The 288358-nt window shown below is 45.8% G+C and overlaps 2 protein-coding genes across 5 annotated transcripts in view; one reads left to right on the forward strand and one right to left on the reverse strand.

Annotated features, from left to right (window-relative positions):
* The window catches only part of srek1 (splicing regulatory glutamine/lysine-rich protein 1), a 74684-nt gene extending 68286 nt beyond the window's left edge, over positions 1 to 6398 (forward strand). For all 4 annotated transcript variants that reach the window (XM_070879436.1, XM_070879444.1, XM_070879453.1 and 1 more), the window contains 2 exons: positions 287 to 461; positions 3172 to 6398. In XM_070879436.1, coding sequence (XP_070735537.1) covers positions 287 to 461; positions 3172 to 4110 — 1114 coding nt within the window. In that variant the 3' untranslated portion in view covers positions 4111 to 6398. The remainder of the gene's footprint in view (positions 1 to 286; positions 462 to 3171) is intronic.
* A 41328-nt stretch (positions 6399 to 47726) lies between these two features.
* LOC139259473 (interleukin-6 receptor subunit beta) lies at positions 47727 to 161372 on the reverse strand. The gene is made up of 17 exons (XM_070875329.1): positions 161213 to 161372; positions 151045 to 151156; positions 135643 to 135688; positions 132425 to 132436; positions 129334 to 129472; positions 127519 to 127649; positions 110985 to 111117; positions 105478 to 105563; positions 90231 to 90450; positions 89959 to 90132; positions 85430 to 85549; positions 85149 to 85310; positions 83493 to 83636; positions 81614 to 81710; positions 75386 to 75467; positions 58213 to 58624; positions 47727 to 47779 (listed from the first exon to the last, which is right to left on the reverse strand). The coding sequence occupies exons 1-17, from the start codon at positions 161370 to 161372 to the stop codon at positions 47727 to 47729; spliced, it is 2283 nt and encodes a 760-aa protein (XP_070731430.1).
* Between the last annotated feature and the right edge of the window lie 126986 nt (positions 161373 to 288358).

Raw genomic sequence — 288358 nt, forward strand, 5'->3', positions numbered from 1 at the left:
TCTCTCTCCACAGATGCGGCCTGACCTGCTGAGTATTTCCCGCATTTTCTGTTTTTTTTTCAAAAGTACTGCATTAATAGTAAAGTGCTTTGGCACATCTGAGGTCATAAAAGGCACTATAAATACAAGTTCTTCTTTCTTTCTTAGCCTGCAGAATTCCAGGGACCCTGCTCAGTTGAGAGTTAATACAGAAATTATATTTCTGAATATTTGATTGTCCTCAAGTATTTTTGTACTGCATTTGCAGTAGAGGATATGTACAAAAATGTTTCTTTTTTTTTGTCAGGAATAGGAAAGAGAAAAGAAAAGACAAAGATGGAGGACACAGCAAAGATAGAGTTGAGATCAGGGAAAATTCAAGCCACCAAAGCCAGGATAGGAGCAAACGGGATCATTCTACCTCGAAGAAGAAAGACAAGGACAAAGACTGCAAAATCAAACAGGATAAAATGGATATCAAGGTGGGATTTAATGAAGGAGTTGCTGAAATTAAACCTGTACCATCACTTGCATTTTAGTTCAAATGCAGTTTAACATAAGAAATTTAGGTGGACATTGTGGATGATGTACATAAAAAATATATATATACTCTTCCATTCACTAATGTTATGAAACAGGTTTCCTAACATTAGCAAGCAGAAATAAATGCCCCCCTCCCTTGAATATGTATATCAGTGGTTATAAATCAATATAGTGTAAATAACCAGAACTTAAAGAAGGCTAACTTTGAAGGTATGAGGCGTGAATTGGCTGGGATGCATTGGCGAATGATACTTAAGGGGTTGACTGTGGATGGGCAATGGCAGACATTTAGAGACCGCATGGATGAACTACAACAATTGTACATTCCTGTCTGGCATAAAAATAAAAAAGGGAAGGTGGCTCAACCGTGGCTATCAAGGGAAATCAGGGATAGTATTAAAGCCAAGGAAGTGGCATACAAATTGGCCAGAAATAGCAGCGAACCTGGGGACTTGGAGAAATTTAGAACTTAGCAGAGGAGGACAAAGGGTTTGATTAGGGCAGGGAAAATGGAGTATGAGAAGAAGCTTGCAGGGAACATTAAGACGGATTGCAAAACTTTCTATAGATATGTAAAGAGAAAAAGGTTAGTAAAAACAAACGTAGGTCCCCTGCAGTCAGAATCAGGGGAAGTCATAACGGGGAACAAAGAAATGGCGGACCAATTGAACAAGTACTTTGGTTCGGTATTCACGAAGGAGGACACAAACAACCTTCCGGTTATAAAAGGGGTCGGGGGGCCTAGTAAGGAGGAGGAACTGAGGAAAATCCTTATTAGCCGGGAAATTGTGTTGGGGAAATTGATGGGATTGAAGGCCGATAAATCCCCAGGGCCTGATGGACTGCATCCCAGAGTACTTAAGGAGGTGGCCTTGGAAATAGTGGATGCATTGACAGTCATTTTCCAACATTCCATTGACTCTGGATCAGTTCCTATCGAGTGGAGGGTAGCCAATGTAACCCCACTTTTTAAAAAAGGAGGGAGAGAGAAAACAGGGAATTATAGACCGGTCAGCCTGACATCGGTAGTGGGTAAAATGATGGAATCAATTATTAAGGATGTCATAGCAGTGCATTTGGAAAGAGGTGACATGATAGGTCCAAGTCAGCATGGATTTGTGAAAGGGAAATCATGCTTGACAAATCTTCTGGAATTTTTTGAGGATGTTTCCAGTAGAGTGGACAAGGGAGAACCAGTTGATGTGGTATATTTGGACTTTCAGAAGGCGTTCGACAAGGTCCCACACAAGAGATTGATGTGCAAAGTTAGAGCACATGGGATTGGGGGTAGTGTGCTGACATGGATTGAGAACTGGTTGTCAGACAGGAAGCAAAGAGTAGGAGTAAATGGGTACTTTTCAGAATGGCAGGCAGTGACTAGTGGGGTACCGCAAGGTTCTGTGCTGGGGCCCCAGCTGTTTACACTACATTAATGATTTAGATGAGGGGATTAAATGTAGTATCTCCAAATTTGCGGATGACACTAAGTTGGGTGGCAGTGTGAGCTGCGAGGAGGATGCTGTGAGGCTGCAGAGCGACTTGGATAGGTTAGGTGAGTGGGCAAATGCATGGCAGATGAAGTATAATGTGGATAAATGTGAGGTTATCCACTTTGGTGGTAAAAACAGAGAGACAGACTATTATCTGAATGGTGACAGATTAGGAAAAGGGGAGGTGCAAAGAGACCTGGGTGTCATGGTACATCAGTCATTGAAGGTTGGCATGCAGGTGCAGCAGGCGGTTAAGAAAGCAAATGGCATGTTGGCCTTCATAGCAAGGGGATTTGAGTACAGGGGCAGGGAGGTGTTGCTACAGTTGTACAGGGCATTGGTGAGGCCACACCTGGAGTATTGTGAACAGTTTTGGTCTCCTAACCTGAGGAAGGACATTCTTGCTATTGAGGGAGTGCAGCGAAGGTTCACCAGACTGATTCCCGGGATGGCGGGACTGACCTATCAAGAAAGACTGGATCAACTGGGCTTGTATTCACTGGAGTTCAGAAGAATGAGAGGGGACCTCATAGAAACATTTAAAATTCTGACGGGGTTAGACAGGTTAGATGCAGGAAGAATGTTCCCAATGTTGGGGAAGTCCAGAACCAGAGGTCACAGTCTAAGGATAAGGGGTAAGCCATTTAGGACCGAGATGCGGAGGAGCTTCTTCACCCAGAGAGTGGTGAACCTGTGGAATTCTCTGCCACAGAAAGTTGTTGAGGCCAATTCACTAAATATATTCAAAAAGGAGTTAGATGAGGTCCTTACTACTAGGGGGATCAAGGGGTATGGCGAGAAAGCAGGAATGGGGTACTGAAGTTGAATGTTCAGCCATGAACTCATTGAATGGCGGTGCAGGCTAGAAGGGCCGAATGGCCTACTCCTGCACCTATTTTCTATGTTTCTATGTAAAGAAGTTGTGTTAGAAACATCATCAATTTTTAAAGCATAGAAAGAATCGTGGAATGGGACGAAGTAGATCGTGAAAGAGCTGTCCAATTAGTCCGATCTCTACTCTTTTATACTTAAAAGGTGTGGCCTATATTCAAGTCAATACCATGTTGCAATAATGTAATCAAACATACTGTATTTAAATTAATACTATGAATCCATGATTTTTGAGGTTTCTTTAATGGCTTTTTAATATTTTTTTCAGGTGGAAAGGGACTGCAATAGTAGTGACAAAAACAAAGAAACCAGTAGTGAAGTCTTGGTCAACGTTGAAGAAAATGGTAACCATAACATAATTCACCATAGCACGGAAGAAGCACACAAGACTGAGAATATCCCTTTAGTTAGTGCTGAAGAGGGAAACGGGGAAACAACAGACTCGCTATCTACGGACTTAAAAGATATGCAGAATAAGTCTGTTTCTTTAGCTGAAGAAGGAGACGGGGAGAAAACAGATAAGCTTTCTAAGGACTTAAATGATATGCAGAATAAGTCTGTTCCTTTAGCTGAAGAAGGAGACGGGGAAAAAACAGACACGCTTTCTAAGGACTTAAATGAAATGCAGAATAAGTCTGTTTCTTTAGCTGAAGGAGGAGACGGGGAAAAAAAAGACCTGCTATCTATGGACTTAAATGAAATGCAGAATAAGTCTGTTTCTTTAGCTGAAGAAGACGGAGAAAAAACAGACAAGCTATCTATGGACTTAAAAGATATGCAGCATAAGTCTGTTTCTTTAGCTGAAGGAGGAGACGGGGAAAAAACAGATCTGCTATCTATGGACTTAAATGAAATGCAGAATAAGTCTGTTTCTTTAGCTGAAGGAGGTAACGGGGGGAAAACAGACAAGCTAGCTATGGATTTAAATGATATGCAGAATAAGTCTCTTTCTTTAACTGAGGAAGGAAATGGGCAAACAACAGACACGCTTTCTAAGGACTTAAATGATATGCAGAATAAGTCTGTTTCTTTAGCTGAAGAAGACGGAGAAAAAACAGACAAGCTATCTAAGGACTTAAATGATATGCAGAATAAGTCTGTTTCTTTAGCTGAGGAAGGAAACGGGGAAACAACAGACACGCTTTCTAAGGACTTAAATGATATGCAGAACAAGTCTGCTTCTTTAGCCGAAGAAGACTGTCTTTAGCAACCCAACCTTTCCAAAACAATTGTACATCTGTGTGATTATTTTTGATGGATCCCAGAACTGGTTGGTGCTTCAATCTTTGAAAACTGAGAATGGAAGGAATCTGTAATGTAAAACTTTGCTGTGTTAGTTCATGAACCAGCAAGCATAGAATGAATGGGTGGATGGGTAATGTCAATCAGATTGAAAATGACAAAGTATTGCCTTTGTCATGAAGGATCTGTAAATAAATATATGTATCACTTTTTTTAAACTCACGCAATGCACATATTTGCCTTCACAGAATTTTGTTAAATCTGTAAGATGTGCGTACATTATTTTGCTAGTATTGTTAATGAGCGGAGGGAACAGTGTCATACTCTGGTTATTTTATTAACCATTTCATCATCTGGAATTTTTTCACTCCTTGCAGTTATAGTCTTGGCTCTTTGCAGATGTATTGATATTGAGAGCCGAAATAGTGTGCATAGAAAAATATACAGCTGGACAGAATAAGATTTTATTGCGAAGTACAAGTTTTCCACATGTCAAATAAAATAGACAATTCCAGACCGTGTGCATTTTATAGCTTTGGTGAAAAAATGAAACAAAGCTCTATGTGCATCAGCGGTAGGGAGAGGTTTATGATGTGATAGGTAATGATGTGACAATGGTACTAATACTTTCACTGAAATTATAGTGTCTATTCAATGTGTCCAGTATAATTTTCTAACTTTATTAGAAGATTGGCTTTTTGGCTCTGATTAAGATTAAGGACAGTAGTGCTAATTTATTGTCTGGTTAATGCTATTCCTGAATCAAATACTGAAAGTTGCGACAAATTATTTTTGTTACCAAAGCTGTAAACTAGGGTCATTATTTGTTACTATTCTGTCTAGGTGCTGTCAACACTGGTATATTGATGATTACAGATAAATTCTAATGAGTTTGTGAACAAAGGTACCTCAACTGGACATATGAGGATGTGAGTCATTATTAGCTTCGTCGACAGCTCCTGCAATGAATAGATGCATCACTTAAAGGGATGCTGAGCCATTACCAATCGGGAAGGTTCCACGTTCAATGATCAGCCTATGCTGAATTAGCTGTGAGATGGTAGTTGGGGTGTGACAGGTGGCGTCAATGCTGTGGAATAGGAAGGGGAACTAACAGCCAGGTCTTAACTTGATGCCTATTGAACCATATTACACCTTCAGAAGAAGAGGGAAGAAAATTGAACAGATAAAAGAAGCAGTATGTAAACTATTCTACATTTTAACCCATTATACTTTAGAAACTAGTATAGTGTATAGCAAGAAAACGTTACCTCAGCCTCTGGATTTTTTCAGGCTAAAGTGCTGTAACGTAGTGAAGAATATTTATAAATAGTTCATGGAACACTTTTCTGATAATAGTGCTCTTATTTGTATTTCATGAATTTCTATTATTTTCAGTGGCAATTGATTATTTTGGCCTAATTAATGGGGATGGGGGAGGAGGTGAGATTAAGCTACATTAATTACCCTTGTTTCATGACCCAGTACAGTACAACTAATATCAAACAATCTGTTTTAGAGGCCACAATCTGTCTAGTTCTTAGCAATATTTGTTATTTTAAACTTGCTGGGTTTATTTGACAGCAGGAATTTAACATCTTTTCCGTATGTGACTGCTTTCCTACCAGAGAAAATGCCCTTCTTTGTGAAACTAAGAGCTATAATTGAGTCCAAGTACTGTACCATGGTATACTGTACTTATCAACACCAAAATTAGTCTTGTTATACTTAGCACACTATCATTCATAGTCCAAATAACTATTTCCTCATTTTTACAGAATGACACAAGATATGTTGTTTCTTCGTTCACTGATCTGACACTGAAAAGTGAATAATGTCTGCTTTCTTTTGATAGAGTTTCACATTTGTTAAAGAAGCTCCAGTCCTGTATTGCTTACAATTTGAAAGATGTTTTGTGTTAGGAGGGTGAGGTACATAGAATGTTTACTGACATTTTGTAATATTTAGCACTTGTAAGACTGTGAAAGTCTGCAAAGATGCCATTTGTATGTTGTGTTAAACTGTGAAGTGCAATTTTCTATTAAAAGTTTATAGTACAAAAAGAACCATTCATATTACAAAACTCGCAAATTGGTTAGTTGCTAATTACAGTCTATTTCAGAAAATGTGACTGGAGTCATCTTTGTGGCACTAAAGATTGTTGTGTGATGCCCATTTTACAAATAGTCACAGATTGCTGATGTGATTATTTAGTACAAGGTTTCTTTTTAATTGTTATAAAATTAATAAATATAGTTCAACTATTAATAAAAAGACAACTGTTTCATCAACTTTTATTTTCCCTCTTACAGAATAGCTTAGCATGAATGCTGCGCAATGTAATTACTTTGGAAGCCTGTTCTCTAATGATACCTGTTAAGAAAATACCTTCAAACAAGATGGGAACTGTGACAAAAATCAAGCATTTTTGTCTAAGGGTTTATTTATTGAATTATGTATTTCTGGTCACAACAAACACATGGTTACAATTGATAACTGTTAGCAGTTTCTGCAAACTCCAGAGGATATATATATATATATATCCTTGTTTGTTTTTGACTGGCTCCAGTTATAAATCACTAAACAACCTAATTGAACAGAAAGTAAAGGAAGTAAAGGAGCAGTGAGAGAAAATGGGAAATAAAGAGGGTTGGGAAAATAATGCCTTTAACAAGAAAAACATCCCACGGCAGAAATGTAAGGGGTGATGCCAAGTCAAAGAAGGAGATATTAGGAAAGGTTGGTCAAAGAGATGGGTTTTAAGGATGGCTTTAAAGGAAGAAAAAAGGTAAATGTGGGCATTCCAGAAGCATAGGGCCTAGAAGGTTGAAGGCGTAGCCGCTAATCGTGTGACAAAGACGGGGTGCTCAAAAGACAGGCGTTGGGAGGAATGGAAATTTTGGTGGGGCGTGTTGGAACTGGAGATTACAAAGATGTGGAGCGGAGACAAATATTGGCTCACTCCCACAGGTCCAGTACAAGTATTGGCTCACTCCTACAGGTCCAGTACAAATATTGGCTCACTCCCACTGGTCCAGTACAAGTATTGGCTCACACCGATCCAGTACAAGTATTTGACTCACTCCCGCAGGTCCAGTACAAGGATTCTATTCGAAGTGGAATAGATAGGTGTTTCTGCGGTCGCAATCGAGCCTCCAGGATGGTATGCTGCCTCCCTGATGCAAGGGTCAAGGATATCTCTGAGCGGCTGCAGGGCATTCTGGGGCGGTGGGGTGGAGGGTGAACAGCCAGTTGTCGTGCATATAGATACCAACGATATAGGTAAAAAATGGGATGAGGTCCAACAACCTAAATTTAGGGAGCTAGGAGTTAAATTAAAAAGTAGGACCTCAAAGATAGTAATCTCAGGATTGCTACCAGTGCCACATGCTAGTCAGAGTAGAAATAGCAGGATAGTTAAGATGAATACGTGGCTTGAGGAATGGTGCAAGAGGGAGGGATTCAAATTCCTGGGACATTGGAACCAGTTCTGGGGGAGGTGGGGCCAGTACAAACCAGACGGTTGCACCTGGGCAGGACCAGAACCAATGTCCTAGGGGGAGTGTTTGCAAATGCTGTTGGGGAGGATTTAAACTAATATGGCAGGGGGATGGGAATCTATGCAGGGAGACAGAGGGAAGTAAAATGGGGGCAGAAACAATAAGTAGAAAGGAGATAAGGAAAAGTGGAGGGCAGAGAAATCAAAGACAAAAATCAAAAAGGGGCCACATTACAACATAATTCTAAAGGGACAAAGAGTGTTCAAAAAACAATCCTGAAGGCTCTGTGTCTCAATGCGAGGAGCATTCGTAATAAAGTAGATGAATTAACTGCGCAGATAGCTGTTAACGAATATGATGTAATTGGGTTTTCGGAGACATGGCTCCAGGGTGACTAAGGCTGGGAACTCAACATCCAGGGGTATTCAATATTCAGGAAGGATAGACAGAAAGGAAAAGGAGGTGGGGTAGCGTTACTGGTTAAAGAGGAGCTTAACGCAATAGTAAGGAAGGACATTAGCTTGGATAATGTGAAATCTGTATGGGTAGAGCTGCGGAATACCAAAGGGCAAAGAATGCTCGGAGTTGTGTGCAGACCAACAAACAGTGGTAGTGAGGTTGGGGATGGCATCAAACAGGAAATTAGGGATGCGTGCAATAAAGGTACAGCAGTTATCATGGGTGAAACATAGAAAATAGGTGCAGGAGTAGGCCATTCGGTCCTTCGAGCCTGCACCGCCATTCAATGAATTCATAGCTGAACATGCAACATCAGTACCCCATTCCTGCTTTCTCGCCATACCCCTTGATCCCCCTACTAGTAAGGACTACATCTAACTCCTTTTTAAATATATTTAGTGAATTGGCCTCAACAACTTTCTGTGGTAGAGAATTCCACAGGTTCACCACTCTCTGGGTGAAGAAGTTTCTCCTCATCTCTGTCCTAAATGGCTTGCCCTTTTGACTGTGACCCCTGGTTCTAGACTTCCCCAACATTGGGAACATTCTTCCTGCATCTGTCTAAACCCGTCAGAATTTTAAACGTTTCTATGAGAGCCCCTCTCATTCATCTGAACTCCAGTGAATACAAGCCCAGTTGATCCAGTCTTTCTTGATATGTCAGTCCCGCCATCCCGGGAATCAGTCTGGTGAACCTTCGCTGCACTCCCTCAATAGCAAGAATGTCCTTCCGCAAGTTAGGAGACCAAAACTCCAGGTGTGGCCTCACCAAGGCCCTGTACTCAAATCCCCTCGCTATGAAGGCAAACATGCCATTTGCTTTCTTAACCGCCTGCTGTACCTGCATGCCAACCTTCAATGACTGATGTACCATGACACCCAGGTCTTGTTGCACCTCCCCTTTTCCTAATCTGTCATCATTCAGATAATAGTCTCTCTGTTTTTACCACCAAAGTGGATAACCTCACATTTATCCACATTATACTTCATCTGCCATGCATTTGCCCACTCACCTAACCTATCCAAGTCACTCTGCAGCCTCATAGCATCCTCCTCACAGCTCACACCGCCACCCAACTTAGTGTCATCCGCAAATTTGGAGATACTACATTTAATCCCCTCGTCTAAATCATTAATGTACAATGTAAACAGCTGGGGCCCCAGCACAGAACCTTACGGTACCCCACTAGTGACTGCCTGCCATTTTGAAAAGTACCCATTTACTCCTATTCTTTGCTTCCTGTCTGACAACCAGTTCTCAATCCACGTCAGCACACTATCCCCCAATCCCATGTGCTTTAACTTTGCACATTAATCTCTTGTGTGGGACCTTGTCAAACGCCTTCTGAAAGTCCAAATACACCACAGCAACTGGTTCTCCCTTGTCCACTCTACTGGAAACATCCTCAAAAAATTCCAGAAAATTTGTCAAGCATGATTTCCCTTTCACAAATCCATGCTGACTTGGACCTATCATGTCACCTCTTTCCAAATGCGCTGCTATGACATCCTTAATAATTGATTCCATCATTTTACCCACTACCGATGTCAGGCTGACCGGTCTATAATTCCCTGTTGTCTCTCCCTCCTTTTTTAAAAAGTGGCTACCCTCCACTCGATAGGAACTGATCCAGAGTCAATGGAATGTTGGAAAATGACTGTCAATGCATCCGCCATTTCCAAGGCCACCTCCTTAAGTACTCTGGGATGCAGTCCATCAGGCCCTGGGGATTTATCGGCCTTCAATCCCATCAATTTCCCGACTAATAAGGATTTCCCTCAGTTCCTCCTTCTTACTAGACCCTCTGTCCCCTTTTATATCCGGAAGGTAGTTTGTGTCCTCCTTAGTGAATACCGAACCAAAGTACTTGTTCAATTGGTCTGCCATTTCTTTGTTCCCTGTTATGACTTCCCCTGATTCTGACTACAGGGGACCTACATTTGTCTTTACTAACCTTTTTCTCTTTACATATCTATAGAAGCTTTTGCAGTCCGTCTTAATGTTCTCTGCAAGCTTCTTCTCATATTCTATTTTCCCTGCCCTAATCAAACCCTTTGTCCTCCTCTGCTGAGTTCTAAATTTCTCCCAGTCCCCAGGTTCGCTGCTATTTCTGGCCAATTTGTATGCCACTTCCTTGGCTTTAATACTATCCTTGATTTCCCTTGATAACCACGGTTGAGCCACCATCCCTTTTTTATTTTTACGCCAGACAGGGATGCACAATTGTTGTAGTTCATCCATGTGGTCTCTAAATGTCTGCCATTGCCCATCCACTGTCAACCCCTTAAGTATCATTCACCAATCTATCCTAGCCAATTCATGCCTCATACTTTCAAAGTTACCCTTCTTTAAGTTCTGTACCATGGTCTCTGAATTAACTGTTTCATTCTCCATCCTAATGTAGAATTCCTGCATATTATGGTCACTCTTTCCCAGTTTGACTTTAATCTACATATAGATTGGGCTAACCAAACTGGTAGCAATACGGTGGAGGAGGATTTCCTGGAGTGCATAAGGGATCGTTTTCTAGACCAATATGTCAAGGAACCAACTAGAGGGCTGGCCATCCTAGACTGGGTGTTGTGTAATGAGAGAGGATTAATTAGCAATCTTGTTGTGCGAGGCCCCTTGGGGAAGAGTGGCCATAATGTGGTAGAATTCTTCATTTCGATGGAGAGTGACACAGTTAATTCAGTGACTCGGCTTCTGAACTTAAAGAAAGATAACCTATGGTATGAGACATGAATTAGCTAGGATAGACTGGCGAATGATACAGCGAATGGCTGACTGTGGATAGGCAATGGCAGATATTTGAGGATCACATGGATGAACTTCAACAATTGTGCATCCTTGTCTGGCGTAAAAATAAAACGGGGGAGGTGGCTCAACCGTGGCTAAAAAGGGAAATTAGGGATAGTGTTAAATCCAAGAAAGAGGCATATAAATTGGCCAGAAAAAGTAGCAAACCTGAGGACTGGGAGAAATTTAGAATTCAGCAGAAGAGGACAAAGTGTTTTATTAGTAGGGGGAAAATAGAGTATGAGAGTAAGCTTTCAGGGAACATAAAAACTGACTGCAAAAGCTATTGATATGTGAAGAGAAAAAGATTAGTGAAGACAAACGTAGGTCCTCTGCAGTCAGAATCAGGTGAATTTATAATGGGGAACAAAGAAATGGCAGACTAATTGAACAAATACTTTGGTTCTGTCTTCACTAAGGAAGACACAAATAACCTTCCAGAAATACTAGGGGACTGAGGGTCTAGCAAGAAGGAGGAACTGAAGTTAATCTTATTAGTTAGGAAATTGTGTTGGGGAAATTGATGGGATTGAAGGCCGATAAATCCCATGGGCCTGATAATCTGCATCCCAGAGTACTTAAGGAAGTGGCCCGAGAAATAGTGGATGCATTGGTGGTCATTTTCCAACATTCTATCGACTCTGGATCAGTTCCTATGGATTGGAGGGTAGCTAATGTAACCCCACTTTTTAAAAAGGGAGGGAGAGAGAAAACTGAATTATAGACCGGTTAGCCTGACATCGGTAGTGGGGAAAATGTTGGAATCAGTTATTGAAGACGTAATAGCAGCGCATTTGGAAAGTAGTGCCAGGATCGGTCCAAGTCAGCGTGGATTTATGAAAGGGAAATCCTGCTTGACAAATCTTCGAGAAGTTTTTGAGGATGTAACTAGTAGAGTGGATAAGGAAGAACCAGTGGATGTGGTGTATTTGAACTTTCAAAAGGCTTTTGACAAGGTCCCACACAAGAGATTAGTGTGCAAAATTAAAGCACATGGTATTGGGGATAATGTATTGACGTGGATAGAGAACTGGTTAGCAGACAGGAAGCAAAGAGTAGGAATAAACGGGTACTTTTCAGAATGGCAGACAATGACTAGTGGGGTCCTGCAAGGTTCAGTGCTGGGACCCCAGCTATTTACAAAATACATTAATGATTTAGACGAAGGAATTGAAAGTAATATCTCCAAGTTTGCAGATGACACTAAGCTGGGTAGCAGTGTGAGCTGTGAGAAGGATGCTAAGAGGCTGCAGGGTGACTTGAACAGGTTAGGTGAGTGGGCAAATGAATGGCAGATGCAGTATAATGTAAATAAATGTGAGTTTATCCACTTTGGTGGCAAAAACAGGAAGGCAGAATATTATCTGAATGGTGACAGATTATGAAAAGGGGAGGTGCAATGAGACCTGGGTGTTCATAGTACATCAGTCATTGAAAATTGGCATGCAGGTACAGCAGGCAGTGAAGAAGGCAAATGGCATGTTGGCCTTCATAGCGAGAGGTTTTGAGTATAGCAGCAGGGAGGTCTTATTGCAGTTGTACAGAACTTTGGTGAGGCTACACCTTGAATATCGTATACAGTTTTGGTCTCCTAATCTGAGGAAGGACATTCTTGCTATTGAGGGAGTGCAGCGAAGATTCACCAGCCTGATTCCCGGGATGACATATGAAGAAAGACTGGAACGACTAGGCTTATATACACTAGAATTTAGAAGAATGAGAGAGGATCTCATGAAACATAAAATTCTGATGGGATTGGACGTTAGATGCAGGAAGAATGTTCCCGATGTTGAGGAAGTCCAGAACCAGGGGTCACAGTCTAAGGATAAGGGATAAGCCATTTAGGACCGAGATGAGGAGAAACTTCTTCACTCAGAATTGTGAACCTGTGGAATTCTCTACCACAGAAAGTTGTTGAGGCCAGTTTGTTAGATATATTCAAAAGGGTGTTAGATGTGGCCCTTACATCTAAAGGGATCAAGGGGTCTGGAGATAAAACTGGAATGGGGTACTAAAGTTGCATGATCAGCCATGATCATATTGAATGGTGGTGCAGGCTCGAAGGGCCGAATGGCCAACTCCTGCACTTATTTTCTATGTTTCTATTTGACTCAGTCTCGCAGGTCTAGGACAAGTATTATCTCACTCCCACAGGTCCAGTACAAGTATTGGCTCAATCCCACAGGTCCAGTACAAGTATTGGCTCAATCCCACAGGTCCAGTACAAGTATTTGACTCTCTCCCACAGGTCCAGAACAAGTATTGGCTCACTCCCACAGGTCCAGTACAAGTATTTGACTCTCTCTCGCAGTCCAGTACAAGTATTGGCGCACTCCCACAGGTCCAGTACAAGTATTTGACTCACTCTCGCAGTCCAGTACAAGTATTGGCGCACTCCCACAGGTCCCTAACAGTCTCCCACACCAATAAGAACCCAATCCCACCTGGAAATGCACATTTGTAGGAAATCCTTGTCCTAACATTTGCGATATTTTAATCTATATATGTCAATAAATTCAGAAAAATAATACAGAATACACATTTCTCAAAATGACTGTGCTGTCAGAACAGTTATGTACGACCCCAGATGGGAAGACATGTGGATGATCACATCGGCCCAGACTGAAAACCTACATGTTACATTTAATTAGCTAGTTCAATTTAAACGTTAAAACTTTATGCACCTTATCAAGTGGTAGATTTTATGATTGCACTGCTGAATAAAAGAAGCGAGGAAGTAGTTAGATTGTTCATACTCATTTGTTGAGTCTAGGTTAGATGAAAGATAATTGTTATCTGTTGAATTCTGTGCAGATGTCAGGTTGTACGAATACCAACGGAAGTTTCAGTGCCTACTTCACAGAACTGATAACATTAAATAATTCTTGTTTTCAGTTCATGCTTGACATGGATTAAAACACGCGACACATTTACAGCCATATGTTAAGATTCCATAGCAGCTTCTCTGCCTGGTGTGCCTATAGAGTAAATAAGTTATGTAATTTTTTTCATAGCATTCATGGTAGATGAAAAGATGCTACACAGACAAAGGTTTAATCGTTCAAATTTGCAGTTTTGCAAACCAGTGACAGGGAAAGTCCATATTTAAATAAACTTGATGGTATCTTCCTTCTCAGTATGAAATACTAAGCACTTCCATATCATGACACACTAGTTCCCTTCATCCGTTCGTCTTGCCATTTAATCAGATTCTTGTTTTTTTAGGGAAGCTTCGCTCAGTAATGAGTTTTATACCACATTGTGAAACCAGATTTAAAGATAAACCAATATTTATCTCCTTGTTGAAAAACAAATGGCTTTGTAGGCTGCTTAGCGGACCCCCTCCTTCCTCTAAGTCATGCTTCATGATATTGCTGGGGATTTCTACTGATACTAGTTGGATATGAAGAACATTTTGTTACTAACTAGGATTAGCATAAAGTCAGCACTGGACAAATTAAGCCGGTCTTTTTCTGGGTGGAATGTCACTCCTTCATTTGTCACCAATGTGTGTGTTTTGCCAATAACCTGCTAGAAATCTCAGCGGGTCAGGCAGGATAAGTATCTTGTTCTGGACACACAGCAGTGGAAGAAATGAGTTGCCTCACATAGCACTAGGTACAGGAGCTTCTTAACTAACTAACTCTGATTAGCCCCGTTACTGCTGTCTTCAGAATGACTGGTTCGAACAAAAGGTCATTGACCTGAAACGTTTCTCTCTCCAGATGCTGCCTGATCCAGTGAGATTTCCAGCATTTTCTGTTTTTATTTCAAATTCCAGCATCCGCACTATTTTGATTTTGTCAATAACCTAGTTTATTTTCAGAAGGCAACTTGTCATCACTCTACAGTCCTTACTTCTGATGTGCCTTTCCACCTGTAAATATAAACAGACAAACCCCACCAGGTTGAACCATTGTGTGTTATGCCAGATATTTGAATAATTAGCTACATCTATTATCATGTTACTCTTTGTAGTTGAGTCTGCAACCATCAAATTCTGAGTCTATATGCAATCTAATTGGTAACTTACTATCTCAAGTAACTTGCTAATCATATCAAGGATTCTGTGTCGTACTACAAACCTCTTGCCACTAGCATTGGAATTGATAGGATTTAAAACCCACAACCTTTTGGCAGTGAAACTTGATGCTGCTAAAGCTCAAATCCTGTTTAACAGAAAAAAAGATTGCCTATACCTTGATATACTGACAATTTATATGCAGAATTTTACTGACATTTATAGATAATTAATCAAACATAACCAATACACATCAACAATCGGTACTAATTATCAGCAGGTCAGGCAACATCTGTGGAGAGAGAAACGTTTCAAGTCGATGACCTATCGTCGGAACCAGTCGTTCTAAGGCAACAATAACGGGGCTAATCAGAGTTAGTTAGTTAAGAGTTTCCTGTGCCTAGTGGTACGTGAGGCAACTCATTTCTTCCACTGCTTTGTGTCCAGAACAAGATATTTGACTGTTTGAAGTATCAACTAGCCTTACACCCAGCTGATTGTGGTTTTCCACAGTTGGTGTTTATATTTGCAAGTCTGTAACAGACTTATCTTGTCTCTAGGTTGTCATTGTAATGGAAGGCATTTTTATGTGGACAGGTCGTTAGCCTGACTCACAACCTCCTACCAGGAAGACCATTGGACTAGCCTTTATTCTGGCTCCTATGTTTCAACCTCTCTGGCTTGGGTGGCCTTACCAGGAGTTGTAATTTTGCCAGCAGTTTTCTCAGGGTCATATGAGCACACAAGTCTTCCCACCACATCAAGGTGCAGTGCCTTGGGAAGGAATAATCAAAGGCCTCTGTAGTCATTCAGACTTAACACAACACAAGGACACATGGGGGCCTGACAGGAAATGCAACAGCTAAGTCTGGGGTCTGGCCTATTGGTATCCCAGCAGAGTTTGTGGTTGTACCAGTGGACTTCTGCTGGAATTGCAGTGGGTGTCCGTGAGAACAATTTCAGCCCTGGTATCTTTAAGCACATGTCCATTCCTGGCAATTTTAAGCAGTTTCTTGTGCTGAGAGGTAAAACACGAAGAAAGGAGGTGAAAAGATAGTTACATTAGAATTTGCAGTACAGGAACAGGCCATTCGGCCCAAAATGTTTATGCTCCACACTAGCCTTCCATTTTACTTCATCTCACGCTATCAATATAACCTTCTATTCCTTTCTCTGTCATGTACTTATCTAGCTTCTCCTTAAATGCATTATTCAATTCGCCTCAACTATGATAGAGAGAGAGGAAGCAGGCAGAGAACAATAAGTGCAAAGTGAGATGGAAAGAGACAGAAAGAGACAGTTAGGAAATTCCCCACAGGTGCAAAGGGGGCACCAACATTTTAAATACACACTGCATTTTCCCATGATTTAGTACTGTGGGCAACATATTGAAAACAGAAATTTCTGACGTGCTTAAAAAAGGGGTTGGCATCTTAGACACAGATGCAAAAACAATTTTCCTATAATGCCACGCTGAAATGTTGGTCGAAGTTTGCTCGTGATTTGTGTAGCAGGTTTTGTGGAATTCTGTAATGTCAAAGCGCTATGACAACATGCTCACAATGAATCAACAGCAATGCATTGAAATGGCGCAAATGTAAGTTATAGCTGGATGTTAGCTACTGCAGTAAACTAATTTCCTACTGAGTTTGTGCACAACAAGCTGATTACAATGTTGATTGTATTTTCTGAGCAGAAAACCACCCATGCAGCAAAAATTTACCCCGTGGAATTTTACAGCACATAAATGGGTAATTCGGCCAGACAAGTCTTTCAGTGGTTTCTCCACATGAGTCATCTAGTCGAATAAAGAAAGTCTCCCATTTACATAATGCTGTTTAAGATCCCAGGACGTTCAAAAGTGCTTCCTGCTTGCTCGCTTTAATGTTGAAGCAGCAGTCTGATTCCCTGTTATAATAATTTGTGAACTCTGCTTCAACAACATTGCAACAATCAATCGGGGGCAGAGAATTCCACAACCACCTACATAAAGATTTTTTTTCTAACTTCCTCTTCAATTCTTTTTGTGATTATCTTGGATTAGTGCCTTAAAATAAACAGGGTAATTACACCATTAAAACAGCAACATGAACGTATTTAGCATAGGTCCACTGATACTGTTAACAGTCTTCTCGGTTTTCAGAACACTGAATTACCATGACTGGTATGGTTGAATTTTCTTAAATATTTAACTGAATAATTCAGAGTGGCAATGGATTTATTCTTGATTATTCATCCTCAAAAAGGCCTAAGAAATAGTGACCCCCAACTAATATGTTTTAAAAATGAAGATTGTGTAAGACCATTTTTATGTTTTAAGAAAGGAATCACTTGTTTATTTGTTGAATTAGATATTCAAACTAACGTTTTACATTTTAAACTATTTCTTGACTATTTCAAATATTTCGATCCATTATTGGCAGAACTATCCAAAAAACTTCTTGACAGAATTCAAGTGATGTATTTCCCAAACACATTCTTCATAGAGTGTCTTCATAGAGTATTAATTAACTTTGATGCACCTTTTTAGTGCCGAGTCTTCAAACTGTTACAAGAAAAGGTTTTCCTCAAAGGCAAAATTGCACAAATCTTTTATTCTGTTTCTATTATGACATGCACATGCTGACCTGAACTGCTAGAGCTTTCCACACATGAAAATTTTAAGAAACTACAAAGTATTCTCACAATAACAGGAAGTGACTGCATCCTCCTTAAGTTATTACTATAAATGCATCCATGTCTGGCACATATTTGGCTCACTGATAATATTCTTATCTCTGAATTAAAAGGTTATGGCTTCAAACAGTCCTCTGCTATTCTGACCGAAATTGGTCCTGGCCAAGGCCTTCAAGGGTAGGTTTGTGGAAGTCTTAGGCACTCTTCTGCCCCTGTAACATGGCTGCAATGCTTGGGGCTGCTGATGGGATGCCATTTGCTGGCGGGACTCTTCAGGAAGCCTGCTATTTAATGAGCCCGATTCAGAAAATGGCCAGAATCCGGGCAGGATCAGGGTGGTGGATGTAATTCCACCCCCCAATAGGGAAATGCAGGACGAGGTCTTGAACACATAATCTAGGCTGACATTTCAGTGCAGTGCTGAGGGAGTGCTACAATATCAGGGGAGTTGTCTTTCAGATGAGACAGTAAACCGAGGCCCTCTTTTGCTGTTCGGGTGAATGTAAAAGATCCTATGGCACTATTTGAAGAAGAGCAGGGAATTATTGTCGTATCCATGGCCTAAATTTATCCCTCAATCAACACCATAAAAATAGGTTCCTTGGTCATTTATCAAATTTAGTGTTTGTGGGACAATGCTGTGTGCAAAATTGGCTGCTATTTTTGTCTACAGAACAAGTGACCATGCTTAAAAAGTAATTCATGGATTACACATTGCTGTGGACGCACTAAGGATGTCAAAGATGATAAATAAATGAAAGTTCTTTTTTACTAGCTGCAATATGATATAAAGTGAAAATGACTGCAGTGTTCTGTGATTTCCAAGTCCTAAGCAGCTTTTCATTGTTCATTCGAGGAGTATCCAAAAGAAGTGCCAAGAATTCTTAGGCAATCCATGATCAATTCTTTAGTCCAAATGATACTTATTTGTAATTCCCCCAACCTATGAATCATTATATTTTTAATCTGGGATTGAACTATCTTTAACAATTACCTAAATCCAGAGCTGTTTTCAGGTATTACAACGGCCAGAATCTTTACTTTGGAGTTGGGTTGCGTGCGTGTGGGCCGCGTAGTGGCTCGGGAACCCGAAGATGTGAACAGCGCATTCTGCAGTGCCAGTTTTACTTAATGGCCCCAATTAAATCATTCATGTGCCTTTCCCGGCCCAATTAAATGGAGCGGGTCTGATGACATCATCGATGACTCATTTCCAGTGTGGATATTTAAAGCGGCGTTGCACACATCTCATTTGAAGGATGTAGGAGTGAATAAGTCAGTAAGTTGATAAAAGTGTGGGTCATGGAGACAAGGCAGAGTGCCACACCAAGATTCAACGATGCCTCCTTCGATGTTCTGGTGCAGGCAGTGAGAGGATGCAGGGAAGGCCTCTTCTCTGGCGATAGACTCAAAAGACCACCCAAAGAGCCTGGTTGGAGATCACAGAGGAGGTCAACAGCAGGGATGTGGTCAGGAGGATGTGGATCCAGTGCAGGAAACGATTCAATGACCTCATGAAGTCAGACAAGGTGAGTGCCATGCCACACTCACCTATATCCTGATGTGTCTGTCACCACATCCCCATCACTCTGCCTTCCCAAGCCTACTACTGCTGCACATCATTCTTCACACCAACCTACCTTGCAGGTCCACCCATCCCTCTCTGTCTATGTACCTACTCACATCCCCATCTGACTCACCACCACTGACACTCACCCTCATCCTAATGCAATCATAGCAAGTAACGCCACAGAAGGAGGCCATTCGGCAATGTCACACCACTCCCCCATAGTCACCCTCTACAGACGTAGCCCATCCATTCCTTACACTCATTCCATCAGCCTCACTCAAAGTTCTCTTCTTTCCCTCCTTGCAGGAGAAGGGAGCACAGAACAACGGGGAGAGGCAGAGAACAGGAGATGACCCTCCGGTTTTCACTCAATTGACTCCGGCAGAGGAGGGGTCTCTGGAGATATCTGGAGTGACAGAATTGCTGACAGTGGGAGACAGAGAGAGGGAGATATCCCAGCAACCTTGTGACAGAATTACATCTCATACAGTCACATGGCATAGGACAGTCACTCATATGGTGACTGATGTCAGCAACTGGTGAAATGCCATCATGTGTATAATGGTAATGCTACCCATTCTTATTATAACACTTCTAATTCATCTCTTTACTCTCCCACGGATCCATCAAGTGCCCCACCGCCGCCCCGACCCCAGCCCCCACTGTCCAGCCGGAGGAGGAAGACGACTCCTCAGAGGTAGCTCCAGCCACTGAGGGTGCACCGTCAACAGACCCAAGCGCAGCTATACACACCTTGTGCGAGATAAGAGTAGTGTTGTCACCTGGTGTCTCTCACATCACAGCAGATGGTTTTGACAGGGAGGGCATCAAACAGGAAATTAGGGGTGCATGCAATAAAGGTGTAGCAGTTATAATGGGTGACTTTAATATGCACATAGATTGGGCTAGCCAAACTGGAAGCAATACGGTGGAGGAGGATTTCCTGGAGTGCATAAGGGATGGTTTTCTAGACCAATATGTCGAGGAACCAACTAGGGGGGAGGCCATCTTAGACTGGGTGTTGTGTAATGAGAGAGGATTAATTAACAATCTCATTGTGCGAGGCCCCTTGGGGAAGAGTGACCATAATATGGTGGAATTCTGCATTAGGATGGAGAATGAAACAGTTAATTCAGAGACCATGGTCCAGAACTTAAAGAAGGGTAACTTTGAAGGTATGAGGCGTGAATTGGCTAGGATAGATTGGCGAATGATACTTAGGGGGTTGACTGTGGATGGGCAATGGCAGACATTTAGAGACCGCATGGATGAATTACAACAATTGTACATTCCTGTCTGGCGTAAAAATAAAAAAGGGAAGGTGGCTCAACCGTGGCTATCTAGGGAAATCAGGGATAGTATTAAAGCCAAGGAAGTGGCATACAAATTGGCCAGAAATAGCAGCGAACCCGGGGACTGGGAGAAATTTAGAACTCAGCAGAGGAGGACAAAGGGTTTGATTAGGGCAGGGAAAATGGAGTACGAGAAGAAGCTTGCAGGGAACATTAAGGCGGATTGCAAAAGTTTCTATAGGTATGTAAAGAGAAAAAGGTTAGTAAAGACAAACGTAGGTCCCCTGCAGTCAGAATCAGGGGAAGTCATAACAGGGAACAAAGAAATGGCAGACCAATTGAACAAGTACTTTGGTTCGGTATTCACTAAGGAGTATACAAACAACCTTCCGGATATAAAAGGGGTCAGAGGGTCTAGTAAGGAGGGGGAACTGAGGGAAATCTTTATTAGTCGGGAAATTGTGTTGGGGAAATTGATGGGATTGAAGGCCGATAAATCCCCAGGGCCTAATGGACTGCATCCCAGAGTACTTAAGGAGGTGGCCTTGGAAATAGCGGATGCATTGACAGTCATTTTCCAACATTCCATTGACTCTGGATCAGTTCCTATCGAGTGGAGGGTAGCCAATGTAACCCCACTTTTTAAAAAAGGAGGGAGAGAGAAAACAGGGAATTATAGACCGGTCAGCCTGACCTCAGTAGTGGGTAAAATGATGGAATCAATTATTAAGGATGTCATAGCAGCGCATTTGGAAAATGGTGACATGATAGGTCCAAGTCAGCATGGATTTGTGAAAGGGAAATCATGCTTGACAAATCTTCTGGAATTTTTTGAGGATGTTTCCAGTAAAGTGGACAAAGGAGAACCAGTTGATGTGGTATATTTGGACTTTCAGAAGGCTTTCGACAAGGTCCCACACAAGAGATTAATGTGCAAAGTTAAAGCACATGGGATTGGGGGTAGTGTGCTGATGTGGATTGAGAACTGGTTGTCAGACAGGAAGCAAAGAGTAGGAGTAAACGGGTACTTTTCAGAATGGCAGGCAGTCACTAGTGGGGTACCGCAAGGTTCTGTGCTGGGGCCCCAGCTGTTTACATTGTACATTAATGATTTAGACGAGGGGATTAAATGCAGTATCTCCAAATTTGCGGATGACACTAAGTTGGGTGGCAGTGTGAGCTGCGAGGAGGATGCTATTAGGCTGCAGAGTGACTTGGATAGGTTAGGTGAGTGGGCAAATGCATGGCAGATGAAGTATAATGTGGATAAATGTGAGTTTATCCACTTGTGGTAAAAACAGAGAGACAGACTATTATCTGAATGGTGACAGATTAGGAAAAGGGAAGGTGCAACGAGACCTGGGTGTCATGGTACATCAGTCATTGAAGGTTAGCATGCAGGTACAGCAGGCGGTTAAGAAAGCAAATGGCATGTTGGCCTTCATAGCGAGGGGATTTGAGTACAGGGGCAGGGAGGTGTTGCTACAGTTGTACAGGGCCTTGGTGAGGCCACACCTGGAGTATTGTGTACAGTTTTGGTCTCCTAACTTGAGGAAGGACATTCTTGCTATTGAGGGAGTGCAGCGAAGATTCACCAGACTGATTCCCGGGATGGTGGGACTGACCTATCAAGAAAGACTGGATCAACTGGGCTTGTATTCACTGGAGTTCAGAAGAATGAGAGGGGACCTCATGGAAACGTTTAAAATTCTGACGGGTTTAGATAGGTTAGATGCAGGAAGAATGTTCCCAATGTTGGGGAAGTCCAGAACCAGGGGTCACAGTCTGAGGATAAGGGGTAAGCCATTTAGGACCGAGATGAGGAGAAACTTCTTCACCCAGAGAGTGGTGAACCTGTGGAATTCTCTACCACAGAAAGTAGTTGAGGCCAATTCACTAAATATATTCAAAAGGGAGTTAGATGAAGTCCTTACTACTCGGGGGATCAAGGGTTATGGCGAGAAAGCAGGAATGGGGTACTGAAGTTTCATGTTCAGCCATGAACTCATTGAATGGCAGTGCAGGCTAGAAGGGCTGAATGGCCTGCTCTTGCACCTATTTTCTATGTTTCTATGTTTCTAACAGTGGCGGTTCCTCACCGGGGGGTGCAGGATGCTCCAAGCTCTGCTGAGCTGCATGCAGGTGTTGAGCCTTGGGGGCCATCGAGAAAGAGGGCGATCCTGGAGGGGCAGCAACAATTGCAGGAGGCTCTGGCAGCTTTTGCAGCCGCGATGTCTGCAAATGTGCAAAGAACGGAGGAGTCCATCTCCAACATGAGCACCACCATCATCATCATCATCATAGGCAGTCCCTCGGAATCGTGGAAGACTTGCTTCCACTCTTAGAATGAGTCCTTAGGTGATTGAACAGTCCAATACAAGAACCACAGTCCCTGCCACAGGTGGGACGGACAGTCGTTGAGGGTAAGAGAGGGTGGGACAGGTTTGCCGCACGTTCCTTCTGCAGCTTGCGCTTGTCTTCCACATGCACTCGCCGACGAGTCTCGAGGCGCTTCGCACCCTCCCGGATCCACCTCCTCCACCCAGGGCGGCCATCGGCCAGAGACTCCCAGGAGTCGGTGGGGATGCTGCACTTTACCAGGGAGGCTTTGAGGGCGTCCTTGTAACGTTTCTCTGTCCACCTTTGGCTTGTTTGCCATGAAGGAGCTCCGAGTAGAGCGCTTGTTTCGGGAGTCTCGAGTCTGGCATGCAGACGACGTGGCCCGCCCAGCGGAGCTGATCAAGTGCAGTCAGTGCTTCAATATTGGGGATGTTGGCCTGATCAAGGACGCTAATGTAAGTGCGTCTGTTCTGCCACGGAATTTGTAGGATCGTTGGTGGTATTTCTCCAGCAACTTGAGGTGTCCACTGTACATGGTCCATGTCTCTGAGCCACACAGGAGGGCGGGTATTACTACAGCCCTGTAGACCATGAGCTTGGTGGTAAATTTGAGGGCCTCGTCTTCGAACACTCTTTTCCTCAGCGCTGGCGCACTGGACGCGGTGTTGAATCTTTATTTCATAGGAAGCTCCCGAGGTATGGGAAATGGTCCACATTGTCCAGGGCCGCACTGTGGATCTTGATGGCTGGGGGGCAGTGCCGTGCGGCTGGTGGAGGACCTTTGTCTAATGATGTTTAACATAAGGCCCATGCTTTCGTATACCTCGGTAAATACGTCGACAATGTCCTGGAGTTCAGTCTCTGAGTGTGCGCAGGCGTTGTCTGCGTACTGTAGCTCGACAACAGAGGTTGGGATGGTCTTGGACCTGTCCTGGAGATGGCAAAGGTTGAACAGGTTCCCACTGGTTCTGTAGTTTAGTTCCACTCCAGCGGGGAGCTTGTTGACTGTGAGGTGGAGCATGGCAGCGAGGAAAATTGAGAAGAGGATTGGGGCGATGACACAGCCCTGTTTGACCCCGGTCCGGATGTGGATTGGTTCTGTGACGGATCCATTGGTAAGGATCACAGCCTGCATGTTGTTGTGGAGCAGGCAGAGGATGTTAATGAACTTTTGGGGGCATCCAAAATGGAGGAGGACTCTCCATAGACCCTCACGGTTGACAGTGTCAAAGGCCTTTGTAAGGTCGAAGAAGGCCATGTATAAGGGCTGGCGCTGCTCCCTGCATTTTTCCTGCAGCTGTCGCAATGGAAAGATCATATCCGTTGTGCCCCGTAGGGGACGGAATCCGCACTGTGACTCCGGAGGAGCTCCTCGACCACAGGGAGAAGACGATTGAGGAGAACTCTAGCGACAACTTTCCCAGTGGCTGATAACAGGGAGATGCCTCTGTAGTTGCCGCAGTCGGACTTGTCTTCTTTTTTGAAGATGGTCACAATCACTGCATCTCTGAGATCTCCCGGGATGCTCTCCTCCCTCCAGATGAGAGAGATGAGGTCATGTATCCACGCCAACAGCACCTCTCCTCCATATTTTAGTGCCTCAGCAGGGATTCCATCCGCTCCCGTAGCCTTGTTGTTCTTAAGCTGTCTTATGGCTTTGCCTACCTCGTGCAACGTTGGGGTTTCACTGAGATGGTGGCGGGTCGCATGCTGCGGGATGGAGTCGAGAACACTCGAGTCAAAGGCAGAGTCTCGATTGAGGAGATCTTCAAAGTGCTCCTCCCAGCGGGCCCTAACAGCCTCGCTGTCCTTGATGAGTGTTTCCCCATTCTTGGCCAGTAGTGGGGTGGACCCTTAGGAGTTTGGACCAAAGGTGGCCTTGACTGCGATGAAGAATCCTCGCACATCATGGCTGTCGGCCAGTTGTTGTGTCTTCTGTGCTTTCTCCATCCACCACCTGTTCTTTAGGTCCCGGGTTTTTTGTTGGACCTCAGCCTTGAGCCCCCTGTAATGTTGTTTTGCAGCTCCCGAGTTGCGTTGCTACTTGAGGCTCAGAAATGCTCTGTGCTTGCGATCTATTGGTTCTTGGATCTCCTGATCATTCCCATCAAACCAGTTCTGGTGTTTTCTGGTTGAGTGATCAAGCGTCTCTTCACAGGCACTGGTTATGGAGGCCTGGAGGGCAGACCAAGCGCTGCGGGCATTCTGTGTCTCAGGATCATCAAGGCATGCCAAGTTAGCTGTGAGGCGCTGGCTGTATAGGACTCTCTTAGCTGGGTCTTTAAGTGGCCCGGCATTGACTTTTTTTGCGAAAAATGCTTCTGCTGCCCCCTCCGCTTTGGGTCTATGTTGATGTCGATGATGGTTCGGATTAGGCGGCCTGAAATACGCTGTTCCATGGAAAGAATGGTCATCTGCATGGAGCAGCAAATGTCCCAGTCACACGAGAACATGCTAGCTGTCGACAACAGATGGCAGACGCTCATAAACCTCATCTGGAGGAGGGATATGAATGTAGACTTGGGTGTTCATCGCCCCACTGCTGTGCAGCAAGGGAAGTGCAGGTAGGCCATGAGAAGGATGATGGTGAGAGGGGACATGGAAGCAGCGGCTCTTCTCAAAGCACTCCCATTTCTCCCCTGTTGGCTCCCTCTCACTCAGAGCCCCAGACACTTCCTCAGATTGCGATGGCTAAGACTGCTTCTGCACAGTCGCAGGAGGGGGCAGACTTTGGTGCGGTAATCAGAGGCTCCAAAACCCAGAGGATGTCTGCTAAAAGTGTCTAAGCAGTCAGAGCAGGGAATTGAGCAGTCTGCCTCTACCTCTGCTGAAGCCACAGGGGTTGTACCTGTGGAAAAGAAAATCCTAGGTGCACAAGAGTTTGCACATGGGTGTATGAATACATGTTAGTGTTACATTTCAGTTATTTTTATGACACAGATAATTGTATTTCTTTGCACCACTTGAACGATAAGGGAGTAAAGGGTTATGGGGAGCGGGCAGGGAAGTGGAGCTGAGCCCAAGATCAGATCAGCCATGATCTTATTAAATGGTGGAGCAAACTCGAGGGGCCAAATGGCCCACTCCTGCTCCTATTTCTTATGTTTCCAGTCTTGTTCATTTTTTGTTTGCTACCTGGGAAGTGTCTTTGTCACGGAGTAAATGGTGAGGCATTACTTAACTTCGAACAATGGGAGTTTGGATGAGAGGAATGGCTTGTTCAGTATAAGACTGCTTATGGTGTTGTTGGATGGGGGGAAACTTAATATAGCATGTGGCAGCCACATTATAGAATCATAGAATCATAGAAATTTATAGCACGGAAGGAGGCCATTTCGGCCCATCGTGTCCACATCGGCCGACCAGGAGCTATCCAGCCTAATCCCACTTTCCAGCTCTTGGTCCGTAGCCCTGTAGTTTATGGCACTTTAAGTGCACATCCAAATATCTTTTAAATGTGGTGAGGCTTTCTGTCTCTACCACCCTTTCAGGCAGTGAGTTCCAGACCCCCACCACCCTCTGGGTGAAGAAATTTCCCCTCAAATCCCCTCTAAACCTCCGTCCAATTACTTTAAATCTATTCCCCCTGATTGTTAAGCTCTCTGCCAAGGGAGACAGGTCCTTCCTATCCACTCTATCCAGGTCCCTCATGATTTTATACACCTCAATCAGGTCACCCCTCAGCCTCCTCTGTTCCAAATAAAACAGACCCAGCATCGCCAATCTTTCCTCATAGCCAAAATTATCCAGTCCAAGCAACATTCATAAATCTCCCTCTGCACCCTTTCCAGTGCAATCACATTTTTCCTGTAATGTGGTGACCAGAACTGCACACAGTACTCCAGCTGCAGCCTAACCAGTGTTTTATACAGTTCAAGCATAACCTCCTTGCTCTTGTATTCCATGCCTCGACTAATAAAGGCACGTATTCCATATGCCTTCTTAACCATCTTATCTACCTAGCCTACTACCTTCAGGGATCTGTGGACTTACACTCCAAGGTCCCTTTGTTCCTCTACACTTTTCAGTGTCGTACCATTTAATATGTATTCCCTTGCCTTGATAGACCTCCCCAAAAGCATTACCTCACACTTATCCGGATTGAATTCCATTTTCCACTGTTCTGCCCACCTGACCAGTACATTGATATCTTCCTGCAGTCCACAGCTTTCCTCTTCATTATCAACCACACAGCCTATTTTAGTGTCATCTGCAAACTTCTTAATCATATCCCCAACATTCCAGTCCAGGCCATTGATATATACCACAAAAAGCAAGGGATCCAGCACTGAGCCCTGCAGAACCCCACTGGATACAGCCTTCCAGTCACAAAAACACCTATCAACCATTACCCTTTGCTTCCTGCTTCTGAGCCAATTTTGGATCCACTTTGCCCTGGATCCCATGGGTTATTACTTTCATGACTAGTCTGCTATGTGCGACCTTATCAAAAGCTTTGCTAAAATCCATTTTACACTACATCATCGACACATTGGTTACCTCCTCGAAAAAAATCAATCAATTAGTTGGACACGACCTTGGCTTAACAAATCCATGCTGACTGTCCTTGATTAATCCACGTCTTTCCAACTGAAGATTTATCCTGTCCCTCAGGATTTTTTCCAATATTTTTCCACCACCGAGGTTAGGCTGACTGGCCTGTAATTACTCGGTCTATCCCTTTCTCCCTTTTTAAACAAAGGTACAACATTAGCAGTCCTCTCTTGCACCATACCTGTAGCCAGAGAGGATCGGAAAATGATGGTCAGAGTCTCTACTATTTCCTCTTTTGCTTCTCTTAACAGCCTGGGATATATTTCATTTGGGCCTGGGAATTTATGCACTTTCAAAGCTGCTAAGCCCCTTAATATTCTTATCTCACTATGTTTATCTCTTCTAATATTTCACACTCCTCCCTGATTGTGAAGTCTGCATCGCCCCTCTCTTTCATGAAAAAACAGATGCAAAGTATTAATTAAGAATCATACCCACGTCTTCTGCCTCCACACACATATGGGTGCATTGGAGCATGTTCAGTATATCTGGCCATTATGAGGCCATCCTGGGCCCCCCGGGCAGCAATGTGCGCTGCTCCTGGTGCCATCTCCACCTCAGGATCCTCCTTCCACCTGTTCCTCCTCCTCCTCCAAAGAGGCTGTGCGGTCTGTGCTTTGCTCCTCCTGTAGCTTCAATCCTCGCTGCTGCGCTATGTTGTGCAGCGCGCAGTAAACGACAATGATTCTGGAGACCCTGGCTGGTGCCGACTGAAAGGCTCCTCCAGATCTATCAAGGCATCTGAAGCGCATCTTCAGCATGCCTATTCCTTGCTCTATGACACATCTGGTGGACGTGTGGCTCTCGTTATAATGCTTCTGGGTCTCAGTACTTGGCCTCCTCAAGGGTGCCATATCTTTAGTGGATAGCTCTTGTCTCCAAGGAGCCAGCCGGTAAGTCTGTCTGGAGGTGTGAGGAGTTGAGGGAGGGTGGACTGGCACAAGACAAAAGAGTCATGACAGCTCCCAGGCAATCTGGTGCACACACACGTGATGATCTTTTTAAGCTTGCAAAAGAACTGCACATTGAGGAAGGGGAAGCCCTTGTGATTCACAAACACTCTTGGGTGATGTGGCATGCCTTGATGGCCACATGTGTGCAGTCGATGACGCCCTGCCCGTGTGGGAAGCCAGCTAGAGCGGCAAAGCTGAGCGCCCACTCAGGAACATTGGCTTCATCAGTGGCAAAGTTAACATAATTGATGGACTTGTCAAACATGGCATCGGTCACCTGGGTGATGCAGCTGTGTGTGGCCGACTGCGAGATCCTGCAAATGCCTGCTGCAGATTCCTGGAAGGAGTCTGAGGCGAAGAAGTTGAGGGTGGTGGTGGCTTTGACAGCCACTGGTAAGTTGTGGCCACCAGATCCTCTGGGCAGCAGGCCTTGTTCCAGCAGCAAGCTACAAATGTCTGTGATGACCTGGCGCAACAGCCTGAGCCTCTTTTGGCACTGTTATGTCCAGGAAGCTCATCCTCTGCCTGTATACCCTATGTTTGGGGTATCGCCTCTGGCGAGGTGCATCCCTGTGCTGACTCCCTCTCTCCTGAGGAGCATCAGGTCGTTGAGGAGAATGTTGTGGTTGCTGCTGCTGCTGGAGTGGATGATGTTGTCGGTGCTGAGGCTCTGCTTGGTCCGATTCTGAGGTCCAAGGTGAGAGAACATGAGCAGCACCCATGCTGATGTAATAGATGGCAGGTAAAGAGATCAGAGAGTCAATCCCTCAGTGTTGTGATAGTGACTAGCAACGTGGTGAGAGTGGCTTCCAAGGTGACATGACCTTCAAACTGCTGGCAGCTAAATCTCTGCACAAAATGGAGTCAGCAAGAGCCTTTCCATTAGCTCAGTAATCAGGTGTAATTTGTGAGCATTTACGTGCTTTTCCCAGCTCTTAATTAATGCACTCGCACAATGGTCACCGAGGTTCTGCCTCCCCTTCACAGGCGAGGTTCCCGCGGTGCGTGAATCCCGTGCTTCAGAAGTTAAAGACAAAAGCTGATATTAAAAAGCCTCTTATGGGTCACTTAACAAGCATTTAAGTACTTCAATAAGGTCACCTGCCTCTGCCGAGTGAGTCCGTGGAGCGCTGGGAAACGCGCCCAGATTAAATGCGGAAGTCGGTGGGATGACGGTGGCTTCCCGATTCCTGCTGCTGACGTGCCCCCAAACCCGCCGCTCGGAAATGTGTGGAACACGTTCTGACTGTCCCTGCAGTTCTGTATCTATCTACACATATATAGTGAAGGTAGCATGGAATTTGTTACACTACTCTCCCTTTCCTTTGGCAGTGCCTCTGTCAAGTTGTTTCCCTGAGCCTGTCCATGAATCCCCCTAGCTGAGATAACCCACCTGTATTACCATTTGCTGCATTTTTGCGATGAACAAGACATCGATTGTGCATCTGCAGTGTAATTCTCCACCATAGCAAACAAGCATTACCGTTCAAACCAGTGGCTTATCATCTGAATACATGGTGAAATGTGTACCATAGAGATATAGCTGCAAATCTATGCCAATTTGCACACCAAATTTACATCAATTTAGTTTCAATTGACTGCATTCTGTCAACATGGTCAATTCCTCTCTCAGCTTGAGCACATACTCCGCTATAATCTACTGATCAGTTTGGTGTCATAAAGAGCATGCGGCAAACCTGTCCCACCCATCATCATCATAGGCAGCCCCTCGGAATCGAGGAAGACTTGCTTCCACTCTTAGAATGAGTCTTTAGGTGGTTGAACAGTCCAATACGAGAGCCACAGTCCCTGTCACAGGTGGGACAGACAGTCGTTGAGGGTAAGGGAGGGTGGGACAGGTTTACCTCACGTTCTTTCCGCTGCCTGTGTTTGTTTTCTGCATGCACTCGGCGATGAGACTCAAGGCGCTCAGCGCCCTCCCAGATGCACTTCCTCCACTTAGGGCGGTCTTTGGCCAGGGACTCCCAGCAGTCGGTGGGGATGTTGCACTTTATCAGGGAGGCTATGAGGGTTCCTTGTAATGTTTCCTCTGTCCACCTTTTCCCACCTGTGACAGGAACTATGGTTCTCATATTGGACTGTTCAGCCACCTAAGGACTCATTTTTAGAGTGGAAGCATGTCTTCCTCAATTCCGAGGGACTGCCTATGATGATGACACTCCTCTGACGCAGGGGACAATATTTGGGGTGGGCAGAGTTCTGCCCTAAACAAGACCCTGTGAAAATTAACAGCAGAAGCCAGCACCCTGTGTATCTGACATATAGCAAGGGTGTGTCCGAAAGCCCACAGAATTTTGGGGCCTACATCCTCAGGAACTATTTCCAGGAACTGATCTCTCAATATCAAATCACTCAACTCTTCAAACTATTGTTTTACAAAGAAAAGTTATAAATCAAGGGGCTGCACTTTGTTCAATTTTTCATGCTACAGGAGAAAGGTCATCACTGTTGTTGTCCAAGGCTCCACTGTTTGGGCTCAGGGTCAGGTGCAGATTGCAGAATGGATCCAATATGTCAATTATTGTAACTGGAAGTCTGCATATGTTGCAAGGCAAAATATTAGGGGCTGGAATTTTGGTTCTGGCTATTTTGTGGCGTTATTCGTGGCGGGGCGGTATATTTAGCGACCCCTAAATGTTTGCACCTCCGACCAGTAAATTAGTTTGAAACATGGCAAGAAGGAAAGGGGGCGCTAAATCAAGCCTTGCAGGCCTGCACTCGAGCACTCCAACCAAAAACCTCAGCAATAAAATGCGAATGCTCCGAGACCCGTGGTAGATCTCAGGCCCAGCAGAATCGTAAAGGCGTGGCACTATACATCTGCGCATGCGCAGTTCCAACTGTGCACTTTGAGCAGAGCGGGAAAATGGAGGAGCGGGAAAGTCACCATCGTGCATGTCGTTTCTCAGGCATGGTCACTGAGACGTTGATAGAGGCTGTTGAAAGGAGGCGGCATATGTTGAAGCTTCCTGGAGAAAGGAGGCCCATTCCACAAGTTTTTCGAAGGTTTGGAAGGAGGTGTCACAGGACATCACAGCTAGAGACACGGTGCCGCAAACTGCGACTCAATGTCGCCAGAAGTTTAACGACCTCACAAGGCTCGTCAGGGTGAATACCCTTTACATTAATTTCAAAATCACTATCTCACACAATGTAAAGTCTTTGAGGAAGTTGCCCCCTCTCTATGTGTTCAAGACCATGGTGTTGGTTGGTGAAGCCACCTGAAAAGTGGAGGCTCAGTTCACCAGCCATGCCCTGTGCATGGAAGTGTCGCGCACCCTCTTGTTCACTACTCAGTCTCACCCCTCCTCGCACCAGCCTTTTACTCTTGATATGTGTTTGCAAATTGTCATCCTGAACCGCAATCCTAGCTGGCTCGCATCTATTGCTACCTTCCCACATGCTCTGTTTGCAGCTATGCAGATTATAATGGGCATCTTTACACTTCCACACAGTAGGAGCTACTCTACTATGGAAGGCATATGTGCCACACGATGAGCAGCACACTTACACCTTCTTGTTCTTGTTTCATGCGAAATTGGCGCATAATCATCAGGAGCAGCAGCGCCCTGGAGCTAGCGAGCCTGATCTACAGGACTTCACTCAGATTGAGGAGTGGTAGTGGGTGGCAAGGCAGAGCCCCCGGGGACAAATCTTACTTTGACTGCGTTGCATTGCCGTCTTGTGTATCATTGTGGACTTTAACGGAGATGTGCCATTATGCACGGTCAGTATTAGCTGCATCCCTCAGTGTTTTGCACAAGCGGCAATTTCTCTAGTCATGTGAATAGTAGTTGCCTGCGACGGTTTCTGAGTTAAATACCAAATTACATATTAGATAAATGACAGTATCGTTAATGTTTGTTTAATACAGGAAAAGTGCAAGATTCCCTACTTATACTCTATAATTCTTCGATACAGAAGAAGTACAAGACTCACTACTTATACTCTATTTAACTCTGTTTAACTCTGCAGACAAGGTGTTCCAAAAGGTGTTCCTTGCCGCTCAAAATACTCTGTTCAACTCAACATACTCTCATAGTTACCCAATATGTCCCGGGTGATCCTTCAAGGGTCGCTCCCTGGTCCCTGCTTCTGTCGAGTGTTGTTCCCAGGTTCTCGCTACGGACTGTCCGAGCTTGTCTATCTTTATACCTTTTTTGTCCCTATGGGTTGCTACTAATTGTCTGCTTGTTTCTACAAGATACAGATACATTCTGCTGTTATCTCAACTTGTCTCTCGCCTCCAAAAGTTATTACCAAGTCGGGAGTCTCCCTTCCCATGTGCGACCATTATCTTGATCCATTGAATTCTTTCTTATCAACCCCCTGCTGTGGCCACAGCTGGTCCTGTGATGGTGGGTAACTCCCTCCTGTCCATTTGTCTTCAATCTGTTATTCCGAGCCTGACCTTTTGTTCGGTCATTAGCAATTGCTGGAACTTTGTTAATTGCATTCAGTATTTGGCTTTATTATCCCGTGACTTTCCCTGATGGTTTTACAGCTTTACCTCATCTCTTATCTCATTGACCCTGAGGTTAACGCCTGCTTGTTTTTTTGTGCAAGAGAGTATATTTGTTTTTTTTAGACCCCAGGTTTGAACTAACTTTTTAATCTTTTCTGATATTTCCACACTCAGCTTCCTCCATTCAAGATACCCGATGCATTATGAACCACTGACGTGTGACTCTTGCACCGGCAGAATTGCCACGCTGCCTCCACCGCGGATGGTGCTCCTCCTGGTGTGGCTGGCCATTCGGGGCCTCACCAGGCTCCTGTTCCTCGTTCTCCTCCTCCCGATGTGAGGCTGCAGTATTGCCTGTAGGAGATGGCATATCTCTCTCAGCACTTCCTCTTGGAAGCGCATCCTTCTTACATACTGGTGGAGGTATGAGCGTTACTGTCTGTAAACTCATGGGGGATAAGGCCTCTAGTCTGCGGCCTCTCCTCATTCATGGCCTTACATGGCCAGCAGCCCTTCTATCTTCACGCCGCCTAACCAGAGCATGGTGTAGGCGATGCTGGCGAACTAGTAATGCACCCATTACATTATTTCACTCAAGCTTCAAAGATCCTGTAATGGCAGATCATTCTTCCGATTTAATGTCAGAGGTTGACGCTGCGTGCTGTGTGAAAACGTTGAGCTCAATGTGCCCTCCGATTTATGCTCCTCCTCCATCCCTTTAAGTATCCTGCAGATAGCGCCAATAGAAGCTGGAACTGCCTGGTTTCTCAGGCGTGGATAGGGGCGGGCGCTAAATGACGCGGATGCACCTAATTTTGCGACCGGGGCGCTAGCGAGAAGTTGCACGACGACTGACACCACGATCTGAATGAAATTACAGAACGAGACGGTAGCATTTTGCACTGTTGCAAAACCAGCACCAAATTTCCCGGCGAGGCACTGCAATCTGTGCGCCCAGGCGGTAAGTAATTCGAGATGCATTACCACCTCCCTGGGGTGCTAACAGAAGCACTACACAACTGAATTTCCAGCTTTAATTGTTAAAGCACCATTCTGGCTCTTCATCTCCGTCCCTAAAGTGTTCAATGTCAGTCCTGCTACAAGAGAAGAGAGTTCCATAGTAATTAAGGTTTGCCATACTGTCAGAGGGAGCAAACGTGTTCTCTAACTTACACTGTTTATAGGGCGGTTTTACTCACACCAAGGAAACCGTCTTAATTTCATGGTAATAGATATTGTAAACCTGTCCCACTGGGAAGAGGGAAAAAAATGAAGGAAAATGTGAAAAGGGAATCAAGGCAAATACGCTGGTATTTCTGGCCCCGTGTAGTATAAAGCCTTGTGTGTGGGTGGAGATGGCAGTTCATTTGTTCCCAGCCAGCAGTAATGTTCTCCTGCTCTTAAGCACCAAACTTTATCAGTGATTGTACAGTATCACTGAACTTAGTTTCTTATTTTATTTATTGTTAGAAATTCAGCATATAGTTATTTAAAGAAAAACATAACAATTATTTGCATTTATTTATCGCCTTTAACATAGAAAACTGGGTCATAACAGAGGCATAATCAGCCAAATCGAGATAAAAAAGGAAATATTAGAAGGGGTTACCAAAAACTTGGTCAAGAAGGTGGATTTTAAGGAGGGTCTTAAGAGAGGAATGGGACGTGGAGAGGGAGGGATTTCTGGAATGTAGGGCCGAGATGCCATGGGGGCCAGGAAGGGAAGTTGGATGGTCAGCAGTTTGGGGTCAAGGAAGTAGGAGGTGGGTCTCATGGATAAGGTGAGTTTGGAATGGGCATGAGGGGAGATTGGATAAACTAGACAAAGATGCAGGTTCAGGCCGGAGCAGGAGGAGCTTTGGCATGGTGGAGAAGGGGGAAGCAGCAGAAAATAAAAATAATTAAAAAGGCTAATGAAATGTTAGCCTTTATCTCAAGGGGCAGGAAAACAAAGAGGTGGAAGTTATGCTACATTTGTATAAAGTTCTGGTTAGACTGCATCTGGGGTACTGGGTTCAGTTCTGGGCTCCGCACCTCAGGATGGATATATTGGCCTTGGAGGGGTACAGTGCAGATTCACCAGAATGATACCTGAGCTAAAAGGGTTAATTTACGAGGACAGGTTGCATTGGCTAGGCTTCTTTTCCCTTGAGTATAGAAGATTAACGGTGGTCTAATTTAAAGTGTTTAAGATGATTAAAGGATTTGATAGAGTAGATGGAGAGGAACTACTTCATCTGGTGGGGGAGTCCAGAACAAGGGGGCATAAGCTTAAAATTAGAGCTAGAGTGTTCTTGGGTGATGTTAAGAAGCACTTCTACACATAAAGGGATCGTGGAATTCTCTCCCCAAAAAGCTGTTGAGGCCAGATCAATTGAAAATTTCAAAACACATTGAAAGATTTTTATTAGGCAAGGGTATTAAACATAGAAAACATAGAAACATAGAAAATAGGTGCAGGAGTAGACCATTCGGCCCTTCGAGTCTGCACCACCATTCAATAAGATCATGGCTGATCATTCACCTCAGTACCCCTTTCCTGCTTTCTCTCCATACCCTTGATCCCTTTAGCCGTAAGGGCCATATCCAACTCCCTCTTGAATATATCCAATGAACTGGCATCAACAACTCTCTGCAGTAGAGAATTCCACAGGTTAACAACTCTCTGAGTGAAGAAGTTTCTTCTCATCTCAGTCCTAAATGGCTTACCCCTTATCCTTAGACTGTGTCCCCTGGTTCTGGACTTCCCCAACATCGGGAACGTTCTTCCTGCATCTAACCTGTCCAGTCCCGTCAGAATTTTATATGTTTCTATTAGATCCCCTCTCATCCTTCTAAACTCCAGTGGATACAGGCCCAGTCGATCCAGCCTCTCCTCATCTGTCAGTCCTGCCATCCCAGGAATCAGTCTGGTGAACCATCACTGCACTCCCTCAATAGCAAGAATTTCCTTCCTCAGATTAGGAGACCAAAACTGTACACAGTATTCAAGGTGTGGCCTCACCAAGGCCATCTTTACAGAGCAGTGACAGGATCGGTCCTAGTCAGCATGGATTTATGAAAGGGAAATCATGCTTGACGAATCTTCTGAATTTTTTGAGGATGTAACTAGCAGAGTGGACAAGGGAGAACCAGCGGATGTGGTGTATTTGGACTTTCAAAAGGCTTTTGACAAGGTCCCGCACAAGAGATTGGTGTGCAAAGTCAAAGCACATGGTATTGGGGGTAATGTACTGATGTGGCTAGAGAACTGGTTGGCAGTCAGGAAGCAGAGAGTCGGGATAAACGGGTCCTTTTCAGAATGGCAGGCAGTGACTAGTGGAATGCCGCAGGGCTCAGTGCTGGGACCCCAGCTCTTTACTATATACATTAACGACTTAGATGAAGGAATTGAGTGTAATATCTCCAAGTTTGCAGATGACACTAAACTGGGTGGCGGCGTGAGCTGTGAGGGGGATGCTAAGAGGCTGCAGGGTGACTTCGACAGGTTAGGTGAGTGGGTAAATGCATGGCAGATGCAGTATAATGTGGATAAATGTGAGGTTATCCATTTTGGGGGCAAAAACACTAAGGCAGAATATTATCTGAATTAGGAAAAAGGGAGGTGCAACGAGACCTGGGTGTCATGGTTCATCAATCAGTGAAGGTTGGCATGCAGGTACATCAGGCGGTGAAGAAGGCAAATGGTATGTTGGCCTTCATAGCTAGGGGATTTGAGTATACGAGCAGGGAAATCTTACTGCAGTTGTACAGGGCCTTAGTGAGGCCTCACCTGGAATATTGTGTTCAGTTTTGGTCTCCTAATCTGAGGAAGGGCGTTCTTGCTATTGAGGGAGTGCAGCGAAAGTTCATCAGACTGATTCCAGGGATGGCTGGACTGTCATATAAGGAGAGACTGGATCAACTGGGCCTTTATTCACTAGAGTTTAGAAGGATGAGAGGGGATTTCATAGAAACGTATAAGACTCTGACGGGACTGGACAGGTTAGATGCGGGAAGAATGTTCCCGATGTTGGGGAGGTCCAGAACCAGGGGACATAGTCTTAGGATAAGGGGTAGGCCATTTAGGACTGAGATGAGGAGAAACTTCTTCACTCAGAGAGTTGTTAACCTGTGGAATCCCCTGCCGCAGAGAGTTGTTGATGCCAGTTCATTGGATATATTCGAGAAGGAGTTTGATATAGCCCTTACAGCTAAGGGGATCAAGGGGTATGGAGAGAAAGCAGGAAAGGGGTACTGAGGGAATGATCAGCCATGATCTTATTGAATGGCGGTGCAGGCTGGAAGGGCCGAATGGCCTACTCCTGCATCTATTTTCTATGTTTCTATGAAGCTTTAGCAGTCAGTTTTTATGTTCCCAGCAAGCTTCCTGTCATACTCTATTTTCCCCCTCCTAATTAAACACTTTGTCCTCCTCTGCTAGATTCTAAATTTCTCCCAGTCCTCAGCTTTTTCTGGCCAATTTATATGCCTCTTCCTTGGATTTAACACTATCCTTAATTTCCCTTGTTAGCCACGGTTGAACCACCTTCCCCATTTTATTTTTTACTCCAGACAGGGATGTACAATTGTTGAAGTTCATCCATGTGATCTGTAAATGTTTGCCATTGCCTATTCACCGTTGGGCCTCTACTCATTGGAATTCAGGAGAGGTGATCTTATCGAAACGTGTAAGATTATGAGGGGGCTTGACAAGGTGGATGCAGAGAGGATGTTTCCACTGATAGGGAAGACTCGAACTGGTAGTTTAAAAAAAATTATTACTGGGATTTAGGTATCGCTGGCAAGGTCAGCATTTATTGTCCATCCCTAATTGCCCTTGAGAAGGTGGTGGTGAGCCACCTTCTTGAACCGCTGCAGTCCGTGTGGTGAAGAAACTCCCCTAGTGCTGTTAGGGATGGAGTTCCAGGATTTTGACCCAGCGACAATGAAGGAACTGCGATATATTTCCAAGTCAGGATGGTGTGTAACTTGGAGGGGAACTTGCAGGTGATGGTGTTCCCATGCGCCTGCTGCCCTTGTCCTTGTAGATGGTAGAGGTCGCGGGTTTGAAAGGTGCTGAAGGAGATGACGTGGTGAGTTGCCGAGTAGTGAAGATAAGAAGCCAGGACTTATCTTTGATGTCGATGATCCTGGAGTAGTGAACAGTTTGAGCAAATGAGACTGAGGCACTACAGCATCTAAAGAGTCACAGTAGCCAGATTGATATGTAGTAGGTAAGTCTTACAGTACAGGTCAGCACAAACCCACAATGTGCCAATCAATACACAGCTATTTTTTCTCATCAATCGGCATATCAGTTTCTATCCTAGGAAGATGAATTTCTAAACAATAAATTGGAAAAAGGATAGTGCACCTCTTTGGAATCAAATGAATTAAGAAGTCATTCTACCCACTGTTAGTAAAGAAAGAGGCATTCCTCCATCTAAATCCTAGTCCTTGGGTTGGCCGGATTCTTTCCTAGAGCCTGGGGTCTCTGTCATCCAAATCTACACAGTGGCTTCTTCCTTCTTTGTCCTGAAGACCATTGAATTATTAAAACCACTGAGGGGGTTGACTTATGAGGAAAGGTTGAGAAGGTTGGGCCTCTACTCACTGGAATTCAGAAGGAGAGGTGATCTTATCGAAACATATAAGATTGTGAGGGGGCTTGACAAGGTGGATGCAGAGAGGAAGTTTCCACTAATAGGGAAGACCAGAACTAGAGCATAACCTTAGTTTTAAATGGGCGGCCCCTTATTCTGAGACTATGTCCCCTAGTTTTAGTTTCCCCTATGAGTGGAAATATTCTCTCTGCATTCACCTTGTCAAGTCTCCTAATTATCTTATATGTTTCGACCAATCTTCATAAGTCAACCCCCTCATCTCCAGAATCAACCTAATGAACCTTCTCTGAACTGCCTCCAATGCAAGTATTTCCCTCCTTAAATAAGGAGACCAAAACTGTATGCAGTACTCTAGGTGTGGCCTCACCAATACCCTGTACAGTTGTAGCAGGACTTCTCTGATTTTATACTCCATCCCCCTTGCAATAAAGGCCATTTGCCTTCCTGATCACTTGCTGTACCTGCAAACGAACCTTTTGTATTTCATGCACAAGGACCCCCAAGTTCCTCTGTACTGCAGCACTTTGCAATTTTTCTCCATTTAAATTATAATTTGCTTTTCTATTTTTTCTGCCAAAGTGGATAATCTCACATTTTCCCACATTGTACTCCATCTGCCAAATTTTTGCCCACTCACTTAGCCTGTCTATATCCCTTTGCAGATTTTGTGTGTCCTCCTCACAATTTGCTTTCCCATCCATCTTTGTAATCATCAACAAACTTGGCTACATTACACTTGGTCCCTTCATCCAAGTCATTAATATAGATTGTAAATAGTTGACTAGTTACTGTTTGCCAACCGGAAAATGACCCATTTATCCCGACACTCTGTTTTCTGTTAGTTAGCCAATCCTCTATCCATGCTAATATATTACCCCCAATTCATGTGATTAGGACTAATACTTGCATGGTGAATAAACACAGATTGGTTGGACCAAACGGCCTGTTTCTCTGTAATTCTATTCAAGTTTTGGAAGGTTTAAGACAATATAAAATAATATATATATTTATGCTGGAGGGAGGCAGGCAAAGGGGAAGGACTGAGGAGTCAGAGCAGGCTTGGGACTTTATGACTCTGATTCAGTACTTTCCATCTTGTCTCTTCATCCTTTATTGCAAAGATTTTTTAGGAGTGTAATGACTGAGTAACCCCTCATACAAAATTCCACTCTAACCACAGTGAGGTATGGCTGTTTTGAGAGGATATGTGTGTGGGAGTGTGGGTGCTAGATAGTCTGCAACCCGATAGCCTGTTTGATAGAAAGGCATTCTCAAGCTTGGTACACAACTGACGGTATATTTATAATGCAGTTCTGTCTTTATCTTTACTTCCTTTTTTAATTCAGCTGCTACAGAGTCACCTGAACAGCTCACGATTTCATTCTATCTTTCTATCTTTGTTATTGTGTCATTGTAATATTCTTTTCTCAGTAGATTAAATGCAGAAGACCCCTTTAATCGGCTAGATAGACAAGCAATAGTCTCTAATCCAATAAAATCTTTACTGCAGTAAAATTACATTGACCAAATTATTTTGTGATTACCAACTATTGCAGCTGCATTCAAGTAGAACAAGTGCCGATGTTATTATATGGTGCACGATTCATGCCTTAATTCTCTGGGTGGAAGATACATCTACTCCAGTAACTGCATAGTCTTATGCAGTGACTATTGTAAATCTATCTAAAATAGTATTGGGACTTCTCTCTAGCTTGTGGAATCAAAGGCCTTCTAAGTAATTTGTAAGCTGTTTGGGAGGAAGAAAACTCCACCCAGCATTTTTGGTGTATCATCGAACACACTGACACGTTGAAGTGATTTGTGTTTTCTCTGCAGCTCTGCCTGGGTTAAAACCAATACAGTTTGCTTCAGCTAATACTGAACAGAATCTGAACCACATTTATACTGATGCTGGCAGCTTCTCCAATACAAATTGGTCCACATACCAGACATATGAATGTTACGCTCACAAATAGGAAATGGAGTTACATTACTTACATTATTCAGCTTTTCTTTGCCATTATAAAATGGAAAGAAAGAAATACTTTCATTTATATAGTGCCTTTCACGACCTCAGGACATCCCAAAGTGCTTTTTAGCCAATGAAGTACTTTTTGAAGTGTCGTCATTGTTGTAATGTTAGAAACGCGGCAGCAGCTCCCAAACCCGCGACCTCTACCACCTAGAAGGACAAGGGCAGCAGGCGCATGGGAACACCACCAGCTCCACATTGCCTTCCAAGTCACATACCATCCTGACTTGGAAGTATATCGCCGTTTCTTCATTGTCACTGGGTCAAAATCCTGGAACTCCCTCCCTAACAGTACTGTGGGAGCACCTTCACCACACGGACTGCAGCGGTTCAAGAAGGCGGCTCACCACCATCTTCTCAAGGGCAATTAGGGATGGGCAATAAATGCTGGCTTTGCCAGTGACGCCCACATCCCATGAACAAAAGCCAATTGCACACAGCAAGCTCCCACAGACAGCAGATAATGACCAGATAATTTGTTTTAGTGATGTTGATTGAGGGATAAATATTGGCTGGACACCAGGGATAACTCCCTGCTCTTCTTCAAAAGATCTTTGAGTTCACCTGAGAGAGCAGATAGGGCCTCCGTTTAACATCTCATCCGAAAGACGGCACCTCCGACAGTGCAACGCTCTCTTAGTACTGCACTGGAGCATGGATTTTGTGCTCAAGTCTGTGGAGTGGGGCTATGAACCCATAATCTTCTGACTCACAGGTGAGAGTGCTACCAACTAAGCCATGGCTAACATTCCCTCAAACAAGTAGAGTATGACCACTCTCTGGGAAAATCAGTCTTCGTTGTTGCACCTTTACAGATGGATTTCTTTCTTCTTTCTTTAAAGATAGGGATGTGCGAAAAGTGAAAGGTCAGCCTTAGTCAATAAATATTGTAAAATAAGTGAAATAAAAGATACAAGTAAAACAAAAGCAGTTAAAGAAAGAGTAGGATTGATTAGAGATAGAATAGGAAATCTTTATATGGCGAATGAAGGAATAGTAGAAATTCTAAATGACTACTTTACCTTGGTTAACACATAAAAGTATTGCAGCAGGAATGAAAGTATACAAGGGGAGGAGGTGGATTGATTAGATCAAATTATTATAGATAAGGAAGTAGTATTGAAAAATATTGGTGGAATACAGTGGCTGACAATATTTGGGACAAAAGCCCGGTGGCTCTGCGAGGATTGCGTCCACTGGTCCCCTCTAGCACTGACCCACTGGAGTTTGGTTAATGGAGGAACACCTTATTTGCAGGGGAGTAGCAGACATCCACATAACTACAGGGACATCTTGGGTGTCTACCTGCCCCATGCTGCTGGAAACGCCAGCACCTGCCAGATATCTGGGGGTGGCTATCCAGTTCCCACCCTCTGGAGATCGCATTCATGGCCCCCTTCAGCTCCCTGTGCAAGGGCCCCATACTGAAGAGTTGGATTTTAAAAATTGTGCAATCTTTGGGGTCGAGACCACCTCACTGGCTTGGACCTCCCCGCTGGGGCCCATTTGTGCCTTTTGGAGGACACTACACCTCACCTGATTTGGCCGTACCAGCCTCCAGTCTTATGTCAGGTCCCCTTATGGGTCAGGGAAATGGATACTCCCAGCACAGGACCTCTGCAAAACTGGCCCCATAATGGGCAGATGGACCCCCTCTCCTTTACAAGGCCAAATGTAAGATCCCAATTCAGGTTGGGACCTGGCTTATCTGGCTTTTCTCCTGAGCCATACTATCAAAGTTACGGTGAGAGTCTTCAGAACAGCTAAGGAAATTTGGCCCTACAAAGTAGAAAAGACATCAGGCCATGGTGACATGCATCCTTGAAACCTGAGGAAAGTGACAGAGGAAATAGCAGAGGATCTGACCACAATCTCAGGGCTCAGTACTCGATTCCTTACTTTTTGTAGTATATATTAATGATTTAGACTTAAATGTAGGGGGCATGATAAAGAAATTTGCAGATGATACAAAAATTGGCCGTGTGGATAATTGTGAGGAGGCAAGCTCTAGACTGCAGGAAGATATCGATGAACAGGTCAGTTAGGCAGAAAAGTGGCAAATGGAATTCAATCCGGAAAAATGTGAGGTAATGCATTTGAGGAGGGGCAACAAGACAAGGGAATAGACAATAAATGGGAGGATACTGAAAGGTGTGGAGGAACAGAAGGACCTTGGAGTATATGGCCACACATCCTTAAAGGTAGCAGGACAGGTCGATAAGGCATATGAAATGCTTTCCTTTATTAGCTGAGGCATAGAATACAAGAGCAGGAAAGTTATGCTAGAACTGTATACAACACGAGTTAGACCACAGTTTGAGGACTGCGTGCAGTTCTGGTCACCACATTACAGGAAGGATATGATGGCGCTAGAAAGGGTGCAGAGGAGAGTTACGAGAATGTTGCCAGAACTTGAAAACTTTAGCTATGAAGAAAGATTAGATAGATTAGGGTTGTTTTCCTTAAAACAGAGGATGGTGAGGGGAGATTTAATTGAGGTGTATAAAATTATGAAGGGTCAAAATAGAGTGGATAGGAAGGACTTATTTCCCTTAGCAGGGGGTCACTAACCAAGGGTCATAGATTTAAAGTAGTTGGTAGAAGGATTAGAGGGGAGATGAGGAAAAATACTTCACCCAGAGGGTGGTGGGAGTTTGGCACTCATTGCCTGAAAGGGTAGTAGAGGCAGAAACCCTCATCACATTTAAAATGTACAATGATGCGCACTTAAAGAGCCGTAATCTACAGGGTTATGGACCTTGTGCTGGAAGGTGGGATTAAGCTGGATAGCTCTTTTTTGATCGGCTCAGTCGCAATATGCCAAATGGCCTCCTTCTGTGTCGTAATTTTCTGGGATTCTATGATTCTAATCTTTCAATCATCCTTGGCTAAGGAAGCTGTATCTGAGGGTTGAAGGAGAAATGAATAAAATAGATAGCTATAGACCAGCCAGCCTAATATCAGCGGTGGGTAAGGTTCCAGTGGTCATAATACGGGCTTAAAATTAATACCTTGCAAGACATGGGTTACTTAAGGACAGCTAACATGGACACGTTTAAAGTAAGTCGTCCTGAAAAGTTTTTTTTAGCGTTCTTTGAATAAATAAAGTGCATTGATAAAGGAAATACAATAAATATTGTGTATATAGATTTTCAAAACGTGTTTGATAAGAGGTTTGTTGATAAAATTAAAGCATTTGGTATTAAAGGGATGTGGCAACGTGGATGGTTAAAAGGCAGAAAATATAGAGTATTGGTTAATCGAAGTTTTTCCCAGGAGACAGTGTTGGGACTATTGCTCTTCTCAATATATAAATGATCTAGACTTAAGTATAGCGAGCACATATCAAAATTTGCACACAACCCAAAAATATAGAGTGTGGTTAACTGTGAAGAGAACTGCAAACAACTTCAGGAAGACAAAGACAATTTATGAGGTTGGGCAGGTGGATGTCAGATGAAATCTAATACAGAGAAATCTGAGATAATACATTTAGGAGGAAAAATAAGGAGAGGACATATACACTAAATGGTAAAACTTTAACAGGATTAGAGGAGATGAGAGCCTAAGCGGTTCAGGTAAGAACATAGAATTAGGAGCAGGAGTAGGCCATCCGGCCCTCAAGCCTGCTCCACCATTCAATAAGATCATGGCTGATGTTTGACCTCAACTCCACTTTCCCACCCAATTCCCATATCCCTTGATTCTCCTGGATACACAAATCTTTAACAGTGGTAGGACAAGTTGATAATGATGTAAAAAAAAAACAACAGAAGACATCCTAAGTTTTACAAATAGGTGTACAGAATACAAAAGTGAAGAGATAATGCTAAACCAATACAAAATGGTTAAACCAGAGTTAGAATATTATGTCCAGTTTTGGCCGCTTTACTTTAGGAAGGATATCAAGGCCATAGAGAGGGAGTAGAACAGGTTCACTAAGATGATACCAGGGACAAAAAGCTTTAGTTATGAGGAGAGATGAAAGAACCTTGGATTCTTTTCATCGGGACATAGAATTGCTAAACAACGAAAGACGGAGGTCCATCTGGTTCTCCTTTTACCATCCTGGTATTCGCAAGATACAATGATCATGGCAATCAATCTCCATCAATTAGTACACAACATGTAGTGAGGAAACATGGTGAGGAAATGCCCAGTGGTGGAGAGTTTGTGAACCATATTGGTCTAAAGTCACGTGTTCCACTGAAACATGCTACACTTACCACATGTCAGGTCTCAAATTGCTCATATACTATTCTCTTAAAGTAATCTATCTAAAAAAAATGGAATCTGAAGGTCTTCCATCGGCTTATTAACAGTAAAAGGGTTGTCAGAGGAGCGGTACGGCCAATTAGGGACCAAAATGGAAATCTATTGGTGGAGGCAGAAAGCATGGCTGAGATACTTGGCTCGGTGGTGGACAAATTATTGTAAAAAATCCTGAGGGACAGTATTAATCGTCATTTAGAAAAGCACGGATTAACCAAGCTTGGATTTGTTAAGGATTGGTCATATCTGACTAACCTGATTGAATTTTTTGAGGAGGTAACAAGGAGGGTCGATGAGGGCAGTGCGTTTGATGGATTCTACATGGATTTTAGTAAGGCTTTTGACAAGGTCCCACAGGGTAGGCTGGTCAGAAAAATAAAAGCCCATGGGATTTAAGAGAGAGTGGCAAGTTAGATACAAAATTGGCTCCGTGGCAGGAAGCACAGGGTAATGGTCGATGGGTGTTTTTGTGACTGGAAAGCTGTTTCCAGTGAGGTTCCACAGTACTCAGAGTACTTGCTTTTTGTGGTATGTATCAATGATTTAGACTTCAGTGTATGGGTTCAGTACTAGGATCACTGCTGTTTTAATATACATTCATGACTTAGACTTGGCGGTACAGGGCACAATTTTGAGATTTGCAGATGACACGAAATTTGGAAGTGTAGTAAACAGTGAGGAAGATAGTGATAAACTTCAAGAAGACATAGACAGGTTGGTGGAATGGGTGGACACATGGTAGTTCAACACATGGGAATTCAATGCAGAAAAATGTGAAGTGATATATTTTGGTAGGAAGAATGAGGAATGGTACAATATTAAAGCAGGCGCAAGAAGAGAGAGACCTGGGGGTGTTTGTGAACACATTTTTAAAGGTGGCAGGACAGGTTAACAAAGCAGTTAATAAATCATATTGGATAAATAGAGGCATATAGTACAAAAGCCAGGAAGTTATGCTAAACTTATATAAAACACTAATTCGGCCCCAGCTGGAGTATTGTGTCCAATTCTGGGCACCACACTTTAAGAAGGACCTGAAGGTTTTGGAGAGGGTACATAAGAGATAGAATGGAACCAGGAATGAGGGATTACAGTTACATGGATAGACTGGAAATGCTGGGGTTAGAGCAGAAAAGGTTGAGAGAAGATTTGATAGCAGTGTTTAAAATCCTGAATTATTTAGACAGAGTAAATAAAGAGAAACTGTTTCCATTGGCTGACGGGTCGATAACCAGAGGGCACAGATTTAAAGTGATTGGCAAAATAACCAGAGGAAACGCAAAGAAAAACATTATTGCGTGGTTAGGATTTGGAATGCACTGCCTGGTGGGGTGGTGGATACAGATTCAATAGTAGCCTTCAAAAGGGAAGTGGATAAATACTTAAAGGAGGAAAAATTTCAAGGATATGGGGAAAGAGCGGGGGAATGGGACTAACTGGATTGTTCGTCGCAAGAGCTGACAGATTCAATGGGCCGAATGGCCTCCTTCTGTGCTGTACTATTCAATGATTCTACTATCTAATTTGCATTTGAATGAATCAATACTGTCTGCTTCCACCATCTCACTAGGGAACCTCTTCCCCTCGCTCACTGAAATCATGTTCCTGCAGATTAGTTTTGAATTTACCCCCACCCCCGCCGCCCTCCCCCTTCAACTGCAGGCCGTGTCCCTGGTTCTAATGTTCTGGACAAAGTAAAACAGCTTGTAAGAACATAGTAGGAGCAGGAGCAGGCCATATGGCCCCTCGAGCCTGCACCGCCATTTAATACGATCATGGCTGATCCAATCATGGACTCAGGTCCACTTCCCTGCCCAATCTCCATAACCCCTTATTCCCTTATCGGTTAAGAAACTGTCTATCTCTGTCTTAAATTTATTCAATGTCCCAGCTTCCACAACTCCTTGAGGCAGTGAATTCCACAGATTTACAACCCTCTGAGAGAAGACAGTCCTCCTCTTCTCAGTTTTAAATGGTCATGGTATACATTTTCAAAAGGACCTTTAGAATCCTAAAAACAACACTCATGTCACCTCTCAACCGTCTCTTTTCCGGAGAAAATATCCCCAATTTACATCATCGCTCCTCATAATCCAATCCCTCCATCCCCTCAAATATTCTGGCTGCTCTCTTCTGTATCCTTTCAATAGCTGCAATACCCTTCTGTATTAAGACGACCAGAACTGTACACAGTATTCTAAGTGCGGTCACACCAATGATTTATAAAGTGGCAGGATTACTTCATGATTTCGGCTGAATACACTGACCTTGTAATACATCCCAACAGCTGATTTGGTTTAATTTGATTTGCAATAGCTTCAATTTATTGTCAATCAGGAACCCAGATTCCTTCCATTTTCCATGCACATTTTCTTTTGATTTAAGTAATAGCCCCTTCCTGGATGTTTTGGCCCATGAAAAGCACTTTGCATTATTCTACATTGAATTTCATCTAGCCAATTCCCAAGTATTAACTATTTCCACTGATTCCCACGTTTTAAAAATTCTGTACCAGGCTTTCCAGTGGAACTGTATCAAAGACTTTATGGAAATCCAAATACAACACATCCACTGTATTAACCCTGTCAAGCTCCTTCGTCACACCCTCAAATACAACTGGTAAGTTAGATTGACAAGAGCTCCCTTTCATGAAGTCATATTAACTATCTTTTATGATTTTATTTCTATTCAGATGCTCTATAATCTTACCTTTAATAAGGATTTCTATAACTTTACCCACAATGGCCGTCAACGGTCTCTTGGTCACTTTTGCTACTTTTTTAAAAAGGTTTGGAATAACATCTGCCTTTCTCCAGTCCTCGGGCACCTCTCCAGCATTCAGTGATTTCTGGAAGATTTGTGCCAGAGTTTCTGCAATTTCTTCCCTTATTTCCTTAAGGATCCTGGAATGCATCTTATCCAGCCCCTGAGATACATTTACCGGTACCTTGCGTTTGCTCAGCTGTTCAGCATCCAAGCTGATAGTAATGTGAATAGTGTCACAGCTTACCCCTTTAACATCATTTAACATCCTCTAGTTCCCTTTTCAGATCAATTAAGTTATCTGTCTTCTCTGCAGTAAAGACCGAAGCAAAAAAGTTATTTTGCACTTTTGCAGCCTGTGTAGCATCAGTTGTCAGGCCCGATTCCCGTATTCAGGGACCCGATTCCATCCCTCATTTTTCTTTTCCTTTTAATATAACTAAAAAACTTTTTATCATTATCCTTCATTTCTCTTGCCATATTCAAATCAAAAAATTTCATTGCCATTTCTATGTCCTTTTTACACTTCAAATATGCCTTTTGGTATTGAATCCACCTTAATTTGGTGCCATTTTCCTTCATGGCCGTAAAAAATAATTTTTTGCGTTTCTTGGTAATCCCATTCAACCAGGCAGGAGTGCCATTAAGCTTGGTACCTTGGCTTTGCATGGGTGTACATTGGTCCATTTCATTCAGAATCACCGCCTTGAGGGAACTCCATAGTTCCTCCACTTCCCTGGCCATATTCAAACCTAACAGGCCCAGTCTGACAAAGCTTCTCAAGTGCATAAAGTTAGTAAAATTTGGCAATTTTGTTTTGGTTTTAGTAACCTCTCCAATTCTTTAAATGTCAAATGTGATCTCATTATGATTATTTAAAGCCTCATTATCAAATCCAGATATTTCCTCCCCCTGTTGACTATTTTACAAAGTGAGTCATAAAACAGTCTTCCATTAACTATAGAAATCCCTTCCCTGTTTTACCAGTAGAGACATTATTGTTGTAATCACTCACTGGTATGTTAAAAGCTCCAACTACTAAACTTGATCCCTTAGTAGTCGCCTTCCTTATATCATTCCACAGTTCCAGATCAAGGCTTTCACATGGACTGGCAATCTACAGTATATCTAAGTGGATAGCTCTGTCTGAGAGCCTGCACAGACACGATGGGCTGAATGGCCTCTGTTTATGCTGTAAAAGTCTATTATTCTCTGGCCACCATCAGCCTGAGTGCCCCAAACACATGTCTGTGCTGCACCAGTACAAATTTGTCAGAACATATATATAGAGCCTGCTTTAAAGCTCTGGAAGGTTGTGGGAGCATACAATATTGCTGAAAAATCTGTGCATAATAGATATCTCTATATTCGTTCATAATATACAGAAAAAATATATATTTAAGTCTGCACTCAATGTAAAAAAAATGAACCAAATTTCTTTCAGTCTGTTTTAAGAGATGGGCCATCAATAAATACATCAGTACAAAAACATACATAAACATGAAAAACATACCCTAGAAAAGGGAAGTAGGAGATTTGTAGGCAACACTAAGGCTGTTGTATTCTTTTGCTGTGATAGGAAAATATTTACATTTCTCTCATTCATGGTTAATGAATCATGAATTCCTGGGGTGAGCTTTGAGCACCAAAATCCACACTCAAATAAAATGTTTCTGATCAAGTCGCATTTGCTAGTTTTAATCATTTCTAATTTTGAAGACATGTTAAGTTTATGAATGAACTTGTGTCTTCATATTTTGACAAGAAGCTTGTGTAACCATGAGGCTGTGGTAACAACATCTATTTAATGCCCAGAGCTTAAATCTGCAGTGGATTTGATACAATGGAGAGAAGTTGATCCTTGTACCCGTTTTTGGGTGAAACATTAGCGTTGGGGGGAGCGGGGCAACCGATTTTGTTTCATGATCTATCACACCCGATCTCTTCCAAAAGTGTGCCACCTGCCAAATTGGAAGCCGTTGATTTTCAAATGTCCAGGGTGTCCGCCTGAGACGCCTCGAATATGCAAATCAGGAGCCTAATGTCTGTTTTAGGACCTTGCTCGAAATTCGTCATCAACATGTTTTTCCAGGTCTATAGCAGCCTAGCCAGCCATCCTTAAAGAGGCCCATGGAAATTGCCCTCAAAAAGATAAGTAACTTTTTCATACCTTGGTTTCTGTGGAGCCAGAAGGAGCAGGATACTGTGGGCCGTTGTTTTCCTGGTTGTGACCCTTTTGGTTCATCTCCTCCCTCCAGGACGTACCTATCTGCTGGTTGTCCTGGCGGGCCGGATGAGAAGATTTAGATGGATGATACCAGAAATGCGAAGTTATACATATCAGGAAAGGATGAACAGGCTGGGTCTCCTTTCTCTTGAAAAAAGAATGCTGAGGGGTGACCTAATAGAGATCTTTAAAATTATGAAAGGTTTTGATAGAGTGGATACAGTGAGAATGTTTCCATTTGTGGGGAACAGCATAATGAGAGGCCATCAATATCAGATAGTCATCAAGAAATCCAGTAGGGAATTCAGCAGAAAATTCTTTACCCAAAGTGTGATGAGAATGTGGAACTCGCTACCACAGGAAGTGATTGAAGTGAATAGTACAGATGCATTTAAGGGAAGGCTAGACAAACATATGCGGGAGAAGGGAATAAAGGGTTAAGCGGACAGATTTAGATGAGGCAAGACAGGAGGATGCTCAAGTGGAGCATATACCCCGGAATGGACTGGTTGGGCTGAATGGCCTGCTTCCGTGCCATATATCCTATGTAATCCTATGTAGTTTCCTAAAGCCCTAACCAGTGAGGTGCATCAGGATGGTTGATTGGTGTCAGAAGATCGCCAGTTTCATGCAGGTGAGACCCAAGGCCAAATTTCCAGCGAGCCTTGGGCCTTGTTTTCTAGCACACGTTCAGGTCGCAACCTCTATTTTGTATCACACTCCGGCGCTACACGATTTGCTCTGCCAAAGCAGTGCAGTCAGCTCAATATCGTCTTTGGAATTTGGTTGGAGTAATTTCAACAAACACAACAATGACAACTTCCATTTCTATAACACCTTTAATGTAAGAAACATCCCAAGACACTTCACAGAAGGCAAGTGGGATTTATGCAGCAGAGCTTTGGATAAGTTGGAATTTATTGAGAGAGAAAGAAAGACTTGGATTTATATAATGCCTTTCATGACCACCGGACATCTCAAAGCGCTTTACAGTCAATGAATATTTTTGGAGTGCAGTCACTGTTGTAATGCAGGAAACACGGCAGCCAATTTACGCACAAGCAAGCTCACACAAACAGCAATGTGGTAATGAAGAAATAATCTTTTTTTTTGATTGAGGAATAAATATTGGCCAGAACACTGGGGATAACTCCCCTGCTCTTCTTCGAAATAATGATATGAGATCTTTTATGTCCACTTGAGAGAGCAGACGGGGCCAGGGATTAACGTCTCAGCCGAAAGGGTGAGGGTGAAGGATGGGATCCTTACAACAAAGAGCATTGGAGTAGTCAAGTTTAGAGATGAACAAGATATAAATAAGGGTTTCAGCGACAGAGTCGTGAAAACATGTGCTGGAATATAGCATATAACAGTATTTGTCACTTGTCTTCTCATTTCCTACTTTTTTGTTAGCTTGGGACTATTGGACTCGGCCTGGATAGAATAATTATAGTCGATTCGCAACAGCTATAAATCTTTACTTTTAAAGTTCTGTTTGCACAGGCACTAAACTAGAAACCAAATAACAGAGGCCTGTGATAGTTAGCTTGTAGTTTGTTCCGGGCTTGGTATTGTACAGTTTTATATTGTTCTCACGACTAGAGTTTAAGTATTGGTTCCTGACAGCTTTTCATTCAAAGTCTTAAACACCCTTCCTTTTACTACCATAACAGTACTGCTTTGTATTATAATAGGAGTGGCCAATCTTCCAGAGCTCAAAAGTCTGAAAACATAGAAACATAGAAAATAGGTGCAGGAGTAGGCCATTTGGCCCTTCGAGCCTGCACCACCATTCAATAGGATCATGGCTGATCATTCACCTCAGTACCCTTTTCCTGCTTTCTCTCCATACCCCTTGATCCCCTTAGCCGTAAAAGCCATATCTAACTCCCTCTTGAATATATCCAATGAACTTGCATCAACAACTCTCTGCGGCAGGGAATTCCACAGGTTAACACTCTCTGAGTGAAGAAGTTTCTCCTCATCTCAGTCCTAAGACAGTGTCCCCTGGTTCTGGACTTCCCCAACATCGGGAACATTCTACCCGCATCTAACCTGTCCCGTCCCGTCAGAATTTTATATGTTTCTATGAGATCCCCTCTCATCCTTCTAAACTCCAATGTATAAAGGCCCAGTTGATCCAATCTCTCCTCATATGTCAGTTCTGCCATCCCGGGAATCAGTCTGGTGAACCTTCGCTGCACCCTCTCAATAGCAAGAACATCCTTCCTCAGATTAGGAGACCAAAACTGAACACAATATTCCAGGTGAGGCCTCACCAAGGCCCTGTACAACTGCAGTAAGACCTCCCTGCTCCTATACTCAAATCCCCTAGCTATGAAGGCCAACATACCATTTGCCTTCTTCACCGCCTGCTGTACCTGTATGCCAACTTTCAATGACTGATGAACCATGACACCCAGGTCTCGTTGCACCTTCCCTTTTCCTAATCTGCTGCTATTCAGATAATATTGTGTCTTCGTGTTTTTGCCCCCAAAATGGACAACCTCACATTTATCCACATTATACTGCATCTGTCATGCATTTGCCCACTCATCTAACCTGTCCAAGTCACCCTGCAGCCTCCTAGCGTCCCCCTCACAGCTCACACCGTCACCCAGTTTAGTGTCATCTGCAAACTTGGAGATATTACACTCAATTCCTTCATCCAAATCATTGAAAAAGAAATAATGACCTGCAATTTCTCCGGCAGTGTCCATAAATGGGGTTCCCTTTGCACTCCCACAGGGGAGATGGAGCAAGAACAGCTCCGAGGATATTCCGGGCCAGATAGTGACAAAAAGTCACCACTTTTAAATACAGCATTCAAATATGCTCTTGAAATTCTCACTGTAACTTGAGGTATGCTGTGCATGAATCTTTTGAAATCTAGTCCATCAATGTAACTTGGCATGCTCTGTTTCCAACCATTTTTAAGAAATACAGGTTTCACAGTCTCATTCTCCCTGCTCTCTCTCATTTCACCTTTTCATTCCCTTCTTTCCTGCTTTCTCTTATTGCTCTTCCCCCTCGTGCAATTCCTCTCTCATTACATGCCATTCTTCCTTCCCTTTTTCTCACATTCCCTCCTTCCGTCTATCACATTTGTTCCCATGTCTCATTCATGTTGCCTTTTCCCCTCTCATTGTCTCTCTCTCTTTCCTTTCCTCTCCTTCCCCACTTATTCGCCCTTCTCCTTAAATTTGAAGATTTGCGTTATCAGTGGTACAAAAAGTAGCAAATTCATAAAAAATCAAGGAGGAGGAGTGTGAAATATTACATGAAATAAACATAGTGAGAGAGGAAGTATTAAGGGGTTTAGCAGCTTTGAAAGTGAAATATATCCCAGGCTGTTAAGAGCAGCAAAAGAGGAAATAGCAGAGGCTCTGTCCATCATTTTCCGGTCCTCTCTGGCTGCAGATGTGGGGCCGGAGAACAGCAGGACTGCTAACGTTATACCGTTGTTTAAAAAATGAGAAAGGGATAGACCGAGTAATTACAGGCCGGTCAGCCTAACCTCAGTGATGGGAAAATTATTGGAGAACATTCTGAGGGACAGAATAAATCTTCATTTAGAAAGACATGGACTAATCAAGGATAGTCAGCATGGATTTGTTAAGGGAAGGTCGTGTCTGACTAACTTGAATTTTCTGACGAGGTAATAAGGAGGGTCGATGAGGGTAGTGCGTTGATGTCATGTATATGGATTTTAGCAAGGCTTTTGATAAGGTCCCACATAAAAACATAAGAATTTGGAGTAGGAGTAGGCCATTTGGCCCCTCGAGCCATTTAATAAGATCATGGCTGATCTGATCTTGGGCTCAGCTCCACTTCCCTGCCGGCTCCCCATAACCCTTCACTCCCTTATTGCTCAAAAATCTGTATAAGAACATAAGAATTTGGTATAAGAACATTAGCCAGAACACTGGGGATAACTCACCAACTCTTCTTCGAAATAGTGCCATGGGATCCTGAGAGAGCAGACAGAGCCTTGGCTTATCGTCTCATCTGAACGACAGCAACTCCAACAGTGCAGCACTCCCTCAGAACTGAACTGGAATGTCAATCTAGAATTTTGGGCTCAAGTCTCTGGAGTGGGACTTGAACTCACAACCTTCTGACTCAGAGGCAAGGGTGCTATCCACTGAACCACAACTGACTGGTCACAATAATAAAAGCCCATGGGATCCAAGGCAAAGTGACAAGTTAGATACAAAATTGGCTCAGAGTTAGGAAGCAAAGGGTAATGGTTGACGGGTGTTTTTGTGACTGGAAGCCTGTTTCCAGTGGGGTTCCGCAGGGTTCAGTACTAGGTCCTTTGTTTTTAAGAACATAAGAACATAAATAGGAACAGGAGTAGGCCATATGGCTCCTCGAGCCTGCTCCACCATTCAATAAGATCATGGCTGATCTGATCATGGACTCAGCTCCACTTCCCCACCCGCTCCCTATAACCCCTTATCCCCTTATCGTTTAAGAAACTGTCTATTTCTGTTTTAAATGTATTCAATGTCCCACAGCTCTCTGAGGCAGCGAATTCCACAGATTTACAACCCTCTGAGAGAAGAAATTTCTCCTCAGCTCTGTTTTAAATGGGCGGCCCCTTATTCTGCTCCCTAGTTCTCGTCTCCCCCATCAGTGGAAACATCATCTCTGCATCCACCTTATCAAGCCCCCTTATAATCTTATACATTTTGATAAGATCACCTCTCATTCTTCTGAATTCCAATGAGTAGAGGCCCAACCTACTCAACCTTTCCTCATAAGTTAACCCCCTCATCCCCGGAATCAACCTAGGGAACCTTCTCTTAACTGCCTCCAAAGCAAGTATATCCTTTCGTAAATACGGAAACCAAAACTGCACCCAGTATTCCAGGTGTGGTCTCACCAATACCTTATATAGCTGTAGTAAGACTTCCCTGCTTTTATACTCCATCCCCTTTGCAATAAAAGCCAAAATACCATTGGAATTCCTGATCATTTGCTGTATCTGCATACTATCCTTTTGTGTTTCATGCACAAGTACCCACTGGTCCCGATGTACTGCAGCATTTTGCAATCTTTCTCCATTTAAATAATAACTTGCTCTTTGATTTTTTCTGCCAAAGTCAATGACCTCACACTTTCCAACATTATATTCCATCTGCCAAATTTTTGCCCACTCACTTAGCCTGTCTTTTTGCAGATTTTTTGTGTCCTCCTCACACATTGCTTTTCCTCCCATCTTTGTATCGTCAGCAAACTTGCCTATGTTACACTCAGTCCCTTCTTCCAAGTCGTTAATATAGATTGCAAATAGTTGGGGTCCCAGCACTGATCCCTGCAGCACCCCACTAGTTACTGGTTGTCAATCAGAGAATAAACCATTTATCCTGACTCTCTATTCTCTGTTAGTCAGCCAATCCTCTATCCATGCTAATATCTTACCCCCAACCCCGTGAACTTTTATCTTGTGCAGTAACCTTTTATGTGGCATCTTGTCAAATGTCTTCTGAAAGTCCAAATACACCACATTCACTGGTTCCTCTTTATCCACCCTGTTCGTTACATCCTCAAAGAACTCCAGCAAATTTGTCAAACATGACTTCCACTTCATAAATTCATGCTGACCCTGCCTGACCGAATTTTGCTTTTCCAAATGTCCTGCTTTACTGCTTCTTTAATAATGGACTCCTATATTTTTCCAACCACAGATGTTAGGCTAACTGGTCTATAGTTTCCTGCTTTTTGTCTGCCTCCTTTTTTAAATAGGGGCATTACATTTGCAGTTTTCCAATCCGCTGGGACCTCCCCAGAATCCAGGGAATTTTGGTAAATTACAACCAATGCATCCACAATCCCTGCTGCTACTTCTCTTAAAACCCTAGGATGCAAGCCATCAGGTCCAGGGGATTTATCTGCCTTTAGTCCCATTATCTTACTGAGTACCACCTCCTTAGCGATTGTGATTGTGTTAAGTTCCTCCCCCCTATAGCCCCTTGACTATCCACTGTTGGAATATTGTTAGTGCCCTCTACCATAAAGACTGATATAAAATATTTGTTCAGAATTTCCGCCATCTCCATGTTCCCCATTACTAATTCCCCGGTCTGGTCCTCTAAGGACCAACATTTACTTTAGCCACTCTTTTCCTTTTTATATACCTATAGAAACTCTTGCTATCTGTTTTTATATTTTTGTTGTATATATCATTGATTTAGACTTAAATGTAGAGGGTATGATTAAGAAGTTTGCAGATGATACAAAAATTGGCTGTGTGGTTGATAATGCAGAAGAAAGCTGAAAACTGCAGGAAGATATCAATGAGCTGGTCAGATGGGCAGAACAGTGGCAAATGGAATTCAATCCGGAGAAGTATGAGGTAATGCATTTGGGGAGGGCTAACAAGGCAAGGGAATAAACAATATATGGTAGGATACTGAGAACTGTAGAGGAACAAAGGGGACCTTGGAGTGCAGGTCCACAGATCCCTGAAGGTTAGCAGGCCAGATGGATAAGGTGGTTAAGAAGGTAAATGGAATACCTTTATCAGTCAAGGCATAGAATACAAGAGCAGGGAGGTTATGCTTGAACTGTATAAAACACTAGTTAGGTGACAGCTAGAGTACTGTGTGCAGTTCTGGTCACCACATTACAGGAAAGATGTGATTGCACTAGAGAGGGTACAGAGGAGATTTACGAGGATGTTGCCTGAACCGGAGAATTTTAGCTATGAGGAAAGATTGGATAGGTTGGTTTTGTTTTCTTTGTAACAGAGGAGGCTGAGGGGAGACCTGATTGAGGTTTAAAAAATTATGTGGGGCTTAGATAGAGTGAATAGGAAGGACCTAGTTCCCTTGGCAGAGGGGTCAACAACCAGGTGGGCATAGATTTAAAGTAATTGGGGGGAGGTTTAGAGGAGATATGAGGGGAAATTTTTTCACCCAGAGGGTGGTGGGGGTCTGGAGCTCACTGCCTGAAAGGATGGTAGAGGCTGAAACCCTCACCACTTTTAAGAATACTAGGATGTGCACTTGAAGTGCCGCAACCTAGGGCTACGGACCTAGAGCTGAAAAGTGGGATTAGGCTGGATAGTTCTTTGTCAGCCAGCGCAGACATGATAGGCTGAAATAGCCTCCTTCTGTGCTGTAAATTTCTATAGTACTCTGGTCAGATCACTCCTTGAGTAGTGTGTCCAGTTCTGGTCACTGAGACTAAAGGGAGACATTCTCGCTTTGGAGGTAGTGCGGAGAAGAGCTACAAGAATGATCCCCAGTTAAAGGTCTGAGTTATGTGGAAACCTAAAGAAACTTGAATTCTTCAGCCTTGAAAGGAGACCTTTTGGAAGCACGCACATGGTATGGAAAAGGCAAATCTGCAAGGTTCATTTAAATGAAATTGAGAGAGTAGGTCATAGGGCACAGGCAACATTCCCACTAAGCTGCGCATCCGTGCAGCGGTCTGGAGGTCCTGCACAGGCCACTCACCGGTTTTTAAACGCAAGATGCCGCGCATGCGCAGAAATTTGAGTGAGCCGCGCAGACATTTAAAGGGACCATGCATGAAAAAAAGAGAGGGTACATTGGTCACAGTAAAAGACAAACTTAGGACTGATATCAGGAAATTTCTCTTCACACAAAGCGTGATCAATGAATGGAATGGACTGTCAGATACAGCAGTGCAGGTGAAAGTACTGGAAGCATTTAGGAACTGCAGTGGGGGACTTTGGGGTCATGGATGGATGAGCTAAAATGGGCCGAATGGTGTTCCTTATCAGTAATTATTTAGCTATATTCATACTCTTTCGTTCTTTAATGCTTTTTCACTGGCTCACTGGGATAATTTTTGTACGCTGTCATTTTGTACGTCACCATTTTCACCTCTTTTCAACTTTTCAAACACCTGTTTGACAGCAATTCAACCTATTAAGTCCCTCAATGTGACAAGGGTCAACACTCTTGGCTCTTCACGTTTATCTGTTATTCTCTTCTCTGCCAAATGGTTTTGAATCTGTATTACTAATGAGAGGAGGACATTTTGCATAAAATAAATACAATCTCAGATAAGAACATAAGAATTTTTAGGCACAATAATGACCAAAATTCTGTTCACCTACCTTCTCACAGAATCACAGAAATAAGTTCCACCTGACTTCCCTTCTTACTCTTAACCAATTCCTCTAGTTTGAACCTTCATTTTAGTCAACAAATAACAACATTTTACATTCAAAATTGTACACAGTTCTCTTACGCTGTCGTCAAACCTTCAGAAAGGAGTCAGGGCACAGCTGAATTGACTTTAACTGTCGGTAACAAAATGCCATGTGTCCATGCCACAGCTAATTCCAGAGGATTGCACTGGCTGAATATAGTTCAGTGGACATATTTCTAAGTGCAGCCTTCGAATCAGTTATTTGAGCAGATTCTGTCACATTCATGTCCACAGTAGGATACTTCAATGGTTTGTTTCTAATAGTAATTGAGAATGCAGACCCTGTGGGGCCTTAACATGATCAAGATTTTGAAGCAGCTCTGTACCTTTAGTGGCAACTGCTCCCAGCAGATTTCCTTCTGTTGTCTCTATGCTTGTTCGATGGACATGTTGTTTTATATAGCTCAGAACTAAAGAGTCACTCTGTTGATACTGGTCATTACACTCTGTTTCACTTCTGTGAGGCTGGATGATTGTATTACTGCTTGCGATGGTCGGCATTTTTTGGCGGAAGTTCTCCATGGTTGTGTAATCAGTAACCTGTATAACTGTCGGTTTGTCACTCAGATCCCTTTTAGATCCCTGCTCCGCTATATTGTTTTGTTCATTCTCTTGCAACCCACAATCTGTGGGTGCACTGGTGACCTCTTCAATAGTATGAAGGCTTTCAAGTTCCTCTTCTGTTACTGTTAGAGGTGAGTTCGAATTGAGATGCAACAATTCAACGTCCAGATGTGGCTATTGATTCAAAAGAAAGAACAATCTATGTATTCACAGTAGCAATAGTAAAATCAACGCCATGTTTTCATTTATAGTTGGAGTGTAAGAACAGTGGCAGACAAGGTGATACTAATATTGGAGATAAGAAGATGGCGGAAAGAGTGGGAGAGGCCTAATCAGAGAAGGGGATGTGGTTTCAGAGTTAACGAAGAACAGAGAGAGTATAAGCGCAGATTAAGGAATTACATTCATGCCCATTATTAGCTGTTTTTTTCAATTACCTTACAAAATCATAAACTCGAGGTTACAGCCCAATATCATCACCACTAGTGTAGATCATTTTTTTATTCGGTCATGGAATGTGGGCCAGCATTTATTGCCCATCCTAATTGCCCTTGAGAAGATGGTGATGAGCCACCTTCTTGAACCATTGCAGTCCGTGTGGGGAAGGTACTCCCACAGTGCTGTTAGACCAGCGACGAAGAAGGAATGGCGATTTACTTCCAAGTCAGGATGGTGTGTGACTTGGAGGGGAACGTGGAGGTGGTGGTGTTCCCATGTGCCTGCTGCCATTGTCCTTCTAGGTGGTAAAGGTCGCAGGTTTGGGAGGTGCTGCCGAAGAAGCCTTGGCAAATTGCATATTGTAGATGGTATACACTGCAGCCACGGTAAGCGTGGAGGGAGTGAATGTTTAAGGTGGTGGATGGGGTGCCAATCATGCGGGTTGCTTTGTTCTGATGGTGTCGAGCTTCTTGAGCATTGTTAGAGCTGCTCTCATCCAGGCAAGTGGAGAGTATTCCATCACACTCTTGACTTGCGCCTTGTAGATGGTGAACAGGAGGAAGTCAGGAGGTGAGACATTCATTGCAGAATACCCAGCCTTTGACCGGCTCTTGTTGCCACAGTATTTATGTGGCTGGTCCAGTTAGTTTCTGGACAATGGTGACCCCCCCAGGATGTTGATGGTGGGGGATTCGGCGATGGTAATGCTGTTGAATGACAAGGGGCAGTGGTTAGACTCTCACTTGTTGGAGAAAATCATAGCCTGGCACTTTTGTGGCACGAATGTTACTTGCTACTTATCAGCCCAGGCTTGAATGTCTTGCTGCATGCGGGAATGGACTGCTCCATTACCTGAGAAGTTGCAAATGGCACTGAACACTGTGCTGTCATCAGCGAACATCTGACCTTATGATAGAGGGAAGGTCATTAATCAAGCAGTTGAAGATGGTTGGGCCTAGGACAATGACTTGAGGAACCCCTGCAGCGATGTCCTAGGGCTGTGATGATTGACCTCTAACCACTACAACCATCTTCCTTTGTGCTAGGTATGACTCCAGCCAGTGGAGAGTTTCTCCCCTGATTCCCATTGACTTCAGTTTTACGAGGGCTCATTGATGCTACACTCTGTCATGTTCAGGTGTAAGTGAGAAAGACCTCAAGTCATCATCATAGGCAGTCCGTCGAATCAAGGATGACTTGCTTCCACATCAAAAAGTTCACAGGTGTTTCAATGAAGGACCTAAAATTCCAGGTCCGAGCTAAATCTTGAAGGGTGGAAGATGCCTGTGTTTGGATTTTTTTAACGTGTGGTGACCGTTGCGTAAATCTTAATACACAGAATACCTTACAATCACCAGCTACATATTAATATCAATTCCAAATGTTTATTAATCCCTAAAACAATTTATTCACAGCAATTCTATTATAGTCTATGATATACAGAAACAAGTCTGCACTCACTTTAACCATTTTGAACTAAACTAAAATGAAAAGTCATCAACTCAATATTTTTAGTCTGATTTAAGAGGTGGACCATCAATAAATACATCAGTACAAAAATATACATAATTGAAAAAAATTGCAATACAGGATTACCCTAGAAAAGGGAACTAGGGTGTTTTCAGCCCACACTTGGGCTCTTGTGTTCTTTTGCTGTGATAGGAAAATATTTATATTTCTCTGATTCGTGATTAACACAGCACTGAATTTCTGGCGTGAGCTTTCCATCCACCTCCTGACTTGTGCTTTGTAGATGGTGGAAAAGCTTTGGGGAGACAGGAGGTGAGACACTCGCTGCAGACCTGCTCTTGTTGCCACAGTATTTATGTGGCTGGTGCAGTTAAGTTTCTGGTCAATGGTGAACCCCTCATCATCATCATAGGCAGTCCCTCGGAATCGAGGAAGACTTGCTTCCACTCCTAAAGTGAGTCCTTTGGTGGCTGAACAGTCCAATGCGAGAGCCAAGACCCTGTCACAGGTGGGACAGACATTCGTCGGGGAAACCAGAGGAAGAACACCGCCTTTGTAAAGTCCTGTCCCCTCAGTACAGATTCACACAAGGCATGTAGTGAAGTCAAGGTCACTCTGGACCTGCACCTTTATTTCACAGCTCTGGAATGCTGCACTTGCCTGAGACCTGTCCTTATATACCTGTCTCTTGCAAGTGCACCCCCGGTGGTAAGGTATGCTGGTGGTTACAGGTCATATCTTATTACAGTCATGTATAGCATGTTAGGATACAGTTATATGTAATAATGTAAGATACATGACATCACCCTCCCCCAAGGTCTTATTGTCTTTATAGGTTCAGTCTCTCAGGTGGTCTACGCTCTCGCGTGGAGCGTCTGAATTGTGGTTCAGTTGTTTGCCTTGGTGTCTGTTTTTCTTTGGGTGTGGTTGCTGGTATCTCGCCTGGGCTGCCTGTTTCGATTGGTGCGATTGTTGTTGACTCGCCTGGGCTGTCTGTTGGGATTGCCCTTTCCTCAGGTTGTTCCCTCTATCTGTCCACCAGGTGCGAGTTCCACATTGTAGTCTGCCTCTGGTTCCACAGTGTTGTTGGTAAATCTGCTTTTGACTTGGTCTACATGCCTCCGGCAGGTTTTGCCATTGTCCAGTTGTACTACCAGTAGCCTGTTTCCTTCCTTGCCCATTACTGTCCCTGAAAGCCATTTGGGACCCCTGCCATAGTTTAGTACAAACACTTTGTCCCCTATCTCATTCTATCTCCCCCTCGAATTTCTGTCATGGTACTCAGTCAGCTTACGGCACTTTGCCTCAACGATTTCGTGCATGTCTGGGAGGATTAATGAGAGCCTTGTTTTTAAAGTCCTTTTCATCAACAGTTGTGCGGGGGAGATTCCAGTCAGTGAGTGCGGACAAGATCTGTATGCCAGCAGCAGTCGCGACAGGCGTGGGACCTTGGATTTTAAGCATGCCTTGTTTAATGATTTGCACTGCTCTCTCCGCCTGGCCGTTGGAGGCCGGCTTGAACGGTGCCGTCTTGACGTGATTTATGCCATGGTCAATTATAAAGTCTTGGAATTCTGCGCTGGTGAAGCACGGACCATTGTCACTGACCAATATGTCAGGGATTCCATGCGTTGCAAACATGGTTGCGAGGCTCTCCACAGTGGTGGAGGTTGTGCTCGAGTTTAAAATGGTGCATTCGATCCACTTTGAAAATGCATCTACAACTACGAGGAACATTTTGCCCATGAATGGGCCCGCATAGTCTACGTGCACCCGCGACCACGGTTTGGTAGGCCAGGGCTAGGGGCTCAGTGGAGCCTCCCTGGGGCATTGCTGAGTTGGGCACAAATGGTGCACCTTCGGATGCAGAGCTCCAAGTCCGCGTCAATACCAGGCCACCAGACGTGGGATCTGGCTATGGCCTTCATGAGAACGATCCCCGGGTGCTCGCGGTGGAGCTCCCGGACAAATGCCTCTCTGCCTCGCAGAGGCATGACTACTCGGCTGCCCCACATCAGGCAGTCTGCTTGTAGTGATAGCTCATGCATGTGCCTGTGAAAGGGTTTTAATTCCTCGGGGCAGGCATCGCGAGCCTCTGCCCAGTCACCGGTTAGGACACATCTTTTTACTAAGGATAACGTGGGGTCGCTGGCCGTCCAGGCTCTGATTTGGCGAGCCGTCATGGGCGAACTTGTGGACTCAAAGGCATTGATTGCCATGACTATCTCACAGTCCTGTTCGTCAGACCCTTCCGTGGTCGCCAGGGGTAGCCTGCTGAGCGCGTCGGCACAGATGTCTGTACCTGGTCTATGCCTTATGGTAGGACGCCAGCATGAGTGCCCACCGTTGGCGTTTATTGCCTTGCTCTTGGATAGGAGGGACGTGAGGGGCTTGTGGTCGGTTTCTAATGCGAACTTGGCCCCGAAAAGGTATTGGTGCATCTTTTTGACACCGTACACGCACGCGAGCGCCTCCTTCTCTACCATTCCGTACCCGCGCTCCGTCCGCGAAAGTGACCTGGAGGCATAAGCTATGGGTTGTAATTTGCCCGCACTATTGACATGTTGCAAAACGCACCCGACCCCATACGCTGACGCATCGCATGTGAGAACTAGCTTTTTACCTGGGTCAAAGAAAGTCAAAACACTGTTGGAACACAGAAGGTTGCGTGCCTTATTGAAGGCGCGTTCCTGGGCGTCCCCCCAAAACCAATCACACCCCTTCCTGAGTAGCATGTGGAGAGGCTCCAGCAGCGTGCTTAAGTTCTGCATAAAGTTCCCAAAGTAATTGAGTAGCCCGAGAAAGCCGCGCAGTTCTGAGACATTCCGGGGCCTGGGTGCCAGGCGAATTGCTTCTGTTTTGGACTCTGTTGGGCGGATTCCATCAGCGGCAATCCTTCTGCCCAAAAATTCAACCTCGGGTGTGAGAAACAGACACTTGGATTTCTTGACTCGTAGGCCTACCCGATCCAACCGCTTTAGTACTTCCTCCAAATTACGGAGATAGGAGTCGGTGTCCCTGCCCGTGATAAGTGTGTTGTCTTGAAATGCAACCGTCCCCGGGATGGACTTGAGCAGACTCTCCATGTTGCGCTGGAATATGGCAGCTGACGACCTGATGCCGAATGGCATCGATTGTATATGAAAAGGCCTCGATGTGTGTTGATGGTGGTGAGTAGCTTGGATTCCTCGGTCAATTCTTGCATCATATACGCAGATGTGAGTTCTAATTTTGAGAAAAGTTTACCTCCAACCAATGTGGCAAATAAGTCCTCTGCTCTGGGCAGCGGGTACTGGTCCTGTAGGGAGACTCTGTTTATGGTAGATTTGTAGTCCCCACAGATTCGTATGGATCCATCAGGCTTCATGACTGGGACGATGGGACTTGCCCAGTCGCTAAATTCCACAGGTGATATAATGCCTTCCTGCAGAAGCCTGTCTAGTTCGTGTTCAATCTTTTCCCTCATCACATAAGTTACAGCTCTGGCCTTGTGATGGACCGGTCTATCATCCTGTGTGATGTAGATTTTGACATTGGCCCCTTTGAAAGTGCCCACACCTGGCTGAAAGAGATGTTCAAATCGCTTTATAACTGTTGAGCAGGAGGTCCGTTCCTCTAATGACATGGCATGGACATCATCCCATTTCCAGTTTAGTTTTGCCAGCCAGCTTCTCCCCAGCAGTGCTGGGGGGTCTCCGGGGACAATCCACAGGGGAAGTCGGTTCACTGTCCCTTTGTGTGTGACAGAGAGCATGGCGCTGCCGAGGACTGGTACGATTTCTTTGGTATAGGTCCTTAGTTTGGTGTCAACCCTTGTGAGTTTTGGTCTGTCTCTTTTATGCGGCCACAGTTGTTCAAATTGTTGAGCGCCCATGAGAGATTGACTCGGTCCCGTATCCAGCTCCATGTTGACAGATATCCCGTTGAGTAGGACCCTCATCATTATAGGAGGCGTCCTGTTGTAGGAGTAGCGGCCATTGATCATGTTGACCCGCTGTACGTCGGTGTCCTGGGTACTGTCCCCACCATCTTCTGGTCCGCTTTCCGACCCATCCGATTCGTATACCAGCCAAGCTGCCGTTTTTTTGCACATGCGGGCCAAATGCCCTGTATATTCACAATTTCTGCAAACAGCCTGCTGAAATCGACATTCCCTTGATGAGTGCCCACCCCCACACCTCCAGCACAGACCTGTTCCATTGTTCAAAGTGTTCCCAAAGAATGAGCTGCGTTTGGCTGATCTCTCTTGAGCTTCTCTCAGTTTGTAGTTGATTCCTCGCATTGTGGATTGACGAGGTGTGAACGGCCATTCCTGTGGCCCTTGATGGCTTCTGCCTGCTGTTGAGAGTCTGTTGTCCCGGTTTTGTCTGTGTGTGGGGGTAGCAGCTTGTTTAGTGCTGTGAACTTCTTCTTCCGATATTTCGTTAGTTGTTGTACCTGCATTGTAAATCAAACTCGTTTCTTCTTCCCCTACCAAGAATGTCTGTACAACCAGTGCTGCTGTCTCTAAGGTCAGATTCTTGGTCTCTATGAGCTTTCGGAATATGCCTGCGTGGCCTATTCCTTCAATGAAAAAGTCTCTCAGCATTTCTCTCCTCAGTTCATCGGAGAACTCACATAAACTAGCCAACCTCCGAAGTTCCGCCACAAAGTCGGGTATGCTCTGGCCCACACAGCGTCTGTAGTTGTAGAACCTGTGTCTGGCCATGTGTAGGCTGCTCGCTGGCTTCTGGTGGTCTCTTACCAGTGTGCTCAATTCTTCAAATGACTTGCTTGCTGGTTTCTCGGGTGCCAACAGATCCTTCATTAAAGCGTATGTTTTTGAGCCACAGCTGGTCAAGAGATGGGCTCTTCTCTTGTCTGCCTTATCGTCACCTAACCAGTCTTTGGTTACAAAGCTTTGCTGTAGCCTTTCTATAAAGTACTCCCAATTGTCTCCCGCATTGTACTTTTCATCTGATCTGTTGTTCGCCATTCTGTGGATTCTGTAATCCCGTAACTCGTCGCCACTGTAAAGTCCTGTCCCCTCAGTACAGATTCACACGAGGCATGTAGTGAAGTCAAGGTCACTCTGGACCTGCACCTTTATTTTACAGCTCTGGAATGCCGCACTTGCCTGAGATCTGTCCTTATATACCTGTCTCTTGCAAGTGCACCCCTGGTGGTAAGGTATGCTGGTGGTTACAGGTCATATCTTATTACAGTCATGTATAACATGTGAGGATACAGTTATATATAATAATGTAAGATACATGACAGCCTTCATGGTGACCCCCAGGATATTGATGGTGGGAGATTCGGCGATGGTAATGCTGTTGAATGTCAAGTGGCGGTAGTTGGACTCTCGCTTGTTGGAGATAGAATTACCTGGCACTTGTGTGGTGTGAATGTTACTTGCCACTTATCAGCCCAAGCCTGAATGGCGTCCGGGTCTTGCGGCATTAAGCATAAAATATGAAAGCAAATATTCCAGTAATGGCATTGTGCTGGCAGGATTGCAGCAGAGAGAAACCTCTGCTTACTGTTTAACCCCGCACCCTGACCCTGTTCTAAGTTCCGGCGAGGTGATCCTGACTTGCATATTCAAGGCACCTAATGCTTGTTTCAGGCGGGCACCCTGGACACTTGGAAGGCACTAACTTCCCATTTTACAACTAGCATACTTCCGGGGGAGATCGCGACAAAACAATTGGTTTCCCCCCTCCCCACTACCTAACGCTAATTTTTCACCCAAAAAACAGGCACGGCAGGACCAATTTTTTTCCCCCATCGTATCAAAACGCTGCAGTCTTACTCTCTGGGCATTAAGTAGATTTTCTTACCTCAGTCTCATGCTCACACAAGCTTCTTGTCAAAATATGAAGACACTAGTTCCTTCATAATCTTAACAAGTCTTCAAAATCAGAAATGATCAAAACTAGCAAATGCGACTTGATCAGAAACATTTTATTTGCATGTGGATTTGGGTGCTCAAAGCTCACCCCAGGAATTCACCCATCATGAAACAGAGAAATGTAAATATTTTCCTATCACAGCAAAAGAACACAAGAGTCCAAGTGAGGCATGAACACATCCCAGTTCCCTTTTCTAAGGTCATCCTGTATTGCAAAATGTTTCAATTATTTTGCATTTATTTTTTCATGGTTATGTATATTTTTCTCCTGATGTATTTATTGATGGTCCACCTCTTAAGTGAAACTAAAAAATATTGAGTTATGGAAAATGGTTAAAGAGAGTGCAGACTTGTTTCTGTATATCACAGGCTAATAGAATTGCTGTGAATAATTTGTTTTGGGGACCTTTTGGAATTGATATTCATCATCATCATCATCATCATCATATAGGCAGCCCGTCAGGGTCGGGGATGACTTGCTTCCACACTAAAAATGAGTACTCAATGACTGATTAACGAATTTTAAACGGTGGAAAATGCTTGTGCGTGAATTCTTTTAACGTGGGGTGACTGTTGCACATCAGCCACCACACGGATTTGATGGAGCAAGGTCTCGGTCCAGTGACAAGAGGAATAAAGATGACTGGAGACCAGGCTCTATCGCATGTGCCAATACATACACACAACTCAAACATACTCCTACTGTCCTCCTTCCTTCCTCCTTCCCACAGGACCTCTCTCTACGTGGAATTCATAGTACGCAATGTGAGCCTCACGACCTCACAGCCTCGCTATTGGTCCGTGCTGTGCCTTCCCTTGGTCTTGTCCACGCTGCTCCACCTTTGGGCTTCGACCACGGGGCTCATGGGTTTGGGGGTAATATATTAGTAATATATTAGCATGGATAGAAGATTGCTTAACTGAATGAAAACGGAGAGTCGGAGTAGATGGCTCATTTTCCGATTGGCAAACAGTAGTAACTAGTGGGATGAAACATAGAACATAGAAACATAGAAAATAGGTGCAGGAGTAGGCCATTCGGCCCTTCGAACCTGCACCACCATTCAATAAGATCATGGCTGATCATTCACCTCAGTACCCCTTTCCTGCTTTCTCTCCATACCCCTTTAGCTGTCAGGGCCATATCTAACTCCCTCTTGAATATATCTAACGAACTGGCATCAACAACTCTCTGTGGTAGAGAATTCCAAAGTTTAACAACTATCTGAGTGAAGAAGATTCTCCTCATCTCAGTCCTAAATGGCTTACCCCTTATCCTTAGACTGTGACCCCTGGTTCTGGACTTCCCCAACATGGGGAACCTTCTTCCTGCATCTAACCTGTCCAGTCCCGTCAGAATTTTATATGTTTCTATGACATCCCCTCTCATTCGTCTAAACTCCAGTGAATACAGGCCCAGTCGATCCAGTTTCTCCTCATATGTCAGTCCCGCCATCCTGGGAATCAGTCTGGTGAACCTTCGCTGCACTCCCTCAATAGCAAGAATGTCCTTCCTCAGATTAGGAGACCAAAACTGAACACAATATTCAAGGCCCTGTACAACTGCAGTAAGACCTCCCTGCTCCTATACTCAAATCCCCTAGCTATGAAGGCCAACATGCCATTTGCCTTCTTCACCACCTGCTGTACCTGCGTGCCAACTTTCAATGACTGATGTACCATGACACCCAGGTCTCCTTGCACCTCCCCTTTTCCTAATCTGCCACCATTCAGATAATATTCTGCCTTCATGTTCATAACCTCACATTTATCCACATTATATTGCATCTGCCATGCATTTGCCCACTCACCTAACCTGTCCAAGTCACCCTGCAACCTCTTAGCATCCTCCTCACAGCTCACACCACCACCCAGCTTAGTGTCATCTGCAAACTTGGAGATATTATACTCAATTCCTTCATTTAAATCATTGATGTATATTGTAAACAGCTGGGGTCCCAGCACGGAGCCCTGCAGCACCCCACTAGTCACTGCCTGCCATTCTGAGAAGGACCCGTTTATCCCTACTCTCTGCTTCCTGTCTGCCAACCAGTTCTCTATCCACATCAATACATTACCCCCAATACCATGTGCTTTAATTTTGCACACTAATCACTTGTGTGGGACCTTGTCAAAAGCCTTTTGAAAGTCTAAATACACCACATCCACTGGTTCTCCCTTGTCCACTCTACTCGTTACATCCTCAAAGAATTCTAGAATATTTGACAAACATGATTTCCCTTTCATAAATCCATGCTGACTTGGACCAATCCTGTCACTGCTTTCCAAATGCGCTGCTATTTCATCTTTAATAATTGATTCCAACATTTTCCTCACTACTGATGTTAGACTAACCGGTCTATAGTTCCCAGTTTTCTCTCTCCCTCCTTTTAAAAAAAGTGGTGTTACATTCGCTACCCTCCAGTCCATAGGAACTGATCCCGAGTCGATAGACTGTTGGAAAATGATCACCAGTGCATCCACTATTTCTAGGGCCACTTCCTTAAGTACTCTGGGATGCAGACTATCAGGTCCTGGGGATTTATCGGCTTTCAATCCCATCAAGTTCCCTAACACAATTTCCTGACTAATAAGGATTTCCTTCAGTTCCTTCTTCTCGCTCGACCCTCGGTCTCCTAGTATTACCGGAATGTTATATGTGTCTTCCTTCGTGAAGACAGAACCAAAGTATTTGTTCAATTGGTCTGCCATTTCTTTGTTCCCCGTTATAAATTCACCTGATTCTGACTACAAGGGAATTACGTTTGTCTTCACTAATCTTTTTCTCTTCACATATCTATAGAAGTTTTTGCAGTCAGTTTTTATGTTCACAGGAAGCTTCCTCTCATACTCTATTTTCCCCCTCCTAATTAAACCCTTTGTTCTCCTCTGCTGAATTCTAAATTTCTCCCAGTCCTCAGGATGCCGCCGGGATCGGTGCTGGGACCTCTACTTTTTACAATCTATATTAATGACTTGGATGAAGGGACCAAGTGTAATGTAGCCAAGTTTGCTGATGCTACAAAGATGGATGGGAAAGCAAATTGTGAGGAGAACAGAAAAAAAATCTGCAAAGTGATATAGACAGGCTAAGTGAGTGGGCAAAAATTTGACAGATGGAGTATAATGTGGGGAAAATGTGAGGTTATCCACTTTGGCAGGAATAATAGAAAAGCAAATTATAATTTAAATGGAGAAAATTGCAAAGTGCTGCAGTACAGAGGGACCTGGGGGTCCTTGTGCATGAAATACAAAAAGTTAGTATGCAGGTACAGCAAGTAATCAGGAAGGCAAATGGAATGTTGGCCTTTATTGCAAGGGGGATAGAGTATAAAAGCAGAGAAGTCCTGCTACAGCTGTATAGGGTATAGGTGAGGCCACACCTGGAGTACTGCGTACAGTTTTGGTCTCTGTATTAAAGGAAGGATATTCTTGCATTGGAGGCTGTTCAGAGAAGGTTCACTAGGTTGATTCTGAGATGAGGGGGTTGACTTATGAGGATAGGTTGAGTAGGTTGGGCCTATACACATTGGAGTTCTGAAGAATGAAAGGTGATCTTACTGAAACATATGATAATGAGGGTGGATGCAGAGAGGATATTTCCACTCATAGTGGAAACTAAAACTGAGGGGCATAGTCTCAGAATAAGGGGCCACCCATTTAAAACTGAGATGAGGAGAAATTTCTTCTCTTAGAGGGTTATAAATCTATGGAATTCTCTGCCCCAGAGAGCTATGGAGAATAGGTCATTGAATATATTTAAGGTGGAGATAGACAGATTTTTGAGCGATAAGGGAATAAAGGGTTATGGGGAACGGGCAGGGAAGTGGAGCTGAGTCCATGATTGGATCAGCCATGATCTTATTGAATGGCGGAGCAGGCTCGAGGGGCCAAATGGCCTACTTCTGCTCCTATTTCTTATATGTTCTTATATGACCTCTCCACTCCTCTATGTCTCGTCTGTGGTCTCTTCTCCTCTTCCGATCTCCGGACCTTGCCCATCCTGACTTCCGGACCTCGCCGGTCCTGACTTCTGGGCCTCGCCGGTCCCGACCTCCACTCCTTGCCACTTCCGACCTCCGGACCTCGCTGGTCCCGACCGCCGCTCCTCACTGCTTCCGACCTCCGCGGTGTTGATTCTGCTGCTGCGGTGGCTAGCTTTTTTTGATTTGCCTGCAGTTCCAGACCCGCGCTCCAAACTGCTCCTCTGACTGTTTGGAGCACGAGGCTGGAGCTGTGGGCAAGTCAAAAAAAGCCCGACTTCATGGGAATTAATATTAATATGTCGCTGGTGACCATAGGTGTTCTGTGTGTTAAGGTTTACAGTACTTGAGGTCTTTCTCACTTACACCTGAACATGCTGAGGCCATTAAATACAAACTAGAGACACAGTTGCTGCAAGCAGACATTAGTGAGAGTGTTTGAGACACTCTGGAGGGAATATTACCTGAAAGAACGGGTGGGTTTAGAGCGTGGGGGTAGTGAAATTGTTAAAGATTGGAACCGCCTCCAACCTGCCCACTTCCGTTTTAAACGGAGGCAAGAAGATGGCGGGCGGGGGGGGGGCATGATCGGAGCGGGCAGTCAACCTGCTGCCAGGAGGCAGGATGTCTATTTAAATATTACAATGAGGCTGGAAGTCTCTATAATCTCCATTTTGTTTTTAACTGCATGTGGACGGGTTTTACACACATCGGAAAATCTGGTAGTTCAAGCAAGGTGGGGACTGCTGGATCCAGGACGTAAGTGGCTTTATACCTATCTCCTGGATCGAGGGTCCCTGCCTAGCCCTGCCCTCGCGATCAGAGACACCTCACGAGGCCTCCGAATGCCTTCCTGGCCCCGTCATCCTACTGAACATCCTAGGCCGGCCCCGATCCTCCTCCCCCCTCCCCCACCCTCGATAATGGTTGGCCACGATCATCTGATGATCGGTTGCAATTGTCCTCACCTCCACCCTGCCCGCCCCCCACCTCCCCAACCCGGAGGCTACAGTTGTCCTCACCTCCCCCCACTGCCAGTCCTTTGACAGTCGCAATCGCCCTCACTCCCCCCAACTGGTCCCTCGACGGCTGCAATTGTTCTCACCCCGCCCCTCCCCCGGTCCACCTGAGACTTAAAGTTGCCGGTGCCTGTGGGAGACCTGTTCTCCCGGGTTTCCTGCCTACATCAGAGCCCCCCACGCCCTGACCCCACCCGACCTTCCCCATGAAAATCCAGCCCTCTGTCTTAAGGTGGCCATAGAATTATAGAATTTTACAACATGGACACAGCCTGTTTATGCAGGCCATCTAAAAGAGATAGACACTTCGTTCCATTCCCTTACATTTTTATACACTTTTCTTCAAAAATCTATTACAGATTCAGCTTGCACCCCGGGGGAGATTTTCAACTCATGCCAAAAATGAGCACAAAGTGGATAGGGCATCTGCTATGCCTGTCCGAACCCGATGATGTGAGGCACGAGTCATATTGAGGTGCGTGCCACATTTCCATATTAAAGACGAGCTGCCAGCACAATGTAGAAGAAATTCAATGACTTGACGAGGGTACGAAGGCTGCCCCACTCTACTGTGCTCCAGCACTAACAAGCCTTGCAATCTCTGCTTTCCAGCTCTCGCCTCCAATCACAGCAACACTCATTAATGTACCACCTTCCGCTTCTACTTGCACACTGAAGGGAACAGATCCGATCTGGAGGAGGACTCGAGATCACAAGCCCTTAAATCTCTTGGAGGCAGCTACTTTGTTCATCCTTACATATAAGAGCATGGAAGTAGTTGAGTAAAGCGAAGGCAGGCCTCCGCAAGCTCAGTGCTGGTGGCATAAAGTTGTTGTCTTGTCCTTCTTTGAACTCACTACCATACAGTCAGACGCACAACCAGACAAACATCACATCAAGCACATTGCAGAGCAAGCTCTGTTTGAAGGCTTGCAGTTAATAGTCAAATATTTATTCCTTTTCTGTTATGGTAGGCCGAGAAGAGTCACATGTCAGCACTTTCAATGTGCCAGAACAAGGCAGCACCGCATTGTATCCTGTGTTCCTTTCATCAAAGTTTGCATGGAGCAGCGTACCCTAAAGAGGCAATCAGTCAGCTTCCGGATTTAGCACTAGGTGAGTTACAGTGCACAGGTGGGAAAGGACAGGTGGTGTTGGCCATGGAGAAGTAGGATGCTGAGCCCAGAATGCCTCACGTGGGCCATTAATACAGTAGAAATGCTGGGTTCTGTTGTACCGCTAGCTATGTTCCATGCAGAAGGTAATGAAAGAGTTAGCCCTGGCATGTATAACATCTATTACTTGCTTTATGCTTTTGGCAGACATCTACTGGCAGAGCTGATCCTGCCCAGGAATTTGCCTGAAGGACTGGTGTTAGGAGCCAGCATGTTTCTCCGACTGCCTCCCTGGTGAATCTTAAGTGTTGAAGGCAGATTTCCTCAGACATGTCTAGAGAGGTGCACCTTGTCCTATACACACAGTTTAGGTGAGGAGGAGTGCAACAAGTCCACCTCAGGTGTAAATACACCTTTTTCCCACGTCCCCTCCTCTTTATTCTTTATAACCAGGAAACTTTGCTTGATAACACTCCTGTGAAGCGCCTTGGTGCTATATCAATGCAAGTTGTTGCTGTTGTTGAAATTGAAGGATAGGCGTGGCGAGAAGCCAAACTTCAGAAATTGCAGCAGACAACTACAGATGGAAAACAGGCAGCTGCAAATTAATGTCAAAAGTGCAAAATGTGCATCGCAAGTGAAAGCAACAGCAAATGCTACAAATAAATGATCAGAAAACTCAATCTCCAATGTAGGGAAGAAAAATGTAAAGCTGATATGGAAATTCCCCTTTAAGACTGCACTATTCAAAATTGATTTTAAAGGGGCCTTCAATGACTTCAGCTCGTTCCCATCAAAAAACACCAAGGGGACGAAACTGGTGAAGGGCAAGGGCTGCCCAAAGGACTGCCGATGGCCATCGAGATACCTGACAGTATGGCGGAGTTTTTGTCAAAAAGGTCCTTGAAAGGGCAGCTGGCGGCAAAAGAGGGACTTACGCCATCAATCTGGGCGGCGGCAGGCGGGAGCTCTCATTCTCGGCGGCAAAGGCACTTGCCGCCCAAGTGCCGCCGAGGATGGAGTCGGGCCATGTAGGGTTGAAGAGCTGCAAATAAAAAGCATCAAAAAAAATAAATAAACAAACATCGACAGACCTTCAGGGTACCCCATCCAGGTAAGTCGCTATAAAGAACATTTTAAAAAATTGTTTACTAACCTTTTTCAGCTCTTCACACTTACCGTCGGGGACAGACCAGCCTCCTCGCAACGGTCCATCCCCATTCTGGTGCCAACTCCCGCCGACTCCCGCCCGCACCAATCTGGCATCTCGGCGGGCGGGAGTCCACTTACGCCACTCGGCCGTCCGCTGGCATCAGCATGTGTTCCCGGCAGTTCTCCCCTCCCACCCGCTGCTCCAGCCCAAATCATAACTGGCACTGGGCGCAACTCGAGGAGGAATGTCAGCGGCAGTGGGCGGCAGTCGGCGGCAGTGGGCGGTAAGGCCATTAATTTCGGCCCCCAAGTCTTGAACATTTTTTAAAGACATGAATGACAATACAGCACAAAAGGCACAACAGTCTCTGGTATGGAAGGATGGAATTACCACTTGTTGTGGCTTGTTGCGAGCATCAGTCAGGCAAGCAACTGGCCTAAGGCTTGCTTTTGTGACTCTCTAATCCCATTGCTTCATCAGTGCCAGCACTACCAGAGCATCCGTATTATGTTATCGACCCTTATAAGCAGCCAAGTGACAGAGTGCATCGGAGCACCGTGATACACTGTGCCATTAATGACAGGATGTTGGTTTACACATGAAGTTCTCCAGCTGGGTTGATTCCCAGTCTCAGTTGAACCAGTAGGGAAAGTTTCCGCAAATGAGGGAAGGATGGGTGAGGAGAAAATCACAGTGTGACTACTCAGGCTTGTCATTAGAGCAGGCTTCTCGTTCTTACAGAATATTAGTAGTGACCTGGATTCATCTTGTTTCCTCCCCCGCCCCCTCCTGCCCCTCCCTCAACTGAAGAATATTTCTGTTTGGGAGGGATGCAACCGTATAAGATTATGAGAGAGCTTGACAAGGTGGATGCAGAGAGGATGTTTCCACTGATGGGGGAGACTAGAACTAGAGGGCATGATCTTAGAATAAGGGGCCACCCATTTAAAACTGAGATGAGGAGAAATTTCTTCTCTCAGAGGGTTGTAAATCTGTGGAATTCGCTGCCTCAGAGAGCTGTGGAAGCCGGGACATTGAATAAATTTAAGACAGAAATAGACAGTTTCTTAAACGATAAGGGATTAAGGGGTTATGGGGAGTGAGCAGGGAAGTGGACCTGAATCCATGATCAGATCAGCCATGATCTCATTGAATGGCGGAGCAGGCTCGAGGGGCTGTATGGCCTACTCCTGCTCCTATTTCTTATGTTCTTATGTTCTTATGTTAAGGGAGATTTTTGTTCCTAAAGCTCAATCTATTGTGGGAAAAATGTCTTTAAAAGCTTGCTGAGAGTGTGTGGAATTCCACTAATCACGAGGGAGTCACTCTGGAAAAAACTACAGTATGATTGCCCACCAGAGTAACACCATTTTTCTGATGTTAGTTGGGCAGGGGGTAGAAAATGATGCCTCTTTTATATGCCCGCACTGACCTTCCCTGTGGCACTTCAATGTACGTCACATTTACTATCATTACTGCCTTTGCATCATTGGCTGTCCATCTTACCGGCATGTTACTGGCACCCAGCATGTCTAGGGCCAGAAATGTGGGTTTAAAATTGAAATGACAATTGGGGAGGGAGGGGAGAGGAATTGATGCATTCTCCACAACCATCGGATATTTCTGGGAAACACAGGCCCAGATGCCAGATGCCCCTCTTGAAGCTACTACAGCACTAGAGAGTCTTGTACCAGAAGCAGCAGCTTTTCTCCTTCTCCACAGTGGGTTCCTCAGCACAGACTCGATCCTGCCAAAATTATTTACATAACGGACAGATGGGCAGTGTTTGCCAGAACTTACTTGTCTTGCTCTGTAAATAGGCTATATATAGGTATATATGATGATACAGAAAGACATTACTTACCATTGATGAGCCTCTTCCTCTAATCTGGATTGCGTGACTGTTTCCAGGATTCGGTATACTTGGCCAAAACATTTTCTTTGTTCTAAAATTAAAATCATTTGCAATGTTAGATTTTTACAATGGCTACAATCAACAGGTGGTGTTGTTTGTGATCGAATGCCACTGTCCAGATTAACCTGGTTAGGTGACTCATTCCACGTCTATTTTTCACCACTGTATGAGCATGGATTAATCTCTGCTGCACTTTTTCCAAATGGATTGTGGGCAGATTCACTGACAATTGCACAACAACAAAACCAAACACCGCCAGTCAAATAATTTATTTAATCAAAAACAATCCTCATTAATTAAAAACAAACCAATTCAAGAAATAAATATTTGATTCACAAGATAATTACAGAAAAGGGGGGGGGCCATTCGGCCCATCTGTCTTTTGAATGAGACATTAAGTCAAGGCCTCATCACTCTCTCAGGTGGGCATAAAAGATCCCATGGCACTATTTTGAAGAAGAGCAGGTGAGTTATCCCCAGTATCCTGGCTCAATTAACACCACTAAAACAGATTATCTGGTCATGATCACATTCTTGTTTGTGGGACCCTGCGGTGGGAAAATTGGCTGCAGCATTTCCTCCATTACAACTTCTAAAAAGTACTTTATTGGCGTAAAGCACTTTGGGGCATCCTGAGCTCATGGAAGGCACTATATAAACGCAGTCTTTTTTTAAGTCATCATCCAGAAAGATCCTAAAGTCCCCCAAATTGTTCCTTAAATGATTCCTGAGCTATTGCCTCCACTACACTGAAAGTTTATTCTATGTATTAATCATCCTTTGTATGAAGAATAATTTCCTGATATCAGTCCTAAAATTGCCTTTTAATTGTTTGAACCTGGGTCCCCTTGTGCTGCTCCCACAATTTGATTTAATTCACAGTAATATTCAGGGATTACCGCTCCTTTAACAATCCTATACAGAGAGTGGTGAGAATATTAAACTTGCTGCAACAGTAGTTGAAGCAGGTAGGATTGCTGCATTTAAGGGGAGGCTTGATACATATACAAGGGAGAAGGAAATAGAAGGATACGGGAGCAGGGTGGGAAGAGGTCATTAGAATGGGAAGCAGGTCATGTGAAGTATAAGCACTTTCACAGACTGGTCTGGCCGAATCTCCTGTTTCTGCGATGTAGCTTCGATGTAATTCTATATACCTCTAGAAAATCATCTCTAGGATGTCTCCTTCTTAGGTCGAAAAGCCCAAGGCAGCAATTTTCCCGACCTCGGCAGGTCTGCGTGGACGAAGTCGGTGGCGGGGCCCAGCCCTGCTGCTGGCTCAATCCTGGCCTCCAACATGACTTTCCCCTGATTGGACTTGTTAAGCCCGTCCAGCGTGTTTCCCAGCCAATTGAAGGAAGCGAGTTTGATTACGCCATTTGATGATGTGTCATCAGCCGGTTTCCTTAAAGGGACCATCCGCAAATTTATTTTGACATTTGCGCTGTCAGTGTTCTACAGCATTGAGGTGCTGCAATCACTGACAATCACTGCACAGAGGTGCACGATCGCACCCAGACTCTCCCATGACTCCCTCCATGGAGAGAGTCACAGCACACAGAGAGGTTCTTTTCCCTTCCAATGGGTGGAAGAGACCTCCTCAGGAGACCACGCAGTCTGGTTGCACATTGCTCAGGAGGGCACAAGCAGGGATGTTGTCACTTCGTTGGTAGTTTTACACCTACTTTCCACTGTTGTAAAATCAACTGTATTTCTTGGCACTTTCAGATGCCTTCTTTCTAGGTTGAAAAGCCCAACAGGGTTATTTTCGATGGCTCCATCAGGTGCTAGAGCCTAGGAGGTGGCCAGGATGGTGTATTGAGCTGAAACATTGGTTTAGCCCACATTTAGTGCCTGCAGTGGCACAAACCTTTCAATGATCTCAATAGATCACGAAACATTACTGCAAAGCCACACTCAACCTCATCCTGCTGTGCCATTCAGCACATCCCCATCACTCTGCCTTCTCTACCCTACCCCTGCACATCCTTTCTCACACCAACATATCTTGCACCTCCACCCATCCCTCCCTCTCTAGCTACATTATCACTTCCCCATCTCACTAGCCACCCCTCGCACTCGTACTCATCCTAGTCCAATCATACCAACTAACAACAAAAAAGGGTAAGCACTTGTGTGTTTTAGCCAATGTTCATGTGAAGTTTCTGTTAAGGTGCTGTCAAACATTGAAATCTTTATTTTCAACACTTTTCATTCTTGGACAGACTTGTGTGCACCTTTGGAAGAGAATTAGTGAGCTGTGGTGAATGGTGAGACATAACGGTACCCTCTGCAATGCTGATATGTTTTATGTTATTGGTGCGGGGTGGTGCCAATCTGGCACATCATGTGGCAGCCAGGGTGTGCAGCATTAAGTGAAGTAAATGTGGCCATGGTGAAGCCATCCCTGAAATTCCGGGCAGCAATGTGGTCAGGTGCTGATGCCCTCTGTACTGGACAGCATCAGGTGATTGCTGAGAAGGTTGGTGTGGTTGTTGGTGCTGCTGGTGCGCCTGGTGATGCTGGCACACCATGAACACTCCTCCCACTGCCCCCTCCCGCCCCCCCATGTCCCGCCATTCAGCCCCTCAAGCCTGTTCCGTCATTCAGTGAGACCATGCCTGATCTGTACCTTAACTCCATGCACCCGCCTTGGTTCTGCCACCCTCAATACTTGATCGAACCTACAAGCTGGTCCATGAATCCTGTCCCAAACAGTTATGCTGCAACAAAGTATGGTGCCTCCCAACCTTCCCTCTCACTTGGAGTCAAGTTATTTCCTGGGAGAGGCTAAAGCATCAGATTTAAAAAATCCACATGGCCAATTTGAGGGAAAGAAAATTTGCATGTCAGGTCTGCTCAGCGCTGACAGACCCGACATTTAGTAAAGGTGTCTAGACTCGGTGTAAAAAAACTCTCTCCTACCCGACCCGCCACCGATCATGCCCACTGAACCCCCAGAAAATTCCCCCCCAAGTTTCTGAAACCTTTCTCATAACTCAAGACCGCTGACATTTTGTATCAGCCTCATAACTCTTCATTGCACTGCCTCTAGTGCTTGAATATTTCTTTTGTTTCTTAGCGACCACCCCACTCAAGAGAGTGAGTTCCTGTAATTCTGTTGCACAATGGTTGTGCCCTGTAAGATAAGAGCCTGTCCGCTCTTACTTGAGTTTGTTAATTATTTGACTCCTATGTTCAGCATGGATATGCCTCTATTTATGAAGCCTAGGATCCCGTAAGCCTTTTTAACTGCTTTCTCAACCTGCCCTGCCACCTTCAACGATTTGTGCACATATATCCCCAGGTCTCTCTGTTCTTGCACCCCGTTTAGGATTGCACCATTTAGTTTATATTGCCTCTCCTTGTTCTTCCGACCAAAATGTATCACTTTGCACTGTAAGGGGGAAAAAAGTACACCTGAGTAAGAAGCATAAGGGAATTAGGAGGTCCTGAGGAATCAGGAGTTCTTCTGTCTTACGGTATGGATTGTAATATTGACCGGTTATGTATAACCTGCTTATGTATGTAAAGCACGCTTATACACACACTTACATTGGGTTAAGAAGAGGGAGGCAGCAATGCCTGATGGTTAATGAACAATCTTAAATAGCCAACATTGCATTGACCCTTAGCACAGAAAATAGAAGATGAAAACTCATTCAGCACAGAGAACATGGACTCAAATGTTTGGGAATATAGATTGTAAACAGCATCCGAATCTCATCATATACCCTGGGATGCAAGGTCAATTGAATAGTCATGAGCAACTGAGGAAAAGTTGAATACATTCCAGAAGGGTGACATGTGATGGGAGATGGACAGGTGGGGAAGAACCACAGACGCCAATGTGAGCCGTAGGCCAATCGGTGGTTTTGTAGGAGGGTCGCACAAATTGAAAAATCATATAACTATGCTTGTAGAACTCTTGTACTTTGAAGTGCTCACTCGGAATTTTTCCCGAGCATATTTGAATAATAAAACCGATGAACCGAAGTTTTCATCTATGTGATTCCGTGGTCATTATCAGGAGGGCGAGGGCAGGTATCGACTCCTTATATCAGGGAGTCCGACTCGAGAAACAGAAGTCTTCCTTTTACCCCAGCAGCACTTTTCTGCATTAAATTTCATCTGCCATGTGTCCGTCCATTCCACCTGCCTGTCTATGCCCTATTGAAGTCTACCTCTATCCTCCTCACTGTTCACTATACTTCCAAGTTTTGTGTCATCTGCAGATTTTAAAATTGTGCCCTGTACACCCAAGTCCAAGTCATTTACACAAATATCAAGAAAAGCAGTGGTCCTAGTACTGACCCCCAGGGAATACCTTCCTCCAGTTCGAAAAACAACCATTCACCACTGCTCTTTGTTTCCTGTCACTTAGCCAATTTCATATCCATGTTGCCACTATCCTTTTTATTCCATGGGCAAAAAATGACAATACGTCAGGGCAAAGTGGCAAGTTGGATCCAAAATTGGCTCAGAGGCAGGAAGCAAAGGGAAATGGTCGATGGGTGTTTTTGCGACTGGAAGGATGTTTTCAGTGGGGTTCCACAGGGCTCAGTACTTTGTGTGATGTACATTAATGATCTAGACTTGAATATAGGGGGTATGGTTAAGAAGTTTGCAGATGATACTAAAATCGGCTGTGTGGTTGATATTGAAGAAGAAAGCTGCGGACTGCAGGAAGATATCAATGTACTGGTCAGGTGGGCAGAACAGTGGCAAATGGAATTTAATCCAGAGAAGTGTGAGGTAATGCATTTGGGAAGGGCGAACAAGGAAAGGAAATATTAAATGGTAGGATACTGAGAAGTGTAGAGGAACAAAGGGACCTTGGAGTGCAGGTCCACAGATCCCTGAAGGTTAGCAGATCAGGTACATAAGATGGTTATGAAGGCAAATGGAAGACTTGCCTTTATCAGTCGAGGCATGGAATACAAGAGCAGGATGGGGTTATACTTGAATTGTATAAAACACTGGTTAGGCCACAGCTGGAGTACTGCGTGTAGTTCTGGTCACTGTATTACAGGAAGGACATTATTGCACTGGAGAGGGTACAGAGGAAATTTACGAGAATGTTGCTGGGAGTGGAGAATCTAAGCTATGAGGACAGATTAGATAGGCTGGATTTATTTTCATTGGAACAGAAGAGACCTCACTGAGGTGTATAAAATTATGAGGGGCCTAGATATAGTGGATAGAAAGGGCCTATTTCCCTGAGCAGAGGGGTCAACAACCAGGGGGCATAAATTTAAAGTAATTGGTAGAAGGTTTAGAGGGGATTTGAGGGGAAATTTCTTCACGCAGAGGGTGGTGGGGGTCTGGAACTCACTGCTTGAAAGGGTGGTAAAGGCAGAAACCCTCACCACATTTAAAAAGTATTTGAATGTGCATCTGAAGTGCCGTAACCTGAAGGCTTACGGACCTAGAGCTGGAAAGTAGGATTAGACCGGATCGCCTCGTTGGCCGGCATGGGCACGATGGGCCAAAATGGCTTCCTTCCATGCTGTAAACTTCTATGATTCTATGATACTCTATACATCAGTTTGACCCAGTGGTAGCATGCTCCCCATTGCAACTGAACATTACATTTTCAGGTCCATTGCAGGACTTAACCATATAATCCAGGCTGACACTTCTTAGCAGTGCTGAGCAAGTGCTGCATTATTGGAGGTGCCATCTTTCAATGAGATGTTGAATCGTGGCCCAGGTAGCCTAGTCAGTTGGATGCAGAAAGATCCCATAACACTATTTAAAGAGAGGCGAGGAGATTTATCCTCATCAGCATTTATTCCTCAATCAACACCACTAACACACATTAGTGGGTCATTTATCTCATTTGCTATTTGTGGGACTTTGCTGTGTGCTGATTGGCTGCTGTATTTACCTAATTAACAATATTGACTATATTTCAAAAGTGAATTAATTGTGTCTAAAATGTTTTGGAATGTCCTGGGGATCTGAAAGGTGCTATACAAATGCATTTTCTTTCTTTTACCGAGGGACAGTCTTCTTCAAAAAGTATTTTGACCATTTTTTTTTAATGGCCATTCAAATCTGTGGCACAATTTCTGCCCAAACAAATCATTGCAGCGCAAAACAATGTGCAATGCCATCCCAACAAAAATGAAGGCGGCGTTCCTTTAAAAGCTGCCCTTTTATAAAGTTTCTCACCGTTTAACAAGGAACGAGCAACTCCATGTCACCAGAAACACAAAACTGATGATTGCAACGCAAACACCAACAGCAATTTTTGGCAATTCACCATCACCTGCAGCAAAAAGAAAACAATTAGAGGGCATGCTATCACTGTTCCCTCTCATTTTGTTTCTTGGGCCGCCCGGCCCCTTTCAACGGGCTGCACGGCCCATTCAAACTTCTACACATGTGCGGTTTTTCCCCTTAAAAGTTGGTGAGCCAGCTGTGCGAGACCTCTGGAGCGCTGCATGGCATTGCATGCTGCATATAATGGCTTCCAGATATTATAGAACATCAATGTGTCATTTGTTTCAGTTATCTCTGTCTAAACGCACAACATTCAGAGATGTGATGCAGATTAGGTGGAGCTCTGTCTTCACAGACAGCAACTTCTTCATACAACTTCCTTGTGCAACAACTAAATAAAGACAGTATGTTCATACGTTTTAGATTCCAATTTGTTCTTTGGCTTAACTATTAGTGGTTGGAAATAGCTAAACTAGCTTGTGAAACAAAAGTACGAGCAGCTCACTGTAATTTAATAATGACACTTGTGGTCGGGACAATAAGCACCAGTTGCTCATAGTCACCACTCCCTTTTGTGGGTTGCTGTTTGTTTCACTGCCACTTGCATTGGTAATTTTCGAAGACATTTTGTAGGATTGTTTCTGAATCACTCGTATCCCCTTTAGGGCATGTCCAGGAATGAACGAAACAGTAAAAATGAGTAAGATTCTCAAATGGATTCTTGAAGCTGTCATCCTTCTGGTGATAGACTACCTAAAACAAAAGGTACTTTAAAAATGTACCAATTTACATCATTTTAGGAATTCATCAAGGTTTGGCTTGTGTTGCTAAAATGTGTTTGCCCCTGTCAAGCTGGAGATATACAGATTCTAATAAATGAAAATAACTGGAATACAAGACCATTGAAAAACATCTAAAATCATTGACTGTTGTCCTAAACATTTGACTTGGAAGGGATTAAACATTCAAGAAAGACAGTTTACTAGAAAGACTGAAAGAGACAGTTTGTTTAAGTAAAAAAAGATTCTCTTTTACATTTTTTCTCCCTTTTTAGGTCTCCGGTGACCAGTTGAGAGGGTGGATAAGTGGGCTACTCCCAGGCTTTGCCAGTGCAGGTCTGTAAACTCGTCATTAGAAGATGCACGTGTGAATTGAGATTTCCTCCACACCCAAGTTTAAAAAAAAATATTCCGGTGAGAATTACCTAACCCTCATTCTCTGTTCCATCCACGCTCCCTCCCTTCCCATCCCAACATGTTCTGGCCTTAATCGGGGATTCACCAGTTGAGGTATTGCCTAAGTAGCCTGAACACAATCTCATAAATGAGTCAAAGTTGTGACAGGGGATGTGTTGGGACCATGCAACCTGTGCACTTGCACAGAGCACCAGCCTGTCAGGGGCCCCGTGTGGATGCAGTGGTAAGTATTATCATCGTCCAGTAAAATGTAGGGGCCCCAAACTGAACTTTTGCACAGGGCCTCCACAAGACATTCACTATACCTGGCTGGTGAACAAGAAGCTGAAGCAGAAAGGAAACACAGGAAAGCAGTGGGTCTGGAGCCTGAATCTACACAACTCAGCTAGATGTGATCTGAATAATATTGTATTCGGCGATATTACTTCCCCTCGGACCAGGATACCAATAGAAAATTGTCTCATTTGCATGATTCTACATTTGTAGGTATTGAAGAAACTGTACAGTGAAACTCTGTGAACCAATTAGATGTAATTAAAACTATTAGATGCATATTTGGGGAAATAAATTGCCATTGATTTTGCAAAGTGCTATATTCATATACCATAACAGCTTGTTTTTGTAAACTTTACCAAATTCTTTTGTGGCAAAAGTCACTGCTTCACTTCTGACTCCTTCTCCTTCCTGGGTAAAACCCGAGATCTGTATGGCATAGAGAGTTTTGGGCAAAAGCCCTGTGAGTGTGTAACGCGTTGTGGAAGAGTTCACTGAAATGGCTGCAAAGATACAAGAAGACACGGTATTAGCAAGATAAAGGCCTGAACAAGCCTGGTGGGCCACTGCACTGCCTGGAATGAGGCCGGCGGGTCTTTTACCCATCAGCTTTCCCCGCCGCTCACCCTGTCCCAAATCCTGGGGACATGTCATTATCTTAAAGGCAGCAGGTGTCCATGCCCCGGACATCTGCACCATAGAATTTGGAATTTCAGAGTGGCAGCTTACCACTCTGTTGGGGGGTGGAATGCAAGATCAGTCCGGCCAAACTGGCTAAGTTTTTACAGCAGAGTTGAACTTTCCTTTAGTTGTCAAATTTTTAAATGCAATGAATTGCTCTTAGATCAATGACCTTTGGAAAATGACATTATGGGCCCCACTTACACCTCCTGTAGTTGCCTACAGTGGAACTGATGGGATTTCCAGCAAGGTACGCCATTCTTCCAATCATGCCTCTTACGATGATGTCTGGATGGAGGAGGTGGGCAAAAGAAGCTGGTTCCACCACCAAATTCCTCCATTCACCTCTGCCCAGATTGCAGGATTTTTGTGGCAGTGAATCAGAGAAACTTTAGGGCTAAATTCTTATTTAGCAATTGAATTTTTTTTAAGTCACATAAAAAGTACAGCAGTAATTCTTGATCAACTAAATAAATACCACAGTGAAAATAAGGTAACTTGGGACAAGGGGTGCAGTTAATTCGTGCATTGACCTTTCATTTCTAGACTTGATTTAGAATCCAGCCCAAACTGATAAGATGAAAGTCTTCTTTTACTCTGTTGATTGTAAGGGTGCAAGGGGAAATCAGCTTAAGAGTGTGAGGGGAAATCAGCTTAAGGCAATCTCAACCCAATTCCTAGTAGGTATGGGCTCTTGCAGACAATTGTGCAGAATGTATCTGTAACTCACTCAGAAATCACAGGAGTGGCCAGTGTGGGACATGAGGATATCACCAGTATATTAGGGTTGCTCTTCTAAGAATGGAGTTAAGGCCCATTGTTAAGGCAGAGTATAGGGAGTTTTGCTGTGTTACTGGCCCTGGATCCTTGATGCTGACAATAGGGGGTAGAAATGTGTTGGCCCCTGGTTTTGGGTGCGAAGGCGGCAATGCAGCTGTAACTTGTGCCCGAACCACCGACCATTGTAAATGAGATTGGCAATTAGTGTCAAATTAGGGACAGTTTATGCTAATAGCTCACTATGTTTGAGACTGCCCAATCTCATTTCACACAGAGGATTTAGAGTCAGCAGTGAGAAGACGTTTTCATCCAACAACTTAGGTTGCTTTAAACCCAGGTCCCAGAACAGAACAAAGTGGCAACCCATTGGGCTGCCCAGTCCCCGAATTGCCCTCACTGTTGAAAGTTACTTGACTTTCTCCACATGCCACACACGATTCCCTGACAATTTTGGTTTTATTGTGTAGATTAAATGCATTAACACTAGGAGCTCAATATAATTAAAGATAAAATTGGATATTAAGTATCAATTGAAAATTATACTTTGATCTTACACATAAAAGCGTTTGTGACAGAAGCCTTGTTCAAATAATAGAAAATCCTGTAGCCTTGAAGAAAACCTTGGCATTCATCATCAGGTATTCGATTCCATCTTATCATTGCAGAGGTTTTCAAAATATTGGTGACCATAATATTACCGGGACCAGATCTTGGTGCTTGGATCGAGAGAGAAATTAAATATACATCTATTTAGTATTTTGGTTTCTTTTAAATAAATGAATGAAAAGTGATAACAGAAATATAAAATAATATCATAGATTTTGATCCAACATACTTCCTTCTAATGTGTAGACATCAACCATCCCAACTGTTAGCTCAGTATTGTTCACTTGTTTCCATTTTTTTGTTCTTCTGTGCAACATTATTCTGTATCGTTGCTTTGGCTCAAATGTTCCTGAATAATTGAAAATTGTTTCATGTGATGAATAGCCTGCAACTTCACAAAATTCAAAGACCAGAAATCAGATACAGCAGAGTGGTAGAATGCAGACTTGTGCGTTAATTTCCGACATGATGAGTTCCCAATCTTCGTCAGACCATCTATGGAAAGTGTAGAGTGCCGATATGACACTTACCCCGGGTGGGGAAAGGGGTTGCATGTGGAGCATTAGAAAAGTTAGGGCGCTCTTACAGGGTGTCAAAAGTTGCTGCTATTCAGTGGTGAAGGAGATTAAAATAAAAACTCTCCATTTATCTCCAAAGACACAACCCGCTACATTGAAAGCACAATATGTTAGTCAGCGTCTGAAAGAGAAAGACGGGTTAACGTAACCAAGCTCTGATAAAGGATGACCCAACCTACCTTTATTCTTTCAGATGACAATCAATCTATTGTGCATTTCCAACATGTTCTGTTTTTGTTTCAGATTTTTGATTCTTGTGTTTCTTTATTTCTCAGCACTGTTTAGTCACAGGGCTGAACTTTCAACTTTAGTTGGGGTGTAAACCGGGCAATATCGGATTGGTCATCCATTATACACAACGCCCGATCTTCCTTTGAGTGGGGTGTATAACAGATATCGCCTGATTTCTGCCCCCGCTAAAGTTGAAAGCTCCGGAGGCAGTCTTCCAAACTCCCTTTAATTAAACAAAAGCAAAATACTGCGGATGCTGGAATCTGAAATAAAAACAGAAAATGCTGGAAATCTCAACAGGTCAGGCAGCATCTGTGGAGTGAAACCGAGTTAACGCTTCGGGTCTGTGACCCTTTGTCAGAACTGGAAAAGTTCAAAGTGTAACAGATTCTTAAGGAAATGCAGGGGCACTGAAAGGGGGAGGGGAGGAAAGAACAAAAGGGAAGGTCTGTGATAGGGTGGAAGGCAGGACTGATTTAAGAGACAAAAGGGACGACGGACAAAAATGAGATGGTAATGGCACAAGTTAAGAAACAAAAGATGAGTCTAGATAGGGTGTGAATGGTGGAATCATCACCAGCTGCCATGGGAAAGAGAGAAAAAGGGGGGGGGGTGGAGTGTTTGTAAAAAAAAGGGAGGAAAGGGAAAAAAAAAGGATGGGCAGAATATATGGTCTGAAATTGTTTAACTCGATGTTGAGTCCAGAAGGCTGTAAAGTGCCTAAATGAAAGATGAGGTGTTGTTCCTCAAGCTGTTCCTTTAATTAAAGACACTTAAAGCTGAAGCATCTTTTCTTGCTATTCAATCACATGGATGAGCGAGAGCAGCCTTCGGCAGGCCAAGATTAAGGATTTGTTGGCCCTCAGCACAGGATGAAATTGTGGCTACCTACATGCAATTGAGCCATCCTTGATTCACACTTCGCAGCAAAGTAGGTCGGAGCTGCTGGCTGCTCTTGGCAGCGAGTTACTGCTTCTGGTTTTGTTGAGATTCTCAGAACATTTGGTGTGTTTAATGTAAACAAAAGAACACCAGCAAAAATCTAAGCCACGCCGATATTTCTCTGATCCTGTGAAATGGAAGCCAAGACTGCTGACAGAATCATGATGTAGGGCGCTTAAATGCTGATGGTATTGGTCAGGTCTAAATGCCAGTTTGGAACCGCTGCAATTTAGAGGGGTTAAAATTGCCATCTCCAAAGAATAGGAATAAATAATTTCCATATGCTATAACTGGCACTACTAAGACCGTCTATTTCCACCTCTGTAACATTGCCTGGCTCTGCACCTGGCTCAGCCTCATCCATGCCTTTGTTATCTCTAGACTCGACTATTACAACACACTCCTGGCTGGCTTCTCATCTTCCACCCTCCGTAAACAAGGGTCATCCAAAACTCTGCTACACATGTCCTAACTCGCACCAAGCCCTGTTTACCCATCGCCCTGTGCTCGCTGACCTACGTTGGCTCCCAGTTAAGCAACACCTTGATTTTAAAATTCTCATCCTTGTTTTCAAATCCTTCCATGAGTTCTCCCTGTCGCTGTAACTTCCTCCAGCCCGACAAACCTCCGAGGTATTATCGCTCCTCCAATTCTGGCCTCTTGTACATCCCCGATTTTAATCTCCACTTGCCTGGATGAGTGCAGCTCCAACAACACTCAGGAAGTTCGACACCATCCAGAACAAAGCAGCCAGCTTGATTAGCACCCCATCCACCACATTAAACACTCACTCCCTCCACCACCGGTGCACCGTGGCTGCAGTGTGCACCATCCACAAGATGCACTGCAGCAACTCACCAAAGCTTGGTCGGCAGCGACTCCCAAACCCGCAACCTCTACCACCTAGAAGGACAAGAGCAGCAGGTGCATGAGAACACCACCAAGTTCCCATCCAAGTTACATACCATCTTGATTGGGAATATATCGCTGTCCCTTCATCGTCGCTGGGTCAAAATCCTGGAACTCTCGCCCTAACAGCACTGTGGGAGTACCTTCACCACATGGACTGCAATGGTTCAAGAAGGTGGCTGACCACCACCTTGTCAAGGGCAGTTAGGGATGGGCAATAAATGTTGGCCTAGCTAGCAATGCCCACATCCCAGGAACGAATAATTAAAAAAAAAATCGCTTCACTATTGGCAGCCATGCCTTCATTTGCCTAGGCCCTGAGCTCTGGAATTCCCTACCCAAACCTTTCTGCTCTCTACCTATCTTTTTCCTCCTTTAAGACACTTCTTGAAATCTACCTCTTTGACCAAGCTTCTGGATATCTGCTCTAATTTCTCCTTATATGGCTTGGTGTCAAATGTTTTGTCTTATAACACTCTTATGAAGCACTTTGGGACATTTTACTATGTTAAAGGCACTATATAAATATAAGTTGTTGATGTTGTTGTTGTCATCATTCATTGGCTGTAAAGCACTTTGGGATGTCCTCAGGTCGTGGAAGGTACTATATAAATGCAAGTTCTTTCTTTGTTCCTATATAAATGCCTCCTATTTGACCAGAGTTCTTCTGCCTGAACTGTTGGTTGGGCTGAACATATACTAATTTTAGCAATTTAACAAGGCTTTCCCAGAATCAATACATTCTGTGGATTTTTGCTTCTAAATTGTTGCGCTGCATTTGCTTAGGAAACACTTTTTTCCTGGGAGAATTGACAGTCAACAGAGGAATCGATACAATGGGAACACTCGTGAACCTGATGCTGAAACATGTGTTTCCTTTAATGCAAATGGGAAAATTGTAGACTGTTCATTCATATACTTTATACAAAATAAACTAATGGATGGTTTGAAGCTCTGCTTATATTGGTAGAATGCTTCTGAGTTCATCTTCCGTAAAGAAAGAAAAATTCACATGTTGGCATATTTCAGTAGCCAGTGCACAGATCAAGGGTTCTGTTACAATCTCGCTCAGAATTCATTACCCAGTTACTTGCATATTTAAGCATTGTGAAATATGGGATGGTCATGAATTTGAATCAATTCAATTACAAGGCTGTCTGGTTGTTTCTCTATTAAGGCTGCTAAATGGATTTAGTTCAGGCAATCTTAATCTGTATTTTTAGTGTCACAAAGCCAAGCCACTAAGATACACCTGCAGTATTTTGCTTTCGCACTATTGTCGGCTGGTTGTCAGCTGTGATTCAGTGGGTAGCACACTCACCTGAGTCAGAAGGTTGTGGGTTCAAGTCTCACTCCAGGAACTTGAGCACATAAAAAAAAAATCTAGGTTGACACTCCATTGCAGTGCTGAGGGGGTGCTGCACTGTCGGACATGATGTTAAACTGAGGCCTCGTCTGCCCTCTCAGGTGGACATAAAAGATCCCACGGCACTATTTCGAAAAAGAGCAGGGGAGTTGTACCTGGAGTCCTGGCCAATATTTATCCCTTAATCAACATAACAAAAACAGATTATCTTGTCCTTATTACATTGCTGTTTGTGGGAGCTTGCTGTGTGCAAGTTAGCTGTGTTTCCCACATTACAACATGATTATACTTCAAAAAGTACTTAATTGGCTATAAAGTGCTTTGAAACATCCAGTGGTCGTGAAAGGCGCTATATAAATGCAAGTCTTTCTTTATTTCTTTCTAAGATATATTACTCAATTCTACCTGGTTACTAAATGCGCCTTTGTTGACCTGGGAGAAATGAATGTGAGAAACAATAATGTCCTGTTGGGGCAGTATAGCATGAGATTGAGTCACATGTACAAGAGCACTGCATTGCACAAAACTGACTGATACCCCTTGAACTGACTAGAGATTTGATTCATTCTGCTGCACTGTACAAAGTTCAATTTCTTAGCACTGTTATCTCTAACTTTGAGTAGCACTGACAGGAGAACAATAAAAAAAATACCTGAACCCAAGTAAATATTCCCTGGTTCCAAAATAATCTTTGCGTTAATAAAATCTCAGGAATGGAAAGAAAAAGCTCACCTTTCAGAGTGTAATTTTGAAGTCCCAGTTTTATTTTTTCTGAGCGTATAATACGTGTTTCGTTCCCAATGACAGGACCCCAATCAACAACATACAATTTTTTCTGGTTATACTTCCAGTTAATAAAAATACTGTCATTCCCATGTGGAGTTGCATTTATCGTGTTTTTTAGATCTGTACAAAGTTGAAGTGTTACATTTTAGCTGCAAAAATCATGCATGTGAAAACTTTTCAGAGTGAGATGAAGATAATTAATGCAAAGATACACTTACCCATTTGATTAAAAGGCGGGATTACTATTTCCTTTGCAGGCGAAGACCCAGCTGAATTGTAAGCTAGAACTTGGACTTTGAAAGGTGCTTGTGAAAGGATGAAGGTACACGCTCGGTTGATTGTCTTAAATGAGTACTTAATATTGTTTTGGTTTGTAAGTTGCCTTTCAATGGTGATATTGTATCCCTGCACCGTTGCATTGATGGCTGTGGCTGGATTCTGAAAGAAGACCCGCTTTATGAAAAAAGTTGGCAGGAGTTTTTTTGAACAAACTGAGCAACTTTTTGTCTTAAAAGTAACAATTAAACAAGCGTCTTCATTGGCCCCGGGAGAAAAGATTGTGGCAAACAGAAATCTCCTGTTGGGGCAATATAGACTAGTATCTAGGGGCTCAAGTTTCGACCTGAGTTGCTCCTATTTTTTTGGAGCAACTAGTTTAGAATGGAGCATCTTAGAAATTGCAATTCTCGGCATTTAGTTTGCTCCAGTTCTAGTCAGTTAGAATAGTTTCATTGTAGAACAGATTTTTTTTTCAAAAGGGGGCGTGTCCAGCCACTTACGCCTGTTTTGCAAGTTTAGGCAGCGAAAACTTACTCCAAACTAACTTAGAATGGAGTAAGTGTAGATTTTTGTACGCTCAGGAAAACCTTGCCTACACTTAGAAATCAGGCGTAGAGAACGAGAGATGGAGGGGGGGAAGAGGGGTTTACAAACATTAAACACTTCACTTTTACAAATAAAGAGCCAACATCAATAATAAATGATAAATAAATCAATAAATCAACCAATAAAATCAAAAAAAAATTAAAAAATTAAAATAAAAATAATAATAAAAAATCAATCAATAAATAAAAAATTAAGTTTCTACTCACCGACTGCAGCACCGGGAGCCCTCCAACAGCGTGCTGGGATGGGCGCCCCCCCCACCCCCCACCCACAGAGTCTCTTTCTCTCTATCTCTATCAGTGTCTCTCTTTCTCTCTTTGTCAGTGCCTCTCTCTCTCTCTGTCAGTGTCTCTCTGTGATTCTGACAGCGAGGGGGAGAGAGGAGGGGGGGAATGGAGGGAGGGGATGGAGGGAGGAGAGGGAGGCGTAGAGGAGGGGGAGAGAAGGAGAGGAGGAGGAGAGGAGGGGAAGGAGGAGGGAGGGAGAGAGGGAGGGGGAGAGAAGAGAGGGAGAGGAGGGGGGAGGGAGAGGGAGGAAGAGGAGGGGAGGGAGGGAGAGGGGGGGAGGGTGAGAGGGGGGAGGGTGAGAGGGGGAGGGAGAGAGGGGAGAGGGGGGGGAAGAGAGGGGGAGGGAGGGAGAAAGGGAGAGAGGAGGGGGAGGGAGGGAGGGTGGAGAGGAGGAGGAGGGAGGGAAAGGAGGGGGATGGGGAGAGGAGGGGGAGAGAGGGAGGAAATGGGGAGAGGGGGAAGAGGAGAGGGGGGAGAGGGAGACTTAACGGGCCGTGCCGAAGACTTCGGGCGGGGAGGCCGGGTCCCGCCGAGGACGACATGGAGGGGGAGGAGAGGAGGGGTGGGGGAGCGGGAGCTAAACGGGGGGGAGGGAGGGGGGAGGGGGAGCTAAATGGGAGGGATGGAAGGAGGCCCAAGTCCCGATCTTTGCTCTGGCAGCCCATTCGGCCAGGGCTAGGGGTGGCGTGCTTCGGGCCCCTCCCACACAGCCTCGGTGGCCTGGAGCTACTGTACATGCGCGCACACTCTAGCGCGCATGTGCAGAGGTCCCGGCACTGTTTTCAGCGCCGGGACCTGGCTCCACCCCCCACGCGTTCTGCCAGGGGCTTGGATCGACCGGAAGGAGGGGAGAATACCAAGGTAAATAATAGACGTTGTTTCTGTTTTAAAAAGTCGGTGCACCACACGAAGATGCGCCGTTCTAACCCTGGGGGCAAACTTGGGCCCATAGTCTATATGCAAGGCTCAGGGCCTAACATCTAGACAACAAACATAGTTTGCACTGTGTCATTTTGAACTTCACCTCAGTTTCTCTTTTGTTATATTCTTATTCACGTGTAAAATATTAATTTCAATCATCACCAATGTAGGAAAGTGTATTTTGAACTAACGATCACAAAATAGGTCTTTACTACATATAACTGGAGTGCATTTCAGTACTTATTTTTGAAGTCTTTTGGGGAGAAATTTGCTTTGTTTGCGCTCCCATTAGCATCTTGGGGGGGGGGGGGGTTGGGGCGGCACTAACAGGGCGCAAACGATTTCTCATCCTGGGGGCATGCTCCCACCAGTAGCACCCCATGCCGGCGATGTGTGCAGCGACCCGTTTTTGCCCTGCAGCAGAAATTGGGCAGCGCCGCATGAGGCCGCTGTGGGCGATGCCAGCCTCATGGGTCGTGAACTGGGCCGCACTCCATGTGTGGGGCAGAAAGTAAAGGGGAGGTGTGCGCCGCCTTTTTTTTCCCCAGCCGACTTCCCGGTGCAGCCTTTCGTAGTCCATTTCACGGGGTCCGTGAAGCGATGGTACAGCCTGGCACTCCGCTTTTGTGCCGGGCTGCAACACCGGCACACCGCATCCCCCGTGGCATTGTGCTGGCCCCTGTTATACCTGTTCTATGTTCAGTACAACTCACAAACACACACAAGTCTTAAGATGGCAGAACACTCCGGAATTCTAGTTAGGTGACCTGTTCCCTCTTTATTTGTACACAGCACTGGCTGCAGTGCCACAGTAGTCCACAGGTGGAGCTATATATATTACACTTCTCCCTCCTTAATGAAGAAGTAATTATAACAAAATAATCATCATACATAACTTGCATGGTTATACATAACAAAAGATATGGACTTATTTTGCCATATTTACAAATCAAGCTTAACTACTTGTTTTCTGTTTCAAAGAGGATACCTTCACTCTCGAACAGAACCTTCCAAACATGGTGTCAAATTTAAACTCATTCGAGGCCGATCCTCCAAGGGATGCCCTAGATTTCCATTTGAACACTCTCTAACTTCAAACTGTTGGTCTGTCTGAATCAGACTCAGACTTAAATTCTGAATTTCTCTTGGATTTGTTTCCAGTACATTGGATGTAGGATATGCTACTGGTACTTTACTTGTATCAAAACTATCTGATGAGTCAGAAATAATTGAATCATTCCCACCTTCAATTACTTTCACATCTGTAGGCAAAATATGATCAATGTGAACAAACCTAACCTGTCCATGATCAAACATCTTGACCAAATATGTGCGAGGACCACATATTTTCACCACTTTAGCCATTTATGGTGATAGTTTTTCACTCTTACCTTCTGATTTAATTTCATACTTCTCTCTTTTACTCTACCTCTATTATGATTCTCTTTCTGTCTTAATTGTTTCTCTTCTACGGACTGTGCTAAATTTGGTTTTAACAACGAGAATCTGGTTCGTGGCTGTCGTTTGAGAAATAACTTTGCTGGTGTTGCACCAGTAGTTGTATGAGTATTACGCTACGTAATTAGAAAATTAGCCAATTTGTGGTCCAATGACAACTGTCATTTCTTTGGATTTGGATCCAACATCTATTTGATGAGCAATGTTTTATAATTTGTACTGTGCGCTCTGGTGTACCATTAGAAGCAGGGTGGTATGGTGCAACCTTGGTATGTTTCACACTATTTTTGCTTGTGAACGATGCAAATTCTTGTGAATGAAATTGTGGTCCATTATCAGAAACAATTTCTTCTGGGAGGCCAAATGAAGAAAATAATCTTTGTAAAATGTCTAATGTTTTACTTATTGTTATTTTCCACATTGGAAACACCTCGACCGACTTTGATTGCCTATCAATCACAATGAACAATTGTTGTCCTTCTAGCTCAGCAAAATCGATATGTAGCCTTTGCCAAACCCTGGGAGGCCATTTCCATGGCTGTAATGGTACTGGTGGTGGTTTCTTGCTTACCGATTGACATGTTGTACACTGACTGATGATGTACTCTATATCTTTATCTAGACTTGGCCACCATAAGTAACTGCGTGCAAAACTCTTGGTCAAGCACATTCCCAGGTGCTGGTCATGGAGGTCTCCTAACAATTTGAACCTGAATTTATTTGGTATAACCACTCCTGTACCCCACATGATACAATCATTATCAACTGATAATTCATTCCTACGAATGAAGAATGGATGAATATCTTTGTCTGTTACCTAGTTTGGCCAGCCATTTGCAATATACTTATACACCTTTGACATAACTGGGTCACGTTTGGTTGCTCTACCAATCTCTTCAGCTGTGACTGGCAGTTCATCAATGTATGAAAAATAGAACACTTCTTCCCTATCGGGTGTAACTTGTGATGGGGCAGGCAATCTAGACATAGCATCAGCATTACTGTGATCAGCTGATTGTCTGTATTCAATATCATATGTATATGCTGACAAAATTAAAGCCCATCTCTGCATTTGGGCAACAGCTAATGTTGGAACTGGGGACTTTGGATGGAGGATAGCTGTCAGGTACTTATGGTCCATAATGATGGTAAACTTACGACCATACAAGTATTTGTAGAACTTCTTGACCCCAAACATTAATGCCAAAGCTTCCCTTTCGATTTGTACATAATTACACTCACTGGCACTGAGAGGGCATGAAGCAAAAGCAATTGGTCTCTCCTCACCACTATGTAGTACATGAGAGATCACTGCCCCAACTCCATATGGAGAGGCATCACATGCTAGTTTGATCTCCTTAGATACGTCATAGTGAACTAACATGGTGCTCTCTACCAATTTGCTTTTACACTCCTTGAATGCAGTGTCGCATTCTTCTGACCACTTCCAATGGATCTGTTTTTTCAATAGTGGATGTAATATTGTAGCCAAATTTGGTAGAAATTTCCCATAATAGTTCAAAATACCCAAAAATGATCGAAGTTCAGTGACATTCTTGGGAGTGGGTGCATTTCTGATTGCATCCAGCTTTCCCTTGGTTGGATGTAAACCATCTTTGTCTACTCTGTACCCTACATGGAGTTTTGAAATAACTCATACTTGTGAGCAGACACTCGTACTCTGTGCTTCTCTAGCCGTTTGAGGACTTCATTCAATAAGTTATTATGAATTGCCTATTTGATGCCGAAATTAGTATGTCATCTAAATAACATACTACCCCTTCAATACCTTGCAAAATCTGGTTCATCACCCCTTGGAATATGGCAGCAGCAGAAGACACTCCAAATGGTAGCCTATTAAATTGATATAGGCCTAGATGAGTATTTATAGTCAAGCATGACTTGGACTCCTCATCTAGTTCAAGCTAGATGAGGAGTCATTCGTAAGATCCAACTTTGAGAAGATCTGACCACCTGTCAGTGTTGTGAACAAATCTTTTACATTTGGCAATGTATTGGGGAGATTACCCTCTAGAAACTGGTTTACGGTTACCTTATAATCACCACACAATCTTACAATGGGTGTAGCCCAATTACATAGATCTATCTTAGAAATAATCTTCTCAGTCTCTAGTCTTTTGAGTTCTTTCTCAATTTTCTCCTTGAGTGCATATGGTATGGAATGTGGCTTGCAGTAAGCCGATCTAGCGTCCTTCTGTACCCTGACACTCGCCTTGAAGCCTTGGATCGGACTGCCTATTTCGCAGAACACCTTCGGATAATTCTTGATGACATCATCCTTTGATGCAAATCTCGTTTCAACACGAAAAATCTCATTCCAATCCAACTTCAGTGATCCCAACCAATTTCTTCCGAGTAAGGTAGGCTTGTCTCCTGCCACTACTAATAGAGGCAAGCTCTGAAATTGATCCTTGTACATCACCGGTACGGTGATACGACCTACCACAGGAATGTTCTCTTCTGAGTAGCCTCGCAACTCTATCTTGGATTTCTCCAGTGGGAATCACGCAATTTGTCAAAGTATAGCGACTCCAGTACTACACTCACCGATGCACCAATGTCAATTTCCATGGCTATCTTGGTTCCTGCAATATCTATGTGGATGATGATACTTTTCGAATCGCTGTTAGTTAACCTCATGCTCCTGATGATGTGTAGCTCTAAAACCTCCTAGTCCTGTTGTTTTTCTTCCATGCTATGTTGTCTCTGGGGCTTTCTACTTATAGCTTTGAAAGCTGGTTTACCCTTCAGTCGGCATGCCTTCGCAAGATGCCCAGTTTTCCTGCAGATGAAACACTCTGCCTTCACATATGGACAACTTTGAGCAATGTGTTGTCCCAGGCACCGATAGCAGGACTTCAATGCTCTGTTACCATTGCCAGTTTCTGAGACCCTGGGGCCAACTGCCTTGTCTAAGGATACGAGGTAAGCCATTTAGGACCGAGAGATGAGGAGAGGCTTCTTCACTCGGAGAGTTGTTAACCTGTAGAATTCTCTGCAGCTGAGAGTAGTTGATGCCAGTTTGTTGGATGTATTCAAAAGAGAGTTGGATATGGCCCTTGCGTCTGAAGGGATCAGGGGGTATGGAGAGAGAGCAGGAGAAGGGTACTGAGGTGAATGATCAGCCATGATCTTATTGAAAGGTGGTGCAGGTTCGAAGGGCCAAATGGCCTACTCCTACACCTATTTTCTATGTTTCTATGTTTTTATGTTTTACTTTTAACCTGCAGGCGATTCACCTCAGTTGTCTGATGACTGGAAATTGTATGAAATTCTCGGGAATATTGGTCGGCCATGTTCATTGACATAGTATTCTGACAAGCTAAATCAAAAGTCAAGTTAGGAATTGTTAATAACTTTCTTCTGATTGCATCATTTTTCATCCCACAAACAAAGCGGTCACGCAATGCTCGGTCCTGAAAGTTTCCGAAATTACAATGAATAGATAGCTTTTTTAATGCTGCATTGTACTCACTGATACTTTCATCGGTTAACTGATCTCGTATTCCGAAACGATAACTTTCAGCAATTTCCAGGGGCTCAGGACTGTAGCGCTGTCTGCTTAAGACTAGTGTCCTTCGGCTTGACAGGCACATGCAAATTTTTCAGGGTGTCATACACCTCGGGCCCTGCTTCAGTTAAGAAAATCACCCGATGTCTTTCCAACACCACCCGGTTATGGTGTTCATCATTGGGGACTTCGACTATTTTATTTGCAGTGAAAAACATTTCTAGTAGCTCCACATATGCTCCGAAACTTTCATGGTCGCGTTGAAACTCCCCCAAAAGTCCTATTATTTCCATAGGCGCAGCCATCTGGACTCTGGCAGTTCAGACAAGTGTACTTGTAATTTACCTTGGATTTGTAGCTGTTAATCAAAACAGAGAAGCTCTCAAAGTCTCTCTGTCAGTTGGCTGAATCCTCCACCAACAAAAATTGCAGCTCTTTTTTTCCGATTATCTCATCCTCATTGCCATTGTTATATCTTCAGTACAACTCACAAACACACACAAGCCTTAAGATGGCAGAACACTCTGGAACTCTAGTTAAGTGACCTGTTCCCCCTTTATTTGTACACAGCACTGGCTGCAGTGTCAAAGTAGTCCACAGGTCGAGCTATATATATTATAGCCTCTCACCCCACTGCAGAGCTCGCAGCGTGCTCATCCCTTTAACGGAAGGGGAGGATCCTGTGTTCCAGCTAGCACTATGCGGAGAGGCCACGTAGCGCTGGAAAATTTGCACGCTTACCGCCCCGATCCTGCCCCTGAGAGGAAGTGGAGCGCCCGACATTGCACTCCACATCCTCTCGGGGGCAGTATCCCCAATTATGCGGCCGGGTCTCCGCCTTGCCTCGGTTACCGGGATGATACCGAATTTCACCCCCTTTGTTTTTACACTGTCCCAACTCAATATTGATCGAGCTTCCAAAGCTGGGTGTTTTCTTTTTGCTATACATTCTCACACTTAGAATTGCTTCGTGATTAGTCCTGTCTAATAACTCATTCACATGTGAAACTAGATGTTTGAACCTGAAGTATGGTGAAACATCTTCTCACTGCACTGATTGGTAGGCTCTTCCCCTGATGGATTCCAAATCTCAGCCATGTGATCAGAGTAAGTACCACTTGTCCAAAGAAAAGGAAAACTGGAGGGTGATTTAACCCGTGCTATTCTAACACACCTCCTGTTGCTAGTCAAATTGTAGATTGATCGAGGCCTGGAAGTAGATCACCTTCCACAGTCACTGCCAGCAAATGGTGGACAATATAAGAAGACTTAGAAAAAGGTAGAGAAAATAAAATATATCAAAAGGAGGAACAGCTTGATTAATAATGTACTTGTGATGGTATTCTTGTGATGATACTCTAAGGATGAAATCAAAAGAAAGACCGAGACAATGTAACTAATTGAGTGCAGTTGGTGAACGGAGTATTTATGCAGAGCACATTTCTCACAAGATTGAGCAGGTGGGCTACAATCTATGATAGGTTAGAGCGTATTATCATCATAGGCAGTCCCTTGAAATCGAGGAAGACTTGCTTCCACTCCAAAAGTGAGTTTTTAGGTGACTGAACAGTTCAATATGGGAATTACAGTCTCTGTCACAGGTGGGACAGACAGTCGTTGAAGGAAAGGGTGGGTGGGGAATCTGGTTTGCCGCACACTCCTTCCGTTGCCTGCGTTTGTTTTCTGCATGCTCTCGGCGATGAGACTCAAGGTGCTCAGCGCCCTCCCGGATGCACTTCCTCCACTTAGGGCGGTCTTTGGCCAGGGATCCCCAGGTGTCGGTGGGGATGTTGCACTTTATCAAGGAGGCTTTGCGGGTGTCCTTGAAATGTTTCCTCTGCCCACCTGGGGCTCGCTTGTCATGTAGGAATTCTGAGTAGAGCGCTTGCTTTGGGAGTTTTGTGTCGAGCATGCGAACAATGTGACACGCCAAGCGGAGCTGGTCGAGTGTGGTCAGTGCTTCGATGCTGGGGATGTTGGCCTGATCGAGAACACTGACGTTGGTGCGTCTATCCTACCTTGGGATTTGCAGGATCTTGCAGAGAGATCGTTGGTGGTATTTCTCCTGCGATTTGAGGTGTCTACTGTATATTGTTCACATCTCTGAGCCATACAGGAGGGTGGGTATCACTACAGCCCTGTAAACCATAAGCTTGGTGCCAGATTTGAGGTCCTGATCTTCAAACACTCTCTTCCTCAGGTGACCAAATGTTGTGCTGGCGCACTGGAGGCGGTGTTGAACCTTGTCGCCGAAGTCTGTCCTTGCTGATAATAGGCTCCCGAGGTATGGAAAGCGGTCAACGTTGTCCAAGGCCGCGCCATAGATCTTGATGACTGGAGGCAGTGCTGTGTGGCGGGGTCAGGTTCGTGGATGACTTTTGTCTTACGGATGTTTAATGTAAGGCCCATGCTTTCGTACACCTCAGTGAAGATGTTGACGATGGCTTGGAGTTCAGCTTCTGAATGTGCGCAGACGCAAGCGTCGTCCGCATACTGTAATTCGACGACAGAGGATGGGACGGTCTTGGATCGGGCCTGGAGGCAACGAAGGTTGAACAGGTTTCCACTGGTTCTATCGTTTAGTTCCACTCCAGCGGGGAGCTTGTTGAGTGTAAGCTGGAGCATTGCAGCGAGGAAGATTGAGAAGAACGTTGGTGTGATGACATAGCTCTGTTTGACCCCGGTCCGGAAGTGGATTGGGTCTGTGGTGGATCCGTTGGTCAGGATCATGGCCTGCATGTCGTCATGGAGCAGGCTGAGGATGGCGACAAACTTTTAAAGGGACAAGTATGATGGGGTGAAAATGGCTTTTTTCATTCCACATTTTATTTTATATCTTATGTCTGTTTAATTTGCTATTTTAAGCCATCATCCTGGCAGCTAAAATATGTTCACCCAATGTCTTCATTAGTTCTGATGATCCTGTAGAATATGCTAGCTATCACAGACACTTGATGGCATGACGCATCTCATGTCTCCTTGCCCTGTTTTTCAGTTGAGTTCTATACACATCTGCTCTGGTTTTGTTGTCTGAACCATGTCTCCAGGGTATTAAATAAGGCCATATAATCTTGTTGTCTAATAAAACCTACTTCTCCCAAGAGACTATAGCAGGCAACAGGCTGTAGAGTCATTGCCACATTGCAGACTTCACAGAGATTGCAGCTAGTTACTATTTTGATTTATAAGGGGAAATTTTCTGACTGCACACCTGGATAGGAGCCTCGCCTGCCACGAGCTCATATGGGGACTCCGGGCACATGCAATGTGTGATTTTCTGAACATGTAAACAACTGCCACTTAGCTTGTTTATTGTCTGAGAATTTGACCAATTGAGTCATTTATGTAGATCAGAATTAGTGGAGGGGGTCCAGAATTGATTCCTGAAACACCGCACTCTATACAAGACCTGGTACAAATAGATGACACAAGCTCTACCTATCTGTACCTGAGTTTCAGATTTGTGGGCCTTCAACTTGCACAGGACCACAAGCTGAGCTTCCGACCACATATCTGCTCCATCACTAAGACAACCTCCTGCCACCTCTGCAGCATCGCAGTCTCTGCCCCTGCCTCAGCTCATCTGCTGTTGAAACCCACATCCATACCTTTGTTACCTCAAGTCTTGACTATTCCAATGCTCTCCTGGCTGGCTGCACCTTGCACCCTCCGTAAACTTGAGCTCATCCAAAGGTCTGCTACCCATATCCTAACTTGCGCAAAGTCCCGTTCACCCATCAAACCGTTTCTTACTGACCTACATCGGCTCCGAGTCCGGCAATGATTCAATTTTAATATGCTCATCCTCATTTTCAATTACCTCCTGGCCTTGCCCCTCCCTATCTCTGCAATCTCCTCCAGCCCTACAACCCTCCGAGATCTCTGAGCTCCTCTAATTCTGGTCTCTTGAGTATCCCTGATTATAATCTCTCCACCATTGGTGGCCGTGCCTTCTCTGGAATTACCCTCCCTGAGCCTCCCTGTTTCTCTACCTTTCTAGAAACATAGAAACATAGAAAATAGGTGCAGGAGTAGGCCATTCGGCCCTTCTAGCCTGCACCACCATTCAATAAGATCATGACTGATCATTCCCTCAGTACCCATTCCTGCTTTCTCTCCATACCCCTTGATCCCTTTAGCCGTAAGGGCCATATCTAACTCCCTCTTGAATATATCCAATGAACTGGCATCAATGACTCTCTGTGGTAGGGAATTCCACAGGTTAACAACTCTCTTTCTCCTCATCTCAGTCCTAAATGGCTTACCCCTTATCCTTAGACTGTGTCCCCTGGTTCTGGACTTCCCCAACATCGGGAACATTCTTCCTGCATCTAACCTATCCAGTCCCGTCAGAATTTTATATGAGATCCCCTCTCATCCTTCTAAACTCCAGTGAATACAGGCCCAGTCGATCCAGCCTCTCCTCATATGTCAGTCCTGCCATCCCAGGAATCAGTCTGGTGAACCTTTGCTGCACTAATTTGTTATTTGTGTCACTTAGTATTACTACGTTGAGATGCAAGTTACCTCTCGTGGCATTCTTAACATATGAATCAGAAAGCAGTCTGGCATTACATTTACTAGCTCAGATTCTAGACTGAGCATTCCTAATTTATATTAATATAGGATCACAGGAATTGCTGGATGAAAAAAGACCAAGATCAATCAAATTCACCATCTACCACCACCCCACCCCCTGCCCCACCCCCCCTGGCAGTTGCATGATACAACAATAATGTTGTTGACTTATCGTAGCAATCAATCTCTACCACTTAGTCTACAGCAGACCCAGACATGAGGCGAGGCATACCCCCAGTGATTGAAAACTTTGGGAACCAGAGGCCCAAAGACACATGTTCCTCCCAAACAAGCCGCTGTTACCAGATGTCATGTCTCAAATAACTCATAGACGGTATTGCAAAATATTATTTTCTGAAAGAAATCAAATTAATTTGCTTTTGAATGGATCAATACTATCTGCTTCCTCTGTTTCCCTAGAAGCCTGTTCCATAGATTGATCGCTTGCTCACTGAAATATTGTTTTGCAAATATTGGTTTACAAATATTAAACACTTCACTTTTACAAATAAAGAGCCATTATCAATAATAAATGATAAATAAATCAATAAATAAACCAATAAATCGAAATAAATGAAAAAAAAAATCAAAAAAAATCACAATAAATAAAAAATTATTTCTACTCACCTACTGCAGCACCAGGGAGAAGAGTGGGGAAGAAGATGAAGGGGGAAGAGAAGAAGATGGGGGGAGGAAGAGAGGAAGATGGAGGGGGAAGAGAAGAAGATGGGGGGAGGAAGAGAAGAAGATGGAGGGGGAAGAGAAGAAGATGGGGGGAGGAAGAGAAGAAGATGGGGGGAGGAAGAGAAGAAGAAGATGGGGGGAGGAAAGAGGAAGATGGAGGGGGAAGAGAAGAAGATGGGGGGAGGAAGAGAAGAAGATGGGGGGAGGAAGAGAAGAAGATGGAGGGGGAAGAGAAGAAGATGGAGGGGGAAGAGAAGAAGATGGAGGGGGAAGAGAAGAAGATGGGGGGAGGAAGAGAAGAAGATGGGGGGAGGAAGAGAAGAAGAAGATGGAGGGGGAAGAGAAGAAGATGGAGGGGGAAGAGAAGAAGATGGGGGGAGGAAGAGAAGAAGATGGAGGGGGAAGAGAAGAAGATGGGGGGAGGAAGAGAAGAAGATGGAGGGGGAAGAGAAGAAGATGGGGGGAGGAAGAGAAGAAGATGGAGGGGGGGGGAAGAGAGAAGATGGGGGGGGGGGAAGAGAGAAGACGATGAAGAAGCCACGCATGCAGCCGATACCGGGCTGCTGCCGCCGCCAACTCTTCGAGCAGAGCCTGCCCAAGCGAGAGGCCGGGCGGACAGGCCCCATCGCCGAGGTAAGATGCACAGGCCACTCGGCCGGGGATAGGGGCGACATCCCTTCGGCCTGAGATAGGGTCGTCGCCCCGGCGACAGGACGGCGGCAGCCACTGCGCACGCCGGCAGCTGCCGGCACTGTTTTCGGCACAGGGCTGTAGCTCCGCCCCCAGCAGCTCCTGCTGCGCCGCGCCGAGGTGGAATTGGGCCGACTGAGAATCGCAAGGTACGTATTCGGAGCAATTTTTGTTCTATAAATTAGGCTGGCCTCTCCGATGAGCGCCGTTCTAGCGGGCGGCCAAAACTTGACCCCTTTGTTACTGGGTTCCGCTTTTCCTTGGCCTCGAATGGCCAATTCTTGAAAGAAATCGTTTTGCCCCCAAGGAATTTAAATCGAAAAAATGGGAGGTGCTTCAAGGACAGTCAGCAGCCCATCTCTAGCCTGGTGCCTAACTTTTCAGCCCTCAATCCCAGTGATGCTTCCAGCACATTGGGCCCAAGTTTCGAGCCGCGCCTAGAACGGCGCAGTCCCGACCTGGACGCCCGTTTTTCGCGCAACAAAGTGCGCCTAAAAAAAACTTCCAGATTCTCCAGCTCCCTGCAGGTCGTTTGCAGCTCGGCGCAGCGCAGCAGGAGCTGTAGCAGGCGGAGCCAGGTCCCTGCGCTGAAAACAGTGCCGGGACCTCTGCACATGCGCGCTACAGTGGGCGCGCATGTGCAGTAGCTCCAGGCGCCCGAAACTGTGTGGGAGGGGCCCGAAGCACACAGCCCCTAGCCCTGGCCGAATGGCCTCACTGGGGCTGCGTGAATAAGGCTCCTCCCAGGCCCAGCTCCTGCTTCCTCCCGACCCGACTCGACTCCCGCTTCCCGCCTCTGGACCGGACCCGACCCCGACACCGACCCGACTCCCGCTTCTCCCGCCCCCCGCCTCCGGACCGGACCCGACACCTACCCGACTCCTGCTCCCCCCCCCCACCCCCCGCCTCCGGACCGGACCCGACACCGACCCGACTCCCGCTTCCCCCCCACGCCTCCCCGCCCCCGAACCGGACCCGACCCGACCCGACCCCCCGGACTGGACCCGACCCGACTCCCGCTTCCCCCCCTCCCCCACCCCCCACCTCCGGACTGGACCCGACACCGACACCGACCCGACTCCCGCTTTCCCCCGCCAGCCCCCGGACTGGATCCAACCTGACCTCCCTCTCCCTCCCTCCCCCCGACCTGAACCGAACCGACCTCCCTCCCACCAACCCCCCGACCCGCGCTCCTCCGACCTGACCCAATGCCACCTACCTGTAAATCTGGTGCTGGGGACAGGCCCTGCCCGAAGTCTCGGGCCTGGCCGGGCCCGGCCCGTTCAGCCTCCCTCCCCCTTCTCCTATCCCCCCCCTCATCTCCTTTCCCCCCCACCACATCTCCTTTCCCCTCCCCTTCTCCTCCCCCCTCCCCTTCTCCTCCTCCCCCCTCCCCCTTCTCCCTCCCTCCCCCTTCTCCCCCCCTCCCCCCCTCCCCCTTCTCCCCCCCTCCCCCTTCTCCCCCTTCTCTCCCCTCCCCCTTCTCCCCCTTCTGTACACAAAATTCCAACTGTGGTCTAAATAAGGTCTTGTAAGGTTCAACAATATCTCCTTACTTTTGTATTATATGCCTCAGAATACATAACCACCAATGCCATTTGTTTATTTTAATAATCTAATGTAATTGCACTGCCACCTTGACCAACCAGTGGACCAGCTAACCAAGGTCCTTCTGGCCCTCTGTTCAATTTAAAGTGAATTTCTTTCCTTATTCTTAATTCCAAAATATGTTATTTCATTTGTCTAAATTTCTCCCTTCTAAACCATCTCTTTAGTCACGTGTTGATGTTTCCACTAACTGCTCCTACGCATGGTACCATGAGTAATCATGAGATCATTGCCCTCACGTTCTTGCACTAGAACCTAATTCTTCAGACCTGCTCTGCAAGATTTTCATCTTATTGCTTCCTACATCATTGGTTACTTCTGCTCAATTTCCTTCCTTTTCCAGAGTTTTTTCACCTGCTCTATTATGTCCTTTATCGAAGCACTAGGGAGGCAAAACGACATTCAGTGCTCCCAGTGGCAGCTGCAGAACAAGCCATCATGTGTCTCTGTGTCTCTCATTTCCCCATCACAACCCTTTGCTCCAGAGTAGTGTAGCATTGTTCATGATTTCTATCCTCTGTGCTTGTGTCACTTTTCTCGTCATAGGTGTTAATGCCTGGACATGGCCACACTCACTGGGTTTTCCTGTATTCATTTGTCCTGCTCAAACTACGACGGGCACCCATTTCCTGCTTCACTATTCTTCTGTATCTGTTGATGAAGTTCTTCTGGAGTATACTCTTCATAAATATTTACTCCCTATATATGCTGCACAGTGCAGCCAGCTGCTAATATTTCCTGCAGCTAATAATAACACACGATAATATAGTACAATAAATGGTGCTGTCCCTGTACAGAAGTATTAAAATTAAACATACATACCTCCCAGTGTATAAAAACGATGCGTGTCCCAAGTTGCTGTGATAATTCAGTCACAGGTGAATGAATCTGTGGCATGTCTATAAGCTCTATGATATAGCAGAACATAAAAACATAAGAAATAGGAGCTGGATTAGGCCTTCCAGTCTGCTCCGCCAGTCAATAAGATCATTGTTGATCTTTTACCTCAACTCCACTTTCCCTCACTATCACCATTTCCTTTGGTTCCCTTCGTTTGCAAAAATCTATCGATCTCTGCCTTGAACATACTCAAAGAGTGTTAAAAAAAACAAGCCTGAAGGCTCTGTGTCTCAATGCGAGGAGCATTCATAATAAGGTGGATGAATTAACTGCGCAAACAGCTGTTAACGGATATGATGTAATTGGGATTATGGAGACATGGTTCCAGGGTGACCAAGGCTGGGAACTCAACATTCAGGGGTATTCAATATTCGGGAAGGATAGACAGAAAGGAAAAGGAGGTGGGGTAGTGTTGCTGGTTAAAGAGGAAATTAACGCAATAGTAAGGAAGGACATTAGCTTGGATGATGTGGAATCTGTATGGGTAGAGCTGTGGAACACCAAAGGGCAGAAAACACTAGTGGGAGTTGTGTACAGACCACCAAACAGTAGTAGTGAGGTTGGGGATGGCATCAAACAGGAAATTAGGGATGCATGCAATAAAGGTACAGCAGTTATCATGGGTGACTTTAATCTACATATAGATTGGGCTAACCAAACTGGCAGCAATACGATGGAGGAGGATTACCTGGCGTGTATAAGGATGGTTTTCTAAATCAATATGTCGAGGAACCAACTAGAGAGCTGGCCATCCTAGACTGGGTGTTGTGTAATGAGAAAGGATAATTAGCAATCTTGTTGTGCGAGGCCCCTTGGGGAAGAATGACCATAATATGGTAGAATTCTTCATTAAGATGGAGAGTGACACAGTTAATTCAGAGACTAGCGTCCTAACTTAAAGAAAGGTAACTTCGATGGTATGAGACGTGAATTGGCTAGTATAGATTTGTGAATGATACTTAAAGGGTTGACAGTGGATAGGCAATGGCAGACATCTAAAGATCACATGGAAGAACGTGAACCATTGTACATCCCTGGTTAATAAGGGAAATTAGGGATAGTGTTAAGTCCAAGGAAGAGGCATAGAAATTGGCCAGAAAAAGCAGCAAACCTGAGGACTGGGAGAAATTTAGAATTCAGCAGAGGAGGACAAAGGGTTTAATTAGGAGGGAGAAATAGAGTATGAGAGTAAGCTTGCAGGGAACATAAAAAATGACTGCAAAAGCTTCTATAGATATGTGAAAAGAAAAAGATTAGTGACGATAAATGTAGGTTCCTTGCAGTCACAATCACGTGAATTTATAATGCGGAACAAATAAATGGCAGACCAATTGAACAAATACTTTGGTTCTGTCTTCACTAACGAAGACACAAATAACCTTTCGGAAATACTAGGGGACCGAGGGTCTAGCGAGAAGGAGGAACTGAAGGAAATCCTTATTAGGCGGGAAATTTTGTTAGGGAAATTGATGGAATTGAAGGCCGATAAATCCCTTGGGCCTGTTAGTCAGTATCCCAGAGTAGTTAAGGAAGTGGCCCTAGAAATAGTAGATGCATTGGTGGCTATTTTCCAACATTCTATAGACTCTGGATCAGTTCCTATGGATTGGCGGGTAGCTAATGTAACCCCACTTTTTAAAAAAGGAGGGAGAGAGAAAACAGGGAATTATAGACCGGTTAGCCTGACATCGGCAGTGGGGGAAATGTTGAAATCAATTATTAAAGATGTAATAGCAGCGCTTTTGGAAAGCAGTGACAGGATCGGTCCAAGTCAGCATGAATTTATGAAAGGGAACTCATGCTTGACAAAATCTTCTAGAATTTTTTGAGGATGTAACTAGTAGAGTGGACAAGGGAGAACCAGTGGATGTGGTGTATTTGGACTTTCAAAAGGCTTTTGACAAGGTCCCACACAAGAGATTATTGTGCAAAATTAAAGCACATGGTATTGGGGGTAATGTATTGACATGGATAGAGAACTGGTTGGCAGACAGGAAGCAAAGAGTAGGAATAAACAGGTCCTTTTCAGAATGGCAGGCAGTGACTAGTGGGGTACTGCAAGGTTCAATGCTGGGACCCCAGCTATTTACAATATACATTAATGATTTAGACGAAGGAATTGAATGTAATATCTCCAAGTTTGCAGATGACACTAAGCTGGGTGGCAGTGTGAGCTGTGAGGAGGATGCTAAGAGGCTACAGGGTGACTTGGACAGGTTAGGTGAGTGGGGAAATGCATGGCAGATGCAGTATAATGTGGATAAATGTGAGGTTATCCACTTTGGTGGCAAAAACAAGAAGGCAGAATATTATCTGAATGGTGACAGATTAGGAAATGGGGGAGGTGCCATGGTACACCAGTCATTGAAAGTTGGCATGCAGCTACAGCAGACAGTGAAGAAGGCAAATGGCATTTTGGCCTTCATAGCGAGAGGAATTGAGTATAGGAGCAAGGAGGTCTTGCTTCAGTTGTACAGGGCCTTGGTGAAGCCACACCTTGAAGATTGTGGTCTCCTAATCTAAGGAAGGACATTCTTGTTATTGAGAGATTGTAGCGAAGGTTCACCAGACTGATTCCCGGGATGGCAGGACTGACATGTGAAGAAAGATTGCATCGAATAGGCTTATATTCACTGGAATTTAGAAGAATGAGAGGGGATCGCATAGAAACATATAAAATTCTGATGGGATTGGACAGGTTAGATGCAGGAAGAATGTTCCCGATGTTGGGGAAGTCCAGAACCAGGGGTCACAGTCTAAGGATAAGGGGTAAGCTATTTAGGACCAAGATGAGGAGAAACTTCTTCACTCAGAGAATTGTGAACCTGTGGAATTCTCTACCACAGAAAGTTGTTAAGACCAGTTCGTTAGATATATTCAAAAGGGAGTTAGATGTGGCCCTTACGGCTAAAGGGATCAAGGGGTATGGAGAGAAAGCCGGAACGGGGTACTCAAGTTGCACGATCAGCCATGATCATATTGAATGGTGGTGCAGGCTCGAAGGGCCGAATGGCCTACTCCTGCACCTATTTTCTATGTTTCTATGTTTCAACGACTGAGCATCCACAGAGTTAGAGAATTTCAAAGATTCGCAACCCTCTGTGTGAAGAAATTTCTCCTCATCTCAGTCCTAGATGGCCAACTCCTTATTCTGAGACTGTGACCCCCCCTAGTTCTAGACTCCCCAGCCAGGGGAGACATCCTTCCAGCATCTATTATATCAAGCCCCTTAAGAATTTGACATGTTTCAATGAGATCACCCCTCATTCTTCTAAACCCTGAGAAATATAGGCCTAGTCTACTCAATCTTGCCTCGTAGGACAATCCCTCCATCCCAGAAACAAGAACTGTTTTTCAACTTCACTCTATGAAGGTAATCGTGCATTCCCAGTAATCTGTTATGAGCCACTCTTTGTGCTGTTCAGGAAAGTTTCCAGTTAGACCTCTGTTGGTTGGAAAAGCAGATTAGTTTGGGCATCCTGCAGTGTCACGCTATGCAAAGGCTAATCCTATGGGGCATAGCTGCTAGTGACAATTCCTCCCAGCTTTTTAACAATGATAATCAGTGGAGACATTAACCATTAATCCTCTCCTCCGTGTAAAAACGTAAAGCTATATTTATTTACCTTTTTGATTGATGACTTGATAAATGTAAAATTATTTTTCATTACACCTGTGCCCAGGCTTTTATCCTCAGTACTGGAAAACTGGTTTCCATTTCAAATTAAAATAGAAAAAAGGTGGAGTCTATGCTGCAAGATGGCTTTCGTTTCTGTGGTACTCTGGCACGCAGACCAAGCTGATTCGTAAGAATAATTGGATAAAGTACAATTTTCAGTCAGGCCATTTTGTTCACGTGCCTTTTTAAGTTATCTCTAATCAAAAGTCGTGCAGTGTTGACAAATCCTATAACTCTCCTGCGAATAAATCTAAGTGAATAATATCAGTCCCAATACATCCCACATCCTCACCACATTTAAAAGGTGCTTGGATGGGCACTTGAAGTGCCGTAACCTGCAGGGTTACGGACCTAGAGCTGGTAAATGGGATTAGACTGGATAATCTCTTGGTGGCTGGTGCAGATACGATGGTAAATACTGCAGGGAATTGAATACGGTCAGGGTGATCTCCTGGGCTAGTTTTGATCGCCTGCATAGGTCGGAGAGGAATTTTCCCAGATTTTTTTCTCCCAATTGGCCTGGGTTTTTATCTGTTTTTTGCCTCTCCCAGGAGATCACATGGCTCCGGTTGGGATGGAGTGTAGAATGTTGCGGTGCAGGAGGTGTCGTAGTTGTGTGGGGCGGACTGGTTGGGCTGGGTGCTCTTTACCTTTCCGCCATTGTTCATAGGTTTATATGTAACCTTCAGGGCTGCTGACCAAGGGCCGTGTGGCTCTTTGAAAGCTGGCGCGGACACGATAGGCCGAAATGGCCTCCTTCTGCACTGTAGATTTCCATGTTTCTATGTTTCTAAATCAAAACAGTTTCATATGGAATTAATTATATATGGCAGGTTGCCACTAAGGATTTGCCCAGCAAAGTGAGTATAGTTAATGTATACTTTAAATATGCATCGTCATACACTTTTGCAGCACACCCCTTTAGCTTGGACTTCTCAGAGAACTTGGTTCCATGTCAAGGCACTGCTCTGACGTAGCAATGTGTAAATGTGTGTAATGAACTGTTACTGTAATTGCATGTTGTAACTGGGCTCTGTTCGTACCTGATAGTAATTTAGACAAGTGATAGCTCCAGGAACTTCATAAATTAGTGACCCAGCAACAGATTACCGTGAACTATTTTCAGCTACTAATTAAAACACCTGGGAAGTTGGTTAATGACTGCGGCCAAATCCAAACCGAGAACTAGAAAGAAATAAGGAAAGCTGCAAATGCTGAAAATTTGAATAGGATCACATTTACCGACAAAATGGCTTGTGATATACAGACGGGGAGAGAAACTATATAGACACAGATGGAGATTGTGGAGCTGTGTAAGTTGTGAGGTACAGATCTGATGAAGCTTTATTCTCCCTCTGTACAATACAAGGTTGGTCTTTCGTGTTATTTTTTCAAATCTATTTATTGATTGTCTGATTGCACCAGCCCCTCTCATCAGGGAGTGATCAGCACCAGCTGTGGAGCACATATCAATGGCTTCAAATTTTGCTTGTTCTGGGGAGGCACAATAAATGACAGGAACAGAGGAACAGGAGGCCAATCAGCCACTCGAGCTTGCTCCGCCATTCTATTAGCTAATTGCTGATCTGTACCTCATGTCCATTTACCCATCTTTTCACCATGTCCCTTGATACCCTTACCTTACAAAAGTCTATCGATCTCAATCTTCAAAATTTCAATTGACCCAGCATCCATAGCCTATTGGGGGCTACATACATCATTTTACATTTCATATATCATAACTACTTACCAGGAGGGACATAATATATATTACTCCACAGACTCCAAAAGCTGGTTGTTGAAATAGATTTGCAGCGCATCCGAAACTCATAAGCAGCTAGTTGTTCCAATTCCTGTAGTGTTCCAGGCTGTGAAAAATTAACCTTTAGAAATACAGATGTAATTAGTATTTGTATTATTGCTGCAAAATCTATGATTATATTATTTATCTTATCAAGGTCTTACATGGTTGCATTTGAGTGACGTTACTCATTGTGTGAATTGGAGTCCAACCTTGGCAGGGCACTTGGGTCTGCTAGGTAGGGTGCAATAAGGATATCTTTGGACTTGCCTGGCCCCTAAGGTGTTTGGGAGGACAGAAAGGTGCTCACTCGTTATTCTTGTGCAGCTTCCAGCTCAGGGGGTTGGAAAGAGTCAGGTTGTGGGGGTAGGGGGGCGCGGTGCGGTCAATGGAGTATATTTGCAGGAATGGCCCGTACCTGAATCAGATGTAAGTACTCAACAGAATGAGCAATGGCCAAAAAATGGCAAATCGGAAAACTAATAAAAGTCCTGAAATAATGAGGCAGTGCGAGAAATGCTGCTGAGATTTTAAGAACATGCAGGAGAAGGGGTCAGAAACTGCTACTGAAATGGCCATGGACAGGAAAAATTCTAAAAGAATTGGTAGAAGTTTAAAAAAAATAACGCAGTCATTATATGAAGGCACAGAATATCGAGAAATATATACTCACTTGTCATTCACCATGAAGGGAACAAGGGGTTTCAATGCACATTTTGGTGCACACTGAATTTTGAAATGTATAACTTTCAATATTGACATTCGCACCCATTTCTTGTCACACTTACTATCTGTTGTGTTCAGAATAAATCCACAGGACTGTATTGTAAGCTCAAACTGTTGTGACCTTAGTCTCTTTATTCAGACTCCAGAGTGGAGAAGCAGCATGGTGAATCATCTTTTATAAGCAGGCAAATGGTATGCTGGCCTTCATAGCTAGGGGATTTGAGTATAGGAGCAGGGAGGTCTTACTGCAGTTGTACAGGGCCTTGGTGAGGCCCCACCTGGAATATTGTGTTCAGTTTTGGTCTCCTAATCTGAGGAAGGATGTTCTTGCTATTGAGGGAGTGCAGCGAAGGTTCATCAGACTGATTCCCGGGATGGCAGGACTGACATATGAGGAGAGACTGGATCGACTGGGCTTGTATCCACTGAGAGGGGAAAACGGGAAAAGCAGTCCCACACACCACTCCAAACCTGAGGAAGGGCAATTTTTAAAATGGCGCCCTCTCCACGGAGACTCGGTGGCCATCCCGCAGGGACCCGTGGCTGACGCTTTCATGCGGCCAGAGGCCTTAGAGAAAGGGGCAGTTTTGGCCCCAAGGGATAACTCCCCTGCAATTCTTCGAAATAATGCCATGGGATGTTTTACATCCACCCAAGAGAGCAGACGGGACCTCAGTTTAACGTCTCATCCAAAAGGCAGACCTCTGACAGTGTAACGCTCCCTCAGCACTGCACTGGAGTGACAGCCTAGATTTTTGTGCTCAAGCCCTTGCAGTGGGATTTGAAGCCACAACTTTCTGATTCAGAGGTGGGAGTGCCACCCACTGAGCCACAGCATACCATTACTGCAGCAGGACAAACATTCAAGCTGCTATTTGCAAAAGCCTAGTTACGCTCACAACCACCAAGGGCTACAATTGGCCTAGAAATTCGTCTCGGGGGGGGGTGGGGGGGTGACACAAAATGGGTGGTATTGAATTGGCCACCCGTTATACTGCCTGCTATACGCAATGCCTGATATTCAATTCCATTGACTGCAGTGAAACTGAATATCAGCTGCTGCGTATAAAGGGCGGTCAATCCGACACCAGGCGTTTTGCACCCCCGCCCAAGAGGAATTTCTAGGGCATTTTTCATCATTGTAACACAAACACCAACTGACACCCAGGATACGCTCCAGGTTGGGCATATGGCGGCCGACATAAACTTCTTGTATTTTAGAAAACCAGCAGCACGGTGACATTGGGCAGCTGTGTCTTACTGTTCAGTGGAAAAGATGAAAGTGCAGGTCATGCTAACCAAATCGTCTGGCACCTGTTTGATCTTCGAATATCACATTAGCTCACACTGCAGAGCTAGACTGCAGTGGAAAAACCAAAAGTACAAGTTGAGGGGAGCTGGATAGTTTTTCAGCAAAAACAACTATTTGAGGTCTTTTACATTTCAAAAAAATGAATGCTCCAATAATTTGAATTAAGTGACTTGGAATTAAGAGTACATTTGATAAAGTCCCACACAAAAGGATACTAGTTAAGTTCAAAGCTGTAGAGATTCAGAATAAATCTTGGGAATGGATACGAAATTGGCTGTCGGATCCCTTGTTTTGGAGTGATTTACATCAATGATGTAGATTCAGAAATTCAATACAAATTAGCCAAAGTTGTAAACAATATCACCCGAGGAGGGGCACTGGAATCAATTGTGGTGGCCCAGAAACTACAGAATGAATTGAACAAAATATGTTAGTGGGCAAAACAGTGGAAGGTGAAATTTAATGTGGACAAGTGTAAAGTCCTACATTTAGGAAGGAAAAATGAGCAACATGTACTCTATGAATGGAATTGAAATAACTAAGGATGAAGTTGAAAGAGACCCAGGAGTCTTAGTAGATTCAATGCTCGACAGATCCAGCCAATGCAGAGTAACAGTCAATGAAGCCAAAGAATGCTGAACTACATTGCCAAAACAGGCAAGTCAACAGAAGTTGTGATCAAACTGTATAGTTATCTGGTCGGATTGCACCTTGAGCACTGTGTCCTGTTCTGCTCGCAGGATTCTTCCAGCACTTGAAGCAGTGCAAAGAAGAGACACGAGTATATTCTCCAGTGTGAAAGGTCAGAGCTGTGAGCAAAGGCTGGAGAAAACCTGTGTTTTTCAGCCTGGAAAGGAAGCATCTGAGAGGGCGCCGAATAGTGTATATAAGATAAGGAAAACGTAAACTAGTTCAAATTAAATGGCTAGTAGAATATAGGATTAAACTTGTAATAAGCGGGACGGATTATCAGAGAGCTTTTCTTCACACAGAAAATGATCAACACTTGGCATTTCCAGATCGGGTAGTGCAGACAAAACCCCCCAATGATCGTGTAAGAAACAATATGATGCCACACTGGAGGGACCGTGGAGTGAATGAATCAAGATGGACCAAACCATTTAAACATCATTAATTATCTTCTGATGGTGTCATCCAAACAGTTCTAATGTCTGATGTATATGACTAGACTTTTAAATGGGGGCTGGAGAATTTCTTAGGACAAAATGCCTAGAATGATACATTCTGTCCTGACTAAGTTAAGCATATTTCCAAACTTATTTTAATGTTGTATCTTTGTGTAGGTAACAGCCTAAGACATGTTCCCTTAAAGGAAAGAATTAGTAGCCAGTAACAGCTAAAGAGAATACCTAGAAAATATACATAAAATAACAACCAGGTTTGTGAATAACCAGTGAGAAATCATGAGGAAGACATTAAAGAGTTAAAGTACTTACAGTACTAACTATGGCACTTACTGCAGCTATTATTAAAAAGCAGCTTGATTTTCTGTGGTTTTAAACTCTCAGTTTTGCATACATTGCATGTTCACAGAATAAGGAACTGGAGGAAGTTCTGTATATGTGTGAAATATGATCAGGCGTAGCTGTTAGCTACTTCACTTCCCTCCTTCACGTGCTTTCAATATAATCTTTATGATGGGCATGAGGTACCATGTTGAGATGATCCAGACACCACAGTGTAAATGGAGCAGGAATTAAAGCAGTACAATTTGTGTCATGCTCCTCAGGTACCTGTGCTAACCATACGCTCAGTCTCCAAGAAGACCTGGGGTGGTGGAACTCCTATGTTCAATGTCCCCGCTCTTGGCCCTCTTCTGTCGATGGCCTTGCAAGAGACGGGAGAGATTCTGCCCCACACGGCTGTCCCAGAGGCCTTGGCATTAGGCTGTGAGCCCGGTGTAGCCAGCTCCCAGCTGACTTTCTGGCTGCTCTGGTGAACTTCTGCTGAAGTTACAGTGGGAGTATAGATACTTTTCTCTACTCGTGATCCTGACTCTCGTTCAAATGTGACAGTGTCACTTGTTGGTCATGCTGTCAGCCTCAATCATTTACAGACATGCCAACTCTCGCGAATTTATCGTCAGAGACATGATTTCTAACTAAAATAAAGCCTGACTCATTGAACTCTCAAATCTCATGATTTTTTTTCTATTGGCGTGATTGGGCCGCTGAAACATTAAGCTTTGTCACTGCTCAGATCTTCTAGACTTCTAGACCAATCATAGCGCAACATTTGTTTGTCAGGTTTCTACTCAAACTAACTTGCAAAATCTGCCCTAACCAGCGCAATCGGACAATGTTTTAGAAAGTAATTAAAAATAAAAATGTTTTGCTTTAAAAAATATTCCATATTGTATTTAAGAGTGGTAACTTGGTGCAGTTTGATTAATACAGCTGAAAATGGGTTTAGCACAAAAAAACCATTTTAATCAAGAGTGCCTAGTCCACCATCAGTGAGTAATCTGATTTTAAATGACTGAAAATGACTTTAAAAAAAAACTATACATAACCATTTCCTAGTTATATTGGAGTACAGTAGCCAGTTTCTTAGTAAATTTTTAAAAATTATATTCAAAAACTTTTAAAATGTGCTTATTAGTGTCCTTGCAGCTACAAAACCAGCTTAATTTTTGAAGCCTCCTTGAAGGCATGCAAGTGAGCTCAATAAGCGGAAACCAATGGTGATTAATTCATTATGGGGGCGTGGCCAGTTTTGTGGGTGGGGCCAGCGCGAACTTCTTTAAACTAGTGCAAAAGATTGTGGAAACTCGATTTACACTGAGCATAATTTGAGCTTGAAATTCTGCGATCTTTTGCGTTGGTTTGGCCGATCTTTGGCCGAAACAGTGCAACTGAGTGGAAACTCCAGGCCCTGTTAGGGTTGTTTTTTGACCATTTGTATGAAAATATTAAAATATTTTATGAATATGTGATGTGTATAAAGAGTGCATATGTAGAGTACATATATAAATATAATGTTGTATGCTAATTAGTATAAATATTTTGTTTGATGTTCCTATTGAATATTATATGTATGTGAATTTTGTATTAATAGATAAACTAAAATAGCCACAGAATTTTATAGTTGTGTTAAGTGTCAGTGTTAGAAATGAGGGTATCTAAAATATATATGGTTATGTGAATGAAATTGTGACACGAATAATACTGTGTTTAGATGATTGTATTAGAACATGAGACAATAGTCTCTTCAGACTAATATTAGAATGGCTGGATAGGTGCTTAGAATCTGCTTATATTTTTGGTTCCCTGCGGATGTTATAACATTCTGCACCATGGCAGTCACATATGACCTTGTTTCCACGCTAGCTATCTGCTGTTTATGTACTGGGAAGGTTGTTTCATGTATCTTTAATTTGACCAACTGTGGCCGAACCCCTATGTTTCTTCCATTACTGCTAATAACCATATTATAATGCTAAGTTAGGATTTTGACATTGTTTAACAAAACTGGTTTAAAATGTGTAAATTAACCAGTGTGCGAGAATAGAATGGAAAATATATTTGGGAATTTAATGATTCCTTCCATGGGGTACAATAGTCTGATAATGGAATGAAGTAGATCGTTTTGCATAGCTAAAGCTACATGAACAGCATGAACATAAATAACAAGCAGTTACGAACATCTGAAGGCCAAGAATGACATATCTGACTCCAAACTTGTGAGGATAAGGACGGGAGAGATAGGAGGAAATCCGATGGATAGGCCTTCAGAATCACTACATCAGTGTGACTGTGGGCAGAGGGCTATGTTTATGTTGGTAAGTGTCTAACTGTGGGTGTGTCATGAGGTGGGAAGTACAGCCCAATTTTGTGCCCATTAATTTCAATGAGAAAAACTGAGCAAACCACAAATTGGGTTTAGGTAGTCTTTGCATTTGTATAAGTGGGACAGAAATTCGTCGAGGGAAGGGGTCGGTGGGGCTGGTTTGCCGTGTGCTCCTTCCGCTGCCTGTGCGATAGAGGGGTGATCTTACCGCGCAGGCAGCGGAAGGAGCACACGGCAAACCAGCCCCACCGACCCCTTCCCCCGACGAATGTCTGTCCCACCTGTAATATCGTCTCTGGCTCTCGTATCGGACTGTTCAGCCATCAAAGAACTCACTTTGGGAGTGGAAGCAAGTCTTCCTCGATTCCAAGGGACTGCCTATGATGGTGATGACTCAAGATTATGAAGGTTTATAATAAAAAGAAAAAAAGACTTGGATTTATATGGCGCCTGTAAGAAATTGTGGATTGGAAGAAATAATAGTCTGTTATGGGTTCCCTAGCTCAGCAGTTTGCTTAAGCTGAGGACACACAAGGATTTCAATGATGTCAGGAAAAGAGTTGCACAGAGAGCTGAGTTGTGAGGTCAGAGGGAGAAAAATAGGCCTTCAAGAGATTTAGGAAGGAGCCTTAAAAATAAGCAAGCTGTCTCTTGAAACAACAACAACTTTTATTTATATATAAGAACATAAGAACATAAGAATTAGGAACAGGAGTAGGCCATCTAGCCCCTCGAGCCTGCTCCCCCATTCAACAAGATCATGGCTGATCTGGCCGTGGACTCAGCTCCACTTACCCGCCTGCTCCCCGTAACCCTTAATTCCCTTATTGGTTAAAAATCTATCTATCTGTGATTTGAATACATTCAATGAGCTAGCCTCAACTGCTTCTTTGGGCAGAGAATTCCACAGATTTACAATCCTCTGGGAGAAGAAATTCCTTCTCAACTCGGCTTTAAATTGGCTCCCCCATATTTTGAGGCTGTGTCCCCTAGTTCTAGTCCCCCCAACCAGTGGAAGCAACCTCTCTGCCTCTATCTTGTCTATCCCTTTCATTATTTTAAATGTTTCTATAAGATCACCCCTCATCCTTCTGAACTCCAACGAGTAAAGACCCAGTCTACTCAATCTATCATCATAAGGTAACCCCCTCATCTCCGGAATCAGCCTAGTGAATCATCTCTGTACCCCCTCCAAAGCTAGTATATCCTTCTTTAAGTAAAGTGACCAAAACTGCACGCAGTAATCTAGGTGCGGCCTCACTAATACCCTATACAGTTGCAGCAGGACCTCCCTGCTTTTGTACTCCATCCCTCTCGCAATGAAGGCCAACATTCCATTTGCCTTCCTGATTACCTGCTGCACCTGTAAACTATCTTTTTGGGATTCATGCACAAGGATTCATGCACAAGGAACTCAAAAGAGTTTCATGCACAAGGACCCCCAGGTCCCTCTGCACCGCAGCATGTTGTAATTTCTCCCCATTCAAATAATATTCCCTTTTACTGTTTTTTTTCCCCAAGGTGGATGACCTCACAATTTCCGACATTGTATTCCATCTGCCAAATCTTAGCCCATTCGCTTAACCTATCTAAATCTCTTTGCAGCCTCTCTATGTCCTCTACACAACCCGCTTTCCCACTAATCTTTGTGTCATCTGCAAATTTTGTTACACTACACTCTGTCCCCTCTTCCAGGTCATCTATGTATATTGTAAACAGTTGTGGTCCCAGCACCGATCCCTGTGGCACACCACTAACCACCGATTTCCAACCCGAAAAGGACCCATTTATCCCGACTCTGCTTTCTGTTAGCCAGCCAATTCTCGATCCATGCTAATACATTTCCTCTGACTCTGCGTACCTTTATCTTCTGCAGTAACCTTTTGTGTGGCACCTTATCGAATGCCTTTTGGAAATCTAAATACACATCCATTGGTACACCTCTATCCACCATGCTCGTTATATCCTCAAAGAATTCCAGTAAATTAGTTAAACATGATTTCCCCTTCATGAATCCACGTTGCGTCTGCTTGATTGCACTATTCCTATCTAGATTCCCCGCTATTTCTTCCTTAATGATAGCTTCAAGCATTTTCCCCACTACAGATGTTAAACTAACCGGCCTATAGTTACCTGCCTTTTGTCTGTCCCTTTTTTAAACAGAGGCATTACATTAGCTGCTTTCCAATCCGCTGGTACCTCCCCAGAGTCCAGAGAATTTTGGTAGATTATAACAAATGCATCTGCTATAACTTCCGCCATCTCTTTTAATACCCTGGGATGCATTTCATCAGGACCAGGGGATTTGTCTACCTTGAGTCCCATTAGCCTATCCAGCACTACCCCCATAGTGATAGTGATTATCTCAAGGTCCTCCCTTCCCACATTCCTGTGACCAGCGCTATTAACGTAGTAAAATGTCCCAAGGTGCTTCACAGGAGTGTTATCAGACAAAACAAATAGATTTGACACCGAGCCACATAAGAAACAATTACAGCAGATGACCAAAAGCTTGGTCAAAGAGGTAGGTTTTAGGGCGCGTCTTAAAAGTGGAAAGAGAGATAGAGAGGTGGAGAGGTTTCGGGAGGGAATTCTAGAACTTAGGGCCCAGGCAGCTGAAGACATGGCCACCGATGGTTGAGCAGTTATAATCCAGGATGTTCAAGGGGGCAGAATTTGAGGAACGCAGGCATCTCGTGGAGTTGTGGGGCTGAAAGAGATTACAGAGATAGGGAGGGGCGAAGCCTTGGAGGGATTTGTAAACAAGGATGAGAATTTTGAAATCAAGGCGTTGCTAAACCGGGAGCCAATGTAGGTCAGCGAGCACAGGGGTGATGGGTGATCGGGACTTGCTGCAAGTTAGGACACGGGCTGCCGAGTTTTGGATAACCTCAAGTTTACGAAGGATAGAATGTGGGAGGCCAGCCAGGAGTGCGTTGGAGTAGTCAAGTCGAGAAGTAACAAAGGCATGGATGAGGGTTTCAGTATCAGATGAGCTGAGGCAAGGACGGAGATGGGCGATGTTACGGAGGTGGAAATAGGCGGTTTTAGTTATGCTGCGGATATGTGGCCGGAAGCTCATTTCAGGGTCAAATATGATGCCTATGTTGCGAACAGTCTGGTTTGGCCTCAGATAGATGCTAGGGTGAGGGATAGAGTCAGTGGCTAGGGAACACAGTTTGTGGTGGGGACCAAAGGCAATGGCTTCGGACTTCCCAATATTTAATTGGAGAAAATTTCTGCTCATTGAGAGGGCAACAAGACATTCAGACAGAGATAAGGAAGAAAATGACCTCATAGGTACCCTCTCTCCTGTGATTGGTCAACTGAATGGGTAAAAAATGATTGCTGTAAGGTATCCACCGGCCCGCTGAAATAAGATATAAAAACGGGCAACCGAGAGAGAGAAACAGGCAGACTGAGGAGAGAGTTTCCTCAAGGTGGACCTCATGCGGGCTTTGGCCTAACACCTCCACCAGCTCAGGATCTGTTCAGAGACCACCATTCTGCCATAATGTCCGTCCATTCTGTTCCAGAGCCGTAGATCGTTCTCATCTGTCACAGGTTGTATGTCCCACTATATCTATCCCAAACACGTGTTGTATCTGATTATGCTTATAACTGCCGCTCCTTAATAAAATGCCTCACAACTCCCAAGACCTTTTGGGTAATCTGTGTGTGACCTGTGATCCAAATCTTACAGTGGTGTCAGAAGTGGCATCACAGTGTTGGGAGTTGTAAGGTTCTGGTTCGAGGACCGGGGAGACTTGGTCGACCGCTCGTGATTGTCGCTTAGGCTGGGTAGGAGACTCTCTGAAAGAAGGGAGACTGAGAGAGAGTGTTAAAAGTAAAAGCAGAAATAAAATGGCGTTGACATATCACCGGGAACAGTTAATAGTCGGCCTGAAAGGAAAAGCCAGTGCTTCTGCAGCGATGAATCTTCTAAAAATTCTAGAAGATAGCAACCGGGACTATGATTATATTCTTGACAGATTCTCTGAGGATGTCCAGAAAAGCAAACTTAAACTGAAAAAAGGTCGAGGTAAGTTAGCTTACAGAGCATACTTGTGCATTGTACAGTTAAACAAGAAAACCAAAGACTTAAAAGAACAGATAGACAAGTTGCAAGAAGAAAGCAACAGTTGGCAGGAAAGCATTTCTGTCCTTCACAACCAGTTACGCTGTGAGCAAAAGGGCCATGACAAAGCACATTGTATGCAAAGACAACTAGATCAAATATTGAACTGCAGGCAGAAAATACCAGATTGGGTGAGGAGTTAGAGGATGCAAGAGGCGTTTTAAGGGAATTAAACAAGTGCCAAATCATCGCCTCCCCCAAAGCAGACCACATCCTGTGTTTAGATAAAATCCGACAGCTCCGGGCACAAATCAGCCAACAAAGGCAGTAATGGCAGCTGTGCCAAAAATCAAACCAAGAGATGCCGGTCCTTGTTGAGACAATATAGCTGAGGACTCCACTCCCTCTGATCCCTCTGCTCCACTTCCAGCGTACCAGGATGGCAAGGTAAGTGAGACAATACCAGTGTGTGTGGTCACCCAAGCTAAGGTAGCAACATAGAAACATAGAAACATAGAAAATAGGTGCAGGAGTAGGCCATTTGGCCCTTGGAGCCTGCACCGCCTTTCAATAAGATCATGGCTGATCATTCCCTCAGTACACCTTTGCTGCTTTCTCTCCATACCCTTTGATCCACTTAACCGGAAGGGCCATATCTAACTCCCTCTTGAATATATCCAATGAACTGGCATCAACAACTCTCTGTGGCAGGGAATTCCACAGGTTAACAACTCTCTGAGTGAAGACGTTTCTCCTCATCTCAGTCCTAAATGGCCTACCCCTTACCCTAAGACTGTGTCCCCTGGTTCTGGACTTCCCAAACATCGGGAACATTCTACCCACATCTAACCTATCCCATCCCATCAAAATCTTAGATGTTTCTATGAGATCCCCTCTCATCCTTCTAAACTCCAATGTATAAAGGAACAATTGATCCAGTTTCTCCTCATATGTCAGTCCTGCCATCCCGGGAATCAGCCTGGTGAACCTTCGCTGCACTCCCTCAATAGCAAGAAAGTCCTTCCTCAGATTAGGAGACCAAAACTGAAAACAATATTCCAGGTGAGGCCTCACCAAGGTCCTGTACAACTGCAGTAAGACCCCCCTGCTCTTATACTCAAATCCCCTAGCTATGAAGGCCAACATACCATTTGCCTTCTTCACCGCCTGCTGTACCTGTATGCTAATTTTCAATGACTGATGAACCATGACACCCAGGTCTCGTTGCACCTCCCCTTTTCCTAATCTGCCGCCATTCAGATAATATTCTGTCTTCACGTTTTTGCCCTCAAAGTGAATAACCTCACATTTATCCACATTATACTGCATCTGCCATGCATTTGCCCACTCATCTAACCTGTCCAAGTCACCCTGCAGCCTCCTAGCGTCCCCCTCACAGCTCACACCGCCACCCAGTTTAGTGTCATCTGCAAACTTGGAGATATTATTCTCAATTCCTTCATCTAAATCATTGATGTATATTGTAAAGAGCTGGGGTCCCAGCACTGAGCCCTGCGGCACTCCACTAGTCACTGCCTTCCATTCTGCAAAGGACCCATTTATCTCGACTCTCTGCTTCCTGTCTGCCAACCAGTTCTCTATCCACGTCAGTATATTACCCCCAATACCATGTGCTTTGATTTTGCACACCAATCTCTTGTGTGGGACCTTGTCAAAAGCCTTTTGAAAGTCCAAATACACCACATCCACTGGTTCTCCCTTGTCCACTCTACGAGTTACATCCTCAAAAAATTCCAGAAGATTTGTCAAGCATGATTTCCCTTTCATAAATCCATGCTGACTTGGTCCGATCCTGTCAAGCTTTCCAAATGCGCTGCTATTTCATCCTTAATAATTGATTCCAACATTTTCCCCACTTCTGATGTCAGGCTAACCGGTCTATAATTACCTGCTTTCTCTCTCCCTCCCTTTTTAAAAAGTGGTATTACATTAGCTACCTTCCAGTATGTAGGAACTGATCCAGAGTCAATAGACTGTTGGAAAATGAGCACCAATGCATCCACTATTTCTCGGGCCACTTCCTTAAGTACTCTGGGATGCAGACTATCAGGCCCCGGGGATTCTCGGTCTTCAATCCCATCAATTTCCCTTGCACAATTTCCCACCTAATAAGGATATCCTTCAGTTCTTCCTTCTCACTAGACCCTCAGTCCCCTAGTACTTCCAGAAGGTTATTTGTGTCTTCCTCCGTGAAGACAGAACCAAAGTATTTGTTCAATTGGTCTGCCATTTCTTTATTCCCCATTATAAATTCACCTGAATCCGACCGCAAGTGACTTACGTTTGTTTTCACTAATCTTTTTCTCTTCACATATTTATAGAAGCTTTTGCAGTCAGTTTTTATATTCTAGCAAGCTTCTTCTTGTACTCTATTTTCCCCCTCTTAATTAAACCCTTTGTCCTCCTCTGCTGATTTCTAAATTTCTTCCAGTCCTCAGGTTTGTTGCTTTTTCTGGCCAATTTATATGCCTCTTCCTTGGATTTAACATTATCCTTAATTTCCCTTGTTAGCCACGGTTGAGCCACCTTCCCCGTTTTACTTTTACTCCAGGCAGCGATGTGTAATTGCTGTAGTTCATCCATGTGATCTTTAAATGTTTGCCATTGCCTATCCACCGTCAACCCTTTAAGTATCATTTGCCAGTCTATTCTAGCCAATACACGCCTCAAACCATCGAAGTTACCTTTCCTTAAGTTCAGGACCCTAGTTTCTGAATTAACTGTGTCACACTCCATCTTAATAAAGAATTCTACCACGTTATGGTCACTCTTCCCCAAGGGGCCTCGCACAACAAGATTGCTAATGAGTCCTTTCGCATTACACATCACCCAGTCTAGGATGGCCTGCTCCCTAGTTGGTTCCTCGACATATTGGTGAAGAAAACCATCCCTAATACACTCCAGGAAATACTCCTCCACCGCATTGCTACCGGTGTGGTTAGCCCAATCAATATGTAGATTAAAGTCACCCATGATAACTGCTGTACCTTTATTGCATGCATCCCTAATTTCTTGTTTGATGCTGTCCCCAAACTTACTACTACTGGTTGGTGGTCTGTACACAACTCCCACTAGCGTTTTCTGCCCCTTAATATTCCGTAGCTCCACCCAAACCGATTCCACTTCATCCAAGCTAATGTCCTTTCTTACTATTGCATTAATTTCCTCTTTAACCAGCAATGCCACCCCGCCTCCTTTTCCCTTCTGTCTATCCTTCCTAAATGTTTAATACCCCTGGATGTTGAATTCCCAGCCTTGGTCACCCTGGTGCCATGTCTCCGTGATGCCAATTACATCATACCCGTTAACTGCTATCTGCGCAGTTAATTCGTCCACCTTATTCTGACTACTCCTCGCGTTGAGGTACAGAGCCTTCAAGCTTGTCTTTCTAACACACTTTGCCCCTTTAAAATTTTGCTGTAATGTGGCCCTTTTTGCTTTTTGCCTTAGTTTTCTCTGCCCTCCAGTTTTACTTTTCTTCTTTCTATCTTTTGCTTCTGCCCCCATTCTACTTCCCACTGTCTCCCTGCATAGGTTCCCATCACCCTGCCATATTAGTTTAACTCCTCCCCAACAGCACTAGCAAACACTCCCCCGAGGACATTGGTTCCGGACCTGTCCAGGTGCAGACCGTCCGGTTTGTACTGGTCCCACCAACCCCAGAACCGGTTCCAATGTCCCAGGTATTTGAATCCCTCCCTTGTGCACCACTCCTCAAGCCACGTATTCATCTGAGCTATCCTGCGATTCCTACTCTGACTAGCATGTGGCGCTGGTAGCAATCCTGAAATTACTACTTTTGATGTCCTACTTTTTAATTTAGCTCCTAGCTCCCTAAATTCGTCTTGTGGGACCTCATTCCATTTTTTACCTATATCGTTGGTACCTATATGCACCACGACAACTGGCTGTTCATCCTCCCTTTTCAGAATGCCCTGCACCCGCTCCGAGACATCCTGGAGTCTCGGTTGCGGCCGCAAAAACGTCTATCTATTTCCTTTAAAATTGAATCCCTTATCACAATAGCTCTCCCACTCTTTTTCTTGCCTTCCTGTGCAGCAGAGCCACCCGCGGTGCCATGAACTTGGCTGCTGCTGCCCTCCCCTGATGGGTCATCCCCCTCAACAGTACCCAAAGCGGTGTATCTGTTTTGCAGGGGGATGACTGCAGGGGACCCCTGCACTACCTTCCTTGCACTGCTCTTCCTGTTGGCCATCCATTCCCTATCTGGCTGTGTACCCTTTACCTGCGGTAAGACCAACTCACTAAACGTGCTATTCACATCATTCTCAGCATCGTGGATGCTCCAGAGTTCATCCACCTGCAGCTCCAATGTCGCAATGCTCTCTGAGAAAGGAGAACCCATTGCTCGCCTTTAACTGAGGAGGAAAATCTGAATCTTTTAATTCACTCCTTCATTTTTCAATCCTCACGACACATTTTACCCATTTATTTGGCATAATCATTATTGATTTCATGGAAGACTGAAGCAATTATAGTGGCATTTCTACTGTGGAGGGCGGGAACAATTTTCAATTGGTGCGAACATTGCTTCCAGGCTTGATGGTGTGAGCAGAGATTGGAAAATCCTGACTTTGCGATCTGCTCCAAAAAACCCTTCATGGAATTAGCTGTCTGGGCTCTAATAACTGACATATAGAGCTCAATTATGAATGTGTAATGTATGCAAATTGTTATGCTTTATATGCCCGAACTTTCCAACATGCTGTTGGTTCTCCAACTCCCCGAGCCTGCATCTCACTAGCAGCATTTAAGTGAGGCCTGAAGTCAAATTTAGCTCGGGCCGCGGACCCGTGTACACAACTGTCACCCCGCCAGCTTTGTGATCATATTGGAAACCGAATTTCTCAGAGTATAATTTTAACAAAAATAAACAGAAACTGTTTTAGAAAATAAATTATCTGCATATTGAATCACATTACTTTAAAGGTAGTTCATCTTAGTGCTTCACCTTGATAAATTGCAATATAATGCAAGTATATTTCAGTACTAACAATGAGAAGCACAAAGCAAATATCATCTAAAAGGTGGAGGTAATTTTCACTTTCAGCGCGGGTGGTGAACTGGTTGCAGGGATCGGATGCCTGTTATAATTTACAGCTCCATTGACTTCAGTGGAACTGAAAATCAGTAGGTCGTTTAACGGGCAGCTGAGCCACAATCGGCAGTTTACCATCCGTGCCATGGTTAAAATTGGTGCCGATATGTTAATCTTTGGTGGGACCCTTCATCTTTCTCTTCATTGTGTGTTTGTTTGACTTAGTTGGTAGCATACTGTTCGCAACCTTGGTGTAATATTTGACCCTGAAATATGCTTCCGACCTCATATCCACAGTATAACTAAGATCGCCTATTTCCACCTCCGTCTCTGTCTTTGCCTCAGCTCATCCGCTGCTGAAACCCTCATCCATGCATTTGTTGCCTCTAGACTTGACTATTCCAACACACTCCTGGCTGGCCTCCCACATTCTACCCTACGTAAACGTGAGGTGATCCAAAATTCGGCTGCCCATGTTCTAACTCGCACCAAGTCCCGCTCACCCATCACCCTGTGCTTGCTTGGCTCCCAGTTAAGCAATGCCTCAATTTCAAAATTCTCATCCTTGTTTTGAAATTCCTGCTTGGCCTCGCCCCTTCCTATCTCTGTAATGTTCTCCAGCCCCACAACCCCCCCCCCCCCCCCTCCCAAGACATCTGCGCTCCTCTAATTCTGCCCTCTTGAGCATCCCTGATCAACCATTGATGGCCGTATTTCTGTTGCCTAGAACTCTCTGTTCTCTGGAATTCTCTCCCTAAACCTCTCCTCCTCTCTACCTCTCTTTCCTCCTTAATTTCATTCCTTAAAACCTACCTCTTTGACCAAGCTTTTAGTCACCTGCTCTAATTTCTCCTTATGTGGCTTGGTGTCAAATCTTTTGTTTTAGAGTGCTCCTGTGAAGCGCCTTGGGACATTTTACTACGTTAAAGGCGCTATATAAATACAAGTTGTTGTTGTAGTTGGTAGCATGCTCATTTATTGGTGAAAAGATTGCGGGTTTTAATCCCATAGCAGGAAGATTGAACTCATAATCTAAGTGAGCAATTGCACTGTCGGAGCGCTTGTTTCGAATGATGTGCCGAACTAAGATTGCACTTGCCTGTTCAACTGAACAGGTGCCTGTTAAAACCCCCGTAGAGCTAATTGCAAAAGAGTAGGGAGTGCTCCTGGTGTCTGAGTCAACATTCCTCCCTCGGCAGGTTACACAAAAACAGATTAACTGGACTTTCACTTTATTAGTGTTGGCAGGGTCAGGCAGATTTACAGCACTGCATTGATATGTAAAGTGCTTTGCGATAGTTAAGAGAAACATAAGGTGCAATATGAGCGCAGGTCCATAAGCAGTGCCTTTCCAACTTTTTCATGTTTTATTGTAGCTTTCTAGTATTTCTGCTTTCCTTATCCAATTTTTTTTTGCTAGGCACATAATTAGTGCATCAATATTTAATACATAATTCCAAGTCTTTACTTTACTTACCGAAAGCCAGTTTACAGTTCCAGCCTTTCTGTAATGTAACTCATATCGAAGTTTATTTGAAACACTCCATCTCAGATGTAACTGTCCGGACATCCTTCTATACTCTATGTTAGAAGGTGTTTCCGGTCTTTCTGAAACAATCAAAGCAAAGCATATTTTGGAAATAGAAATGCAATCATGTAACTTTTGTTATTTTTTAAGCGAACATGGTTTCCTGAACTGCTATGACATGGTAGCAATATAGAATGAATAACCAGTCTGTTCCTTGTGCATTATGAACAGATAACAAGAGGTAAAACACCAATGTTGTAACATGCTTTTGGGAATGTGATTTCACAGTTTATTTTTGCCACAAAATAAATATTTGAATAATATTTGCTATGCAGTTGCAGGAGGCTTGCTTTTTCATTTGGGGTAAAAAGTGTGTTACAATTGCATGAGAAAGAGAGAAAAATGGAAAGGTGGCTGTAAAATGAAATAGATGGTTGTATTTTGTGCAATTATAGATTCCTTCTGAAACAATTACTACACTAAGGGGACAAAGCTGTTTAAATTTGCTAACAATAGAAATCACATAGAAAATCTGCACTAAATATAAATGCATCTCGTTAGATTGGGGATTTGAGCTGATAACACACAGGTACTGGGAAGGGGAATAAATAGCAGAATTTTGAGATGAATACTAATAGATTATTGGAGAGAGATTGAGGCATACTGATTGGGTAGCACACTCGCCTCTGAGTCAGAAGGTTGTGGGCTCATGTCCCACTCCAGGCAATGAAGACAAAGAAGCAGAGACAGGGAACATTTGGAATATGCTCTGTAAGAAGAATGTTTGAAAGTGACCAATACTGAAGTAAAAATGTAATGCACCATGAGCAATTACAAGCTTGATACAGCAGAAAGTTATGTTGGGCAGGGCATGTGGCTCATATGGCTGAAGATAAGTAACCATGGCTGGGTCATAACCATGCCCAAGGCCAAAGCTGATGATGGAGCTGTCTATAGTAAGACCTGAAAGGGAGAGTGTCATTGGGCAGACAACTGTGGGAGCTGGAAAAAAAGAAAATGATAATGGGAGCACTGACCTAGTATAGCAACTCACTTAGTCTCTGAAATTGCCACATGAAGATATTGATCTTAATCAGGCCATTAGTGAGCTGTGCTGTACACAAGATGGGGACTGCCCAATAGGGACAGAAGAAAATTGAAGTCCAAATCAATTGTGGCTGCTTATTGCTGGCTTCCTGAATTGGTAAATGAGGGTAAAATAGTTCTTAAAATAAACTGCAGTGCCACAAGAGTATTTGGAACTTGTCAAGTGATTGTAAACCAGCCTTACATCTACATTCACCTGCACAAACAGGGTAAATTCCCAACTGCCAGTGAAAGTGCACAGTCCCCTGAAAAGCTGAAGTTGTTCCAAGTGCTTTAGCTAAGGTCTTTAAAAGTATTGTTTATTAGATCATTGAAAGAAATCCTTTCAGTCTAAGGTAAAGATCTTGTAAAGTGCCTCGCAGTCATCAGAGTGAATAGTTGAAAACATGACTTGCAGAGTATTCTCAACATTACCACAGTTACAACTGTGCTAAAAATGTTATGACTCTTCAGTGAAAAAAAAGTCATATGAGCAAGCTTTACTTATGACTATCTTGAAGAGCTTTGAGAATTGACCTGTATGATTTGTTTTATCCAATTAGTATTTTTCCCTGGTACTTTGATGAACATTAATTTAGAAACGGCAATTGATGACTTAAGACAGCATCCTTTAGAGGAAACAGTCTAAGATTCTTACCAGAAACAAATGTATATTACCTGAATCTTGAGGTATCAGTGTGATGGACTTTGTTTTCTGACACATTATACTTCTCTGATCCACCACTTCTACCCATATTGTTGCATTATCCGAAATGTAAAGCACTTTTCGTTGAATTGTGTAAAAAGTATTGGTGATGTAGGGAAACGTTTGATTGTGAGGAGGTTTTCTAGTCCTGAAAATAAATAGGATCATTGCACATTTCAAACATTTTACACATGGAAAATATGATCTTGTACCATTGCTAAAAATAACTTTTCTTCATTAAAAACAATGAGAATTTTTTTTAAAGCATCAACTATTGACTAATTCTTGGCACATGATGATATAGGCCAAAAGATTGCTGAGAGTGATATACGTGCATGAATGTTTAATGTGAAAGGAAGTGAGGGTGCTTTTTTTTATGCTGTTCTACTCTCCATTGTTTTAACAGCTTTTAGTCCATTTAAAAAATAAATGAGTGAATGCTTCCATTAAAATAGTGGACAGAGAAATGTCATACAACCAACTTGAATGTTTCTCCATTAATATAACTGATAGTCCTAGCCTACAGTGCTTTCTTTCTCAGTTAGCCTTCAGTACTGCTCAGAATAGGTCAGAAGGTAGGCTGGGGAAGAAATGGAGGTTAGATGAAGAGGGAAGAACGTGAGGCTCAGGTGGGGGAGGAAAGGAGGTGAGGGTGTTATTTTTTAGAATACCAATACATGCAAGAGATGTAGGCTTCGAAATTCTGATTCCCATGATCCGCCACAGTAAGTGCTGCGAAGTGAGGCACCGGTCAGCCCAATTGTCCCGACACTGACCCAAAGAGATTTAGATAGGTTGCAAAGAGATTTAGATAGGTTAAGCGAATGGGCTAAGGTTTGGCAGATGGAATACAATGTCGGAAAGTGTGAGGTCATCCACCTTGGGAAAAAAAACAGTAAAAGGGAATATTATTTGAATGGGGAGAAATTACAACATGCTGAGGTGCAGAGGGACCTGGGGGTCATTGTGCATGAATCCCAAAAAGTTAGTTTGCAGGTGCAGCAGGTAATCAGGAAGGCGAATGGAATATTGGCCTTCATTGCGAGAGGGATGGAGTACAAAAGCAGGGAGGTCCTGCTGCAACTGTACAGGGTATTGGTGAGGCCGCACCTGGAGTACTGCGTGCAGTTTTGGTCACCTTACTTAAGGAAGGATATACTGGCTTTGGAGGGGGTACAGAGACGATTCACTAGGTTGATTCTGGAGATGAGGGGGTTACCTTATGATGATAGATTGAGTAGACTGGGTCTTTACTCGTTGGAGTTCAGAAGGATGAGGGGTGATCTTATAGAAACATTTAAAATAATGAAAGGGATAGACAAGATAGAGGCGGAGAGGTTGTTTTCACTGGTCGGGGAGATTAGAACTAGGAGGCATAGCCTCAAAATACGGGGGAGCCAATTTAAAACCGAGTTGAGAAGGAATTTCTTCTCCCAGAGGGTTGTGAATCTGTGGAATTCTCTGCCCAAAGAAGCAGTTGAGGCTAGCTCATTGAATGTATTCAAGTCACAGATAGATAGATTTTTAACCAATAAGGGAATTAAGGGTTATGGGGAGCGGGCGGGTAAGTGGAGCTGAGTCCACGGCCAGATCAGCCATGATCTTATTGAATGGCGGAGCAGGCTCGAGGGGCTAGATGGCCTACTCCTGTTCCTAATTCTTATGTTCTTATCTTATGTTCTTATGACCCTGTCCTAAATGGTGGGGCCGGCAAAGTTAAATATTGCTAGGATGGACAAAAGTACATGTCCTGATAGCAACTGCCTATTTGCACCGAAAAACCCAGAAAATTTGTTAGGAGGGGGGGAGGGGGGGGCGTGGGGGTTGCGTCAGATCAAACCCCAAATGTGGGTAGAACACTCGCCTCTGAGTCAGAAGGTTATGGGTTCAAGTCCCACTCCAGGAATTTGAGCAGATAAATCCAGTGCAGTGTTGAGGGAGTGTTGCACTATTGGGGGTGCCATCTTTTGGATGAGACGTTAAACTGAGGCCCAGTCTGCTCTCTCAGGTGGACGGAAAAGATCCCATGGCACTATTTCGAAGAAGAGCAGGGGAGTTATCCCTGGTATCCTGGTCAATATTTATCCCTCAATCAACATAACAAAAAAAGAAAGATTATCTGGTCATTATCACATTGCTGTTTGTGGAAGTTTGCTGTGCGTAAGTTGGTTGCCGTGTTTCCCACATTTCAATCGTGACTACACTTCAAAAGTACTTCATTGACTGTAAAACGCTTTGAGACGTCCGGTGGCCGTGAAAGGCGCTATATAAATGCAAGTCTTTCTTTCTTTATATATATCTTGAGAAGTGATCTATAACCCTGGTGACCGGGTATCTATAGTAGAGTCTGGATTTCCTGCAATGCTGCCTTATGAGCCTGGCTTCTTACGTTGGTGCTGTTTCCCTTCCAACAAACGAATGATAAAGGTGGAATCTCCATGGGCAAAAATAATTGTAGCCTTTCCCTTCATTTGAGAGAAATTTCCCAAACAAGAACCAATCTTAAGAGAGACTTCAAGATGAAGCTTTTTGTTGTGTCTTCTTGCTGTTCCCTTTGGGGAACAGTATGACGTAGTGGAAGGATTCGCAGGCTGATCAAGAGTTTGACTGGCTGCGTTAATGCTCCTTCCATGGTCAAATGAAGCTAAGCACCTCAAAAAACAAGCAAAAATAAAGTTGGATAAAAGAGCAATCCAAAGAAAAAGGATGTGTATTGTAGGCATGACTTGTGACGATGTGAGCTTAAGCCATTGGGTAAAGGGGAGGTGAACCTGCTGACACTGCATTGGGGAGATGGGGCCACCACTACATCACTGGGGAGCGGGGTGCTGTGGCAGCAGCCCCACACAGTAGCACAGTGCTGGGCTGCAACATCGCATGGACCCCGCAATTCATGAGGGCAAGGCCATTTGAAAAATGGCGATTAGCGCCTCCGCTAACTCCCGCGGAATTTCACAGCTGTTGGTAGCGACACAGCGTCCTGGGCGAGAAGTCGTTTGCGTCCCCCCGGGGGCGCTAATGGGAGGCACAAACGACCCGAATTTATCCCCCTATTATTTCAATATTGGGCCTGCTCTCCTTTCACCCTGCTCCCTGCTCAGCTCGGCTACTGCTTTCAAAATTTGTTTCTAAATTCTGCCTTTATTGCTCCTCCTTCAGCCTGCAACATTTAAACATTGTCAAGTCACGTTCAAGTTTTTTCTACCCGAATCTGTGGCTTGGCACCCATCCATGCTTCTTGCTCTGGTTTTCTGCCACTTTGTTTTCATTTGCCATTCCATTTCACAACTAACTTTCTTTAGATTTTTCTTTATTTCTATTTTCCATTCTGCTTTTATAACCTCTTTTTCAGTCTTACAAATTGTGAATACACCTCACTTATTTTTGGGTCTGAAATTCTCATTGGTTTCATAGAATCATAGAATCATAGAAATTTACAGCATGGAAGGAGGCCATTTTGGCCCATCGTGTCTGCGCCGGCTGACCAAGAGTTATCCAGCCTAATCGAGTATAAAGAGAAGGAAGTTTTGCGACAGCTAAAGAAAGCCCTGGTTAAATCACATCTGGAGTACTGTGTACAGTTCTGGACACTGCATCTTAGATAGGAAATATTGGCCTTGGAAGGAGTGCAGCACCTGAATGTTACCAGGGCTTCAAGTACATGGGGAGAGAGAGTGACAAGTTGGATCCAAAATTGGCTCAGAGGCAGGAAGCAAAGGGTAATGGTTGATGGGTGATTTTGTGACTGGAAGGCTGTATCCAGTGGGGTTCTGCAGGACTCAGTGCTGGGTCACTTGCTTTTTGTGGTGTATATCAATGGCTTGGACTTGAATGTTGGGGGTATGATTAAGAAGCTTGCAGATGACACTAAAAAAGGCTGTGTGCTTGATAATGAAGAAGAAAGCTGCGGACTGCAGGAAGATATCAATATGCTGGTTAGGTGGGCATAACAGTGGCAAATGGAATTTGAGGTAATGCATTTGGGGAGGTAATGCATTTGGGGAGGTCTAACAAGGCAAGGGAATGGTATGACACTGAAAAATGTAGAGGAACAAAGGGACCTTGGAGTGCAGGTCCACAGATCCCTGAAGGTAGCAGGCCAGGTAGATAAGGTGGTTAAAAAGGCATATGGAATAATTGCCTTTATTAGTTGAGGCATGGAATACAAGAGCAAGGATCTTATGCTTGAACTGTATAAAACACTGGTTAGGCCGCAGCTGGAGTACTGTGTGCAGTTCTGGTCACCACATTACAGGAAAGATGTGATTGCACTGGGAAGGGTGCAGAGGAGATTTACAAGAATGTTGCCTGGACTGGAGAATTTTGGCCATGAGGAAAGATTGGATGCTGGGTCTGTTTTCTTTGGAATAGAGGAAGCTGAGGGGAGACCTGATTGAGGTGTATAAAATTATGAAGGGCCTGGAGAGAGTGGATAGAAACGACATGTTTCTTTAGGCAGAGGGGTCAACAACCAGGGGACATCAATTTAAAATAATTGGTGGGTGGTTTAGAGGAGATATGAGAGGAAACTTCTTCACCCAGAGGGTGGTGGGAGTCTGGAACTCACTGCCTGAAAGGGTGGTAGATGCAGAAATCTTCACTACATTTAAAAAATACTTTGATGTGCACTTAAAGTGCCGTAACCTAAGATATAAAGGCTAACATTACATTAGCCTTTTTAATTATTTTTTGTTCTTGACCACCACGTTTTAGTGATCTGTGTACGTGGACCCCTGGATCTCGTCATTCCCTTTTTACAAGCCCCCACTATTTCTTGGTTTATAGTCCGACCAACAGAGATGCTAATGTTAGGGGGCCTATAGACTATGCCCACTAGTGACTTTTTCACCTTATTATCTCCACCCAAACTGTTGCAATTTCCTGATCATTTGAGCCAATATCGTGTCTCACTATTGCATAGATTCCATCCTTTATCAACAGAGCTACCCCACCTCTTTTTCCTTTCTGTCTGTCCTTCGAAAATGTCAAATACCCCATAATATTTAGTTCCCAGTCCTGGTCACCTTGTAACCATGTCTCTGTAATGGCTATCAGATCATACCCATTTGTGCCGTCAACACATCTATTTTGTTACGAATGCTATGTGCTTTTAAATTTTTTTTTTACCCTTTTTTCTTGCTTGTTTCCTCTGTCCTTCAAACTCACTTTCTTCATTTTTGCTTACTAATTCCAGCTTTACTCACCTCCCTATTGAATCTATTCTCAGGTTCTCATTCCTCTGCCAAGCTAGTTTAAACACTCCCCAACAGCACTAGCAACCCCCCCAACCCCCCGCAAGGTTATTGGTCCCGGCTCTGTTGAAGTGAACATAAGAACAATAAGAACATAAGAATTAGGAACAGGAGTAGGCCATCTAGCCCCTCGAGCCTGCTCTGCCATTCAACAAGATCAGGGCTGATCTGGCCGTGGACTCAGCTCCACTTACCCGCCCGCTCCCCATAACCCTTAATTCCCTTATTGGTTAAAAATCTATCTATCTGTGATTTGAATACATTCAATGAGCTAGCCTCAACTGCTTCCTTGGGCAGAGAATTCCACAGATTCACAACCCTCTGGGAGAAGAAATTCCTTCTCAACTCGGTTTTAAATTGGCTCCCCCCATATTTTGAGGCTGTGCCCCCTAGTTCTAGTCTCCCCGACCAGTGGAAACAACCTCTCTGCCTCTATCTTGTCTATCCCTTTCATTATTTTAAATGTTTCTATAAGATCACCCCCTCATCCTTCTGAACTCCAACGAGTAAAGACCCAGTCCACTCAATCTATCATCATAAGGTAACCCCCTCATCTCCGGAATCAGCCGAGTGAATCGTCTCTGTACCCCCTCCAAAGCTAGTATATCCTTCCTTAAGTAAGGTGACCAAAACTGCACGCAGTACTCCAGGTGCGGCCTCACCAATACCCTGTACAGTTGCAGCAGGACCTCCCTGCTTTTGTACTCCATCCCTCTCGTAATGAAGGCCAACATTCCATTCGCCTTCCTGATTACCTGCTGCACCTGCAAACTAACTTTTTGGGATTCATGCACAAGGACCAATTGTGGAGCAGTGGAGGCGTGTCCTGCACAGTAGGAGCTGAGCTGCTGTGAGAGGAGCAGCTATCAACTTCTGCTCCTGCCTGGAGAGCCCTGAGACCAGCCCAGGAAGAGAAGGAAGGAAGGGGTTTCACCACCAACTTTTACCCAGAGGGAGAGGAGGAGAACAGAAAACATTTCAAACATTTTTTTACCATTCTGCAAGGAGTTGGAGAGAGGGGGAAAAGACCAACAACATCCAGTGTGGAAGGAGGGAGACTCTACATCTTCTACAGGTTGGTGTGGGTGCATTTCCCAAAAAGACTTTGTTGTATCGGTGGGGGGAGGAAAGAAGACCACTGAGGGCCGGAACATCGCGGGGGGGGTGTGTGTGTGTGTGGAAGTGTGTGTGGGGGCCGTGCTTACAACTAGGCCCCCCCCAAATTTGGAACCCCCCCCACCCCCCACATTTGCCTAGCCTGGGATAGCTGGAGCTACCAGGCTGAAGATTTTCATTAATCACCCGATTAAAGATCGTTAGGAGTGTGTGCCTGGTGGCTCTAGCTACCCCAGGTGAAGACATCTTCTCCCCCCACCTGAAGACCACCCCAAAGACTTTTTGTTTTGCCATCTGGGATTGCACCCACCCACAGCTGCGAGGGGAGACCTGCCCTCGCAGTTCCCCCCCCCCCTTCCCACCCCCCTCTCTCTTTCTCTGTTACTCTGTTTCTCCCCTCTCTCTCTGAGGCCTCTTTCTTCCAAATTAATTAAAAAAAAACAATTAAGACAACTGAGCAGAGGGAGCAAGGCCCCTCCCCAATTGCCAACTAGGGGAGAGGTACCTCATTAAGGGCTCCTCTGCTCAGTCTAATCAAACGAGGCCAATTAAGACCTTTAAGGCCTGTGACTTTGGGGTGGGTGTAGCCCTTAAAGGGACCCCGTGATGGCGACCCCATCCACGCCGGTGGCAGGGCCAGCGAAGACGTATGCGCAGGTGGCAACCGCTTCCACGGCACCTCCTGCGCCACCCGCTGCCCTGCCACCTTTCAGATTAATCACCAAAAAACACGGGGTCAAGAGCTACACTCACCCCACAATGAGCATTGAGGAGTGCGTGCGGGCGATGGCTGGGGTAGTCGGCCCCTCGGCCATTGTCGCAGCCTCCAAGATGTCTGGGAACGCCGTGTTCTTCCTGGGGTCGGAGCGGGCGGTGTCCCTGGCCCTCGAAAAGGGGCTCACGGTGGGCGGGACGTTCCTGCCGGTGGACCCTCTCGAGGCCACCGCGCAGAGGGTCATCGTGTCAAACGTCCCGCCCTTTGTTCCCGCTGAGCTCCTCCTCCCTCACCTACACCAACTGGGGGAGGTAAGGTCGGGGATCAACCCCATACCGCTCGGCCTCAGGGAGAACAGCCTGCGCCACGTGTTCTCCTTCCGCCGCCAGCTCTTTATCCGGCTGGCGCGGGAGGACACGACGGAAGGGCACTTTAATGTGGTGCACGAGGGGACTGCCTACCGCGTCTTCTGGACGTCGGACGGCGTGCGGTGCCATGCCTGTAGGGAGGTGGGGCATGTTCGTAAGAACTGCCCCGCCTCCAAGGCCGCCAAACCACCGAAGGCGGCCAAGGCTGGCGCCGCCGCCACCCCTCCCCCTAGTTGCGTCCGCGTGCCGGGAGCCATAGGTGCGCGGGCATCGTCGGAGGCCTTTGTTTTCAGGGCCTCCGGCGGGGGGGAGGGAGAGCGTCCGAACGGAAGGAAGGCGCGGAAGAAGACGAGACATCTAGAGGCGGGTCCCCTCGGTGCGCCGGAGAGTTTGATCACCGTGCTCAGCCCAACCCAGTCACCGGCGAGCGCGTGGTGCCCCGAGCCCGTGCCCGAGCCCTTGAATAACACCACAGAGGGGCCCGGGCGCGGGAAAGGAAAGGAAAAGGGGGGGGCGGAGCGGGAGGCCTCGGCAGACATGGGGGTCTCCCTGCCTCCGCGCGCCCCCAGGAACAAAAGGAGGCGCGGCTCCGATGAGGCGGAGGGGGAACAACTTCCCTCCGCGGAGGAGTCGGTGCCCGCCGCGTGTCCCGCGTCCCCAACCAGCGCTCCCAAATTGCGCTGCAGGCGCGAAGAGTCTGTCCCCGGGGAGGGTGAGGCAGTCGAGGCTGCCCAGCCACTGCCTCCTGGGGATGGAGTGGAAGATCTGCCTGTCGTGGGGGGCGTGGGGCCAGCGGAAGAATGCATTGCCGCCGGGCCGGGCGTCCCGGGGACTGAGGCGGGCGGGGCCGAAAAGGCCGAACCTGAGCCCGCCCAGCCAATACCCAACTTCCCCCGGGAGTCGCTCGACCCGGCAGAAACACAATTTACTGATTTTAATGAAACTGTAGATGCTGGGCCGGGGGGTGGCAGCGGGGAGGGGGAGGAACACCCACCCTCGCCGCTTACTTTGGAGCTGGTGCACTTGGGGAGCCTGGGGATTTCCTATGGCCGGGTCTCTCCTTGTTCCCCAGTTCCCCCTTCCGCTGTCATTTCCCGACCCAGCACCATTTTTAAAAGAGCCCAGTGGGGACTCCTCTACCGACGATCCTGGGGGTGGGATCGGGGCAGAGCCAGGGCCGGTTGGAGCGGCCGGTTCATTTGCCGTACCTTGTACGGTCGATGGGCCGGCTGCTGGTGGCCACCTCCCGGAGGAGGACGGGGACTCGGTGGGGGACGCGGGTAAAGACCTAGAGACCACCGCCAGCGAGGCGGTGGATCTGCTCGCGGCCGCCGCCGAGACCATCCTCATTCCTGCACGGGAACTCCGGGACTTTTTGGCCCAGAGCCGGGGTCGCTGCAACCAAGCCCGACTGGCCCTGGAAAAATGGTCCGAGCCAGAGCTGATCAAGGGGTCCGTCCGCGCCGCCGTCAAAACCTTGGCCGCGGGCGGGCCTTTGACAAAGGCGCAACACCTTCAGCTGCGCGAGCTCGAGGGACTCCTCGCTGGGCTGCGGAGGGAGCGGAGTTCAACAAAAGACTCCGCTCCCTCCCCCACAATAGGTTAAGGTAGAGGTTGCACTATGCTTTTGCCATGAAGATAACCATAGCCAGCCTCAACATCAACGGCGGCAGAGGGGCACGCCGTAGATTTGACAATTTTTCGCTCCTGCGGGAGGGGAAATATGCGGTGTGCTTCCTGCAAGAAACCCACACCGTTCCGGGAGACGAAGCCACGTGGCTCCTGGAATGGCAAGGAGAGGTCCGCATGAGCCACCTCACCGCCATTTCTAGTGGGGTGGCCATCTTGCTGGGCCCGCATTTTCAGCCGGAAATCTTGGGGGTCGAGAAGCCCGTGCCAGGCCGCTTGCTGCACGTAACGGTTCGCCTGGGGGACGTGCCGCTCCATCTCGTGAATGTGTACGCCCCTCAGCCCGGCCCGCAGCAAACGCGCTTCTTTGAAGAGGTGTCCGCTCTTCTTGGCTCCGTCGACGTCGGCGACTGCATTGTCCTCGGGGGGGATTTTAACTGCACCCTCGAGGCGAGGGACCGCTCCGGTGCCCCGCAGTGCATGACGGCGATGGAGAAGTTGAGGGACCTGGTCGGGTCCTTCGACTTGGTGGACGTCTGGCGAAATCTCCACCCCGACTCCAGCGCCTTTACTTGGGTGAGGCCTGGAGTTGGATGGTCTAGAGTCGACCGCCTTTACGTGTCTCGGGCGTACGTTTCCTGCGTCCCGGCGGCCTCCATGCGGCCGGTGCCGTGTTCGGACCACCACCTGGTGTGGGCGGAGCTCGCTTCGCTCCGCGCGAGGACGGGGTCCGCGTACTGGCACTTTAACAACCGGCTGCTGGAGGACGTGCGGTTCCAGGACTCGTTCCGTCGATTCTGGTCCGACTGGAGAAGGAAGCAGGGGGGCTTCCCCTCCTTGAGGCTATGGTGGGACGTGGGCAAGGCTCACGTCCGCGTCTTCTGTCAAGAGTACGCGAGGGGGTCGACCAAGAGGCGGGCGGCCAGAGTCGGGCGCCTAGAAAAAGAGGTGCTCGACCTGGAAGCCCGTCTCGGTCAAGTCGTCCAGGACCCGGCCCTGCGGACGGTGTACGAAGTGAAGAAGGCCGCGCTGAAGGACCTGCAGCTCGTTGGGTCCCGAGGCGCGTTCGTGAGGTCGCGGATCCGGTTCCTGCGGGATCTGGACCGCGGCTCCCCCTTCTTCTACTCGCTGGAAAAAAGGCAGAGTGTCCGTAAGCAGCTCTTGACGCTGCTGGCCGACGACGGCTCTCTCGTCTCGGATCCGGAGGGCGTCAACAACAGGGTCCGTGAATATTATGGGGCTCTGTTCTCTCCGGATCCGTCCAGCGAGGAAGCGCGTAGAGTTTTGTGGGAGGACCTGCCGAAGGTCAGCCCGGAGGGCGCCGAAAATCTGGAGGCTCCGCTAAGCCTGGCGGAGCTGACCGGTGCCCTCGCCCGGCTCTCGAGGGGAAAATCCCCGGGGCTGGACGGGCTGACCGTGGACTTCCACAGGGCGTTCTGGGACGTCCTGGGGAGCGACTACGCGCGGGTCCTGGGGGAAAGTCTGGCGACCGGGGAGATGCCCCTCTCTTGGCGCAGGGCAGTCATCGTCCTGCTGCCTAAGAAGGGCGATCTCCGCCTCCTTAAGAACTGGCGCCCAGTCTCCCTCCTCAGCACGGACTACAAAATCTTCGCCAGGGCGATGTCTGCTCGCCTTGGTGCCGTGCTGGACCACATGATCCACCCCGACCAGTCCTACACGGTCCCGGGCCGGACAATCCACGATAACATCCATCTGGTCCGGGACCTCATCCATTGTTCCCAGGAGGCTGGTCTGTCGGTCGCCTTCCTATCCCTCGACCAAGAGAAGGCGTTCGACAGGGTGGATCACGACTATCTGCTCGGAACTCTGCGCGCTTTCGGGTTCGGGACGCATTTCGTCGCCCGGATCCGACTTTTGTACGCCGCCGCGGAGTGTCTGATTAAAGTTAACGGGTCCTTGACGGCGCCCCTTCGCTTTAGGAGAGGGGTGCGCCAGGGATGCCCCATGTCCGGCCAGTTATACGCCGTTTGCGTGGAGCCTTTCCTGTGCCTCTTGCGGACGAGGTTGACGGGACTGGCTCTGCAAGGGCCGGGCGTGGAGGTCGTCCTCTCGGCTTACGCCGATGACGTGCTCCTCGCGGTAGAGGATCCCGCTGACCTGCGGAGGATGCGTGAGTGCCAGGAGATTTAACGGCCGCGTCCTCCGCCAGGATCAACTGGGAGAAATGTTCCGGACTCCTGGTGGGTCAGTGGCGGGTGGACTCCCTGCCGGAGGAGCTCAGGCCTTTTGCCTGGAGCACGACCCATCTCCTCTATCTGGGAGTCTACCTTAGCCCCGACGAGGGAGCCTGGCCGGCGAACTGGCAGGAGCTGGAGGCCAAGGTCGCCGCTCGCCTAGGGCGCTGGACAGGACTGCTCCGAGTGCTGTCCTACAGGGGTCGAGCGCTAGTCATAAACCAGCTGGTGGCCGCAATGCTGTGGTACCGGCTGGTCACTTTGACCCCTCCCCCTGCCTTTGTCGCCAAGATACAGAAGAAGCTGGTGGACTTCTTCTGGAACAACAGGAAGCACTGGGTCTCTGCTGCAGTCTTGAGTCTCCCGCTTGAGGAGGGCGGTCAGTCGTTGGTGTGCGTCAGCGCCCAGCTCGCGACTTTCCGTCTTCAGACCCTGCAAAGATACCTTTACGTCGAGCCCCCTCCTAGGTGGTGTGCTCTGGCGAGGTATTTCTTCCGCCAGCAGCGCGACCTCAATTATGACACGCAGCTCCTGTTTGTGAACTTGGGGGGGTGCCAGGACCGCCCTCCGGGAGCTGCCTGTCTTTTACAGGGAACTCATCAGGGTCTGGAACAAAGTCTCCACCAAGCGCAGCTCTCCGCCGGCTGGAGTGGCGGCCGTCCTGCAGGAACCGCTGCTCGGGAATCCGTACCTCCACGGCCGAGGTTTTATGTGGCGGTCGGAAGAGAGGGCTGTGGCTGGTGAGGTGACCAGGGTCAGGGACCTGCTCGATGGCGGAGGAGCGGGCTGGATGGCGCCAGACACGCTGGCGCGGCGCCTAAATTCTGCCAACGTCCGCCACGCGGCCGATGCCATCGAGTCGCTAAAAACAGCTCTGGGCCCTGACTCCGTTAGGTGCATCGAGGAGGCTCAAGCACATGGGGAGATCCCGTCCGAACTGACCCCCGTCCGGACGGAATTCCTCATCGGCGCCAAACCCCGGAACCTCCCTCGGGGGCCGGCGCCTCACAACTTGAGCCGCCTCGGGGAAATCCCCTCCGTGCCTTTCAGTTCCGCGCGGAGGGGTTTCCTGTACGGGCTGCTCCTGCACACCCTCAACTTTGCCATCCTCGCCGGCCGTCCGGACACGCCATGGCGTACCATCTTGCCGTCCGGAGGAGGCGGGGGTCCCCGATGGAGGGCACTCTACGCAGGGGTCCTCCCACTATTCATCAGGGACTTGGCCTGGAGGGTGGTGCACGGAGCAGTGCCGTGCAACAAATTTTTAAGCCGGTTCACGGACTCCCAGGCCGCCTGCAATTTCTGCGGTCTGGAGGAGTCCGTGTTCCATGTTTTTATTGAGTGCACGAGGTTGCAGCCCCTGTTCCATTATTTGAAGGGGCTGCTCCTGAAATTCTGGCTGCACTTCAGTCCCACTCTCCTGATCTTTGGGCACCCTGTGCGGAGGGGAGCGGGTAGGTCCGAGGGCCTCCTCGTAGGACTGCTCCTGGGCACGGCCAAGGGTGCCATCAGCCGGTCCAGGCAGCGGGCGGTCGAGGGGGTCGTTCAACCTGACTGCCTGCCTCTCTTCCGCTCTTACATCCGGTCCAGGGTGTCCTTGGAGATGGAGCACGCGGTGTCCACCGGTACGCTCGCGGCCTTCCGCGAGAGGTGGGCACCGGAGGGACTGGAGTGCATCATCACGCCCGGCAACCAAATTTTAATTTGATTTTACGTTTTAAAGTTTAATTTGTTTTAATTGCCGGTGCTTTTAGTGTCCCCCTCCCCTTTTGTAGGGGGCACTGGAAAAAATTTTGATTTTAGCGCAAAAAAAAAAAGGCCTTGAAAATGTCTGCTGTGTCACCCAGGCGGGTGGCATGGTTTTAATGTTTATGTTTATTTTCAGGTAAACTCAAAAGAGTTTCATGCACAAGGACCCCCAGGTCCCTCTGCACCGCAGCATGTTGTAATTTCTCCCCATTCAAATAATATTCCCTTTTACTGTTTTTTATCCCAAGGTGGATGACCTCACATTTTCCGACATTGTATTCCATCTGCCAAACCTTAGCCTTCGCTTAACCTATCTAAATCTTTTTGCAGCCTCTCTGTGTCCTCTACACAACCCGCTTTTCCACTAATCTTTGTGTCACCTACAAATTTTGTTACACTACACTCTGTCCCCTCTTCCAGATCATCTATGTGTATTGTAAACAGTGCAACCCGTCCGGCTTGTACAGGTCCCACCTCCCTCAGAAGTGGTCCCAATGCCTCAGGAAACTAAAGCCCTCCCTGCTACACCATCTCTCCAGCCACGCATTCATCTGCTCTATCCTCTTATTTCTGTGCTCACTAGCTCGTGGCACCGGGAGTAATCCGGAGATTACCACCTTTGAGGTCTTGCTTTTTAATCTCTCTCCTAGCTCCCTAAACTCTGCCTGCAGGACCTCACCCCTCTTTCTACCTATGTCATGGTCCCGATATGGACCACGACCTCTGGCTGTTCACCCTCTGCTGCCGAGATTGAGAGGTCCCGCTCGCTGCCGCTCAGATTGATGATGTAGGCCATCATTTAGGTGCCGGGTGGTACTGCCACCTCTTTTAGAGGAATCTTCCAGGCAAAGTACCGCCCGGTCTCTCGGCGGCCATCGGCGGTCCTTTGGGCGGCACTTAGACAGGCCTTGGCTTCGACCGAGTTCAGGCCCATAGTCTTTGTGTCATCAGCAAACTTGGATATATGGCTCTCTAATGTATTATCTAAGTCTTTAATAAATATAGTAAATAGTTGAGGCCCCAGGACAGATCCTTGTGGGACACCACTAGTCACTTCCTTCCAATTCGATTATCCCTACTCGCTATCTTCAACCACCTAACTAATCTCCTAACCAGGTCAATAATTTGCCTTCAATTCCATGAGCTTTAATTTTAGCTAACCATCTGTTATGTGGAACCTTATCGAATGCCTTCTGGAAGTCCATATAAACTACATCTACAGATATTCCCCTGCCTACTAGTTTAGTTACTTCCTCAAAAAATTCAATTAGATTCGTTAGACATGACCTGTCCTTTACAAATCCATGTTGGCTCTCTCTAATCAAATCAAATTTCTTTAAGTACTCAGTCACTCTGTCCTTAATCATAGATTCCAGTAATTTCCCCACAATAGATGTTAGACTAACAGGTTCATAATTTCCTGGTTCCTCTCTCTCACCTTTCTTAAATAATGGAGTTACATTTGCAATTTTCCAATCTAAAGGGATAATTCCTGAATCAAGAGCACTTTGGAAGATTATGGCTAAAGCATCTGCAATTTCCTCACCTACTTTCTTCAAAACCCTGGGGTGGAAACCATCAGGTCCTAGGGATTTGTCAGTCTTTAGTGCCATTATTTTTCTAATACTGTTTTATTGCTTATGTTAACTTTGGTGAGGTCCGGTCCTTGATTCATTATTAGTTTCCCTGCAATATCAGGTATATTGGGCTAAAACCTCCACTTTTTTTACATGCTTACCTCCCACCTAATGACCATTTTACTGCTGAAATAACGTACAATGCCCAGATATCACCCATTTTGGCACAAAATGGAAACTGACGGGCATTTTTAGGAAACTTATCGCTGAGCGTTACTTTCCTCTTGTGCTTAACGGCGGGAAAAAATATTACCACCCGCCCACTTTTTTGGGGCGGAATCATCAGAATGGGCGAAATCAACGCCCATAATATCAGCCAGCATTAATTTCCGCACGGAATTAATGCTGAGATTCAATATTACCGCACGCCCACCTTTTTTTGTCGTAAAGAGCATATTTACCAAAACTATCAGCCATGAGATCGTCCAACGTCAATTTCATCACCTCGCACACACATCGCCCACAATATCGCTTGCGCAAAAAAACGCCCAGAAAAAGTGGAACTAACCGGAACTAATCACAGCGTTATGGACGCCATGTTCCAGATCACATGTCTCATCCTTTAAAAGGCTGCTGTGCTTCAACCTTGGCGGAATTTGGATATACTCTGCAGGTCGTTGGAGTTGATGTGAACATTTCTACAAACATCTTGACAATACTGTGACCGATTGGAATTGAATAGGTGTCTTCATCGGGATATTCCTTGTTTGTGACCAATCGGTGGAAAACAGTGAGTTACTGCAGTGGAGCCTGTCCTTTCTCACCCTCTCTTGGTGACCAATTACATGCAGCAGACTCGAGATCGTTGAAGGTACGCTCCACTGCATTATGTGCCCAATATAAGACGTGACAGACTGATGAGGAGGACGTTACACCCCCCGCAAGTACAAGGAGAAGCATTCTTACCTCGACTTACATAGAAACATACTTGCCCGACACCACCTGCCTTCAGAGACTGCGCTTCCACAAAGAGGTTATCACTGAAGTATGCCAGCTGATAAGGCCAGCACCATCAGTATTGCACTGTCTGTCGAGGTCAAAGTCACCACGGCACTGTCGTTCTACGGTCTCAGACTCTTTTCAGGCCACAGCTGGAGACAGTTGCGGGTTTTCTCAGCATGCCACATATCGTTGCATTAGACAGGTCACTGAAGCCCTGTACACATGCAAGAGGGACTTGATCAGCTTCCCTATGGCCAGGGAGGCACAGAGTGAGAGGGCTCCAGAATTGCAAACTTCCCCAAGGTGCAGGGAGCAATAGACTGTTCGCACATCGCGATGCGGGCACCTTTTCAGGATGCAGAGGCTTTCAGGAACTGCAAGGGATTCCACTCCCTGAATGTCCAACTTGTTGTTGACCACCAGCAAATTATACTGGCAGTGAATGCTCAATTTCCGGACAACATCCATGATGCTCACATCATGTGTGAGAGCACTGTATCTGACTTGTTTAACAATTAGCCACAAGGTCAATGCTGGATGCTTGGTGACAAAGGATATGGCCTTGTCACCTGGCTGATGACAACCCTGTGTGACACCCACACCGAAGCTGAGAGGCAATACAATGAGAGACACAGAGCAACTCGCAATTTCGTGGAGAAAACCATTGGCATGCTGAAGCAGCGCTTTAGATGCCTGGACCACTCAGGAGGCGAGCTCCAATACCACCCTGAGCAGGTAGCTCAATTTGTGGTGGTGTGCTCCATGCTGCACAACTTGGCTATCAGGAGGGGACAAGAATTTCCTGATGAGTCTGACCGTCCATCTCACTAGAGAGAGGAAGAGGAGGACGAGGAGGCAGATGCTGACATCGGCCCAGACAATCAGGCTGAAGCTGAAGCCATGTCCCGGCCCTCCTTTAGACCGCATGAAAGAGCCTTACGTCAGGAGCTCATCAATGATCGCTTTGCCTGAAAGAACGTTGGTATTATTTACAAGGCTGACACACTGCTGGGTGTGCAGGTCATACATTAATGGTGGGCATCACCTTGGTGACAGTCAAAGCTTAAGTGATTGAAATTAAGTGTAATTATACCCTTTGATGTTAAGGAATCACCAGCGTGTAATGGTGCAGCTATCTGAGCCAATGCGCTACAAGGTTTTGTTAAATAAAAAACATTTAAACCGAACATTAGTCTGAAATCATCAGTATTTCTATACAAACCAACCCTTCCCCCCGCCCACCTGCTTTTCCTCCCCACCTCTACCCCATCCCCTTCCCCACCTGACTCCAAGCCACCTGCTCAAGGAGCTCCTCAGGCGATGCTTCATTGGGGGGGGGGGGGGTGACGACCAAAATGCTGCTTGGACGGATACGGGAGAGGTCGATCCCAAGGTGGGAACGTGCTCCGAGCCAGAAGCAAGATGTTGCTGCTGGCTGTCATGTGTGGTTGGCAATGGGGGCACCTTGGGGTGCAGTGCCGCGCTCCGGGACCACTGGGAGCCCTCTGCCACCAGTGTTCCTGGCTACCAGCTCCAGGGCCTCCTCCATCCCTTCCATGTTATATCTTATTTGTTGGACACAAACTCGGTGCCAACTATGTTCTTGGTGCTTAGTAGGCTTTTTGCTGCTGCTGAATCTCCGTCGTGCCTCCCACAACAGCCAGACAAGCACACACCACAGCCACACACACTTTCAGTGCCTCTGAGCTCTCTCTCTCTGTGTCTCCTCTTCTGCGCATGTCATGATGACCCTTCACCTCCTGAATCGCGGGAATCGAGAGTTGCCATGCCATTGCTAAGGACGGCGACATGTTATGGCAGAAGATCAAATGATTTTTACGCTAATGCCCATTTGATATTACTCGCGGTAATGCCCGTTTTCAAAAATGGAGACTAGGTGCTTTGAGAATGGGCGAGAAGCTGCCGATCTGAAAACCCTTTTTTACTGCCCATGCCGGAAATATCGCGCATTTTTGGGCGATAAGCACAAAAGTGGAAGTGCTAGCCCATTATCCTCTTCCTCTACTGTGAAGACTGACACAAAATAATTTTCCAACAAGTTTGCCATTTATTTATTTATTAATTTGTAATATTCCCTGCATCTGTTTTTAAAGTGCCCATATTACCGTTGACTACCCTTTCTCTTCTAATATAATTATATAAACCTTTTGTGTTAACCTTGATATCCCTCTCAATTTTTTTTTTGCATTCGTTTTTCCAGCTCTTTCTATCTTTTTTGTCTTCTTTGAATGCTCTTTGCTTTAGTTTTATATAAGAACATAAGAAATAGGAGTAGGCCATACGGCCCTTCGCGCCTGTTCCGCAATTAAATAAGATCATGACTGATCTGATCATGGACTCAGCTCCACTTCCCTGCCCGCTCCCCATAACCCCTCATCCCCTTATTGTTTAAGAAACTGTCTATTTCTGGCTTAAATTTATTCAACATCCCAGCTTCCACAGCTCTCTGAGGCAATGAATTACAACCCTCTGAGAGTAGAAATTTCTCCTCATCTCAGTTTTAAATGGGCGGCCCCTTATTCTAAGATCATGCCCTCTAGATCTAGTCTCCCCCATCAGTGGAAACATCCTCTCTGCATCCACCTTGTCAAGCTCCTTCATAATCTTATATGTTTCAATAAGATCACCTCTCATTCTTTTGAATTCCAATGAGTAGAGGCCCAACCTACTCAAGCTTTCCTCATAAGTCAACCCCCTCATCCCAGGAATCAACCGAATAAACCTTCTCTGAACTGCCTCGAAAGCAAGTATATCCTTTCGTAAATATAGAAACCAAAACTGCACCCAGTATTCCAGGTGTGGCCTCACCAATACCCTGTATAGCTGTTGCAAGACTTCCATCCTCCGTACTCCATTCCCTTTGCAATAAAGGCCAAGATTCCATAGGCCTTCCTGATCACTTGCTGTACCTGCATACTATCCTTTTGTGTTTCATGCACAAGTACCCCCAGGTCCTGCTGAAATGCAGCACTTTGCAATCTTTCTCCATTTAAAACCTTTTAAAAGCTTCCCAGTCTTCTGTCCTCCCACTAGTTTTGGCCACTTTGTATGCACTTGTTTTTAAATTGGATACCATCCTTTATTTCTTTAGTTAGCCACGAATAGCTCTCTTTTCTCTTACACCCTTTCCTCACCACTGGAATATATTTTTCTTGAGAGTTGTGAAATATCTCCTTAAATGTACACCATTGTTCATCAACCGTCCTACATTTTAATCTATTTTAGCCAACTTTAGCCAACTCTGCCCTCATACCTTCATAGGCTCTTTTATTTAAGCTTAGTACGCTGGCTAGAGATCCATCTTTCTCACCCTCCATCTGAATTTGAAATTCAACCATGCTATGATCACTCATTCCAAGGGGATCCTTTACTAGGAGATTGTTTATTAATTCTGGCTCATTACACAGGCCCAGATCTAAGATAGCCTGGCCTCTGGTTGGTTCCGTTACATATTGCTCAAGGAACCCATCCCTTATGCACTCTGTGAAATCTCCTCTACACCCTATCTAAGGCTTTGACAGCCTTCCTCAAGTTTGGTGCCCAGAATTGATCACATTACTCCAGCTGGGGCCTAACCAGTGTTTTATAAAGGTTTAGCATAACTTCTTTGCTTTTGTCTTTTACCCCTCTATTTAAAAAGCCAAAGATCCTGTATGCTTTTTAAAAGCCTTCTCAATGTGTCCTGCCATCTTCAAAGACTTGTGTACATACACCCCTCGGTCTTTCTGTTCCTTCACCCCATTTAAAATTGTACCAGTTAGCTTATATTGCCTCTCCTTATTCTTCCTACAAAACTGTATCACTTCACAATTCTCTGCATTAAATTTCATCTGCCTTGTATCTGCTCATTTCACCAGCCCTTCTGAATGTCTATGTCCTCCTGAATTCTATTTCTGTCCTCCTCACTATTTACTATATTTCCGAGTTTCGTGTCATAGAATCATAGAACTTTACAGCACAGAAGGAGGCCATTTTGGCCCATCGTTTCCGCGCCGGCTAACTACAGGCTATCCAGCCTAATCCCACTTCCCAGCTCTTGGTCTGTAGCCCTGTCGGTTATGGCACTTTAAGTGCACATCCAAGTATTTTTTAAATGTGGTGAGGGTTTCTGCCTATACCGCCTTTTCAGGCAGTGAGTTCCAGAGCCCCACCACCCTCTGAGTGAAGAAATTTCCCCTCATATCTCCTCTAAACCTCCCCTCAATTACTTTAAATCTATGCCCCCTGGTTGTTGACCGCTCTGCCAAGAGAAACCGGTCCTTCCTATCCACTCTATCCAGGCCCTCATAATTTTATATACCTCAATCAGGTCTCCCCTTAGCCTCCTCTGTTCCAAAGAAAATAGACCCAGCATCTCCAATCTTTCCTCATAGTCAAAATTCTCCAGTCCAGGCAACATTCTTATAAATCTCCTCTGCATCCTTTCCAGTGCAATCACATCTGCACACTTTGAAATTATGTCCTGAATGCCTAAGTCCAGCTCATTAATATATATCAAAAAGAGCAGTAGTCCCAATTGGGGAACACCATTGCATACTTCCCTCCAGTCTCAAAAACAACTGTCCATCACTATTTTCTGTCCCTTAGCCAATGTTGTATCTATGCAGCCACTGCCCCTTTAGTCTCATAAGCTTCAATTTTACTAACAAGTCTATTCGGTGGTGCTTTATGAAACGCCTTCTGAAAGTCCATATACACATCAACCGCACTACCTGCATCAATCCACTCTGTTACTTCAATAAGGAGCTCAATCAAGTTAGTCAAGCATGATTTGCCTGTAACAAATTCAAACTGGCTTTCATTAATTAACCTGTATCTTTCCTGCCAATTAATTTTGTCCTAGATTATTCTCTCTAAGAGTTTCCCCACCACTGATGTTAGGCTGACTGGCCTGTAGTGACTGAGTTTATCCCACTCCACTTTTTTGAACAGGAGTTTAACATTTGCAATCCTTCAGTCCTCTGGTACCACTCCCATAACTAAAGAGGATTGGAAGATTGTGCCCAGATCCTCCACAATTTCCACCCTTACTTCACTCAGTAACCTAGGATGCATTCCATCCGAAGTGGGTGACTTTTCTACTTTGAGCACTGCCTCCCTTTTTAGTACCTCCTTTTTGTCTATTTTTATCCTACCCAATTTCTCTACTACCTCCTCCTTTACTGTGACATGGGCAGCATCCTCTTCTTTAATAAATACTGATGCAAAGTATTTATTTAGTACCTCAGCCGTGCCCTCTGCCTCCACAAGGAGATTTCCATGTTGGTCCCTAATCGGCCCCACCCACCCTTTCACTACCCTTTTACTACTTATATGTTTACAAAAAGACTTGTGGGTTCCCTTTTTATGTTACCTGTTAATCTATTCTCATACACTCTCTTTGCCACTCTTACTTCATTTTTCAGTTCTCCTCTGTATTTTCTGCATTCAGCTTGGTTCTCTGCTGAATTATGAACTTGACATTATCATAACCCTTCTTTCTCTGTTTCATTTTAATCTCTATATATTTAGTCATCCAGGAAGCTTTAGCTTTGGATGCTCTTCCTTTCCCCCTGGTGGCAGTGTACCCAAACTATCTCCTCTTTGAAGGCCTCCCATTGCTCATTTACTGTTTTACCTGCCAATCTTTGGGTGAATCCAATCCACCTGGGCCAGATCCCCTTTCAACTCACTGAAATTACCCCTCCTCCAGTTTGACTATTTTCACATTTGATTTCTCCTCATCTTTTTCCATAACTACTCTAAACCTAATGATGTTGTGATCACTGTTTCCCAAATGCTCCCCCACTGAAACATTTGCCACTTGCCCCACTTCATTCCCCGGAACTAGATCCAGAACTGCTTGGGCTGGAAATATCCTGATCAAGAAAATTCTCTTGTACACATTTCAGAAATTCCTCCCCCTCCTTGCCTTTAGACTGTTATTTTCCCAATCTATTTTTATTTCAAATTCTAAGCATATGCAATTTTTCTTTTTATCCATACATTGTTTTACACATTCAAGTCAAAATAAAAATATATCCACAGAGCCAAAATTCAACGAAACTCACCCCCAGTATATGTTTAGTGTGTAGACAGTAGTATTTATGTGGTGCGTTCCAGGGGTCCATGAACAGTTCAAGCCCTTTTGAATTTCTCCAGTGTAGTAGCATTCCAGGTTGTGTGGTCCATCTGACATAAATGGGAATGAACACATTCTTTATAACAGTATATGCTGAAATGATGTTTCATTACAATCATTTCTTCATGCTTCAAACAGCTCTTCAAAGAACAACGATATATGTAAGCCTGGAATTCACTGTGAGCGATGTTATCATATAAACCCTTAACATGCCCATATCGAATTTTGCTCCCTGAGCTTTTATAATAAATGCGTTACATAGTAAAATTGTGAAGAATGGATTTGGATACAAGTTCCATTAAGGCTTGAACGATAACATCTCCCAATAACTTCAATGCTATACTTGACAAAGTAAGCAAAACTATGCGCGATACTTGATAAATAATCACAATACTCACTGACAATGTAGATTTTTGTTTGAATATGAAGGGTAAATTTTCCACTTGAGCACTCTCACTCAAAGCATCAACCACTGGAAGCACTGAATGGGAAATCGCTGTCTAGCCATTCATTTTAATTTAATGGATGGGAGATCATGGGCTGTTTGTGTTCGCTTTCCCAATATGGGCTCCCAGCAGGTGAGATTCACCACTCAGAGTGTGCTGATGCAAGTTTTACCCTATTCCGTTAACTAGCAACAAATCTGCAAAGCTTGATTAATAATTTTTTTTTAAACTTTTGGTAAAAATCAGTAGCTTGCACAGACCAAGAAGTAAACACATTAGACCAAATCAATTGGTGCAGTATCTGTCGCATTTCTGAGAATGATGTAATTGGACAGATGCTGTTCTGCTGCTGGGAGCATTCACAAATCAGGGAAAGCAAAATTCCCTACTTAAACACACATGTTTAAGTGTTTAAGCTCACTGGCCTGAGACTTTCAATGGAATTTCTAATCATAGAATAGACCTGACAGGACAATCAACTCATAATCTAACATTAGATTTTTAAAGGCAGTACAACAGGCTTCCTGTGTGCCCTTTAAACTGCATATTTAAAGTGTTAAAAATTGATTCTGCATCAGCTGCAGCTAATGTAGCAGTTGATGCACAGCAGTAATAATGGAAGGGCATCGTCACAAAATGATCTGGATAGCAATGCCACATAGCTTTCTGTGAAATTAGGAATGTTACGCTGCACATTTAGTATTGGTGTCGTGCTACATACATGCCAAAATGGAGTACAACTGGGTTATAAGTTAAAGGATGTGCAGTATAACTCAAATTACCTATACTAAGATATTCAGGTACAATTGAAACCGGAGAGTTACCTATGACTTCATCTGAAGTTCATTTGAAGTAGTGAACTTTTCCTGAAAACTGCTGAAAAATAACTTACACTGAATTCTGCAAATGGTGCTGTCAAAACAGAACCTATTAGATCGTCTACTCAGAACTTCTCAGACTAGCAGTTGCTATCTGTGCACTGTATGTTAGGTTATAGGAGGTGTTTCCCCATTTCTTTAACAGTTTCTTTAACAACATTTTATAAAATGTGTTAAGCATTTATATATTTTATGTGCGGTACTTTTTAGGTTTTGGTGTCACTGTGACTGAATTTCTCATATCATTTAACTTCAACCAATCCAGTAATACGTTTAGTTTAGTAACAAAAGGTCGTCCAGTTAAATCCTTTGTAACGTAGACAGGGCCAGATTAAGGCTGTGAGGGGTCTAAGGCTAATAGGAGGGAAAGGTCTATATACTGGCACTCATATATGAATAACCTAACAGTAAATAATGTGTTGTCATTCTGATCACGTTATGAGGACAAATACTGACAAGTTGATAAAACGAGAGGATGACAAAGCCTAATCCTTACATAGCTACCTGAACTACAAAACTAAAAATTTAGAAAGCCAGGCTAGAAAGTATTTTAGTGAATCAGTTTTTCCTAAAGGAAACAGTATTGAGATAACTATCTTGACTCAAAAATGACTTGACTTGAGAACACTGGTCAGAATAACATAACATAGGAAAAAGAGAGCAGCTAAAGGTCACAAGGGCTTATCGAAGCTGCCCTCCCCCAAAAAACAAATGCATAATTCGAATATAGTCTTTCAGACTTAATTTGGAATGTTCATGTTTTACCCCTAGTAGTTTCTAGTAGGATAGCTAGGGGTATCTATGAGGGATATCTAGCGGTATCTATGAGGGATATCTAGGGGTATCTATGAGGACATACATACTCTACTAAATACTTTTGGCATTTGACTTTGACATCGACATTTCCACTTTCAAAAGATAAATGAAAATTCTTCATCCTTTCATAACCATTCACAATTATAAACCTGATATTATTTATGCATTTATCCTTTGAACAGCGTACATAATTCTCCGGGTGAATTTTGGGGGGATATTTATACATGTTTCAAGACTGTCACCGAATTTTATACACACTTTGAGTCATAAGGATGCAATATTTTGCACCTCTGAAGATATAATTGTGCAGTTATATATGATATTGCTGAACCAAACTTGTAACAAAGATTTAGGGTTAATGATATAAAACTTAGGACCTACAGTCGAAGGCCTAATAAATATGGGGGCCTAAGGCTACAGCCTTATTAGCCAATGGGTTAATCTGGCCCTGGACGTAGACGCTGTCTGTGCCGATTGTGGCGGAGGTGCGGTGAATGACCGGGGCAGAGGAGTGGAGAGAGATCAGGGCCCAGAAGAGGCGAGGCCCCAGGGGCAGCACGGGCCAGCCCACATTGCGATATGTGTGCGCATGTTCTAGACCGCTGGAGTTGGCTTTCCCTACCCCCTCTCTGCCAATCACGCCTCCTCAGAGAGCTGTATCTTTGCCGACCCTGGCATTGAAGTCACCTAGCAGGAACAGTTTGTCGTCTGCGGGTACGCGGACAGGGATTTTCCAAAGTTGGAGTAAAAAACCTCTTTGGTCTTATCCGTTGTATCAAATGTTGGGGCGCACGCACTGATGACTGTGATGCATTGAAGGCCGTCTTCTCCCTGTGGCTGAGGAGCTCCTCCCAGAGTCACAGTGCGTATTTCGTCCCCTACGGTGAAAAACAGACATGATCTTTGCGACAGCTGCAAGAAAAATGCAGGGAGCAGCGTCAGCCCTCATACATGGTTTTCTTCGACCTTTCAAAGGCCTTTGACACTGTCAACCGCGAGGGTCTATGGACCATCCTCCTCCATTTCGGATGGCCCCAAAAGTTCGTCAATATTCATCGCCTGCTCCACGACGACATGCAGGCCGTGATCCTTACCAACGGATCCATCACAGACCCAATCCACTTCCGGACCGGGGTCAAAAAGGGGTGCGTCATCGCCCCAACCCTCTTCTCAGTCTTTCTGGCTACCATGCTCACCTCACAATCAACAAGCTCCCTGCTGGAGTGGAACTAAACTACAGAACCAGTGGGAAGCTGTTCAACCTTCACCGTCTCCAGGCCAGGTCCAAGACCCCAACCTCTGTCGTTGAGCTACAGTACGCAGACGACGCTGCGTCTGCGCACATTCAGAGGCTGAACTCCAGGATAGAGTCGACATATTTACTGAGGCATACGAAAGCATGGGCCTTACGCTAAACATCCGTAAGATAAAGGTCCTCCACCAGCCTGCCCTCGCCGCACAGCACTGCCCCCCAGTCATCAAGATCCATGGCACGGCCCTGGACAATGTGGACCATTTCCCATACCTCGGGAGCCTCTTATCAACAAAAGCAGACATTGATGAGGAGATTCAACACCATCTCCAGTGTGCCAGGGCAGCCTTTGGCTGCCTGAGGAAAAGAGCGTTCGAAGACCAGGCCCTCAAATCTACCACCAAGCTCATGGTCAAGAGGGCTGTAGTAATACCCGTCCTCCTATAGAGCTCAGAGACACGGACCATATACAGTAGATACCTCAAGTTGCTGGAGAAATATCACCAACGATGCCTCCGCAAGATCCTACAAATCCCCTGGGAGGACAGATGCACCAACATCAGTGTCCTCGACCAGGCTAACATCCCCAGCATTGAAGCACTGACCACACTTGATCAACTCCGCTGGGCAGGCCACATTGTCCACATGCCAGGCACGAGACTCCCAAAGCAAGCACTCTACTCGGAGCTCCTTCACGGCAAACAAGCCTAAGGTGGACAGAGGAAACGTAACAAGGACACCCTCAAAGCCTCCCTGGTAAAGTGCAACATCCCCACCGACACCTGGGAGTCCCTGGCCAAGTACCGTCCTAAGTGGAGGAAGTGCATCCGGGAGGGTGCTGAGCGCCTCGAGTCCCATCGCTGAGTTCATGCAGAAAACAAGCGCAGGTAGTGGAAAGAACGTGCGGCAAACCTGTCCCACCCTCTCTTGCCCTCAACGACTGTCTGTCCCACCTGCGGCAGGGATTGTGGCTCTCGTATTGGACTGTTCAGCCACCTAAGGACTCATTCTAAGAGTGGAAGCAAGTCTTCCTCGATTCCGAGGGACTGCCTATGATAATGATGTGCGCGCACTAGGTCCGTGCAGCAGAGCTCCAGTCGTCTTGCCACTGGACCAAGACCTAGCTCTGTCAGGCTGTGTGGTGACTGGTATGTAACGGCCACCACACATTAAAAAAAATCCACGCACAGGCATCTTCCACTCTTCAGTATGTAGTTCGCAACCTGGAATATCACGTCCTTCATCGAACTACCTGTGAACTTATCTGTTTTTGGTGTGGAAGCAAGTCATTCTCGATATGAGGGACTGCCTAAGAAGAAGAACTTGCTAATGGAGTGCTGCTGAACATAAGCTAATCCTCACTTGCAATTGTTTTCTTCATAAAACTCATAGATATTTAGCCTGCTATGGACTGATGACACCAGAGGAGGTTTTCTCTTTGAGGATAGCTGACTAATAAAATCCAAATACAATACCATTGTTTAATAATGTTTATTGTCTGGAGCATAAAACTGTGGCAACTGACAAACCACATAGTGTCACATTCAGGAAGTTCAGAGAGTGAAATCTGCAAATGCTATTTTCATTCCTTGCCATGTGAAATCATACTTGAGCAGGCAATGCAGTGGATTAGCATCACAAAGAGCATGTTGTCTAGTTTCACAATTAGAGGACACATCTAGATGTCTATTTGCAAGATTATTCACAAATATAGGAAAATAACGTGTACTGTAAATGAATCAGATTGATGGTACAGTATTACTCGCCTTTACAGTATTTAACTCCTACAGCACAAGCTGTTACAGGTGGTCATCTAAGCTTAAGGATTCCTAGTTAAAATAGTGTGGTATACTTTAATCATGCATCCCCAAATGATGGTTCACTTTTAACTTCTACAACAAAATCAATTAACTATTAATATTGGTATGATAGCTAATAATAATGTTGCAAAGAATACAGGACAATATAGATTAAGAGCTGACAATATAGGTTTATATAACCTTTAGAAAACTTGGCCATTTCCCTATAGTCATACATATATATGTATTTAAAGTATCTTTTATTCATTCTTGGTATATGGGCATCGCTGGCAAGGCCAGCATTTATTTCCCAATTGTAGCTGCCCTTGAAAAGGTGGTGGTTGACCTCCTTCTTGAACAGCTGCAGCCCATCATCATCATCATCATAGGCAGTCCCTTGGAATCGAGGAAGACTTGCTTCCACTCTTAGAATGACTCCTTAGGTGACTGAACAGTCCAATACGAGAGCCACAGGTGGGACAGACAGTCGTTGAGGGTAAGGGAGGGTGGGTCAGGTTTGCCGCGCATTCCTTCCGCTGCCTGCGCTTGTTTTCTGCATGCATTCGCTGATGAGACTCGAGGCGCTCAGCGCCCTCCCTGATGCACTTCCTCCACTCAGGGCGGTCTTTGGTCAGGGACTCCCAGATGTCGGTGGGGATGCTGCACTTCATCAGGGAGGCTTTGAGGGTGTCCTTATAACGTTTCCTCTGTCCACCCTTGGCTCGTTTGCCATTAAGGAGTTCCGAGTAGAGCGGTTGCTTTGGGAGTCTCGTGTCTGGCATGTGGACAATGTGGCCTGCCCAGCAGAGCTAATCAAGTGTGGTCAGTGCTTCAATGCTGGGGATGTTGGCCTGGTCGAGGACACTGATGTTGGTGCGTCTGTCCTCCCAGGGGATTTGTAGGATCTTGCGGAGGCATCGTTGGTGGTATTTCTCCAGCGACTTGACGTATCTACTGTACATGGTCCATGCCTCTCAGCAGGAGGGCGGGTATTAACACAGCCCTGTAGACCATGAGCTTTGTGGTAGATTTGAGGGCCTGGTCTTTGCACACTCTTTTCCTCAGGCAGCCGAAGGCTGTGCTGGCGCACTGGAGGCGGTGTTGAATCTCCTCATCAATGTCTGCTTTTGCTGATAAGAAGCTCCCGAGGCATGGGAAATGGTCCACGTTGTCCAGGGACGCGGTGTGTATCTTGATGACTGGGGGGCAGTGCTGTGCGGCGAGGACAGGCTGGTAGAGGACCTTTGTCTTACGGATGTTTAACGTAAGGCCCATGCTTTCGTATGCCTCAGTAAATACGTCGACTATATCCTGGAGTTCAGCCTCTGAATGTGCGTAGACGCAGACGTCGGCCGCATACTGGAGCTTGATGACAGAGGTTGGGGTGGTTTTGGACCTGGCCTGGATACGGCGGAGGTTAAACAGCTTCCCACTGGTTCTGTAGTTTGGTTCCACTCCAGCGGGGAGCTTGCTGACTGTGAGGTGGAGCATGGCAGCGAGGAAAATTGAGAAGAGGGTTGGGATGATGACGCAGCCCTGTTTGACCCCGGCCCGGACGTGGATTGGGTCTGTGATGGATCCATTGGTAAGGATTACGGCCTGCATGTCGTCGTGGAACAGGCGGAGGATGTTGCCGAACTTTTGGGGGCATCCGAAACGGAGGAGGACGCTCCATAGACCCTCGCGGTTGACAGTGTCAAAGGCCTTTGTAAGGTCGAAGAAGGCCATGTATAGGGGCTGGCGCTGCTCCCTGCATTTTTCCTGCAGCTGTCGCGTTGCAAAGATCATGTCCGTTGTGCCCCGTAGGGGACGAAATCTGCAATGTGATTTCGGGAGGAGCTCCTCGGCCGCAGGGAGAAGACGATTAAGGAGAACTTAGTGACAACTTTCCCAGTGGCTGATAGCAGGGAGATTCCTCTGTAGTTGCCACAGTCGGTCTTGTCCCCTTTTTTAAAGATGGTCACGATCACTGCATCTCTGAGATCTCCCGGCATGCTCTCCTCCCTCCAGGTGAGAGAGATGAGGTCATATATGCATGCCAACAGCGCCTCTCCTCCATACTTTAGTGCCTCAGCATGCGGTGAAGGAATGCTCACATTCTGTTAGATGCGGACTTCTAGGGCAACTTGGAGGTGATAGTGTTCCCATGCACTTACTGCCCTTGTTGGTGGAGGTCATTGGTTTGGGAGGTCCTGTTGAAGAAGCTTTGGTGATGTGCCGCGGTGTATACTGCAGGCAGTACACACCAGCTACTGTGTGCTGGTGGTGGAGGGAGTAGATGTTTAAGGTGTTGCATGGTCTGCCAATTAAGTGGACTGCTTTATCCTGGATTATGCTGAGCTTCTTGAGTGTTGTTGCAGCTGCAGGCATTCAGGCAAGTGGACTGTATCACACTTCTGACTTGCACCTTGCAGGTACTGAAGAGGCTTTGGGCAGTCAGGGAGTGAACCACCCTCCACAGAATATCCCCTTCTACACTCCTGAATGTTGTCCAGGTCTTGCTGCATGCGGGCATGAACTGTTTCATTATCTGAGGAATTGCAAATGGCGCTGAACACTATGCAATCATCAGCAAACAGCCCCATTTCTGACTTTATGAAGGAGAGAAGGTTATTGATGAAGCAGCGGATGGTGGTTGGGCCTTGGACACTGCCCTGAGGAACTACTGCAGCGATGTCCTGGGGCTGTAATGATTGGCCTCCAACAACCACAACCATCTTCCTTTGTGCTAGATATGACTCTAGTCACTGGAGAGTTTCCCCCTGATCCCCATTGACTTCAGGTTTACTAGGGCTCCTTGATGCCACACTCAGTCAAACGCTGCCTTGATGTAAAGGGCATTCACTCTAATCCTTATCGATTGAATTCAGCTCTTTTGTCAATGTTTGGACCAAGACAGTACTGAGATCTGGAGCTGAGTGGCACTGGCAGAACCCAAACTGAGCATCAGTAAACCAGTTATTAGAAACATAGAAACATAGAAAATAGTTGCAGGAACAGGCCATTCGGCCCTTCGAGCCAGCACCACCATTCAATATGATCATGGCTGATCATGCAACTTCAGTACCCCACGCCTGCCTTCTCACCATACCCCCTGATCCATTTAGCCGATTGGTGAGTAAGTGCTTCTTAATAGCACAGTTGACAACTCCTTCCATCACTTTACTAATGATTGAGAGTAGACTAATGGGGCAGTAATTGGCCGAATTGGATTTGTCCTGCTTTTTGTGGACAGGACATACCTGGGCAATTTTCCAGATTGTTGGGAAGATGACAGTGTTGTAGCTGTATTGGAACAGCTTTGTTGTCGTGCCCATTTAACATAAGGGTTATTAAACATTTTCGCAAAAGTACAATTAACGAGTAGGAAATTACCACTACGAGAATGAGTAAAAGACAGAAAAAGATCAGTTGTGGTGAGAATTTTTTTTTAAATGACTGGATCTCTGCCAGTTTTGCTCACTGTTGAAATGATTTGGCTTAGAATTAAAATGCTCATTCCACATTTAAAGAAAAACAAAGAGTTAAACATGATATACAAATATTGAGTTCCAAATCACTTTTACACTGCATCAATGCTGCAAAAAGGTGGAAATACTAAACATTTATTTTTGGCAACAAAGGGAAGAATAAGGAAAAAGAATTGTTTAGAAAGAAATGCAATGTAATGCAGAGTAAAAACGATTAGCGAAGATTATGAAAACCTACCCAAAGGAATTTAAATGATATTCACTTTTTAAAATGTCAGAATAAAAGTAATGACTTGCAAGCATGTACATTAATATCAATATTAATTATATCAATATGAGTAGCTGTAATTGTGGCTGTAGTTGATTTTGCTGTAAAAGTTAAGAATGGATCATCATTTGGAACTACTGTATCAAACATATACATCAATTAGTCCCATTTATAAGAAACAAAAAGCTTAGGCACCAACATTCAAACATTAAAGCTTTGATTAGCCATTTACAGTAGTTCGAGGAACCGCACCTCAGGAATGATATATTGTCCTTGGAGGGGTGGAGCACAGATTCACCAGAGTGATACTGGGGCTAAAAGGGTTCAATTATGGGGACAAGTTGTATCGACTAGGCTTATATTCCCTTGAGTATGGAAGAGTAACGGGTGATCTAATGAAGGTTTTTAAGATAATTAAAGGAGTTGATAGAGTAGTTAGAGAGAAACTATTTCCTCTGATGGGAGAGTCCAGAACAAAGGGGCATAACCTTAAAATTAGAGCTAGGCTATTCAGGGGTTATGTCACAAAGGACTTCTTCATACAAAGGGTAGTGGAAATGTGGAAGTCTCTCCCACAAAAAGCTGTTGAGGCTGGGGTCAATTGAAAATGTAAAAACTGAGACTGATAGATTTTGGTTGGGCAAGTGTATTGAAGATTTTGCAACCCAGGCAGGTAGATGGAGTTAAGGTACAGATCAGCCATGATCTAATTGAATGGCAGAAGGGATTGAATTACCTACTTCTGTTCCTTTGTTTCGAAGCCAAATCCTGAAGCTCATAATCAGGTACTGAGATAATGTCACTTTGGAGCGACTAGAGAAGCTGGGATTGTTCTCATAGGGGTAGACTTTCCCCAAGGCCCTCACCGCCCGATTGCCATCCATTAACACCAGCGAAAGCTTCCACTAATTAGGTAACTAAAACCGCCAGCGAGAAAATGGTCCTTACACCAAGCTTCTTGACAGTTTCTGGGCGGTTACAGCCAAAAGTAGCGAGAACGGGCGGTTCTTAAAATTTTTTTAAAAATTTACTCCGAGGCTGCGGTTGGGCCTAGGGAGAGGGGGAAAACTTTAAAAAAAAATTTCACTAAAAAAAAAGTTAAAAAACATTCCCAAGTTAGTTTTACAGCTATTCACTGTTTTACAATTTGAAAAAAAATAAAGAACCTTAAACTTACCTTTCTTTGCAGAATACTCACCTACAGCCCTGTTTAAGCAGCTTTCACAGGGCGGCTCCCTCGGCACTGGACGGGTCAAACTTACACCCTGGCGATTCTGTTGGTAGTGCACGTCGGTGGTTAGCTCCCGGCGGTCATTTTGCGACGTGGGCGGTACCATTCAAAAGGTAAGTGGGGAACTTTTGCCAAGCGGTTTCTCTCAGAAAAACGGCTATGCCGCTGAGAAAACCACCCAAAAAGAAGACGAAAGTCTAGCCCATACAATCATCGAATCATAGAAATTTACAGCACGGGAGGAGGCCATTTCGGCCCATCGTGTCCGCACCGGCCGACCAAGTTATCGAGCCTAATCCCACTTTCCAGCTCTTGGTCCATAGCCCTGTAGGTTATGGCACTTTAAGTGCACATCCAAGTATTTTTTAAATGTGGTGAGGGTTTCTGCCTCCACCACCCTTTCAGGCAGTGAGTTCCAGACCCCCACTACCCTCTGGGTGAAGATATTTCCCCTCATATCTCCTTTAAACCTCCCCCCAATTACTTTAAATCTATGCCCCCTGGTTGTTAACCCCTCTGCCAAGGGAAACAGGTCCTTCCTATCCAATCTATCCAGGCCCCTCATAATTTTATACGCCTCAATCAGGACTCCCCTCAGCCTCCTCTGTTCCAAAGAAAACAGACCCAGCAGAGAAGGTTAAGGGGAGATGTAATAGAGGTGTTCAAAATCATGAAGAGTAAATGAGAAGCTGTTTCTACTGACAGGAGGGTTGGTAACTGGAGGACACAGATTTAAAGTAATTGGCAAAAGAAACAAAGGGAAGATGAGGAGAATTTATTTTATGCGGCGAGTTGTTATGACCTGGAATGCTCTGCCTGAAAGGGTGGTGGAAGCAGATTCAACAGTAACTTTCAAAAGGGAGTTGGTTAAGTACTTGAAAGGGAACAACTTGCGGGGTTATGGGGAAAGAGCAGGGGAGTGGGACTAATTGGATAGCATTTTCAAAGAGCCGGCACAGGCACGATGGGCTGAATGGCCTCCTTCTGTGCTGTACGATTCTGCAATTATAATAAACGGTTAAATTCTGGCTGAATCTGTGCTGTACCGTAGTCCATCAAATCGGGATTGGAACTGGAATTTCAAGCATCAGTTCATTCTATTTAAGCTGAGTGCATCATTGGCGGAAGCAACACCGCATATTGGAGTAAGTCTTCAGCGCTGTGCCAGGGACAGGGCGCAGCGGTTTTCCCAATACAAGCTCCCGGTTGGTGAAGTGCACCAGGTTCAACAGTAAACTACACAGCATTGAAACTACAGGAGATTGAGAGTCAGATAGCAGACTTCAAATAACCTGCAGCCCAAAACGCGTGTGCATGTGAGCGGGTAGGAAGCATGTTAAGACATTTTGACAGCACTTTCCAGTGCGATCTTACCACAGGCTGGATTCTGGAACAAGGATCGTTTATAAAGCACAGCCACTTACCGGTAGATTTAGAACGTGTCTCATCACAACTTTTGCTGCCTTGGGAAAAATCTACAAAAGAAATGGAAATAACAAACAAGGCTGTAACTACAGAAATGATAGCCATTGTGCTGTAATAATGAACTCGCCACGCTCTAATGCTGCAGGAAATCTTTGTTCCCGTTCAGATCTCACCTGTCCTGTAAAGGGCGAGGAGAAAGAGTAGAACAAGGCGCTTCATCTCGCTTCACCGAATCCAACAAATGCCTGTCACCCGCAGCGGGTCATCTTGTGCCGCTCCATGGGGAGCTGCTGCACACAAGCTTGGAGCGGCTTCCAGACATTCTGGGGGAAAGGTCCATCTGTCTGAGGAACTCCAACTGCGGTGCAACAACTGGAACTATCAGAACTGGGAACATAACGTGAGACAGTCAGGGCTGATGGCAAACGCTGCTCTTCATCTGAGGACCAGGCTGCTATTGCGGCACTTGTAGCTCGCCTAGCCCGGGAGGCGGGGTCTGGACACGAGTCTGATGCACTTTCTCATCGTGCCATGATTCAACGCTTACCCGGGAGCGCACCCTTTGTCAGGGTTGTCCCCTTCCGAATCAGACGCCCTTTTCTTCACGTGGTTCAACTGTTCATCAAAGTCTTCACGCGGATTTATTAAAGAAATGTATAGTAAAACTGTATGATTGTTAATAAACTGTAAATAACTCATCATCATAGGCAGTCCCTCGAAATCGAGGAAGACTTGCTTCCACTCCAAAAGTGAGTTCTCAGGTGACTGTACAGTCCAATACGGGAATTACAGTCTCTGTCACAGGTAGGACAGACAGTGGTTGAAGAAAAAGGTGGGTGGGGAGTCTGATTTGCCGCACGCTCCTTCCGCTGCCTGCGCTTGTTTACTGCATGCTCTCCACAACGAGACTCGAGGTGCTCAGCGCCCTCCCAGATGCTCTTCCTCCACTTAGGGCGGTCTTGGGCCAGGGATTCCCAGGTGTTGGTGGGGATGTTGCACTTTACCAAGGAGGCTTTGAGGGTGTCCTTGAAACGTTTCTTCTGCCCACCTGGGGCTCGCCTGTCGTGTTGGAGTTCCGAATAGGGCTTGCTTTGGGAGTCTTGTGTCGGGCATGCAGATGATGTGGCCCGCCCAACGGAGCTGGTCAAGTGTGGTCAGTGCTACAATCAGCATTGAGGTCACTATATTTGGTACAAGTTTACTTATTTATGGCGCTGAGCAGCGCCCTTCAGTGAGATGATGAGAGTACCGAGGCGTGGAAAGTGGGGGTGAGAGATTTGAGGCAATGCTGGGGTTGTTGGCCTCATCGAGAACATTGACGTTGGCGCGTCTATCCTGCCAATAGATTTGCAGGATCTTGCAGAGGTGGTATTTCTCCAGCGCTTTGAGGTATCTACTGTATATGGTCTACGTCTCTGATACAGGAGGGTGGGTATCACTACTGCCCTATAGACCATAAGCTTGGTGCCAGATTTGAGGTCCTGATCTTCGAACACATTCTGCTTCAGGTGAACGAAGGCTGTGCTGGCGCACTGGGGGCGGTGTTGGACCTCGTCATCGAAGTCTGCCCTTGCTGATAGTAGGCTGCCGAGGTGACATCCTGGCCTTCATCCCTCTAGCGATGTCCTGGCCTTCCTCCAGTGACGTTCTGGCCTCCCACCGGCCGCTGGCACCTCTCAACTGTGGAGCCTTGGTCGAGCACATGGTGTGCACAATGGCTGTGGCCACTCTGACCTCTCTTCCTTTCATGAAGTGGACCTCTGGCCATTCCAATGCCTGCCCTCAGACAGGAGCTGAAGCCTTTGAGAGGGAAGCATTGCCTCAAATCTCTCACCTCCACATTCCAGCGCCATAAATAAGTAAACTTGTACCAAATATAGTGACCTCGATGCTGATTGTAGTATGGGTAAATGTTTGAAGTTCAAAACTAGTGGAAAGACTGTGTTAAGCTTCAAAGATTTTTCTTCAGAAAATTACATATTTCGTTACCCTGTAGGAATCTTATGCTCATCGAGGTGTGGAACATTTTTCTTTGTAATGAAAGCATAAAATCCTGTCTCATCAGAAGCTAGAGTTTCAGAGGATCTTTCAAAGAGTTGACACAGACACAATGGGCCGAATTATTCTGTGCTGTATTATTCTGTGCTTGTGCTTTAAGCACAACCCTTGAAAAGTAGTCCCTGCTGCGCCAATGTTCAGACATTCAGCTTGTTCAAAGGCACAGTAACACGAAGGTAAGTAGTCTAGAAATTCTGGTGGTGCCACTGCACGGTTGGAACTATGCTGGTATGCTTGCACCCGCCACATTGCTGTGACACTGACCCTGGAAGATATCATGTGGTTGTCTCTGGACTTCAGTGTAAATAAAAACCGTGAGACACGTAAAACGCTATTCAGATTCACTATCAACTGCTTAACACTATCGCACAGTCATAATCTACCCCAAGGTAGATTTATAATTTGAAACAAATTTCCTCATATCCTGCTTTTTATTGCCACTTCCAAAAAGTACTCATTTTTAAATTTAGGTTGTAGCAATACAGCTTTAATTATTCACATCCCAAGAGTCCAGAACACGCTTTTCTATCATCATCATCTTCTTCATCAACAACTATAACCTCCATACACACAGCACCTTTTGCAAAAACAAAATGTGCCAAGGTGATTCACAGGTGCATGGGAAATGGATACTGAGTCAGGAAAAGAGAGATTAGATGGAGTTATAGGAAACCTGATGGAACAGATGCATTTTGAGAAGGTTTTTAAAGCAGGACAGAGATGGAGTGCCGGAGGAATTTGGGAGGGAATTCCAGAGAATAGGACCAAGGCTACTGTAGTCTATGCTGCCAATGGTGGGATGAAGAGAGGGAAAATGCATTCAGAGGGCAGAGACAGAGGAGCAGAGTATTTGAGTTGGAATATATAGCTGCAGGAGATTGCAGCAATGGAGTGAGGCAAGGCCATAAATGGAATTTAAAGAAGAAGACAAGGATTTTAAAGTTGAGGCATTAAGGGACAGAGCCAACATAGGTCAGTGAGAACTGATGGGATGGGCGAGAAAGGGTTGTCATATGAAGAAAGGTTGAGCAGGTTGGGCCTATACTGATTGGAGTTTAGAAGAGTGGGAGGTGATCTTATTGAAATATATAAGATTCTGAGGGGACTTGACAGGGTAGATGCAGAGAGGATTGTTGCGCAAGCGGCAATTTCTCTAGTCGTGTGACTAGTAGTTGCCTGCGACAGTTCCTGAGTTAAATACCAAATTACACACTAGACAAATGACAGTATCGTTAATGTTCGTTTAATACAGGAAAAATACAAGACTCACTACTTAGACTCTATAATTCTCCGATACAGCAGAAGTACAAGACTCACCACTTATACTCTATAGTTCCCCAATACAGAAGAAGTACAAGACTCACTACTTATACTCTATTGAACTCTGCTTAACTGTGCAGAAAGGCGTTTCAAAGAGTATTCCTTTCCGCTCAAAATACTAACTCTGTTCAACTCAACACAGTTTAACTCAACATACTCTCATAGTTACTCAATATGTCCTGGGTGATCAATCCGGTCCTGACACTGTTCCTTCAAGGGTCGCTCCCTGGTCCCTGCTTCTGTCGAGTGTTGTTCCCGGGTTCTCGCTCTGGACTGTCCAAGCTTGTCTATCTTTATACCTTTTTTGTCCCTCAGTTAACCATGTGTGTTGCTATTAATTCTCTGTTTATTTTTTACAAGATACAGAGACATTCTGCAGTTATCTCAACTTGTCCCTTGCCTCCAAAAGTTATTACCAAGTCGGGAGTCTCCCTTCCTGTGTGTGAACATTATCTTGATTAATTAAATTCTTTCTTACTACCCCTTGCTGTTTGCACAGCTGGTCCTGTTACGGGAACTCCCTCCTATCTATTGGCTTTCAATCTGTTATTCCTACACCTGACCTTTTGTTCGGTCATTAGCAATTGCCGGAACTTTGTTAATTGGCATTCAGTATTTACACACTATCTCTTACCCAGGGCGACTCCTTTGAATTTGGCTTTATTATCCTGTGGCTTTCCCTGCTGGTTTTTACAGCCCTACCTCATCCCTTATCTCATTGACCCTGAGGACAGGGAAGTTTTCTGGATCTCATTCAAATCTAATCCCATGAAGGCTTGAACACCTCTCATGACCCTTCCGGTCATTAGCTCGTGGGGTGAATAGCCTGTAGAGGCTACCACTGTGTTTCGGATGGCCATTAATACATAAGGGAGGACCTTGTTCCAGGACGTGTGGTTCTGCTGTACTAATTTTTGTAACATTGTTTTTAATGTTTGATTTATGCGCTCTACCACTCCGTTTGATTCCGGGTGGTAGGCAATATGGAATTTCTGTTTTGCCCCTGCCAATTGCATAACCTGCTGCATAACTTGTCCTGTGAAATGTGTTCTCTGGTCAGAATCGATGCCCTCTGGCAATCCCCATCTGGAGAACACTTCTTCCATAAGTATTTTTGAGGTTGTGGCGTCCAAATTATTGTTCGTTGGAAATGCTTTGATCCATTTGGAGAATACGTCCACCACTACTAGGATGTATTTCTTACCACCGAGGCAGGTGGGTAAAGGTCCTACATAGTCTATCTGAAGTTGAGTCCAAGGGCCCTTGCCCTGAATAGTATGTCTTAATTCTGCCTGGTTTTTGTACTGTGCTGAATTGTCCTGAGCACATATCAGACAGTTTTTGACATACCCTTCCACTTCTTGCTGTATTACAGGCCACCAGCATAGCTCCTTCAATTTGTCCATGGTCTTATCTATTCCTTGGTGTCCATTGATATCGTGGCTTTGGTAAATCAATTCTCCCCTTTCTAACACCGGGACGACATATTTGCCATCTTTAAGTATTACTCCATCGTGGAGCTGTAAATTTTGTCCTAGGTATGGTTTGGGACTTGGGTTTCCTAATTGTATGTTTTTAAAATCAGGGTCTGTAGCCTGACTGGCTGCCAAGTCCAGTATCGGGCGGGTAACAGCAACTGGTGCCATTGGTGCGGTTTTTAAATTTTCCAAGGGGTCCCATAGGAAACCTGTACAGGCTGCTTCTTTTCCTAGTTCATCCGCCATTCGGTTCACTAAGGGAGTATTCTTAGCATGTGCTTTGACGTTGGTTATGACGTACGGACCTTGGTTTGAGGTGGCTGTATCAAAAATCAATTTTAAAAGTGGGGCTGTAGCTAGCGGCCTTCTGTCTGCGGAGGTGAAACCTCTAGCTTGCCAGATGGGCAGGAAGTCAGTCAGACTGTTACATGTGTAACTGCTGTCGGAATAAATTTGAACAGGCGTCGGGTAGTCTTCTGGGTGTATGACTACGAAGGCGATCGCACTTAGTTCTGCATATTGGGCACCTTTACTGCCTTCTAATTTAATTGGCGTCTGTTCAAAAGCCTGTTTGCCATCCGGGGTCATTTTTATTACTGAGAATCATGTGCATTGCTGCCCGTTTATAATTGCGGAAGATCCATCCACATAAACGTGGGTTTTAAATTCGACTTCGTGACTGTTGTCTCTTCCTCCCTCCCTTTCTGACTGAAAGGGACCATCTAAGGTACCTGAAGTCAGAATCTCGCACTGATGTGGGTCGCGGTGTACAACATGCTGTGAGCTAGATTACTGGTCTTGGGCTGATACTGGACTGCTATGTCCCGTCCTTGGGGAAGGAGGGTCCATCGTGCGATTCGCTGGGAACTGACTGAGCCTTCCTTGAGATTTCCGTCCATCAGCATTTTGATGGGGGTGTATGGCGTTAAGATAATAAGGGGCTATGTCCAATTATGAGGGAGAATTTATGTACCGCCCAAGAGACATGAGAAGATTCTTCTCACAGGGCTGGAAAGTCGCTTCCACTGGTGTTACGACTCGTGAGGCGTAAGCTACGGATTGGAGTTTGTCATGATAGTGTTGTAACAGTACCCCCGAGAGGCCTGTGTTATCAGCTTAATTCCAAGCACTTTTTTAAAACAAAGTCTTAAGTTCAATTTTTGTCACCATCAGTAGCCCTGCTTAGAAGGAAGAAAAACAGAAACTCCATTGTGGCTTTTTCGTGCCAGCCCAATGGGTTAATTCATCAATCCTGGTCCCCTTTCTGATACTGAGGGAAACATCCACTCAAATTCGAAACTTAAAATTTTCTTAACATTTTAAAATGCTCAAAATAATGATTTCACTCTTGACAAGGGATTGCTTTCTGCTTGTTACCTTTTTTTTAAAGTTCAACAAACACGCATACTAATACATGGTACCACGCATACCAATAGCTTACACATTACAATCGTTCTCTCTTTCATGCATAATAGCAGCATACAGCCTTTTCTCCACTGGTCACATTCTTGAATTGGTCGGAAAATTTTTATTTTAAAATACCAAATATATGTGACTGCCTCATGTCTGGAACTAGAGGTTTTCACACAATTTAAACCAACCAAAATTCCACCATGACCATAATGAAAGTTTGGTTTTCACAGGCTAAGTAACCTCAATAACTCCAAATTAATTCAAACCAATTTCAAACTAACCAGTGCCAGTTGAAAAACTACAGACATACAGACAAATAAACATCTACGTGGTTTTTAACTTTCATCATCATAGGCAGTCCCTCTGAATCGAGGAAGACTTGCTCCCACTCCTGAAGTGAGTTCTTTGGTGGCTGAACAGTCCAATACGAGAGCCACAGACTCTGTCACAGGTGGGACAGATAGTCGTTGAGGGAAGGGGTGGGTGGGACTGGTTTGCCGCACGCTCTTTCCGCTGCCTGCGCTTGATTTCTGCATGCTCTTGGCGTTGAGACTCGAGGTGCTCAGCGCCCTCCCGGATGCACTTCCTCCACATAGGGCGGTCTTTGGCCAGCACTCCCAGGTGTCAGTGGGGATGTCACACTTTATCAGGGAGGCTTTGAGGGTGTCCTTATAGCGTTTCCACTGCCCACCTTTGGCTCGTTTGCCGTGAAGGAGCTCCGAGTAGAGCACTTGCTTTGGGAGTCTCGTGTCTGGCATGCGGAATATGTGGCCTGTCCAGCGGAGCTGATCGAGTGTGGTCAGTGCTTCAATGCTGGGGATGTTAGCCTGAATGAGGACGCTGATGTTGGTGCACCTGTCCTCCCAGGGGATTCGTAGGATCTTTCAGAGACATCGTTGATGATATTTCTCCAGCAACTAGAGGTGACTACTGTACATGGTCCATGTCTCCGAGCCATACAGGAGGGCGGGTATTACTACAGCCTTGTAGACCATGAGCTTGCTGGCAGTTTTGAGGGCCTGGTCTCCAAACACTCTTTTCCTCAGGCGGCCAAAGGCTGCACTGGCACACTGGAGGCAGAGTTGAATCTCGTCGTCGATGCCTGCTCTTGTTGATAGGGGGCTCCTGAGATATGGGAAGTGGTCCATGGTGTCCAGGGCCGGGCCATGGATCTTGATGATTGGGGGGCAGTGCTGTGCAGTGAGGACAGGCTGGTGGAGGATCTTTGTCTTATGGATGTTTAGTGTAAGGCCTATGCTTTCGTATGCCTCAGTAAATACGTCGATTATGTCCTGGAGTGCAGCTTCTGTATGTGCACAGACGCAGGCGTCGTCTGCATACTGTAGCTCGACAACAGAGGTTGGGGTGGTCTTGGATCTGGCCTGGAGATGGTGCAGATTGAACAGGTTCCCACTGGTTCTGTAGTTTAGTTGCACTCCAGCGGGGATCTTGTTGACTGTGAGGTGGAGCATGGCGGCTAGAAAGATTGAGAAGAGGATTGGGGCGATGACGCAGCCCTGTTTGACCCCAGTCCGGATGTGGATTGGGTCTGTGATGAATTCGTTGGTAAGGATCACGGCCTGCATATCGTCGTGGAGCACGCGGAGGATGGTGATGAACTTTTGGGGGCATCCGAAACGGAGGAGGACGTTCCATAGACCCTTATGGTTGACAGTGTCAAAGGCCTTTGTAAGGTCGAAAAAGGCCATGTATAGGGGCTGGCGCTGTTCCCTGCATTTTTCCTGTAGCTGTCGTGCTGCAAAAATCATCTCCGTTGTGCCCCATAGGGGACGAAATCCGCATTGTGACTCCGGGAGGAGCTCCTCGACCACGGGAAGAAGTCAGTTGAGGAGGACTCTAGCGATGACTTTCCCAGTGGCTAATAACAGGGAGATTCTTGTGTTGTTGCCGCAGTCAGACTTGTCTCCTTTTTTAAAGATGGTCATGATTACTGCATCTCTGAGATCCCCCGGCACACTCTCCTCCCTCCAGATGAGACAGATGAGGTCGTATATTCGCGCCAGCAGTGCCTCTCCTCCATTCTTCAATGCCTCAGCAGGGATTCCGTCCGCAACCGTAATCTTGTTGTTTTTAAGCTGTCTTATGGCTTTTTCTACCTCGTGCAGTGTTGGGGTCTCACTGAGGTGCTGGCGGGTAGCATACTGCGGGATGGAGTCGAGAACACTCGAGTCAAAGGCAGAGTCTCGATTGAGGAGATCTTCGAAGTGCTCCTTCCAGCGGGCCCTGACTGCCTCGGTGTTCTTGATGAGTGTTTCCCCGTTCTTGGCCAGCAGTGGGGTGGGACCTTGGGTGTTTGGCCTGTAGGTGGCCTTGACTGCATTTCATAACTTTTCAAATATTCATAGTAGAAAATTTTATGTTCTATTTTCTTAAATTCATAGAAATGCTTTTCTATTTTTTTCGTCTCTTAAACAAATGGCTTATTACCGTATACGCAATGCTGATTAGACACCAGCGCTGCCATTTTCGTCATCTACATTGGAGCTAATACCATCTTAACCTCACACAGCTGAACATGCATTCAGCAGCAGCAAGGATCACACCGCCCTCCCACCAGCGATATTTAAATGGATCAGCAAGCATCCCTCTATTCCAGACCATCACAATGTCCTCTTAGCCAATGCTGAAATAAAAGCCACCACAAAAGAAACAGGTGCATGCTAACATCGTGTGCAGCTTGGAAACCAGAAGAGATTGAGGGATGAGGGGGAAGTGGAATGTGAGAAGGAGGATTAGGTATGAAGATACTGTCAGCATGTATTGTTTCAGCCCCTCACTGGCCACAGGCTCAGCGAAGGCCGTCCCAATAATGGCCAGCACAATCTCCTCCATTGGGGTAAGGTTATGCAGGCCACCTGTCCCCTGCCAATTAGGTCCTACTGCCTCTGGTTGTGAGCCATCTTGTCCTGCAACAGAAAGGGAAGTTGTTAAGTATGGAAGAACTCCACAAGACTGAGTACCATGAGCTAAAACTGATGTGACCTTAATCTCTTTAATACAACTCCAGAGGCCTAAGCAGCATAGCAGACAACCTTTTATATTCCCTTGTACGAGGTATGTAGGTGACCCTTGGGCCTCCAACAGTTGCGCTCTCTGGTTGCATGTTTTGCACAGTTACAATGTTTACATACATAACATCACTCCCCCCCGCCCCCCAAAGTCTTTGATACAAATTATTTACAAGTTGAGACGATCTGGGGCCCTACGCTCCCTGGTTGATCGTCTGAGTTCAAACTCTGGCATGGATGAGTTGGTCGGACCATTGCTGCACTGCGGTCTGACAGGACTGTTGGGAATGGTGGTTCATCCTCTTGATTGACAGTGAGGTCGATTGTTGGTTGGGTGTGTGTTGGTGGATCGATGATGGTGATGGCTCCAGTTGGGGTGGAGTGTAGATGCTTTTAGTATAAGGGGTGTTACAGTGGTGTGGGGCAGACTGGTTGGGCTGGATGCTCTTTGCCTTTCCGTTATTGTTCATGGGTTTGTATGTAACCTTTAGGGCTGCTGACAAAGGGCCGTGCAGCTCTTTGTCGGCCAGCGCAGACACGATGGGCTGAAATGGCCTCCTTCTGTGCTGTAAATTTCTATGTTTCTATGTTTCTATGTTTCTAGGTCCTCTTCAGGTTGTTCCTGGTTGTCAGTGAACCGCAGTTTGGTCTGATCCAAATGCTTTCTGCACGTTTGTCCATTCAATAGTTTGACTATAAACACTCTATTCCCCTCCTTGGCCAAGACAGTACCAGTGACCCATTTAGGACCATAACTGTAATTCAGGACAAATACAGGGTCGTTAACGTCAATGTCACGCAATACAGCCGCGCGATCATGGTACATGTTTTGCCGGTGACACTGGGTTATCACATGATCATTTAGATCCGGGTGGACTAGGGAGAGCCTGGAGTGTGGTCTCTTCATTAACAATTCTGCAAAGGGAACCCCAGTGAGCGAGTGGGGTCGCGTCCGGTAGCTGAGCAGAACCCGAGATAAGCGGGTCTGCAAGGAGCCTTTCGTCTCGCGTTTCAAGCTCTGCTTGATAGTTTGGACTGCCCATTCTGCTTGACCATTGGATGCAGGCTTAAATGGGGCAGACCTGACATGCTTGATGCCATTGCAGGTCATAAACTCGTTAAATTCCGAACTGGTGAAACACGGTCCGTTGTCACTGATAAGGACGTCGGGCAAGCCATGGGTGGCGAACATAGCCCAGAGGCTTTCAATGGTGGTAGTGGATGTGTTGGATGACATTATTACGCATTCAATCCATTTAGAGAAAGCGTCCACTACAACTAAAAACATCTTTCCGAGAAAGGGGCCAGCAGAATCTACAAGGATCCTGGACCACGGTTTGGAGGGCCATGACCATAGACTCAACGGAGCCTCCCTTAGTGCATTGCTCAATTATGAGCACGTGTGGCACTGGTCTGAGTCAATGCCGGGCCACCAAACATGCGACCTGGCTATAGCCTTCATCATGCCTATGCCTGGGTGGGTATTGTGTAGGTCGCGTATAAACGTTTCCCTGCCTTTTTTTGGCAAAACCACGCGATTACCCCATAAGAGACAATCCGACTGGATGGACATTTCATCTTTGCATCGGTGAAACGGTTTAATTTCATCTTGCATTTCCTCGGGAACGGCCGACCAGCTCTCATTGAGGATGCAACTTTTTACAAGTTATAGCACAAGATCCTGGCCGGTCCAAGTGCTGATCTGGCGAGCCATTACGGGTGACCCTTTGCTCTCAAAAGCATCCATGACCAGAAGCAAGTCTGCGGGCTGCGCCATTTCCACCCCGGTAATGGGCAATGGTGGCCGACTGAGGGCATAAGCACAGATCTCTGTGCCTGGCCTGTGGCAGATAACATAGTCATAGGCGGAAAATGTTAATGCCCATCTTTGGATGTGGGACGAAGCATTGGTGTTTATACCTTTGCTTTCTGAAAACAGCAAAATGAGCGGTTTGTGGTCGGTTTCAAGCTCAAACCGAAGTCCAAATAGGTATTGGTGCATTTTCTTAACCCCATATACACATGCTAACGCCTCTTTCTCGACCAGACTGTAGGCTCTTTCAGCCTCAGACAGACTTCTAGACGCGTATGCAACTGGTTGAAGTTTGCCCGATACATTTGTTTGCTGCAGCACACAGCCGACCCCATACGAAGGTGCATCACAAGCTAGCACTAATCGCTTACACGGGCCATATAGTACAAATAACTTATTAGAACAAAGTAGGTTTCTGGCCTTCTCAAAGGCTGTCTCTTGAGATTTACCCCAAACCCAGTCATCACTCTTATGTAGCAACATGTGCAACAGTTCCAGCAAAGTGCTTAACCCGGGGAGAAAGTTACCAAAATAGTTGAGGAGTCCCAGGAACGAATACAGCTCCATCACATTCTGTGGTGTGGGTGCATTCTTGATGGCCTCTGTCTTTGAATCCGTGGGTCTGATGTCATCTGCCACAATCTTTCTCCCCCAAAATTCGACCTCTGGTGCCAGGAAAATACACTTGGAGCATTTCAGCCTGAGTCCCACTCTGTCTAGTCGACTTAGAACCTCTTCCAGGTTATGCAGGTGTTCGGTGGTGTCACGACCGGTGATCAGGATGTCGTCTTGAAACACAACGGTGCGTGGAACTGATTTCAGCAGACTCTCCATGTTCCTCTGGAAGATGGCACCAGCCAAGCGAATCCCAAAAGGGCATCTGTGGTATATAAACAGTCCTTTGTGCGTGTTGATGCACGTCAATCTTTTTGAAGATTCAGCCAGCTCCTGTGTCATGTAGGCGGAGGTTAGGTCCAATTTGGTGAACGACTTCCCCTCTGCCAACGTTGCGAACAGGTCATCCGCCTTGGGCAGCAGGTACTGGTCCTGTAACGAGACTCTGTTGATCGTTACCTTGTAGTCTCCGCAGATTCTGACCGCTTTTCAACACAGGAACAATCGGACTGGCCCACTCGTTGAACTCGACTGGCGATATGATTCCCTCTCGTTGAAGTCTGTCCAGTTTGATCTCGACTTTCTCCCTCATCATATATGGAACCGCTCGAGCCTTGTGATGAACGGGCCTTGCATCAGGGACTAGATGGATCTGCACCTTGGCGCCTGTGAAGTTGCCGATGCCTGGTTCAAACAGCGACGGAAACTTGCTCAGCACTTGCGCGCACGAGGCATCATCCACTGAAGATAGTGCTTTGGTTTCGTCCTAGTTCCATCAAATCTTTCCCAGCCAGCTTCAGCCGAATAGCGTTGGGCCATCGCCTGATACAATCCACAGAGATAAATCATGCACAACTCCATCGTACGATACCTTAACTGCCGCACTGCCAATGACTGGTATGAGCTCTTTGGTGTAGGTTCACTGCTTTGTCTGAATTGGGCTCAGTTTGGGCCTTTGTACCTTGTTGCCCCATAGTTTCTCAAAAGCCTTCTGGCTCATAATTGACTGACTTGCCCCCGTGTCTAACTCCATTGATACCGGAATACCATTCAATTTGACTTTCAGCATGATAGGAGGGCTCTTGGTGGTGAAGGTGTGTACCCCATACACTTCTTCCTCGGGTTGAGTTGCCTCTCTTGTTTGTTCTGCGTGATCAGCGCCGGATCGATCATCCTCTGCCGATTTTGCCACGTGGTGAGTCATAGCACTCTTGCACATTCGCTAGAGGTGCCCCATTGTTTCACAGCCTTTGCACACGTAGAGCTTGAATCAACATTGATGGGCTCGATGATTATCCCCGCAGCGCAAACATGGTGCTAATGGATTTGCATTCACGGCTGATGGCGGACTCTGATTCATCAAGGGTCTTGCAGCTGCAGGCGTGTAGGCCCTGCCATATGCAATTCTGCCTGCTAACGACGTTATTTTATGCACAGTACTTGCCGGTGAGCTTTGATGCTGAGAAGATATCTGTCTGGTATTGTCGCTCGTGGATATGAATGCCTGGGCTATCGAGGGATTCGGCGGAGAGCAGCTTGCGAAGAATGACCTCGTGGCCGATGCCAAGCACAAAAAAGTCCCGCTGCATTTCCCCCAAAAATCCAGCAAATTCGCAAGTTCCCGCAAGGCGTCTCAGGTCAGCGACATAACTCGCCACATCTTGGCCCTCGGAGCGGTGGTGCGTGGAGAAGTCATACCTGGCCATTGAGACACTCCCTTCGGCTTGAGGTGGTACCAAACCAGCGTACACAACTCTGTATATGTCTTCTCCGCTGGTTCCTCCGGTGCTAGCAGATTCTTGATGAGGCCATATATTGTGGACCCACACACGGTGAGGAGAATCGCCCTGCGCTTGATCGCTTTATCGTCCCCATCCAGCTCGTTGGCCATGAAGTACTGGTCTAGACGTTCAACAAAGGTTTCCCAATCATCACCCTATACAAATCTCTCTAAAATACCAACAGCAGCCATGACTGCTTGAAAGTTCATAATCTATTACTCATCACCAATTGTTAAGTATGGAAGAACTGCACAAGACTGAGTACTGTGAGCTAAAACTGATGTGACCTTAGTCTCTTTAATACAATTCCAGAGGGCCTAAGCAGCATGGCAGACAACCTTTTATACTTCCTTGCACGAGGTGTGCAGGTGATCCTTGGGCTTCCAACAGTTGCGCCCTTTGGTGGCAAGTCTTACACAGTTACAATGTTTACATACATAACAGAAGTGTGTCAGTGAGTGTGGTGCAATGTGTTTGGGTGATATGTCACTCATGGACCTCTCTCCTCCTGTCCGCCTCCTGTACCAAGGCCTTCAGTGCTGCATCCAAGAACATTGGAGCATGCTCTCTCCCCCGTTGTGACATCAGGAGTACTTTTTCCATCTCAGATTCTGTTCCCCAGCCAGTTGAATCACCTGCTGCAGGTAGAATGTGACTCTCCTTTAAGAAGGGCAGACTGCCTTTAAGAAGTGCAGGCTAGCTTTACTTGGTGCTAGCCTCACACGAACTTGGGGCCCCGCTGAGCGTGCAGCCACTCATCTACGCATTTAGCGCTGGGCTGCACGCCACAATCATGTTAGTCAGCAGGCCGCACGAAGTTAGCATACTACCTGCATTACTTTCAGCTGACACTGGTTAATCCCGCATTGCGATCCCTGCGCCCGTTTTCAGGGGCAAACAACTTTCTAACCACTTGAGTCTGCAGGTGACAAAAGGAGGTATAAAGGTTTCAATGGCAGAGTGGCTGAAGTATTGGTGCAGGCAGTCAGTGCCCATTTCATATGGGCGAGCTCAGAGACTCATGATTATAATATATCATTAAAACTCTTGGACAGAATGCATGGGAGCACTTTAGGCCAGCCTTGGAGGCCAGTCAGAAGATTTGCCACTGTGTGACTTGGGTAGGATCAAGCAAATTCCCAGCCCTTGCCCATTCCACAAATCATGTTGCCAGCTGGAAAGTATAATTGGGAGTGTGAAAATAAGTGGGGAAGGCACAATTCAAACAGATTTTCCACCACATTCAAGCAACTTTGAAAATCAACGGAAGTGGTTAGCTCGCCGTTGGCCCCCAAACACATTTCCATTGCCAGGTTTGGGGAGCATCTTTGGGATGTTCCTGAGCTACCTCAGGATATCCTCCCAGCATGCCACTCTTTGGCCTAAATTCCTTTCTGGACCTTCTGAAGATCTCAAATATTCAGGCTTGAGCTGATAAGTGGCAAGTAACATTCACACCACACAAGTGGCAGGCAATGACCATCTCCAACAAGAGAGAGTCTAACCACCGTCTCTTGACATTCAACAGGATTACCATCGCTAAATCCCCCACCATCAACATCCTGGGGATTACCGTTCACTAGAACCTTAACTGGAGCAGGTCAGAGGCTGGGTATTCTGCAGTGAGGGTCTTACCTCCTGACTCCCTAAAGCCTTTCCACCATCTACAAGACACAATTCAGGAGTGCAATGAAATACTCTCCACTTAACATGGCCCGGTTTCTCAAAAGATGGAGTTGCTGCAGTGTATCTACAAGATGCAATGCAGCAACTCGCCAAGGCTTCTTCGACAGTGCCTCCCAAACCCGCAACCTCTACCACCCTAGAAGGACAAAGGCAGCAGGCGCATGGGAACAACACCACCTACATGTTCCCCTCCAAGTCACGTACTATCTTTGTAGAAACTGTGCCATATTATAATATTGCTGCAAAGCAGCACATTTTGTGTGCATCAAGTCTGACCTAGGTACTCTGATGCACGCCACGTAGTTTATTCTCAACCCATTGCAGTGAACTTAATCATACTGTGCAATCAATGGGAACTGTGACTCTTATGAACATATTTTTCACAACAGCAACAATGGTGTTAACCGTATCAGATCATCAGATTACATCTCATCATTTGTAGAAACTTGTCAAAGAACTAAAGAGGAGGTTGAGGTTGACTGTGCAATGGTGTAAAACTAAGTATATAGCTGTAATGAAGAGACTATTGATAGCAAGTTACAAAGGCTAGAATACTCCAGTACAGGGAGACCTGAGGGTCTTTGTGCATGAAGCGCAAAAAGTTAGAATGCAGGTATAGCAAGTAATCAGGAAGGCAAATGGAATGTTAGCCTTTATTGCAAGGGGGATAGCGTATAAAAGAAGAGAAGTCCTGCTACAACTGTACAGGGTATTGGTGAGGCCACATCTAGAGTACTGCGTACAGTTTTGGTCTCCATATTTAAGGAAGGATATTCTTGCATTGGAGGCTGTTCAGAGAAGGTTCACTAGGTTGATTCTGAAGATGAGGGGGTTGACTTATGAGGATAAGTTGAGTAGGGTGGGCCTATACACATTGGCGTTCAGAAGAATGAGAGGTGATCTTATTAAAAGTTATAAGATAATGAGGGGGCTCGACAAGGTGGATGCAGAGAGGATATTTCCACTCATAGGGGAAACTAAAACTAGGGGACCACAGTCTCTGTCACAGGTGGGACAGAGAGTGGTTGAAGGAAAGGATGGGCGGGGAGTCTGGTTTGCCGCACGCTCCTTCCGCTGCCTGAGCTGATTTTTGCATGCTCTCGGCGACGAGACTCGAGGAGCCCAACACCCTCCCGGATGCATTTCCTCCACTTCGGGCGGTCTTTGGCCAAGGACTCCCAGGTGTCAGTGGGGATGTTGAACTTTATCAGGGAGGCTTTGAGGGTGTCCTTGTAACATTTCCTCTGTCCACCTTTGGCTCATTTGCCGTGGACGCTCGTTTGCTTGTTTGGCTCGTTTGCCTCGTCCAACATCCCCAGCATTGAAGCACTGACCACATTTGATCAGCTCCGCTGGGCAAGCCACATAGTTCGCATGCCAGACACGAGACTCCCAAAGCAAGCGCTCTATTCCCCCTTATCCACCCTGTTCGTTACATCCTCAAAGAACTCCAGCAAATTTGTCAAATATGATTTCCCTTTCATAAAACCATGCTGACTCTGCTTGATTGAATCATGCTTTTCCAAATGTCCTGCTACTGCTTCCTTAATAATGGACTCCAGTATTTTCCCAATGACAGATGTTAAGCTAACTGGTCTGTAGTTTCCTGCTTTTTGTCTGCCTCCTTTTTTAACTAGGGCTGTTACATTTGCGGTTTTCCAATCCGCTGGGACCTCCCAGAATCCAGGGAATTTTGGTAGATTACAGCCAATGCACTATCTCTGCAGAAACCTCTTTTAATACCCTAGCATGTAAGCCATCAGGTCCAGGGGACTTGTCTGCCTTTAGCCCTATTATTTTAATGAGTACTACTTCATTAGTGAAAGTGATTGTATTAAGTTTTCTGCTACAGCAATCCCTGCTTATCTATAGCATAAAAGATAACAGGTCCTCTCACCTTCTCTGCGACTGATGGATTTCCACATCAACAACACATCAAACCTAAACCAGATTGCTCAAGCCAAAAGTTTGCCGCATTTGTTTAAAACCAAGAGGGCCCATATAGCTGAAAATCAATTTGGGTTTTGGTGACGGAGGAAGGGTGGCCAAATGCCCACAACTGTAACTATCATATTGCACACCTTCTCAATAATTGGGGTCAACTTTCTTTGTGACGCAACAGATAATGTCACTGTGTAGCTGCTGTAAAGAAGAGGGCGTAATAAAATCTACATTACCAGCACCCCAAGTCCTTGAGATGCTTTTTGTATCTGGCATTTAAAGAAAGAAAGAAGAAAGAAACACTTGCATTTATACAGCGCCTTTCACAACCATCGGACATCTCAAAGCGCTTTACAGCCAATGAAGTACTTTTGGAGTATAGTCACTGTTGTGATGTGGGAAACGCGGCAGCCAACTTGCCACAGCAAGCTCCCACAAACAGCAATGTAATAATGACCAGATAATCTGTTTTTGTTGATTGAGGGATAAATATTGGCCAGGACAACCGCAGCACTGCATTGTCGGAGGTGCTGTCTTTCCGATGAGACGTTAACCCCTCGTTTGCCCTCTCATGTGGATGTAAAAGATCCCATGGCACTATTTTGAAGAAGAGCAGGGATGTTATTCCCAGTGGCCTGACCAATATTTTTCCCTCAATCAACATAACAAAAGCAGATGCCTATGTGTTCAAATACTTGGAGTATGACTTGAACCCACGACCTTTTGACTCAAAGGCAAGTGTGCTGTCCATTGAACCACAGCTGACACTTAGGAGAAACTCACAGTCCATCCAGCCCAACTTCAGACAAAGGCAATGAGCGAGATTCTGCAAAGGGCTGATAGCAAATTGCAACATCCAATAACCATTATATTACATTTACATGTTCAGAAAGGATTGGCCATGGCCTTTATCTGAAGCTTTCTGATTAGTGGCTTCTGCCTTATTGAGCCACGATGCTGTCGAGTGTTGAACCATGATGCTGTCAATCCATTAAATCTGGCTGCTTTCCGATGATTTGCGATGAAGTACAGAACAGAGTTGGATGGCAAGCCATCTGTAGAGTGAGTACTGGGTAAGTGGGAGTAGTAGAGACGGAGTAAGGATTGGGACAAGTTAGAACTAGTAAAAACTTCACCATGCTAGATTCAGAGTGTCAACTTTGAACTCCAACAGTCACCAGTTTTTGATTCAATTTTGATAAGCACAATGCGGTGGGCAAAAAGAACTCTCACACTTCCCACATTTTAAATTTAAATTATTGTTAGTTTCAGAAAATGTAAAATCAGCCAATGAGCAATTTCTCTACAATCAGCTTAGTTCCAGAGACCTCAACGTGTGATTGCAGTTGAACTCTTGAACTTGTATATTGTCGGCATTGAAAAGAAGGATGCAATTACAGCATCATTTGATTTTTGAATGAGATGAGAAATTCATTCTTTAAGCACTCTGCTTATGATGTAAATGATCTATTTTGTATGGGCGCGGAGAATGACTTGACTATCACAAATACTCTATTCAGGCAGGCCGACAAGTACAAAACAACTTGGATGCACCCCAGGTCTAAGCAATGGCATATGATAGACTATGTCATTGTAAGAAGGCGAGACATCAAGGATGTAAAAATCACAAGAGCCATGCAGGGAGCAGAATGCTGGACAGATCACCATCTAGTCAGATCCACTCTCCAGCTGTACATTGCTCCACTTCAGCGCAAGCGTCCAAAACTGAGCAGAAGTGCCTTGAACACAGCTAGGCTGAAACATCAGTGCTACCGTGAGCAGTTCCAGGATGACCTCGATAACAGGCTGATGTATCACGGACTGCTCATCGACAACACCACACAGAAGTGGACAAAGCTCAAACAGATGGTGACAGACTCAGCAAAGACAACTCTTGGACTTAAAAAGAAGGTACACCAAGACTGGTTCGATGAAAGCAACGTTGAGATCTGCAAGACGCTGGATGAAAAGAAAAATGCATACCTAGAATGGCAAAATGACCCTTCCTCAATTTCCAAGAGGGCTACAGATACATGCAGAGCAAAGCACAGAGAGACTTTCGCCAGATGCAAGATAAATGGTGACAGACGAAAGCAGAGGAAGTGGAACATTATGCTGAAACTCATAATACCAAGATGTTCTTCAGCACCATCAAGTCAGTCTGTGGACCATCAAAACCCAGCACTACTCCACTCCTTTCAGCAGATGGCAGTACTTTGATCAAAGACAGGACTGGCATAAATGAGAGGTGGAGAGAACACTTCAGTAATCTTCTTAATCGACCTTCAACAGTGAACGAAGAAGCACTTGACTCCATACCCCAGCAACCTATCATAAAAGACCTTGATTTTCCTCCCAGCATGGACGAAGTAAAGAAAGCCATCAACCAGATGAGTACTGGAAAAGCTCCAGGAAAGGATGGAATCCCTGCCGAAATCTACAAGGCAGTAGGCCCAGCAACTCTCGAGGCCTTTCATGACATAATAACTAGCATCTGGGAAGATGAAGACATGCCACAGGACTTCCGTGATGCTATGATAGTTTCCCTCTACAAGAACAAGGGCAACAAAGCAGACTGTGGCAACTACAGGGGAATATCGCTTCTGTCCATTGCTGGGAAAATCATCGCCCGCATAGTATTGAACCGACTCATAGCTAGTGTCTCAGAAGTAAATCTTCTAGAAACACAATGTGGCTTTCGACCTGGTTGGAGCTCAGCGAACATGATCTTTGCACTCAGACAAGTGCAGGAGAAGTGCATTGAGCAGAACATGGACCTGTACGCTGTATTTATTGACCTCACGAAGGCCTTTGCTACTGTCAACAGAGCAGCGCTGTGGTCAATCTTGACGAAACTTGGGTGCCCAAGGAAGTTTGTCCACATCATTGAGCTGTTTCGTGACAACATGACAGGTGACGTGCTCTCAGACGGCACAACCACGGCCCCATTTGCCATCACAAATGGAGTGAAACGAGGTTGTGTACTCGCTCCAGTTCTGTTCAACCTATTCTTTACCTGTGTCTTTAACTATGCCATAAAAGACTTGGAGTTTGGGGTTTACCTGAAATATCGATTAGATGGTTCACTGTTCGACCTCCGCCGCCTTGCTGCAAAGACCAAAGTATGGAAACGACTCATCCTAGAGGCACTCTTTGCTGACGACTGCGCCCTTATGGCACACAAGGAGAGTGACCTACAAGTCATACTCAGCAAATTTGCTGAGGCAACAGAGTTGTTTGGTCTAACCATCAGCCTTAGTAAAACCGAGGTTCTCTATCAGCCTGCCCCTGGCACCACAGCACCTGCACAGTCTTCATCGGCAGTATACAACTAAAGTCAGTGGTCAGCTTCAAGTACCTTGGCAGCACCATATCAAGTGTTGGGTCCTTGGACAAGGAGATTGATGCAAGGATCTGTAAAGCCAGCCAGGCACTTGGTCGCTTGTGCACTAAGGTGTTGAGTCACCACCACATCCGACTGTCAACTAAACTGTTGGTGTATAGAGCAGTCGTTCTCTCATCTCTCCTTTATGGATGTGAGACCTGAACACCCTACAGGCGTCACATCAAAAAGTTGGAAGTTTTCCATATGCGCAGTCTCAGATCCATACTCCACATACGCTGGCAAACCGGATGTCAAACTTTGAGGTTCTGGAGAGAGTACAATCAACTAGCATCGAGGTGATGATCATGCGAGCCCAGTTTCGGTGGGCTGGACATGTCATCTGCATGGATGAGTCAAGGATCCCTCGTCAGCTTCTTCACGGCGAGCTCTGTGAAGGTCGAAGACACCAAGGGTGCCCCCGCAAGCGCGACAAAGATTGCATCAAGGCTAACCTCCAGTACTGTGGTATCCGACCAAAGGACCTCGAGAATACAGCAGCTAATAAAATCCAGTGGTGAACCCTCACGAGGACTGCCTGCCAGACCTTCGAAGAAAGCTGATGTCAACGCCTGCGGGACACTAGAGATAGACGACATCAGGTGGCAGTACTGTCAGCATCAGGCACATCGAACTTCCCTTGTCCAACGTGCAAGGGACTATGTGCATCCAGAATTGGCCTCTACAGCCACTTGAAGACACATGCCATTGATGATTAGCACATCAACATCTTTGTTGGATACGACAGACTACCAAGAAGAAATTGCACCAGTTTTATATGTGCAACATACAGTAAGAAAGGACTGGTTTTATGTCAATTCAATTTCAGTCTCTTGAAAGTGAGTCGAGAGAGAGAGAGAGAGAGAGAGAGAGAAAGAACGACATGGGGGCTGTGCATATGAGTGCTGGGACATGCAATTTCGGGGGGGGGGTCAGATTTGGAGAGCAAGGCGAAGAGCAGGTAAGAGTGAGAGTGGAGAGAGTGAGATGATGGGGCAAGGGAAAGAAAGTGATACGAAAAGGCAATGAGAAGAATGAGAGAATGAGTGGTTGAAAGAGAGAGGGTTAGTGGATAAAAGACAAGAATGGGGTGTGCAAATTAAAGAATAATGGTGCGAGTGTGCCACAATGTATCCCACTTTTGAGGGTCAGATTTAGGTGGTTGAGAGGTATTTTCTATGGTTATGGGGTGGGTAGGTTGAGAGCATAACGCCTGAGAATTGTCGCTAATATGTCTCTTTTTCTCTTCTAGCTCATTTAATTTATGCCTTTTCAGAGCTGGCACTCAGGAAGTTTTGGCCCTAGATGTCGCTTTTAAGCTAAATATTTTTCTGGTTTATGCGTCTCCATATCAGGATGATGGTGGATTTGGAGGTGATGGTGTATGTATATACTACAGCCACAGTGCACGAGTAGTGCAGGGGGTGAATATTAAATTCAGTGACAGGGGAGCCAATTAAGCAAATTGGATGGTGTTGAACTCCTTGAATGCTGCTGTGATGAGTGGCAAGTATTCAATTACACTCCTGAGTTGAGCCCTGTAGCTGGTGGAGAGGCCTTGAGGGTTCAGGAGGTGAGCCATTCAATGCAGAGTACCCAGTCTCTGCCCTGCTCTTGTAGTCAAGTTGTTGATGTGGTTGGTCCACTTAAGCTTTGGCCAATGATGATTCCCAAGATATTAAGAACATAAGAACATAAGAACATAAGAAATAGGAGCTGGAGTAGGCCATTTGACCCTTTGAGCCTGCTCTGCCATTCAACAAGATCATGGTTGATCTTCTACCTCAACTCCACTTTCCCTTAATTCCCTTCATTCCCAAAAAATTATCGACCTCTGTCTTAAATATACACAATGACTGAGCATCCACAGCTCTCTGGGGTAGAGAATTCCAAAGATTCACAACCCTTTGAGTGAAGAAATTTCTCCTCTTCTCTGTCCTAAATGGCTGGCCCTTTATTTTGAGACTGTGACCTCGTGTTCTAGATTCCCCTGCCAGGGGAAACAGCTTCTCAGCATTAACCCTGTCAAGCCCTTAAGAATTTTATATGTTTCAATTAGATGACCTCTCATTCTTCTAAACTCGAGGGATTATAGGCCCAGTCTACTCAATTTCTCCTCATAAGGCAATCCCCTCATCCCAGGAACTAGCCTAGTGAAAATTCGTTGCACTCCCTTAAAGGCAAGTATGACTTTCCTTAGGTAAGAAGACCAGAACTGTACACAGTACTCCAGGTGTGCCCTGTATAACTGTAGCAAGACTTCTTTACTCTTTTACTCTAATCCCTTTTTACATATCTATAGAAACATTTACAATCTGTTTTTATGTCTCTTGCTAATTTACACTCATATTCTTTTTTCTCTTTCCTTATCAATTTCTTGGTCCTCCTTTGCTGAATCCTAAAAACCTCCCAATCCTCAGGCTTCCTACTCATTTTGGCAACTATCAGGGCAAGATTAATTATCAAGAATGTTATCTGGCTATTGTGAAGGCACTGAGCTGGCTAAACAAAAGGTTTGCTTAAAACCACACGTATTCAAAAACACAAAAAAGTAGGACCTCAAAGATAGTAATCTCAGGATTGCTACCAGTACCAGGTACTAGTCAGAGTAGGAAACGCAGGATAGCTCAGATGAATACGTGGCTTGAGGAGTGGTGCAGAAGGGAGGGATTCAAATTCCTGGGACATTGGAACCGGTTCTGAGGGAAGTGGGACCAGTATAAACCGGACAGCCTGCACCTGGGCAGGTCCAGAATCAATGTCCTAGGGGGAGTGTTTGCTAGTGCTGTTGGGGAGGAGTTAAACTAATATGGCAGGGGGATGGGAACCTATGCAGGGAGACAGATGGAAGTAGAATGGGGGCAGAAGCAAAAGATAGAAAGAAGAAAAGTAAAAGTGGAGGGCAAAGAAACCCAAGGCAAAAATCAAAAAGGGCCATATTACAGCAAAATTCTAAAGGAGCAAAGAGTGTTAAAAAGACAAGCCTGAAGGCTCTGTGCCTCAATGCGAGGAATATTTGTAATAAGGTGGACGAATTAACTGCACAGGCAGCAATTAATGAATATGATATAATTGGCATCACGGAGACATGGATCCTGGGTGACCAAGGCTGGGAATTCAACATCCAGGGGTATTCAACATTCAGGAAGGATAGACAGAAAGGAAAAGGGGGTGGGGTAGCATTGCTGGTTAAAGAGGAAATTAACACAATAGTAAGAAAGAACATTAGCTTGGATGATGTGGAATCTCTAGTGATCCACAGAGGATCACTACGAACCAGAGCTTCAGATAGAGGAGGCAGATGTACATGGGGTGCACACATTCACCACGAATTGTCCCCCGACAATGCTGAATGTTGAACTAAATGGACTACCAGTGTCAATGGAGCTGGACACGGGCGCGAGCCAGTCCATCATGGGCAAAAAGACTTTTGAAAGGTTGTGGTGCAACAAGGCCTCAAGGCCAGTCTTAACTCCAGTTCGCATGAGACTAAGAACTTACACTAAAGAACTGATTCCTGTAATCAGTAGTGCTACTGTTAAAGGTCTCCTACGACGGAGCGATGCACAAGCTACCACTCTGGGTTGTACCGGGTGATGATCCTACATTGCTCAGCAGGAGCTGGCTGGGAAAAATACGCTGGAACTGGGACGACGTTCGAGCGCTATCGCCTGCTGACGACACTTCGTGTGCCCAGGTCTTAAACAAATTTCCTTTGCTGTTCGAATCAGGCATCGGGAAATTCCAAGGAGCAAAAGTGCAGATCCACCTAATTCCGGGGACGCAACCCATCCATCACAAGGCGAGAGCAGTACCATACATGATGAGAGAAGGGGTAGAGATCGAGCTAGACCGGCTGCAACGAGAGGGCATCATTTCACCAATCGAATTCAGCAAGTGGGCCAGACATATTGTCCCAGTCCTCAAGGGAGACAGCACTGTCAGAATCTGTGGCGATTACCAAGTAACTATCAATCGTTTCTCTCTGCAGGACTAAGACCCACTACTAAAAGCCGACGACCTCTTTACAACGATGGCAGGAGGAAAAATGTTCACGACGCTGGATCTGACTTCAGCCAACATGACGCAGGAACTGGAGGAATCATCGAAGGCCCTCACCTGCATCAACACGCACAAAGGCCTTTTTGTTTATAACTGATGGCCGTTTGGAATCTAATCAGCAGCGGCAATATTCCAGAGAAACATGGAAAGTTTACTGAAGTCAGTCCCGCACACCATGGTCTTCCAGGACGACATCTTGGTCACAGGTTGGAACACAGTCGAGCACCTGCAGAACCTGGAGGAGGTTCTTAGTCGACTCAACCGCATGGGGCTCAGGTTAAGACGCTCGAAGTGCGTTTTCCTAGCGCCTGAAGTGGAGTTCCTGGGAAGGAGGATTGTGGCGGACGGCATCAGGCCCCCAACGCGAAGACGGAGGCAATCGAGAACGCACCGAGGCCACAGAACGTGATGGAGCTGCGGTTGTTTCTGGGACTCCTGAACTACTTTGGTAACTTCTTACCGGGTCTCAGCACCCTGCTAGAACCACTACATGTCTTACCATGAAAAGAGGGCGAATGGGTTTGGGGCAAAAGCCAAAAAAATGCCTTTGTAAAAGCGAGAAAATTGTTATGCTCAAACAAATTGCTTGTGTTGTATGATCCTTGTAAGCGTTTAGTACCAGCATGTGATGCGTCGTCATATGGCGTCGGGTGTATTTTACAACGAGCTAATGATTTTGGGAAACTGCAACCGGTTGCTTATGCATCCAGGAGTCTATGGGGTAAAGAAAATGCATCAATACCTGTTTGGGCTAAAATTCGAATTGGAAACTGACCATAAGCCACTTATATTCCTGTTTTCCGAGAGTAAAGGGATAAATACCAACGCATCGGCCCGCCTCCAGAGATGGGCGCTCACGTTGTCCGCATACAACTACGCCATCCGCCACAGGCCAGGTACAGAAAACTGCGCCGATGCTCTCAGTAGGCTGCTATTGCTCACCACGGGGATGGAAATGGCACAGCCTGCAGATCTAGCCATGGTTAGGGAAGCATTTGAGAGTGAGCAATCACCGTCACTGCCCGGCAGATCAAAACCTGGACAAAGCAGGACACCTTATTATCTCTAGTCAAAAGCTTTTTGCTTCACGGGAGCTGGTGCAGTGCCCCAGTGGAAATGCAGGAAGAGATAAAGCCGTTCCAGCGGCGCAAAGATGAAATGTCTATTCAGGCAGACTGCCTTCTGTGGGGCAATCGAGTAGTGGTCCCCAAGAAGGGCAGAGACACCTTCATCAATGACCTCCACAGTACCCACCCAGGCATCGTAATGCTGAAAACGATAGCCAGATCCCACATGTGGTGGCCCGGTGCCGATGCAGACTTAGAGTCCTGCGTTCACAGATGTAATACATGCTCGCAGTTAAGCAATGTACCCAGGGAAGCGCCGCTAAGTTTATGGTCTTGGCCCTCCAAACCGTGGTCTAGGGTATATGTCGACTATGCAGGCCCGTTCTTGGGTAACATGTTCCTTGTAGTTGTAGACACGTACTCGAAGTGGATTCAATGTGAGATAATGTCGGCTAGCACATCCGCTGCCACCACTGAAAGCCTGCGGGCCACGTTTGCCACACACGGCTTACCCGATGTCCAGGTGAGCGACAACGGGCCATGTTTTACCAGTGCTAAGTTCAAAGAATTCATGACCCGTAACGGGATCAAACATGTCACATCTGCCCCCTTTAAACCAGCGTTCAATGAGAGAGCAGTGCAAACCATCAAGCAAGGCTTGAAGAGGGTAACTGAAGGCTCACTGCAGACTCACCTATTCCGAGTCCTACTTCGCAACCGCACGAGACCCCACTCACTCACTGGGATCCCACCTGCTGAACTGCTCATGAAAAGAGCAATTAAGACAAGGCTCTTGTTAGTTCACCCTGATCTACATGAATAGGTAGAGAGCAGGCGGCTTCAACAAAGTGCACCATGATAGCACAAATGTGTCACGCGAGATTGAAGTCAATGATCCTGTATTTGTATTAAATTATGGACAAGGTCCCAAGTGGCTTCCCGGCACTGTCGTGGCCAAAGAGGGGAGCAGGGTGTTTCAGGTCAAACTTTCAAATGAACTCATTCACCGGAAACACTTGGGCCAAATCAAACTCAGATTCACGGACTACCCTGAGCAACCCACCTTGGACCCTACCTTTTTTGATCCCCCAACACACACACCAGTGGCAACCGACACCACGGTTGACCACGAAACAGAACCCATTATCCACAGCAGCCCTGCAGGGCCCAACACACCAGGCAGCCCAGCAAGGCCAGCTGCACTGCAGCCCAGCGAGGGCCCAACAAATGATTCAACAACACCCGCTTTCACACCGAGACGATCAACCAGCGCAAGAAGGGCCCCAGATTGACTCACATTGTAAATAGTTACACTATTGACTTTGAGGGGGAATGTTGTTATATATGTGGACTTGTATTTACTCTGTACAGCCACCAGAGGGCTCATTCCCCAGAGTCCCATGGGATCCCATAATCCCTTGGGACCACTGGTATTTAAGAAGGCTTCACAGGTTGGAGAGGCACTCTGGAGACCTACAATAAAAGACTAAGGTCACACTTTACTTTGAGCTCACAGTGTTCAGTCTGACTCTTTCTCCATACACTACAGAGAGAAAGCAGGAATGGGGTACTGAGGTGAATGATCAGCCATGATCTTATTGAATGGTGGTGCAGGCTCGAAGGGCTGAATGGCCTGCTCCTATGTTTCGATGTTTCTATGTTTCTATGAGTCATGAGATGAGCACGCATTGACATCGGGCTCAAGGGAGCAGTAAAGAAAATCCAAAGAGGAACTAAGCATATAAGGCGAGTGAGACCTGGAAGAAGGGAACAAATGAGTATTCAATCATGCGTTGGTACAACCAATCACGTCACCATTAATCACGAGGACACTCATGTGCCAAAACCTGTATAATTAAGGTGTAATCTGAACCGCTCGGTGGAGATCCTCTCTCAGGTGGCTGAGATGTGAGATGCTCCCCCTGCACGTGCTGGAATAAAAAATAATTGAAACTTATCCAAGGTATCCGCCTGTTAAATCCAGGCTTGTTAAGAGAGGAGAAGTGCAATTCTCCCCATCAGCAACATTATAAGCTTGTTCCTTTGATCTAATACTATCTTTAACTTCTCTTGTTAGCCACGGCTGGAGCACTTTTCCGATGGGGGATTCGGTGATAACAGTGTCGAAGGTCAAGGGGAGGTGTTTGAGCTTTTTCTAAGTGAGTGGGCAAGAATTTGGCAAATGGAGTACAATGTGGGAAAATGAGAGGTTATCCACTTTAGTAGGAAAAATAAAAAGCTAATTATTATTTAAATGGGGAGAGATTACAAAATGCGGTGGCACAGAGGGATCTGGGGGTCCTTGTACATGAAACACAAAAAGTTAGCATGCAGGTACAGCAAGTAATTAGGAAGGCAAATGGAATGCTGACCTTTATTGCAAGGGGGATGGAGTATAGAAGTAGGGAAGTCCTGCTACAACTGTACAGGGCGTTGGTGAGGCCACACCGGGAGTACTGCGTACAGTTTTGGTCTCCTTATTTAAGGAGGGATATATTTGCATTGGAGACAGTTCAGAGAAAGTTCACGAGGTTGATTCCTGAGATGAAGGGGTTGTCATATGAAGAAAGGTTGAGTGGGTTGGGCCTATACTCATTGGCGTTTAGAAGACTTAGAGGTGATCTTATTGAAACGTATAAGATTCTGAAGGGGCTTGATAGGGTAAATGTAGAGAGGATGTTTCCCTTTGTGGGTGAATCTAGAATTAGGGGGCATAGTTTTAGAATAAGGGGTCGCCCATTTACAATGGAAATGAAAAGGAATTTCTTCTCACAGAGGGTCGTGAGGCTTTGGAATTCTCTAACTCAGAGAGCTGTGGAGGCTGGGTCTTTGAATGTATTTAAGGAGAAAATAGACAGATTTTGAACGATAAGGAAGTCAAGGGTTATGGGGAGCAGGCGGGGAAGTAAAGTTGAGGCCAGGATCAGATCAGCCATGATCTTATTGAATGGCGGAGCAGGTTCAAGAGGCCAAATGGCCGACTCCTGCTCCTATTTCTTATGTTTTTATGTTCTAATGTTCTTGTTGGAAATGGTCATTACCTGTCACTTGTGTATGCCACTTGTCACCCCAAGCCTCGGGGTAGGGGGGGCTGAAGGTGGGGTGATTATAACTGTCATATATTTAACTGTCATTGTAACCCATGTATAAACTGACATAAGTTGTACACCGTGAGAACATTGACCACTGGATGGTGAACTTGTGGGAGACATTCCTAACCTGGACATTCCTAACCTGGACTTAAAAGGGGAAGCTCCACCCACCTTCATCACTTCAGTGCTGGCTAGTAAAGGTTACTGGTCACAGAGTAACCTTCTCTCAAGTATTGGCCTCGTGTGCATTTATACTGTATAGTAAGGACATATTATTGGCGATGAGAAAGTGGGATTTAAACCACGCGAGCATGGCCACTAGCAGTACACGAGAGGTACTGTGTTGGTGATGATTGGGACGATTTTATTGAGAGACTACAGCAAAGTTTCGTCACTAAGGAATGGCTGGGACAGGATTCGGCCGATAAACGCAGGGCTCATCTCCTGACGGTTTGTGGATCCAGGACGTACCCCTGATGAAGGACCTTCTAGCGCCAGAGAAGTGGGCAGACAAGACTTTTGAAGAGCTCAGTAAGTTGATCGGGGAATACTTTAAACCGGCGAGCAGCATGCACATGGCGAGACACCAATTTTACACGACCGGCGGCGAGAAGGTCAAGGCGTTCCAGACTTCGTGGCAGACCTCCGGCGACTGGCGAGCCTATGTAAGTTCCCAGATGCATGCATAGCGGAGATGCTGCGAGACTTTTTTATTGAGGGCATCGGGCACGCTGGGGTTTTTAGGAAACTGATTGAGACCAAAGACTTGACCCTGGAAACGGCAGCTTTGATGGCCCAGACATTTATCTCAGGGAAGGAAGAGACCAGAATGATTTTGACAAAAATCTTGGTTTAAATGCAGCAAATAGACAGGGAGTCAACATTGTTAACGCGGGACACAGTTCTCCAGGCAGACAGGGGCAATGGGACATGACCGAGCATGTAGTCGAACCCAAAGGGGGAATTCAACAGAGACAATGGCTAGCTGAACGACGATTCATGCCATCGCAAGGAACAATGCGGCCAGTAATGGGGCCATCAACACCTGTCAATGGTGCGCTTAAGGACAGTTACAGAGATAGTCAGAGATGATCGACTGGTAATGGACCTTTTGTTTCCAACAATGGCTCATGTTGGAGGTGTGGAGGCAAACACACAGCCAGAGCTTGCAGGTATCAGCAATATACCTGCAGAAATTGCAACGTCAGCGGTCACTTGACGCGTATGTGCAGGAAGCCTGCAGCCAGGTTGATGTACGAGGAGGACGGGGACGATGTAAGCCCTACGGGGCCAAATGGACACTGGGGAAATTGCTGGAAGCTGAAGTTCAGCGAGTTCATGTGGAGCACATATACAGTTCATACACCAGGACGCCACTGATAATGATGAAAGTGCTCCTCAATGGCATCCCAGTATCAATGGAGCTAGACACAGGGGCCAGCCAGTCCCTGATGAGTATCAAACAGTTCGACAAGTTGTGGGCGTCCAAGGCCAGGAGGCCAAAATTATTGCCAATTGACGCACAGCTACGGACATATACAAAGGAGATCATTCCGGTGCTAGGCAGCGCCACGGTAGTCGTGACCCACAAAGATTTGGAGAACAGGTTGCCACTCTGGATTGTCCCGGGGGACGGTCCCGCACTGCTGGGAAGGAGTTGGCTTGCTGTCATGAACTGGAAATGGGGCGATGTCAATGCAATTTCTTCTGTGGAGCGAGTATCATGCTCACAGGTCCTGGACAAATTTGACTCACTATTTCAACCCGGCATTGGCACTTTCATGGGGACCAAGGTCATGATTCACATAAACCCAGACGCCAGGCCAGTACACCACAAGGCCAGAGCGGTGCTGTACGTGATGCGGGAAAAGATAGAAGGCGAATTGGACCGCCTGCTGAGGGAAGGCATCATCTCGCCAGTCGAATTCAGTGACTGGGCGAGCCCGATTGTGCCGGTGCTCAAGGCGGATGGGTTGGTCAGGATATGTGGTGATAACAAGGCCACCATCAATCGGGTGTCATTCCAAGACCAATACCCGCTACCGAGAGCGGAGGACCTCTTTGCGACGTTATCCGGTGGCAAACATTTTTCAAAATTGGACTTGACCTCAGCTTACATGACCCAGGAGCTGGCGAGTGAGTCGAAGAAACTGACCACCATCACGACACACAAGGGGTTGTTTGAGTACAACATGTGCCTGTTTGGGATTCGCTCGGCCGCCGCGATCTTTCAACGAAATGTGGAAAGCCTCCTCAAGTCGATTCCAAGGACAGTGGTTTTTCAAGATGACATCCTCATCACGGGTTGTGATACTGAAGAACACCTCCACAACCTGGAGGAGGTGCTACGCAGACTGGACCGGGTAGGTCTCCGACTGAAAAAGGCGAAGTGCGTCTTCCTAGCTCCAGAGGTAGAATTCCTGGGGATGAGGTTAGCAGCAGACGGGATCAGACCTACTGCGTCCAAAACAGAAGCGAACCAGAGCGCACCCAGACCCCGTAACACGACGGAGCTGCGTTCGTTCCTGGGGCTCCTGAACTATTTTGGTAACTTTCTTCCCAAATTGAGCACGCTGTTAGAGCCGCTACATGTGCTCCGACGCAAAGGTCGCGAATGGGGTCTGGGGGGACAGCCAGGAAAGGGCTTTTGATAGAGCGTGAAATTTGTTATGCTCCAATAATCTGTTAACGCTATATGACCCATGTAAGAAACTCGTTTTAACGTGCGACGCGTCGTCCTATAGGGTCAGGTGTGTGTTGCAGCATGTTAATGTCAAGGGTCAGTTACAGCCGGTAGCTTATGCCTCCAGAAGTCTGTCCCAGGCAGAACGGGGCTACGGGATGGTAGAAAAGGAAGCGCTTGCATGTGTATATGCTGCAAAAAAAATGCACCAGTACCTGTTTGGCAGGAAATTTGAGCTGGAGACAGATCACAAACCCCTAACATCCCTTTTGGCCGACAACAAGGCCATAAATGCAAATGCATCGTCCCGCATACAGAGGTGGGCACTCACGTTAGTCGCTTATGACTATACAATTCGGCACAGACTGGGCACTGAAAACTGCGCCGATGCACTCAGCAGGCTCCCACCAGCCACCACCAAGGGGGCAACCGAGCATGCTGCTGATATGGTCATGGCTGTTGAAGCTTTCGAAAGCGAAGGCTCACCAGTGACAGCCCATCAGATTAAAGTCTGGACAAATAGAGACCCGCTACTGTCTTTAGTCAAGAAATGTGTCCTGAATGGGGACTAGGCAGCAATGTACGGGGCATGCCCTGAGGAATTAAAACCATTTCACAGACGCAAGGATGAACTCTGGATTCAGGCCGATTGCCTACTATGGGGAAACCGAGTAGTCATGCCCCAGATGGGCAGAGAGATGTTCATCAGAGAACTCCACAATGAGCATCTGGTATCATTGCCAGGTCACACGTTTGGTGGCCAGGGATAGATGCAGACCTGGAACTTTGTGTTTGCAGGTGCAACACATGTGCCCTGCTGGGCAATGCGCCCAGGGAAGCCCCCCTTAGCCCCTGGTCCTGGCCCGCCAAGCCATGGTCACGCATACATGTTGACTACGCAGGTCCTTTCATGGGAAAAATATTTTTGGTTGCAGTTGACGCCTACTCCAAATGGATTGAGTGTGACATTCTCAATTCAAGCACATCCTCTGCCACGGTAGAAAGTCTACGGGCAATGTTCGCCGCCCATGGTCTACTGGACATCTTGGTCGGCGACAATGGTCCGTGTTTTACAAGCATTGAATTCCAGGACTACATGGCAGGAAATGGTATCAACCATGTCAGAACGGCACCGTTCAAGCCGGCCTCAAACGGCCAGGTGGAACGAGCAGTGCAGATAATCAAACAGGGGATGCTCAGAATCCAAGTGGGTTCCCTACAAAGCCACTTATCATGCCCCCTGTTGGTCAATAGATCCCGACCACACTTGCTCACAGGGGTCCCACCCGCAGAGCTGCTAATGAAAAGGACGCTCAAAACCAGGTTATCCTTATACACCCCAACATGAAAGAAATTGTTGAGAGCAGGCACCAGTCACAATATGACTACCATGACAGGAATGCGAGGGCGCGATGTATTGATGTCAATGACCCTGTCTTTGTCCGCAACTACGCTGCAGGGCCTAAATGGCTCGTAGGCACTGTGATTGCCAAAGATGGGAATAGGATCCTGGTAGTCAAACTTACCAATGGACAAATCTGCCGCAAACACGTGGATCAAACAGAAAGGAGGTTCAGCAACCCCATAGAAGAAGCAGAGGAAGAACACGATGTAGAGTTTACTCCACCACAGGTGACCGAACACCGGAACCAAGTGTAGGAGAGCCCAATCACTGTGGGCAGTCTGGACAGGCCTGAGGCACCGCAAACAGCAGACACTCAGGCCAGCGTCCACCAACCGGAGCCCCAACTCAGGCGCTCTACAAGGGAGCGTAAACCACCAGAGAGACTTAACCTGTGATCCCAATAAGACTTTTGGGGGGGAGGTAATGTCATGTATTCAACCAGCATTGTAACCCATGTATAAACTGACCTAAGTTGTACACCATGAGAACATTGACCACAAGGTGGTGAACTTGTGGGAGACACTCCTAACCTGGACTTTCAGGTATAAAAGGGGAAGCTCCACACACCTTCATCGCTTCAGTGCTGGAATAAAGGTTACTGGTCACAGAGTGACCTTCTCTCTAGTATGAGCCTCTTGTGCCTTTATACTGTATAGTAAGGACATATTAACATAGAAACATAGAAAAATAGAAAATAGGTGCAGGAGTAGGCCATTCGGCCCTTCTAGCCTGCACCGCCATTCAATGAGTTCATGGCTGAACATGTAACTTCAGTACCCCATTCCTGCTTTCTAGCCATACCCCTTGATCCCCCTAGTAGTAAGGACTTCATCTAACTCCTTTTTGAATATATTTAGTGAATTGGCCTCAACAACTTTCTGTGGTAGAGAATTCCACAGGTTCACCACTCTCTGGGTGAAGAGGTTTCTCCTCATCTCGGTCCTAAATGGCTTACCCCTTATCCTTAGACTGTGACCCCTGGTTCTGGACTTCCCCAACATTGCGAACATTCTTCCTGCATCTAACCTGTCTAAACCCATTACAATTTTAAACGTTTCTATGAGATCCCCTCTCATTCTTCTGAACTCCAGTGAATACAAGCCCAGTTGATCCGGTCTTTCTTGATAGGTCAGTCCCGCCATCCCGGGAATCAGTCTGGTGAACCTTCGCTGCACTCCCTCAATAGCAAGAATGTCCTTCCTCAGGTTAGGAGACCAAAACTGTACACAATACTCCAGGTGTGGCCTCACCAAGGCCCTGTACAATTGTAGCAACACCTCCCTGCCCCTGTACTCAAATCCCCTCGCTATGAAGCCAACATTCCATTTGCTTTCTTAACCGCCTGCTGTACCTGCATGCCAACCTTCAATGACTGATGTACCATGACACCCAGGTCTCGTTGCACCTCCCCTTTTCCTAATCTGTCACCATTCAGATAATAGTCTGTCTCTCTGTTTTTACCACCAAAGTGGATAACCTCACATTTATCCACATTATACTTCATCTGCCATGCATTTGCCCACTCACCTAACCTATCCAAGTCACTTTGCAGCCTCATAGCATCCTCCTCGCAGCTCACACTGCCACCCAACTTAGTGTCATCCGCAAATTTAGAGATACTACATTTAATCCCCTCGTCTAAATCATTAATGTACAGTGTAAACAGCTGGGGCCCCAGCACAGAACCTTGCGGTACCCCACTAGTCACTGCCTGCCATTCTGAAAAGTACCCATTTACTCCTACTCTTTGCTTCCTGTCTGACAACCAGTTCTCAATCCATGTCAGCACACTACCCCCAATCCCATGTGCTTTAACTTTGCACATTAATCTCTTGTGTGGGACCTTGTCGAAAGCCTTCTGAAAGTCCAAATATACCACATCAATTGCTTCTCCCTTGTTCACTCTACTGGAAACATCCTCAAACAAATTCCAGAAGATTTGTCAAGCATGATTTCCCTTTCACAAATCCATGCTGACTTGGACCTATCATGTCACCTCTTTCCAAATGCGCTGCTATGACATCCTTAATAATTGATTCCATCATTTTACCCACTACTGAGGTCAGGCTGACCGGTCTATAATTCCCTGTTTTCTCTCTCCCTCCTTTTTTAAAAAGTGGGGTTACATTGGCTACCCTCCACTCAATAGGAACTGATCCAGAGTCAATGGAATGTTGGAAAATGACTGTCAATGCATCCGCTATTTCCAAGGCCACCTCCTTAAGTACTCTGGGATGCAGTCCATCAGGCCCTGGGGATTTATCGGCCTTCAATCCCAACAATTTCCCCAACACAATTTCCTGACTAATAAGGATTTCCCTCAGTTCCTCCTCCTTACTAGACCCTCTGACCCCTTTTATATCCGGAAGGTTGTTTGTATCCTCCTTAGTGAATACCGAACCAAAGTACTTGTTCAATTGGTCTGCCATTTCTTTGTTCCCCGTTATGACTTCCCCTGATTCTGACTGCAGGGGACCTACGTTTGTCTTTACTAACCTTTTTCTCTTTACATATCTATAAAAACTTTTGCAATCCGTCTTAATGTTCCCTGCAAGCTTCTTCTTGTACTCCATTTTCCCTGCCCGAATCAAACCCTTTGTCCTCCTGTGCTGAGTTCTAAATTTCTCCCAGTCCCCGGGTTCGCTGCTATTTCTGGCCAATTTGTATGCCACTTCCTTGGCTTTAATACTATCCCTGATTTCCCTTGATAGCCACGGTTGAGCCACCTTCCCTTTTTTATTTTTACGCCAGACAGGAATGTACAATTGTTGCAGTTCATCCATGCGGTCTCTAAATATCTGCCATTGCCCATCCACAGTCAACCCCTTAAGTATCATTCGCCAATCTATCCTAGCCAATTCAGGCTTCATACCTTCAAAGTTAGCCTTCTTTAAGTTCTGGACCATGGTCTCTGAATTAGCTGTTTCCTTCTCCATCCTAATGCAGAATTCCACCATATTATGGTCACTCTTCCCCAAGGGGCCTTGCACAACGAGATTGCTAACTAATCCTCTCTCATTACACAACACCCAGTCTAAGATGGCCTCCCCCCTAGTTGGTTCCTCGACATATTGGTCTAGAAAACCATCCCTTATGCACTCCAGGAAATCCTCCTGCACCGTATTGCTTCCAGTTTGGTTAGCCCAATCTATGTGCATATTAAAGTCACCCATTATAACTGCTGCACCTTTATTGCATGCATCCCTAATTTCCTGTTTGATGCCCTCCCCAACTACTACTGTTTGGAGGTCTGTACACAACTCCCACTAACGTTTTTTGCCCTTTGGTGTTCTGCAGCTCTACCCATATAGATTCCACATCATCCAAGCTAATGTCCTTCCTAACTATTGCATTAATCTCCTCCTTAACCACCAATGCTACCCCACCTCCTTTTCCTTTTATTCTATCCTTCCTGAATGTTGAATACCCCTGGATGTTGAGTTCCCAGCCCTGATCATCCTGGAGCCACGTCTCTGTACTCCCAATGACATCATATTTGTTAACATCTATTTGCACAGTTAATTCATCCACCTTATTATGGATACTCCTTGCATTAAGACACAAAGCCTTCAGGCTTGTTTTTTTAACACCCTTTGTCCTTTTAGAATTTTGCTGTACAGTGGCCCTTTTTGTTCTTTGCCTTGGGTTTCTCTGCCCTCCACTTTTCCTCATCTCCTTTCTGTCTTTTGCTTTTGTCTCCTTTTTGTTTCCCTCTATCTCCCTGCATTGGTTCCCATCCCCCTGCCATATTAGTTTAACTCCTCACCAACAGCACTAGCAAACACTCCCACTAGGACATTGTTTCCGGTCCTGCCCAGGTGCAGACCATCCGGTTTGTACTGGTCCCACCTCCCCCAGAACCGGTTCCAATGCCCCAGGAATTTGAATCCCTCCCTGCTGCACCACTGTTCAAGCCACGTATTCATCTGCGCTATCCTGAAATTCTTATTCTGACTAGCACGTGGCACTGGTAGCAATCCTGAGATTACTACTTTTGAGGTCCTATTTTTAAATTTAGCTCCTAGCTCCTTAAATTCGTTTCGTAGGACCTCATCCCTTTTTTTACCTATGTCGTTGATACCAATGTGCACCACGACAACTGGCTGTTCTCCTTCCCTTTTTAGAACGTCCTGCACCCGCTCCGAGACATCCTTGACCCTTGCACCAGGGAGGCAATATACCATCCTGGAGTCTCGGTTGCGGCCGCAGAAATGCCTATCTATTCCCCTTACAATTGAATCCCCTATCACTATCGCTCTCCCACTCTTTTTCCTGCCGTCCTGTGCAACAGAGCCAGCCACGGTGCCATGAACTTGGCTGCTGCTGCCCTTCCCTGATGAGTCATCCCCCCCAACAGTACCCAAAGCAGTGTATCTGTTTTGCAGGGGGATGATCACAGGGGACCCCTGAACTACCTTCCTTGCACTGCTCTTCCTGCTGGTCTTCCATTCCCTATCTGGCTGTGGACCCTTTCCCTGCGGTACGACCAACTCGCTACACGTGCTACTCACGTCATTCTCAGCATCGTGGATGCTCCAGAGTGAATCCACCCGCAGTCCAACTCCGCAACGCGGTCCGTCAGGAGCTGGAGGTGGATACACTTCCCGCACACGTAGTCGTCAGGAACACTGGTGTCGCCCCTGAGTTCCCACATGGTACAGGAGGAGCATAACACGTGACTGAACTGTCCTGCCATGACTTAACCCTTAGATAGGCAACAACAATGCTAAAGTTTACTCACTGTTATAGAAGAGAAAAAAGAAAATCTACTCACCAATCACCAGCCAATCACTTTCCCCCTTGGCTGTGACGTCACCTTTCTGTTTCTTTCTACTTCTTTTTTGCCTTCTCCCTGTAGCTGCACAAGTACGCCTTTAATAGGCCTCTCCACGCACCTCCGACGCTGTTCCCAACTGCTGCCGACACTGGGCCCCGGACTCCCTGCTGTGCCTTTTATAGGCCTCTCCACGCTGCTCCTGAGTGCCGCCGAGTTCTTCTGAACTCCAGTGAATACAAGCCCAGTTGATCCAGTCTTTCTTGATAGGTCAGTCCCGCCATCCCGAGAATCAGTCTGGTGAACCTTCGCTGCACTCCCTCAATAGCAAGAATGTCCTTCCTCAAGTTAGGAGACCAAAACTGTATACAATACTCCATGTGTGGCCTCATCAAGGCCCTGTACAACTGTAGCAACACCTCCCTGCCCCTGTACTCAAATCCCCTCGCTATGAAGGCCAACATGCCATTTGCTTTCTTAACCGCCTGCTGTACCTGCATGCCAACCTTCAATGACTGATGTACCATGACACCCAGGTCTCGTTGCACCTCCCCTTTTCCTAATCTGTCACCATTCAGATAATAGTCTGTCTCTCTGTTTTTACCACCAAAGTGGATAACCTCACATTTATCCACATTATACTTCATCTGCCATGCATTTGCCCACTCACCTAACCTATCCAAGTCACTCTGCAGCCTCATAGCATCCTCCTCGCAGCTCACACTGCCACCCAACTTAGTGTCATCCGCAAATTTGGAGATACTACATTTAATCCCCTCGTCTAAATCATTAATGTACAGTGTAAACAGCTGGGACCCCAGCACAGAACCTTGCGATACCCCACTAGTCACTGCCTGCCATTCTGAAAAGTACCCATTTACTCCTACTCTTTGCTTCCTGTCTGACAACCAGTTCATAATCCATGTCAGCACACTACCCCCAATCCCATGTGCTTTAACTTTGCACATTAATCTCTTGTGTGGGACCTTGTCGAAAGCCTTCTGAAAGTCCAAATATACCACATCAACTGCTTCTCCCTTGTCCACTCTACTAGAAACATCCTTAAAAAAATTCCAGAAGATTTGTCAAGCATGATTTCCCTTTCACAAATCCATGCTGACTTGGACCTATCATGTCACCTCTTTCCAAATGTGCTGCTATGACATCCTTAATAATTGATTCCATCATTTTACCCACTACTGAGGTCAGGCTGACCGGTCTATAATTCCCTGTTTTCTCTCTCCCTCCTTTTTTAAAAAGTGGGGTTACATTGGCTACCCTCCACTCGATAGGAACTGATCCAGAGTCAATGGAATGTTGGAAAATGACTGTCAATGCATCCGCTATTTCCAAGGCCACCTCCTTAAGTACTCTGGGATGCAGTCCATCAGGCCCTGGGGATTTATCGGCCTTCAATCCCATCAATTTCCCCAACACAATTTCCTGACTAATAAGGATTTCTCTCAGTTCCTCCTCCTTACTAGACCCTCTGACCCCTTTTATATCCGGAAGGTTGTTTGTGTCCTCCTTAGTGAATACCGAACCAAAGTACTTGTTCAATTGGTCTGCCATTTCTTTGTTCCCTGTTATGACTTCCCCTGATTCTGACTGCAGGGGACCTACGTTTGTCTTTACTAACCTTTTTCTCTTTACATATCTATAGACTCTTTACATATTAATAACCCTACCTGCTTGGTGGAAACCGGGCAGGTGGGCAGTTGACTACCCGAGATGCAGCAAAGATACCTACCGACCTCCGGCTTGGGCCTTTTTAATGTATGCATGAAGTTATCAGGACCCAACTGCAATTTTAACTCGGCAGCCAGAGTAGGAAGTGGCTGTTGTGTTTTCCACCATGCCAACCCTGTGGTGGAGGATCAGGGCCAGAAGAGGCCCAAAATGGTAAGTTTTAAAACTTATATTACATTCTCTTATGGCTCCAGGAGGAGCAGGAGTGCTCCCTCGGAACCCACAAGGAAAGCTTAAGCCTCCCCAGCCATAGATTTGTTTCCCTCCCTAATCATGAGACCCGTGTGAGATGGCCATGGTAGCCGATCCCATCACTTAACTGCTCTCAGCGGGTAGCCTCGGGACGTGCAATGCTGCTTTAGAATCATAGAAAGATACAGCACAAAAGGAGGCCATTCAGCCCATTGTGCCTGTGCTGGCTCTTTGTTCGAGCTAGCTAATTAGTGCCACTCCCGGACTCTTTCCCCATAGCCCTGGCATTTTTTTCCCTTCAAGTATTTATCCAATTCCTTTGTGAAAGTTACTGTTGAACTTGCTTCCATCACCTTTCAGGCTGTGCATTCCAGATCAGAACAGCACACGACGTAAAAAAATGTTCATCCTCATGTTGCCTCTGGTTCTTTTGCCAATCGCCTTAAATCTGCAGTTACCGAAACATCTGTCCCTGAAAACAGATTCTTGTTATTTACTCTATCAAAACCGTTCATGATTTTGAACACCTCTCTCAAATCTCCTTTTGATCTTCTCTGCTCCAAGGCGAACAACCCCAGTGGAGGGCACCAACTAAAACAAATCAAATGCCCTATCAACTAGAAATGCATGCAAGTATTATATGGTGAATTAATTCTCATTGACGATGAAATAAGCAATGCCCTGGTTTGCTCACTGATCGTGGCAGGGCAAACTAAAGTGACTTGAGAATGACTTTCCCTCTGACTTTCATTTTAATATTTAATAATTTATCATATTACATTATGATCACTGGTTCTGAACCTGCAAATTTTTAACCCACTCAGGCTTATTACTAAAGTTTGGATTAGCTATGCTTTCAACAAGATATAGTCCTATATTAGCTCTTTCGAAAGATTCTACTCCATAGCCATTTTTGAGCCTTGGGTGTATAACTGCTGTTTTATTTGCGTTAACTGGTATCTTTAAAAAAAAATTCTGGGATGTGGACATTGCTGCCAAGGCCAGCATTTATTGCCCACCCCAAATTGCCCTTGAGAAGGTGGTGTGAGCCGCCTTCTTGAACCGCTGCAATCCTTGTGGTGAAGGTACTCCCACTGTGCTGTTCGGGAGGGAGTTCCAGGATTTTGGCCCAGTGACAATGAAGGAACGGCGATATATTTCCAAGTCAGGATGGTGCTCCCATGCACCTGCTGCCCGTGTCCCTCTAGGTGGTAGAGGTCGTGGGTTTGGGAGTTGCTGCAGTGCATCTTGTGGATAGTACATGCTGCAGCCATGGTGTGCCAATCTGCACCAATGGTCACTCATATACTTACACAGGGCCTAAAACTAGTCCTAACCTATCCATATTAAATTGTCTGCCAAACACTGTTATCTCTGCCTTGTATTATTCAGTATTTATTTATTTATTTATTTATTTTTAAATTCGTAGCCAATCGTTCCAATTCTTTGTCAAATCACAAACGCCAGAGGTCACCTTGCACACATCAAGGATCACTCTGCGCCAATGCTCTTAGCCAAAAGGCCTAGAGCCACTGCACCGTTCCTGGAAGTACTGCAATACCAGGTTCGTGCCATGGAGGTGGATGGGTCAGGCCCCCCACACACCTCCGTGGAGGTGGATGGGTCAAGCCACCCCACCCACCTCCTGTTTCCAAAAAGCAAGCATATACCTTCCTGATCCAGGGAGAACCACCTTGGGGTCATGGTGGTTACTCCCCTGTCAGGTCAGTTACACATGATCTTAGCCGAAAGGTACTATCTAAGTGGGAAGAGCAGCTGGCATTTGATACTGTTTCCTCACTTGCACGTGCTTGTTCTTCTGGACACTGTTAACTGGTGATTATAGTGATCACCTGGTCTTATTACCCCATTTCATTTTAGTCTTCTGTATTTTCATTACTGCTGATCATTCAAGAATCTTAAGTAAAAACCATTAAAGAGCTAAAAATCCATTCCCTCATTCTGATCTAATGTGCAATTATTAAAACTGCTTTCATCTTATCCTCCCTTTCCCCAGTACTCTGTATAAATTTAAAATACATTTATTTATTTTGCCCCGGTGGCCAACAGCACATTAGCATGTCTTTGAACACATCCTCCACCAATTATGTCTTGTTTACAACATAACCTTAAAACTCTGAGATATTTAATTTAAGTCAGGCCACAATTTCAGCCCCAATTAAAATTTTAGAGCTGAACTAATCAGAGTTCATAGGAAAGGAGGAGAAGAAGCCAGGTCACCAGTGGGGAAGGAGAGCTCCAGTCATCGCTGAAGGAGGAGGGGAGGCCAACTGCCGTCGTAGCACGTGGTGAGTACCATGGCTGTGACCCCCCCCTGACCTCCCCACTCTGAACCCCAGTGGGCCACTGACCCTCTCAATGCCTGCCCCCAACCAAGCCTCGGACCACCTACCATCAAGGGCGCTACCCAGCGCCGAGCCTGCGGCCAACATCTCGCCGTAGGCAACTAGGCCCAAACAGCAGTGCCTGGTCTCCAGTCATCTTGGACCCCCTTGCCACTGGATCAAGACCTTGCTCAGCTAAGCCCGTGTGGTAGCCAGTGCGCAACAACCACCCCACGTTAAAACAACTCACGCACAGGCATCTTCCACTCCTCTAACATGAAGTTCGGGACCTGGAACGTCAGGACCCTTATGGACAACTCCAGCAGCGACAGGCCGGAATGCCGCACTGCCATAGTTGCCCGGGAATTTAGATGCTTTGATATTGACATCGCCGCCCTAAGCGAGACCCGGCGGGCAGGGGAAGGCCAGCTCAAGGAACAAGGTGGAGGTTACATCTTCTTCTGGAAAGGGAAACCAGAAGAAGAACGCCGCCTCCACGGAGTCGGCTTCGCCATCAAAAACGAGCTGGTCGACCGCCTCAAGGACTCCCCCTGCGGGGTTAACAAACGCCTCATGACTCTTCGACTCACCCTATCCCGGAATCAATGCATCACAGTCATCAGTGCGTACACCTCAACACCCGATGCAACAGATGAGACCAAAGCGGGTTTTAACTCCAACCTCGAAAAATCCCTGTCTTGTGTCCCCGCGGACGACGAACTGATCCTCCTTGATGACTTCAACGCCAGGGTCAGCAAGGACACAGACCTCTGGGGAGGCGTGATTGGTAGAGAGGGGGTAGGGAAAGCCAACTCCAGCGGCTTTCCTGACAAAATGTCTAGAGCATGAACTTGTTATCACCAACATCTTGTTCCGCCAGAGGGACAAATACAAGGCATTGTGGCAACACAATCACTCCAAGCACTGGCACCTGCTCAACTATGTCATCGTCTGAGCCAGGAATCGCAAGGATGTGCGTATCACCCGCGCCATGACAGGAGCTGACGACTGCTGGACGGACCACCGCCTAATCCGATCCATCATTGACATCAACATAGCCCCAAAGCGGAGGGGACAGCAGAAGCAGTATCACAAAAAAGTCAATGCCGGGGCATTTAGAGACCCAGCTAACAGTCAGCGCCTCACAGCTAACCTGGCGTGCCTTGAGGACACCGAGACGCAGAATGCCCACAGCGCTTGGTCTGCCCTCCAGGCCTCCATAACCAGTGCCTGCAAAGAGACGCTCGGTCACTCAAGCAGGAAACACCAGGACTGGTTTGATGAGAATGATCACGAGATCCAAGAGCTAATAGATCGCAAGCGCAGGGCATTTCTGAGCCTTAAAAAATAACCCAACTCGGGAGCAGCAAAGCAGCATTACAGACGGCTCAAGGCTGAGGTCCAACAAAAAACCCGGGACCTAAAGAACAGGTGGTGGATGGAGTAAGCACAGGAGATACAGCAGCTGGCCGACAGCCATGATGTGCGAGGATTCTTCATCGCAGTCAAGGCCACCTACGGTCCAAACACCCAAGTCCCCACCCTACTGCTGGCCAAGAACAGGGAAACACTCATCAAGGACACCAAGGCAGTCAGGGCCCGCTGGAAGGAGCACTTCGAAGATCTCCTCAATTGAGACTCTGCATTTGACTCGAGTATTCTTGACTCCATCCTGCAGCATGCTACCTGCCACCACCTCATTAAAACCGCAACACTGCACGAAATAGAAAAAGCCATAAGACAGCTTAAGAACAACAACGTTACGGGAGCGGATGGAATCCCTGTTGAGGCACTGAAGTATGGCGGAGAGGCACTGTTGGCACAAATACATAACCTCATCTCTCTCATCTGGAGGGAGCAGAGCATGCCGGGAGATCTCAGAGATGCAGTGATCGTGACCATCTTTAAAAAAGGGGACAAGTCCGACTGCGGCAACTACAGAGGAATCTCCCTGCTATCAGCCATTGGGAAAGTCATTGCTAGAGTCCTCCTCAACCGTCTCCTCCCTGTGGCCAAGGAGCTCCTCCTGGAGTCACACTGCGGATTTTGTCCACTACGGGGCACAATGGACATGAATCTTGCAGGGTGACAGCTGCAGAAAAGATGCAGGGAACAGCGGCAGCCCTTATATATGGCCGCCTTCGACCTTGCAAAGGCCTTTGACACTGTCAATCGCGAAGGTCTATGGAGCGTCCTCCTCCATTTCGGATGCCCCCAAAAGTTCGTCACCATCTTCCGCTTGCTCCACGATGACATGCAGGCCGTGATCCTTATCAATGGATCCATTACAGACCCAATCCACGACCAGACCGGGGTCAAACAGAGCTGCGTCATCACCCCAAACCTCTTCTCAATCTTCCTCGCTGCCATGCTCCACCTCACAGTCAACAAGCTCCCCGCTGGAGTGCAACTAAACTACAGAACCAGTGGGAACCTGCTTAACCATTGCCATCTCCAGGCCAGGTCCAAGACCACCCCAACCTCTGTCGTCGAGCTACAGTATGTGGACGACGTCTGCGTCTGCGCACATACAGAGGCTGAACTCCAGGACATAGTCGACGTAGTTACTGAGGGATACAAAAGCATGGGCCTTATGCTAAACATCTGTAAGACTAAGGTCCTCCACCAGCCTGTCCTCGCTGCACAGCACTGCCCCAAGTCATCAAGATCCACTGCGTGGCCCTGGACAACGTGGACGATTTCCCATACCTCGGGAGCCTTTTATCAACAAGAGCAGACATTGATGACGAAATTCAACACTGCCTCCAGTGCGCCAGTGCAGCCTTCGGCTGCCTGAGGAAAAGAGTGTTTGAAGACCAGGACCTCAAAACTGCCACCAAGCTCATGATCTACAGGGCTGTAGTAATACCCGTTCTCCTGTATGGCTCAGACACATGGACCCTGTACAGTAGACACCTCAAGTCACTGGAGAAATACCACCAACGATGTCTCCGCAAGATCCTACAAATCCCCTGGGAGGACAGACGCACCAACATTAGTATCCTTGACCAGGTCAACATCCCCAGCATTGAAGCACTGACAACACTTGATAAGCTCTGCTGGCAGGCCACATTGTCCGTATGCCAGACACAAGACTCCCAAAGCAACCACTCTACCCAGAACTCCTTCATGGCAAACGAACCAAAGATGGGCAGAGGAAACGTTACAAGCACACCCTCAAAGCCTCCCTGATAAAGTGCAACATCCCCACTGACACCTGGGAGTCCCTGGTCAAAGACTGCCCTAAGTGGAGGAAGTGCATCCGGGAGGGCGCTGAGCACCTCGAGTCTCAACACCAAGAGCATGCAGAAATCAAGCACAAGCAGCGGAAAGACGTACGGCAAACCTGTCCCACCCACCCTTTCCCTCAATGACTATCTGTCCCATCTGTGACAGGGACTGTGGATCTCCTATTGGACTGTTCAGCCACCTAAGGACTCATTTTAAGAGTGGAAGCAAGTCTTCCTCGATTCCGAGGGACTGCCTATGATGATGATTGTTATGTTCAGAATAGCTCCACTAGACTGTATACTGTAAACTCAAACTGTTGTGACCTTGGTCTCTTTAATGTAACTCCAGAGTGAGGAAGCAGCATGGTAGACTGCCTTTTATACCTGCTTGCCCGGGGTGTGCAGCTGACCCTTGGGTCTTCAACAGGTGCGCCCCCTGGTGGCAAGTCTTACACTCTTGTAAAGTTTACATACATAACATCACTCTTCCCCAAAGTCTTAGATAAAAGTTATTTACAAGTTGAGGCGATCCGGGGCTCTACGTTCCCGAGTTGATCGCCTGAGTTGAAGTATTGGCATGGGTGAGCAGGTCGGAGCATTGCTGCACTGCAGCACGGCTGGTCTGATCGGATCGGACTGTCGGGCATGGTGGGTTCATCCTCGTGGTTGACCGCAAGGTCGTTTGCTGGTTGGATGTGTGTTGGTGGATCAATGATGATAATGTCTACTTCAAACTGTTCTTGGTTGTCAGTGAATCGCAGTTTGGTCTGTTCCAAATGCTTTCTGCACTTTTGTCCATTCAAAAGTTTGACAACAAACACTGTATTCCCCTCCTTGGCTAAAGCAGTGCCAGCAACCCATTTGGCACCATGACCGTAATTAAGAACAAACACAGGGTCATTAACCTCAATGTCATGCGATACAGCCGCGCGATCGTGGTACATGTTATGCCGGTGACGCCGGGTTTCTACATGATCATTGAGATCCGGGTGGACTAAGGAGAGCCTGGTTTCGTGTGCTCTCCTCATTAAAAATTTTGCAGGGGGAACACCAGTAAGCAAGTGGGGTCATGTCCGGTAGCTGAGCAGAGCCCGACATAACCGGGTCTGCAGGGAACCGTCCGTCACGCGTTTCAAGCTCTGCTTGATAGTTTGGACTGCCCGTTCCGCTTGACCATTGGATGCAAGCTTAAACAGGGCAGACCTGACATGCTTGATGGCATTGCGGGTCATGGACTCGTTGAATTCCGAGCTGGTGAAATATGGTCCATTGTCACTAACAAGGACGTCAGGCAAACCATGGGTGGCGAACATGGCCCGGAGGCTTTCAATGGTGACAGTGGATGTACATGACGACATTATTATACATTTAATCCATTTAGAGTAAGCGTCCACTGCTTCTCGGAACATCTTTCCTAGAAAGGGGCCAGCGAAATCTACGTGGACCCTGGATCATGGTTTAGAAGGCCATCACCACAGACTCAGTGGGGCCTCCCTTGGTGCATTGCATAACTGTGAGCAAGTGTACATGTGACTCCAATTCCAAGGCAATGCCGTGCCACCAAATATGCGACCGGGCGATAGCCTTCATCATGACTATGCCTGGGTGGGTACAGTGTAGGTCGCATATAAACGTTTCCCTGCCTTCATTTGGCAAAACTATGCGATTCCCCCATGAGAGACAATATGAATGGATGGACATTTCATAATTGCGTTGGTAAAATGGCTGAATTTCGTCTTGCATTTCCCCGGGAACAGCCGTCCAGCTCCCATTAAAGACACAGCTTTTTACTAGTGATAGCACAGGGCCCTGGCTGGTCCAGCTCCTGAGATCTGGCGAGCTGTGACGGGTGACCGCTCGCTCTCAAAAACATCCATTACAAGAAGCAAGTCTGCGGGTTGCGTCATTTCCACCCCGGTGGTGGGCAATGGTAGCCAACTGAGGGCATCAGCACAGTTTCTGTTGTGTATATGTAAAGCATGCACTCACATGTTCCGCCACCAGGGAGCGCATCCCCTGAAGTCCCAAGGTATCCCAGCATCCCTTGGGAGCACTGTATATAAGCCAGCCCCTAAGGCCTGTTCCTCACTCTGGAGTGTCTTAATAAAGACTGAGGTCACTTTTACTTTAACCTCCCTGTGTGTAGTCTCATCTGTGTTAGGAACACAATAACTGGTGACGAGTATACGAATCCACGCAAAGATGCAGAAAACTGTGGACATCCTGGAGAAGTTCTCGGAGGGTGAGGACTGGGAAGCCTATGTCGAACGGCTAGACCAGTACTTTGTAGCCAACGAGCTGGACAGAGAAGGAAGCGCTGCAAAAAGGAGAGCGGTCCTCCTCACGGTCTGCGGAGCACCGACCTACAGCCTCATGAAGAATCTTCTGGCTCTGGTGAAACCCACAGATAAGTCGTATGAGGAGCTGTGTACACTGGGTTCGGGAGCATCTTAACCCGAGGGAGAGCGTGCTGATGGCGAGGTATCGGTTCTACACGTGCCAGCGATCTGAAGGTCAGGAAGTGGCGAGCTACGTCGCTGAGCTAAGGCGATTTGCAGGACAATGTGAGTTTGATGGCTACCTGGAGCAGATGCTCAGAGACTTTTTTGTACTGGGCATTGGCCATGAAACCATCCTACGAAAACTTTTGACTGTACAGACACCGACCCTCAGTAAGGCCATTGCGACAGCACAGGCGTTTATGTCCACCAGTGATAACACCAAACAAATCTCTCAGCACACAAGTGCTAGCAATGTTCATAAATTAACTGGAACTGTGTTTGCGAGCAGAAATGTACAGGGCAGAAACCATGAGTCTGCAACTGCCAGCAGGCCTCAGGTGACCCAGATGACTCAGAGTCCGCAACAAAGGATGAATGCAAGGCAATTCACACCTTGTTGGCGTTGTGGAGGCTTCCATTCAGCCTATTCATGCCGCTTCAAAGGGTATGTTTGCAAGAGCTGTGGAACAATGGGGCACCTCCAACGAGCTTGCAGATGAGCTGCAAGCTCTGCAAAACCTGCTAACCACCACGTGGCAGAGGAAGATCGATCCATGGTGAATCAAAGCAATTTTGAGCCTCAGAGAGAGGAGTCAGATGCTGAAGTACACAGGGTGCACACATTTTTGATGAAATGTCCACCTATAATGCTAAGTATAAAATTGAATGGCTTACCTGTAGCCATGGAACTGGACACTGGTGCTCGCCAATCCATCATGAGTAAAAAAGATGTTTGAGAGACAATGGTGCAATAAGGCACTCAGACCAGCCCTGAGCCCCATCCACACGAAACTGAGAACGTACACCAAAGAGCTCATCACTGTCCTGGGCAGCGCCATGGTCAAGGTCACCTACAAGGGCACGATGCATGAACTGCCACTCTGGATTGTCCCGGGCGATGGCCCCACACTGCTTGGAAGGAGCTGGCTGGGCAAAATCCGCTGGAACTGGGATGACATCCGAGTGCTATCACATGTCGATGAGGCCTCATATACCCAGGTTCTTAACAAATTTCCTTCCCTTTTTGAGTCAGGCATTGGAAAGTTTTCTGGGGCAAAGGTGCAGATCCACTTGGTCCCAGAGGCATGACCTATTCACCACAAAGCACGAGCGGTACCTCACATGATGAGGGAGAGAGTGGAAATCGAGCTGGACAGGCTGCAACGCGAGGGGTACATCTCCCCAATGGAATTCAGCAAGTGGGCTAGCCCGATTGTTCCAGTACTCAAAAGTGATGGCACGGTCAGGATTTGCGGCGATTATAAAGTAACTATTAATCGTTTCTCGCTACAGGACTGCTACCTAAGGCAGACGACCTATTTGCGACGCTGGCAGGAGGCAAGACATTCACCAAGCTCGACCTGACTTCGGCCTACATGACGCAGGAACTGGAGGAGTCTTCGAAGGGCCTCACCTGCATCATCACGCACAAGGGACTGTTCATCTACAACAGATGCCCGTTTGGAATTCGGTCGGCTGCAGCGATCTTCCAGAGAAACATGGAGAGCCTAATCAAGTCGGTACCATGCACAGTGGTTTTTCAGGTCGACATATTGGTCACGGGTCGGGACACCGTCGAGCACCTACAAAACCTGGAGGAGGTCCTCCAGCGACTGGATCGCATAGGGCTGCGGCTGAAGAGGTCGAAATGCATCTTCATGGCAACAGAAGTGGAGTTTTTGGGGAGAAAGATTGCGGCGGATGGCATTCGGCCCACAGACGCCAAGACAGAGGCTATCAGGAACGTGCCCAGGCCACAGAACGTCACGGAGCTGCGGTCATTCCTGGGACTCCTCAACTATTTTGGTAACTTCCTACCAGGGTTAAGCACCCTCTTAGAGCCCCTACATGCGTTATTGTGGAGTGAGAACTGGGTATGGGGAAAAAAAACAAGTAATTGCTTTTGAGAAAGCCAGAAACATTTTATGCTCCAACAAGCTGCTTGTATTGTATAACCCATGTAAAAGACTTCTGCTAGCATATGATGCATCGTCGTACGGAGCCGGGTGTGTATTACAACAAGCTAACGTTACGGGGAAGTTGCAACCTGTCGCCTATGCCTCTAGGAGCTTGTCTAAGGCCGATAGGTCCTACAGCATGATTGAGAAAGAGGCATTAGCGTGTGTGTTCAGGGTAAAGAAAATGCATCAGTACCTGTTTGGCCTCAAATTTGAGCTAGAAGCCCCTCATATCCCTGTTCGCTGAAAACAAGAGGATAAATAATAATGCCTCAACCCGCATACAAAGGTAGGCACTAGCGCTATCAGCGTATAACTATACCATCCGCCTTAGACAGCCTTTAATAAGCCAGAAACCTATTATGTTCTAACAAATTACTTGTATTGTATGATCCGTGTAAATGTTTAGTACTAGCTTGTGATGCGTCTTCGTGTTACAGCAAGCCAATGTGTCAGGCAAACTGCAACCGGTTGCTTATGTGTCCAAAAGTTTATCTAAGGCTGAAAGAGCCTACAGTGTGGTTGAGAAATAAGCAATAGCATGCATTTACGGGGTTAAGAAAATGCACCAATACCTATTTGGACTCAGGTTCGAGCTCGAAACCGACCACAAACCGTTTATTTCGCTGTTCTCAAAAAGCAAAGTGTTAATACCAACGCTTTGTCCCACATCCAAAGGTGGGCACTAACATTATCTGCGTATGACTATGTAATCTGCCACAGACCAGGCACTGAAACTATTGTGTTCCGAAAACAGATGAGGCTGCACACAGGGAGGTTAAAGTAACAGTGACCTCAATCTTTATTAAGACACTCCAGAGTGAGGAACGGGCCTTAGGGGCCAGCTTATATACAGTGCTCCCAAGGGATGCTGGGATCCCTTGGGACTTCAGGGGATGCGCTCCCTGGTGGCGGAACATGGGAGTGCATGCTTTACAGGTACACAACATCACTCCTCCTCAAAGTCAAAGTGAAAACTATTTACAAGGTGAGGCGGTTGGGAGCCTTTCTTTCCCTGGTGGACCGCCTCGGTACAAATGTCTGTTCTGATGTGTTGTCTGTGCCCTCGCTGGGCTGGCGTGTTGTTGGCCCTGCCGGGCTGCTGGGTGAGCCTGGCCTTGCTGGGCTGTTGGGCGTGATGGGTTCAATTTCCTGGTCCGGGGTGGTATCGTGTGTTGTGGGCTCGAAAAAGGTGGTGTCTGCTGTGGGTTGTTCAGGGCAGTCTGTGAACCGCAGCCTCGTTTGGTCCAGGTGCTTTCTGCAAATTTGTCCATTGTCTAGTTTGACTACAAACACCCTACTCCCTTCTTTAGCTATCCACTTGGGACCATAGTTTAGCACATACACAGGGTCATTCAGATCAATTTCCCTTGACACAGTGGCGCAACCATCGTTTACATTTTGTTGCTGCCGCCTGCTCTCTACCTGATCATGCAGGTTGGGGTGAACCAGCGAGAGTCTGGTTTTAAGTGTCATTTTCATGAGTAGCTCAGCCGGGGGCACCCCTGTTCTGATGTGTTGTCTGTGCCCTCGCTGGGCTGGCGTGTTGTTGGCCCTGCTGGGCTGCTGGGTGAGCCTGGCCTTGCTGGGCTGTTGGGCGTGATGGGTTCAATTTCCTGGTCCGGGGTGGTATCGTGTGTTGTGGGCACTGAGAACTGTGCGGATGCTCTCATTCGGCTACCATTGCCCACCACCGGGGTGGAAATGGCGCAGCCTGCAAACTTGTTGATGGTGGCGCAGCCCGCAGACTTGTTGATGGTCATGGAAGCGTTTGAAAATGATAAATCACCTGTCACGGCCCGCCACATTAGGACTTGGACCAGCCAAGATCCTCTGCTGTCCCTAGTAAAAAACTGTGTACTGCATGGGAGCTGGGCCAGCATCCCCGTTGAAATGCAAGAGCTAATCAAGCCATTCCAGCAGCGAAAGGACAAGCGGTCCATTCAGACAGACTGCCTGTTGTGGGGTAATCGCGTAGTGCTACCAAAAAAGGGCAGGGAGACGTTCATCTCGGATCTCCACAACACACACCCGGGTATAGTAATGATGAAAGCGATAGCCAGATCCCACATGTGGTGGCCCGGTATCGACTCTGACTTAGATTCCTGTGTATGGCAATGCAGCGAGTGCGCTCAGTTGAGCAACGCGCCCAGAGAGGCACCACTAAGTTTGTGGTCCTGGCCCTCCAGACCAGGGTCGAGGATCCATGTCGACTATGCGGGCCCGTTTCTCGGTAAAATGTTCCTGGTGGTGGTGGATGCTTTTTCCAAATGGATTGAATGTGAAATAATATCGGGAAGCACCGCCACCGCCACCATTGAAAGCCTGAGGGCCATGTTTGCCACCCATGGCCTGCCTGGCATACTGGTCAGTGACAACGGGCCATGTTTTACCAGTGCCGAATTTAAAGAATTCAAGACGCGCAATGGGATCAAACATGTCACCTCGGCCCCGTTTAAACCAGGCTCCAATGGGCAGGCAGAGTGGGCAGTACAGAGCCTTCAATCAAACAGAGCCTTAAATGACTCACTCCAAACCCGCCTGTCCCGAGTACTGTTCAGCTACCGCACGAGACCCCACTCGCTCACAGGGGTGCCCCCGGCTGAGCTACTCATGAAAATGACACTTAAAACCAGACTCTCGCTGGTTCACCCCAACCTGCATGATCAGGTAGAGAGCAGGCGGCAGCAACAAAATGTAAACGATGGTCGCGCCACTGTGTCAAGGGAAATTGATCTGAATGACCCTGTGTATGTGCTAAACTATGGTCCCAAGTGGATAGCTAAAGAAGGGAGTAGGGTGTTTGTAGTCAAACTAGACAATGGACAAATTTGCAGAAAGCACCTGGACCAAACGAGGCTGCGGTTCACAGACTGCCCTGAACAACCCACAGCAGACACCACCTTTTTCGAGCCCACAACACACGATACCACCCCGGACCAGGAAATTGAACCCATCACGCCCAACAGCCCAGCAAGGCCAGGCTCACCCAGCAGCCCGGCAGGGCCAACAACACGCCAGCCCAGCGAGGGCACAGACAACACATCAGAACAGACATTTGTACCGAGGCGGTCCACCAGGGAAAGAAAGGCTCCCAACCGCCTCACCTTGTAAATAGTTTTCACTTTGACTTTGAGGAGGAGTGATGTTGTGTACCTGTAAAGCATGCACTCCCATGTTCCGCCACCAGGGAACGCATCCCCTGAAGTCCCAAGGGATCCCAGCATCCCTTGGGAGCACTGTATATAAGCTGGCCCCTAAGGCCCGTTCCTCACTCTGGAGTGTCTTAATAAAGATTGAGGTCACTGTTACTTTAACCTCCCTGTGTGCAGCCTCATCTGTTTTCGGAACACAATAGTTTCAGTGCCTGGTCTGTGGCAGATTACATAGTCATACGCAGATAATGTTAGTGCCCACCTTTGGATGTGGGACAAAGCGTTGGTATTAACACTTTGCTTTTTGAGAACAGCGAAATAAACGGTTTGTGGTCGGTTTCGAGCTCGAACCTGAGTCCAAATAGGTATTGGTGCATTTTCTTAACCCCGTAAATGCATGCTATTGCTTATTTCTCAACCACACTGTAGGCTCTTTCAGCCTTAGATAAACTTTTGGACACATAAGCAACCGGTTGCAGTTTGCCTGACACATTGGCTTGCTGTAACACGAAGACGCATCACAAGCTAGTACTAAACATTTACACGGATCATACAATACAAGTAATTTGTTAGAACATAATAGGTTTCTGGCTTATTAAAGGCTGTCTCTTGAGATTTACCCCAAACCCAGTCGTCACCCTTGCGTAGCAATAAATGCAAGGGTTCCAGCAAAGTGCTCAACCTCGGTAGAAAGTTACCAAAATAGTTGAGGAGTCCCAGGAACGAACGCAGCTCCGTCACATTCTGTGGTCTGGCTGCATTCTTGATAGCCTCCATCTTGGAGTCCGTGGGCCTGATGCTGTCTGCCGCAATCTTTCTCCCCAAAAATTCGACATCTGGCGCCAGGAAACACACTTGGAGCATTTCAGCCTGAGTCCCACTCTGTCCAGTCGCTTTAGAACCTCTTCCAGGTAGTGCAAGTGTTCGGTGGTATTGTGACCAGTGATCAGGATGTCGTCTTGAAACACCACGGTGCGCGGAACCGATTTCAGCAGTCTCTCCATGTTCCTCTGGAAGATGGCTGCAGCCAAGCAAATCCCAAAAGGACACCTGTGGTCTATGAACAGTCCTTTGTGCGTGTTGATGCACGTCAATTTTTTCGAAGGTTCAGCCAGCTCCTGTATCATGTAAGCAGAGGTTAGATCCAGCTTGGTGAACGACTTCCCCCCGCTTTGGGTAGTGGGTACTGGTCCTGTAACGAGACTACCTTGTAGTCCCTGCAGATTCTGACCATCCCATCGCTTTTCAACACCGGAACAATTGGACTGGCCCACTCGTTGAACTCGACTGGCGATATGATTCCCTCTCAGTGAAGTCTGTCCAGCTCGATCTCGACTTTCTCTCGCTTGGACCTTGTGATGAACGGGCCATGCACCAAGGATTAGATGGATCTGCACTTTGGAGCCTGTGAAGTTGCCGATGCCTGGCTCAAATAACGATGGGAATTTGTTTAGCACTTGGGCGCACGAGACATCATCCACCGAAGACAGTGCTTGATGTCGTCCCAGTTCCATCGGATCTTTCCTAACCAGCTTCTGCCGAACAGCATTGGGCCATCGCCTGGTACAATCCATAGTGATAAGTCATGCGCCGTTCCGTTGTACGACACCTTCACTGCCGCACTGTCAATGACTGGTATGAACCCTTTGGTGTAAGTGCACAGCTTGGTGTGAATCGGGCTTAGTTTTGGCCTTTGTGTCTTGTTGCCCCACAGTTTCTCAAAAGCCTTCTGGCTCATAATTTAATGACTCGCCCCCGTGTCCAATTCCATGGAAACTGTAATGCCATTTAATTTGACTTTCAACATTATCAGAGGGCTTTTGGTGGTGAAGGTGTGTACCTCATACACTTCCTCTTCAACCTCGGGTTGAGTTGCCTCTCTTACTTGTTCAGCGTGATCCGCGCCGGATCGGTCATCTTCTACCGACTCTGCCACGTGGTGAGTCGTAGTATGTTTGTATATTCGCTAGAGATGCCCCATTGTTCCACAGCCCTTGCACACGTAGTGCTTGAATCGACATTGATGAGCCCGATGATCCCACAGCGCCAAAATAGTGTTATTGGATTCACATTGACGCCCCACAGCGGACTCTGAGTCATCCTAGGTCTGACCTCTGCAGGCGTGTAGGCCCTGCCATGTACAGTTCTGCCTGCTGAAGGCATTATTTTGTGCACAGTACATGCCAGTGAGCTTCGATGCTGCAAAGATATCTGTTTAGTGTTATCATTCGTGGACTTGAAAGCCTGGGATATCATGTTGGCCTTGCTCAGATCTAGGGGTTCGGCAGGGAGCAGTTTGCGATGAATGACCTCATGGCCGATTCCAAGCACGAAAAAGTCCCACAATGTTTCCCCCAAATTTCCAGCAAATACGCACGGTCCCGCAAGGCATCTTAGGTCAGCGACATAGCTCACCACGTTCTGGCCCTCGGAGCGATGGTGCATGTAAAAGTGATACCTGGCCATTAAGATGCTCTCCTTCGGCTTGAGGTGTTCCCAAACCAGTGTGCACAACTCTGCATATGTCTTCTCCATTGGTTTCGTCGGTGCTGGCAGATTTTTGATGAGGCCATATATCGTGGACCCACAAACGGAGAGGAGAATCGCCCTGCGCTTGACCGCAGTCTCTTCTGTATCTAGCTCGTTGGTCACGAAGTACTGGTCAAAAAGCTCAATGAAGGCTTCCCAATCATCACCCTCAACAAATCTCTCAAGAATACCAGTGGCAGCCATAACCGCATGAAAGTTCATGATCTGTTACTCGTCACCAATTGTTATGTTCAGAATAACTCCACAAGACTGTATACTGTAAGCTCAAACTTTTGTGACCTTGGTCTCTTTAATGTAACTCCAGAGTGAGGAAGCAACATATAGACTGCCTTTTATACCTGCTTGCCCAGGGTGTGCAGATGACCCTTGGGTCTCCAACAGGTGCACGCCCTGGTGGCAAGTCTTACACACTAGTAAAGTTTATATACATAACAATGATGATCATAGGAAAGGAGTGTCCACAATTTTCAGAAGCTCAGTCTCGAGGCATGTGCGACAAAATGGAGAACTTAAACAAAATAATTAGGAGACGTAAACATGTCTTTAATCTTTTTGAGCAAATTGTTTTCAGAATGTTAACAACTGTTGTACATTAAAAAAATTGGCTGATACTTCTGCACTAATTACCTTCATATTACAATTTTGCCATGTAAGAAACATAAAAGGGAGTTCAGGCAGCTGAATTATCAAATGGAATCTGAAAACATTTCTATCTTTTCCTCCCCTTTCTTTAAGTTCCTCAACCAAGATATCAGGCAGACAACCAGCTCCCAGGTCTCTGCTTGTACACAGTTCCAATGAAGCTCAACGTAAGCTCGAGGAACAGCACCTCATCTTTGTATTAGGCACTTTACAGCCTTACGGACTCAACATCAAGTTCAACAATTTCAGACCATAACCTCTACCCCTATTTTTTGGGCTGGCAGCTGTTGCTTATGATTCTGATATTTGAATTTACACCTCCTTGAGACCCATCTTTTGTTTATTTACTATCTCCTTTTTATTTAATATATAAGCAAAATACCGCAGATGCTGGAACCTGAAATAAAAACAGAGAATGCTGGAAATCTCAGCGGATCTGACAGCATCTGTGGAGAGAAAAACAGAGTTAATGTTTCAGGTTGATGACTCTTCGTCAGAACTCTCCTTTTGCCTTGCACCATCATCCCTTTTGTCATTTAATCACTCCTGCCTTCCACCCTATCACAGACCTTCCCTTTTGATCATTCCTCCCCTAGCCCCTTTCCCTGCCTCTGTTCTTGCTTAAAACCTCTCGAATTTTTCCCAGTTCTGACGAAGGGTCACAGACCTGAAACGTTAACTCTCTTTCTCTCTCCACAGATGCTGCCTGACCTGCTGAGTATTTCCAGCATTTTATGTTTTTACCTCTGCTTATACTAACATGCAACTGGACGGAGGTGCAGGGCAGTGGTGTGAGATAGCTCAATCTCCTACTTCCATAGAAACATAGAAAATAGGTGCAGGAGTAGGCCATTCGGCCCTTCGAGCCTGCACCACCATTCAATAAGATCATGGCTGATCATTCACCTCAGTACCCCTTTCCTGCTTTCTCTCTGTACCACTTGATCCCTTTAGCCATAAGGGCCATATCTAACTCCCTCTTGAATATATCCAATGAACTGGCATCAACAACTCTCTGCGGCAGGGAATTCCATAGGTTAACAACTCTCTGAGTGAAGAAGTTTCTCCTCATCTCAGTCGTAAATGGCTTACCCCTTATCCTTAGATATGTCCCCTGGTTCTGTACTTCCCCAACATCGGGAACGTTCTTCCAACATCTAACCTGTCCAGTCCCATCAGAATTTTATATGTTTCTATGAGATCCCCTCTCATCCTTCTAAACTGCAGTGAATAAAGGCCCAGTTGATCCAGTCTCTCCTCATATGACAGTCCAGCCATCCCTGGAATTAGTCTGGTCAACCTTCGCTGCACTCCCTCAATAGCAAGAACATCCTTCCTCAGATTAGGAGACCAAAATTGAACACAATATTCCAGGTGAGGCCTCACCAAGGCCCTGTACAACTGCAGTAAGACCTCCCTGCTCCTGTACTCAAATCCCCTCGCTATGAATGCCAATGTACCATTTGACTTCTTCGTCGCCTGCTGTACCTTCATGCCAACTTTCAATGACTGATGTACCATGACACCCAGGTCTCGTTGTACCTCCCCTTTTCATAATCTGACGCCATTCAGATAATATTCTGCCTTCGTGTTTTTGTCACCAAAGAGGATAACCTCACATTTATCCACATTCTAGTCAGCTCAGAAGTTCTAATAATGTAACTGTGCTACTGCTTAACATCACAGCAACTATTGCACAAATGTGATTTGCTACTTGGTCATCTTCAAACTGGATAATGTAATTTCCTATTACGATACTGGGCCCCAAAACCTTCAGATACTCTTCCAAATCTTCAGATCAGACGGTGCTGCAGTGAAATAAAACTTCCATTGCTTGTACAAGTGTGTTTAGATTGTCTGTATGACACATATTCAAGCACTACCTTCTCTTAAGAACAGAGATTTTTTTTTTGGCAAAAGGTTATGAAAAAATGATAAATTTTGTTGCTTTTATTCACTGATTCGGTGTTTATTTAAGTTGGCGAAGCCTGCAACACTTTATAGCGCAGTAAATGATCTGTTTTTCCACTTTTGGCAATTAGAATAATTTTGGGCTACTATTGTTCAATTTGACACTTTTGAAACATTGGTTACATATGCAACACAGAATATTCACAATTTACTAAATTGTAGCCAAAAATTACTGAGATTAAAAAGCAGCATATTTAGAAAACATCTTCAAGCTCATCAAGATTTTTTTCAACTAAGCCATTTATAGCTATTGTTTTCATGATGTTTTTCAAATACATTCCCATTTGAACTTTTTGTTTGGGAAAGACGGTTTTAAGGACTGATTGGTGAAACAGATTAAGTACAAACCTTTCACCTCTGTGAACTGAATGTAATTGTGTCCCGACTCATAGGAGGTGCTTCTTTCTTGAAGAGTTTGATCTGAAATGAGTGGAGGGGGAGAGCGAGCGCTCTGCCAAAGCTTCAGCTCATGCTTTGGCTAAGTATAGAAGCTTTAGTCTGGATTGGGCTGTACTAAATGTTTTGCACCTTGACAAACTTGAACAAAATTTATATCTATATATATATATATATATATTCACTAAGAATTTACCAGTGGACCAATCACAAAAGCAATCGTAGAATCACAGAAACTTACAGCACAGAAAGAGGCCATTCATTCCCTCGTGCCTGTGCTAGCTCTGTGAAAGAGCAGTTGTGCTCAGTCCCACACCCCGCTTTTTGTCTGTAACCCTGCAAGTTTCTCATCCTCGGGTACATGTCCAACTCACTTTTAAAATTATTTATGGAATCAGCTTCCACCACCATTTCAGGTACATCCCTGCCTGGAGTAAAAATAAAACGGGGAAGGTGGCTCAACAGTGGTTATCAAGGGAAATTAGGGATAGTGTTAAATCCAAGGAAGAGGCATATAAATTGGCTAGAAAAAGCAGCAAACCTGAGGACTGGGAGAAATTTAGAATTCAACAGAGGACGACAAAGGGTTTAATTAGGAGGGGGAAAATAGGGTATGAGAGTAAGCTTGCTGGGAACATAAAAACTGACTACAAAAGCTTCTATAGGTACGCGAAGAGAAAACGATTAGCGAAGACAAATGAAGGTCCCTTGCAGTCAAAATCAGGTGAAGTTATAATGAGGAACAAAGAAATGGCAGACTGATTGAACAAATACTTTGGTTCTGTCTTCACTGAGGAATGCACAAATAACCTTCCGGAAATACTTGGGGACCGAGGGTCTAGCGAGAAGGAGGAACTGAAGGAAATCCTTATTAGTCTGGAAATTGTGTTAGGAAAATTGATGGGATTGAAGGCCGATAAATCCCCAGGGTTTGATAGTCTGCTTCCCAGAGTACTTAAAGAAGTGGCCCTAGAAATAGTAGATGCATTGGTGGTCATTTTCCAACATTCAATAGACTCTGGATCAGTTCCTATGGATTGGAGGGTAGCTAATGTAACCCCACTTTTTAAAAAAGGAGAGAGAGAGAAAACAGGGAATTATAGACCGGTTAGCCTGACATCGGCAGTGGGGAAAATGTTGGAATCAGTTATTAAAGACATAATAGCAGCGCATTTGGAAAGCAGTGACAGCATCGGTCCAAGTCAGCATGGATTTATGAAAGGGAAATCATGCTTGACAAATCTTCGAGCATTTTTTAAGCATATAACTAGTAGAGTGGACAAGGGAGAACCAGTGGATGTGGTGTATTTGGACTTTCAAAAGGCTTTTGACAAGGTCCCACACAAGAGATTAGTGTGCAAAATTAAAGCACATGGTATTGGGGGTAATGTATTGATGTGGATAGAGAACTGGTTGGCAGACAGGAAGCAAAGAGTAGGAATAAACGGGTCCTTTTCAGAATGGCAGGCAGTGACTAGTGGGGTACAGCAAGGTTCAGTGCTGGGACCCCAGCTATTTACAATATACATTAATGATTTGGATGAAGGAATTGAATGTAATATCTCCAAGTTTGCAGATGACACTAAGCTGGGTGGCAGTGTGAGCTGTGAGGAGGATGCTAAGAGGCTGCAGGGTGACTTGGACAGGTTAGGTGAGTGGGAAAATGCATGGCAGATGCAGTATAATGTGGATAAATGTGAGGTTATCCACTTTGGTGGCAAAAACACAAAGGCCAAATATTATCTGAATGGTGACAGCTTAGGAAAAGGGGAGGTGCAATGAGACCTGGGTGTCACGATACATCAGTCATTGAAAGTTGGCATGCAGGTACAGCAGGCGGTGAAGAAGGCAAATGGCATATTGGCCTTCATAGCGAGAGGATTTGAGTGTAGGAGCAGGGAGGTCTTACTGCAGTTGTACCGGGCCTTGATGAGGCCACACCTTGAATATTGTGTACAGTTTTGGTCTCCTAATCTGAGGAAGGACATTCTTGCTATTGAGGGAGTGCAATGAAGGTTCACCAGACTGATTCCCGGGATGGCAAGACTGACATATGAAGAAAGATTGGATTGACTGGGCCTTTATTCACTGGAGTTTAGAAGGATGAGAGGGGATCTCATAGAAACATATAAAATTCTGATGGGATTGGACAGTTTAGATGCAGGAAGAATGTTCCCGTTGTTGGGGAAGTCCAGAACCAGGGGTCACAGTCTAAGGATAAGGGGTAAGCCATTTAGGACCGAGATGAGGAGAAACTTCTTCACTCAGAGAATTGTGAACCTGTGGAATTCTCTACCACAGAAAGCTGTTGAGGCCAGTTCGTTAGATATATTCAAAAGGGAGCTAGATGTGGCCCTTTCGGCTAAAGGGATCAAAGAGTATGGAGAGAAAGCAGGAATGGGGTACTGAAGTTGCATGATCAACCATGATCATATTGAATGGTGGTGCAGGCTCGAAGGGCCGAATGGCCTACTCCTGCACCTATTTTCTATGTTTAGAGCAATCCAGATCCCGACAACTCGGAGCGAAAGGATTTCTTCTCATCTCCCCTCTAGATCTTTTGCCAATGATTTTAAATCTATGATCTCTGGTTATTGACCGACTCACCTAAGGGAACCACCTTTCTCTATCTATCAAAACTCATCATCTTGAAAATCTCTATTAAGTCGCCTCTTAACATTCTCTGTTCCAAGGAGAACAGTCCGAACTTTTCCAATTTCTCCTCATAACTGAAGGCCCTCATTCCTGGCAACATCCTGGTAAACTGCCTCTGTACCCTTTCTATGGGCATAACATCTTTCCAGAAGTGTGGTGACCAGAATTGTCCACAAAACTCCAGCTGAGGCCGAACCAGTAATTTATAAAGTTTGAACGTATTGGGCTGGATTTTAGGCTTTTCTGTTTTCAGGGAGAAAACGGAGGCGGGGCGGGAAAGTTACCGGTCGGGAATAGGTTGCGCTTTTTGTAAGGAATTTTCGTCACTTGAGCCCTGCGCCAGTGCGAAGGGAGGCGTTGTACAACTTTCGAGGCGCAAAAATGGGAAACCCGCGAACTAAAGTACCGGGCCGTGTGCGCTCCGAGAGAGTGGGCCGGGGGGGGGGGGGGGAACCTTAAAAAAAAAACAGAAAAACATTCCCAAAACATTTCCCATGCCATTACAACACAAATGGCTAAAAAATTAAAAGAACAAACACTCGCACTTTACTTTCATCACTGCCGTCACTATGGCTGAACCGCTCTGGTTTCCCAGGCAGTCATTGCGAGGCGTGATTCCAGGAGTACGGGTTGGGTTCAAGTCAAAACTCGGACGATGTCACAACTTGAGGTGTTGCACACCCGGCGCTGCTCTTCCCGGCGGTGCTGTTAAAAGCCGTCGCAAAACCCGGCCCGAAGCTTGCGACAGGACGCAGGAGACCTCGCCGCCCCATTTCACACTGCTCTGGGGCGAGACCCGGAGCGCAAAGGACCGGAAAATCTAGTCCGATCTCTTTGCTTTTATATTCTATGCCTCTATTTATAAATCCAAGTAACCCATAAGCTTTTTTAACCACCTTGTCAACTTGCCCTGCCACCTTTAAGGATATTTATATGGACTCCAAGGTCTCTGCTCACCGACACTTTTCAATACCGTGCCATTTATAGTACACTGTCCTTCCACATTAGTCCTCCCAAAGTGCATCACCTCACACTTCTCGGCATTGAACTCTGTCTACCATGCTTCTGCCTATTTCAGCATTCTATCTTTGTCATCCTGAAGCCTATAACTATCCTCATCACTATCTACTACCGTGCCAAGTTTCGTATCATCTGCAAACTTCATAATGCTGCTCCCTACGTCAGAGTCTAGGTCATTTATAAAAACTGAAAAGAGTAATGGACCCAAAGCTGACCCTTGGCAAACCACCTCCCAGTCTGATAAACATCTATCCACCATCAACCTCTGCTTCCTGTCACTGAGCCAACTCCGTATCCATACCCACACTTTCGCCTCAACTCTGTCGGCTTCCACCTTAACAGGCCTCCTTTGTGGCACTTTGTCGAATGCCTTCCGAAAGTCCATATATACTTCTACTGCACTTAAAACAAGTATTTATATAGGGCCTTAATGTAGTAAAACGTACCATGGCTCTTCATGGGAGAATTATAAAACAAAATTTGACACAAAGCCACATAAGGAGCTATTAGGGCAGATGATCAAAAGAGGTAGGTTTTAAGGAGTGTCTTAAAGGAGGAAAGAGAGATAAAGAGGCGGAGAGGTATAGGGAGGAAATTCCAGAGCTTGGGGCCTTGGCAGCTAAAGGCACGGCCACCAATGGTAGATGAATTAAAATCGAGGATGGTAAAGAGGTCAGATTTAGAGGAGCACAGATATCTCGAGGATTTTGGGGCTGGAGGAGATTACAGTAACAGATGCAAAGTACTCATTTAATACCTTAGCCATGTCCTCTGCATCTACATGAAGATTTCTCTTTGGGTCCTTAACAGGCCCAACATTTTCACGATCTAATCTCTTACACTTTGTATATTTATAAAATGTTTTGGGGTTCAATTTAATGTTGCCTGCTAATCTTTTCTTGTAACCTCTCTTTGACTCCTGTATTAATTTTTTCAATTCCCTCCTGTGCTTACCATAATCTTCCTGGTTATTAACTGAATCTTGCTGACATTTGTTAAAAGCCTCCTTTTTCTGTTTTATTTTAAATTTTATTTCCTTGGTCATCGAGGGGATATTGGCTTTGGATGCTCGACCCTTTCCCATCAAAGGAATATGCCAAGCTTGTACCTGAACTATCTCTTCCACTAATCTTCCACATTGCTCCGTTACAGTTGCACCCTGCAGTCGCCTTTTCCAATCTACCTGTGCTGGGTCCCTTCGTAATTGTGTTGGGGAAATTGATGGGATTGAAGACCGATAAATCCCCAGGGCCTGATGGTCTGCATCCCAGTGTACTTAAGGAGGTGGCCTTGGAAATAGCGGATGCATTGACAGTCATTTTCCAACATTCCATAGACTCTGGATCAGTTCCTATCGAGTGGAGGGTAGCCAATGTAACCCCACTTTTTAAAAAAGGAGGGCGAGAGAAAACAGGGAATTATAGACCGGTCAGCCTGACATCGGTAGTGGGTAAAATGATGGAATCAAATATTAAGGATGTCATAGCAGCGCATTTGGAAAGAGGTGACATGATAGGTCCAAGTCAGCATGGATCTGTGAAAGGGAGATCATGCTTGACAAATTTTCTGGAATTTTTTGAGGATGTTTCCAGTAGAGTGGACAAGAGAGAACCAGTTGATGTGGTGTATTTGGACTTTCAGAAGGCTTTCGACAAGGTCCCACACAAGAGATTAATGTGCAAAGTTAAAGCACATAGGATTGGGGATAGTGTGCTGACATGGATTGAGAACTGGTTGTCAGACAGGAAGCAAAGAGTAAGAGTAAATGGGTACTTTTCAGAATGGCAGGCAGTCACTCGTGGGGTACCGCAAGGTTCTGTGCTGGGGCCCCAGCTGTTTACATTGTTCATTAATGATTTAGACGAGGGAATTAAATGTAGTATCTCCAAATTTGCAGATGACACTAAGTTGGGTGGCAGTGTGAGCTGTGAGGAGGATGCTATGAGGCTGCAGAGTGACTTAGATAGGTTAGGTGAGTGGGCAAATGCATGGCAGATGAAGTATAATGTGGATAAATGTGAGGTTATCCACTTTGGTGGAAAAAACAGAGAGACAGACTATTATCTGAATGGTGACAGATTAGGAAAAGGGGAGGTGCAATGAGACCTGGGCGTCATGGTACATCAGTCATTGAAGGTTGGCATGCAGGTACAGCAGGCGCTTAAGAAAGCAAATGGCATGTTTGCCTTCATAGCGAGGGGATTTGAGTACAGGGGCAAGGAGGTGTTACTACAGTTGTACAGGGCCTTGGTGAGGCCACAAGTGGAGTATTGTGTACAGTTTTGGTCTCCTAACTTGAGGAAGGACATTCTTGCTATTGAGGGAGTGCAGCAAAGGTTCACCAGACTGATTCCCGGGATGGCGGGACTGACATATCAAGAAAGATTGGATCAACTGGGCTTGTATTACTGGAGTTCAGAAGAATGAGAGGGGATCTCATAGAAACGTTTAAAATTATGACGGGTTTAGACAGGTTAGATGCAGGAAGAATGTTCCCAATGTTGGGGAAGTCCAGAACCAGGGGTCACAATCTAAGGATAAGGGGTAAGCCATTTAGGACCGAGATGAGGAGAAACTTCTTCGCCCAGAGAGTGGTGAAGCTTTGGAATTCTCTACCACAGAAAATTGTTGAGGCCAATTCACTAAATATATTCAAAAAGGAGTTAGATGTAATCCTTACTACTAGGGGGATCAAGGGGTATGGCGAGAAAGCAGGAATGGGGTACTGAAGTTTCATGTTTAGCCATGAACTCATTGAATGGCGGTGCAGGCTAGAAGGGCCGAATGGCCTACTCCTGCATCTATTTTCTATGTTTCTATATTTTTATGTTTCTATGTAAATCACTGAAATTAGCTCTTCCCCAGTGGAGCATTTTTACCTTTGATATTTTCTGGTTTCTTTCCATAATTACTCTAAACCGAATTATGTTGTGCTCATTGTTACCTGGATGATCTCCTGCAGCAACACACTCCACATGCCCTACTTCATTTCCCAGAGCCAGATCCAACTCGACTTCCTTCCTTGTTGGACTGGAGACATATTGATCGAGAAAGTTCTCCTGTACACATACCAGAAATTCCTCAGCTACCCTACCCTCAGGGCTATATTTGTCCTACTCTATATTTGATTAATTAAAATCTCCAAATATTACTAATCTATTTTTGTTACATGCGGTTGAAATTTGCCTGCAAATTTGCTCAGCCATCTCCTTCTCACTGGTTGGAGCTTTATTAAAAAAACTCTCAGTAATGTAACAGCTTCCACTCTGTCCCTTAAGTCAAGCCAAATAAATTCAGTCCGAGAACCATCCAGTACATTCTTTCTATTTAGAACTGTAACCTCATCCTGAATCAATACAGCCACACTACTCTTTTTACCTTCGCTATCATTCTTGAATACTTGGTAACCAGGAATATTAAGAACCCATTGTTTGAGCCATGTCTGTTCATATATGTGGACTTGTATTTACTCTGTACAGCCACCAGAGGGCTCATTTCCCAGAGTCCCAAGGGATCCCATAATCCCTTGGGAGCACAGGTATTTAAGAAGGCTTCACAGGTTGGAGAGGCACTCTAGAGACCTGCAATAAAAGACTAAGTTCACACTTTACTTTGAGCTCACAGTGTTCAGTCTGATTCTTTCAACATACACAACAACTGGCGACGAGATACACATAGCGAACCCAAAGATGCAGAGAACAGTGAGCATCCTGGAGAAATTTTCGGAGGGAGATGATTGGGAAACTTTTGTGGAGCGACTGGACCAATACTTCATGGCCAATGAGCAAGATAGGGAAGAGAGCGCTGCCAAATGTAGAGCGATCCTCCTCACCGTCTGTGGGGCACCAACGTATGGCCTCATGAAGAACCTGCTCACTCCAGCGAAACCCACGGAGAAATCGTACGACGATTTGTGCACACTAATCCGAGAGCATTTGAACCCAAAGGAAAGCGTTCTGATGGCGAGGTACCGGTTCTACACCTACAAAAGGTCTGAAGGCCAGGAAGGGGTGAGTTATGTCGCCGAGCTGAGACGCCTTGCAGGACATTGTGAATTTGAAGGATATTTGGAGCACGTGCTCAGAGACTTTTTTGTACTTGGCATTGGCCACGAAACCATACTTCACAAGCTTTTGATTATAGAAACCCCAACCTTGAGTAAGGCCATAGCGATAGCCCAGGCGTTCATTGCCACCAGTGACAATACAAAGCAAATCTCTCAGCACACAAGTGCTGTTACAAGTACTGTGAACAAAGTGATGTTGTTTTCGAATCGTAACGTACAGGGCAGGTCACATATACCTGAAGCTACAAGTCCGCAGATGTCTCAGAGTCCATCATCAAGGGTGATGAATGCAAGGCCATTAAAACCTTGCTGGCACTGCGGGGGTGATCATCGTTTCCATTCATGCCGATTCAAAGGATACGTGTGCAAGGGCTACGGAACAATGGGACACCTCCAATGATTGTGCAGGTGAGCTGCTAAGCCTGTTTAACCTGCAAACCACCACGTTGCAGAGGAGGACAGATCCATGGAGGATCATTACAAACCAGAGCCTCAGACAGAGGAGGCAAAGGTACATGGGGTGCACATATTCACCATTAATTGTCCCCCGATAATGCTGAATTTTGAACGAAATGGACTCCCGGTGTCAATGGAGCTGGACACGGGAGCGAGCCAGTCCATCATGGGCAAAAAGACCTTTGAAAGGTTGTGGTGCAACAAGGCCTCAAGACCAGTCTTTACTCCAGTTCACATGAAACTAAGAACTTACACGAAAGAACTGATTCCTGTAATCAGCAATGCTACCGTAAAGGTTTCCTACGATGGAGCGGTGCACAAGCTACCACTCTGGGTGGTACCGGGCGATGGTCCCACGCTGCTCTGCAGGAGCTGGCTGGGAAAGATACGCTGGAACTGGGACAATGTCCAAGCGCTATCGCCCGCTGACGACACTTCGTGTGCCCAGGTCTTAAACAAATTTCCTTCGCTGATCGAACCAGGCACCGGGAAATTCCAAGCAGCAAAAGTGCAGATTCCGGGGGCGCGACCCATCCATCTCAAGGCGAGAGCAGTACCGTACATGATGAGAGAAAGGGTAGAGATCAAGCTAGACCAGCTGCAACAAGAGGGCATCATTTCACTGATCGAGTTCAGCCAGTGGGCCAGTCCTATTGTCCCAGACCTCAAGGGAGCCTGCACCGTCAGAATCTGTGGCGACTACAAAGTAACTATCAATCGTTTCTCCCTGCAGGACCAATACCCACTACCAAAAGCCGACGACCTCTTTGCAACGCTGACAGGAGGAAAGACGTTCACGAAGCTGGATCTGACTTCAGCCTACATGAAGCAGGAACTGGAGGAATCATCGAAGGCAAAAGGGGGCGAATGGGTTTGGGGCAAAAGCCAAGAAAATGCCTTTGTAAAAGAGATAAAATTGTTATGCTCAAACAAATTGCTTGTGTTGTATGATCCATGTCAGCATTTGGTATTAGCATGTGATGCGTCATGTGGCTTTGTGCATCAACACGCACAAAGGTCTTTTTGTTTATAACAGATGCCCATTTGGAATCTGATCAGCGGCGGCGATATTCCAGAGAAACATGGAAAGTTTACTGAAGCCGGTCCCGCACACCATGGTCTTTCAGGATGACATCTTGGTCACAGGTCGGAACACAGTCGAGAATCTGCAGAACCTGGAGGAGGTTCTTATTCGACTCAACCACGTGGAGCTCAGGTTAAAACGCTTGAAGTGCGTTTTCCTAGCGCCTGAAGATGAGTTCCTGGGAAGGAGGATTGCGGCGGACGGCATCAGCCCACCAACGCGAAGATGGAGGCAATCGAGAACGCACTGAGGCCATAGAACGTGACAGAGCTGCGGTCGTTTCTGGGACTCCTGAACTACTTTGGTAACTTCTTACCGGGTCTCAGCACCTTGCTAGAACCACTACGTGTCTTACCATGAAAAGGGGGCGAATGGGTTTGGGACAAAAGCCAAGAAAATGCCTTTGAAAAGCGAGAAAAGTGTTATGCTCAAACAAATTGCTTGTGTTGTATGATGCATGTAAGCGTTTGGTACTAGCATGTGATGCGTCGTCATATGGCTTCGGGTGTGTATTGCAACAAGCTTTTGATTTCGGGAAACTGCAACCGGTTGCTTATGCATCCAGGAGTCTGTCTAAGACCGAGAGCGGCTACAGCATGATTGAAAAAGAAGCGTCAGCGTGTGTCTGTGGGGTAAAGAAAATGCATCAATACCTGTTTGGGCTAAAATTCGAATCGGAAACTGACCATAAGACTCTTATATCCCTGCTTTCCAAGAGTAAAGGGATAAATACCAACGCATCAGTCCGCATCCAGAGATGGGCGTCCATGTTGTCCATATACAACTACACCATCCGCCACAGGCCAGGCACAAAAAACTGCGCCGATGCTCGCAGTAGGCTACCATTGCCCACCACGGGGTTGGAAATGGCGCAGCCCGCAGATCTAGTCATATTATGGAAGCATTTGAGAGTGAGCAATCACCTGTCACTGCCCGGCAGATCAAAACCTGGACAAGGCAGGACCCCTTATTATCTCTAGTCAAAAGCTGTGTGCTTTACGGGAGCTGGTGCAGTGTCCCACTGGAAATGCAGGAAGAGATAAAGCCGTTCCAGCGGCGCAAAGATGAAATGTCGATACAGGCAGACTGCCTTCTGTGGGGCAATCGAGTAGTGGTCCCCAAGAAGGGCAGAGACACCTTCAACAATGACCTCCACAGTACCCACCCAGGCATCGTAATGATGAAAGCGATAGACAGATCCCACGTGTGGTGGCCCGGTGTCGATGCGGACTTAGAGTCCTGCATTCACAGATGTAATACATGCTCGCAGTTAAGCAGTGTCCCCAGGGAGACATCGCTAAGTTTATGGTCTTGGCCCTCCAAACCATGGTCTAGGGTACACGTTGGCTCTGCAGGCCCGTTCTTGGGTAAAATGTTCCTTGTGGTTGTAGACACGGACTCCAAGTGAATTGAATGTGAGATCATGTCGGCTAGCACATCCGCTGCCACTACTGAAAGCCTGTGGGCCATGTTTGCCAGTCACGGCTTACCCGATGTACTGGTGAGCGACAACAGGCCATGTTTTACCAGTGCTGAGTTCAAAGAATTCATGACCCAGGATCAAACATGTCACATCTGCCCAATTTAAACAAGTGTCCAATGGTTCGGCAGAAAGAGCAGTGCAAACCATCAAGCAAGGCTTGAAGAGGGTAACTGAAGGCTCACTGCAGACTTGCCTATCCCGAGTCCTGCTTAGCTACCGCATGAAACCCCACTCACTCACTGGGATCCCACCTGCTGAACTATTCATGAAAAGAGCACTTAAGACAAGGCTCTCGTTAGTTCACCCTGAACTACATGAACAGGTAGAGAGCAGGCGGCTTCAACAAAGTGCATACCATGATAGCGCAAATGTGTCATGCGAGATTGAAGTCAATGATCCTGTATTTGTATTAAATTATGGACAAGGTCCCAAGTGGCTTCCCGGCACTGTCATGGCCAAAGAGGGGAGCAGGGTGTTTCGGGTCAAACTTTCAAATGGACTCATTCACCAGAAACACTTGCACCAAATCAAACTCAGATTCACGGACTACCCTGAGCAACCGACCTTGGACCCTACCTTTTTTGATCCCCCAACACACACACCAGTGGTAACTGACCACGGTTGACCACGAAGCAGAACCCATTATCCACAGCAGCCCTGCAGGACCCAACACACCAGGCAACCCAGCAAGGCCAGTTGCACAGCGGCCCAGCGAGGGCCCAACAAATGATTCAACAACACCAGCTTTCACACCGAGACGATCAACCAGGGCAAGAAGGGCCCCAGATCGACTCATATTGTAAATAGTTACACCACTGACTTTGAGGGGGAATGTTGTTATATATGTAGACTTGTATTTACTCTGTACAGCCACCAGAGGGCTCATTCCCCAGGGTCCCAAGGGATCCCATAATCCCTTGGCAGCACAGGTATTTAAGAAGGCTTCACAGATTGGAGAGGCACTCTGGAGACCTACAATAAAAGACTAAGGTCACACTTTACTTTGAGCTCACTGTGTTCAGTCTGATTCTTTCTCCATACACTACAGCAAACACTTCACAAACCAATGTGACAACTTGTGCCTGAAGCTCACCAACCTTACTAGTTGCATTACGGGTATTGATGCACAAGCAATTTAATACCTGCTTTTGCTATTTTCTTCAATTTGGTCCCTGCAATTTTTGAGATATTTCGAATTTTATTGCTGTTTATATCTCTGTATCTTCTGGTCTCATTGTTACTACTTTCTGGTTCCCCTCCCCCTGTCAATTTAAATTTAACCCTCCCCAACAGTACTAGTTAGCCTCTCAGCGAGAACATTGGTCCCAGCTCTGGAGCAATCCGTCCACCTTGTACAGGTGCCCCTTCCCCTATAACCAGTGCCAATGCCTCAAGAATCTGAAATCCTCCCTCCTGCACCATTTCTCAAGCCATGTATTTAACTGTACTACCTTCCTGTTTCTATACTCACTAGCACGTGACACAGGGAGTAATCCTGAGATTAGTACTTTTAGGGTCCTGTTTTTTATTATTTTCCTAGCTCTTGAAACTCTGCCTGAAAGACTTTGACACTTTTTCTACCTTTGTTATTGGTTCCAACATGGACCACGACTTCTGGCTGTTCTCCTTTTTCCTATAGAATGTCCTGCACCCGCTCGGTGATATCCTTTACCCTGGCACCTGGGATACAACATATCATTCGGGAATCCCAATTGCAGTTACAGAAACTCTTGTCTATGCCCCTAATTATCGAATCCCCCATGACTACTGCATTTCTACTCTTTCTTTTAACGTATGCAGTCAAATCTCCCACGTTGCAGGAGGGTTTGATTCTGACTGCATTCCTCAAAGGTGTCGTCACCCTCCCTGGTATTCAGAATTGAAAACCAGTTAGCAAGTGCCACTGGCTTGTGGGATTCATGCACTGTCTGTGTCTTCCTCTTACTCTGTGTGGTGAGTCACCCTAGTCCCTCACCTTCTGTACCTTCTGTGACAGTGGGTGACCACCTCCTGGAATGCACGATCCAGTAAACTCTTCGGGGGAGAAATTGGGTGCATTTGTGCCTCCCGTTCGTGCTCCCGGACAAATGAGTTTGTGACTGGGCACGGTGCCGCTATGGCATTGCGCCGCGATCTCCTACGCCCGGAGAGCGTGACACCATCGCTATGGCCTCTAAATTGGGTTTCACCACCTGAAGTAGCGCAGGACAATAACAGCAGCTACCTCAGCGGCTGGCCGCTACCGGGGCGAAGATTAAAGGGGAGGTGGCTGGCTGCTGAGAAAATAAAAGTCAGACCTTTTGTTGTCGCTCCGGTTGCGGTTTCTTCGGGGGGTGGGGGCCGCGATCGCTCAGCCTGGCGCTCTGCTTGAGTGCTGGGCCGATCGCACAGCACCCCTGCTCCCCGTTGGTCCAGGTAGGTGGATACTTCTTTGGCAGAGTCTGCAGCTTGGGCCCTTCCCTTTAATTGAGGGAAGAGCCCCTCTGACATGGCAGTGCTACGCGGCCCAGTGTGCAGTGCTGCTGAGCTGTGCGAGCCTGCTCCCGTCCCAGGCTTGATTTAGCGCTCCATTTCCTTCCGGGGGCGGTAAGCCAAATTTATCAAGAGGGGCGAGACTTCTACACCTGCTGCAAAGTCTTGCATCTCCCGAGTGTTACCGCCTCAAAAATGTGCGATACCCAATTTCTAGGCCTGACTCCCAGATGCACTGCAGTGATTACAGCCACTCATGTTCCGAAACTCGGATCTTAAGCTCTAGCTAAGCACACATGGTTTTCCAGGACGCGTGAAGTGTCCTGGAGCTGCCACGTAAAACAAGATGCGCATGCAATAAATTCCGCGCTGGTCTGCTATGGTAGTCATCCTCTGACCCCTACATCACTGGGACCCTGACCACTAAAACAATTGACACTGAACTCTTAGAAGTCTAAGGCACTGACATCTAAATCACTGAGCTCTAAGAAATTGATCTCTAAAAGGCCACGATACTAAAACAGTCAAAAAGTTAACTAAATATATTGGAATTGGTATCCATTAATCTGTTGCGGCGTTAATCCAGGCAGAGCGGTAAATTTAGCGCCTTGAAAAGATTTGTGCCTCCCACCCATAAATTTGTCAGAATCGGTTGAAGAGCTTACAGGGACGTTAAATCAGCCATAGCACACGCGAGCTAGTGGGGCGATAACGTAAGTTTGGTCGATACATTTTTCAGACCCATTGTGTATATGCGGAACTCCGAATCAGTACCCGGGAAAAACTGAGTCTTAAAGGCGCAGCATAGTAATACGCCCATTAAAGTTTTAAAAATCACTTGTTTTCAACCTGAAAGGTTATGTCTGTCTGCTGCTGCAAACTCAGAGGCTCATGCTCTGTGTAAATGTTGCACTGACTGTAACCTCCGAGGGAAGTGCTTCCTCATCCCTTTAAGTAGCCACCAGTTAACAAGCCTGTACCAACTGTTTTTCAAGACGTTCTTATTGGCAGGCACTCAATGAGGCACACGCACCGAATTTACCAACCGGTGCGCAATTGTGAGCGTTGCACCAGGAATACGTCATTCTTCCTGCATCTAATGTGTCCAATCGCGTCAGAATTTTATATGTTTCGATGAGATCCCCTCGCATTCTTCTAAATTCCAGTGAATATAAGCCTAGTCGATCCAGTCTTTCTTCATATGTCAGTCCTGCCACCCCGGGAATCAGTGTGGTGAAACTTCGCTGCACTCCCTCAATAGCAAAAATGTCCTTCCTCAGATTAGGAGACCAAAACTGTGCACAATATTCAAGGTGTGGCCTCACCAAGGCCCTGTACAACTGCAGTAAGACATCCCTGCTCCAATACTCAAATCCTCTCGCTATGAAGGCAAACATGCCATTTTCCTTCTTCACTGCCTGCTGTACCTACATGCCAACTTTCAATGACTGATGTACAATGACACATAGGTCTCGTTGCACCTCCTCTTTTCCTAATCTGTCACCATTCAGATAATATTCTGCCTTCTTGTATTTGCCACCAAAGTGGATAACCTCACATTTATCTACATTATACTGCATCTGCCATGCATTTTCCCACTCACCTAACCTGTCCAAGTCACCCTGCAGCCTCTTAGCATCCTCCTCGCAGCTCACACTGCCACCTAGCTTAGTGTCATCTGCAAACTTGGAGATATTACATTCAATTCCTTCGTCTAAATCATTAATGTATATTGTAAATAGCTGGGGTCCCAGTACTGAACCTTGCGGTACCCCACTAGTCATTGCCTGCCATTCTGAAAAGGACCCGTTTATTCCTACTCTTTGCTTCCTGTCTGCCAACCAGTTCTCTATCCATGTCAATACATTACCCCCAATACCATGTGCTTTAATTTTGTACACTAACCTCTTGTGTGGGACCTTGTTAAAAGCCTTTTGAAAGTCCAAATACACCACATCCACTGGTTCTCCCTTGTCCAATCTACTAGTTACATCCTCAAAAAATTCTAGAAGATTTGTCAAACATGATTTCCCTTTCATAAATCCATGCTGACTTGGACCGATCCTGTCACTGCTTTCCAAATGCGCTGCTATTTCAGCTTTAATAATTGATTCCAACACTTTCCCCACCACCGATGTCAAGCTAACTGGTCTATAATTCCCTGTTTTCTCTCTCCCTCCTTTTTTAAAAAGTAGTGTTACATTAGCTACCCTCCAGTCCATAGGAACTAATCCAGAGTCAATAGAATGTTGGAAAATGATCACCAATGCATCCACTATTTCGAGGGCAACCTCCTTAAGTACTCTGGGATGCAGACTATCAGGCCCTGGGGATTTATTGGCCTTCCAGCCCATCAATTTCCCTAACACAATTTCCTGACTAATAAGGATTTCCTTCAGTTCCTCCTTTTCGCTAGATATTCGAACCCTTGTATTTCTGGAAGGTTATTTGTGTCTTCCTTAGTGAAGATAGTTCCAAAGTATTTGTTCAATTGGTCTGCCATTTCTTTGTTCCCCATCACCTGATTCTGACTGCAAAGGTCCTACGTTGGTCTTCACTAATCTTTTTCTCTTCACATATCTATAGAAGCTTTTGCAGTCAGTTTTTATGTTCCCAGCAAGCTTCCTCTCATACTTTATTTGCCCCTTCCTAATTAGACCCTTTGTCCTCCTCTGCTGAATTCTAAATTTCTCCCAGTCCTCAGGTTTGCTGCTTTTTCTGGCCAATTTATATGCCTCTTCCTTGGATTTAACACTATCTCTAATTTCCCTTGTTAGCCATGGTTGACCCACCTTCCCCATTTTATTTTTACGCCAGAAAGGGATGTACAATTGTTGAAGTTCATCCATGTGATCTTTAAATGTCTGCCATTGCCTATCCACCATCAACCCTTTAATATCATTCGCCAGTCTATTCTAGCCAATTCACGTCTCATACCATCGAAGTTACCTTTCTTTAAGTTCAGGACCCTAGTCTCTGAATTAACTGTGTCACTCTCCATCTTAATGAAGAATTCTACCATATTATGGTCACTCTTCCCCAAGGGGCCTCGCACAACAAGATTGCTAATTAAGCCTCTCTCATTACACAACACCCAGTCTAGGATGGCTAGCTCTCTAGTTGGTTCCTCGACATATTGGTTTAGAAAACCATCCCTTATACACTCCAGGAAATCCTCCTCCACTGTATTGCTACCAGTTTGGTTAGCTCAATCAATATGTAGATTAAAGTCACCCATGATAACTGCTGTACCTTTATTGCACACATCCCTAATTTCCTGTTTGATGCCATCCCCAACTTCACTCCTACTGTTTGGTGGTCTGTACACAGCTCCCACTAGCATTTTCTGCCCTTTGGTGTTCTGCAGCTCTACCCATACAGATTCCACATCATCCAAGCTAATGTCTTTCCTTACTATTGCGTTAATCTCCTCTTTAACCAGCAACGCTACCACACCTCCTTTTCCTTTCTGTCTATCCTTCCTGAATATTGAATACACCTGGATGTTAAGTTCCCAGCCTTGGTCACCCTGGAGCCATGTCTCCCTAATCCCAATTACCTCATATCCGTTAACAGCTATCTGTGCAGTTAATTTATCCACCTTATTACGAATGCTCCTCGCATTGAGATATAGAGCCTTCAGACTTGATTTTTTAACACTTTTTGTCCTTTTAGAATTATGTTGTAATGTGGCCCTTTTTGATTTTTGCCTTTGATTTCTCTGCCCTCCACTTTTCCTTATCTCCTTTCTACCTTTTGCTTCTGCCCCCATTTTACTTCCCTCTGTCTCCCTGCATAGGTTCCCATCTCCCTGCCATATTAGTTTAAACCCACCCCAACAGCACTAGCAAACATTCCCGCTCGGATATCGGTTCGGGTCCTGCCCAGGTGCAGACCATCCAGTTTGTACTGGTCCCACCTCCCCCAGAACCGGTTCCAATGTCCCAGGAATTTGAATCCCTCCCTCTTGCACGATTCCTCAAGCCACGTATTCATCTTAACTATCCTGCTATTTCTACTCTGACTAGCATGTGGCACTGGTAGCAATCCTGAGATTACTATCTTTGAGGTCCTACTTTTTAATTTAACTCCGAGCTCCCTAAATTCAGCTTGTAGGACCTCATCACATTTTTTACCTATATTGTTTTTTTACCTATATGCACCACGACAACTGGCTGTTCATTCTCCCCCTCCAGAATGCCCTGCAGGCGCTCCGAAACATCCTTGACACTTGCACCAGGGAGGCAACATACCATCCTCGATTGCGGCCACAGAAACGTCTATCTATTCCCCTTAAAATAGGATCCCTCTACCACTATAGCTCTCCCATTCTTTTTCCTGCCCTCCTGTGCAGCAGAGCCACCCATGATGTCACGAACTTGGCTGCTGCTGCCTTCCCCTGATGAGCCATCTCCCCCAACAGTATCCAAAGTGGTATATCTGTTTTGGAGGGAGATGACTGCAGGGGATCACTGCATAACCTTCCTACTCCTGCTCTGCCTGATGGTCATCCATTCCCTATCTGCCTTTATAACCTTTACCTGCGCTGTGACCAACTCACTAAACGTGTTATTCACGACATCCTCAGCATTGCGGATGATCCAGAGTGAATCCATGCGCAACTCCAGTGTCGCAATGCGGTCTGTCAGGAGCTGCAGCTGGATACACTTCCTGCACACATAGTAGTCAGGGTCACTGGAAGGGTCCCTGATTTCCCACATAGCACAGGAGGAGCATGACACGGGTCAGGGCTCTCCTGCCATGACTTAACCCTTAAATTAACTTAATTTGGCAACAATGCCAAAGGTTTCCTACCGAAAGAAAAAAGAAAAATACTCACCAATCCACCAAGCAATCACTTAGCCGCTTGGCTGTGACGTGACACTTCGATTTTGATTTTTTTTAAAACTTTTTGTCCCTGCTCCTGTGGTTCCTCCGACACTCGGGCTCCTTTTATTGGCCTCTTGATCCAACTGCTCCTGCTCCTGTGGCTCCTCTGACTCTCGGGCCCCATACATGATGCTGGACAGACTTCAACGAGAGGGGATCATATCGCCAGTCGAGTTCAACGAGTGGGCCAGTCCAATGGTTCCAGTGTTGAAGAGCGATGGGATGGTCAAAATCTGCGGGGACTACAAGGTAACGATCAACCAAGTCGCGTTACAGGACCAGTACCCACTACTCAAAGCGGATGACCTGTTTGCAACGCTAGCAGGGGGGAAGACGTTCACCAAGCTGAATCTAACCTCTGCTTACATGACACAGGAGCTGGCGGAACCGTCGAAAAAATTGACGTGCATCAACACACACAGAGGACTGTTCATATACCATAGATGCCCCTTTGGGATTCGTTCGGTGGCGTCCATCTTCCAGAGGAACATGGAGAGTCTGCTGAAATTGGTTCCGCGCACCGTGGTGTTCCAAGACGACATCTTGATCACTGGCCACAACACCACCGAACACTTACACAACCTGGAAGAAGTCCTCAAGCAACTGGACAGAGGGGGACTCAGGTTGAAATGCTCCAAGTGTGTTTTCCTGGCGCCAGAGGTCAAATTTCTGGGGAGAAAGATTGCGGCGGACGGCATCACACCCACGGACTCCAAGACGGAGGCCATCAAGAATGCATCAAGAATGTGACAGAGCTGCATTCATTCCTGGGACTCCTCAACTATTTTGGTAACTTTCTACCGGGATTGAACACTTTGCTGGAACCATTGCATTTATGCTACCCAAGGGTGACGACTGGGTTTGGGGTAAAGCTCAAGGGACAGCCTTTAACAAGGCCAGAAACCTGCTATGTTCCAACAAGTTACTTGTATTGTATGACCCATGTAAACGTTTAGTACTAGCTTGTGCTGCATCTTCGTACGGGGTCGGTTGTGTGTTACAGCAAGCCAATGGGTCAGGCAAACTGCAACCAGTTGCAAATGCGTCCAGAAGCTCATCTAAGGCTGAAAGATCCTACAGTATGGTTGAAAAAAAACATTAGCATGCGTATACGGGGTTAAGAAAATGCACCAATACCTATTTGGGCTCTGGTTCGAGCTCGAAACTGACCACAAGCCACTCATTTTGTTGTTCTCAGAAAGCAAAGGTATTAACACCAATGCTTCGTCCCTCATCCAAAGATGGGCACTAACGTTATCTGCATTTGATTATGTAATCCGCCACAGACCAGGCACTGAGAATTATGCTGATGCCCTCAATCGGCTAGCATTGCCCACCACCTGGGTGGAAATGGTGCAACCCGCAGACTTGCTCCTTGTAATGAATGCTTTTGATAGCAAGGGGTCACCCATCACAGCTCACCAGATCAGGACCTGGACTAGCCAGGACCCTGTGCTTTCACTAGTAAAAAGCTGTGTCCTCAATGGGAGCTGGTCGGCGGTCCCAGGGGAAATGCAAGACGAAATTAAACCGTTCCACCGATGCAAGGACGAAATGTCTAACCATTTGGACTGCCTCCTATGGGGGAATCATGTAATTTTTCCAAAAAAAGGCAGGGAAACGTTTAAACGCGATCTTCACAGTATCCACCCAGTCATAGTTATGATGAAGGCTATTGCCAGGTCGCACGTTTGGTGGCCCGGCATTGACTCGGAATTGGAGTCATGCGTATACCAATGCAACACTTGCTCACAGTTGAGCAATGCAGCAAGGGAGGCCCCACTGAGTCTGTGGTCATGGCCCTCCAAACCGTGGTCAAGGGTCCATGTAGATTTCGCTGGCCTCTTTCGAGGAAAGATATTCCTAGTAACAGTGAACGTTTACTCTAAATGGATTGAATGTACAATAATGTCGTCATGTATGCCCACTGCCACCGTTGAATGCCTCCGGGCCATGTTCGCCACCCATGGTTTGCCCGACATCCTTGTTAGTGATAATGGACCATACTTCACCAGCTTGGAATTCAACGAGTTCATGACCCGCAATGGAATCAAGCATATGAGGTCTGCGCCGTTTAAGCCCGCATCCAATGGTCAAGCGGAAACATAGAAACATAGTAACATAGAAATTAGGTGCAGGAGCAGGCCATTCGGCCCTTCGAGCCTGCACCGCCATTCAATAAGATCATGGCTGATCATTCAACCTCAGTATCCCTTTCCTGCTTTCTCTCCATACCCCTTGAATCCTTTGGCTGTAAGGGCCATATCTAACTCCCTTTTGAATATATCGAACAAACTGGCCTCAACAACTTTCTGCAGTAGAGAATTCCACAGATTAACCACTATCTGAGTGAAGAAGTTTCTCCTCATCTCGGTCTTAAATTGCTCACCCCTTGTTCTTAGACTGTGACCCCTGGTTCTGGAACTCCCCAGCAACGGGAACATTCTTCCTGCCTCTAACCTGTCCAATCCCGTCAGAATTTTATATATTTCTATGAGATCTCCTCTCATTCTTCTAAACTCCAGTGGATACAAGCCGAGTTGATCCGGTCTCTCCTCATATGTCAGTCCTGCCATCCCGGGAATCAATCTGGTGAACCTTCGCTGCACTCCCTCAATAGCAAGAACGTCCTTCCTCAGATTAGGAGACCAAAACTGAACACAATATTCAAGGTGTGGCCTCACCAAGGCTCTGTACAACTGCAGTAAGACCTCTCTGCTCCTATACTCAAATCCTCTAGCTATGAAGGCCAACATGCCATTTGCCTTCTTCACCGCCTGCTGTACCTGCATGCCAAACTTCAATGACTGATGTACCATGACACCCAGGTCTCGTTGCACCTCCCCTTTTCCTAATCTGTCAACATTCAGATAATATTCTGTCTTCCTGTTTTTGCCACCAAAGTGGATAACCTCACATTTATCCACATTATACTGCATCTGCCATGCATTTGCCCATTCACCTAACCTGTCCAAGTCACTCTGCAGCCTGTTAGCATCCTCCTCACAGCTCACACCGCCACCCAGCTTAGTGTCATTTGCAAACTTGGAGATATTACATTCAATTCCTTCATCTAAATCATTGATGTATATTGTAAATAGCTGGGGTCCCAGCACGGAGCCCTGCAGCACCCAACTAGTTACTGCCTGCCATTCTGAGAAGGACCCGTTTAACCCTACTCTCTGCTTCCTGTCTGCCAACCAGTTCTCTATCCACGTTAATACATTACCCCCATTCCATATGCTTTAATTTTGCACAGTAATCTCTTGTGTGGGACCTTGTCAAAAGCCTTTTGAAAGTCCAAATACACCACATCTACTGGTTCTCCCTTGTCCACTCTACTAGTTACATCCTCAAAAAATTCTAGAAGATTTGTCAAGCATGATTTCCCTTTCATAAATCCATGCTGACTTGGACCGATCCTGTCACTGCTTTCCAAATGCGCTGCTATTTCAGCTTTAATAATTGATTCCAACAATTTCCCCACCACCGATGTCAAGCTAACTGGTCTATAATTCCCTGTTTTCTCTCTCCCTCCTTTTTTAAAAAGTAGTGTTACATTAGCTACCCTCCAGTCCATAGGAACTAATCCAGAGTCAATAGAATGTTGGAAAATGACCACCAATGCATCCACTATTTCGAGGGCAACCTCCTTAAGTACTCTGGGATGCAGACTATCAGGCCCTGGGGACTTATTGGCCTTCCAGCCCATCAATTTCCCTAACACAATTTCCTGACTAATAAGGATTTCCTTCAGTTCCTCCTTTTCGCTAGACACTCGAATCCTTGTATTTCCGGAAGGTTATTTGTGTCTTCCTTAGTGAAGATAGTTCCAAAGTATTTGTTCAATTGGTCTGTCATTTCTTTGTTCCCCATTATAAATTCACCTGATTCTGACTGCAAAGGTCCTACGTTGGTCTTCGCTAATCTTTTTCTCTTCACATATCTATAGAAGCTTTTGCAGTCAGTTTTTATGTTCCCAGCAAGCTTCCTCTCATACTTTATTTGCCCCTTCCTAATTAGACCCTTTGTCCTCCTCTGCTGAATTCTAAATTTCTCCCAGTCCTCAGGTTTGCTGCTTTTTCTGGCCAATTTATATGCCTCTTCCTTGGATTTAACACTATCCCTAATTTCCCTTGTTAGCCACGGTTGAGCTAGCTTCCACCTTTTTATTTTTACTCCAAACAGGGATGTACAATTCTTGAAGTTCATCCATGAAATCTATAAATTTCTGCCATTGCCTATCCACTGTCAACCCTTTAAGTATCATTTGCCAGTCTATCCTAGCCAATTCACGTCTCATACCATCGAAGTTACCTTTCTTTAAGCTCAGGACCCTAGTCTCTGAATTAATACTGTCACTCTCCATCTTAATAAAGAATTCTACCATATTATGGTCATTCATCCCCAGGGGGCCTCGCACAACAAGATTGCTAATTAGTCCTCTCTCATTACAGAACACCCAGTCTAGGATGGCCAGCTCTCTAGTTGGTTCCTTGACATATTGGTCTAGCAAGCCATCCCTAATAAACTCCAGGAAATCCTCCTCCACCGTATTGCTACCAGTTTGGTTAGCCCAATCTATATGTAGATTAAAGTCACCCATGATAACTGCTGTACCTTTATTGCACACATCCCTAATTGCTTGTTTGATGCCATCCCCAACCTCACTACTACTGTTTGGTGGTCTGTACACAACTCCCACGAGCGTTTTCTGCCCTTTGGTATTCCGCAGCTCTACCCATACAGATTCCACATCATCCAAGCTAATGTCCTTCCTTACTAATGCATTAATTTCCTCTTTAACCAGCAATGCTACCGCACCTCCTTTTTCTTTCTGTCTATCCTTCCTGAATGTTGAATAACCCTGGATGTTGAGTTCCCAGCCTTGGTCACCCTGGAGCCATGTCTCCGTAATCCCAATTATATCATAATCGTTAATAGTTGCACGCGCAGTTAATTCATCCACTTTATTATGAATACTCCTCGCATTGAGGCACAGAGCCTTCAGGCTTGCCTTTTTAACACTCTTTGTCCCTTTAAAATGTTGTTATAATGTGGCCCTTTTTGATTTGTGCCTTGGGTTTCTCTGCCCTCCATTTTTATTATTCTCCTTTCTATCTTTTGCTTCTGCCCCCATTTTATTTCCCTCTGTCTCCCTGCATAGGTTCCCATCCCCTGCCATATTAGTTTAACCCCTCCGCAACAGCTCTCACAAGCACTCCCCTTAGGACATTGGTTCCGGTCCTGACCAGGTGCAGACCATCCGGTTTGTACTGGTCCCACCTCCCCCAGAACCAGTTCCAATGTACCAGGAATTTGAATCCCTCCCTCTTTCACCACTCCTCAAGCCAAGTATTCATCTGAGCTATCCTGCTATTTCTACTCTGACTAGCACCTGGCACTGGTAGCAATCCTGAGATTATTACCTTTGAGGTCCTACTTTTTAATTTAACTCCTAACTCCCTAAATTTAACTTGTAGGACCTCATCCGGCTTTTTACCTTTATCATTTGTGCCTAAATGCACCACGACAACTGACTGGTCACCCGCCTCCTCCAGAATGCCCTGCAGCCGCTCCGAGACATCCTTCACCCTTGCACCAGGGAGGCAACATACCATCCTGAAGTCTTTGGTTGCAACCGCAGAAACGCCTATCTATCCCCCTTACAATAGAATCCCCTACCACTATAGCTCTCCCACTCATTTTCCTGCCCTCCTGTGCAGCAGAGCCACCCACAGTGCCATGAACTTGGCTGCTGCTGCCTTCCCCTGGTGAGCCATCTCCCCCAACAATATCCAAAGCGGTATATCTGTTTTGGAGGGAGATGACCGCAGGGAACCCCTGCACTGTCTTCCTACTCCTGCTCTGCCTGATGGTCACCCATCCCCTATCTGCCTTTGTAACGTTTACCTGCGGTGTGACCAACTCACTGAACATACTATCCACGACATCATCAGCATCGCGCATGCTCCAGAGTGAATCCATCCGCAGCTCCAGTGCCATCATGCAGTCTAACAGGAGCTGCAGCTGGATACACTTCCTGCACACATAGTTGTCAGGGACACTGGAAGCATCCTTGATTTCCCACATGGCACAGGAGGAGCATGACATGGGCCTGGGCTCTCCTGTCATGACTTAACCTTTAAAATAACCTAATTTGGCAACAATATCAAAGGTTTCTTACTGACAAGATAAGGAAAAAAGAAAAACTACCCACCAATCAACCAGCCAATCACTTACCCTCTTGGCTGTGACGTCACACTTCGTCCAAACTATCAAGCAGATCTGGCTATGTCGGATTCTGCTCAGCTACCGCACGCGACCCCACTCGCTTGCCGGGGTTCCCTCTGCAGAATTGCTAATGAAGAGAGCACTCAAACCCAGGCTCTCCTTAGTCCACCTGGATCTCAATGATCATGTAGCAACCCGGCGTCACCGGCATAACATGTACCACAATCGCGCAGCTGTATCACGTGACATTGAAGTTAATGACCTTGTGTTTGTTCTTAATTACGGTCATGGTCCCAAATGGGTTGCTGGCACTGTGTTAGGCAAGGAGGGGAATAGAGTGTTTGTTGTCAAACTTTTGAACGGACAAACGTGCAGAAAGCATTTGGATCAAACCAAACTGCGGTTCACTGATAACCAAGAACAGTTTGAAGAACACATTACCATCAATGATCCACCCACACACACCCAACCAGCAATCCACCTTGCGGTCAACCACGAGGATGAACCCCCACCCACCATGCCCGACAGTCCGATCAGACCAGCCACACTGCAGCGCCACAATGATCTGACCGACTCACCCATGCCAGGACTTCAACTCAGGCAATCAACCCAGGAACGCAGAGCCCCGGATCGCCTCAACTTGTAAATAACTTGTACATAAGACTCTGGAGGGGAATGATGTTATGCATGTAAACATTACCACTGCGTAAGATTTGCCACCAGGGGCCGCACCTGTGGGAGACCTAAGGGTCACCTGCACACCCTGGGCAAGCAGATATTAAAGGCAGTCTACCATGCTGCCTCCTCAATCTGGAGTTACAATAAAGAGACGTAGGTCACAACAGTTTGAGCTTAAGATATACAGTCTTGTGGAGTTATTCGAAACCTAACATGTGGGGAGTCTGGTTTGCCGCACAGTCCTTCCGCTGCCTGCACTTGCTTTCTGCATGCTTTCGGCGACGAGACTCTCTCCACAGATAATGCCTGACCTGTTGAATATTTCCACCCTTTGTCTCCTGTTCTCCCTGCTCCTCCTGCACAAGTGATCTTTCAATACTCCACTCGTGCCCAGTCTCTCTTCCCATCATGGGGGCAGTGATCACGTCACTGATTTTTGCTGGTGCAATCACTACCTATGCTTCATGCACTCTGCTGCACAGCGTTCTAAAAGCCCAGCTCTACCATATGATCCCCAGTTCTAGGACTCCCAGATCTTATGGAAACATAGAAACATAGAAAATAGGTTCAGGAGTAGGCCATTCAGCCCTTCGAGCCTGCACCACCATTCAATAAGATCATGGCTGATCATTCACCTCAGTACTCCTTTCCTGCTTTCTCTCCATACCCCTTGATCCCTTTAGCCACAAGGGCCATATCCAACTCCCTCTTGAATATATCGAAGGAACTGGCATCACCGACTCTCTGCGGTAGAGAATTCCACCGGGTAACAACTCTCTGAGTGAAGAAGTTTCTCCTCATCTCGGTCCTAAATGGCTTACCCCTTATCCTTAGACTGTGACCCCTGGTTCTGAACTTCCCCAACATGGGGAACATTCTTCCTGCATCTAACCTGTCCAGTCCCGTCAGGATTTTACATGTTTCTATGAGATCTCCTCTCATTCTTCTAAACTCCAGTGAATACAAGCCCAGTCGATCCAGTCTCTCCTCACATGTTCTGCCATCCCGGGAGTCAGTCTGGTGAATCTATGCTGCACTCCCTCAATAGTAAGAACGTCCTTCCTCAGATTAGGAGACCAAAACTGAACACAATATTCCAGGTGAGGGCTCACTACGCCGGATGTACCTGCATGCCAACTTTCAATGACTGATGTACCATGACACCCAGGTCTCGTTGCATCTCCCCTTTTCCTAATCTGGCGCCATTCAGATAATATTCTGCCTTAATGTTTTTGCCAACAAAGTGGATAACCTCACATTTATCCACATTATACTGCAGCTACCACGCATTTGCCCACTCACCTAACCTGTCCAAGTCAGACTGTACCCTCTTAGCATCCTCCTCACAGCTCACACCGCCACCCAGCTTAGTGTCAGCTGCAAACCTGGAGATATTACACTCAATTCCTTCATCTAAATCATTGATGTATATTATAAATAGCTGGGGTCCCAGCACTGAGCCCTGCGGCACTCCACTAGTCACTGCCTGCCATTCTGAAAAGGACTCGTTTATCCCGACTCTCTGCTTCCTGCCTGTCAACCAGTTCTCTATCCACATCAATACATTACCCCCAATACCATGTGCTTTAATTTTGCATACCAATCTCTTGTGTGGGACCTTGTCAAAAGCCATTTGAAAATCCAAATACACCACATCCACTGGTTCTACTTATCCACTCGACAAGTTACATCCTCAAAAAATTCTAGAAGATTTGTGGCCATACAAATACTCGATGTATGAGTGGTCATTTTCCAACATTCCATGGACTCTGGATCAGTTGCTATGGATTAGAGGGTATCTAATGTAACCCCACTTTTTAAAAAAGGAGGCAGAGAGAAAACAGGGAATTATAGACCGGTTAGCCTGACATCAGTAGTGGGGAAAATGCTGGAGTCAATTATTAAAGATGAAATAGCAGCGCATTTGGAAAGCAGTGACAGGATCGGTCCAAGTCAGCATGGATTTATGAAAGGGAAATCATGCTTAACAAATCTTCTAGCGTTTTTTGAGGATGTAACTAGTAGAGTGGATATGGGAGAACCAGTGGATGTGGTGTATTTGGACTTTCTAAAAGGCTTTTGACAAGGTCCCACACAAGAGATTCGTGTGCAAAATTAAGGCACATGGAATTGGGGGTAATGTATTGACGTGGATAGAAAAATGGTTGGCAGAGAGAAAGGAAAGAATGGGAATAAACGGGTCCTTTTCAGAATGGCAGGCAGTGATTAGTGGGATGCCGCAGGGTTCAGGACTGGGACCCCAGCTATTTACAATATACATGAATGATTTAGATGAAGGAATTGAACGTAATATTTCCAAGTTTGCAGATGACACTAAGCTGGGTGGCAGTGCAAGTTGCAAGGAGGATGCTAAGAGGCTGCAGAGTGACTTGGACAGGTTAGGTGAGTGGGCAAATGCATGGCAGATGCAGTATAATGTGGATAAATGTGAGATTATCCACTTTGGTGGCAAAAACAAGAAGGCATAGAAACATAGAAACATAGAAAATAAGTGCAGGATTAGGCCATTCAGCTCTTTGAGCCTACACCACCATTCAATAAGATCATGTCTGATCATTCACTTCAGCACGTCTGTCCTGCTTTCTCTTCCATACCCTTGATCCCTTTAGCCGTAAGGGCCATATCCAACTGCCTCTTGAATATCTGCAACGAACTGGCATCAATAACTCTCTGCAGTAGAGAATTCCACAGGTTAACAACTCTCTGAGTGAAGAAGTTTCTCCTCATCTCGGTCCTAAATGGCTTACCCCTTATCCTTAGACTGTGACCACTAGTTCTGGACCTCCCCAACATTGGGAAAAATTTTCCTGCATCTAACCTGTCCGGTCCCATCAGAATTTTATATGTTTCTATGCGATCCCCTCTCATCCTTCTAAACTCCAGTGAATACAGGCACAGTCGATCTAGTCTCTCCTCATCAGTCCTGCCATCCCAGGAATCAGTCTGGTGAACCTTCGCTGCACCCCCCTCAATAGCAAAAAAGTCCCTCCTCAGATTAGGAGACGAACACAGAACACAATATTCCAGGTGAGGCCTCACCAAGGCCCTGTACAACTGCAGTCAGACCTTCCTGCTTCTATACTCAAATCCCCTAGCTATGAAGTCCAACACGTCATGTGCCTTCTTCATCGCCTGCAGTATATGCATGCCAACTTTCAATGACTGATGTACCATGACACCCAGGTCTCGTTACACCTCCCCTTTTCCAAATCTGCCGTCATTCAGGTAATATTCTGCCTTCGTGTTTTTGCCACCAAAGTGGATAAGATCAAATTTATCCACATAATACTGTATCTGCCATGCATTTGCCCACTCAGCTTACCTGTACAAATCACCCTGCAGCCTCTTAGCAACCTCCTCACAGCTCACACCGCCACCCAGCTTAGTGTCAGCTGCAAACCTGGAGATATTACACTCAATTCCTTCATCTAAATCATTGATGTATATTATAAATAGCTGGGGTCCCAGCACTGAGCCCTGCGGCATCCCACTTGTCACTTTCTGCCATTCTGAAAAGGACCTGTTTATCCCGAATCTCTGCTTCCTGATTGCCAACCAGTTCTCTACCCACGTCAATACATTACCCCCAATATCATGTGCTTTAATTTTGCACACTAATCTCTTGTGTGGGACCTTGTCAAAAGCCTTTTGAAAGTCCAAATACACCACATCCACTGGTTCTCCCTTGTCAACTCTACTAGTTACATCCCCGCAAAAATTCTGGAAGATTTGTGGCCCTAGAAATACTAGATGTATGAGTGGTCTTTTTCCAACATTCCATGGACTCTGGATCAGTTGCTATGGATTGGAGGGTAGCTAATGTAATTCCACTTTTTAAAAAAGGAGGCAGAGAGAAAACAGGGAATTATAGACCGGTTAGCCTGACATCGGTGGTCGGGAAAATGCTGGAGTCAATTATTAAAGGTGTAATAGCAGCGCATTTGGAAAGCAGTGACAGGATTGGTCCAACTCAGCATGGATTTATGAAAGGGAAATCATGCTTGACAAATCTTCTGGAATTTTTTTAGGATGTAACTAGTAGAGTGGACAAGGGAGAACCAGTGGGTGTGGTGTATTTTGACTTTCAAAAGGCTTTTGACAAGGTCCCACACAAGAGATTTGTGTGCAAAATTAAGGCACATGGAATTGGGGTTAATGTATTGACGTGGATAGAAAAATGGTTGGCAGACAGAAAGCAAAGAGTGGGAATAAATGGGTCCTTTTCAGAATGGCAGGCAGTGACTAGTGGGGTGCTGCAGGGTTCAGGACTGGGACCCCAGCGATTTACAATATACATCAATGATTAAGATGAAGGAATTGAATGTAATATCTCCAAGTTTGCAGATGACATTAAGCTGGGTGGCAGTGCAAGCTGCAAGGAGGATGCTAAGAGGCTGCAGGGTAACATGGACAGGTTAGGTGAGTGGGCAAATGTATGGCAGATGCAGTATAATGTGGATAAATGTGAGGTTATCCACTTTGGTGGCAAAAACAAGAAGGCATAGAAACATAGAAACATAGAAAATAGGTGCAGGATTAGGCCATTCAGCCCTTCGAGCATGCACCACCATTCAATAAGATCATGGCTGATCATTCACCTCAGTACGTCTGTCCTGCTTTCTCTTCCATACCCTTGATCCCTTTAGCCGTAAGGGCCATATCCAAATGCCACTTGAATATCTCCAACAAAGTGGCATCAATAACTCTCTGCGATAGAGAATTCCACAGGTTAACAACTCTCTGAGTGAAGAAGTTTCTCCTCATCTCAGTCCTAAATGACTTACCCCTTATCCTTAGACTGTGACCACTAGTTCTGGACTTCCCCAACATCGGGAACATTCTTCCTCCATCTAACCTGTCCAGTCCCATCAGAATTTTATGTTTCTATGCGATCCCCTCTCATCCTTCTAAACTCCAGTGAATACAGGCCCAATCGATCCAGTCTATCCTCATATGTCAGTCCTGCCATCCCAGGAATCAGTCTGGTGAACCTTCGCTGCACCCCCCTCAATAGCAAGCAAGTCCCTCCTCAGATTAGGAGACGAAAACGGAACACAATATTCCAGGTGAGGCCTCACCAAGACCCTGTACAACTGCAGTCAGACATTCCTGCTTCTATACTCAAATCTCCTAGCTATGAAGTCCAATACGCCATGTGCCTTCTTCACCGCCTGCTGTATCTGCATGCCAACTTTCAATGACTGATGTACCATGACACCTAGGTCTCGTTGCACCTCCCCTTTTCCAAATCTGCCGCCATTCAGGTGATATTCTGCCTTCGTGTTTTTGCCACCAAAGTGGATAACCTCAAATTGATCCACATAATACTGCATCTTGCATGCATTTGCCCACTCAGCTTAGCTGTACAAATCACCCTGCAGCCTCTTAGCAACCTCTTCACAGCTCACACCGCCACCCAGCTTTGTGTCATCTGCAAACGTGGAGATATTACATTCAATTCCTTTATCTAAATCATTGATGTATATTGTAAATAGCTGGGGTCCCAGCACTGAGACCTGTGACACCCCACTAGTCACTGCCTGCCATTCTGAAAAGGACCCATTTATCCCGATTCTCTGCTTCCTGGTTGCCAACCAGTTTTTTATCCATGTCAATATATTACCCCCAATACCATGTGCTTTAATTTTGCACACCAATCTCTTGTGTGGGACCTTGTCAAAAGCCTTTTGAAAGTCCAAATACACCACATCCGCTGGTTCTCCCTTGTCCACTCTAATAGTTACGTCCTCAAAAAATTCTAGAAGATTTGTCAAGCATGATTTCCCTTTCATAGATCCATGCTGAGTTGGACCAATCCTGTCACTGCTTTCCAAATGCGCTGCTATTTCATCTTTAATAATTGATTCCAACATTTTCCCCACTACTGATGTCAGGCTTACCAGTCTATAATTCCCCGTTTTCTCTCACTCCTTTTTTTAAAAAGTGGTGTTACATTAGCTACCCTCCAATCCATAGGAACCGATCCAGAGTCGATAGACTGTTGGAAAATGATCACCAATGCATCCACTATTTCTAGGGCCACTTTCTTAAGTACTCTGGGATTCAGACTATCAGGCCCTGGGGATTTATCAGCCTTCAATCCCATCAATTTCCCAAACACAATTTCCTGACTAATAAGGATTTCCTTCAGTTCCTCCATCTCACTAGACCCTCGGTCCCTTAATATTTCCGGAAGGTTATTTGTGTCTTCCTTAGTGAAGGCAGAACTAAAACGTATATTCAATTGGTCTGCAATTTCATTGTTACCATTATAAATTCACCTGATTCTGACTGCAAGGGACCTATGTTTGTCTTCACTAATCTTTTTCTCTTCACATATCTATAGAAGCTTTTGCAGTCAGTTTTTATGTTCCCAGCAAGCTTCCTCTCATATTCTATTTTCCCCCTCCTAATTAAACCCTTTGTCCTCCTCTTCTGAATTCTAAATTTCTCCCAGTCCTCAGATATGCTGCTTTTTCTGGCCAATTTATATGCCTCTTCCTTGGATTTAACACTATCCCTAATTTCCCTTGTTAGCCACGATTGAGCCACCTTCCCCGTTTTATTTTTACTCCAGTCAGGGATGTACAATTGTTGAAGTTCATCCATGTGATCTTTAAATGTTTGCCATTGCCTATCCACCGTCAACCCTTTAAGTATCATTCGCCAGTCTGTTCTAGCCAATTCACGTCTCATGCCATCAAAGTTACCTTACCTAGTCTCTGAATTAACTGTCTCACTCTCCAGTTTAATAAAGATTTCTATCATATTATGGTCACTCTTCCCCAAGGGGCCTCACACAACAAGATTGCTAATTAGTCCTTCCTCATTATACATCACCCAGTCTAGGATGGTCAGCCCTCTAGTTGGTTCCTCGGCATATTGGTCTAGAAAACCATCCCTAAATCACTCCAGGAAATCCTCCTCCACCGCATTGCTACCAGTTTGGTTAGCCCAATGTATATGTAGATTAAAGTCACCCATGATAACTGCTGGATCTTTATTGCACGCACGCCTAATTTCTTGTTTGATACTGTCCCCAACCTCACTACTACTGTTTGGTCGTCTGTACACAACTCCCACGAGCGTTTTCTGCCCTTTGCTATTCTGCAGCTCTACCCACACAGATTTCACATCATCCAAGCTAATGTCCTTCCTTACTATTGCGTTAATTTCCTCTTTAACCAGCAACGCTACCCCACCTCTTTTTCCTTTCTGTCTATCCTTCCTGAATGTTGAATACCCCTGGATGTTGAGTTCCCAGCCTTGGCTTCACCCTGGAGCCATGTCTCCATAATCCCAATTATATCATATTCGTTGTTAGCTGCCTGCGCAGTTAATTCGTCCACCTTATTATGAATATTCCTCGCAGTGAGACACAGAGACTTCAGGCTTGTCTTTTTAACACACTTTGCCCTTTTAGAATTTTGGTGTAATGTGGCCCTTTTTGATTTTTGCCTTGGGTTTCTCTGCCCTCCACTTTTACTTTTCTTCTTTCTATCTTTTGCTTCTACTTCCCTCTGTCTCCCTGCATAGGTTCCCATCCCCCTGCCATATTAGTTTGACCCCTACCCAACAGCACTAGCAAACACTCCCCCTAGGACATTGGTTCCGATCTTGCCCAGGTGCAGACCGTCCGGATTGTACTGGTCCCACCACCCCCAGAACCGATTCCAATGTCCCAGGAATTTGAATCCCTCCCTCCTGCACCACTCTTCAAGCCACGTATTCATCTTAGTTAACCTGCAATTCATGCTCTGACTAGCACGTGGTACTGGTAGTAATCCTGAGATTACTACCTATGAGGTCCTGCTTTTTAATTTAACTCCTAGCTCCCTAAATTCAGCTTGTAGGACCTCATCTCATTTTTTACCAATATCGTTGGTACCTATATGCACCATGACAACTGGCTGTTCACTCACCCCCTCCAAAATGTCCTGCAGCCACTCCGAGACATCCTTGATCCTTGCACCAAGGAGGAAACATACCATTTTGAAGTCTCGATTGTGGCCGCAGAAACGTCTATCTGTTCCCCTTACAACAGAATCCCCTATCACTATAACTCTCCCACTCTTTTTCCTGCCCTCCTGTGCAGCAGAGCCACCCACAATGCCATGAACTTGGCTGCTGCTGCCCTCCCCTGATGAGTAATCCTCCCCAACAGCACCCAAGGCGATGTATCTGTTTTGGAAGGGGATGTCCACAGGGGAACCCTGCACTACCTTTCTTCCACTGCTCTGGCTGATGGTCACCCATTCCCTATCTGCCTGAGTAACCTTTACCTGCGGTGTGACCAACTCACTAAACGTGCTATTCACGACATCCTCAGCATTGCGGATGCTCCAGAGTGAATCCATGCGCAGCTCCAGTGCCGCAATGCAGTCTGTCAGGAGCTGCAGCTGGATCTACTTCCTGCACATGCAGTCGTCAGGGACACTGGTGTCCCTGACTTCCCACATAGCACAGGAGGAGCATGGCATGGGTCTGGGCTCTCCTGCCGTGACTTAACCCTTAAATTAATTTAATTTGGCAACAATGCCAAAAGTGTCTTACTGATAAAGGAAAAGAACCAATCACCAATCACCAGTCAATCACTTACCACCTTGGCTGTGACGTCACCCTTCGATTTTTTTTAACTTCTTTTTTGCCTCCCCGCTGCAGCTGCACCAGCTGGCTGCTCGACGACGCTGCCGCTCCCTCCGACGCTGCTGGGCCGTTTATGGACCTTCCCCGGACACCCGCTGCTTGACGACGCTGCCGCTCCCTCCGACGCTGCTGGGCCGTTTATGGGCCTTCCCCGGACACCCGCTGCTTGACGACGCTGCCGCTCCCTCCGACGCTGCTGGGCCGTTTATGGGCCTTCCCCGGACACCCGCTGCTTGACGACGCTGCCGCTCCCTCCGACGCTGCTGGGCCGTTTATGGGCCTTCCCCGGACACCCGCTGCTCGACTATTATTATCTGACTGGTTACAGATTAGTAAAAGGGGAGGTGCAATGAGACCTGGATGTCATGGTACATCAGCCATTGAAAGTAGGCATGCAGTTACAGCAGGCAGTAAAGAAATCAAATGGCATGCTGGCCTTCATAATGAGGGGATTTGAGTATAGGAGCAGGGAGGTCTTGCTGCAGTTGTACAGGGCCTTGGTGAGACCACACCTTGAGTATTGTGTGCAGTTTTGGTCTCCTAATCTGAGGAAGGACGTGTTTGCTATTGAGGGTGCGCAGCGAAGGTTCACCAGACTGATTCCCGGGATGGCAGGACTGACATAAGAGGAAAGATTGGATCGGCTAGGCTTATACTCACTGGAATTTAGAAGAATGAGAGGGGATCTCATAGAAACGTATAAAATTCTGACGGGATTGGACAGGTTAGATGCAGGTAGAATGTTCCCGATGTTGGGGAAGTCCAGAACCAGGGAACACAGTCTAAGGATAAGGGGTAAGCCATTTAAGACCAAAATGAGGAGAAACTTCTTCACTCGGAGAGTTGTTAACCTGTGGCATTCTCTTCCACAGAAAGTTGTTGAGTCCAGTTCGTTGGACATATTCAGGAGGGAGTTAGATGTGTCCCTTATGGCTAAAGGGATCAGGGGGCATGGAGAGAAGGCTGGGGTGGGGTACTGAGGTTGAATGATCAGCCATGATCATATTGAATTGCGGTGCAGGCTCGAAGGGCTGAATGGCCTACTCCTGGACCTATTTTCTATGTTTCTATGTTTCATAAATCCATGCTGACTTGGACCGAACGTGTCGCTGCTTTCCAAATGCGCTGCTATTTGATCTTTAATAATTGATTCCAACAGTTTCCCCACTACTGATGTCAGGCTAATCGGTCTATAATTCCCCATTTTCTTTCTCCCTCCTTTTTTTAAAAATGGAGTTACATTAGCTACCCTCCAGTCCATAGGAACTGATCCAGAGTCGATAGACTGTTGGAAAATGATCACCAATGCATCCACTATACCCAATACCCCAAAACGCCAGACTAGCCTCAACTCTCTCCCAAACCCCAGCCCACTTACCTTGTCCCCCTCCTGGCTCCATAATCTTCATCCACTTTCTCTCTCACTTGCAGCCTCTCACCTCCAAGTCCTGGTACATGCCTCCAGTCCAAATGCGTGTTGGCTACCATCCTGCTGTGTATGCCTTGAATTTAAAAAAATATTCAAGGTAGAAATCGACAGCTTCAGTAAAAGAACGTATGCAAACAATAAAGAGTGGTTGTGAAAGATACAGGACACAGTGAACAAAACTTGTAGAATGAAAAAAACTTTAAAAAAAGGCAAAAACAATCAGAGAGATAGACACCTGAATGAGAAAGTATCAGAGCTGGAGATCAAGGAAAGACAGAGTAATAGACAAACAAAGATAGAGAAAAAAACAGAGCCAGAGTGGGAAATACCAAGAGCTTACAAAAAAAAGGCAATTTTGTTTTTATTTTCTTACCATGCGCAATGTCCCTCACTAGGTCAACTTAAAAAGTTGGGAGATCAAAAAGGCTGTAACTTTGTTACCAAAGAAGCAAATAGAAATAAAAAGTATCCAACAAGCAGAATAAGAACATTCGATCAGATGTAATTTTATATTTCTGCTTTGACTAAGAGCAGCAAATGTAGTTTTTTAAAAATTTGTTCATGGCAAGGCCAGCATTTATTGCCCAACCCTAATTGCCTTTGAACTGCTGCAGTCCTTGTGGTGAAGGAACTCCCACAGTGCTGTTAGGGAGGGAGTTCCAGGATTTTGATCCAGCTACAATGAAGGAACGGCGATATACTTCCAAGTCAGGATGATGTGTGACTTGGAGGGGAATGTGGAGGTGGTGGTGTTCCCATGCGTCTGCTGCCATTGTCCTTCTAGGTGGTAGAGGTCGTGGGTTTGGGAGGTGCTGCTGAAGATGCCTTGGTGAGTTGCTACAGTGCATCTTGCAGATGGTATGCACTGCACCCATGGTATGCCGGTGGTGGAGAGAGTGAATGTTTAAGATGGTGGATGGGGTGCCAATCAAGCTAGCTAATTTGTCCTGGATGGTGTCGAGATTCTTGAGTATTGTTGGAGCTGCACGCATCCAGGCAAGTGGAGAGTATTCCATCACACTCCTGACTTGTGCCTTGTAGATGGTGGAAAGGCTTTGGGGAGTCAGGAGGTGAGTCACTCACCACAGAATACCCAGCCTCTGACCTGCTCTTGTTGTCACAGTATTTATGTAGCTGGTCCAGTTAAGTTTCAGGTCAATGGTGACCCCCAGGATGTTGATAGTGTGGGATTCGGCGATGGTAATGCTGTTGAATGTCAAGGGGCGGTGGTTAGATTCTCTCTTGTTGGAGATGGTCATTGCCTGGCACTTGTGTTGTGTGAATGTTACTTGCCACTTATCAGTCCAAGCCTGAATGTCGTCCAGGTCTTGCTGCATGTGTGCATGGACTGCTTCATTATCTGAGGAGTTGCGAATGGCATTGGACACTGCAGTCATCAGCGAACATCCCCACTTCTGACCATAAGTTGAAGGGAAGGTCATTGATGAAGCAACTGAAGATGGCTGGGCCGAGGATACTGCCCTGAGGAACTCCTGCAGCGATCTCCTGGGGCTGTGATGATTGACCTCCAGCCACCACAACCATCTTCCTTTGTGCTAGGTATGACTCCAGTCACTGGAGAGTTTTCCCCCTGATTCCCATAGACATCAGTTTTACTTAGGCTCTTTGATGCCACACTCGGTCAAATGCTGCCTTGATGTCAAGGGCAGTCACTTTCACCTCACCTGGTTGAGCTAATCCTTTATTGGGTTCATAAAATACATTATATAATGCACATTGCTTACATCATTCAAGAATATGACCCAGTATGTGCTTCTATATGTCACATTTTATATTTTGATTTGTCTTCATTTTATACACATATCTTGTTGAAATGACTCTTATCTAATCTGGATCTATAATTTTGCATTGCTCCCCCACCCCTTTAAAACACGAGAAAACAATAATGGTGAAATGTAAAAACAGTTTTAAGTTATAAATTTGATAACCAAAATAGAATCCATGGCACAGATCCAGGACTTAACCAGGTTTAACAAAGTCTGTAAATAGTAAATCCAAACTACTTAATTGTATAACTTATTGTATTGTTAAGTGGACCAAAAATGAACAAAGTTCCAATCAGGCTTTTCATGAATGGAATTAATCTCATCGTTCACAATTGCTGACCAAATATGCAATCTATGAGCACAAAAACCAGTGCCAACACAGAGGGAGCTTTAATGCTCAACAGCTCAAGATAAGCTACTCCTTGTATTCATGTGCAAGCAATTGTCCTTCTAAAAGGTATTTTTGTGAGCTTAAGGATAAAATTTAAGGAAGATGGAGGCAGGCAGCACATCACTGTCTTGTCCCAACCCAACACTCCAGAAAAGGGAACCCCGTGCACCTGAACCTGACTAACCAAGGGCGTCACACCATACTGAAACAGTATGCACAATCATGCTGTCAGACTCAATATATCAAACTGTTAACGTCTTAAATAAAAATAAACCTGCAACAATATTTTAAAAGACAGTCTGTATTAAAAGTCTGTTTTTATCAAATATCACCATCATAGATTAACATATGAATCCATATAGTGGATTTCTTGTGAAATATTTGTATAATCAACTGGCTGGACTTGTAATCAACTGTTAATCACTCAATAAACATGCAGTGATGGAGGTCACAATCGTTAACCTTTCCATCTGGCTTTTCTCATCAGTAACATGGTCTTTATTTACTGCTGCACATGCCAGGACATTTGCTGCGGACCAAAAAAAAGACAAAACAGAACAGAAATAACTGTATTAAAATAAGATACTATGGGTGTGATTACACGGCTGTAACCACATTTTTTTGTTCGGGTGACCATTATAAGCAACTTGAGCTTTGCTTTGCGATTTGTGGTCTCTATTTGAATTCCAATTATTACTTTGTAAATTAGCCTCAGTTATCTATTATTCTTTCTGCAATGTGAACAGATATTGTACATCATACACTCAAGGGGTGAACTTGCACCATGCAATAATATTATTGGTGCAATGTGACTGCATTCATCTCCACATATATCTTGCTCTTGGTGCAGAAATTTAGCCTTTAATGGGAGGACTCTCTTGTTGCTTGATCATCAATTCTTTGCTCAGAAGGAAAGCGTTTTGATTGGATTCACGTCCAAGGAAGTTTTTGAGCTTTTCCATGCCATCTAAAGTTCTGCCCGGTTTGAGGATACAGTCTCTGTACTTTATACCAACCTATTGATGGGAAAAGGAAAGTCTTACTGGTGTACTTTAGTGTCTGTTACTTTTCAAAATGTGCCAACAATTAATAATCATTTAAATATTGCCATCCCTCGATATTAACCTTACTCTGGGCTACTCCCACACAATGAGGCAGGAAGTGACTTGTGTGGATCCACTACTGGGAGTTTAAGTCTGTGGAGGATATCATTCAAAAATGATAAAGGCACTAGCAAAGTAGATCATGTAGCTTTATTTTATCATTCTCCACCTACTTGGAGTTCTTGTTGGCAAAGGGTTTTCTGCTTGAAGCAGGTCAGGAAGTTGCAAGGAAATGTGTGCAGTAAAACCTTTGGCTGAGGAGATGGTTCTCTTCCCACCAAATGGCAACTGTTTGATTTACTCAACTAGCCATGAGGCCAGCTTGTGGTGTTAATTTCCCGAGGCTGGGGTTCCTGACAGTGCAAATAACTGCCAAGACATTCGAACATTTCTAATCCAATCAACAAGCAGGATAGTATTTCTTTCCTGGCATTACCATTTCAATTTGGCTCATCATCCCTTTTGTCTCTCTAATTTCTCCTGCCTTCCACCCTATCACAGACCTTTTCTTTTGTTCCTTCTTCCCCTCCTCCTTTCAGTGCTTGTTAAGAATCTGTTCTTTCCGAACACTCGCCAGTACTAACAAAGGGTCATTGACCCCAAACGTCAACTCTGCTTTCTCTCCACAGATGCTGCCTGACCTCTGAGATTTCCAGCATTTTCTGTTTTTATTCCAGATTCCAGTATCCGCAGTATTTTGTTTTTGTATCAGTAGTTCTTTCCAATCTGCAAAGTTAAATCTATATTTTTGAAGCAAATAAAATGGAGATAGTATTACAGAACCATTTTTAGTAAGAATTTTAGAGAATGTCCAAACCGAGCTTAGTCATTGTGACTGATGAGTTAAAGAAGTTTCAAACAAGATACTGTAATTGACTAACTCGCTGTGCACACACCAAGGCTAGCTGGAGCATCTTTGTTTTTAAGTGGATCTCCCTTAGTGATGCTCATGGTAGATCGGAGAATGTTGTTTTCGAAGAACAGCAGTATTACATTATACGGCACAGAATTACTCTACTGCTAAGGGTGAAACTGTATACCTTGTGATTATAACTTCTAGAAATAAGCACTTCCTGACGTCAATTAGAGGGTTACCGTTTCCCTGTAGCTTGGCAGCTGCTTGTAAATCCTTTGTTTCTTCTCAAGGTTCTAAGAAATGACTAGTTTCCCTTTCCTTTTTATTCTTTCTTTCTTAAAAATAGTTTTGCAAGACTTTGATATGTATAGTTAGATCCATATTGCTTGGAACAAGTTTCGCTTTTTGTTTTCAAAATTGATAAATCCCAGTTGCCTGAAATCTAAGCAATTCGTGGGAGGCCATGGAAGAATCATAATATGTCAGAAGGGTCATTTGGTATGTAGAGAGTGTGGGGATAAAAACTTAAAGGAGCAGTCTCTGATGATTTTTATCCCCTGTTGACAAGTTGGGCTATTCAAAATATTGTGTTTGGAAGATAACCAATGAAGATGAACCACTGTTAAATGATGTACAGTCTTGTTATACTGGTGACAATCTGAAGTGACCCAATACTTGATTTAACAGAAAACGAGGATAAAAAAAAATCCCTGCAATGTTTTACCATAGGATCCATTATACGATTATTTTTGAAGAGGCTGTAGAACTTGTCCATGGAAAAAACCTCACTGAACAGGTACCCATAGTACTGACCATCATAGCTACCTGTCAGATGCCCCAAAGTAGCAGACATATTTGTTTCTGAAAAACAAAACAAACAAATAAGCTCACATTTCTTGTCAAGAAACCATACATGTAAATATAAAAGACTGCAGTTTGCCCTATTTTTTTTTACTTTTTAAGTACAGGTACTGTGAATGAAGGCGCATTCTGTGCTTCAATGCATTATTCAGGAAGAATGGAAAAGCAGAATTTTTTTTGACAAGGGGAGAGACTAGTAAATTCAGAGGGATTTGGGGGTCTTTGTGCACAAATCACAGAAAGTTAATATACAGTTAATGTACAGCAAGCAATTAGGAAGGCAAATGGCATGTTAGCCTTTATTGCAAGGGGGTTGGAGTACCCAAGGAAGGAAATCTTGCTACAATTCTACAGAGCTTTGTTGAGACTACACCTGGAGTACTGTGTATAGTTTTGGTTCCCTTACGTAAGGAAGGTTATACTTGCCTTAGAGGCGGTGCAACGAAGGATCACTAGATTGAATCCTGGGATGAGAGGGCTGTCCTATGAGGAGAGATTGCGTAGAATAGGCCCATATTCTCTGAAGTTTAGAAGAATGAGAGGTGACCTCACAGAAATGTGTAAAAATCTTAGAAGGCTTGACAGGGATGCTGCTGAAAGGCTGTTTCGCCTGGCTAGAGAGTCTAGAACTAGCATTCACAGTCTCAGGATAAGGGTCGGCCTTTTAGGACTGAAATGAGGAGAAATTTCTTCACTTAGAGGGTTGTGAATATTTTGAATTCTGTACCCCAGACTGAGATCGATACATTTTTGGCCACTGAAGGATGTGGGGATCAGGCGAGAATATAGAGCTAATGTAAAAGTTCAGCTGAGATCTTATTGAATGGCGGAGCAAGCTCGATGGGCTGTGTGGCCTACTCCTGATCCTATTTCTTGTGTTCTTATGTACCCTTTAAATTGCCACTAAGGAGTCATCCTCTACTGAATGACCTGTATTTAAATGGCAGGTTAGTCGTCATCAGATGTATTTTCCTTCATTAATGCCGTAGCCAATGTTCCCGGTAAGATGCGCGAACTCTCTGCTGGTCCCACGCAGTCCGGGACTGAAGTTTTCAATGTAAAGTTTCACGCATGTGTGACACTTTGGGGCAGCACACACCCGCCCCCCCCCCCCACAGCAAAAATAAGAGGGAACATTGGCCGTAGCCATGTTGAGCATTGTTAAGGAGGCAGGCCGCTGCTTACTTTTAAATAGCCGACAAGCTGAATGCAGCCAATCGTAAAATGGTTGACCCACTCAGCAGCATGCCAAATTTAAAACTGCAAAAAATTCCATTGCCGCCTTCAGCGTGCCGAGAAACAGCTGACCACGCTCCACTGCTGCAAGTGCCCGAGGGGCATTCATTCCCCCTCCCCCACCAGCGACAGACTTTGACGGACTTCCCAGTACCACTAGAAATCAAACGTGCACTCAACAATATCTGAATTCGCTGAACTAGGAAAATCTAGGCTCAGTGTTGGGAATCATGGGCAGGTGCAAATCCCGCCTGCTACAGTTCGGGTGTAATTACCACTGAAAATGAAAATTCTGTCCTCTGTCTCCAAGAAAAATATATCTGATATACAATCTAGGAGACACATTGGAAGGAATTTTAACCCCGCACCCCCACTTTTTGCAGGGTGGGTGAGGGTTAAAAATGTTTTAAATGGTCAACCAGACCCCAACCCACTCACTTCCAGTTTTAACAGAGGCTGGTCTTCACGGTAGAAGACACTAAAAACATCCCAATAGCGGATAATCAAGGGGCAATAGGGAGGAAGGAACTAAAAACAATCACTATCACTAAAGAAGTAGTATTCGGTGAAATAATGGGACTAAAGGATCCGAGGAAAAGATCCTCTCGGAATGAGTGATCACAGTATGGTTGAATTTGTAATACAGATTGAGGGTGAGGAAGTAGTGTCTCAAACGAGCGTACTATGCTTAAACAAAGGGGACTACAGTGGGATGAGGGCAGAGTTGGCTAAAGTAGACTGGAAACACAGACTAAACAGTGGCATAATTGAGGAACAGTGGAGGACTTTTAAGGAGTTCTTTCATAGTGCTCAACAAAAACATATTCCAGTGAAAAAGAAGGGCGGTAAGAGAAGGGATAACCAGCCGTGGATAACCAAGGAAATAAAGGAGAGTATCAAATTAAAAACCAATGCGTATAAGGTGGCCAAGGTTAGTGGTAAAATAGAAGATTGGGAAAATTTTAAACGACAGCAAAGAATGACTAAGAAAGCAATAAAGAAAGGAAAGATAGATTACGAAGGTAAACTTGCGCAAAACATAAAAACAGATAGTAAAAGCTTTTACAGATATATAAATCGGAAAAGAGTGACTAAAGTAAATGTTGGTCCCTTAGAAGATGAGAAGGGGGATTTAATAATGGGAAATGTGGAAATGGCTGAGACCTTAAACAATTATTTTGCTTCGGTCTTCACAGTGGAAGACACAGAAATCATGCCAGAAATTGCTGGTCACAGGAATGTGGGAAGGGAGGACCTTGAGACAATCACTATCACTAGGGGGGTAGTGCTGGACAGGCTAATGGGACTCAAGGTAGACAAGTCCCCTGGTCCTGATGAAATGCATCCCAGGGTATTAAAAGAGATGGCGGAAGTTATAGCAGATGCATTCGTTATAATCTACCAAAATTCTCTGGACTCTGGGGAGGTACCAGCAGATTGGAAAGCAGCTAATGTAACGCCTCTGTTTAAAAAAGGGGGCAGACAAAAGGCAGGTAACTATAGGCCAGTTAGTTTAACATCTGTAGTGGGGAAAATGCTTGAAACTATCATTAAGGAAGAAATAGCGGGACATCTATATAGGAATAGTGCAATCAAGCAGATGCAGCATGGATTCATGAAGGGGAAATCATGTTTAACTAATTTACTGGAATTCTTTGAGGATATAACGAGCATGGTGGATAGAGGTGTACCGATGGATGTGGTGTATTTAGATTTTCAAAAGGCATTCGATAAGGTGCCACACAAAAGGTTACTGCAGAAGATAAAGGTACACGGAGTCAGTGGAAATGTATTAGCATGGATAGAGAATTGGCTGGCTAACAGAAAGCAGAGAGTCGGGATAAATGGGTCCTTTTCGGGTTGGAAATCGGTGGTTAGTGGTGTGCCACAGGGATCGGTGCTGGAACCAAAACTGTTTACAATATACATAGATGACCTGGAAGAGGGGACAGAGTGTAGTGCAACAAAATTTGCAGATGACACAAAGATTAGTGGGAAAGCGGGTTGTGTAGAGGACACAGAGAGGCTGCAAAGAGATTTAGATAGGTTAAGCGAATGGGCTAAGGTTTGGCACATGGAATACAATGTCGGAAAATGTGAGGTCATCCACCTTGGGGAAAAAAAACAGTAAAAGGGAATATTATTTGAATGGGGAGAAATTACAACATGCTGCGGTGCAGAGGGACCTGGGGGTCCTTGAGCATGAATCCCAAAAAGTTTGTTTGCAGGTACAGCAGGTAATCAGGAAGGCGAATGGAATGTTGGCCTTCATTGCGAGAGGGATGGAGTACAAAAGCAGGGAGGTCCTTCTACAACTGTATAGGGTATTGGTGAGGCCGCACCTGGAGTACTGCATGCAGTTTTGGTCACCTTACTTAAGGAAGGATATACTAGCTTTGGAGGGGGTACAGAGACGATTCACGAGGCTGATTCCGGAGATGAGGGGGTTACCTTATGATGATTGATTGAGTAGACTGGGTCTTTACTCGTTGGACTTCAGAAGGATGAGGGGTGATCTTATAGAAACATTTAAAATAATGAAAGGGGTAGACAAGATAGAGGCAGAGAGGTTGTTTCCACTGGTCGGGGAGACTAGAACTAGGGGGCACAGCCTCAAAATACGGGAAGCCAATTTAAAACCGAGTTGAGAAGGAATTTCTTCTCCCAGAGGGTTCTGTATCTGTGGAATTCTCTGCCCAAGGAAGCAGTTGAGGCTAGCTCATTGAATGTATTCAAGTCACAGATAGATAGATTTTTAACCATTAAGGGAATTAAGGGTTATGGGGAGCAGGCGGGCAAGTGGAGCTGAGTCCACGGCCAGATCAGCCATGATCTTGTTGAATGGCGGAGCAGGCTCGAGGGGCTAGATGGCCGACTCCTGTTCCTAATTCTTATGTTCTTATGTTCTTATGTTCAAATCCCTTGGACCTGATGGCTTGCATCCTAGGGTCTTAAAATAAGTGGCTGCAGAGATAGTGGATGCATTGTTTGTAATCTGCCAAAATTCCCTGGATTCTGGGGCGGTTCCAGTAGATTGGAAAACCACAAATGGAACACCTCTATTTAAAAAAGGAGGAAAACAAAAAGCAGGAAACTATTGACAAGTTAGCCTAACATCTGTCATTGGGAAAATGCTGGAGTTGATTACTAAGGAAGCAGTAGGGCGGGGAGGGGGGACATTTGGAAAAGCATAATTCAATCAAGCAGAGTCCGCACGTGTTTATGAAAGGGGAAAAAAATCATGTTTGACAAATTTGCTGGAATTCTTTGAGGATGTAACGAGCAGGGTGGATAAGGGGGAACCAGTGGATGTTGTGTATTTGGATTTCTAGAAGGCATTCGAGAAGTTGCCACATTAGGGGTTACTGCACGATAAAAGCTCACAGGGTTGGGGGTAATATATTAGCATGGATAGAGGATTGGCTAACTAACAGAAATCAGAGAGTCAGGATAAATGGGTAATTTTGGCAAACAGTGACTAGTGGGGTGCCGCAGGGATCGGTGCTGGGGCCTCAACTATTTACAATTTATTAATGACTTGGATGAAGGGACCGAGTGTAATGTAGCCAAGTTTGCTGATGATACAACACCTGGAATACTGTATACAGTTTTGGTCTCCGTATTTAAGGAAGGATATACTTGCATTGGAGGTTGTTTAGAGAAGGTTCACTAGGTTGATTCCGGAGATGAGGGGGTTGACTTATGAAGATAGGTTGAGTACGTTGGGCCTATACTCATTGGAGTTCAGAAGAATGGGAGGTGATCTTATTAAAACATATAAGATAATGAGGCTGCTCGACAAGGTGGATGCAGAGAGGATATTTCCACTCATAGGGTAAACTAAAACTAGGGGACATCGTCTCAGAATAAGGGGTCGCCCATCTAAACTGAGATGAGGAATTTCTGCTCTCAGAGGGTTGTAAATCTGTGGAATTCTCTGCCCCAGAGAGCTCTAGAGGCTGAGTCATTGAATATATTTAAGGCGGAGACAGACAGATTTTTGAGCGATAAGGGAATAAAGGGTTCCGGGGAGCGGGCATGGAAGTGGATCTGAGTCCATGATCAGATCAGCCATGATCTTATTAAATGGTGGAGCAGGCTCAAGGGGCCAGGTGGTCTACTCCTGCTATTTCTTATGCTCTTACGATCGGAGGTGCATGCGATCAACCAGCTCTCAGGAGGCGAGTCACTAAATTTGTTTAAGGAGGATGTGTCCCTACAATTTAAATGAACATTTTATTTGTGAAACGACTGCAGGCCGGTTTCCAGGATTGTTATGTACGCATGCCAATGATGTAATGATGTACTGAAACACTAGACCTGAATGTACCTTCACTCTGTATATACCTTACCAGTACACCAGAGGGTGCTGCTGCTGGAGACCTAAGTGTCACCTGTACCCTGCAGGTAACCCAGTAAAAAAAGGGAGCTCACCTCTTGATGTCCTCATGCTAGGAGCTGCAATAAAGGACTACAGTCTGTACAGTTCAAATGCCATAACCCTGCCTTGTGGAGTCATTTACAGAGTGCCTACATACACAATAACTGGCGACGTGGTTACGAATTCCACGCACAGCGTGTCTAATCTCAGCAACTTCCAACAATTCACTGATGGGGAGGATTGGGATGCCTTCGTGGAAAGGTTAGAACAGTTCTTCATTGCCAACGACCTGGATGGGGACTCACCGGCCACGCTGATGAACAAGCGCAGGACCATCCTGCTCAGCAGTTGTGAGCCCACTATCCACGGCCTTGTCAGGGACCTACTAGCCCCAGTGAAGACACCAACCAAGAGCTATGAGGAGCTCATAACCCTAATACAAGAGCAACTGAAACCCAAAGAGAGCATCCTCACAGCCAGGCACTGGTTTTACACTCACCGGTGACCCGAAGGCCAAGAAATTGCTAAGTATGCTGCAGAGTTAAGAAGGTTGGCTGCACCGTGTGATTTTGGCAACCACATTACCGAAGCACTAAGGGACATATTTGTTATTGGAATCAGCCACAAGGGCCTCCTCCACAAACTGCTCTCGGCGGACATCACAGTCACCCTGCAGAAGGCAATTAAAATGAGCCTGGCCTACATGATTTTGGTCTACGGCTCCAGACGAATGATGACCCACACCCAGGACTCTAAACCGATGAGCGCAGTGAGCAGAATGATGACTTTCAAAGGCAGAAATGCTGCCCCGAGTCCCGCAACCCTGAGTCCGCCACATGGGGCCAATCAGTTAGCCCTGTGCTGGCGCTGTGGAGGAAACCACAGGGGCAACCAGTGCCGCTACAAAGACTATACCTGCAAAGGCTGCAATGCAAATGGTCACCTTCAGAGAATGTGCAGAAAAAGTTTTACTCACCACGTCGCTGAAGAGTTGGCTGATCACCCGGGCTCCGACACTGATGAAGATGAAGCTGCTCAACCCCTGGAAGAGTATGGAATTTATACCTGCTCCACCGAGAGTTCCACATGGAAGATGGAAGTGGACATCAACGGAGTTCCAGTTTCGATGGAGATCGACCCAGGAGTGAGCCAATCTTTGATGAGTCAGGTGACCTTCAAAAAACTTTGGAACAATCACGCTGAACGACCAAAACTGTCTCCTATCCAGGCAAAGCTGCTCACCTACACCAAAGGCACCATCCCAGTCGTTGGCAACGTGGACGTCCAGGTTTCCCAGGGCAGCGTGATGAACAAGCTCCCCCTGTGGGTTGTTGCCGGCAATGGTCCAATGCTGCTGGGACGAAGTTGGATGAAGCAGGTCCAAGTAGGTCGAAGCAACAACAGCCTCCAGGCCCCAGCGATCAACATTCCACGCAGCCCCGAACTTGGATCCATTGCTGCACCTAGAAATCCTACCGTCGAGCTTGACTGCGCGACGACGACTGCACAACACCGTTGCGAGATCACCCAACCAAAGTGTCCAGACCTCACCTTCCAGGCCGTCGCAGGACTCCAAGGAAAGAAGATCGTTGAAAAAGGTGGATTCCCGACATCTGTGGCCGAACCTGAGAGGGGATCTCATAGAAACGTTTAAAATTCTGACGGGTTTAGACAGGTTAGATGCAGGAAGAATGTTCCCAATGTTGGGGAAGTCCAGAACCAGGGGTCACAGTCTAAGGATAAGGGGTAAGCCATTTAGGACCGAGATGAGGAGAAACTTCTTCACCCAGAGAGTGGTGAACCTGTGGAATTATCTACCACAGAAAGTTGTTGAGGCCAATTCACTAAATATATTAAAAAAGGAGTTAGATGAATTCCTTACTACTCGGGGGATCAAGGGGTATGGTGAGAAAGCAGGAATGGGGTACTGAAGTTGCATGTTCAGCCATAATCTCATTGAATGGCGGTGCAGGCTCGAAGGGCCGAATGGCCTACTCCTGCACCTATTTTCTATGTTTCTATGTTTCTATCCCCCCGTGGGAGACCCCCTGACCATGTAGCCTGGGCTTTTGGGACAAATGTGATCCCCCAGGAAGGGCTCACACACACCCAGTGGGAACAGACCCACTGCAGGGACAGCAGTCAATGGGCAGCACAGCCACCACCACTGGCAACCTACACCCCCTGACCACCAGGGCCAGCACCGGGAGCGAGAGGTCAGTACCTTCCAGCTTTCCTGGTGGACACTGAGATGACCAGACTTCCACCACCAGTGGGGGACAAGGGGTCCACACAGTCCTGTGGCCCTCCACCAAACACTACCACTTACCCACTCTACAGTGTAAGTACCCTACCCATTGCACTGGTTCCACCACTTAGGAATCCTCCAACAGTGACACCCACATGGTCTGTGTGTGAGGCGGGGGGAAATGTATGAGGCCAGCCTCAAGCACAGGGATCACACCTAGCACAGGGATCACACCTGGCACCCACACAACCCTCACCACAACCTCCCACAGCCCACTACTGATCACCTCCCCTGGTCATGGCAATAAGGACTTGGGAAAGGCTTAGGGGGAAGTGTTGTTATGTATGCATGCCAATAATGTAATGATGACCTGAATGTATCTTCACCCTGTATATACCTTACCTGTACACCAGAGGGTGCTGCTGCTGGAGTCCTAAGAGTCACCTGTACCCTGCAGGTAACCCAGTGTAAAAGGGAGCTCACCTCTTGCTATCCTCATGCTAGGAGCTGCAATAAAGGACTACAGTGTGTACAGTTCAAGTGCCATACTCCTGCCTCGTGGAGTCATTAACAGAGTGCCTACATACACAATGCAGGGGATCAGGGAACCCGGTAGCTGAAGGGAGGTGAGAATGACCTGATCCATCTGGAAGTGCCTTTATAGCACTTCCTGTCGGCCAGGAGGAGCAGTGGTGCTTTGCGCCGGCCCACCGAGCTTCCCTGTTTATAGCCCTGTGATAGGCCGAGCCCCCCCATCCCGGCCCCATGACGTCGGACTTCCCACAACCCACAGTGTCTGAAACACCACATGACCGATGTCAGACCTCTTCCCCCCACCTCCCCCTGCGATGTAGGACGTATCTCCGATCGCCTGCCCACCTCCTGCCCACTTGTCCGTCTGGCTGGTTGACTGCCGGGCAGGAAATCTGTAAATTTTTTAAACTCGGTCCTGCTTTAAAATAAAGAGAAGAATTTTTAAAAATGTTAAAAAACTGTGAGAATTGCAATTTTAATGGCAATATAATACGTGGGAAATTTTATTAAGGTTTACTGCAGCAGTAGCTATAATACTGCACAGTAGGAAATGTGCTTTCAGGATGAACTTTAGTATCCATTAGAAATGCACAAAGTCATCATCATCATAGGCAGTCCCTCAGAATTGAGGAGGACTTGCTTCCACTCTTAGCATGAGTTCTTAGATGGCTGAACAATCCAATACGGGAGCCACAGTCTCTGTCACAGGTGGGGCAGATAGTCATTGAGGGAAGGGGTGGGTGGTACTGGTTAGCCGCACGCTCTTTCCACTGCCTACGCTTGTTTTCTGCATGCTCCCGGCAATGAGATTCGAGGTGCTGAGCGCCCTCTCGGATGCACTTCCTCCAGTTAAGGCAGTCTCTGGCGAGGGATTCCCAGGTGTCAGTGGGGATGTTGCATTTTATCAGGGAAGCTTTGAGGGTATCTTTGTAACGTTTCCTCTGCCCACTTTTGGCTCGTTTGCCGTGAAGGAGTTCCGACTAAAGCGCTTATTTTGGGAATCTTGTGTCAGGCATGCGAACAATATGGCCTGCCCAGCAGAGCTGATCAAGTGTGGTCAGTGCTTCAATGTTGGGGATGTTGGCCTGGCCGAGGACACTGATGTTGGTGCGTCTGTCCTCCCAGGGGATTTGTAGGATCTTGCGGAGACATCGTTGGTGGTATCTCTCCAGCGACTTGAAGTGTCTGCTGTACAGGGTCCATGTGTCTGAGCCATACATGAGGATGGGTATTACTACAGCCCTGTAGACAATGAGCTTTGTGGCAGTTTTGAGGGTCTGGTCTGTTGTGTCCTTGGATGCTCCAATAATGACTCCATGAGGCAATGTGTTGTACTTGAACTGTAGTGACCTTAGTCCTTTATTTGTTAACTCCAGAGCGAGGATCACAGTTGTGGCCTGCCTTTTATACTAGGCCAGGCACACCTGTACAGGTAATCTACAAGTCTCCCACTGCTGTGCCCTCTGGTGGCACACCTTGTGATAGCACCAACAGTAGCCATGTAGGATACATGACATGGTCTTAAAACACTCTTTTCCTCAGGCGGCCGAAGGCTGCACTGGCGCACTGGAGGCGGTGTTGAATCTCGTCGTCAATACCTGCTCTTGTTGATAAGAGGCTCCCAAGGTATGGGAAATTATCCACGTTGTCCAGGGCCGCGTACTCAGCACATGGTTCCCTTTGGATTATTGATGGTCTGGTGAAAGCTACTCACACATATCTTTAACCATAGATTCCACCTGCCAGAAGAAAAGGTGAACACTGATTCATTACAGTCCTTCAAGAAGGCGATAGATGGACTTCTGTAAAAAGAAGTCACCACAGCATATGGAAGATAAGAGTAAATCATTCTGGATAATAATTAACATTTTGGGATTCCCTGGGGTTTTCCTGTGGGAGATCATAGAGGAATCTTTGACAGAAGGTCTCTTGAATTGGCCACAGCTCTCTGGTTTTCTTGGCTGCCCCAGTGGGTTTGGGGAGGGAGGGGGGGCGAAGGAAGGATTTGTATATGGGGAGGGAATCAACATGGATGGGATGACCATGTATGGGCCTGATGCCTTTTCTGTTCTCGGATACTTAAACAAAAGGAAATAGGTTTGAAGTTTGTGTCTGCAGGTCTGTACCTGGTGATGCGGGTATTCCAAGAATTTCTTCACAGTTTTTGGCGTACTCCTCTGCCGTGTTAGCAGTTGACTTTGTATGGATTGACTGGTCAACCTTACACAAAACAATCTGCCGTAGATTTAGAAGACCTGTTTGGGGAGAAAAAAAGATAATGTAGACTTCTTCTAAAATTAAATGAGAAATGATTGGGAATGGGAAACAATGGGCCCAAGTTTCCACATGATTTGCGCCTGATTTTTAGGAGCAACTGGTGGAGAACGGACTATCTTAGAAATCGCAATTCTCCACATTTTTTTTTCTGCAGTTCTAGTCAGGTAGAACAGTTCAACTTTGGAACAGAATTTTTTCTTCAAAAGGGGGCGTGTCCGGCCACTGACGCCTGATTTGAAAGTTTCCACAGTGAAAACGTACTCCAAACTAAAGTAGAATGGAGCAAGTGAGGATTTTTGTAGAACTGAAAAAACCTGTTGTACACATTAAAAAATCAGGCGCAGGTTACAAATTAGGCGTCCAGAACGAGGTGGGGGGGGGAGCGGGGGGGAAGGGAAGTCATTAAATTCTATAATAAATCCTTATTTATACTTATACAAATATTATACAAATAAATCCAACCTGAATAAACATTTATAAGCAAAGAAAAGATTAAATAAACCATCTTCCTACCTGTGTGAAAGTGCTTCAGACAGGCCTTTCGGGACCGAAGGCTGAACGGGCCGGCCCGAGACTTTGGGCAGGGCCCGTCCCCAGCACCAGATTTACAGGTAGGTGGCATTGGGTTGGGTTGGGTCGGGTCGGGGAGGTTCGGTTCAGTTCGGGGCGGGGGGGGGAGAGAGAGAGAGAGAGAGCGGGGGAGAGAGAGAGAGAGGGGGGGAGGGAGAGAGAGAGGGGGGGAGGGAGAGAGAGAGAGGGAAGGAGGGAGGTCAGGTCGGATCCAGTCCGGGAGCGGGAGTCGGGTCGGGTCGGGTCGGGTCCAGTGGGGGGGGGTCGAGTCGGGTCGGGGGGAGGGAGCGCGGGTCGGGTCGGGTCGGGTCCAGTCGGGGGGGCGGGGAGCGGGAACAGGAGCGTGGGTCAAGTCGGGTCTAGGGGGGGGGGGGCGGAGCGGGAATAGGAGCTCGGGTTGGGTCGGGTCAGGTCGGGTCCGGGGGGGGGGGCGGAGCGGGAACAGGAGCGCGGGTCGGGTCGGGTCGGGTCGGGTCTGGGGGGGGGGGGGGCGGAGCGGGAACAGGAGCTCGGGTTGGGTCGGGTCGGGTCGGGTCCGGGGGGGGGGGGGTGGCGGAGCGGGAACAGGAGCGCGGGTCGGGTCGGGTCGGGTCCAGTCGGGGGGGGGGGGAGCGGGAACAGGAGCCCGGGTCGGGTCGGGTCCAGTCGCAGGGGGGGGTGCGGAGCGGGAACAGGAGCGCGGGTTGGGTCGGGTCGGGTCGGGTTCAGTCGGGGAGGCGGGGAGCGGGATCAGGAGCGCGGGTCGGGTCGGGTCGGTCGGGGGGGGGGGAAGCAGGGGCTGGCCGTGGGAGGAGCCTTATTCACGCAGCCCCAGTGAGGCCATTGGGCCAGGGCTAGGGGCTGCTTGCTTCGGGCCCCTCCCACACAGTTCGGCGCCTGGAGCTACTGCACTTGCGTGCCGACTGTAGCGCGCATGTGCAGAGGTCCCGGCACTGTTTTCAGCGCCGGGACCTGGCTCCGCCCCCCCACAGCTCGTGCTGGCTGCACCAAGGGCCAGAGGACCTGCAGGGAGGTGGAGAATGCGGAGGATTTTTTTAGGCGCACTTTGTGGCGCGAAAAACGGGCGTCCAGGTCGCGACTGCGCCGTTCTAGGCGCGGCTCGAAACTTGGGCCCATAGTAGCCAAGTTTGCTGATGATACAAAGATGGGTGCCAAAGCAAGTTGTAAGGAGGACACGAAAAATCTGCAAAGGGATATAGACAGGTTAAGTGAGAGGGCAAAAATTTGGCAGATAGAGTATAATGTGGGAAAATGTGAGGTTACCCACTTTGGCAGAAAAAATAGAAAAGAAAATTATAATTTAAATGGAGAAAAATTGCAAAGTGCTGCAGTACAGAGGGATCTGGGGGTCCTTGTACATCAAACACAAATAGTTAGTATGCAGGTACAGCAAGTAATCAGGAAGGCAAATGGAATGTTGGCCTTTATTTCAAGGGGGATAGAGTATAAAAGCAGAGAAGTCTTGCTCCAACTGTACAGGGACTAGAAAGATAGAAAGAAGAAAAGTAAAAGTGGAGGGCACAGAAACCCAAGGCCAAAAAGCCAAAAGAGCCACTTTACAGCAAAATTCTAAAGGGGCAAAGTGTGTTATAAAGACAAGCCTGAAGGCTCTGTGCCTCAATGCGAGGAGTATTCGTAATAAGGTGGACGAATTAACTGCGCAGCAGTTAACGGATCTGATGTAATTGGCATCATGGAGACATGGCTCCAGGGTGACCAAGGCTGGGAACTCAACATCCAGGGGTATTCAACATTCAGGAAGGATAGACAGATAGGAAAAGGAGGTGGGGTGGAGTTGCTGGTTAAAGAGAAAATTAATGCAATAGTAAGGAAGGACATTAGCTTGGATGAGGTGGAATCGGTAAGGGTGGAGCTACGGAATACCAAAGGGCAGAAAACGCTAGTGGGAGTTGTGTACAGACCACCGAACAGTAGTAGTGAGGTTGGGGACAGCAATAAACAAGAAATTAGGGATGCGTGCAATAAAGATACAGCAGTTATCATGGGTGACTTTAATCTACATATTGATTGGGCTAACCAAACTGGTAGCAATGCGGTGGAGGAGGATTTCCTGGAGTGTATTAGGGATGGTTTTCCATACCAATATGTCGAGGAACCAACTAGAGGGCTGGCCATCCTAGACTGGGTGAAGTGTAACGAGAAAGGACTAATTAGCAATCTTGTTGTGCAAGGCCCTTTAAGGAAGAGTGACCATAATATGGTAGAATTCTTTATTAAGATGGAGAGTGACACAGTTAATTCAGAGACTAGGGTCCTGAACTTAAGGAAAGGTAACTTTGATGGTATGAGACGTAAATTGGCTTGAATAGACTGGCGAGTGATACTTAAAGGGTTGACGATAGATAGGCAATGGCAAACATTTAAAGATCACATGGATAAACTTCAACAATTGTACATCCCTGTCTGGAGTAAAAATAAAACGGGGAAGGTGGCTCAACCGTGGCTAACAAGGGAAATTAAGGATAGTGTTAAATCCAAGGAAGAGGCATATAAATTGGCCAGAAAAAGCAACAAACCTGAGGATTGGGAGAATTTTATAATACAGCAGAGGAGAACAAAGGGTTTAATTAAGAGGGGGAAAATAGAGTACGAGAGGAAGCTTGCTGGGAAATTAAAAACTCACTGCAAAAGCTTCTATAGATATGTGAAGAGAAAAAGATTAATGAAAAAAACGTAGGACCCTTGCAGACGGATTCAGGTGAATTTATAATGGTGAACAAAGAAATGGTGGACCAGTTAAACAAATACTTTGGTTCCGTCTTCACGAAGGAAGACACAAATAACCTTCCAGAAATACTGGGGGACCTAGGGTCTAGTGAGAAGGAGGAACTGAAGGATATCCTTATTAGGCGGGAAATTGTGTTAGGGAAATTGATGGGACTGAAGGTCGATAAATCCCCGGGGCCTGATAGTCTGCATCCCAGAGTACTTAAGGAAGTAGCCCTAGAAATAGTGGATGCAGTTGTGATCATTTTCCAACAGTCTATCGACTCTGGTTCAGTTCCTATGGACTGGAGGATAGCTAATGTAACATCACTTTTTAAGAAAGGAGGGAGCGAGAAAACGGGTAATTATAGACCGGTTAGCCTGACATCAGTAGTGGTGAAAATGTTGGAATCAATTATTAAAGATGAATTAGCAGTGCATTTGAAAAGCAGTGACAGGATCGGTCCAAGTCAGCATGGATTTATGAAAGGGAAATCCTGCTTGACAAATCTTCTAGAATCTTTTGAGGATGTAATTGGTAGAGTGGACAAGGGAGAACCAGTGGATGTGGTGTATTTGGACTTTCAAAAGGCTTTTGACAAGGTCCCACACAAGAGATTGGTGTGCAAAATTAAAGCACATGGTATTGGGGATAATGTACTGACGTGGATAGAGAACTGGTTGGCAGACAGGAAGTAAAGAGTCGTGATAAACGGGTCCTTTTCAGAATGGCAGGCAGTGACTAGTGGGGTTCTGCAGGGCTCAGTGCTGGGACCCCAGCTATTTGCAATATACATCAATGATTTAGATAAAGGAATTAAGTGTAATATCTCCAAGTTTGCAGATGACACTAAACTGGGTGGCGGTGTGAGCTGTGAGGAGGATGCTAAGAGGCTGCAGGGTGACTTGGACAGGTTAGGTGAGTGGGCAAACGCATGGCAGATGCAGTATAATGTGGATAAATGTGAGGTTATCCATTTTGGTGGCAAAAACCCAAAGGCAGAATATTATCTGAATGGCGGCAGATTAGGAAAAGAGGAGGTGCAACGAGATCTGGGTGTCATGGTACATCAGTCATTGAAAGTTGGCATGCAGGTACAGCAGGCGGTGAAGAAGGCAAATGGTATGTTGGCCTTCATAGCTAGGGGATTTGAGTAAATGAGCAGTGAGGTCTTACAGCAGTTGTACAGGGCCTTAGTGAGGCCTCACCTGGAATATTGTGTTCAGTTTTGGTCTCCTAATCTGAGGAAGGACGTTCTTGCTATTGAGAGAATGCAGCGAAGGTTCACCAGGCTGATTCCCGGAATGGCAGGACTGACATATGAGGAGAGACTGGATCGACTGGGCCTTTATTCACTGGAGTTTAGAAGGATGAGAGGGGATTTCATAGAAACATATAAAATTCTGACGGGACTGGACAGGTTAGATGCAATAAGAATATTCCCGATGTTAACCAATAAGGGAATTAAGGGTTACGGGGAGCGGGCGGGTAAGTGGAGCTGAGTCCATGGCCAGATCAGCCATGATCTTGTTGAATGCCGGAGCAGGCTCGAGGGGCTAGATGGCCTACTCTTGTTCCTAATTCTTATGTTCTTATGTTTATGTTGGGGAAGTCCAGAACCAGGGGACATAGTCTAAGGATAAATGGTAAGCCATTTAGGACTGAGATGAAGAGAAACTTCTTTACTCAAAGAGTTGTTAATCTGTAGAATTCCCTACTGCAGAGAGTTGTTGATGCCAGTTCATTGGATATATTCAAGAGGGAGTTCGATATGGCCCTTACGGCTAAAGGGATCAAGGGGCATGGAGAGAAAGCAGGAAAGGGGTACTGAGGTGAATGATCAGCCATGATCTTATTGAATGGTGGTGCAGGCTCGAAGGGCCGAATGGCCTACTCCTGAATCTATTTTCTATGTTTCTATGTTTCTAGGCCACACCTCGAGTACTGTGTACAGTTTTGATTTCTGTATTTAAGGAAGGATATACTTGCATTGGAGACAGTTCAGAGAAGGTTCACACGGTTGTTTCCAGAGATGAGGGGGTTGACTTATGAAGATAGGTTGAGTAGGTTGGGCCTATACACATTGGAGTTCAGAAGAATGAGAGGTGATCTTATCGAAACATATAAGATAATGAGGCGGTTCGACAAGGTGGATGCAGAAAGGATATTGCCACTCATAGGGGAAACTAAAACTAGGGGCATAGTCTCAGAATAAGGGGCCGTCCATTTAAAACTGAGATGAGGTGGAATTTCTTCTCTCAGAATCTCTTGAATTCTCTCCCCAGAGAGCTGTAGAGGCTGGGTCATGGAATATATTTAAGGCGGAGATAGACAGATTTGTGAGCGATAAGGGAATAAAGGGTTATGGGGTGCAGGGAGGGAAGTGGAGCTGAGTCCATGATCAGATCAGCCATGATCTTATTGAATGGCGGCGCAGGCTCAAGGAGCCAAAGGGCCTACTCCTGCTCCGATTTCTTATGTTCTTATGGTCTTAACACCCATCTGGCTACCTCATCTCCCCCATGCTGTTACCTGCAGTCTTCCCACATGGCAATTGCAACGTTGTAGGTCACAGAGGCAAAAGAAAAATGTAGCAGGCAAAAAGGAAAGAAAAGGTAAGAAAGATGAGATTAGGGAAGAGGATAAAAGTAAGCAGAGAAAGAGAAAAAACAAGTAAAGAGGAGAGACTAATAAGGCCCCAAGTTTCGCCATGATTTGCTCCTGATTTTTAGGAGCAACTGGCGTAGAACGGAGTATCTTAGAAATCGGAATTCTCGCCATTTAGTTTGCTCCAGTTCTAGTCAGTTAGAACAGTTTCACTTTGGAACAGAATTTTTTTTTCAAAAAGGGGCGTGTCCGGCCACTTACGCCTGTTTTCAAAGTTTCGTCAGTGAAAACTTACTCCAAACTAACTTAGAATGGAGTAAGTGAAGATTTTTGTACGCTCGAAAAAACCTTGTCTACACTTTAGAAAATCAGGCGTGGGTTACAAATCAGGCATAGGGAATGGGTGGGGGGGGGGGTAAAGGGAAGTTTACAAACATTAAACACTTCAGTTTTACAAATAAAGAGCCATCATCAATAATAAATGATAAAAACATCAATAAATCAACCAATAAATCAATCAAAAAAATTAATAAGAAATATTTTTTTTAAAATCAAGAAATAAAACATTTTCTACTGACTGACTGCAGCACCGGGAGCCCTCCAACAGCGTGCTGGGATGCCCCCCCCAGTGTGTCTCTGTCAGTGTCTCCATCTCTCTGTCTGTCTGTCTGTGTGTGTCTCTCATTCTCTGTCTGTCAGTGTCTGTGTTTCTGACAGCGAGGGGAGGGGAGGAGGGGGGTAGAGGGAGAGAGGGGGGTAGCAGATGGAGGGATGGGGGAGAAGGGGGAGAAGGGGAGGAATGGGGGAGAAGGGGGAGAAGGGGGAGGGGGGGAGAGGGGGGGAGGGGAGGAAGGGGGAGAAGGAGAATGGGGGAAAGGAGATGGGGGGAAGGAGATGGGGGGGAAAGGAGATGGGGAGGGGGGGGAATGAGAAGGGGGAGGGAGGCTGAACGGGCCGGGCCCGGCCGGGCCCGAGACTTCGGGCAGGGCCCGTCCCCAGCACCAGATTTACAGGTAGGTGGTGTTGGGTCGGTTCGGTTCGGGTCGGGGGAGGGAAGTCAGGTCGGGGGGAGGGAGGTCAGGTCGGGTCCAGTCCGGGGGCGGGGAGGTGGGGCAGCGGGAGTCGGGTCGGTGTCGGGTCCGGTCCGGAGGCGGGGCGGGGGGGGAAGCGGTTGTCGGGTCGGGTCCAGTCCGGAGGGTCGGGTCGGGTCCGGTCCAGGAGCCGGGTGGGGGGGGAAGCGGAAGTCGGGTCGGGTCCAGTCCGGGGGGTCGGGTCGGGTCCGGTCCAGGGGCGGGGGGTAGGGGGGGAAGCGGGAGTCGGGTCGGTGTCGGGTCCGGTCCGGAGGCGGGGGGCGGGAAGCGGGAGTCGGGTCGGGAGGAAGCAGGAGCTGGGTGTGGGAGGAGCCTTATTCACGCAGCCCCAGGGAGGCCATTCGGCCAGGGCTAGGGGCTGCGTGCTTCGGCCCCTCCCACAGTTTTGGGCGCCTGGAGCTACTGCACTTGCGCGCCCACTGTAGCGCGCATGTGCAGAGCTCCCGGCACTGTATTCAGCGCAGAGACCTAGCTCCGCCCCCTACAGCTCCTGCTGCGCTGCGCCGAGCTGCAAACGACCTGCAGGGAGCTGGAGAATCTAGAAGTTTTTTTTAGGCGCACTTTGTGGCGCGAAAAACGGGCGTCCAGGTCGGGACTGCGCCGTTCTAGGCGCGGCTCGAAACTTGGGCCCTCTATGAGGAAGAGAAACAGAAATGGAAGCGGTGAGAGAGAAAAGAAAAGAAAATCAAAAGAGGAAAGTCAATTTTCCCTCTTTTAAAAAAAACTTACTTGAGGATCATGCGAAGCTGAGTTTTTAAGGTGTGACCTCAGCCTGAAAAAGTTTGACAACCACGAATCAGAGAGTTTTGTTTAAAAATTTATCAGTAATGAAAACTGGCGTGAGAAAGCCTTAAGCAAGGCGAATTGGCAGGCCTATACAGTCCCTACCTTAATTTTGTCAGTGACGGCTATGCTACTGCCTCCTCCCTGAATGGTCAGTAAAACTCCCAAGAAAACTGACCTATACTTTGGCACCATGGGTTCCATTTCCCTCCAGTTGCTAACTTTAGTGAAAAAAAAACTAGTAAAAGCACAGAAGCAGCCAGACTACCCACTGTGTCCATGCTGATGGATTGCTCGAGCAATCCCAAACTATTCTCACTGCCCCGCTCTCTTCTCAGAACACTCTCTTTCTCGTTTTCAAATATTTACTTGCCTTTCCCTTAAAGGATGCACTGGTCTCAGCCTCAGCTACTCGCTGTGACAAAGCACTCCATGCTCCAACAACTCTCTGCGTAAACAAATTCCTCCTGTCCGCTTTCTTATCGTCAGTTTTAAATTTATGACAGCTCGGCTAGAGTTTCCAATCTGATCAAACAATCTTTCCCTATTCAACATATCACAACACTTCATCATTTTTATATCCTCTATTGAATCGCAGGTAATGTTTATCCTATTATGCACCTGAGCCAACTTCTTTTCAAGGGATTAACACATGCAGACAGATTGTCGAATCATGTCACTCACTTTAGACTCCCCACCACATGCTGGCTGCACTGGGCCAATTTATTAAGGAATCCTATTGGAGACTCTTTATCTGAGCCATTATCATCAAATTAATATTGATGAGGTTTCCACTAAACTCTGCTTCTATTATGTATACAAGAACTCCATGAGGCTGAGTACTGTGAGCTAAACTTAGTGTAACCTGAGTCTTCTTTATTACAACTCCAGAGTGCCTAAACAACATGGCAGCCAACCATTTATACTGGCCCTGCACATGTGTGCAGGTGACCATTAGGACTCCAACAGTCACGCCCTCTGGTGGCAAGTATTACATAATTGCATACATAACATCACTCCCCCCCCCCAAAAGTCTTCGGTACAAGTTATTTACAAGTTGAGGCGATCCGGAGCCCTTCGCTCCCTGGTTGATCGTCTAAGTACAAACCCTGGCGTGTGTGAGTTGGTCGGACCACTGCTGCACTGCACCATGGCTAGTCTGACCGGACTGTCAGGAACGCGATTGACAGCGAAGTCGATTGCTGGTTGGGTATGTGTTGGTGGATCGTCGATGGCGATGTCCTCATCAAGTCGTTCCTGGTTGTCAGTAAATTGCAATTTGGTCTGATCTAAATGCTTTCTGCATGTTTGGCCATTTAAAAGTTTGATCATAAACACCCTATTCCCTTCCTTGGCCAAAACAGTGCCAGCAACCACTTGGGACCATAACCGTAATTCAGGACAAATACAGAGTGGTTAACATCAATGTCACGTGAAACAGCCGCGCGATCGTGCTACATGTTCTGCCGGTGTCGCTGGGTTTCCACGTGATCATTAAGATCCGGGCGGACCAGGAAGAGCCTGGTTTTGAGGGCGCTCTTCATTAACAATTCTGCCGGGGGAACCCCGTGAGAGAGTGGAGTCACGTCCGGTAACTGAGCAGAATGCGAGACAAGCGGGGCTGCAGGGAGCCATCTGTCACACGTTTCATGCTCTACTTGATTGTTTGGACTGCCCGTTCTGCTCGACTGTTAGACGTGGGCTAAAACGGAGCAGACCTGACATGCTTGATGCCATTGTGGATCATAAACTCGTTGAATTTCGAGCTGGTTAAACACGGTCCATTGTTGCTGACAAGGACGTTGGGCAAGCCATGGGTGGCGAACATGGCCCGGAGGCTTTCAATGGTGGCTGTGGACGTGCTGGATGACATGATAACGCCTTCAATCCATTTGGAGTAAGCGTCCACTACTACTAAAAACATCTTTCCTAGACAGGGGCTGGCAAAATCTACGTGGATCTTGGACCACGGTTTGGAGGACCATGACCACAGACTCAGTGGAGCCTCCCTTGGTGCATTGCTCAGTTGCGAGCAAGTGTTGCACTGATGCACGCATGACTCCAAGTCTGAGTCAATGCCAGGTCACCAAACATGCGACCTGGCAATTGCCTTCATCATGACTATGCCTGGGTGGGTACTGTATAGGTCGTGTATAAACGTTTCCTTGCCTTTTTTTGGCAAAACCACACAATTACCCCATAAGAGACAATCCTACTGGATGGACATTTCATCTTTGCGCCGGTGAAACGGCTTAATTTCATCTTGCATTTCCCTGGGAACGGCCGACCAGTTCCCATTTAGGATGCAACTCTTTACTAATGATAGCACAGGATCCTGGCTGGTCCAGGTCCTGATCTGGCGAGCCATGACGGGTGACCCCTTGCTCTCAACAGCATCCATGACCAGTAGCAGGTCTGCGGGCTGCGCCATTTCAACCCCAATGGTGGGTAATGGTAGCCGGCTGAGACCATCAGCAGTTTTCAGTGCCTGGTCTGTGGTGGATAACATAGTCCTAAGTGTATAAGTGGATAATGTTAGTGCCCATCTTTGGATGCGGAACGAAGCATTGGTATTTATACCTTTACTCTCTGAAAACAGCAAAATGAACGGCTTGTGGTCAGTTTCAAGCTCAAACCGAAGTCCAAATAGGTATTGGTGCATTTTCTTAACCCCATATACACATGCTAACGCCTCTTTCTCGAACATACTATAGGCTCTCTCAGCCTTAGATAGACTTCCAGACACGTATGCAACTGGTTGGAGGTTGCCCGATACATTGGCTTGCTGTAGCACACAGCCAACCCCGTACGATGAGGCGTCACAAGCTAGCACTAAACGTTTACATGGATCATAGTGTACAAGTAACTTATTTGAACATAGCAGGTTCCTCGCCTTCTCAAAGGCAGTGTCTTGAGATTTGCCCCAAACCCAGTCGTCACCCTTACGTAGCAACATGTGCAAAGGCTCTAACAACGTGCTCAACCCGGGTAGAAAGTTACCGAAATAATTGAGGAGTCCCAGGAACGAACGCAACTCCGTCACATTCTGTGGTCTGGGTGCATTCTTGATGTCCTCTGTCTTTGAGTCCGTGAGCCCGATGCCGTCTGCTGCAATCTTTCTCCCCAAAAATTCGTCTTCTGGTGCCAGGAAAACACATGGAGTGTTTCAGTCTGAGTCCCACTCTGTCTAGGCGACTTAGAACCTCTTCCAGGTTGTGTAGGTGTTCGATGGTGTCACGACCGGTGATCAGGATGTCGCCTTGAAACACAACGGTACGCAGAACAGATTTCAGCAAACTCGCACCTGTGGTATATAAACAGCCCTTTGTGTGTGTTGATGCACGTCAGTCTTTTCGAAGATTCAGCCAGCTCCTGGGACATGTAGGCAGAGGTTAGGTCCAACTTGGTGAACGACTTCCCTCCCCCGCTAACGTTGCGAACAGGTCATCCACCTTGGGCAGCAGGTACTGGTCCTGTAGTGAGTTTTGGTTAATCGTTACCTTGTAGTCTCCGCAGATTCTGACGGTGCCGTCGCTTTTCAACACCGAAACAATTGGACTGGCCCACTCGATTAACTCAACTGGCGATATGATTCCCTCGCATTGGAGTCTGTCCAGTTTGATCTTGACTTTCTCCCTCATCATGTATGGAACCGCCCGAGCCTTGTGATGGACAGGCCGTGCATTGGGGCCTAAATGGATCTGTAACTTGGCGCCTGTGAAATTGCCGATGCCTTGTTCGAATAGTGAGGGAAATTTGCTCAGCACTTGAGCACACGAGGCTTCATCCACTGGAAAAAGTGCTTTGATGTCGTTCCAATTCCATCTAATCTTTTCTAGCCAGCTTCTGCCGAACAGCGTTGGGCCATTGCCTGGAACAATCCACAATGATAGGTCATACACAGCTCCATCATACGATACCTTCACTGCTGCACTTCCAATGACTGGTATGAGCTTTTTGGTGTAGGTATGCAGCTTTGCATTAGTCGGGCTCAGTTTGGGCCTTTGGGCCTTATTGCCCCACAGTTTTTCAAAAACCTTCTGGTTCATTATTGACTCACTCGCACCTGTGTCCAACTCCATGGATACTGGAACTCCATTTAATTTGACTTTCAGCATTATAGGAGGGCTCTTGGTGGTGAAAGTATGCAACACGGTGCTAATGGATTCACATTCACCCCAGTGGAGTCTGAGTCATCACGGGTCTTGCAGCCGCAGACGTATAGGCCCTGCCATATGCAGTTCGGCCTGCTAGCGACGTCATTTTATGCACAGTACTTGCCGGTGAGCTTCGGTGTTGAGAAGATATTTGTTTGATGCTATCGTCCGTGGCCATGTATGCCTGGGCGATCGCGATGGCCCTGCTCAGGTCTAGGGTTTCGGCAGCCAGCAGCTTTCGAAGAATGACCTCAAGGCTGATGCCCAGCACGAAAAAGTCCCGCAGCATTTGCCCCAATGCAGCTCCAAAATCCCGCGAGGCGTCTCAGGTCGGCGACATAATCCGCCATGTCCTGGCCCCCGGAGCGATGGTGTGTGTAAAAGCGATACCTGGCCATGAGGATACTCTCCTTCGACTTGAAGTGGTACCGAACCAGCATGCACAACTCTGTATATTCCTTCTCCGTGGGTTTTGTTGGTGCGAGCAGATTCTTGATGAGGACGTATATTTTAGGCCCACAGACAGTGAGGAGAACCTCCCTGCGCTTGACCATGTTACTGTCCCCTTCCAGATTGTTGGCCACGAAGTACTGGTCGAGACGCTCGACAAAGGCTTCCCAATCATCGCCCTCTAATATTCCAATGGCAGCCATGGTTGCGTGAATGTTCGTATTCTGTTACTCGTTGCCAATTATTATATATACAAGAACTCCACAAGGCTGAGTACTGTGAACTAAACTTAGTGTGACTTTAGTCTTCTTTCGTACAACACCAGAGTGCCTAAACAACATGGCAGCCAACCTTTTATACCGGCCCTGCTCGTGTGTGCAGGTGACCATTAGGACCCCAACAGTCGTGCCCTCTGGTGGCAAGTATTACATAGTTGCATACATAACAGCTTCTAAACAGAGACTGCAACCCTTTTCATCTTGAACAATGTCCCTGAAATTCCGGTTAAAAGCTTCTTTCGAATGAACACCTCCGACCAGAGAATTTTTACGAATTTACCTGGTGGTCCCAAAGACGCCTCGGATTCCGGTGAGGAGGCCTTCTCTTCCCGCACTGTGGAGCGCACTCCTGTCCTCGAGGTTTGGACACAGAAGATGCAGTCACATGTGACTGCACAAGCAATCATGTACAGTATTCCACAGCATTCTCATTAATAGCAATGGGAACTCCGTATCTACGAATTCTCATTGCTATTAATGAAAAAAAAACACCCTAAACACCATGATAAAAAATAAAAAACACACCTCACATAATTAAAATTAATTAAAATTGAAGTAAAAAAATGTCTTAGAAAAAAATATATACTTTTCCGATTAAAAAAAAATGTTTAATTAGGGTTTAAAATAAACTTACCGTAGTGGGCAGGATTTTTAACAATAAAAGGCGCAAGAGTTTTCAGGACATCCGCTGGGTATTATTTTTAGAATAACTCCACAAGACTGAGTACTGTAAACTTAAACTGATGTGACCTTAGTCCCTGTAATAAAACTCCAGAGTGTCAAAGCAGCATGACAGACAACTTTTTATACTCACTTACATGAGGTGTGCAGGTGTCTCTTGGGCCTCCAACAGGTGCACCCTCTGGTGGCAAGTCTTACACAGTTATAATGTTTACATACATAACATCACTCCCCCCCCAAAGTATTTGATACAAGTTATTTACAAGTTGAGGTGTTCCGGAGCCCTTCGCTCCCTGGTTGAACTCCTGAGTTCGAACCCTGACATGGGTGAGTTGGTCGGGCCATTGCTGCACTGCAGCGCGGCTGGTCTGGCCAAACTGTTGGGCATGCTGGGTTCATCCTTTTGATTGATGGCGAGATCGATTGCTGGTTGAGTGTATGTTGGTGGATCGATGATGGTGATGTCCTCTTCAAGTTGTTCCTGGTTGTCAGTGAATCGCAGTTTGGTTTGATCCAAATGTTTCTGCACAATTGTCCATTACATAGTTTGAAGATGAACACTCTATTCCCTTCCTTGGCCAAGACAGTGCCAGCAATCCATTTGGGACCATGACCGTAATTAAGGACAGACACAGGGTCGTTTACATCAATGTCGCGTGATACAGCCACGTGATCGTGGTATATGTTTTGCCGGTGATACCGGGTTTCCACATGATCATTAAGATCCGGGTGGACTAAGGAGAGCCTGGTTTTGAGTGCTCTCTGCATTAACAATTCCACAGGGGGAACCCCGATAAGCGAGTGGTGTCGCGTCCGGTAGCTGAGCAGAACCTGAGATAAATGGGTCTGCAGGGAACCGTCCGTCATGCGTTTCAAGCTCTGCTTGATAGTTTGGACTGTCCTTTCTGCTTGACCGTTGGATGCGCGCTTAAACGGAGCAGACCTGACATGCTTAATGCTATTGCAGGTCATAAACTCATTGAATTCCGAGCTGGTGAAACACGGTCCATTGTCACTGACAAGGACGTCGGACAAGCCATGGGTGGCGAACATGACCCGGAGGCTTTCAATGGTGTCAGTGGACGTGCAGCCTGACATGATTACACATTCAATCCATTTAGAGTAAGCATCCACTACTACTAAGAACATCTTTCCTAGAAGGGGGCCAGCAAAATCTATGTGGATCCTGGACCACGGTTTGGAGGGCCATGACCACAGACTCAGTGGAGCCTCCCTTGGTGCATTGCTCAGTTGCAAACAAGTGTTGCATTGGTGTATGCATGATTCCAAATCCGAGTCAATGCCGGGCCACCAAACATGTGACCTGGAAATAGCTTTCATCATGACTATGCCTGGGTGGGCACTGTGTAAATCGCGTATAAACGTTTCCCTGCCTTTTTTTGGCAAAACCATGCGATTACCCCATAAGAGACAATCTGACTGGATGGACATTTCATCTTTACATCGGTGAAACGGCTTAATTTCATCTTGCATTTCCCCGGGAACAGCCGGCCAGCTCCCACTGAGGACGCAACTTTTTACCAGTGATAACACAGGGTCCAGGCTAGTCCAGGTCCTGATCTGGCGAGCCATTACGGGTGACCCTTTGCTCTCAAAAACATCCATGACCAGAAGCAAGTCTGCGGGTTGCGCCATTTCCACCCCGGTGGTGGGTAATGGTAGCCGACTGAGGGCATCAGCACAGTTCTCCGTGACTGGTTTGTGGCGGATAACATAGTCATAAGCGAACAATGTTAGTGCCCATCTTTGGATGCAGGACGAAGCATTGGTGTTTATACCTTTGCTTTCTGAAAACAGCAAAATGAGCGGTTTGTGGTCGGTTTCAAGCTCGAACCGGAGTCCAAATAGGTATTGGTGCATTTTCTTAACCCTGTATACGCATGCTAACGCCTCTTTCTCGACTATACTATGGGCTCTTTCAGCCTTAGATAGACTTCTAGACACATATGCAACCGGTTGCAGTTTGTCTGATACATTGGTTTGCTGTAACACACACGCGACCCCGTATGAAGATGCAGCACAAACGAGCACCAAAGGTTTACATGGGTCATACAATATAAATAACTTGTTAGAACATAGCAGGTTTCTGGCCCTCTCAAAGGCTGTCTCTTGAGATTTACCCCAAACCCCACCCTCACGTAGCAACATGTGCAATGTTTCCAGCAAAGTGCTCAACCCGGGTAGAAAGTTAGCAAAATAGTTGAGGAGTCCCAGGAACAACACAGCTCTGTCACATTCTGTGGTTTGGGTGCATTCTTGATGGCCTCCGTCTTTGAGTCCGTCTGCCACAAACTCCCCAAAAATTCAACCTCTGCCACCAGGAAAACACACTTGGAGCATTTCAGCCGGAGTCCCATTCTGTCTAGTCGACTTAGAACCTCTTCCAGGTTGTGCAGGTGTTCGGTGGTGTCATGATCGGTGATCAGGATGTCGTCTTGAAACACAACGGTGTGCGGAACCGATTTCAGCAGACTCTCCATGTTCCTCTGGAAAATGGCAGCAGCCGAGCGAATCCCAAAAGGGCATCTGTGGTATATAAACAGTCCTTTGTGCGTGTTGATGCACATCAATCTTTTTGAAGACTCAGCCAGCTCCTGTGTCATGCAAGCGGAGGTTAGATCCAATTTGGTGAACGACTTCTCCCCTGTTAACGTTGCGAACAGGTCAACCGCCTTGGGTAGTGGATACTGGTCTTGTAACGAGACTCGGTTGATCATTACCTTGTAGTCTCTACAGATTCTGACCGTGCCATTGCTTTTCAACACCGGAACAATTGGACTGGCCAACTCGGTGATCTCGACTGATGATATGATTCCCTCGCGTTGAAGTCTATCCAGTTCGATCTCAACTTTCTCCCTCATCATATATGGAACCTCCCAAGCCTTGTGATGAACAGGCCATGCATCAGGGACTAGATGGATCTGTACCTTGGCACCTGTGAAGTTGCCAATGTCTGGTTCAATAGCGATGGAAATTTGCTCAGCACTTGAGCGCACGAGGCATCATCCACCGAGGATAGTGCTTTGATGTTATCCCAGTTGCATCGAATCTTTTCTAGCCAGCTTCTGCTGAACAGCGTTGGGCCATCGCCTGGTACAATCCACAGTGATAAGTCATGCACAGCTCCATCGTACGATACCTTCACTGCCGCACTGTCAATGACTGGTATGAGCTCTTTGGTGTAAGTGCGCAGCTTTGTATAAAT

Source organism: Pristiophorus japonicus, chromosome 1 (genome assembly GCF_044704955.1).
Source record: "Pristiophorus japonicus isolate sPriJap1 chromosome 1, sPriJap1.hap1, whole genome shotgun sequence".
Taxonomy (NCBI): Eukaryota; Metazoa; Chordata; class Chondrichthyes; family Pristiophoridae; genus Pristiophorus; species Pristiophorus japonicus.

What these genes read in the sequence shown, in the direction of transcription:
- LOC139259473 (XM_070875329.1), bottom strand. Translation starts at nt 161,372, where the DNA reads ATGGTACCGCCCACGTCGCAAAATGACCGCCGGGAGCTAACCACCGAC. An exon ending in TATATATTATGTCCCTCCTG is followed by an intron (nt 105,564 to 110,984) that starts GTAAGTAGTTAT and finishes GCTATATCATAG; the next exon opens with AGCTTATAGACATGCCACAG. An exon ending in TTTTGCCACAAAAGAATTTG is followed by an intron (nt 81,711 to 83,492) that starts GTAAAGTTTACA and finishes TTTTTGCTGCAG; the next exon opens with GTGATGGTGAATTGCCAAAA.